General features: G+C 49.7%; 3 protein-coding genes across 4 annotated transcripts in view; 2 read left to right on the top strand and 1 right to left on the bottom strand.

The window, feature by feature from the left end:
* plekhm3 (pleckstrin homology domain containing, family M, member 3) overlaps positions 1-6712 on the bottom strand; it is a 150607-nt gene extending 143895 nt beyond the window's left edge. For both annotated transcript variants that reach the window (XM_078228930.1, XM_078228929.1), the window contains exon 1: positions 6674-6712. The gene's annotated coding sequence lies outside the window, so the exon portion shown is untranslated. The remainder of the gene's footprint in view (positions 1-6673) is intronic.
* Positions 6713-73309: 66597 nt separating this feature from the next.
* On the top strand, positions 73310-217923 carry LOC144503896 (disintegrin and metalloproteinase domain-containing protein 23-like). Its single transcript, XM_078228940.1, has 25 exons — positions 73310-73573; positions 74251-74441; positions 104662-104738; positions 121988-122051; positions 138202-138284; positions 140513-140576; positions 146312-146381; positions 148102-148181; positions 149107-149175; positions 152939-153010; positions 161083-161249; positions 163002-163086; positions 165026-165116; positions 166468-166519; positions 171238-171337; positions 173615-173686; positions 176438-176524; positions 178142-178222; positions 180889-180939; positions 181059-181122; positions 182649-182754; positions 187986-188105; positions 189757-189925; positions 194352-194463; positions 217829-217923. Exons 1-25 carry the CDS (start codon positions 73495-73497, stop codon positions 217921-217923), a joined length of 2301 nt encoding a protein of 766 aa, XP_078085066.1. The 5' UTR covers positions 73310-73494.
* Positions 217924-284261: 66338 nt separating this feature from the next.
* Positions 284262-288358, top strand: part of LOC144503424 (protein FAM237A-like) — a 43078-nt gene continuing 38981 nt past the window's right edge. The window contains exons 1-2 of the mRNA XM_078227732.1: positions 284262-284272; positions 285051-285153. Coding sequence (XP_078083858.1) covers positions 284262-284272; positions 285051-285153 — 114 coding nt within the window. The remainder of the gene's footprint in view (positions 284273-285050; positions 285154-288358) is intronic.

The following is a 288358-nucleotide window of genomic DNA, read 5'->3' on the forward strand; positions in this document are numbered from 1 at the left end:
GCGAAGAGGGGGGGCGGGCGAAGAGGGGGGGCGGGCGAAGAGGGGGGGCGGGCGAAGAGGCGGGGCGGGCGAAGAGGGGGGGCGGGCGAAGAGGGGGGGCGGGCGAAGAGGGGGGGCGGGCGAAGAGGGGGGGCGGGCGAAGAGGGGGGGCGGGCGAAGAGGGGGGGCGGGCGAAGAGGGGGGGCGGGCGAAGAGGGGGGGCGGGCGAAGAGGGGGGGCGGGCGAAGAGGGGGGGCGGGCGAAGAGGGGGGGCGGGCGAAGAGGGGGGGCGGGCGAAGAGGGGGGGCGGGCGAAGAGGGGGGGCGGGCGAAGAGGGGGGGCGGGCGAAGAGGGGGGGCGGGCGAAGAGGGGGGGCGGGCGAAGAGGGGGGGCGGGCGAAGAGGGGGGGCGGGCGAAGAGGGGGGGCGGGCGAAGAGGGGGGGCGGGCGAAGAGGGGGGGCGGGCGAAGAGGGGGGGCGGGCGAAGAGGGGGGGCGGGCGAAGAGGGGGGGCGGGCGAAGAGGGGGGGCGGGCGAAGAGGGGGGGCGGGCGAAGAGGGGGGGCGGGCGAAGAGGGGGGGCGGGCGAAGAGGGGGGGCGGGCGAAGAGGGGGGGCGGGCGAAGAGGGGGGGCGGGCGAAGAGGGGGGGCGGGCGAAGAGGGGGGGCGGGCGAAGAGGGGGGGCGGGCGAAGAGGGGGGGCGGGCGAAGAGGGGGGGCGGGCGAAGAGGGGGGGCGGGCGAAGAGGGGGGGCGGGCGAAGAGGGGGGGCGGGCGAAGAGGGGGGGCGGGCGAAGAGGGGGGGCGGGCGAAGAGGGGGGGCGGGCGAAGAGGGGGGGCGGGCGAAGAGGGGGGGCGGGCGAAGAGGGGGGGCGGGCGAAGAGGGGGGGCGGGCGAAGAGGGGGGGCGGGCGAAGAGGGGGGGCGGGCGAAGAGGGGGGGCGGGCGAAGAGGGGGGGCGGGCGAAGAGGGGGGGCGGGCGAAGAGGGGGGCGGGCGAAGAGGGGGGCGGGCGAAGAGGGGGGGTGGGCGAAGAGGGGGGCGGGCGAAGAGGGGGGGCGGGCGAAGAGGGGGGGCGGGCGAAGAGGGGGGGCGGGCGAAGAGGGGGGGCGGGCGAAGAGGGGGGGCGGGCGAAGAGGGGGGGCGGGCGAAGAGGGGGGGCGGGCGAAGAAGGGGGGCGGGCGAAGAAGGGGGGCGGGCGAAGAAGGGGGGCGGGCGAAGAGGAGTGGGCGCACGAAGAGGAGTGGGCGCACGAAGAGGAGGGGGTGCACGAAGAGGAGGGGGTGCACGAAGAGGAGGGGGTGCACGAAGAGGGGGGGCATGAAGAGGGGGGGGCAAAGGTGAGGGGCGATGGGGGGGCGAAGTGGGGGGGGAGCTGGGGTGGGGGGTTGTTGGGGGAATGTGTGCTGGGAAAGGGAAGTTGCTGGTGAGGGGGGGTTGCTGGGGTGGATGTGTGGGGGGGGGTGGGCTGGGGAGGGGTGTTGTTGGGGGGGGTGGGCTGGGGAGGGGGGGTTGTTGGGGGAAGGGGGGTTGTTGGGGGGGGGTGCAGACTGGGGAGGAGGGTTGCTGGGGGGGTGCGGGCTGGGGGAGGGGGGTTGTTGGGGGGTGCGGGCTGAGGGAGGGGGGTTGTTGGGGGAAGGGTGTTGTTGGGGGTGTGGGCTGGGGGAGGGGGGTTGTTGGGGGAGGTGGGCTGGGGGAGGGGGGTTGTTGGGGGTGGTGGGCTGGGGAGGGGAGGTTGTTGGAAGGGGGGTTGTTGGGGGTGTGCGGGCTGGGGGAGGGGGGTTGTTGGGGGGGGTGCGGGCTGGGGGAGGGGGGTTGTTGGGGGGTGCGGGCTGGTGGAGGAGTTTGTTGGGGGGGTGCGGGCTGGGGAGGGCGGGTTGTTGGGGGAAGGGGGGTTGTTGTGGGGAAGGGGGGTTGTTGTGGGGAAGGGGGGTTGTTGTGGGGAGAGTGGGCTGGGGGAGGGGGGTTGTTTGGGGGGGTGTGGGCTGGGGGAGGGTGGTTGTTGGGGGGGGTGTGGGCTGTGGGAGGGGGGTTGTTGGGGGGGTGTGGGCTGGGGGAGGGGGGTTGTTGGGGGGGTGTGGGCTGGGGGAGGGGGGTGTGGGCTGGGGGAGGGGGGTGTGGGCTGGGGGAGGAGGGTTGTTGGGGGGGGGTGGGCTGGGGGAGGGGGTTGTTGGGGGGGGGTGTGGGCTGGGGGAGGGGGTTGTTGGGGGGGTGTGGGCTGGGGGTGGGGGTTGTTGGGGGGGTGTGGGCTGAGGGAGGGGGTTGTGGGGGTGGGTGGGCTGGGGGAGGGGGGTTGTTGGGGGTGGGTGGGCTGGGGGAGGGGGGTTGTTGGGGGGGGGTGGGCTGGGGGAGGGGGGTTGTTGGGGGGGGTGGGCTGGGGGAGGGAGGTTGTTGGGGGGGGGTGGGCTGGGGGAGGGGGGTTGTTGGGGGGGGTGTGGGCTGGGGGAGGGGGTTGTTGGGGGGGGTGTGGGCTGGGGGAGGGGGTTGTTGGGTGGGGTGTGGGCTGGGGGAGGGGGTTGTTGGGGGGGGTGCGGGCTGGGGGAGGGGGTTGTTGGGGGGGTGCGGGCTGGGGGAGGGGGTTGTTGGGGGGGTGTGGGCTGGGGGAGGGGGGTTGTTGGAGGGGGTGTGGGCTGGGGGAGGGGTTTGTTGGGGGGGTGTGGGCTGGGGGAGGGGGTTGTTGGGGGGGTGCGGGCTGGGGGAGGGGGTTTGTTGGGGGGGGTGCGGGCTGGGGGAGGGGAGTTGTTGGGGGATGGGGGTTGTTGGGGGGGTGCGGGCTGGGGGAGGGGAGTTGTTGGGGGATGGGAGTTGTTGGGGGATGGGGGTTGTTGGGGGGGGGTGTGGGCTGGGGGAGGGGAGTTGTTTGGGGGGTGTGGGCTGGGGGAGGGGGGTTGTTGGGGGAGGGGGGGTTGTTTGGGGGGGTGTGGGCTGGGGGAGGGGGTTTTTGGGGGGGGTGGGCTGGGGGAGGGGGGTTTTTGGGGGGGGTGGGCTGGGGGAGGGGGTTTTTGGGGGGGGTGGGCTGGGGGAGGGGGTTGTTGGGGGGGGGTGCGGGCTGGGGGAGGGGGTTGTTGGGGGGGTGCGGGCTGGGGGAGGGGGTTGTTGGGGGGGGTGCGGGCTGGGGGAGGGGGTTGTTGGGGGAGGGGGGTCGTTGGGGGGGGTGTGGGCTGGGGGAGGGGGGTTGTTGGGGGGGGTGCGGGCTGGGGGAGGGGGTTGTTGGGGGGGTGTGGGCTGGGGGAGGGGGTTGTTGGGGGGGGTGCGGGCTGGGGGAGGGGGTTGTTGGGGGGGGTGCGGGCTGGGGGAGGGAGTTGTTGGGGGGGGTGCGGGCTGGGGGAGGGGGTTGTTGGGGGAGGGGGCGTTGTTGGGGGGGGTGCGGGCTGGGGGAGGGGAGTTGTTTGGGGGGATGTGGGCTGGGGGGGGTTGTTGGGGGGGGTGCGGGCTGGGGGAGGGGGGTTGTTGGGGGGGGTGCGGGCTGGGGAGGGGGTTGTTGGGGGGTGTGGGCTGGGGGAGGGGGTTGTTGGGGGGGTGCGGGCTGGGGGAGGGGGTTGTTGGGGGGGGTGCGGGCTGGGGGAGGGAGTTGTTGGGGGGGGTGCGGGCTGGGGGAGGGGGTTGTTGGGGGAGGGGGGGTTGTTGGGGGGGGTGCGGGCTGGGGGAGGGGAGTTGTTTGGGGGGATATGGGCTGGGGGGGGTTGTTGGGGGGGGTGCGGGCTGGGGGAGGGGGGTTGTTGGGGGGGGTGCGGGCTGGGGGAGTTGGTTGTTGGAAGGGGGGTTGTTGGGGGTGGTGTGGGCTGGGGGAGGGGGTTGTTGGGGGGGGTGTGGGCTGGGGGAGGGGGTTGTTGGGGGGGGGTGTGGGCTGGGGGAGGGGGTTGTTGGGTGGGGTGCGGGCTGGGGGAGGGGGTTGTTGGGGGGGGTGCGGGCTGGGGGAGGGGGTTGTTGGGGGGGTGCGGGCTGGGGGAGGGGGTTGTTGGGGGGGTGTGGGCTGGGGGAGGGGGGTTGTTGGAGGGGGTGTGGGCTGGGGGAGGGGTTTGTTGGGGGGGTGTGGGCTGGGGGAGGGGGTTGTTGGGGGGGTGCGGGCTGGGGGAGGGGGTTTGTTGGGGGGGGTGCGGGCTGGGGGAGGGGAGTTGTTGGGGGATGGGGGTTGTTGGGGGGGTGCGGGCTGGGGGAGGGGGGTTGTTGGGGGGGGTGCGGGCTGGGGGAGGGGGTTGTTGGGGGGGTGTGGGCTGGGGGAGGGGGTTGTTGGGGGGGGTGCGGGCTGGGGGAGGGGGTTGTTGGGGGGGGTGCGGGCTGGGGGAGGGAGTTGTTGGGGGGGGTGCGGGCTGGGGGAGGGGGTTGTTGGGGGAGGGGGGGTTGTTGGGGGGGGTGCGGGCTGGGGGAGGGGAGTTGTTTGGGGGGATGTGGGCTGGGGGGGGTTGTTGGGGGTGGTGCGGGCTGGGGGAGGGGGGTTGTTGGGGGGGGTGCGGGCTGGGGGAGGGGGTTGTTGGGGGGGTGTGGGCTGGGGGAGGGGGTTGTTGGGGGGGGTGCGGGCTGGGGGAGGGGGTTGTTGGGGGGGGTGCGGGCTGGGGGAGGGAGTTGTTGGGGGGGGGTGCGGGCTGGGGGAGGGGGTTGTTGGGGGAGGGGGGGTTGTTGGGGGGGGTGCGGGCTGGGGGAGGGGAGTTGTTTGGGGGGATGTGGGCTGGGGGGGTTGTTGGGGGGGGTGCGGGCTGGGGGAGGGGGGTTGTTGGGGGGGGTGCGGGCTGGGGGAGTTGGTTGTTGGAAGGGGGGTTGTTGGGGGTGGTGTGGGCTGGGGGAGGGGGTTGTTGGGGGGGGTGTGGGCTGGGGGAGGGGGTTGTTGGGGGGGGGGTGTGGGCTGGGGGAGGGGGTTGTTGGGTGGGGTGTGGGCTGGGGGAGGGGGTTGTTGGGGGGGGTGCGGGCTGGGGGAGGGGGTTGTTGGGGGGGTGCGGGCTGGGGGAGGGGGTTGTTGGGGGGGTGTGGGCTGGGGGAGGGGGGTTGTTGGAGGGGGTGCGGGCTGGGGGAGGGGTTTGTTGGGGGGGTGTGGGCTGGGGGAGGGGGTTGTTGGGGGGGTGCGGGCTGGGGGAGGGGGTTTGTTGGGGGGGGTGCGGGCTGGGGGAGGGGAGTTGTTGGGGGATGGGGGTTGTTGGGGGGGTGCGGGCTGGGGGAGGGGAGTTGTTGGGGGATGGGAGTTGTTGGGGGATGGGGGTTGTTGGGGGGGGGTGTGGGCTGGGGGGGGGGTGTGGGCTGGGGGAGGGGAGTTGTTTGGGGGGTGTGGGCTGGGGGAGGGGGGTTGTTGGGGGAGGGGGGGTTGTTTGGGGGGGTGTGGGCTGGGGGAGGGGGTTTTTGGGGGGGGTGGGCTGGGGGAGGGGGTTTTTGGGGGGGGTGGGCTGGGGGAGGGGGTTTTTGGGGGGGGTGGGCTGGGGGAGGGGGTTGTTGGGGGGGGTGCAGGCTGGGGGAGGGGGTTGTTGGGGGGGTGCGGGCTGGGGGAGGGGGTTGTTGGGGGGGTGCGGGCTGGGGTAGGGGGTTGTTGGGGGAGGGGGGGTTGTTGGGGGAGGGGGGGTCGTTGGGGGGGGTGTGGGCTGGGGGAGGGGGGTTGTTGGGGGGGGTGCGGGCTGGGGGAGGGGGTTGTTGGGGGGGTGTGGGCTGGGGGAGGGGGTTGTTGGGGGGGGTGCGGGCTGGGGGAGGGGGTTGTTGGGGGGGGTGCGGGCTGGGGGAGGGAGTTGTTGGGGGGGGTGCGGGCTGGGGGAGGGGGTTGTTGGGGGAGGGGGGGTTGTTGGGGGGGGGTGCGGGCTGGGGGAGGGGAGTTGTTTGGGGGGATGTGGGCTGGGGGGGGTTGTTGGGGGGGGTGCGGGCTGGGGGAGGGGGGTTGTTGGGGGGGGTGCGGGCTGGGGGAGGGGGTTGTTGGGGGGGTGTGGGCTGTGGGAGGGGGTTGTTGGGGGGGGTGCGGGCTGGGGGAGGGGGTTGTTGGGGGGGTGCGGGCTGGGGGAGGGAGTTGTTGGGGGGGGGTGCGGGCTGGGGGAGGGGGTTGTTGGGGGAGGGGGGGTTGTTGGGGGGGGTGCGGGCTGGGGGAGGGGAGTTGTTTGGGGGGATGTGGGCTGGGGGGGGTTGTTGGGGGGGGTGCGGGCTGGGGGAGGGGAGTTGTTTGGGGGGATGTGGGCTGGGGGGGGTTGTTGGGGGGGGTGCGGGCTGGGGGAGGGGGGTTGTTGGGGGGGGTGCGGGCTGGGGGAGTTGGTTGTTGGAAGGGGGGTTGTTGGGGGTGGTGTGGGCTGGGGGAGGGGGTTGTTGGGGGGGGGTGTGGGCTGGGGGAGGGGGTTGTTGGGGGAGGGGGTTGTTGGGGGGGGGGTGTGGGCTGGGGGAGGGGGTTGTTGGGGGGGGGTGTGGGCTGGGGGAGGGGGTTGTTGGGGGGGGGTGTGGGCTGGGGGAGGGGGTTGTTGGGGGGGGTGCGGGCTGGGGGAGGGGGTTGTTGGGGGAAGGGGGGTTGTTGGGGGGGGTGTGGGCTGGGGGAGGGGGTTTGTTGGGGGGGGTGCGGGCTGGGGGAGGGGTTTGTTGGGGGAAGGGGGGTTGTTGGGGGGGGTGTGGGCTGGGGGAGGGGGGTTGTTGGAGGGGGTGTGGGCTGGGGGAGGGGGTTGTTGGGGGGGGGGGGTCCGGGTGGGGGAGGGGGAGAGCGGATATAAAAGGTAAACAAACCGCCGCCGCTCTCGCGCTCCGTTACTCACAATCGCCTCAGTCCCGCCTCAGCTCCAACCAAATACGGCCCCAGAACCCGGTTACACATTCCCTATGGGGTCGGCGCCACACCGCAAACACTCCCCCGGCCCGCCACACAAACAGCACTCCGGACAAAAGGTCCGCCCCACACACTGCACTGTGAGGAAGCTCACTGTGCTGGGATCATTCTCACTGTGCTGGGATCGTTCTCACTGTGCTGGGATTATTCTCACTGTGCTGGCAACATTCGTACTGTGCTGGAATCACCCTCACTGTGCTGGGAACCTTCTCTGTGCTGCGGGCATTCTCACTCAGCTGGGAACATTCTCACAGGACTGGGAACATTCTCACTGTGCTGGAATCATTCTCACTGTGCTGGGAACACTCTCACTGTGCTGGGATCATTCTCAATGTGCTGGGAACATTCTCACTGTGCTCGGATAATTCTCACTGTGCTGGGAACATTCTCACTGTGCTGGGATCATTCACACAGTGTTGGGAACTTTCTCACAGTGCTGGGATCATTCTCACTGTGCTGGGAACATTCTCACTGTGCTGGAATCATTCTCACTGTGCTGGGAACATTCCCACTGTCCTGGGAACAGTCTCAATGTGCTGGGAATATTCTCACTGTGCTGGGAACTTTCTCACTGTGTCGGGAATATTCCCACTGTGTTGGGAACAGTTTCACTGTGTTGGGATCATTCGCAATGTGCTGGGAACTTTCTCACTGTGCAGGGAATATTCCTACTGTGTTGGGAACAGTCTCACTGTGCTGGTATCATTCTCACTTTGCCGGGAATATTCTCACTGTGCTGCAATCATCCTAACTGTGCTGGGATTATTCTCACTGTGCTGGGATAATTCTAACTGTGCTGGAATAATCTTCACTGTGCTGGGAATAGAACCGTAGAACCCTACAGTGCAGAAAGAGGCCATTCGGCCCATCAGGTCTGCACCGACCACAATCCCACCCAGGCCCTATCCCAATATCCTTACATATTTTACCCTCTAATCCCTCTAACCTACGCATCTCAGGACACTCAGGGGCAATTTTAGCATGGCCAATCAACCTAACCCGCACATCTTTGGACTGTGGGAGGAAACCCACGCAGACACGAAGAGAATGTGCAAACTCCACACAGACAGTGACCCAAGACGGGAATCGAACCCAGATCCCTGGAGCTGTGAAGCAGCAGTGCTAACCACTGTGCCACCGTGCCGCCCATAATATTCTTAATGTGCTGGGAACACCCTCACTGTGCTGGGAACATTCTCACTGTGCTGGGAACATTCTCAATGTGCTGGGATCTTTCTCACTGTGCTGGGAACATTCTCACTATGCTGGGAACATTCTCACTGTGCTGGGATCATTCTCACTCTGCTGGGAACAATCTCACTGTGCTGGGAACAATCTCACTGTGCTGGGAACAATCTCACTGTGCTGGGAATAATCTCACAGTGCTGGGAACATTCTCACTGTGCTTGGAATATTCTTACTGTGCTGGGATCATTCACACTGTGCTGGGAACATTCTCACTGTGCTGGGAATATTCTCACCGTGCTGGGATCATTCTCACTGTGCTGGGATCATTCTCACTGTGCTGGGAACAATCCGACTCTGCTGGGCACATTCACACTGTGCTGGGAACATTCTCACTGTGCTGGGATCATTCTCACTGTGCTGGGAAAATTCTCATTCTGCTGGGATCATTCTCATTGTGCTGGGATTATTCTCACTGTGCTGGGATCATTCTCATTGTGATGGAAACATTCTCACTGTGCTGCGAACAATCTTACTGTGCTGGGATCATTCACACTGTGCTGGGATCACTCTGACTGTGCTGTGAACATTCTCATTGTGCTGGAAACATTCTCACAGTGCTGGGATCTCTCACTGTGCTGGGAATGTTCTCACTGTGTGGGAAAATTCTCATTCTGCAGGGATCATTCTCACTCTGCTGGGAATATTCTCACTGTTCTGGGAACATTCCCACTGTGCTGGGAATAGTCTCAATGTGCTGGGAACATTCTCACGGTGTTGGGAAAATACTTGCTGTGCAGGGGTCATTCTCACTGTGCTGGGAACATTGTCACACTGCTGGGATTATTCTCACTGTGCTGGGATCATTCTCACTGTGGTGGGAACATTCTCACTGTGCTGGGAACATTGTCACTGTGCTGGGATGTTTTTCAATCTGCTGGAATTATCCTCACTGTGCTGGGAACATTCTCACTGTGCTGGGATCACTGTCAATGTGTTGGAAACATTCTCACTGTGCTGGGAACAATCTCACTGTGGTGGGAACAATCTCACTGTGCTGGGAACATTCTCACTGTGCTGGGAACATTCTCACTGTGCTGGGAACATTCTCACTGTTTTGGGATTATTCTCACTCTGCTGGGATCATTCTCATTGGGCTGGGAACAATCTCATTGTGCTGGGAACAATCTCACTGTGCTGGGAACATTCTTACTGTGCTGGGAACTTTCTCACTGCGCTATTAATACTCACACTGTGCTGGGAATATTCTCACTGTGCTGGGATCATTCTCACTCTGCTGGGAACTTTCTCACTGTGTAGGTCTAGTTGGACCAAGGAGCGGCACAGGCTTGGAGGGCCAAAGGGCCTGTTTCCTGTGCTGTACTGTTCTTTGTTCTTTGTAGGGAATATTCCCACTGTGTTGGGAACAGTTGCACTGTGCTGTGCTCATTCGCAATGTGCTGGGATTATTCTCACTGTGCTGGCTCATTCTCACTGTGCTGGGAACATTCTCACTGTGCTGGGAACATTCTCAATGTGCTGGGAACATTCTCACTGTGCTGGGAACATTCTCACTGTGCTGGGAACATTCTCACTCTGCTGGAAACATTCTCACCATGCTGGGAATATTCTCACTGTGCTGGGGACATTCTCACTGTATTGGGATCATTCTCACTGTGCTGGGATCATTCTCACTGTGCTGGGAACATTCGCACTGTTTTGGGAATATTCTCACTGTGCTGGGAAAATTCTCATTCCGCTGGGATCATTCTCACTCTGCTGGGAATATTCTCACTGTGCTGGGAACATTCCCACTGTCCTGGGAGCAGTCTGAATGTGCTGGGAATATTCTCACCATGATGGGAACTTTCTCACTGTGTAGGGAATATTCCCATTGTGTTGGGAACAGTTTCACTGTGCTGGGATCATTCGCAACGTGCTGGGATTATTCTCACTGTGCTGGCTCATTCTCACAGTGCTGGGATGTTTTTCAATGTGCTGGAATTATCCTCATTGTGCTGGGAACATTTTCAATGTACTGGGAACACTCTCACTGTGCTGGGAACAATCTCATTGTGCTGGGAATATTCTCACTGTGCTAGGATCATTCTCACTGTGCTGGGAACATTCTCACTGTGCTGGGAATATTCTCACTGTGCTGGGATCATTCCCACTGTGCTGGGATCAATCTCACTGTGCTGGGAACATTCTCACTGTTCTGGAAACAATCTGACTCTGCTGAGCACATTATCACTGTGCTGGGAACATTCTCACTGTGCTAGGAACATTCACACTGTTTTGGGAATATTCTCACTGTGCTGGGAAAATTCTCATTCCGCTGGGATCATTCTCACTCTGCTGGGAATATTCTCACTGTGCTGGGAACATTCCCACTGTCCTGGGAGCAGTCTGAATGTGCTGGGAATATTCTCACCGTGATGGGAACTTTCTCACTGTGTAGTGAATATTCCCACTGTGTTGGGAACAGTTTCACTGTGCTGGGATCATTCGCAATGTGCTGGGATTATTCTCACTGTGCTGGCTCATTCTCACAGTGCTGGGATGTTTTTCAATGTGCTGGAATTATCCTCATTGTGCTGGGAACATTTTCAATGTACTGGGAACACTCTCACTGTGCTGGGAACAATCTCACTGTGCTGGGAATATTCTCACTGTGCTGGGATCATTCTCACTGTGCTGGGAACATTCTCACTGTGCTGGGAATATTCTCACCATGCTGGGATCATTCTCACTGTGCTGGGATCATTTTCACTGTGCTCGGAACATTCTCACTGTTCTGGGAACAATCTGACTCTGCTGAGCACATTCTCACTGTGCTGGGAACATTCTCACTGTATTGGGATCATTCTCACTGTGCTGGGAACATTCCCACTGTGCTGGCTCATTCTCACTGTGGTGGGAACATTCTCACTATGGTGGGAACATTCTCACTGTTTTGGGATTATTCTCACTCTGCTGGGATCATTCCCACTGTGCTGGGAACAATCTCACTGTGCTGGGAACAATCTCACTGTGCTGGGATCTTTCTCACTGCGCTGGGAACATTCCCACTGTGCTGGCTCATTCTCACTGTGGTGGGAACATTCTCACTGTGGTGGGAACATTCTCACTGTGCTGGGAACATTCTCACTGTGCTGGCTCATTCTCACTGTGCTGGGAACATTCTCACTGTGCTGGGATGTTTTTCAATGTGCTGGAATAATCCTCACTGTGCTGGGAACATTCTCACTGTGCTGGGATCAGTGTCAATATGCTGGAAACATTCTCACTGTGCTGGGAACAATCTCACTGTGCTGGGAACAATCTCACTGTGTTGGGAACAATCTCACTGGGCTGGGAACATTCTCACTGTGCTGGGAACTTTCTCACTGTTCTATTAATACTCTCACTGTGCTGGGAATATTCTCACTGTGCTGGGATCATTCTCACTCTGCTGGGAACTTTCTCACTGTGTAGGGAATATTCCCACTGTGCTGGGAACAGTTTCACTGTGCTAGGATCATTCACAATGTGCTGGGATTATTCTCACTGTGCTGGCTCATTCTCACTGTGCTGGGAACATTCTCACTGTGCTGTGAACATTCTCACTGTGCTGGGAACATTCTCAATGTGCTGGGAACATTTTCACTGTGCCGGGAACATTCTCACTGTGCTGGGAACATTCTCACTCTGCTGGAATCATTCTCACCATGCTGGGAATATTCTCACTGTGCTGGGGACATTCTCACTGTATTGGGATCATTCTCACTGTGCTGGGATCATTCACACTGTGCTGGGAACATTCACACTGTTTAGGGAATATTCTCACTGTGCTGGGAAAATTCTCATTCTGCTGGGATCATTCTCACTCTGCTGGGAATATTCTCACTGTGCTGGGAACATTCCCACTGTCCTGGGAACAGTCTGAATGTGCTGGGAATATTCTCACCGTGATGGGAACTTTCTCACTGTGTAGTGAATATTCCCACTGTGTTGGGAACAGTTTCACTGTGCTGGGATCATTCGCAATGTGCTGGGATTATTCTCACTGTGCTGGCTCATTCTCACAGTGCTGGGATGTTTTTCAATGTGCTGGAATTATCCTCATTGTGCTGGGAACATTTTCAATGTACTGGGAACACTCTCACTGTGCTGGGAACAATCTCACTGTGCTGGGAATATTCTCACTGTGCTGGGATCATTCTCACTGTGCTGGGAACATTCTCACTGTGCTGGGAATATTCTCACCATGCTGGGATCATTCTCACTGTGCTGGGATCATTTTCACTGTGCTCGGAACATTCTCACTGTTCTGGGAACAATCTGACTCTGCTGAGCACATTCTCACTGTGCTGGGAACATTCTCACTGTATTGGGATCATTCTCACTGTGCTGGGAACATTCCCACTGTGCTGGCTCATTCTCACTGTGGTGGGAACATTCTCACTATGGTGGGAACATTCTCACTGTTTTGGGATTATTCTCACTCTGCTGGGATCATTCCCACTGTGCTGGGAACAATCTCACTGTGCTGGGAACAATCTCACTGTGCTGGGATCTTTCTCACTGCGCTGGGAACATTCCCACTGTGCTGGCTCATTCTCACTGTGGTGGGAACATTCTCACTGTGGTGGGAACATTCTCACTGTGCTGGGAACATTCTCACTGTGCTGGCTCATTCTCACTGTGCTGGGAACATTCTCACTGTGCTGGGATGTTTTTCAATGTGCTGGAATAATCCTCACTGTGCTGGGAACATTCTCACTGTGCTGGGATCAGTGTCAATATGCTGGAAACATTCTCACTGTGCTGGGAACAATCTCACTGTGCTGGGAACAATCTCACTGTGCTGGGAACAATCTCACTGGGCTGGGAACATTCTCACTGTGCTGGGAACTTTCTCACTGTTCTATTATTACTCTCACTGTGCTGGGAACATTCCCACTGTCCTGGGAACAGTCTGAATGTGCTGGGAATATTCTCACCGTGATGGGAACTTTCTCACTGTGTCGGGAATATTCCCAGTGTGTTGGGAACAGTTTCACTGTGCTGGGATCATTCGCAATGTGCTGGGATTATTCTCACTGTGCTGGCTCATTCTCACAGTGCTGGGATGTTTTTCAATGTGCTGGAATTATCCTCATTGTGCTGGGAACATTTTCAATGTACTGGGAACACTCTCACTGTGCTGGGAAAAATCTCACTCTGCTGGGAATATTCCCACTGTGCTGGGATCATTCTCACTGTGCTGGGAACATTCTCACTGTGCTGGGAATATTCTCACCGTGCTGGGATCATTCTCACTGTGCTGGGATCATTTTCACTGTGCTCGGAACATTCTCACTGTTCTGGGAACAATCTGACTCTGCTGAGCACATTCTCACTGTGCTGGGAACATTCTCACTGTGCTGGAATCATTCTCACTGTGCTGGGATCATTCTCACTGTGCTGGGAACAATTTCACTGTGCTGGGAACAATCTCACTGTGCTGGGAACATTCTCACTGTGCTGGGATCATTCTCACTGTGCTGGGAACAATCTCACTGTGCTGGGATCATTCTCACTGTACTGGGAACATTCTCACTGTGCTGGGATCATTCTCACTGTTCTGGGATAATTCTCACTGTGCTGGGAACATTCTCACTGTGCTGGGATCATTCTCACTGTTCTGGGAACATTCCCACTGTTCTGGGAACATTCTCACTGTTCTGGGAACATTCTCACTGTTTTGGGATTATTCACACTCTGCTGGGATCATTCGCACTGTGCTGGGAATATTCTCACTGTGCTGGGATCATTCTCACTGTGCTTGGAACATTCTCACTGTTCTGGGAACAATCTGACTCTGCTGAGTACATTCTCACTGTGCTGGGGTCATTCTCACTGTGCTGGGATCATTCTCACTGTGCTGGGAACAATCTCACTGTGCTGGGAACAATCTCACTGTGCTGGGAACATTCTCACTGTGCTGGGATCATTCTCACTGTGCTGGGAACAATCTCACTGTGCTGGGATCATTCTCACTGTGCTGGGAACATTCTCACTGTGCTGGGATCATTCTCACTGTTCTGGGATCATTCTCACTGTGCTGGGAACATTCTCACTGTGCTGGGATCATTCTCACTGTTCTGGGAACATTCTCACTGTTCTGGGAACATTCTCACTGTTTTGGGATTATTCTCACTCTGCTGGGATCATTCTCACTGTGCTGGGAATATTCTCACTGTGCTGGGATCATTCTCACTGTGCTGGGAACAATCTCACTGTGCTGGGATATTTCCTGCTGCAGCTTTTCCATTCTGTTGAATTTTGGACAATTGACCTTTTTGCTTTCCATCCAGGAAAGCTGATCTGGATAACAATAACATAACATTTCAGACTTCTCATCGAAATACCTGGATGAGGTACCAAACTGATTTTCCCCAGATTCTCCAGAGTCTTTAAGTTCTTTGACACCTCACTCTAATCCCTATTGTTCATGTCATTTGATAACTAACAAGCCCATTCCCATGCCCACTGAACAATATCCTACCCTACTTGCAGGATAGCAGTCATACAGTTCAAAATAATTGTTTCCTCCGGGTGCTCCTGTTTCCTCCCACTGTCCCAAACTGTGTTGATTAGATGGATTGGCCATGCTAAATTGCCCTTAGTGTCCAAAGATGTGCAGGTTAGGTGGATTGGCCATGTTAAATTGCCCTTAGTGTCCAAAGATGTGCAGGTTAGGTGGATTGGCCATGCTAAATTGCCCTTAGTGTCCAAAGATGTGCAGGGCAGGTGGATTGGCACATGATCAATGTGTGGGACTCGATAGGGTGTTCTTTTGGAGAGTCGGTGCAGGCTCGATGGGCCGAATGGCCTCTTCTGCACAGTAGGGATTCTATAACTGTCTGCCCCTATTCCGCAACTACGCTTGCAGCAGGGAGCCATGGTGAGGGAGCATGCAGTATCCGCCAGCATCATCAAGGCCTTCCGTGTATGTGGGCACCACAGGGGGGATGTTTTATTGACACCACCCATCCTACGAACACATTTTGATTTGATGTTTATAAGCTTCCTTTCTGGTTCTGCTTCTTGGTGCAGTTCCCTTTAAAGGGGCTGTCCCTTTTAACCGATGATTGATTCTTTTGTCCCCTTTAATTGTTTTACTCAAGTGAACATAGATGCAGTCATTCTTTCCATCGTTAAACATGCCAGCTATCAGATCTTGGTTTGAGTTGGTTTGTTTCCACTGTAGAACAACAGTAAGCATACTACCAATGATCTTGGCGACACTTGGTTCAGGGAAGTAGCAGCATTAATAACCAGAGATTGCATCCACACAGAAAAGTAGCCACGTTGACCAAGCTTGATTAAGCTTGGTCAACATGCCCCCTCAGACTGCCAACAGCTTGACAGGGTAACTTCTGAGAGGTTTAAGTTTCAGATTTAAGTTTATTTATTAGTGTCACAAGTAGGCTTACATTAACACCGCAATGAAGTTACTCTAAAAATCCCCTAGTCACCACACTCCGGTGCCTGTGGGAGAATTTAGCATGGCCAATGCACCTAACTAGCACGTCTTTCGGACTGTGGGAAGAAACCGGAGCACCCGGAGGAAACCCACGCAGACACAGGGGAGAACGTGCAGACTCCGCACAGACGGTGACCCAATCTGGGAATCGAACCCAGGGTCCCTGGCACTGTGAGGCAGCAGTGCTAACCACTGTTGTTTCCCCTTGTGGGAAAGACTAGGACCCAGAGGCCATAATCTCAGAGTAAGGGGTTACCCATTTAAAGACAGTAAGAAGTTTAACAACACCAGGTTAAAGTCCAACAGTTTATTTGGTAGCAAAAGCCACACAAGCTTTCGGAGCTCCAAGCCCCTTCTTCAGGTGAGTGGGAATTCTGTTCACAAACAGGGCACATAAAGACACACACTCAATTTAAATTATCCCCATATGCTGCCAGACCTGCTGAGATTTTCCAGCGTTTTCTCTTGTGGTTTCAGATTCCAGCATCTGCAGTAATTTGCTTTTATCCAGTGAATCTGTGGAACTCTTTACCACAGAGGGCAGGGTCATCAAGTATTGTCAAGGTTGAGGTAGGCAGATTTTTAATCAGTGAGGGAATCAAGGGTTAAGGTAGGGGAGTGGAGTTGAAGATTATTCTTTCAGATCAGTCATGATCTCATTGAATGGTAGAGCAGACCCGATGGGCTGAATGGCCTCCTTCTGCTCCTCCTGTGGAAGTTAAAGTGTTCAGATTGAAGTTTCAGGTATGGAAGTTAAATTGTGTGGAAGTTAAAGTGTTCCAATTAAATTACATGCCTTCTCTATACAGCGAGTGGAAAATGTTTATCAGCTTACAGACCTTCAAAAGGAGACAATGGGCCTGATTTTACCACTGCGTCGCGCCCATTTTCAGGCGTGAAAACTTGGTAAGGTCGGGCGTGAGGCGATTAGTGCGATTCGCGCCCTTGTCCGCGCAGATGCCCACTTTACCAAGGCCCAAAAATAGCCGCGATCCGAACCGCGCCTGAAACGGGTGCAATGGCAATTTAAATGCATTTGCATGTATTTAAATTGAATTAATGAACTGCCCGTCCAACTTTACCAGCATTTCCCCCTTTACCATCGCGTTCACCCGTCCAGATTCGGCGCGAAACAGACCTGCTGAGCAAAGGTCTGTTTTGGGCGCTCCAGCTTCTGAAGAGGTAAGTTCAGAGCTTTCAATGGCTCTCTGACTCAGATCGGTGTAGGGGGGGGCAGGGGGAAGGGAGAGGCGGGCCAGCTCATTCTCGGGTGGGGGAGAGGAGGGAGGCGGGTCAGATGTATCTCTGATGGTGGGTGGGGTGGGGGGTGGGAGGAGGGAGGCCAGATTGTTCTCTGGCGGGGGGGGGAGGGGGGGTGGGTGGGGTGGGTGAGGGGAGGAGGGAGGCGGGTCAGATGTATCTCTGGTGGTGGGTGGGGTGGGGGGGGGGGCGGGTGGGGGGAGGAGGGAGGCCAGATCGCTCTCTGGCGGGGGCGGGAGGGGGGGCGGGTGGGGTGGGTGAGGGGAGGAGGGAGGCCCGATCATTCTCTGGTGAGGGAGGGAGGGAGGCTGACCAGATGGATCTCTGGTGGGGGGGGGAGGGTGGGGACAGGGGGTCAGGGGGGATCCGCTGCCACTCTGCAGTCGATCGGTGGCGGGGAAGGAGGGCAGAGGGTCGCGATCAGTCTGGGTGGTGGCGGGGGGCGGCGGGGATGGGGGGGGTGGTGGGTGGATAAGGGGGGTGGGGCGATGTCTGTGAGGGCCATCGCTGCTGCTTTTGGCTCCCAGGCCGTTTTATCCGCTTTTTGCGGCCCAGGAGCGATGTGACAGGGGCGCGTTTTCCCAATGTTTATTCACTGCGCATGCGCAGTTCAAAGCTCCGATTGGAGCAGCAGCGCTTCGGGTGCGATAAGCCCCGCCCACAGCGCGATTCGGACTCACAATTTGTTTTTCAGGCTGAGTGCGTATGGGGGCGCCTGAGAACAGGTTTCTAAGTCGGATCTGAATTGCGCCCAGATTCAGCACTCAGAATGAAAATGATAAAATCGGGCCCAGTGTCTGCTATTCAGCAGAACAGGCTAATCTTCATCTGAATAGGCCACATAACATTCTGCTTTTCGGCCTGCACCAGAGGGTGAGCAAGACCAGATTTTTCCATAACAAATACCAAAGGTGAGATATGGGGATAAACTGTGCAAATGAAGGATTAGTAGAAGTCGGTTTTTCATCGAATGAGAAAGGGTGAAAAGCCTGGATTTAATTTGTGAATATGTATGCAAATGAAAGATTAGAAAAATTGCTTGTTTCTGATTTTATTTTGATTCTGATTGTAATTGACAATAATTGCCAAGTTGGTTTTCTGTAACTTTAGAAATGCTTGCAGGACGACTGTAAGCCGGTTTCTCTTTGTGCACAAGTCATTAAAGGCCTTCCATCAGATTATCCAGGGTGTCTAGTGCTGTTTGTACTCAAGTCGACTAAGAGTGCCTAAGATTGCAGGTACCCAGGATCTCTGACACTACATGTTATACACACTGTTCTGAGAGGTACAGAAAGGCCAGTGGGCACGGCACGAACATTTAGTGGGACTATAGTGAAAACTTGCACTCACACATCACTTTTCACAAGTTGAAAAAGTACTTTGCAGCCAATAAGAACTTTTGAAGTGTTGTTGCTATTGTAATACAGGAAAATTGGCGACCAATTTAGACCCAGAATAAGCTCCCACAAACAGCAATGTGATCATCTCTGGTTCTGGCTGAGGGGTAAACATAGACCGGGGACACTGAGAAGCCCCCCTACTCTTCCTTAAAGTATTGGGTCAGGATCTTTGATGTCCACCTTACAGCGCGGGCTTGGTTCAATTATTCATTTATTCAATTATTCAATTATTCATCTAAAAGATAGCACCTCTGACAGTGCAACACTCCCTCTACTGTACAGGACTGTCACCCTAGACTTCGTACCTGGAGTGTGAGATCTGAATCTATTGATTACTTACCTAGAGGCTGGTGTGAGTCATAGAATGATAGAATCATTGCATCCCTATAGTGCAGAAGGAGGCCATTCAGCCCATCAAGCCTGCAGCAACAACAGTTCCACCCGGACACTATCCCCATAACCCAAGGATTTACCCTGCTAATCCCCCTGATACAACGGGGCACTTAAAGCATGGCCAATCAACTGAACCGGCACAGCTTTGGACTGTGGGAGCAAACCAGGGCACCCAGAGGAAACTCATGCAGACATGGGGAGAATGTGCAGACTCCACACAGACAGTCACCCGAGGTCAGAATTGAACCCGGGTCCCCGGCGCTGTAAGGCAGCAGTGCTAACCACTGTGCCACTGTGTCATGAGGTTGAAAGTGGATGAAAGACACTCAGGGCAATGTGGCAATCTAATTTGATTTGATTTATTATTGTCGCATCATAGAATCATAGAATCCTACAGTGCAGAAGGAGGCCATTCAGCCCATCGAGTCTGCACCGCCAACAATGCCACCCAGGCCCTATCCCCATAACCCCATACATTTACCCGAGCTAGCCCCCCTGACACTAAGAGGCAATTTAGCATGGCCAATCCACCGAACCCGCACATCTTTGGACTGTGGGAGGAAACCTGAGCACCTGGAGGAAACCCACGCAGACACAGGGAGAACGTGCAAACTCCATGTAGAATGTAGATTGGGGGCAGATGTTTGAGGGCAAATAAACATCTGGCATGTGGGAGGCTTTCAAGTGTTAGTTGATAGGGATTTAGGACCGGCATATTCCTGTAAGGATGAAGGATAAGTATGGCAAGTTTTGGGAACCTTGGATAACGAGAGATATTGTGAGCCTAGTCAAAGGAAAAAAGGAAGCATTTGTCAAAGCTAGAGTTTTAACAACACCAGGTTAATGACCTCCCCTGTAGCCAGTGAGGATATAAAGATTTCTCGCAAGGCCCCAGCAATTTCCTCCCTTGCCTCTCTCAGTATTCTGGGGTATATCCCATCAGGCCCTGAGGACTTGTCTACCTTAATGTTTCTCAAGAACCCCAATACCTCCTCCTTTTTGATCTCAACATGATTCAAACTATCTACACATTCTTTCCCAGACTCATCATCCACCAAGTTCTTCTCTTTGGTGAATACTGACGCAAAATACTAATTTAATACCTCGCCCATTTCCTCTGTCTCCACACATAAATTCCCTCCCTTGTCCTTGAGTGGGCCAACCGTCTCCCTGGCTACCCTCTTGCTCTTTATATATGTATAAAAAGCCGTGGGAGTTTCCTTAATCCTGCTGGCCAATGCTTTTTTGTGACCCCCTTCACCCTAGTGAAGTTGCATGGGATCAGAGGTGAGCTGGCAATGTGGATACAAAACTGGCTCGATCAAAGAAGACAGGGTAGCAGTGGAAGGGTGCATTTCTGAATGGAGGGCTGTGACAAGTGGTGTTCCTCAGGGATCAGTGCTGGGACCTTTGCTGTTTGTAATATATATAAATGATTTGGAGGAAAATGTAACTGGATTGATTAGTTAAGTTTGCAGACGACACAAAAGTTGGTGGATTTGCGGATAGCGATGAGGACCATCAGAGGATACAGCAGGATATAGATCGGTTGGAGACTTGGGCGGAGAGGTGGCAGATGGAGTTTAATCCGGACAAATGTGAGGTAATGCATTTTGGAAGCTCTAATACAGATAGGAAATATATAGTAAATGGCAGAACCCTTAAGAGTATTGATAGCCAAGGGATCTGGGTGGACAGGTACACAGGTCACTGAAAGTGGCAACGCAGGTGGAGAAGGTAGTCAAGAAGGCATACGGCATGCTTGCCTTCATCGGCCGGGGCATTGAGTTTAAAAATTGGCAAGTCCTGTTGAAACTTTATAGAATCTTAGTTAAGCCGCAATTGGAATATAGTGTTCAATTCTGGTCGCCACACTACCAGAAGGATGTGGAGGCTTTGGAGAGGGTACAGAAAAGATTTACCAGGATGTTGCCTGGTATGGAGGGCATTAGCCATGAGGAGAGGTTGGAGAGACTTGATTTGTTCTCACTGGAGCGACGGAGGTTGAGGGGCGACCTGATAGAAGTCTACAAGATTATGAGAGGCATGCACAGAGTGGATAGTCAGAAGCTTGTTCCCAGGGTGGAAGAGTCAATTACTAGGGGGCACAGGTTTAAGGTGCGAGGGGCAAGGTTGAAAGGAGATGTACGAGGCAGATTTTTTACACAGAGAGTAGTGGGTGCCTGGAACCCGTTGCCGGGGGAGGTAGTGGAAGTGGATACAGTAGTGACTTCTAAGGGACATCTTGACAAATACATGAATAGGATGGGAATAGAGGGATATGGTCCCCGGAAGGGTAGGGGGTTTTAGTTGAGTCGGGCAGCGTGGTCGATGCAAGCTTGGAGGGCTGAAGGGCCTGTTCCTGTGCAGTAATTTTCTTTGTTTTTTGTTCCACACAGACAGTGACCCAAGCCAGGAATCAAACCCGGGTCCCTGACGCTGTGAGGCAGCAGTGCTAACCACTGTGCCGCCATGCCGTCCGTGAATGTATTAGTATACAGTGAAAAGAAGTGTTTCTTGCACGCTATGCAGACAAAACATACCGTTCATAGAGAAGGAAAGGAGAGAATGCAGAATGTAACGTTACACTCATAGCTAGGGTGTAGAGAAAAATGAAACTTAATGCGAGGTAGGTCCATTCAAAAGTCTGAGGGCAGCAGGGAAGAAGCTGTTCTTGAGTCGGTTGGTACGTGACCTCAGACTTTTGTATCTTTTTCCCGACGGAAGAAGGTGGAAGAGAGAATGTCCGGGGTGCGTGGGGTCCTTAATTATGCTGGCTGCTTTGCCGGGGCAGCAGGAAGTGTAGACAGAGTCAGTGGATGGGAGGCTGGTTTGCGTGGTGGAAGAAACCATGGAGTGGAGGGAGGAAGCTCACAAAGGGTTAAAATTTGCGCATCATTTCCCCATCAGTCCTCCCCCATCGTGACCCCGGTCACCACAACGCTTGTTTACTTGTTTCCCTTATTTTGAATGTTAAATGGACTAACAGCTCATTATGACATGCCTCGCTGATTCTGCAAAACGCTCTCAAGCCACTCGGCTCCGAGTCACTTCAATGGAGTGATTGTGATTGAAGTGGACATTTACCCAGACGCAGAGTGAAAGCCCGGGGTTGGGCGATGCTCAGGCCCCCAAGTTCCCACTGAAGCCAAGGCGCAGGCATTCTCTGGCTAATGGGATTGGCACCGTCGATGCGGGCTCCGCAGAGCATTGTCCCCAGCCCCACAGAAAGAGAAACATTATTCAAACATTATTCATCGCCCACAGAGGAGGCAAAGCAATTATCACAGCCCTGTTGACAAGTGCATCTCTCCCCATTGTCTGCCTTTGTTTCAATGAGGCTGCTAATGGGGGCTTAACTAATGGGTCTAAATAAGCAATGGGATTTCCACAGTTGGGACTTGGGGCCTTTCGAGTTACAAGTAGGAAGCTTTTAGAGATGTGTGCTCGTTTCAAAGCTGTGACTAAGACCTAGTATTCAACCATTGACCCTTTCCTAGCAACATCTTGTTTCTTCCTGTGTGTCATCCGTTCAATAAAACCATGGCAAGCTCTGTTACAATTCCATTTAGAGTCCTATAATTCGTACTCTACATTGCTTTGATTTGATTTATTATTGTCACATGTCTTAGTATATGGCGAAAAGTATTGTTTCTTGTGTGCTATACGGACAAAGCATACCGTTCATAGTGAAGGAAAGGAGAGAGTGCAGAATGTAGTGTTACAGTCATAGCGAGGGTGTAGAGAAAGATCAGCTTAACGCATTCAAAAAGCTGATGGCAGCAGGGAAGAAGCTGTTCTTGAGTCGGTTGATACATGACCTCAGACTTTTGTATCTTTTTCCTGACGGAAGAATGTGGAAGAGCTTATGTCCAGGGTGCGTGGAGTCCTTGATTATGCTGGTTTATTTATTAGTCTCAAGTAAGGCTCACATTAACACTGCAATGAAGTTACTGTGAAATTCCCCTAGTCGCCACACTCCGGCACCTGTTCGGGTACACTGAGGGAGACTTTAGCACGGCCAATGACCTAACCAGCAGGTCTTTCGGACTGTGGGAGGAAACTGGAGCATCTGGAGGAAACCTACGTAGACACGGGAAGAATGTGCAGACTCCGCACAGACAGTGACCCAAGCCGGGAATCGAACTCAGGTCCCTGGCGCTGTGAGGCAGCCGTGCTAACCACCGTGCCACCGTGCTGTCCTGAGTGGGACTTTCCAGCCTTTCCTGCCAGTGGGAGCTTCCGGGTGGAAAATCCCGGCCGTTGGCTTTGGAGAGGGTTGAAAAACAGATTGAGCAGGCACTGAGATGGTATTACAAGGGTTCAATTCTAAAGACAGGTTGTATAGACCCGAGCCTAACCTTTCCCGTCATGAGAATCATCACAGGTGGGACAGATTATTTGACGGACCAGCGAAAGGTGCGTTGACCTTGGCCTGAAAGCCTTGGTCCTGGGGCGGATGGGACCAGGAAAATCCTATCCGAGTGGCAGGATTTTACGGCCTAGCTTGTCCTTAACCTGTAAAATCCCGCTCAAGGTCAATGGACCTTCCAATGCTCTTCCCCTTGCCTGCTCCCATTCCCACTGCGGGTGGGCTGGTAAAATTCCGGCCGAGGTTTGCTTTAGCACAGAGGTCTGAGGAGTGATCGAATCGAGGTGTTTGAGGTGATTGACGGATTAATTTGGCTATATGGAGAGAAACTATTTCCTCCAGTGACTGGACAAGTGTGAAAGTATTAATGTTAAAGTTTATTTATTAGTGTCACAAGTAGGCTTACATTAATACAGCAATGAAGTTACTGTGAAAATCCCCTAGTCGCCACACTCCGGCGCCTGTTCGGGTACACTGAGGGAGAATTTATCATGGCCAATGCACCTAACCAGCACGTCTTTTGGACTGTGGGAGGAAACCGGAGAATCATAGAATCCTACAGTGCAGAAGGAGGCCATTCAGCCCATCGAGTCTGCACTGACTTCTAAAAATGAATATTGTGCATTAGCACAAGTAGAAATGCTGCATTTCCAACTGCACATGTGTCACAAACCCGACTGATGTTATCTCTGAGGGAGGTTGTCCCAACCTGGAACATCGGTTCATGGGGGGTATAATTTTGTGTGGGGAGTCATGTGCAAGTCACAGTGAGAACTGTAACCAGCCTTGTCTCAGTATAACACTTATTAAAGACTATTTATTACAATAAATGTGGGGAGGCAATGGCCTAGTGGTATTAACGCTGGACTATTTATCCAACTAATGTTCTGGGGACCCGGGTTCGAATCCCGCAGCAGATGGTGGAATTTGAATTCAGTTAAAAATATCTGGAATTAAGAATCTACCATGAAACCATGTCGATTGTCGGAAAAGCCCATCTGGTTCCCGAATGTTCTTTAGGGAAGGAAATCTGCTGTCCTCACCTGGTCTGGCCTACACGTGACTCCAGAGACACAGCTTCTTATCCAGGCCCACCCCATCCTCGTAACCCCACGCAGTTACCCCGCTAATCCCCCCAACCTAAACATCTTTGGACACTGAGGGCCAATCAACCTAACCTGCACATCTTTGGCGTGTGGGAGGAAACTGGAGCAACCGGAGGAAACCCACACAGACACGAGAGAATGTGTAAACTCCACACAGTCACCCAAGGCTAGAATCGAACTTGGGTCCCTTGCGCTGTGAGGCAGTAGTGCTAACCACTGTGCCACCATACTGCCCCTGTGCTTTTCGAATTGTCATTGTCTCTTGGACTCTGGGGAAAGGCCCGGAAGCTATTCCTGTCAATGGCTAATGGTGCATTCTCAGCCATCTTCAGGGTCTGTGACCTTTTTTAAAATACAAAACTCAATTCTTTTTTAAAGTCCAATATTTCTGTGTATGATTCCAGGGTTTTTCCTCTGTCATCATAACGATGAATATACTCACTAGATCTTCCCTTCCCAATGCTAGAGCTTGTTTATTTACTTACGTCGATTCTTTTCCTATCCAGCACACTAGGTTCCACTTAGTTCGCCTCATGGCTCTACCATTCAATGCGAATAATTCATCCCTGTCTGATGGGGGAACCATGATGTAGAGATGCCAGTGTTGGACTGGGGTAAACACAGTAAGAAGTCTCACAACACCAGCTTAAAGTCCAACAGGTTTACTTGGTAGCATAAGCCACTAGCTTTTGGAGCGCTGCCCCTTCATCAGGTGAGTCATCACCTGACGAAGGAGCAGTGCTTCGAAAGCTAGTGGCTTGTGCTACCAAATAAACCTGTTGGACTTTAACTTGGTGTTGTGAGACTTCTGACTGGTGGGGGAGTCCAGAAAAAGGGCACAAGACCTCAAGGTTAGTGACTGGCCAGCTTGAGGGTGATGTCGGGAAGCGCTTCTTTACACAACGGCGAACTGAAATCCGGAACTTTCCCTCCAAAACCCCGTTGAAGCTGGAGGCCAATCTCAGGTCTCAAAACTGAGACTGACAGATGTTTCTTTGGGGCAAAGGTGTTAAGAACCAAGGCAGTTAAATTATAAAGAGTATAAAAGTAAGGAATTGTTGTTGCAACTGTTTAGGGCACTGGTGAGAGCGAATCTGGAGTATTGTGCACAGTTTTGGTCCCCTTACTTGAGGAAGGACATTGCCTCACAGTGCCAGGGATAAATAAATAAATAAATAATAAACTTTAAATGCATTGGAGGTACTTCAGAGAAGCTTCATCAGATTAATTCCAGAGATGAGGGGTTTAGAATCCTACAGCGCAGAAGGAGGCCATTCGGCCCATTGAGTCTGCACCAAACACAATCCCACCCACAACCCCATGCATCTCCCTAGCTAGTCCCCTGACACTAAGGGGCAATTTAGTTTGTCTTATGAAGAGAGATTGGGCAGTTTCGGTCCATACTCGCTGGAGGTTAGAAAGATGAGAGGGGATCTAATTGAGGTATATAAGATACTAAAGGAGTTTGACAGAGTAGATGCAAACTGGATGTTTCCTCTTGTTGAACACTCTAGAACGAGAGGCCATAGTTTAAGCTAAGGGGTGGCAGGTTTAAAACAGAAATGAGGAGGAACTAGTTCACTCAAAAGTTTCCGTTTATTTATTAGTATCACAAGTAGGCTTACATTAACACTGCAATGAAGTTACTGTGAAAATCCCCTAGTCGCCACACTCCTGTTCGGGTACACTGAGGGAGAATTTAGCACGGCCGATGCACCTAACCAGCACGTCTTTTGGACTGTGGGAGGAAACCGGAGCACCTGGAGGAAACCCACGCAGACACAGGGAGAACGTGCGGACTCCGCAAAGACCCAAACCGGGAATGGAACCCGGGTCCTTGGCGCTGTGAGGCAGCAGTGCTAACCACGGTGCCGCTGTGCCGCCCCAGGGTCATGAATCTGCGTAATTTGCTACTGCAGAGTGCAGTGGACGCTGGAACATTAAACAAATTTAAGGAGGAGGGATAGATTTTTGATTAGTAGTGGGATGAAGGGTTACGGGGAGTGGGCAGGAATGGGGAGGTGAGGCCGAGGCGAGATTGCCACGATCGTATTGAATGGTGGGGCAGGCTCGAGGGGCTGAATGGCCTACTCCTGCTCCTAGTTCTTAAGTTCTATGACTTAAAATCAGAGGTGTGCAAACTGCAGCTCCGGATCGAGACACACGAGGCTCTTTAACATCTCACTTGCTTTCCGGTTGGATCCCATTAACATGAAAAAGGCCCCAAAAAAACTAATTAATTCAAGAAATTCAAGAGCTGTGTTTTTATTGTGGGGATAAAGGGCTAATAATTATGTTGCACTTTGCGGATTCAAGCGAATATTTGAAGGAAAAACATTGTCACGTTCTAAATGAACGCGTCACAGTGATATAGCAGCATGACTGTCAGAGATGTCTTTGCTTCAAGAAACATGTTTTATGGTTTCCGACCATTATTCTTTCGAATATATTCTTTCTGGTAAGCTCAGACAATTAATTATTCCCTTTGTGCTTTTTCTTTTCAGAAGCGGCACAGCGGCACAGCGGTTAGCACTGCTGCCTCACAGTGCCAGGAACCTGGGTTCAATTCTGGCCTCAGGTCACTGTCTGTGTGGAGTCTGCATGTTCTCCCCATGTCTGCGTGGGTTTCCTCCGGGCGCTCCGGTTTCCTCCCACACTCCAAAGATGTGCAGGTTAGGTGGATTGGCCATGCTAAGTTGACCCTCAGTGTCAGGAGAACTAGCTGGGTAAATATTGGGGGGGGGGGGAGCGGTTACAGCGATAGGGGCTGGGTGGGATTGGTGTTGGTGCAGGCTCGATGGGCCAAATGGCCTCCTTCAGCACTAGGATTCTGAGCTTCGTTTAATCGCAAGAACGAGTAGTCAAAAAATACTGGGTGGGATTCTCCGACCATTCTTGCCGGTGGGATTCTCCAGTCCCGCCGGCAGCGCACCCCTACCTGTGGGTTTCCCGCCGGCATAGGGTGACGTCAATGGGAATTCGCATTGACAGTGACAGGACCAGAGAATCCCACCGCTGGCCAACAACGCGCCACCTCCCGCCGGCGGGAAACACACGGCTGGGAGGCCAGAATCTGAGGTCATGTACCAACCGACTCAAGAACAGCTTCCTCCCTGCTGCCATCAGACTTTTCAATGGACCTACCTTATATTAAGTTGATCTTTCTCTACACCCTAGCTATGACTGTAACACAACATTCTGTACCTTCTCCTTTCCTTCTCTATGAACGGTATGCTTTGTCTGTGTAGCATGCAAGAAACAATATTTCTCACTGTATATTAATATATGTGACAATAATAAATCAAAGCAAAGAAGAGGATCTTGCCTCGTGTCTCAAGAAAAATGTGTTTGAAAGGTGGCTTTAGAATCATAGAATCCCTACAGTGCAGAAGGAGGCCATTTGGCCCATCGAGTCTGCACCGACCATAATCCTACCCAGGCCCTATCCCCGTAACCCTATGTATTTACACTAGCTAGTCCCCCTGACACTAAGGGGCAATGATGTGGAGATGCCAGTGTTGGACTGGGGTGGGCACAGTAAGAAGTCTCACAACACCAGGTTAAAGTCCAACAGCTTTATTTGGTAGCACGAGCTTTCGGAGTGCTGCTCCTTCATCAGGTGAGTGCAGGATTTGGTTCACAAACAGGGCATATATAGACACAAACTCAATTACAAGATAATGGTTGGAATGCGAGTCTTAACAGGTAATCAAGTCTTTACAGGCGCGAGTGGAGAGAGGGTTAAGCACAGGTTAAAGAGGTGTAAATTGTCTCAAGCCAGGACAGTTAGTGAGATTTTGCAAGCCCAGGCTAAGGGGCAATGTAGCTCGGCCAATGCACCTAACCCGTACATCTTTGGAGTGTGGGAGGAAACTGGAGCACCCGGAGGAAACCCACGCAGACACGGGGAGAATGGGCAAACTCCATACAGACAGTGACCCAAGTCGAGAATTGAACCGGGCCCTGGTGCTAACCACTGTGCCACCGTGCTGCCCCAAGTTAAGACAAGCCAGAGAGGCAATAATTCCGAGTGAGGTATATTTAAATTTTGAATATATTTCCATTGATGTATAAATTCAATGCATGAATTTCTGGATTATATATGCAAATTATGCACTTTAATAGAGACACTTGTTAGTTAGACCAGAATTTGGCTTAGAAATGTTGAATTTTCATACTGTGGCTCCCAAATGATTTATTTTTGATAGTCTTCTTTTAAAAAGGCTCCACAAGTGAAATATGATTGTTGTTGCCTGATCTGAATGAATGCAGTTGCAGACTCGTGCGGCTGAATGGTCTATCGCCGTAACCTGTGCTTCTTTCTCTTTTCAAGGCAGGACTCCCATGCTTTGCCTCAATGTAGTGTTGTCTCTCTTGATGTTGTGTCCAGACCCAGTGGTGATGTACAGTTGGCCACAACCCACATGTTACTGCAATACAAAAAGCCTCAGTCTTTTAACCCTTTGTGTATAGGTTCACGGTGCAGCACTGACTGAGTGCAGCACTGCTGGAAGTGTCAATGTCTGGGGGTAATATTAAATCGATACTGCAACTCTCCTCCCCACACCTCCCCTCCTTCATACCTAACCTCCTTCACACGTTCCCTCCTTCTCACCCGCCTTCCTTCAAACCCACCCTCCTTCAGACCTACTCGCCTGCAAATCTGGGGAGGCGATGGCCTAGTGGGAAAATCACTAGCCTGTTAATTCAGAATCATAGAATCCCTACAGTGCAGAAGGAGGCCACTCGGCCCATCGAGTCTGCACTGACCATGAAAGCTCGTGCTACCAAATAAAGCTGTTGGACTTTAACCTGGTGTTGTGAGACTTCTTATTGTGCCCACCCAGTCTAACACTGGCATCTCCACATTATTGCCCCTCAGTGTCAGGGGGAATAGCTAGTGTAAATACATGGGGTTACGGGGATAGGGCCTGGGTGGGATTGTGGTCGGTGCAGACTCGGTGGGCCGAATGGCCTCCAGGCTCTATTCCCATAATCCCACGTATTTACCCTGCTAATCTCCCTGACACTAGGGTCAAATTATCATGGCCAATCAATCTAACCCGCACATCTTTGGACTGTGGGAGGAAACTGGAGCACCCGGAGGAAACCCACACAGACACAGGAAGAATGTGCAAACTCCACACAGACAGTGACCCGAGGCCAGAATTGAACCCGAGCTCCTGGCACTGTGAGGCAGCAGTGCTAACCACTATGCCGCTGTGCTGGCCCAGAAACTCAGCTAATGTTCTGGCGACTTGTGCTCGAATCCCGCCACGGCAGATGGTGGAATTTGAATTTCATTTAAAAATCTGGAATTAAGAATCTACTGATGACCATGAAACCATTGTCGATTGTCGGAAAAACCCATCTGGTTCACTAATGTCCTGTAGGGAAGGAAATCTACCGTCCTTACCTGGTCTGGCCTACATGTGACACCAGAGCCACAGCAATGTGGTTGACTCTCAATTGTTCTTGGGCAACTAGGGATGGGCAATAAATGTTGGCCAGCCAGCGATGCCCATGTCCCATGAATGAATAAAAGAAAAAATTGGCTCTCCTTCAAATCTACCCCCCGCTTTTACAATGCAGTGTTAATGTAAGCCTACTTGTGACATTAATAAATAAACTTAAAACTTTAATCTGTTTTAGTGATTTGTTAGAGGGATGAATTTTGGCCGGGATACAGGAGAGATCTCCCCTGCTACTCTTTGTCCACTTGTGAGTCTCAGTTTAACATCTCATCTGAAAGACAGCACCTCCACAGTACTGCACTCAAATGCCCAGTTAATGCGGAGGTTGCAGAGCTACTCACTGAGCCCCTGCTGACATCAAGGGTGGGATTTTCCACCCCTTGCCGCCGAGAGGACCTTCCAGCAGACAAGCCGTACATAAAGCCATAGATCTCGGCAGGACCGGAAGATCCTGCCCAGCGGCCAATGGCAAGCCGGGGTGGGAGGTATGGCGAGAATCTCGGCCAAAAACAGTGTCCCATCACGGCCTCAAGATGTTCCTCCTCCACCTGCTTCACCAAGATTGAGGGAAGGACCATAGGATCACTACAGTGCAGAAAGAGGCCATTCGGCCCATCGAGTCAGCACTGACCTTCTGGAGGAACAGCCCACCCAGGCTCTCCCCTCCTCAGAACTCCGTAACCCCACACATTTAGCATAGCTCATCCCCCTAACCTGCACATCTTTGGACACTATGGGACAATTTAGCATGGCCAATTCACCTAACCTGCACTACTTTGGATTGTGGGAGGAAACCGGAGCACCGGGATTGTGGTCAGTGCAGACTCGGTGGGCTGAATGGCCTCCAGGCTCTATTCCCATAATCCCACGTATTTACCCTGCTAATCTCCCTGACACTAGGGTCAAATTATCATGGCCAATCAATCTAACCTGCACATCTTTGGACTGTGGGAGGAAACTAGAGCACCCGGAGGAAACCCACACAGACACAGGAAGAATGTGCAAACTCCACGCAGACAGTTGCCCAAAGCCTGGAATCGAACCCGGTTCCCCGGCACTGTGAGGCGGCAGTGCCAACCACTGTGCCGCCGTGCCGCCCCAAAACGGAGTCTATCTTTCGCTTTGACAGGCTCTGCTTTTAATCAACCGTCCCTTGTGATAAAAAGCCAGCAATTCTCCAATGAACTACGGCACGGAATAAATCGCGGAGGCCACAACGAGAGCCGCGCTGCACTCTTTATACTGTAATCGACCCAACGTACAGAGGATATCATTCGAAAAATATATGTGTATATAAAAAAACAAGGCAAGATTGCCTGGGAGGTTCTTGGCGTTCTGTTGTCCTGAAGCAACACCTGGTCTTACCGTCCTTGTCTCTCCCACCACCCCCCCAACCCCACACTTTGTTGTGACTCTGTGTTCCTATCTCACTGATTGCTAAGTGAGGCAGCAGAGCTGAGCACTCAGTCCTTTCATCTGGTCTTGTTTACTTCGACACAAAGGGGAGACAAGCCTCTTCAATCTCCTTTTGATGGCGGATCTGCGCGGTTCCACTTAAGTGCTTCCCTCACTCTGAAAATTCATCCCGAGCTACTCAGCCGCCATTGTCCTGGAATTGCATGTGCGCTGCCAGCGGGGTAGACTAAAAAAGGCAAAACAAGAGCGGAACGGTGACTGGACTGGCACCGCTCACCGGAGGTGGCCCTGCCTCATTTTGGCCAACAAAGATGGTCCTTTTACTGGCTGCTTATTACCCCCTGCAAATGGCTGAAGAATTTCCAGCCCTCAGCTTCTCGCACTCTCCATTGGCCCCGGGCGGGATTTTATGAGCCTCGCCTGAATGAGGTCATAAAATACCGGCCGTGGCCATGATTCCAGTGGGGGAAATCCCCTTAAAAGGTCGGAGCACTCATTGCTACTTGCCAAGAGGGCGGCGCTTTGTAGTGTGAAGGATTTTGATCCTTCAGGGATTGATTGCCACTGCCCCAACCCTCCCCCTGCTATCTCACTACCCCTTCCCTCTCTCTGCACACTCCACCCCCTCTCCTGTTTGCTTGTGCCTACATCCTTCCTGCTTCTCTCGGGCTCACCCTCTCTTCTCTTTCTCTGTCCCTTTAATTTAAAAAATGCCAAGCTCACGCTTCACAAACATGGAGTCTGGAGGAATATTAATCTATCCGTCTTTTAAAATTTCATTCGTGGGATGTGGGCATCACTGGCCAGGTCAGCATTTGTTGCCCATCCCTAGTTGCCCTTGAAAAGGTGGCCGTGAGCTGTCCCTGGGGTGTAGGTACACCCACAGTGCTGTTAGGGAAGGGATTCCAGGATGTTCACTCAGCGACAATGAAGGAACAGTACAATGAAGGATACTACACTACAGAGCACAGCTTGGTATGGCTCCTGCTCTGTCCAAGACCGCAAGGAACCACAAAGGATCGTGAACATAGCGCAATCCATCATTCAAACCAACCTTCTATCCGTTGACTCTGTCGACACTTCCCGCTGCCTTGGAAAAGCAGCCAGCATATTCAAGGACCCCACGCATCGCGGACATACTCTCTTCCACCTTCTTCCATTTGGAAAAAGGTACAAAAATCTGAGATCATCTACCAACCGACTCAAAAACAACTTCTTCCCTGCTGCCGTCAAAGTTTTGAATAGACCTACCTCGCACTAAGTTGATCTTTCGCTACACCCTAGCTCTGACCACATTCTGCACCCTCTCCTTTCCTTCTCCATGAACCGAATGCTTTGTCTGTATAGCGCACAAGAAACAATATTTTTCACAAAACTATTACACGTGACAATAATAATTCAAATCAAATCAAATATTTCCAAGTCACGATGGTATGTGACTTTGGTGGGAAACTTCTAAGTGGTGGTGTTCCCATGGTATCTGCTGCCCTTGTCCTTCTAGGTAGTGATGGTCGTTGGTTTGGAAGGTGGTATCGAAGGAGGCTTGGTGGTGGAGGGATTGAATGTTTGTGAATGGGCTAGCAATCAAATGGGGCTGCTCTGTCCTGGATAGTGTCAAGCTTTTTGAGTGTCGTTGGAGCTGCACCACTCCAGGCAAGTGGGGAGTACTCCATCACACTCCTGACTTGTGTCTTGTAGATAGTGCATAGGCTCTGGGGAGTCAGGAGGTGAGTTACTCGCCGCAGGATTCCTAGGGCGGGATTTTCTGGCCGCGCTCACCCCAAAACCGAAAAATCCCGCGTGAGGTCAACGGACCTTTGCATGATCCACCACCCCCCCCCCCCCGCCCGCTACAATTCCCATGGTGGGTGGGACAGGAAAATACCCCTCCCTAGTCTCTGACCTGCTCTTGTAACCACAGGATTTATATAGCTAGTCCAGTTCAGTTTCTGATCAATGGTAACCCTCCAAGATGATCGTGGTGGTCGATTCAGCGATGGTAATGCCTTTGAATGTCAAGAGGAGATGGTTAGATTGGAAATGGTCATTGCCTGGCACTTGTTACTTGCCACTTGTCAGCCCAAGCTTGGATATTATCTGGGTCTTGCTGCATTTGGACATGGATTACTACAGTATCAGGCCATAAGAGGGTGTTGGAAGGCATGGATTTCCATTGGATTGGTCCATGATGATGCTTGGTAAAGTATTGCAGTGGTTTGCAATTGCTTTCTACAGTACGGCTCACCAGGAAACTCTTCCCGCTCTCATCAGGTGTACGGGAAGGAATGAGAAACTGCAGCATCTTAAATAGAGACATTGCTCCTCACTCAGGTAACTGAGCCCAGGTTTCTTCCTATCGAAACAATGGAGGCGGAGGGACGCTGGATGACGAGAAGATGCCGCAGATGGTCCTGGGTGAGCTCTTGTTGTTCGTTCTGCCTCTGGACAATGACCAGAACTCCATGAATGATGACAACATGCCCAGGCCTCCCTCGCCCCCAACCCTGGTGTTTTGCACCATTTACCTCCCCCTTCTCCTGGGCCCCAGCTGGTGGCCTATTCCATGGCCCTGGTCTTGGACTTGACCCTCCCGCCCAACTGCCCTAACCTACATATCTTTGGACACTAAGGGACAATTTACCATGGCCAATCCACCTAACCTACACATCTTTGGACACTAAGGGACAATTTAGCATGGCCAATCCACCTAGCCTACGCATCTTTGGACACTAAGGGGCAATTTAGCATGGCCAATCCATCTAACTATACATCTTTGGACACTAAGGGGCAATTTAGCATGGCCAATCCACCTAACCTATGCATCTTTGGACACTAAGGGGCAATTTAGCAAGGCCAATCCATCTAACCTGGACATCTTTGGACACTGAGGGGCAATTTAGCATGGCCAAACCACCTAACCTACACATCTTTGGAGTGTGAGAGGAAACCCACGCAGGCATGGGTAGAATGTGCAAACTCCACACAGTCACCCAAGGCCAGAATCAAACCCGGGTCCATGGCACAGTGGGGTAGCAGTGCTAAACCACTATGCCACCGTGCCGCCCTCTGAGAGCCTGACACTCCCACGATAATGAGCTTTATATGACTCTGATGGATAGAAATTGGGCCTTGCCATTTGCAAGTCCATTTGAAACAAAAATACATTTCCTATTTGAAGTCAGAAAGCTTTTAGGTGCGTGGTAAGTAACTCTTTGATTTTTTTATTCCTTTATTGGTTTATTCCACAGTGAATTTATGAATATATTGATGGGAAGACAAGCCTGGATATTACGGAGAGCTGACCTTTCGCTCATTGTTGGATGAGGCCTCAGGCTTTGGTCGCACGCTGGTTACCTGGCAGCTGCCTTCAGTGGCAACGGTTGCCATGGTTATCCAAACGCAAGAGCCTTGCCATTGTTTGAAACACTAACTCACAAAAAAACCCATCTAACGAGATATAAATAGAAGCACATTTTATATTTGATGATAATTTTTTTTTAAAGTATGTCATTGTTTGGTAGGATAAAGGTAAACACCATTGAGGTTTAAAACTTTGGTGTCATTGTGTGCTCTTTGCTTAGGATGTTGCCTGGTCTTGAGGGCGTTGGCTATGAGGAGAGGTTGAAAAAAGACAGAGGCTGAGGGGAGACCTGATAGAGGTCAACAAAATTATGAGAGGCATAGACAGGGTGGATAGTCAGAGGCTTTTTCTCAGGGTGGAAGTGTCAATTAATTACAAGGGGGCAAAGGTTCAAGGTGAGAGGGGGAAAGTTTAAGGGAGATGTGCGGGGTAAGTTTTTCACATGGAGGGTGGTGGGTGCCTGGAATGCGCTGCCAGAGGAGGTGGTGGAAGGAGACACATTAGCAACATTTAAGAGGGATCTGGATGGGTACCTGGATAGGGAGGGAATAGAGGGATACGGACCGAGTAAGGGCAGAAGGGTTTTTTTTAGATTAGATAGGGCATCATGATTGGCACAGGCTTGGAGGGCCAAAGGGCCTCTTCCTGTGTGCTGTATTTTCTTTGTTCTTTGTTTATTGGTAACCCGCAACTATCTCCAAATTTATTTTTTGATTTTGATTTGATTTATTATTGTCACATGTATTAGCATACAGTGAAAGGTATTGTAATCTTGCGTGCTATACAGACAAAGCATACCGTTCATAGAGAAGGAAAGGAGAGGGTGCAGAATGTAGTGTTACAGTCATAGCTAGGGTGCAGAGAAAGATCAACTTAATGCGAGGTAGGCCCATTCAAAAGTCTGATGGCAGCAGGGAAGAAGCTGTTCTTGAATCAGTTGGTACGTGCCCTCAGACCTTTGCATCTTTTTCCTGATGGAAGAAGGTGGAAAAGAGAATGTCCGGGATGTGTGGGGTCCTGAATTATGCTGGCTATTTTTGCAAGGCAGTGGAAAGTGTAGACAGAGTCAATGGATGGGAGGCTGGTTTGCGTGACGGACAGAGCTATGTTCACAACCCTCTGTGGTTTCTACGATACTGCCATTGCCTGCGTGTGATCTCACACTGGCTCCTTCCAGTCTCTACACAGTCTGCAATCATGTGACTCTCTACATCATACCATGGGCGGGACTGTTTCCAGTCCCACATTAACCCTTACTCTGCCGAGCACCCTTATACTACACGCCCCTCCCTGTCTCTGTACTTGCTGTTACATGTCCAACTTTAAAGATCAGCAACTGGAAAATTTAGCTCCATCCCTCCCTCCACAGTGGCATTTTCTCTTTGTGTTCCATCGGAGCGTGAATCTATCCTCACAATTTAGCATTGAAGTAAAAGTTCTTGTTATATTGTAAAGATGGTCCGGTTGAGAGTTCTCGAAGGAGAAAGATCTCCAGGATATTAAACTCCAGCCAGTTATAGTTATTCATGAAGAACAGCAGGATCCAGCAGGGTTTAGGTATCGCTATTCTCAAAGTGATAATTTTTGCATGAATAACCATCAGAACATAGAAAAAGGAGAATGTGTGATGATTCTGTGCCTTTAAGAGATGTGTTTATAGCATGTTTCTTGTGAGGGGTATGTTTGAAATTCAGCTCTGCTTTACACGGTGCCGATTTGTCTGCACCAGGCGGCTCCCATGCTGAGAATGTAGGCTAATGATTGATTTTAATTAGGGATGTGTTTGTTTTAATCAGAGTTAATGCATTTTTGTTTACTTGGTTTTTCCCCTGGGGTTTCAGAGTAGGTTTTTGATTAGGTTGCTTTACAAGAGGCAGTCATGTGCTAGTGGGAGGAGTTAAGCTTACAGGGGAAAGCAAGCAGTTTCTGTTTGTGTCCTGGAAGAAACAAGAGGTGTCTTTCTGTCTCTCTCTGGAGCTGTTTGGGGCTGCCAAAGACAGGTCTCTGTGTGTGTGTGTGTCTCTCTCTCTCCAGAGGTGTCCAAAAGGCTCTAGGACTGTTAACAGGTACAGGCACATAAGCCCATGTTTGCTAACTGATTTTTAAGAGGGCTTTTAAGTCTGTAAGAGGAATATTGTTTCAATTGGAACTCATAGGGATAGGTTAGCAGTTAAGAGTTGTATCTTGTCATGTTTAAGTATTGTTCACATGGTAAAAGTTAAGCTAATTCATTTGTTATAGTTAAACTGTATTGTTAAATAAAGTTTGTTTTGAGAAAAGCTTCCCAGTGTGTCAGTAGAATCACACCTGGAGTGAAACACCTTATCCTCACACTAATGTCAAAATAGCCAATAGTTGGGTCTAGTCTAACTTTGTAATATACCATCAGGTTTCTGATCTCATACCCTGAGAAAAGCCACTGAGCCCACTGACCCCGTGCCTGTGGTTTGTCTTCCCAACTCCAGCTTGGGATGGCACGATGGCACAGTGATTAGCATTGATGTCCCACAGTGCCAGGGACCTGGGTTTGATTCCAGGCTTGGGTCTGTGTGGAGTCTGCACGTTCTCCCCGTGTCTGCGTGGGTTTCCTCCGGGTGTTCCGGTTTCCTCCCACAGTCTGAAAGACGTGCTGGTCTTTAGTATTGGCCGTGCTAAATTCTCCCTCAGCATACCCGAACAGGCGCTGGAGTGTGGCGACTAGGGGATTTTCACAGTAACTTCATTACAGTGTTAATGTAAGCCTACTTGTGACTATTAAATAAATAAACTTTAACATTAAAACAACTTCACTTTCTCAGCAGCCTTGACTGTCCTTCCGTGCCAAGTAATCACCTCTCCTCCCTCTAACATCCAAGTGCTTCCCAGGTTGCGTATTCCACATTCTCCTGAAACTTTCCTGAATTTGTTTCTTTGCCAGAAAGTTGGCATGGGAAAGACACCGGGGAAGAACTCCCCAGTTCCTCTTTGAAATGGGGTGGGTGGGGAGGGGAGGGGGGTGGGGGAGTGGGGTGAGATCTTCCGCCTCTTCACAGCCAGGAAATCCTATTGGTAGCAGCGGGACCCGACGATCCCGCCTTGGCCAATGACGGGCCACCTCCCGCCACCAAGAATGGGGAGGCCAGAGGGTCCCGCCAGGGATCTTTTACATCGCCTGAGAGGAACTCGCTGTCTCATTCCCACATTCCAAGGGTGACCACACTTTGAAAGCATTTCATTAGCATGGGGACTATTCTGTGGAAGGATCTATCCCAGTTATGGACAACCTAGTCTGGCCAGTGGGCTGCGTGAGTGGCACTCAATGGGCCACAAGATTGAAATCGGGCTTGTTCACTAACCGTGACCCCATGAATAAAATTAAACACATTTAATACACACCGAATATTTCATAATGAGTTACAAAAAAGCACTAGCATAATTAAGGACCCCACGCACCACAGACATTCTCTCTTCCACCTTCTTCCGTCCTGGAAAAAGATACGAAAGTCTGGGGTCACGCACCAACCAACTCAAGAACAGCTTCTTCCCTGCTGCTGTCAGACTCTTGACTGGATCTACCTTGCATTAAGTTGATCTTTCTCTACACCCTAACTATGACTGTAACACTACATTGTGCACTCTCTCCTTTCCTTCTCTATGAACGGTATGCTTTGTCTGTATAACACGTGCGAGAAACAATACTTTTCACTGTATACCAATACATGTGACAATAATAAATCAAATCAAATCCAAAGAAAATGTTTAATCATTTCCATATTAATAAACCTTCAAAAATAAAAATGTAAAAACACTATCTATGTGGAGTTTGCACATTCTCCCCGTGTCTGCGTGGGTTTCCTCCGGGTGCTCCGGTTTCCTCCCACTCTCCAAAGATGTGCGGGTTAGGTGGATTGGCCATGCTAAATGCCCCTTAGTGTCAGTGGGATTAGCAGAGTAAATGTGTGGGGTTGCGGGAATAGAGCCTGGGTGGGATTGTGATCAGTGCAGACTCAATGGGCCGAATGGCCTCCTTCTGCACTGTATGGATTCTATGTTTCTATGAAAATCAATATTTATGCTTTGTTTGGACGCAGAGGGATCGCACGGCTCTCGCAGTCGACATTGCGCACCTCTCTCCACTTGCCCTTGCTTTATGTGCGTACCCTTTCGGTAGGAGAAAAACTATGGATGCCAAGGGAATGTGGCAACCTTAGACATGGGCAATGGTCAACTAATGTCTTGGTGGCTGCACTCAGAACGCTGATGGGCCACGGTTGCCCACCACCCATCCATACAAACACAGTTTTGTTCAGCTGATAGTAATCCCTCCGACAGTGCCGCACTCCTATTAGGAATGGGTTAACTGGCCTTCCAATTAAGTCCTAATTTGACGTCGATTAGTCAATAGAAGTCACTGATACATAAAGAGGCTACAGGTGGCACTAGGTGTTGGTGGAGAATTGTAGGTGGAGTTGGATTAAAGAAATAAAGGTAGTTTATGAAGAAGCAGAGCTCGCGTCTCCTTTACTGAACTGCAACCGAGAGGCTCAATCACAGCCTTCACTACTGGTGCTGGATTTTTGATCCAGATCTTGTGTCGGGGGTGGGATTCGAACCTGCAATTGTCTGTCTCAAAGGTCACCCCCCACTGAGCTAGCAATCCACTCTCTGCTGCTCCATAGTGACCAGCGATGCCGGGTGAGCCAGTGTTTGCAATGCGGTTCCTGCAATCTTACATCAGATAAGATATTTGAACAGTGCACAAAACTGAAAGGATTTTTCTTTTCCTCAGAAATAATTCCCTGCCTTTGTTTGCCAATCTGGAACAAGAGGTCACAGGTATGGGTTGAGAGGCGGTAGATTTAAAACGGAGATGAGGAGGAACTACTTCTGGCAGAGGGTGATGAATTTGTGGAACTCCCATAGCGCGGTGAAGTCTGAATCATTAAATGGTTTCAAGAAGGAGATATATTTCTAATGAAACAAAGGATATGGGGAACAGGTGGGGAGGTGGATTTGAGACCAGGGAGAGATCATGATCTGATTGAATGGTGGGGCAGGCTCGAAGGGTTGAATTGCCGACTCCTGCTCCTAATTCCCATGTACAACCAAGTTGGAAACGCAGCTGGTTCGAGACTTCATAGCGGGCGGGGGGATGGAGGAGGGTGAGTGAGCAGGAGGGCGGTACGGACCATGCAAAGGTCTGTTGACCTTGGGTGGAAATTTCTGGTTTTGGGGTGAGCGCGGCTGGAAAATCTCACCTTGATGGCCGGAATTCTCCGGTCTCTCACGCCATGCTGCCCGTGAGAGTGGAGGATTTGGCACCCAGCCAAAACTCCATTCACTGCTGTGGGGGGGGCCGGAGGACTCCCAGCTGTGGGTGGGGCCGGAGGACCCCCAGCTGTGGGCGGGGCCGGAGGACCCCCAGCTGTGGGCGGGGCCGGAGGACCCCCAGCTGTGGGCGGGGCCGGAGGACCCCCAGCTGTGGGCGGGGCCGGAGGACCCCCAGCTGTGGGCAGGGCCGGAGGACCCCCAGCTGTGGGCGGGGCCGGAGGACCCCAGCTGTGGGCGGGGCCAGAGGACCCCAGCTGTGGGCGGAACCGGAGGACCCCAGCTGTGGGAGGGGCCGGAGGACCCCGTCCGATGCTGGTGGAGCAAAAGATCACTGTATCGGAAGATTCATTGCGCTCCAATCTTGCGCTGCATGTAAAACATCCAAATCTTTTGAGTCAAATGAATAGAATGTGTACAAGTCAGGATACCGATGTTACGCACCTTCTCTCCCTCAGAGCGATGGTTGCCCTCAGGGACCTGATGTTCTTTTCATTAAGGTCATGTTCCAGGGAGATAATGGTATAATTATATCCAGATAGTTTTAATAATCTGTGTATGTATTTACTCTTGACTGGGAGAACATAATGAACTGTATAAGTCTGGATAAAACCTAACCTCCTGTTGAACTCACCTATTGTCAATAGTCACAGTGGGAGGGAAAGTACTTTTAGCAACATTTCCTCCATTGGGGAGGCGATGGCCTGGTGGTATTATCACTAGATTATTAATCTGGAAACTCAGCAAATGTTCTGGGGACCCGGGTTCGAATCCCGGCACGGCAGGTGGTGGAATTTGAATTCAATAAAAAATATCTGGAATTAAGAATCTACTGATGACCATGAATCCATTGTTGATCGTCGGAAAAACCCATCTGGTTCACTAATGTCCTTTTAGGGAAGGAAATCTGCCGTCCTTACCTGGTCTGGCCTACATGTGACTCCAGAGCCACAGCAATGTGGTTGACTCTCAACAGTCCTCGGGCAACAAGGGACGGGGGGGTAATAAATGCTGGTCATGTGCCACAAGAGAATTTAAAAAAGCACAAACTCACACTGAGCAAGGTATTTTTGGGGTTTTATCTGCTGGCTGGGAAGCTGATAGGAGTCCCGTGACACTTCCTTTCAGGAGAGCCCACTGAATCGAGTGCCATTCAGGCACTGAAGTGGACGGTGACGGACTTCTCCCGGGTCAAGGACCTTGGATAAAATCCCGCCCATGAGAGCTGCTGGCCAATCAGAGGTTGACGGCCGTGCATTGCTCAGTAAGGCCAATGAGAGCAGTGGCAGGATGGTAAAGGCCCAGAATCGCCTAGTGACCAAGGTCAGGGGTCAGCGAGGCTGGAATGGGAGTCATGGGGGAGGTGGTTGTGGGGGTGGGGAGGGAGGTGGGCGGGGGTGGGGGGGGGGTGGGGTGGGGAGGGAGGTGGGCGGGGGTGGGGGGGGGGTGGGGTGGGGAGGGTCATCAACATGGGCATGTGTCCAGCTCCATTCTCAAAGCCAATGCGCAGAGTGGGCCGAGCAGACTCGGATCCATCTCCTTGCTTGCTTCAAAAACCAAATTCAAATTGAATCCAATTCATGGTCCCCACAAGAGAGATAAACAAGATCCAAGCTGACAGGATAAGGCGTTACACCCCATAGAAATCCTATAGTGCAGAAGGAGGCCATTCGGTCCATCGAGTCTGCACTGACAACAATCCCACCCTAGGCCCCATCCTCACAGTTCCACATATTTACCCGCTAATCCCTCTAACCTACTCATCCCGGGACACTATGGGGCAATTTAGCATGGCCAATCCACCTGACTGGCACATCTCTGGACTGTGGGAGGAAACCGGAGCACCCGGAGGAAACCCACGCAGACACGAGGAGAATGTGCAAACTCCACACAGACAGTGACCCAAGCCGGGAATCGAACCCGGGTCCCTGGCGCTGTGAGGCAGCCGTGCTAACCACGGTGCCACCGCCCCGCCTGGTGGATCATCTTAGGCTTGATCCATCCTGACCTTAGCCAAAAGGCCGAGCCCAGGTGGCTGCAATACCGGAAGCGGCCACCGCTTGGCCAATGACAACGCTGAACAGCACACAGCTTCCAGCCTCTGGCTGGCAGCTCTTGGGGCAGGAATTCCGCTCCCGGGGTCCTTGATGCCAGCGATGGCCTGGTGTAGCCCAGCTAACTGCCTGACTAGCACTCTCAATTCAGGGGGCCTCCCCAAAAGAAGGCAATGTGGGGCATTGGCTAGCTCACCACCTGGTGCGCGAGATCCCCATCACCTCATTAACTATATTTACACACAACGAGAATGTAAAAAAAATGTCAACTGCAAAGAAAATGAAGGGGAAAAGAACAGAGAACCATTAAAGGTCCAACTGCATGCAACGGGCTCTTTTACACCGTACCACGGCGGCACGGTAGCACAGTGGTTAGCTCTGCTGCTTCACAGCTCCAGGGACCCGGGTTCGATTCCCGGCTCGGGTCACTGTCTGTGTGGAGTCTGCACATTCTCCCCGTGTCTGCGTGGGTTTCCTCCGGGTGCTCCGGTTTCCTCCCACAGTCCAAAGATGTGCGGGTTAGGTTGATTGGCCAGGTTAAAAATTGCCCCTTAGAGTCCTGATGCTTAGGTTAGAGGGATTAGTGGGTAAATATGTGGGGGTAGGGCCTGGGTGGGATTGTGGTCGGTGCAGACTCGATGGGCCGAATGGCCTCCTTCTGCACTGTAGGGTTTCTATGATTTCTATGATATTCAATCAGAGGATGTGGGCATCGCTGGCTGGGTCTGCATTTATTGCCCATCCCTAATTGCCCCTTGAATTCCACACATTCACCACCTTCTGGATGAAGAAATTGCTCCTCATCTTAGTTCTAAAAGATTTAACCCTTATCCTCAAACTATGACCCCCTAGTTTTGGACTCCCCCATCATTGGGAACATTCTTTCTGAATCTACCCTGTCTAACCCGGTTAGTCTTTTATAGTTTTCTATGAGATCCCCTCTCACTCTTCTAAACTCCAGTGAATATAATCCTAACTGACTTAGTCTCTCCTCATATGACAGACCTGGCGTTCCAGGGATCAGCCTGGTAAACCTTCGCTGCACTCCCTCTATAGCAAAGACATCCTTCCTCAGATAAGAACACCAAAACTGCACACAATACTCCAGGTGTGGCCTCACCAACGCCCTGTACAATTGCAGTAAAACATCTCTATCCCTATACTCAAATCCTCTCGCTATGAAGGCCAACATACCATTTGCCTTCTTTACTGCCTGCTGTACCTGCACGCTGACTTTCAGTGACCGATGCACGAGGACTCCAAAGTCTCGTTGAGTATCCACCTCTCTCAATTTACACCCATTCAATTAATACATCGCAATCACACTTTCTGGTTCTTTCTGGTTGTATCACAGTTTGGTATGGCTCCTGCTCTGTCCAAGACCGCAAGAAACTACAAAGGGCCATAAACGAAGCCCAGTCCATCACTCAAACCAGCCTCCCATCCATTAACTCTGTCTACACTTCCCGCTGCCTCGGCAAAGCAGCCAGCATAATTAAGGACCCCACGCATCCCGGACATTCTCTCTTCCAACTTCTTCCGTCGGGAAAAAGATACAAAAGTCTGAGGTCACGTACCGACCGACTCAAGAACAGCTTCTTCCCTGCTGCCATCAGACTTTTGAGTGGACCTACCCTATATTAAGTTCATCTTTCTCTACACCCTAGCTATGGCTGTAACACTACATTCTGAACTCTCTCCTTTCCTTCTCCCCTACATACTCTATGAACAGTATGTTTTGTTCGTCTAGCGCACAAGAAACAATAGTTTTCACTGTTGAATAGACCTACCTCATGTGAAGTTGATCTTTCGCTACACCCTAGCTATGACTAACATAACATTCAGCACTCGTTTCCTTCTTTATGAACGGTATGCTTTGTCTGTATAGCGCGCAAGAAACAATATTTTTCACTGTGTACTAATACATGTGACTATAAGAACATAAGAACATAAGAAATAGGAGCAGGAGTAGGCCATCTAGCCCCTCGAGCCTGCCCTGCCATTCAATAAGATCATGGCTGATCTGAAGTGGATCAGTTCCACTTACCTGCCTGATCCCTATAAACCCCTAATTCCCTTACCGATCAGGAATCCATCTATCCGTGATTTAAACATATTCAACGAGGTAGCCTCCACCACTTCAGTGGGCAGAGAATTCCAGAGATTCACCACCCTCTGAGAGAAGAAATTCCTCCTCAACTCTGTCCTAAACTGACCCCCCTTTATTTTGAGGCTGTGCCCTCTAGTTCTAGTTTCCTTTCTAAGTGGAAAGAATCTCTCCACCTCTACCCTATCCAGCCCCTTCATTATCTTATAGGTCTCTATAAGATCCCCCCTCAGCCTTCTAAATTCCAATGAATACAAACCCAATCTGCTCAGTCTCTCCTCATAATCAACACCCCTCATCTCTGGTATCAACCTGGTGAACCTTCTCTGCACTCCCTCCAAGGCCAATATATCCTTCCGCAAATAAGGGGACCAATACTGCACACAGTATTCCAGCTGCGGCCTCACCAATGCCCTGTACAGATGCAGCAAGACATCTCTGCTTTTATATTCTATCCCCCTTGCGATATAGGCCAACATCCCATTTGCCTTCTTGATCACCTGTTGCACTTACTTGTTGCAATAATAAATCAAATCAAAAATCAAACCAAATCAAAATCACATTGCAACCTCTGGGCTTGCCTCCCACCAGACCATCCATCTGATCACAAGAACTCTGCAGAAACCTGCCGCTCTGCCATCGTCTCTCTCCTGTCCTGACTGGAGGAGCAACCTCTCCATTTAAAAATAAACCGCCCAGCCTTGAGTTCTAATCCACCATGCCCGCCCCCTGCGGAATTCCACTTCTGGCCTCTTCAGCCTCCCCGATTTTAGTCGCTCTATCGCTGGCGGCCACACCTTCGGCTGCCGAGGCCCCGAGCTCTGGAATTCCCTCCGTAAATCTCTCCATCTCTCTCTATCTCCCTGTTTAAGGCGCTCCTTCACCTCCGCCAAAGAGGTCGGTTTTTTATCTTGTATGTGGCTGTATTGGCCACATGGTGGCGCTAGGCACCGAGTTACAGCAGTATTTCTGATCAATCTAGTTGGCTCGATCATTCGACCCACGAGCCGCATGGCACCCCGTTTGTTGTCAAGGGATCAATAACAAGCACTTGGGCGAGGTGCCAAGGCTGGGGGTGGAATCTTGTACCTGTTTGGATTGCATCCTAACAAGGAGTCAATACCTTTGTGGATGGCGCCACCATGTGGCAGAAACAAAACAAACAGCTCAAGTATTTATTTCAAGAACCAACTTGCATTTGCATAGAATCCGTACAGTACAAGGGAGGCCATTTGGCTCATCGAGCCTGCTCCAACAACAATCCCACCCAGGCCCTATCCCTGTAACCCCACATATTTACCCTGCTAATCCCCCTGACACTAAGGGTCAATTTCTTAACTATAGTTAAGAAAGCCCACCAATGCCTCTACTTTCTCAGAAGACTAAGGAAATTTGGCATGTCAGCTACGACTCTCTGCAACTTTTACAGATGCACCATAGAAAGTATTCTTTCTGCTTGTATCACAGCTTGGTATGGCTCCTGCTCTGCTCAAGACCACAAGAAACTACAAAGCGTTCTGAATGTAGCCCAGTCCATCACTCAAACCAGCCTCCCATCCATTGACTCTGTCTACACTTCCCGCTGCCTCGGAAAAGCAGCCAGCATAAAAAAGATCCCACGCACCCCGGACATTCTCTCTTCCACCTTCTTCCGTTGGGAAAAAGATACATACGTACCAACCGACTCAAGAACAGCTTCTTCCCTGCTGCTGTCAGACTTTTGAATGGACCTACCTTGCATTAAGTTGATCTTTCTCTACACCCTAGCTATGACTGTAACACTATATTTTGCACTCTCTCCTTTCCTTCTCTATGAACGGTATGTTTTGTCTGTATAGTACGCAAGAAACAATACTTTTCACTGTATGCTAATACATGTGACAATAATAAATCAAATCAAAAAAAAATTAGTGTAGCCAATCCACGGATGCCACACATCATAATGTCTCTTAAAATCTCAAGACATCCTGGTTTATTTTTGTTACTGTTGTAACGCAGGAAATGTGCTCACCAATTTATAGACTGGAAGTTACTCACACAAACAATGGTCAAAAAGACCAGAAAATCGGTGTTATCCCAGGTGTCAGCAGGTGGATAAATATAGAATATGGAATAGAATATAGAACAGATTATTGAATTGATTAGAATCACCCTTTCCAGTGCTATCATATCCCTCCTATAATGTTGTTACCAGAACTGCACACAGTACTCTAGCTGTGGCCCAACCAAAGATTTAGATAATTCCAGCACAACCTGCATGCTCTTAAACACTATGCCTCGGCTATTAAAGAATCAATTGGATTAATCTTCTCTGAACAGCTGCTAATGCAGTTATATTCTCTCTTAAATAAGGAGATCAAGACTATGCACAGTATTTCAAGATGCAGCACGGTGGCACAGTGATTAGCACTGCTGCCTCACAGCGCCAAGGACCCAGGTTCAATTCCCAGCTTGGGTCACTGTCTGTGCGGAGTCTGCACATTCTCCCTGTGTCTGCGTGGGTTTCCTCCGGGTGCTCCGGTTTCCTCCCACAGTCCGAAAGACGTGCTGGTTAGGTGCATTGGCCATGCTAAATTCTCTCTCAGTGTACCCGAACAGGCACCGGAGTGTGGCGACTGGGGGATTTTCACAGTAACTTCATTGCAGTGTTAATGTAAGCCTACTTGTCTGTTTAAGGGTCAGTACAGCAGACTCGATTTTCTCTTGCAATAAACATTCCATTTGCTGTCCTAATCACTTGCTGTACCTGTATACTAACATTTTAAGATTCATAAAGTTCAAAGTTTATTTATCTGTGTCACAAGTAGGCTTACATTAACACTGCAATGAGGTTGCTGTGAAAATCCCCTCATGGCCTTATTAGCCTGGCCAAATCAACCTAACCTAATAAATTTAGTTAAACTTTCATTAAACCATGTCGACTCTGCCTGACTGTACTACGATTTTCTAAATGTCCTCCTATTACCTCCTTTATAATGGATTCTAGCATTTTCCTAATGACAGACATTAAGTCAACTGGCCTATCATTTCTTGCTTTCTGTTCCTCTCCTTTCTTGAACAGAAGTGCAATATTTGTGATTTTCCAATCTGTTGGGACCTTTCCGAGATCTGGTGAATTTTGATTTAAGTTCTTTCTTTTTTATTCATTCCAGGAATATGGGCGTTGCTGGCTGGCCAGCATTTATTGCCCATCCCTAGTTGCCCTTGGAAGGCAGTTGAGTGTCAACCACATTGCTGTGGCTCTGGAGTCACATGTAGGCCAGACCAGGTACAGATGGCAGATTCCTTCCCTAAAAGACATTAGTGAACCAGATGGGTTTTTCCGACAATGGTTTCATGGTCATCAGTCAATTCTTAATTCCAGATATTTTTTATTGAATTCAAATTTCACCATCTGCCGTGGCGGGATTCGAACCCGGGTCCCCAGAACATGAGCTGAGTTTCTGGATTAATAGTCTAGTGATTATACCACTGGGCCGTAGCCTCCCTCCCTTGTAGCACTTGATTTTCCAGTATTCTTGGAATGTTTTAGTCCGTGATGCTGATATGACTAAAACAGAAAAACCTGGGGTTGCTCCGGTTTCCTCCCACAGTCTGAAAGATGTGCTGGTTAGGGTGCACATTGGTGCATGGCTTGGTTTCTTCCTTTCTCTGACTGGCACAGTGGTTAGCACTGCTGCCTCACATCGCCAGGGACCCAGGTTCGATTCCCAGCTTGGGTCACTGTCTGTGCGGAGTTTGCACGTTCTCCCCGTGTCTGCGTGGGTTTCCTCCCACAGTCCAAAAATCGCGCTGGTTAGATACATTGGCCATGCTGAATTCTCCCTCAATGTACTCAAACAGGCACCAGAGTGTGGTGACTAGGGGATTTTCACAGTAACTTCATTGCAGTGTTAATGTAAGCTGACTTGTGACACTAATAAATAAATTTTAAAAATCATTTAATGCTTCTGCTGTTTCCTATTATTGATTCCCTAGTCTCACCTTCTAAGGGACTAATGTTCACTCGAGTTACTGTTTTTCCTTTTTAAATTCATTTAGAAACTCTTACTATCTGTTCTTATCTTTCTAGCCAGCTTTCTCTCATCCTCTAATTTTTCCATTGTAATTTAATTTAGTCATTCTTTGCTCATTTCTAAAATCTATCCAATCTTCAGACCTGCCACTAAATCTCAGAGTATTATACTTTCTTCTTTCAATTTGCTACTCTATTTAACTTCCTTAGTTAAGCATAGGAGGTAGATCCTTCTCATAGTCTTTCTTTCGCAACAGAATACATCTTTGCTGAGGGTTATGAAATATCCCCTCAAATGTCTGCCACTGTTTCTCTCCTGTCATATCTTTTAATCTATTTCCCAGTTCACTTTAGCCAACTCAGTCCTCATACACCTGGAATTCATTTTAAGTTTAAGACCACTGGTCTTAGATCCACATTTCTCACCCTCAAACTCATAGGTCAGTACTCAAGAATGCACCAATACCCACAGGATTGTACCCCAGAATGAGTCAATGCCCATAGGATTGTACACAAAATACATCAATACCCACAGGTCTGTACCCCACAATGTGTCAATACCCGCGTACTGTGCCCCAGAATGTGTCAATACCCATGTATTGTGCCCCAGAATGTGCCAATACCCACGTACTGTGCCCCAGAATGTGCCAATACCCACGTACTGTGCCCCAGAATGTGTCAATACCCACGTACTGTGCCCCAGAATGTGTCAATACCCATGTACTGTGCCCCAGAATGTGCCAATAACTACATGACTATACCTCGGAATGCATCAATACCCTCAACAGTACCGCACCCCAGAATGTGTCCATACTCACGGTATTATACCGCAAATTGTGCCAATATCCACAGGATTGTAACGTAGAATGAGTTTGTTATATATTTAGGGCTGTTGTTGTGCTGTAACTTCAAGAGTTGAGTCATGTGCATAATTTGTGATGTCATTGGCTGCTTGGTGGGCTATTGCCTAGCCTAGATTGATTATCTGTAGAGTTGGCAGCTAATCAATAAACCTGCGTTTTTACCCAACCCTACATACTATCACTTCATGTTCTTATTTCCAAGAAGTGCCGTAAGTCACAAGATAAAGAGAACACTGGCGACGAGGAGCGAATAAAATTCTCTTTGAGTGAAAGAAGGAAATGGAAATCAGAACTGCACTTACCAACTGGAAACTTTGATACTGTCGACACAGGGGCAGAACCAACAGCAAGTCAGTCGATTGCACCTGGTAGCAGAGCGGCAAGGTTGTTGGACAGAAAAAGAGAAACAGATCCATCCGAAAATTAAAACCAGCACCCCGAGCAGTTCAGGCTGCAGAACGCGCCATTGGTGAGACGTGAAGGTGGAATGAAATAGGGAGAGAGGTTTTTTGCATTGCATTGTTGTCCAAACCTGTGTGTTTTAACCTCTATAGCGAATAAAGACGCAAAGTCGACTTTAAATACTTAAACACAATTTCCTTTATTCTGTTGCTGCTTAAACAGCAATAAATATTTGCAATGCATAAACCAGATACTCACTATCTGTTACCTTACTTAACTTGAGGTTGATTCCCACCTGCAGTTAACCTGGCCAGGGTTTTGTTGTCACATGGAATCAGCCCTTTGTCCTCTTCTCCTTCCAGATGTTGTCCCTCCTCGTGAGCCTGGTTCCCGGGTTCCTCACACTGCCTTTCTGAATAAGCTCTTTGCGTTAGCAGAGTTAAAACTCCCAAAAGTTCCTTGGTAGCCAGCCAATGAATTGATCAGAAACCCCAATTGCATCGTTCGATTGGGCCAATCAAATACTGCCAGATTAGTTGCATCGGTCACTCCAGGCCTCATCATCTCTGGGTCCCTTAAGTGCAGATTGTTCACATTCCAATGCCCAGCTAGGGAACACTGGCTTCAAAAGTCTGTAAATAACTCTTCCCTGCCAGGGACAAGCTGTTACATCGGACACCTTCTGTCCTTTGACAAATTCGAGGTCCTGGCCACAAGAAATCCCAGCACAGTGAAAAAACAACTTTAACCAACAAATCAGGTTTGCTTGATTGAAGATCCTTCATAGAAACATAGAAAACTACAGCACAAAACAGGTCCTTCGGCCCCACAAGTTGTGCCGAACATATCCCTACCTTTTAGGCCTACCTATAACCCTCCATCCTATTAAGTCCCATGTACTCATCCAGGAGTCTCTTAAAAGACCCTATTGAGTTCGCCTCCACCACCACTGACGGCAGCCGATTCCACTCGCCCACCACCCTCTGTGTGAAAAACTTCCCCCTAACATCTCCCCTGTACCTACACCCCAACACCTTAAACCTGTGTCCTCTCGTAGCAGCCATTTCCACCCTGGGAAAAAGGCTCAGAGTCCACCCGATCTATGCCTCTCAACATCTTATATACCTCTATTAGGTCTCCTCTCATCCTACATCTCTCCAAGGAGAAAAGACCGAGCTCCCTCAGCCTGTCCTCATAAGGCATGCTACTCAATCCAGGCAACATCCTTGTAAATCGCCTCTGCACCCTTTCAATCTTTTCCACATCCTTCCTGTAATGAGGCGACCAGAACTGAGCACAGTACTCCAAGTGGGGTCTGACGAGGGTCTTATATAGCTGCATCATTATCCCCGGACTCCTAAACTCAATCCCTCGATTGATAAAGGCCAGCACACCATACGCCTTCTTAACCACCTTCAGTATATTAAAAATTAAAACTTCATCCAGTCACTATCAAATCCAAGGAAAACTGTGCATTGGTTCATATTACAATTTAAAAAATAAGTGCGACCATTCAAATGTACCCGATGCTTTGCTTGTACAGCGCGCAAGAAACAATACTTTTCACTGTATGCTAATACATGTGACAATAATAAATGGATTCCTGCAACTGTATTGGCACAAACTGTCCCTATCTCCTCTACAGTGCAAACTGAAGATGAGCTGAAGATGGGTGGCACAGTGGTTAGCACTGCTGCTTCACATCACCAGGGACCCGGGTTCAATTCCTGCCTTGGGTCACTGTCTGTGCAGAGTCTGCACATTCTCCCCGTGTCTGTGTGGGTTTCCTCCATAGAATCACAGAAACCCGACAGTACAGAAAGAGGCCATCTGGCCCATCGAGTCTTTCTCCGACCACAATTCCACCCAGGCCCTACCCCCATATCCCTACATATTTACCTGCTAATCCCTCTAACCTATGCATCTCAGGACACTATGGGGCAATTTTAGCATGGCCAATCAACCTAACCCGCACATCTTTGGACTGTGGGAGGAAACCGGAGCACCCAGAGGAAACCCACGCAGATATGAGGAGAATGTGCAAACTCCACACAGACAGTGACCCAAGCCGGGAATCGAACCCAGGTCCCTGGAACTGTGAAGCAGCAGTGCTAACCACTGTGCCACCGTGCCGTCCAGATGCTCTGGTTTCCTCCCACAGTCCAAAGATGTGTGGCTTAGGTTGATTGGCCATGCTAAATTGACCTTTGGTGCCAGAGGGATTAGCAGGGTAAATATGTGGGGTTGCGGGGATAGGGGCTGGGTGGGATTGTGATCAGTGCAGACTTGATGGACCGAATGGCCTCCTTCTGTACTGTAGGGATCCTATGATTCCATGAACTCGTGTGGAGATGACATAGAATCATAGATTCGTAGAATCCCTACAGTGCAGAAGGAGGCCATTCAGCCCATCGAGTCTGCGCCGACCACAATCCCACCCAGGCCCTATTCCTGTAACCCCACTTGTTTACCCTCCTAATCCCCCGATACTAGGGTCAATTTAACATGGCCAATCAAAATAACCCGCACATCTTTGGAGGAAACCGGAGCGCCCAGAGGAAACCCACGCAGACACAAGGAGAATGTGCAAACTCACATGTGGATCTGTTGTCAGCTACAGACATAAATGTACCAGTACTGTGCATGCTAGGATGATGACATCAATCAGGCCATTGAGGTTGGCCTATTGGAATATGAACTCCCTGATTAAGGAGTCATTTGATGGGCCAATCAGGGAGTCTTTTCCTGGTATTGAACTGGGAGTGTCAGTTCCTCTGGCACTCCCGAGGGTAGACTGCTGACTGATAGCACTCTGTGTACTGCTGTTGGAATTGTAAATAAAGGGATAAGTCCGAAGACGTATTACAGCCAGAGCTATCTCTGGGTGAACCTGTGTTCACCATCGGATTCCGTGACTGTGACTTTCAGTCAATCAGCAGACAGTAAGATCGCTGAAGAATCCCTTGCTGCTACTAGTCTTCCTTCTGCAAAAGTGACTATTCCGCCTTCCAAGGCAGAGACATCCTCTGAGGAACCAGAGAGTACCTTTAAGGTCAAGGACAACCAGTGGCACAGTGGTTGGCACTGCTGCCTCACAGCACCAGGGACCCGGGTTCAATTCCTGGCTTGAGTCACTGTCTGTGTGGAGTTTGCACATTCTCCTCGTGTCTGCGTGGGTTTCCTCCAGGTGCTTTGGTTTCGTCCACACTCCAAAGATGTGCGGGTTAGGGGGATCGGCCGTGCTAAATTGCCCCTAGTGTCAGGGGCTTAGCAGGGTAAATATGTGGGGTTACAGAGATAAGGCCTGGTTGGGATTGCTGTTGGCGCAGACTCAATGGGCTGAATGGCCTCCTTCTGCACTGTTGGGATCCTATTCTATGATTCTAATCAAATCCCTGAAGTGCGCAGGCAGCCAGTGTGGGATCGACACCCGCCTGGTTGCCTTTGCCTTTTCTATTCACTATTATTACTGTGTAACGATGCATAGCCTGCCCTTGTATACATGGTTTGACGACTATGTTAAATACTATGGTTACTTGTTTTTATGGGACCTTAGAAATAAAGAGGGAGGAATGTCATATATTTGGGGCTGTGTTGCTGCGCTGTCACTTTAAGTGTCGAGTTATGGACGGCACGGTGGCACAGTGGTTGGCACTGCTGCCTCACAGCACCAGGGACCCGGGTTCAATTCCCGGCTTGGGTCCCTGTCTGTGCGGAGTCTGCGCATTCTCCCCGTGTCTGCGTGGGTTTCCTCCGGGTGTTCCGGTTTCCTCCCACAGTCCAAAGATGTGCGGGTGAGGTGGATTGGCCATGCTAGATTCTCCCTTAGTGCCCCAAGATATGTAGGTTAGAGGAATTAGTGGGGTAAATATGTGGGGTTACAGGGATCGGGCCTGGGTAAGATGCTCTGTTGGAGAGTCGGTGCAGACTCGATGGGCCGAATGGCTTCCTTCTGCACGATACAGATTCTATGACTATATAAGTCACGCGTATATCTTGTGACGTTATCGGTTGCTTTGCGGGATTTTACCTAGAATAGAATCCTCACAGTGCAGAAGAGGCCATTCAGCCTATCGAGTCTGTACCGACTCTCTGGTAGAGTATTCCACCTGGGTCCTCTTTGCCCTATCCCTGTAACCCCACACATTTACCATGGCTAATCCATTTAACCTACACATCTTGAACATTAAGGGGCAATTTATTGGCCTTTGTTGAGTCAGTTAATTATGTAAACCTGCCCTGTTATTTTCACCCAACCACACGTGCTATCATTTCATTTCTTTTTTATTCATTGAACATAGACGTTGCTGGCTGCCCAGCATTTATTGCCCATCCCTAGTTGCCCTTGATTGATACAGCTGAGTGGCTTGTTAGGCCATTTAAAGTTTTTAAAGCTTATTTATTAGTGTCACAAGTAGGCTTACATTAACACTGCAATGAAGTTACTGTGAAAATCCCCTAGTTGCCACACTCCGACACCTGTTGGGGTACACAGAGGGCGAATTTAGCATGGCCAATTCACCTAACCAGCATGTCTTTAGACTATGGGAGGCTCTGGAGCCACATGTAAGCCAGACCAGGTAAGGACAGCAGATTTCCTTCCCTAAAGGACATTAGTGAACCAGATGGGTTTTCCCGACAATCAACAATGGTTCCATGGTCATCAGTAGATTCTTAATTCCAGATATCTTTTACTGAATTCAAATTCCACCATCCGCCGTGGCGGGATTTGAACCCGGGTCCCCAGAACATTAGCCTATCTCTGGATTAATAGTCTAGCGATAATACCACTAGGCCAGTGCCTCCCTATCTTCTTTTATCCAACACATGCTGTAAATAACAAAGTCAAAACCCACGGGATTGTACCCCGAATTGTGCGCTAGAATGAGTCAACACGCACAAGACTGCATCCGTGAATTATCCCAATGAAACATAGAAAGAAACATAGAAACCCTACAGTGCAGAAGGAGGCCATTCGGCCCATCGAGTCTGCACCGACCACAATCCCACCCAGGCCCTACCCCCACATATTTTACCCGCTAATCCCTCTAACCTACACATCCCAGGACTCTAAGGGGCAATTTTTAACCTAGCCAATCAACCTAACCCGCACATCTTTGGACTGTGGGAGGAAACCGGAGCAAACCCACGCAGACACGAGGAGAATGTGCAAACTCCACACAGACAGTGACCCAAGCCGGGAATCGAACCCGGGACCCTGGAGCTGTGAAGCAGCAGTGCTAACCCACTGTGCTACCGTGCCGCCCTTGCACAAGACTCCCCCAGAATCTGTCATCAGCTTCGGAAAAGAAGGAAAGAAAATTTGGGAAAATAAAAAAAAATCGGCTCTGCTGTGAGGGAGGTTATTTTTGTCGTGTAAGCAACTCAAGCTGAATCTGTCTCAGATTCCCTGTACAAAATATCGGGTAAACGGAGCTATCCCATCGCCTCAGCCTGCAGTGTCGATGTTAACAAGGCATCAATAGTTGAGAAAATGCTGACTGCGTACAGAACAGTCAGTGCATCACTGCTGCTGTGATGCATGCTGGTGTCATCTGGGAACTCACACTCAGCAGGAACAGAAGGCTGGTGACAGCGCAGGCAAGAAGCGCAGGAAACTAAAGCACTTCTGAGATCATTATTTCCCTCAGGTTATTTTGCACCTCCTCCCCCTCCCCCACTCCTGTGGTCATAGTATCCTAGACAGTGCAGAAGGAGGCCATTCAGCCCCTCGAGGCTGCACCGACCACAATCCCACCCAGGCCCTATCCCCGTAACCCCATGCATTTACCCTAGCTAGTCTCCCTAACACTAAGTTCCCCAATTTAGTATGGCCATTCCACCTAACTCACACATCTCTGGACTGAGAGGAAACCAGAGCACCCGGAGGAAACCCACGCAGACACGGGGAGAACGTGCAGACTCCACACAGACAGTGACCCAAGGCGGGAATCGAACCCAGGTCCCTGGCGCTGTGAGGCAGTGGTGCTAAGTGCTGTGCCACCGTACCACTGCCATTAACACCCGGGTTTCATCCCATCCTTGTGAGCACATCACTCCATGGCTCCTCCCTATCTCCAGACGGCACGGCGGCACAGTGGCTAGCACTGCTGCCTCACAGCGCCAGGGACCTGGGTTCGATTCCCGGCTCGGGTCACTGTCTGTGTGGAGTCTGCACATTCTCCCCGTGTCTGCATGGGTTTCCTCCAGGTGCTCCGGTTTCCTCTCTCAGTCTGAAAGACGAACTGGTCAGGTGCATTGGCCATGCTAAATTCTCCCTCAGTGTACCTGAACAGGCGCCGGAGTGTGACGACTTCATTGCAGGGTTAATGTAAGCCTACTTGTAACACTGACAAATAAACTTTAAAACTTTCCCCAGTCCCACAAACAACTCTCAGTTCTCCCCCACTTCTGGCCCCCTGATTTTAATTGCCCCACCACTGGCGGCTGGGCCTTCAGCTGCCTCAGCTCTGGAACTCCCCCCACAAACCTCTCGTCCTCAATCCCCTCTTCAACTACCTGTCAGACCAAGCTTTTGGCCGCTAGTCCCAGCAGCCCCTCTCACTGACCGGCGTACCATTTTACTCACTGACGCTCCTATGAAGCATTCGATGTGTTACAGATGCTCTATAAATGCAAGATACCGGGCAGGACCTTGAGCCCACCATCGCCTCCGCCAGATTGCTGGCGGAGTCTCAAGATGTAGCGAAACCTGGAAGTCACGGACCATGCCGGCGAGATCGCGTTTTCCGTTTTTTGCTGCCCCTCGCCAGTGACATCAACAGCCTCACACCCAAACTGTCGAGGAGAATCACCTCTGGGGGGTGGGGGGGGATGAAGGTGAGTGTAGCCCCCGGGGGAGGGTGACATGGCCAGGCAATGCTCTGGAAATGCCTCCTGGCACAGGTTGGCACTGTCAGGTTGGTACCATGCAGGTGCCGACCTGGCTGTGCCAACCTGGCAGTGCCATCCTGGCAATTTTGACCTGGTAATGCCAACCTATGCCAAGGGGCTGTGCCAGGCCAGAGCCCAGTGGCAGCCTCACGGGGAGGTGATGGCGGGCGGGTGGGGGCAATTCATTTACATGTGGTGGTACCTGGGAGCGGAGGTCGGAGCTATGATGCTGGCGATGGCTCTATAGGTGAGGGGGTCGGGTGGGAAGGGCTCAGTGTTTGGCAGGAAAGGGATGGGATGCCGACACTTACTGTTGGAGGGGGAAGGGGGAGAGGTGCTGGCTCCGACCACAATCGTTGGGGGGGGGGGGAGGGGAAGTGGGGGAGGGGGAGGGGGGAGGGGTGGTACCCCTGAAATCCGCATGGTGGGCTGGGGTGGGGGGAGGTGGGGGGAGGTTGATTCATGGTCTGATCATGAATCCTTTAAACATGGTTCCCCGATTTCAGAGCATTCCGGCCTCGCCAGTATGTTGAGGCCCCGTTTTCTACCCCCCCCACCCCCTAATTCCGCCCCCCCCACTGCATGAAGGAGTGAAGTTTGCCAGCTGTCTCTGGTTTGGTGTGTGGTAAGATCTGGAAAGAAGCATGCCTTTTTTTTTGTTGGAACCAACACTTTGTCAAATTCTGGTAAGATTGCCCCCATTGTCCAAAGTCCAAAGATGTGCTGGTTCGGTAATTGGCCTTGGTAAATGCACCGGTTACGGGGATAGGACAAGGGAGGGGGCCTGGGTCACATGCTATTTCAGAGGGTTGGTGCAGACCCAATGGGCCGAATGGCCTCCTTCAGGGATGCTCTGGTTCTGTGGTGATTAATTTTACTTGGTGCTGCCCCCCTCTGGGCGAATGCATTCATGCCAGCAATATCGAAATACCCGCAGGGTGCCTAATTCACCCTCTAGAATGTGAAAGGTTCCGGAGTGCGCTGGCGGTGCCCTGCAGAATATTGCCATTCATCTAGTTACCATTAAAACAAAGGGCTGCATTTATATAGCACCTTTCGTGGCCTTAGGACCCCATAGTGCTTCGCAGCCAATATAGCACGTTCAAAGTGGAGTCACTGTCGTCATGGGAACACCAAAGCCAAACTGCACACAGCCATATCCCACAAGCACCAATAATCTTCATTTCACTAAGAATTACGCTTGGGACCAATTGAAGATTGTCAGGCAAGCTCGCAGTGTGGCATCATTGTGTTGACTGGACCCTGAAAGAACATGTACATGCATTGTGCCTATTGCAGCCAAACAAAATAAAGGGCAGCCATTTGCTGGTTCATTCCTCGGGGCAAAGACTTGACAAGAATTCAACAGCCTGGTTTAAATTTCAAACAATGCTTGGCAGTTAACTGTCTGTCACCATCAACTGGTGCATTATCCACAGCAACATCTTTACCAATTAGAGTCAAACCAATCCACACCCTATTCTCATACAGTATGTATATGTTGTTTCTCCTGCCATTGATATTCTTGCGAATTCTCCTGATGAATGCAAGACAAAAAGGTTTCAACAAAAAAGTTTGTTTTCTCTGCAATACTTAAGTTCCATTCTACCAAGGGACTGAAATAACTCCTTCCAGGCCAGTGTCGTTTCACCAAACGTAGATTTATTTACATACTCAGCAATACTCAAACAGGTACTTTTATTATAGAATCCCTACAGTGCAGAAGGAGGCCATTCGGCCCATCAAGTCTGCACTGGCAACAGTCCCACCCAGACCCTATCCCTGTATTCCCACATAGTTATCCCGCTAATCCCTGTAGCCTACGCATCCCAGGACATTAAGTGACAATGCAGGATGGCCAATCAATTTAACCGGCACATCTTTCGGACTGTGGGAGGAAACAGAAGCACCCGGAGGAAACCCACGCAGACACGGGGAGAACGCGCAGACTCCGCACAGACAGTGACCCAAGCTGGGAATCGAACCCAGGTCCCTGGAGCTGTGAGGCAGCAGAGCTCAGCACTGTGCCACCGTGCCGTCCTACTTCCTTGTACCAGTAACCCTGACACTCCACATTATGTACACAGGCAGGAGTCCCCAATTGGACAAGCCATTACATGGCTTTATGCCTTGTGACACTTTATACTCAGCCATGCTACATTCAAAGTGCAAAACGTATGGTACAGGCTAACTTCGTAAACCGTCTTGGAGTTTCTGACCTGGACAATCACAGGTACCCGGACCACAGTAAAAGTACTACCCGCAGAACCTAGCACTCTTCCATGGGGAATTCCAGTTTTCCCTGGATCCCATTGCGAAGTTACCTCAATGTTTCACACTTCCCAGTCACCAATCAGAAAAGGGTGACGTTTTTGTGTGGTGCTGTTCTGTATGGCATTGCAAAAAATATTGAACATTGCAAACAAAATCAATTTTAAATTAGTACAGCTGGTGTTCCAAGCACAAGATAGCTTGTAAATTATAAAACTTCATTAAAGATTTGCGTCAGATTAATGTCCGGGGGGGATATAACTCTCTAAGAATTTCAAATGGGTCTGGGCCGCACATATGTTTTGCAAGTAATGAAAAAATCATTCCTTGTTCTGTATTCTGAAAGCATTCTTTCTGGTTGTATCACAGCTTGGTATGGCTCCTGCTCCGTCCAAGACCGCAAGAAACTACAAAAGGTCGTGAACTTTGGCCCAATCCATCACGCAAACCAGCCTCCCATCCATTGACTCTGTCTACACTTCCCGCTGTCTTAGGAAAGTAGCCAGCAAAATTAAGGACCCCATGCACCCCGGACATTCTCTCTTCCACCTTCTTCCGTCAGGAAAAAGATACAAACATCTGAGGTCACGCACCAACCCACTCAAGGACAGCTTCTTCCCTGCTGAGCACAATTTGGTTGCCACATTTCCTGCATTAAACCGGGGAAAACATTTCACTGGCTGTGATCCTGGTGATGTGAGGAGTGCTGAATGTGAATAAAAGCTCGTTCAATTCCAGCGTTGGAGTTGGGCAGCAAATGGCCAATGTTTTTCTCCATTTCATTACGGGCGAATCTCTTTGGGAATTTGTGCATCTTTGCGAGTTGCCCTATTGAGAGTGACACTCGGGCCTGCCTTGATGCTCTCGGCGGAAGGAATTGGCAAAAGATCCGAAACCTGGAAACTTTTATTTTACACAGCGATTAGATTTTTAAAAATTAATTCGTGTGACATGGGTGTTGCTGACTGGCCAGCATTTATTGCCCATCCCTAGTTGCCCTTGTTCAGAGGGCAGTTAAGAGTCAACCACATTGCTGTGGCTCTGGAGTCACATGTAGACCAGACTGGGTAAGGACGGCAGATTTTCTTCTCTAAACGACATTAAAGTTTATTTACTAGTGTCACAAGTAGGCTTACATTAACACTGCAACGCAGTTACTGTGAAAATCCCCTAGTCGCCACACTCAGGCGCCTGTTCGGGTACACTGAGGGTGAATTTAACATGGCCAATTCACCTAACCAGCACGCCTTTCGGACTGTGGGAGGAAACCAGAGCACCCGGAGGAAACCCACGCAAACACAGGGAGAACATGCAGACAGTGACCTAAGCCAGAATCGAACCCGGGTCCCTGGTGCTGTGAGGCGGCAGTGCTAACCACTATGCCACCGTGAACCAGATGGGTTTTTCTGACAATTGACAATGGTTTCATGGTCATCGGTAGATTCTTAATTCCAGATTTGTTTTTATTGAATTCAAATTCCACCGTGGTGAGATTTGAACCCAGGTCCCCAGAGCGTTAACTGAGTTTCGGGATTAATAGTCTAGCGATAATACCACTAGGCCATCGCCTCCCTCTCTCTTGACTTAGAATGCGCTTCCTGGAACAAATAGTTCAAAACTGGGGGGTGGTGGCTGCAGGGGGGGGCGGGGGGGGGGGTGGGGTGGAAATTCCCATCCCTCCCGCCACAGGAATCACAATGAGTGGGAAGGGAGGTGGGTCTGAGAATGCCCGTTGAGCTTGGGTGGGATTTTCCGGTTTTGGGGTGAGTGCTTGAGTGCTGCCGGAAAGGCACGCCCTGGGATTTGATAACAGCGATTTGTAAATTAGCAGGGCAATGGGCAAGGGGCAGGGGGAGTGTGACTAACTGGATAACTCTACCCAAGGGGCTAACACAGGCACAATGGACAGAGTGGCCTCTTTCCGCGCTGTGCGATTCTTGCGCGCGCCAGCGATCGCCGTCCCTCCACCCACATAAAAAGCAGGGGTGAGGTATTGAAGGAGCCAGCCCGTTCTGGAGCCTCGTGAGGGCAAAGTCCCGAGGCTACAATGATGTGAATTATTGGTTGCTGACTGGGAAGTCAGTGTGAGTCAGAACGAAAGCAGAAAGAGAGGTCAGAGACTTTTAACAGCCACTTATCGATTCTTAACTGGCAGCGGGGACCTTCCCGCCGGTATTGAAGATAAAAAAATCAGGCAGAAAAATCCGGAAACTGAGCAGATTTGCAGTCCTTGAAGAGTACTCTGTGGCATTTGCATTTGCAGTGTTAAAATGCTGATTTGACAGTAGCCCAAGGTCTCCAAAGTCAGCTGATCACTATTCATTTCATTTGTTGCAATTGTGCTGAATGCAGGGAACAGGTTTCTAATTTTAGCCCCGGCAGCGTGGATATGGATTTAATGGGAGTCAGAGGCACCAGGGAGGCCAGCAGGCAGCTAGCAAAGGGCTCCAAAGGCGAACTTGATAGAGCTGGAGAGAGACCCACCTTTGAAGGCGGCACGGTGGCACAGTGGTTAGCACTGCTGCCTCGCAGCGCCAGGGACCCAGGTTCGATTCCGGCCTCGGTCTCTGTCTGTGTGGAGTCCGCGCATTCTCCCCGTGTCTGTGTGGGTTTGCTCCGGTTTCCTCCCACGGTCCAAAGATGTGTGGGTTAGGTGGATTGGCCGTGCTAAACTGCCCCTTAGTGTCAGGGGGACTAGCTAGGGTAAAGGTGTGGGGTTACGAAAATAGGGCCTGGGTGTGATTGTGGTTGGTGCAGGCTCGATGGGCTGAATGGCCTCCTTCTGCACTCAGATATTAACACACACCCAGAGATCACATTCAGATACTGAGAAGGACCTTCTCTTCAGCTCTGACAAAGAGCCATCCAGACTCGAAACATTGGTTCTATTTTCTCTCCACAGATGCCTTCAGACCTGCCGAGATGTTCCATCATTTTCTGTTGTTGTTTCAGATTCCAGCATCTGCAGTATTTTGCCTTTGCCTGGCCCACATGTGACTCCAGAGCCACAGCACTGTGGTTGACTCTCAACTGCCCTCTGAAACCACTGAGTGAGACACTCAGTTCAAGGGCGACTTGGGATGGGTAATAAATGCTGGCCCAGCCAGCGATGCCCATGTCCACCAAATGAATACTACATGAGATAAAGGTGCACAGTGTTATGGGTAATGTATTAGCATGAATAGAGGATTGGTTAACTAACAGAAAGTGAAGAGTGGGGGTAAATGGGTGTTTTTCTGGTTGGCGATCAGTGACTAGTGGTGTGCCTCAGGGATCAGTGTTGGGACCGCAATTGTTTACGATTTACATAGATGATTTGGAGTTGGGGACCAAGTGTAGTGTGTCAAAATTCGCTGATGACACTAAGATGGTTGGCAGGGCAAAGTGTACAGAGGATGCTGAAAGTCTGCAAAGGGATATAGATAATCTAAGTGAGTGGGCGAGGGTCTGGCAGATGGAGTACAATATTGGTAAATGTGAGGTCATCCATTTTGGTCGGAATAACAGCAAAATGGACTATTATTTAAATGGTAAAAAATTGCAGCATGCTGCTGTGCAGAGGGACCTGGGTGTCCTTGTGCAGGAATCTCAAGGAGTTGGTTTGCAGGTGCAGCAGGTAATTAAGAAGGCAAATGGAATGTTGTCCTTCATTGCTAGAGTTTAAAGGAGTTTAAAAACAGCGAGGTTATGTTGCAGCCGTATAAGGTGCTGGTGAGGCTACACCTGGAGTACTGTGTACAGTTTTGGTCTCATTACTTGAGAAAGGATATACTGGCACTGGAGGGGGTGCAGAGGAGATTCACTAGGTTGATTCCAGAGCTGAGAGGGTTGACTTATGAGGAGAGACTGAGTAGACTGGGGCTATATTCATTGGAATTCAGAAGAATGAGGGGAGATCTTATAGAAACATATAAGTTTATGAAGGGAATGGATAAGAAGGAAGCAGGGAAGTTGTTTCCACTGGCGGGTGAAACTAGAACTAGGGGGCATGGCCTCAAAATAAGGGGAAGCAGATTTAGGACTGAGTTGAGGAGGAATTTCTTCACACAAAGGGTTGTGAATCTGTGGAATTCCCTGCCCAGTGAAGCAGTTGAGGCTACCTCATTGAATGTTTTTAAGGCAAGGATAGATAAATTTTTGAACAGTAAAGGAATTAAGGGTTATGGTGAGCGGGCGGGTAAGTGGAGCTGAGTCCACTTGAATGTTGAATGGCGGAGCAGGCTCGAGGGGCCAGATGGCCTACTCCTGCTCCTAGTTCTTATGTTCTTAATAGAAAAAAGCAGAAATAGTAGGACCGACACTGCTCTAAACGTTTTGAATTGTCTGAAAACTCCATTTTTGAAAACTTCACAAGTACGGTATTGTCTGCAAAGCACTTTGAGATGTTTTCAGGTCCGGAAAGGGTTATATAAATGTATGCCCTTGCTTTTTAATGCATGCCATAAGTATGTAATCCTCTAAAGGAATAGAGCATAATCCCAAGTCTCAATAATGCATACTGCCTGATATTATTTTCTGCAATCAATTATAAATAAGCAAATTGGCTTAATTTGCACAGTGACAATTCAGCAGTAAATTTCCAGCGCGGTTTATGCTTATGTTAACGGAGATCAGGGTTGTCTGTCTGGGCTTGATATTGTGCAATAGGATCTTTTCTATTCATTTGAGAGGCAGGTCGGGGCATCCAAATGAAGGTGGCATCTCCAGCAGTACAGCTTCCCCTCAGTACTGCACTGTGGGTTTCAGCCCAGTTTACAAGCTCCAAGTCTCTGGAGGGAGACCGCAACCCATTAGGGTGGCACGGTGGCACAGTGGTTAGCACTGCTGACTCACAGTGCCAGGGGACACAGGTTCAATTCCCGGCCTTGGTTGACTGTCTGTGTGGAGTTTGCACGTTCTCTCCTGTGTCTGCGTGAGATTCCTCCAGCTGCTCTGGTTTCCTCCCACAATTCAAAGATGTGCAAGTTAGCTGGATTGGCCATACTAAATTGCCCCTTAGTGTCCAAAGATATGCAGGTTAGGTGGATTGGCCATACTAAATTGCCCCTTAGTGTCCAAAGATATGCAGGTTAGATGGATTGGCCATACTAAATTGCCCCTTAGTGTCCAAAGATATGCAGGTTAGGTGGATTGGCCATACTAAATTGCCCCTTAGTGTCCAAAGATGTGCAGGTTAGGTGGATTGGCCATACTAAATTGCCCCTTAGTGTCCAAAGATATGCAGGTTAGGTGGATTGGCCATACTAAATTGCCCCTTAGTGTCCAAAGATATGCAGGTTAGGTGGATTGGCCATACTAAATTGCCCCTTAGTGTCCAAAGATGTGCAGGTTAGGTGGATTGGCCATGCTAAATTGCCCCTTAGTGTCTAAAGATGTGCAGATTAGGTGGATTGGCCATACTAAATTGCCCCTTAGTGTCCAAAGATGTGTAGGTTATGTGGATTGGTGGGGCAAACACCTTGGACTGCGGGGATAGTGCGGTGGGTGAGTGGGCCAGGGTGGGATGGTCTGACCGAGAGTCGATGCAGCCTTGATGGGCCGAATGGCCTCCTTCTGCACTGTAGGGATGTAATGAAAGTGAAGGAAACCAGGGGGACGAGTTCAGGAAAGGATGTCAGGATTGGAAACAAAGTGAGTGATTGGTGGTGTGAGCCCTGAACCTACCTGAACACACTGCACTGAGAAAAGCCTTGAGAAAGTTCCAGGCGACTGGGGAGCGGGAAGAGGAATAGCTGAACTTATGGAGCATCCATAGAGACATGGAAGGACTGGAGGGAGGCGGAAATGCACGAGGTGGAATCCAGCCAAGCGAAGGCCAAAGTCTTTCATATCGGGGTCAAATTGTGAGGACATCCTTACTTAACGAGCTGGCCTTGGACCTTTTAAAGGTTAGGCTGGAAAGCGAAAGTGATAACTCACAATTTACCACAATTTACCACATCTAGCCATTAGCTGCAATTAAAACAAACATTGTTCAATGAACTTAAATTCACAAGCGTCAAGGCAATGACTCTTTCTGACCAGTTGGACCATCACCAACTCTCTGGGGGGCGGGTGGAGGATCAAGTGGCATCACCATCGCTGGAACCCGCCCCCCATCGCCATCCTGAACTTCAATCTTCTCTTATTCGGTCACACGATGTTGGCGTCGCTGGCTGGGCCAGCAGTTATTGCCCATCGCTAATTGCCCTTGAACTGTGTGGCTTGCTAGGCCATTTCAGAGGGCATTTCCGAGTCAACCATATGTAGGCCAGACAGGGCAAGAACGGCAGATTTCCTTCCCTAAAGGGCGTTAGTGAACTAGGTATGTTTCCACGACAGTGGTTGTAATTCTCCGGCCGTTCATGGCCGGTGGGATTCTGTGGTCTCGCTGGCAAGTGCACCCTCTGCCGCGGGTTTCCTGGCACCATGGGGTGGCTTCAATGGGAGCTCCAATTGACGATGGTGGAACCAGAAGTTCCACCGTGCTGAGGGAAGGCCAGAGAATCTCATGCAATCGCTCTGTGGTCATCATTAGACTTTTAATTCCACACTTTTGTTTTACTGAATTCAATTTCACCATCTGCCGCGGTGGGATTCGAACCCAGTCCCTGAAACAGTGGCCTGGATTACTACTCTGGTGAGAATCAGAAGTTGACAGTGCACATTAAGTAACATTCGCAGGCAAGGAAATGATCGAGGTGATAACCACGACCAACAAGAGAGAAGCTTAATCAAATCCTATTGGCACTGGATGGCATCACCTGTGCCGATCGCAGTGTCTGTGCCATCCTCCGTGGCGGGTATGGTGGCGGGGTGGGGTGGGGGGGGGTATTTAATCAGGCAGGAGGGCTGCTGGTTGTGGACCCCCCATCTCCTTCCCAACTCCACCCTGGTTAAATCTGTGGTGGGAATGCCTATGGATGGCCTACCCACACCAACACTAATTGATGTCCTTAAATGTGTAATTAATGTCCACTTAAGGGCCTCATCCCCGCCACCACTAAGAGGCTAACAGTGGGCACAGGATTATCCAGGATATATGCACAAAAAAAGCCTTTTGGCTCAACCGCTCCACTTGAGTCTCTGCCCATTTTTTCCCAACTAAATTCACCATCTATTCCCTCCCCCCTCACATATTGGGCGAATTTGCCATAAATTGCATAAACTACTACCTGCAGTGGTGGGTTCCACATTCTCACCACTTCTTTGGACATCGAAGTTGCTTCTGAGGTCCCGGTCAGGTTTCTTGGTGACTATCCCATATTGATGACATCGAGTTATGCTCTTCCCCCACAGGGGAAACATTCTTTCTTTAACCACACCCGTCGCAACATTTTATCACTTTAAAGACCTCTTTAAGGACTCTCTTTGGCTTTTATTTATTCAGGAGAAAAGAGACCCAATCCTTTCCTATATCTCTATATAACATTTCGATGAAATTCTGGCATTATTTAGGACAGAGTTGAGGAGGAGCCTCTTCTCTTAGAGGGTGGTGAATCTCTGGAATTCTCTGCCCACTGAAGTGGTGGAGGCTACCTCGTTGAATATGTTTAAATCACGGATAGATGGATTCCTGATCGGTAAGGGAATTAGGGGTTATGGGGATCAGGCGGATAAGTGGAACTGATCCACTTCAGATCATCCATGATCTTATTGAATGGCGGGGCAGGCTCGAGGGGCTAGATGGCCTACTCCTGCTCCTATTTCTTATGTTCTTATGTTCTTATCATTCTCGTAAATCCTCTCTGCACCCTCTCCAGCATAGAATCATAGAATCCTACAGTGCAGAAGGAGGCCATTCAGCCCATCAAGTCTGCACTGACTCTTTGATAGAGCATCTTCTGCAAGCCTTATCCCCGTAACCCCACATATTTACCCTGCTGATCCCCCTAACCTGCACATCTTTGGACACTAAGGAAGAATTTAGCATGGCCAATCCACCTAACCCCCACATCTTGGAACACTAAGGGGCAAGTTAGCATGGCCAATCCACCTAACCTGCTCATTTTGGGACACTAAGGGGCAATTTAGTATGGCCAATCCACATAACCTGCACATCTTGAGACTCTAAGGGGCAATTTAGCATGGCCAATCCACCTAACCTGCACATCTTTGGAGTGTGAGAGGAAACCGGAGCACCCGAAGGAACCCCGTGAAGACATGGGGAGAACATGCAAACTCCACACAGACAGTGACCAAAGCACAGAATTGAACCCGGGTCCCTGGCGCTGTGAGGCAGCACTGCTAACCACTGTGCCACCGTGCCGCCCATCTCTCTATCTTATTATAACACAGTGACCAGAAATATTCACAGTACTCTAACGTGGTGTCACCAATGTTCGATACAGGTTCAGAAACACTTCCCTTTTTTTCAATTCTAACCCTCTGGCGATAAAGTCCAGTGCTTGCTTTGCTATGCTATGGCCTTGCTAATCTGTGGTACATCCTTTGGTAGTTGGTGTATTTGTTCTTGGAAGTCCCTTTGTTCCTCTACATTACTGAGTCTTGCACCTGCCAATTAATTATTCTTCCTACCAAAATGACAAAGCAGCCTACATGCTCGACACTCCAGCCACTGGCTTAAGCATCCATTGCCTCCATCACTGTGGCAACATGGCTGTGCTGTGTTGTTTAAAATTAAAGTTTATTTATTAGTGTCACAAGTAGGCTTGCATTAATGCTGCAATGAAGTTACTGTGAAAATCCTCTAGTCGCCATACTCCGGCGCCTGTTCGGGTACACTGAGGAAGAACTTAGCATGGCCAATGCACCTAACCAGCACGTCTTTCAGACTGTAGGAGGAAATCGGAGCACCCAGAGGAAACCCATGTAGACACGGGGAGAATGTGCAAACTCCACACAGACAGTGACCTAAGCTGGGAATCGAACCCAGGTCCCTGGCGCTGTGAGGCAGCAGTGCTAACCACTGTGCCACCGTGTCGTCATTGTTGTATATAGATCAAAAATAACATTACTGACATATTATTCAGCTACTAATTCAAACCATATTCAAGAATTCCAGTTTAATGAGACAAACAAGGACAGAAGTCGACTCTTAATTCTCTTAACAATCTTCCCTTTATTTAACACTTTAATTAACAAACTCAAATTTACAACAGTTGCAACACTTTAACTCTTTTACTGAACTTTGACTCTTTTACTAAACATTAACTCTTTAACTGAAGTTTAACTCTAATTCTATAACTGAAAATAGATACCACCCAGTTTACAACGAAATGGCCAGGTCCATTCCCAATGTAAAAACTGTCCTCCTGGTGTCTCTCCAAAGCTGTCCTTCAGGCACACTTGCGATGGTTATTCTCGAGTTCTCGCTAGAGACAAAGGCTCAAACATATCTTAAACTTCTCACATCCTTCTAGAAAGTTCTCTGGCACCCTGCCAATGGTGTAACCAGAAACCTGCTTGACCAGGCCAATGGAATTACCTGTATATGACTCCATAACACTCACCCAAGCCTGCATGTGGACACATAGCTTGTCCTTATCGGTCTAACTTAAGAGTAAACAACTTCCCATATTTAGTCAACACAGGACATGTCAGGTCACAGGTCACAGACCAGGTCGCAACTTGCAGCAATTTTGCGACCTGCGTCTGGTTTTAATTATAAGTTGACTAAAAATCCCAGCATGCTTAACTCTCAGTCACCGTTATTTTTTAAAGTTAATATTGCCATTATTGTTGTTGAAATCATTGTTGTGGTCGTCCTTTCTCCGTCTACACACAGCTTCCTCCAAATTCTTCCCATTGGCTGCAACTCCACTTTTTACAACATTTCAACAGTAATTTGTTGCGTGCCGAGTGTTTTGGGTCATTCCCTGGGTCAGGAAAGGTGCTGTTTAAAAGCACAACCTTGCTTTTAAATTCTGCCAAAAATAAATAACTCTCTAAAGGAACACAGCACAATTCAGATCTTAATAATTCACATTGCCAGATATCATTATGAGCGATCAATTATAAATAAGCAAATTAGCTTGATGCATTCGGTGACAATTCAGCATAAAAATGACAAGCCTGGCTTTGGTGTTGAAATGGTGGAGGGTTAAGTTACTGGGCTGGTGAGGTGGGCAAAAGAGCCCCCACCCTTCACCATCCGTCCCACAGCCCCACCAACTCTCTTTCACAGTGCCAGCACAGCTGCCTCAAAGCGCCAGGGACTCGAGTTCGATTCCAGCCTCAGGTTACTGTCTGTGTGGAGTCTGCACATTCTCCCTGTGTCTGTGTGGGTTTTCTCCGGATGCTCCTGTTTCCTCCCACACTCCAAAGATGTGCTGGTTAGGTGGATTGGCCATGCTAAATTACCACTTGGTGTCCAAAGATGTGCAGGTTAGGGGGATTGGCCATGTTAAATTGCCCCTTAGTGTCCAAAGATATGCAAGTTAGGGGGATTGGCCATGTTAAATTGCCCCTTAGTGTCCAAAGATATGCAGGTTAGGGGGATTGGCCATGTTAAATTGCCCCTTAGTGTCCAAAGATATGCAGGTTAGGGGGATTGGCCATGTTAAATTGCCCCTTAGTGTCCAAAGATGTGCAGATTGGGTGGATTGGCCATGCTAAATTGTCCCTTCGTGTCCAAGGATGTGCAGGTTAGGTGGATTGGCCATGCTAAATTGCCCCTTAGTGTCCCATGCTGTGTAGGTTAGGAGATTAGTAGGGTAAATACATATGGTTACAGAAATAGGAACTGGATGGGATGCTCTGTTGGAGAGTCAGTGCAGACTTGATGGGCTAAATGGTCTCCTTCTGCACTGTAGAGATTCTATGATTCTACCCCTTTCATCACATAGAGTCATAGAGGTTTACAGCATGGAAACAGGCCCTTCGGCCCAACTTGTCCATGCTGCCCTTTTTAAAAAAAACCCCTAAGCTAATCCCAATTGCCCGCATTTGGCCCAAATCCCTCTATACCCATCGTACCCATGTAACTATCTAAATGCTTTTTAAAAGATAAAATTGTACCCGCCTCTACTACTACCCCTGGCAGCTTGTTCCAGACACTCACAACCCTGTGTGTGAAAAAATTTCCCCTCTGGACACTTTTGGATCTCTCCCCTCTCACCTTAAACCTATGCCCTCTAGTTTTAGACTCCCCTACCTTTGGGAAAAGATATTGACTATCTACCTTGTCTATGCCCCTCATTATTTTTTAGACCTCTATAAGGTCACCCCTCACCTCCTACGCTCCAGAGAAAAAAGTCCCAGTCTATTCAGCCTCTCCTTATAACTCAATCCATCAAGTCCCGGTAGCATCCTAGTAAATCTTTTCTGCACTCTTTCTAGTTTAATAATATCCTTTCTATAATAGGGTGACCAGAATTGCACACAGTATTCCAAGTGTAGCCTTACCAATGTCTTGAAAAACTTCAACATGACGTCCCAACTCCTGTATTCAATGTCCTGGCCGATGAAACCAAGCATGCCGAATGTCTTCTTCACCATTCTGTCCACCTGTGACTCCACTTTCAAGGAGCTATGAACATATACCCCTAGATCTCTTTGTTCTGTAACTCTCCCCAACACCCTACCATTAACTGAGTAAGTCATGCCCTGGTTCAATCTACCAAAATGCATCACCTCGCATTTGTCTAAATTAAACTCCATCTGCCATTCGTCAGCCCACTGGCCCAATTGATCAAGATCGCATTGCAATTGGAGATAACTTTCTTCACTGTCCACTATGCCACCAATCTTAGTGTCATCTGCAAACTTATCAACCATACCTCCTATATTCTCATCCAAATCATTAATATAAATGACAAGTAACAGTGGGCCCAGCACTGATCCCTGAGACACACAGCTGGTCACAGGCCTCCAGTTTGAAAAACAACTCTCCACAATCACCCTCTGGCTTCTGTCAAGAAGCCAATTTTGTATCCATTTAGATACCTCACCCTGGATCCTGTGAGATTTAACCTTACGCAACAACCTACCATGCGGTACCTTGTCAAAGGCCTTGCTAAAGTCCATGTAGACAACATCAACTGCACTGTCCTCATCTACCTTCTTGGTTACCCCTTCAAAAAATTCAATTAAATTTGTGAGACATGATGTTCCACTCACAAAGCCATGCTGACTGTCCCTAATCAGTCCTTGCATCTCTAAATGCCTGTAGATCCTGTCTCTCAAAATACTTTCCAACAACTTACCCACCACAGATGTGAGGTTCACTGGCCTGTAGTTCCCAGGCTTTTCCCTGCAGCCCTTTTTAAACAAAGGCACAACATTTGCCACTCTCCAATCTTCAGGCACCTCACCCGTGACTATCGATGATTCAAATATCTCGGCTAGGGGACCCGCAATTTCCTCCCTAGCCTCCCACAATGTCCTGGGATACACTTCATCAGGTCCCAGGGATTTATCTACCTTGATGTGCTTTAAGACTTCCAGCACCTCCTTCTCTGTATTATGTACACTCCTCAAGACATCACTATTTATTTCCCCAAGCTCCCTAACATCCATGCTTTTCTCACAGTAAATACTGATGAGAAATATTCATTTAGGATCTCACCCATCTCTTGTGGATCCGCACATAGCTGTCCTTGTTGATCCTTAAGAGGCCCTACTCTCTTCCTTGTTACTCTTTTGGCCTTTATGTATTTGTAGAAGTTCTTTGGATTCTCCTTTGCCTTTTCTGCCAAAACAATTTCGTGTCCCCTTTTTGCCCTCCTGATTTCTCTCTTAACTCTACTCCTACACCCCCTATACTCTTCAAGAGATTCACTTGATCCCAGCTGCCTATGCATGTCATGTGCCTCTTTCTTCTTCTTGACCAGGACCTCAATATCCCGAGTCATCCAGGGTTCCCGACTTCTGCCAGCCTTGCCCTTCACTCTAAGAGGAATGTGTTTACCCTGAACCCTGGTTAACACATTTTTGAAAGCCTGCCACTTACTAGACATCCCTTTGCCTTCCTACAGACTCCCCCAATTAACTTTTGAAAGTTCCTGCCTGATACCATCAAAATTGGCCTTGCTCCAATTTAGAATTTTAACTTTTGGGACAGACGTATCATTCTCCATAGCTATCTTAAAACTAATAGAATTATGGTCACTGGTCCCAAAGTGATCCCTCACTAACACTTCTGTCACCTGCCCTTCCTTATTTCCCAAGAGGAGGTCAAGTTTTGCCCCCCTCTCTAGTCAGGCCATCCACATATTGAATAAGAAATTCTTCCTGGATACACTCAACAAATTTCTCTCCATCCAACCCTCTAATGCTATGGCTGTCCCAGTCAATGTTGGGAAAATTAAAATCTCCGATTATTACCACCCTATTTTTCTTGGAGCTATCTGTAATCTCCTTACATATAGGTCCTGTACACTGGAAATTTCTCCTGAACCTCTTTCTTTCTTTCATTCAGATACTCCTTAAAATCTATTCCTTTGACCGGGTTTTTGCAATAAAATAGCCTCATACGTTTCTACCTGGGGAGATGGTGGCATTGTGGTAATGTCTCGGGACTGATAACTCAGAGGCTGAGGTTAATGTTGTCGGAAAAGAGGTTCATATCCCACCACGGCTATTGGTGGAAATTAAATTTGATTAATAAAATCTGGAATTGTTAAGGTTGTCTCATAATGGTGACAAGGAAACCATTATTGTTCGCTGTGAAAATTCATCTGGTTCAACTAATGCCCTTTAGGGCAGAGAATCTGCCATCCTTACCCGGTCTGGCCTACATGTGACTCCAGAGCCACAGCAATGTGGCTGCCCTCTGAAATGGCCGAGCAAGCCACTTGGCTCAAGAGCAATTAAGGAAGGGCAACAAGCGTTGGCCTTGCCAGTGATACCCACAGCCCATGAAAGAATGAATAGGAAAAAGATGTCTGAGCAGAAAGTGAACTGGAGCAGCCACATAACTGTTGTTGCCATGAGAGTAGGTCATATACCAGTCTAAGTAGCTCACCTCCTGGCTCACCTACTGCCACCACCAGAGCAGATGGGGTTAGATTAGATGGGCTTTTTGGTTGGCATGGACCAGTTTGGGCTGAAGGACCTGTTTCCATGCCATAGGTTCTATGATTCTATGATAAGTCTTCACTGGATCAGATAGATGAAGCTACAAGAGAATTCTCCAGGGCAAAGCAGTCCTCTTGATTGGCATGCACCCATTGACTGAAACTGGCATTCCCTCTCCTGTTGGCACACCGTGGCTGCAGTGTGCACCGCCCAAGACGTCAACCGCAGCACCGCCCAGCGCCAGCTACCAGCACTGCCTAGAAGGGCAAGGGCAGAGGGTATATGGGATCGCCATCAGTGACAGTCCGAGCCACACACCATCCTGCCCAGGGCACACATTGGCTGTTCCTTCACACAGAGTCCCTGAGATCACTATGAAAGAGATACTGTTGGAGCATCTTCACCACGTAGATTGCAGATTAGGTTTAAAGAGGCCCACCAGCACCTACTCAAGGCCAATAAGTGCTGGGGTTCCTGGTGATGCCTACACAGTGGCACAGTGGTTAGCACTGCTGCCTCACAGCGCCAGGGACCTGGGTTCAATTCCGGCTTTGGGTGACTGTCTGTGCGGAGTCTGCACATTCTCCTCGTGTCTGCGTGGGTTTCCTCCGGGTGCTCCGGTTTCCTCCCACACTCCAAAGATGCGCAGGTTACGTGGATTGGCCATGCTAAATTGCCCCTTAGTGTCCAAAGATGTGCAGGTTAGGTGGACTGGCCATGCTAAAATTGCTCCTTAGTGATATGTAGATTAGAATAATTAGCCATGATACATGTGCGGGGTTATGGGGATAGGGTGGGGCAGAGGGGCTGGGGTTGGAGACTTGATGGGCTGAATGGTCTCTTCTGCACCTACAACAGGCGCAGCGAATTGACTGAAAAATGTGTTTTGATTGGACTCGAAAAGCAACTAAATGGCAGCAAAAACACACACACACTCTCTCCCACATAGATACACACACATCCCAGTTTCTTAATGCATGCTGGAAGACTGTGACCCTCCAAAGGAATGTAGCATAATTAAAGTCTCAATAATGCATGCTGCCTGATCACATTTTCTGCAGTCAATGATAAAGAGGCAATGAGTTGGATCTTGCCAGCAGAAGGCTGCCAGGAGCTGCCTGGCTGTTGCATTGCTGGAGCCCAGGCTTTGACTGAGAGGGAGCCAGTGTGCGCAGGTGCGGCACCTGCTCCAGCAGTACCAGTCAAAGATGTCCACAGTCAGGCATCCCTGAGACGGAGAGGAGAGGGGAAGGAAAGGAAAGGAAAGGAAGGAAATAAACAGCCGGATGGGATCCGATGCCGCACTCGCACACCTCTCTGAGTAGGGGAAGAAGGGAGCAGGCGGTTGAGCAAGAAATCGAGCAGCCGGAGCCAGAGGAAGGGCGACAAATATGAATCATGAATCCTCCCGGGCGCTGCTGTTTTTTGCCCCTGTTTCTCCTGTGCTGCAGCCTCCTCCAGCCTTTTGGCGCAGAGGGTATGTAAAGGAAGGGTTTGGGGAGGGAATGCATTGTGCACAGGGGAGATTCACAGTGCAAGAATGGCTAATATGTATGGGGGTGTGTGTGTGCAGTTCTGGGCTGGTTGTTGCACTGAATGGAAGCACTGCAGATAGCCTAACAATTGTAGCTTGCCTGAGACAAGTGTTCGTGATTGGGGTTTTAAATGGAATTCTTCCCACCCTCCTGCAAAAGCAGCTATTCCCATTCCTGCTCAATTTATAAGATGCAAGATTGAGACAAGTGAATCGGGGGGGAACAAAAGGAGAAATTAGTCCCCTTAGCAACACGATTTAAAACTGCACTGTAAACATGAAGAAGGATTGCTCTCTCTCTCTCGCCCACTGCAGTTCATTTTATTGCATGCAGAGGCATTGATTTATTTTATTTAGTGTCTTATTCTTTTGTATCTGCAATTGCCTGACAAAGCAAAGTGAACATGAAACCAAGAGAAAAACGCTGGAAAATCTCAGCAGGTCTGGCCAGATCTGCTGAGATTTTCCTGCATTTTCTCTTTTGGTTTCAGATTCCAGCATCCGCAGTAATTTGCTTTTATCCAAAGTGAACATGCCTCTCTTTTCTCCCCATTCCCTCCCCCCTCCCTCTCCCTCTCCCTCTCTCTCCTGTCTAATCTCCCTTGCTTGTTTGGGAACAGTTCTGCAGTGGAGCGGTGCTGATGGAGAGCCCTTGGCAGCAGAGACTGGTGCAGCACTGAACCACAGCAGCAATACGACTCAGCGAGCGATAGTCTGGCCTCTCCGCCTCATCTATTACGTTCACGATGACAACGAGAGCACCTACCACATTCTGGACACCAGAGCGAGGGACCAGCAGAAGCACCATCAGGTAACCCCTGAACGCATCCACTCGCGCCCCCTCCCTCTCTTCCCCCACCGCCACCCTCCCCACTTGTAATCCCAGTCCATGGGTGTGGTGATGGAATCCTGCTACCATGCAGGTGGATGCATGTATAGAGTGAGACCAGGGGTAGGCTGCTCTTTGCAGTTGTACAGTACTCCCAACCAAAGGTTACTGAGTCCTTGGCAAGTGCAGCATTCCGTATGTTTTTCCAGCTAATATTGTTTAACTCTACGCCAGGAATGCACCGATTCTAATTTTTTAAATTTTCGGATTAGGTGGGCCGATCAGGGCGTTTCATGCATCGGTGCAGACTCGATGGGCCGAACAGCCTCTTCTGCATTCTGTGATTCACAAATACGGGTGGCACGGTGGCACTGCTGCCTGGGTGGGATTGTTGTCAGTGCAGGCTTGATGGGCCGAATGGCCTCCTTCTGCTTTGTAGCGAGCCCATGATTCTATGAAACCAGTATTTGGATTTTCTCAATTAATTTCAGGGGTGTAAAAATGAAAAGTTAACACCAGAATCGGTGGTTAGCGCTGCTGCCTCACAGCGCCAGAGACCCGGGTTCTATTCCCAGCTGGGTCACCGTCTGTGTGGAATCTGCACGTTCTCCCTCGTATCTGCGTGGGCTTCCTCCGGTTTCCTCCTACAGTCCGAAAGATGTGCTGATTAGGTGCATTGGCCATGCTGAATTCTCCCTCAGTGTACCCGAACAGGCACCGGAGTGTGGCCACTCGGGGGTTTTCACAGTAACTTCATTGCAGTGTTAATGTAAGCCGACTTGCGACACTAATAAAATGAAACTAAACTAAACATTAACACTGCAATGAAGTTACTGTGAAAATCCCCTAGTTGCCACACTCCGGTGCCTGTTCGGATACACCGAGGGGGTATTTACCATGGCCAATGCACCTAACCAGCACGTCTTTCGGACTGTGGGAGGAAACTGGAGCACCCAGAGGAAACCCACACAGACATGGGGAGGCTGTGCCAGTTACCCAAGCTGGGAATTGAATCTAATTTAGAAAATCCAAATACTGATTTCATACAATCATGGCATCCCTACAAAGCAGAAGGAGGCCATTCAGCCCATCGAGCCTGCACTGACAACAAACCCACCCAGGCCCTATACCTGTAACCCCACATATTTACCCTGCTAACCCACCCCAACACTAATAGGCAATTTAACATGGCCAATCCATCTAACCTGCACATCTTTAGACTGTGGGAGGAAACTGGAGCACCTGGAGGAAACCCATGCAGACACGGGGAGAACGTGCAGACTCCGCACGACAGTGATCCAAGCCAGGAATTGAAACTGGCACTGTGAGGTAGCAGTGCTAACCACTGTGCCACGGTACCGCCTAACTATCAAACCAATCAGCTGTTGTAAACAACAACTTGTATTTCATATAATGCCTAAAATGGCACAGTGTGCTAGTAATCCAGAGGCCCAGGTAAATGCTGTGTGAACACGGGTTTAAAACCCACAACTGGTGCAATTTAAAATTCAATTATTAATAAAATCTGGAATTGAAAGCTAACCTTAGTAATGGTGACAATGAAACTACCATCGATTGTTGCAAAAAAACCCCATCTGGTTCACTAATGTCCTTCAGGGAAGGAAATCATAGAATCTTACAGTACAAAAGGAACTCATTCGGCCACAATCCCACCCTAGCCCAATCCCCATAACCCCATGCATTTACCCTAGCTGGTTCCCCCTGACACTAAGGGGCAACTTAGCACGGCCAATCCACCTAACCTGAACATTTTTGGACCATGGGAGGAAACCGGAGCACCCGGAGGAAACCCATGCGGACACGGGGAGAAGGTGCAGACTCCACACAGACAGTCACCCAAGGCCGGGAATTGAACCTGGATCCCTGGCGCTCTGAGGCAGCAGTGCTAACCACTGTGCCACCCTGCCACCATCCTTAGCTGGTCTGGCTGACATATGACTCCAGAGACACAGCAATGTGGTTGATTCTTAACTGCCCTCTGGAATGGCCGAGCAAGACACTCGGTTCTAGGGTCAATTAGGGATGGGCAACAAATGCTGGCCTTGGTGGTGACATTCTCATCCCGTGAATGGATGAAAACAGAATGTAATAAAATGTCCCAAGGGGCACCTTAAACCGTGCCACACAAGGAACTAATAGCCAAATGTTTGGTCAAAGGGGTAAAGGGGGCAGGAGTGGTTCAGGGAGGCAATTCTAGAGTTTAGGGCAAAGACATCTGAAGACATGGTCATCAACAATGGAACGATCCAACCAGCACACACAAGGCCAGACTGAGAGAATTGCAACACTCGGTAAGCTGGAGCGATAGAGGAGGTTATGGAGATCTAAAGGGATGACATAACGGAGGAATTTAATTACAACATAAGAACATAAGAAATAGGAGCAGGAGTAGGCCATCTAGCCCCTCGAGCCTGCCCCGCCATTCAATAAGATCATGGCTGATCTGAAGTGGATCAGTTCCACTTACCTGCCTGATCCCATAACCCCTAATTCCCTTACCGATCAGGAATCCATCTATCCGTGATTTAAACATATTCAACGAGGTAGCCTCCACCACTTCAGTGGGCAGAGAATTCCAGAGATTCACCACCCTCTGAGAGAAGGGTGCGAATGTTTAAAATGTTTAAAATCCCGAGTTTGCTGGGCCAGACTATACCAGGGAGCAATGTGATTGGTTTTTAAAAAATTGGTAAACGGCTTGTGTGATGCAGTAGAGACCAAGGTTTTATTTTTCTCTCTGTTTGAATGAATAGAAATAAACCAGAGAGGAGTGACTGTTAGGAGGCTAATTGAACTCAGTACCAAAGGGATCGGGTGACACAGTGGTTAGCACTACCGTCTCACAGCTCCAGGGATCTGGGATCAATTCCGGCCTCGGGTCACTGTCTATGTGGAGTTTGCACCTCCTCCCCGTGTCTGCGTGGGTTTCCTCCGGGTGCTCCCTATTTAAGTATGTGGGGCCAAGGGGGTAGGGGCTGGGTGGGATTGTGGTTGGTGCAGACTCGAAGGGCCGAATGGCCTCTTTCTGCACTGTAGGGAGTCTATAATTCTGTGATTACTCCCATAGTCCAAAGATGTGCAGGTTAGGTGGATTGGCCATGGTGAATGCATGGGGTTACAGGGATGAGGCGGGGGTGTGGGCCAGGGTAAGATGCTGAGTCGGTGCAGACTCGATGGGCTGAATGGCTTCTTTCTGCACCATAGGGAATATATAGATTCTAAGGCAAATCAGCTCCCTGTTCCGGGTTGCTATCCAGTGACTTTCCAGTAACTGTTTATGGTCTTCTGGGGAGAGCATTCCCAGGCTTGGTGTGATAGCAAGAAAGAGTTGCATCTATAAAGCACCTTTCATGACTGCTGGATGTCTTTGCGGTCAGTGAAGCGTATCAAGCAATGAATGTCGTCACTTGTAATGTAGGAGGACCAACTCCAACCTGCAAACACCCACAAGCAGCAATCTGATGGATGACTTGCTCATCTATTCTTTTGTAATGTTGGTTGAGCGATAGATCTTGGCCATTCCTTACTCTTCGAGTAACGCCTCAGGATCTTTCATATACACCTCAGAGGGCAGACATAGCCTTATTTTAGGTATTAGATTCATAGAATCCCTACAGTACAGAAGGAGGCCATTTAGCCCATTGAGTCTGCACCAACTCTCCAATAGAGCATCTTACCCAAGCCCTATCCCCGTACCCCAGATACCTGCCCCGCTAATCTACATCTTTTGGGACACTAAGGGGCAATTTAGCATGGCCAATCCACCTAACCTGCCCATCTTTGGGACACTAAGGGGCAATTTAGCATGGCCAATCCACCTAACCTGCCCATCTTTGGGACACTAAAGCACTAAGGGATAATTTAGCATGGCCAATCCACTGAAGTGCATTTTTTTTTTTGCGTGCAGCAATGTGTTGGAATATTAACGGCGTGGCTTTTTGTATTTACTGTAGTTTATCATAGGGCAAGGTTTGTAAAGGTCATAGAATCAGGGTGGATAGCTGAGGAGTTAAGATGATCTAATTGAATGGTAGGACAGACTTGAGAGGCTGAATAGCCTCCTTCAAGCTCCTAAAGGAGTGTTTAGCACTGCTGCCTCACAGCTCCAGGGACCCGGGTTCGATTCCCGGCTTGGGTCACTGTCTGTGTGGAGTTTGCACATTCTCCCCGTGTCTGCGTGGGTTTCCTCAAACAGCCCAAAGATGCGCAGGTTAGATGGATTGACCATGATAAATTGCCCCCTTAGTGTCTCGAGATGTGTATGTTAGAGGGATTAGCAGGGTAAATCTGTGGGATTACGGGGATAGGACCTGGGTGGGATTGTTTTTGGTGCAGGCTCGATGGGCCGAGTGGCCTCCTTCTGCACTGTAGGGTTTCTCTGAAAGCCCTTTGCCTTCTGCATCAGGGAGATTGGCAAGCCGTGACGACAACCTTCTGCTCTGTTCATTATGTCGGTAGTGCATTATGCTTTCTTATCTGTGGCAATAGCGTTGACATTTCACGACAGTATTCCAGTTAGTACACGGCATTGCAGAATTGGAACTTTTCTAATTCTAGGAGACGTGATTGAAGAAATATTCTCATTAATTACTGACTGTCATGTATTTATGGGAACATACGTGATTACATTCAAAGCTCTTAGTTTGAAATATGGACAACTTCCATTCCATTCCGTGAACCGCTTCCCATGATTCCCGTTGTTGGCCAACGGACTGGAACTGGCTTCATTTTCTGGCCATCGCAACGGGTCAAATCGATTCCCGTTTACCCCCAAATGTGTCCAGTCCCAAAGGTCCAAGCCAAGCCCCATTTTCTCCTGTTGTACCCAATGATGTCAGGCCTCGAGGGCACAATCTATCGAAACAAAGAGCCGAACAAACGAGCGCACGGCAGAGTTTCAGACCAGTTTTTTTTTTTGGACGAGTTTGAAAATGTAATATGATGTATCTGACTTTACATAGAACATAGAACAGTACAGCACAGAACAGGCCCTTCGGCCCACGATGTTGTGCCGAGCTTTATCTGAAACCAAGATCAAGCTATCCCACTCCCTATCATCCTGGTGTGCTCCATGTGCCTATCCAATAACCGCTTAAATGTTTCTAAAGTGTCTGACTCCACTATCACTGCAGGCAGTCCATTCCACACCCCAACCACTCTCTGCGTAAAGAACCTACCTCTGATACCCGTCCTGTATCTCCCACCATGAACCCTATAGTTATGCCCCCTTGTAATAGCTCCATCCACCCGAGGAAATAGTCTTTGAACGTTCACTCTATCTATCCCCTTCATCATTTTATACACCTCTATTAAGTCTCCCCTCAGCCTCCTCCGCTCCAGAGAGAACAGCCCTAGCTCCCTCAACCTTTCCTCATATGACCTACCCTCCAAACCAGGCAGCATCCTGGTAAATCTCCTCTGCACTCTTTCCAGCGCTTCCACATCCTTCTTATAGTGAGGTGACCAGAACTGCACACAATATTCCAAATGTGGTCTCACCAAGGTCCTGTACAGTTGCAGCATAACCCCACGGTTCTTAAACTCCAAGCCCCTGTTAATAAAAGCTAACACACTATAGGCCTTCTTCACAGCTCTATCCACTTGACTGGCAACCTTTAGAGATCTGTGGATATGGACCCCAAGATCTCTCTGTTCCTCCACAGTCTTCAGAACCCTACCTTTGACCCTGTAATCCACATTTAAATTTGTCCTACCAAAATGAATCACCTCACATTTATCAGGGTTAAACTCCATTTGCCATTTTTCAGCCCAGCTTTGCATCCTATCTATGTCTCTTTGCAGCCTACAACAGCCCTCCAGCTCATCCACTACTCCACCAATCTTGGTGTCATCAGCAAATTTACTGATCCACCCTTCAGCCCCCTCCTCTAAGTCATTAATAAAAATCACAAATAGCAGAGGACCCAGCACTGATCCCTGCGGCACACCGCTAGCAACCTGCCTCCAATCCGAAAATTTTCCATCGACCACCACCCTCTGTCTTCGATCAGACAGCCAGTTATCTATCCAATCGGCCAACTTTCCCTCTATCCCACACCTCCTCACTTTCATCATAAGCCGACCATGGGGGACCTTATCAAACGCCTTACTAAAATCCATGTATATGACATCAACTGCCCTACCTTCATCAACACACTTAGTTACCTTATTTCGACTTTATTCGATAGAAGTGCGATTCTCATCTGTAGGGGGAGGGAGCGGAGGGGCGGAGCCTAGGTTCACTCGTGAAGCCAACTGCAGACTGCTCGGAGCGCCACTGCGCAGGTGCCTAGATCTCCCAGTGAACTGGGAGAGCTCCTGCCATCCCCCCCTCCATCGCACCCACGGCCTCTTCCCCCATCATTGGTGGAAGCGTAACTCCACCCCCCCCCCCCCCCCCCCCATTCCCCATGGCAACACAGCCCACTGGCATTGGGAGTCTCCCAATAGTACACCATCACAGCCCCCCCTGCCCGCCCCCCGCCCCCAACCCTGCTGATTACTCCCTGTGTCGGTCTCCTCACCTCCCCCATCCTCTTTCCCCCCCCCCCCCCCCCGCCACTTTGCAGAGTTCCCCCTGTCATAGCCCCACCCCCACTCAGGCTCCATCCCCACTCAGGCCCCACCACCCCCTTGGTACTGACCCTGGCACAGTTATGGTGCCTGGTGGGCAGTGCTAAGGTGTCCAATGGGCACTGTCAGGCTGATAATGCTGCCCGGGCACTGTTGCTGCCTTCAACCACCCGGGGACTTCAATGGACTCTGATCCCCCCCCCCCCACCCCCGGGGAGGCCATCACGTCTGGCCTTTGCTGGTGGAGACTGGCTGTGATTCTCGCCGGTAAGGGGGTAAGTACAACTGAGGCCAGACGATGCCGTCTGGGACTCGCTAACATGTCATTCATATTTCAATCAGCATTGCCACCTTTCTGGGTGGAAAGCTGATCTCGCCGGGACAACAGTGCCAATAAGATGACGTGTGGTGATTAAACTGGGCACGACCTTGGCTTTTCACCTCTCTCGCAATCTCACCGGCGCGGCGAGGCGGTAAGATTACACCCCGATATTCCCAATGGGAAAAGGGTAGTGAGTAAATCCTGTTCATATGGCTGTGGAGAGATTCAACAGGGTTTGGCTTATGGGACTGCGTTCTCCAGTCCAGCGATCCTGTTGTAGGGTGGCCTTCCTTGGAAGTGCTGACCAGGAGGCAATCCCGGGCTATTTTTCCCACCAGATTGAAGAGAAAGCCGTGCGTTTTCACTCCCATTTGAAATGCTGGGGAAGACACTTCCAGACAGGAAATTTTGTCCCACAGCATCCGATTCCCTGTTTCTGAGCATGCTTCCGTTCAATGGCACCTTTCCCCATTTGTACAACATTTCAAAGGATCAACCCATTTCCAGCCAAGAACAGAAATATAAGAGCCTCAATCCACCATGAGAGGGCACGCAGATTCTTAATCACTTTAATGTTGCTCCCCGATACCAGAGACTCTTTGCAGCACAGAGTAAGGCCATTCGGCCCATCGGCCCTGAGCTCGCTCTTTGAAAATCTCTCCCCACTCTTTCCCGTACGATCATTGCAAATTTCTCCATTTTTTTCTTTGTTAAAAACAGAAATCAATTTTGAAAATTATTGATGAATGGAATTTTCCAGCCAATCTTCCAGTCCCGCCAATGGTAAAACTTGCAGTGGGGGGTGCGAACCCATTCATAGAACCCCTACAGTGCAGAAGGAGGCCATTCAGCCCATCAAGTCTGCACCGACTCTCCGACAGAGCCTCTCACTCAGGCCCTTTTCTGTAACCTCATGCATTCACCCCACTAATCCCCCGAACCAGCACATCTTGGGACACTAAGGGGGAATTTAGCACGGCCAATCCACCGAGCCTGCATATTTTTGGACTGTGGAAGGAAACCGGAGCACCCGGAGGAAACGCACGCAGACACGGGGAGAACGTACAAACTCCACGCAGGTAGTCACCCAAGCCGGGAATCGAACCCGGTTCCCTGGCGCTGTGAGGCAGCAGTGCTAACCACTGCGCCACCATTGTCAGCGACGGGACTGGAAGATCTCACCGTTCAGCCACTGGCGGGCTGCAAGACCACATTGGGGGGGAGGCAGAAAATCCTGCCCATAGAATCTGCTTCCACCATCTTGCCAGACAATGCATTCCCAATCAGAACGACTTGCTATGTTTAAATAAATATATTCTAATACTTTTGCTCTTGTTCTTGAGTTGAATAACTTAAAGCTCTGATTACTGACACTCCTGCCATTAAAAGCAGCTTCTCTTTAATCACTCTCTTAAAACCTGCCCTCATTTTGAATACCTCGACCAGGGCATTTCTTAACCTCCTTTGCTCTAAGAACTGCCCCGTCCCTCCACGTAACTCATCCCTGATATCATTCTAGTCACAGTAGTTATGAAGGAGGCCTTTTGGCCCATCAAACCCATGCCAGCTCTTTGTAAATCTTTGATTTGATTTATTATTGTCATGTGTATTAGTATACAGTGAAAAGTATTGTTTCTTGCGTGCTATACAGACAAAGCATACCATTCATAGAGAAGGAAATGAGACAGTGCAGAATGTAGTGTTACAGTCATAATTAGGGTGTAGAGAAAGATCAACTTAATGCAAGGTAAATCCATTCAAATGTCTGGTGGCAGCAGGGAAAAAGCTGTTCTTGAGTCGGTTGATATGTGACCTCAGACTTTTGTATCTTTTTCTCGACGAAAGAAGATGGAAGAGAGAATGTCCGGGGTGCGTGGGGTCCTTAATTATGCCGGCTGCTTTGCCGAGGCAGTGGGAAGTGTAGACAGAGTCAATGGATGGGGACTGGTTTGCGTGATGGATTGGGCTACATTCACAAACTTTTGTAGTTCCTTGCGGTCTTGGGCAGAGCAGGAGCCATACCAAGCTGTGATACAACCAAAAAGAATGCTTTCTATGGTGCATCTGTAAAAGTTGGTGAGAGTCATAGCTGACATGTCAAATTTCCTAAGTCTTCTGAGAAAGTAGAGGCGTTGGTGGGCTTTCGTAACTAATTGGTTATGGTAAATTGTCCTTTAGTGTTCCAAGATGTGAGGGTTAGGTGGATTGGGCATGCTAAATTGCCCCTTAGTGTCCAAAGATGTATTGGGAGGGGAATTAGCAGGGTAAATATGTGAGGCTATGGGGATAGAGCCTTAGGTAAGATGCTCTGTCAGAGAGTCAGTGCAGACTTGTTGGGCCAACTGACCTCCTTCTGCACTGTAGGGATTCTACGATCAGCTTGGGTTGGGGAGGAAGCTCATTGTCCACTGCTGGCTTTGAGTTGTCTGACTGCCAGATGAGGCCAGGAAGTGATGTGGTTGCCGCGGTACCCATAGTTGAATGGAGTACTCGCACTTGGTCTCTCTGCTCACCCTTTGATGAAGGCCCCAGGTTTCTGCCATTTTCTCCTACTATCCCCATATCTCTTGTTACCTTTAATATCTCGAAGTCTGTCAATCTTTGTCTTGAATATACTCGATGAAAGAGCTCCCACAGCCCTCTGGGATAGATCATTCCGGAGATTCACTCCCCCCTTTTGAGTGAAGCAATTCCTCCTCATCTCCGTCCTAAATGACTTGCCCCTTATTCAGAGACTCTGTCCGTCCCTGGTCCTAGAACACCTCAAACGCAGCCAGGGACACATCCTTCCTAGCTGGCCGAGTCAAGTCCTGGGCTTTATGGGCGGGGAGTGATCTTAGGGAAGGGGGTTGGGGGTGGGCTTTGGAGGCTAACTGAAGGGGCACAGTAGGCAACTTGAGGCCCTGAGGTTCGATGGGTTAGTGGGCACCTTACTTCCCCCCCATATGCGAATGCGAAGCATTCTGGTCTCACTCCAGGAAGCGCTCCCTTTCTGACCTTTCGCCAGGCAGCCATTTTGAAGCAGAAAGCCCATTGCTAGGGGCAACAGGAGCACCTGCTGTTTCTCTTCCCGCAAGGTGTACATCTTTCATCTGTTTCCATAGCGGGGTTTTTCCCGGAACTGGTCACCGTCGCCAGGGAGCTTACAGCTTGAGGGGCGCCACTTTGTATCAAGCATGGCTGACCATGAGTCTTTCTGCTCTTACCGCCAGCCATTGGTATGTTTGGAAGGATTTTGCATGTTGACACTTAACCTGTTTGGCCACATTATGAACGCACCTTCCTTGGCCATCGGGGCCTGGGGTGGGACACGAACCCGGAACTTCTGGCTCAGAGGCAGGGATACTAACCCACTGCGCCACACGGACCTCCCTGCCAACCCTTCATTACAATAGTATTAATCCTTCAAAAGTGGTTGTAAAGAGCTTTGGGATGTCCTGAGGCCATGCAAGCTGCTACATAAACACAATTTCCTTTTATCTAATTATCCCCTTCATTGGTTTCTTATGGATCTGCTTTCACAGGGCAACCAAGGCCTTTTATTTCACTGGGGGTAGGAAAGGATTAAATAAGCTGTCAGTGGCCCTCAGTGACAATGCAACTGGAGCAAAGCATTCTGGTATCACTCCAGGAAGCGCTCCCTTTCTGACCTTTTGCCAGGCAGCCATTTTGAAGCAGAAAGCCCGTTGCTAAGGGTGACAGGAGGGTCTGCAGGAGTGATTCCGATATCTCCCGCTATGACACAATTCGAACCTCACCGGTAAATAAGTTCCCATTTATTGGATTCTCATTCTAATGGAAGAGTGTAAATGGTTCATTTTGAGTTGTGAGGGCAAAAATTGAATTTCGCTTGGCATTGACAGTCAAGGGTCAAAAGCATTCAATTTGCATAGCCCTATAATGTGGGTGAGACTGTTAGACCATGAGACCATAAAGTGCAAGATCAGAATTAGGCCATTCAGCCCATCGAATCTGCTCCACCATTCAATCATGGCTGATAGGTTCCATAACTCCATTAGAGTCATAGAGGTTTGTAGCATGGAAACAGGCCTTTCGGTCCAACTTGTCCATGCTGCCTAGTTTTTAACCAGTAAGCGAGTCCCAATTGCCCGCATTTGGCCCATATCACTCTATATCCATCTTACCAATGTAACTGTCTTTTTAAAAGACAAAATTGTACCCACCTCTACTACTATCTCTGGCAGCTTGTTCCAGACATTCACCACCCTCTGAGTGAAAAAATTGCTCCTCTGGACCCTTTTGTATCTCTCCCCTCTCACCTTAAACCTATGTCCTTTAGTTGTAGACTCCCCTACCTTTGGGAAAAGATTTGACTATCTATCTGATCTATGCCCCTCATTATTTTACAGACCTCTATAAGATCGTCCCTAAGCCTCCTACGCTCCAGAGAAAAAAAGTCCCAGTCTATCCAGTGTCTCTTTATAACTCAAGCCATCAAGTCCCGGTAGCATCCCAGTAAATCTTTTCTGCACTCTTTCTAGTTCAATAATATCCTTTCTATAATAGGGTGACCAGAACTGTACACAGTATTCCAAGTGTGGCCTTACCAATGTCTTGTACAACTTCAACAAGACATACCCAACTCCTGTATCCAATTTTTAGCGATAAGACACTCGGCCATCACCTCTCAGTAACCTTTGATCCCCTTACCTATCAAGAACCTATCCATCTCTGTCTTAATAACACTCAAGGACCTGGCCTTCAACCTTCTGTGGCAATGAATTCCACAGATTCACCACCCTCTGGCTGAAGAAATTCCTCCTCATCTCGGTTCTATAGGTCGCTTCTTTACTCTGAGGCTGTGTCCTCAGATCCGAGTCTCTCCGACTAATAAGAAATAGGAGCAGGAGTAGGCCAGCTAGCCCCTCAAGCCTGCTCCGCCATTCAACAAGATCATGGCTGATCTAATGGAAACATCTTTCCCATGTCCACTCTATCCAGACCCTTCAGTATTCTGTAAGTTTCAATGAGATCCCCCCTCATCCTTCTAAACTCCATCGAGCACAGACCCAGAGTCCTCAGACGCTACTCATACGTCAAGCCTTTCATTCCCGGGATCATTCTCGTGAACCTCCTCTGGACCCTCTCCAAGGCCAGCACTAGGGAGAAGATAGCGGTACCTGTAAGATACCACAAGCACATTTTGTAGACGTAAGCAGCAAGTGCTCTGTGATTAAATTATAATGTTATAAGAGGAGATATCAGAATGATCAGATGCATAATTAATTTCCCAGTTGCATATCTTCAGTGTCATCCTGAACCCAAACTGCAGCATGTACACTCGCTGAAGCTATCCCCGGCCAAAGGAAAATTGATACAACGGATTCCAGCTCTTTAACTTCCCTGATCTTGTTTCCAAAGCTTGAAACATAGAAGATCCTGAGGGCGAATGTGGGGAGGTTGGTTTCCTTCTGTGGGTGAATCTGTAACTTGGGGACACTGTTTAAAAATAAGGGGTCGCCCATTTATAACGGAGATGAGGCGCATTTTTTCTCTCAGAATGTCGTGAGGGTCGGGAACGCTCTTCCTCAAAAGGCAATAGAGGCGGAGTCCATAGATCCATAGAATGCCTAGAGTGCCGAAAGAGGCCTGTCGAGTCTGCACCAGCTCTCCAAAAAAGTATCGTACCCAGGTCCTCTCCCCTCTCCCTGTAACTCTGCACATTTATCATGGCCAATACACCTAACCTGCACATCTTTGGACTGTGGGAGGAAACCGGAGCACCCGGAGGAAACCCACGCAGACACGGGGAGAATGTACAGACTCCACACAGACAGTGACCCAAGCCGGGAATCGAACCCAGGTCCCTGACATTGTGAGGGTGCAGTGCTAACCACCGTGCCACCGCGCCGCTCTCAATCTTTGAATATCTTTAAGGCAGAGATGGAGGTATTGTTGGTAAGCATGGGGGTGGGGTGGCAGGGGCATCGGGGGTAGGCGGGGGGCAGATTTGAGGTTCCAGTTTGATCATGCATGATCCTCTGAAATGATTGGGTTTGCTCGAAGGGCTGAATGGCCTACTCCTGCTACATGTCCGTATGCGCGTGAACCTGTCTGAAGGTCTCTGTCCTTGGCTGCAAAGTTACTGGTCTGGTTTGGAACAGGTCCGATCCCAGTTTAACAGCAAATTGGCATTCTGGCCTGGAGGGAGGGGGGTGCGGGGTCACGTGAGGGAGGCCTGTGCCACATTGTTGGGTTGTTGTTGGACCAGACAGACAGACATTTTTCTTGCTTGTGGATGTTGCCACATACGGCAAGGCACCTCGAAAGGGTAATTGGTAAAGATCAACACCAAGTCAACAGAGAAGACATTGGCATAGGTAGCCAGGTGCTTGGTCCAAGAGTTAAGCATTAAGGAATGACTCTGTGATTACTTTAATCAGGCAATTGAGGTGGGCCTGTTAGAATATGAGCTCCTTGATTAAGGGCCAAATTGATGGGCCAATTAGGGAGCCTCTTGCTTTGTACCTAACCAGGCGTGTCAGTTCCTCTGGGACTCCGAGTGTAGACTGCTCACTGAAATCACTCTGTGTCCTGTTGTCAGACTTGTAAACAAAGGGATTTTGGTGAAGGGACTTCTGCTTCCAATGACTTATTACAGGCTCATGGAGGCTGAGATGTTTAGGTAGGGTATTCCACAGCTGAAGGCTGCCAATGATCAGGCGAAGGACGTGGGAAGCACTTCCCAAACTTTATTCCCCAATTTTGACCCCAGTGGAAAACTGGCTGACCTCAGTGAGAATTGGAATGGGTTGGGGGAGAGGGGTGTGGAGATTGTGATGTTGTGGGGGTAGGGGGCATCGATAGGACAGTGGGGGTTGGTGGAGAGGGGCACAGAGCTCTGGGGGAAGAGTTTCAAGCTGTAGAGCGGTGTGGTGGGGGGGATGGATCGGGGAACAGCCGGCAATGCTCCCCACCCCTCTGCTGCTAACTATTTAGCCGGCCCTGTGGGATGCGGTGATCCAAACTATTTCACTAGGCCGAATCTCAGCAAGAAAACAAATGTCCCCACACACACAATCATGGGACCTCGGAGCTGGTGCCAACCCGCCCGAGCGAGCGCTCCTCAGATGCCACCCCTTCCCTGGAGGAGAGGGAGCTCAAGCCTCCCAATTACTCGAACCCTGACCCCACTGGAAGTCGCGACCCACAGTTTGGGAAACTCTGTGCTGGAGGACAGTGCTGGGGGAATGCAGAGACTCTGAGAAGTGGTAAGGCTGGAGGAGGTTACAGAGGGCTGAGGCCATGGAGGGTATGGAACACGAGGATAAGTATTTTAGCTTTGCGCCTTGTGCAAAGGGTTATAGCAGCAGGGAGGGCGGCCGGGGACAGAATCCAGCCAGAGAGCGAATTGAGCATAGTTTTACTTTTTCACACTTTTTACCCTTTGGGAATAATTGTAGAATCATAACAGAGCAGGAGACCATTTGGCCCATCGAGTCTGCACCGACCACAAACCCAGCCAGGCCCTATCCCCATAACTCCACTTATTTAGCCTGCTCATCCCCCTGACACTAAGGGGCAATTTAGCATGGCCAATCCACCTAACCCTCACATCTTTGGACTGTGGGAGGAAACCAGAGCACCCGAAGGAAACCCACGCAGACACGGGGAGAACGTGCAAATTCTACACAGTCACCCAAGGCTGGAATTGAAACCGGGCCCTTGGCGCTGTGAGGCAGCAGTGCTAACCACTGTGCCACCTTGCTGCCCTAATGATGGGGGAAGCGGTGGAAAGGTTCCCAAGCTGGTTATTGAACCACATTGAACGCTCCTTCCATGGCCAACAGGTTCTGGTGTTGGACTCGACCCCAGAGCTTCTGGTCCAGAGGTAAGGATGCTACCCACAGTGCCACAGGCCTTCTTGGCGATGTGATGATGGAGAAGACATGGGGACTGGAGCTCAGAATCCTGGAATCCCTACAGCACAGAAGAAGACCATTCGGCCCATCAAGTCTGCATTGACAACAATCCCAACCAAGACACTTGGACACAGAGAGAGAATCACATATACACACAGGGACACAGAGAAAGACTCACAGATACACATATTTACTCTGCTAGACCCCTGACACTAAGGGACATTTTAACATGGCTAATCCACCCTAACCTACACATCTTAGGACACTAAGGGACAATTTAGCAAGGCCACTCCACTTAACCTGCACATCTTGGGACACTAAGGGACAGTCTAGCATGGCCAATCCACCTAACCTATACATCTTTGGAACTGTGAAGGAACCGGAGCACCCGGAGGAAACCCACGCAGACACGGGGAGAACGTGCAAACTCCACACAGACAGTGACCTGAGGCTGGAATCAAGCCCGGCTCCCTGGCACTGTGAGGCATCAGTGCTGACCACTGTGCCACCGGGCCGCCGTGGGTAGTTAGTTGGAAACCCAATCTCAATTTGATTCAAGGTCGGGCAGTGGCCAGGGATGGGGTTGGAATTGGTGGTGTAGGAAGAGTTTGTGGCCGAATTAAATACTTCAGGCTTTCTAATGCTTTAATTGGAAGAAATTCTGGCTCATGCAGGAGTGGCTATTTGATTTGACTTATTATTGTCACATGTATTAACATACAGTGAAAAGTATTGTTTCTTGCGCGCTATACAGATAAAGCATACCATTCATAGAGAAGGAAAGGAGAGAGTGCAGAATGTAGTGTTACAATCATAGCTAGGGTGTAGAGAAAGATCAACTTAATGCGAGGTAGGTCCATTCAAAAGTCTGACAGCAGCAGGGAAGAAGCCGTTCTTGAGTCGGTTGGTACGTGACCTCAGACTTTTGATATTTTTTTTCCCGAAGGAAGAAGGTGGAAGAGAGAATGTCCAGGGTGCGTGGGGTCCTTAATTATGCTGGCTGCTTTGCCGAGGCAGCGGGAAGTGTAGACAGAGTCAATGGATGGGAGGCTGGTTTGCGTGATGGATAGGGCTACATTCACGACCTTTTGTAGTTTCTTGCAGTCTTGGGCAGAGCAGGAGCCATACCAAGCTGTGATACAACCAGAAAGAATGCTTTCTGTGGTGCATCTGTAAGAGTTAGTGAGAGTCATCGCTGACGTGCCAAATTTCCTTCGTCTTCTGAGAAAGTAGAGGCGTTGGTGGGCTTTCTTAACTATAGTGTCGGCATGGGGGGACCAGGACAGGTTATTGGTGATCTGGTCACCTAAAAACTTGAAGCTCTCGACCCTTTCTACTTCGTCCCCAGTGATGTAGACAGGGGCATGTTCTCTTCTACTCTTCCTGAAGTCGATGACGATCTCCTTTGTTTTATTGACATTGAGGGAGAGATTATTGTTGCCGCACCAGTTCACCAGATTCTCTATCTCATTCCTGTACTCTGTCTCATCATTGTTTGAGATCCGACCCACTACGGTGGTGTCTTCAGCAAACTTGAAAGTCGAATTGGAGGGGAATTTGGCCGCACAGTCATAGGTGTAGAAGGAGTATAGTAGGGGGCTGGGAACACAGCCTTGTGGGGCACTGGTGTTGAGGATTGGACAAATCAGAGGCAGTTGAGTGACGGAGATGATATCGGACTGTGTCGCCAGTGTATATGTGAAAGCTGCCATTGTGTGGCCTGATGTAAATATTTAAAACAAACAGATGCAATCCTCAACCAGATAGTTGGCAGAATTTCAGCATCTAAAGTTCAGAATGTGAACGTTTATATATCTCGACATCAAATTCTTTCCATGATTTTTAATATTTTAACTTTTTGTTATGTGTTTTAATTTTGCAATATTTCATTTTGAAATTCCATCATTGCTGTTTTCTTCAATAAAAACAGAAAGTGTTTCACCTTTGGACAGATTGTTTTCGATTTGATTTATTATTGTTACATACGGGGATAGGGGCTGGGTGGGATTGTTGTTGGTGCAGGCTTGATGGGCCGAATGGCTTCCTCCTGTACTGTAGGGAGTCTATGATTCTCTGCATTGGTATACACTGAAAAGTATTGTTTCTTGTGCGCTATACAGACAAAGCATACCGTTCATGGAGAGGGTGCAAAATATAATGTTACAATCATAGCTAGGGTGTAGAGAAAGATCAACTTAATATAAGGTAGGTCCATTCAAAATTCTGATGGCAGCAGGGAAGAAGCTGTTCTTGAGTCGGTTGGATGTGTCCTCGGACTTTTGTATCTTTTTCCTGACGGAAGAAGGTGGAAGAGAGAATTTCCGGGGTGCGTGGGGTCCTTGGTTATGCTGGCTGCTTTGCCGAGACAGCGGGCAGTGTAGACAGAGTTAATGGATGGGAGGCTGGTTTGTGTGATGGACTGGGCTTTGTTCACAACCGTTTCTAGTTTCTTGCGGCCTTGGACAGAGCAGGAGCCATACCAAGCTGTGATACAACCAGAAAGAATGCTTTCTGTGGTGCATCTGTAAAAATTAGTGAGAGTTGTAGCGGACATGCCAAATTTCCTTAGTCTTCTGAGAAAGTAGAGGTGTGGGTGGGCTTTCTGAATTATAGCGTCAGCATGGGGAGACCAGGATAGGCGGTTGGTGTGCACCATAGTAAACATAACGTTGTGAACACTTGATTTATTCAGAGCAAAATAATTTCCTTCAGAGTGTTGTATTTGACCTCATTTAGCTGGACCAAACCAATCTGCGGAGGCCTCAATTCTCAAAGCATATCCAGTTACGAAGGTTAGAAGGAGAAAACAACTCGAGGCTCACACATTCTGCCGCTAAATCAGAGTGTAGGCCGTCATTCAGCCTCAGGAAGAGAAAATGGCCGTGATTTTGATCCAGGGAGACTGTGGGTGATTATGGGGTCTGTGGGAGAGACATTGTTTGGGGCGACACTGCCACAGTAGTTAGCACTGCTGCCTCACAGCACCAGGGACCCGGGTTCGATTCCAGTCTTGGGTGATTGTCTGTGCAGAGTCTGCACATTCTCCCCGTGTCTGCGTGGGTTTCCTCCGGGTGCTCCGGTTTCCTCCCACAGTCCGAAAGACGTGCTGGTTAGGTGCATTGGCTGTGCTAAATTCTCCCTCAGTGTACCCGAACAGGCGCCGGAGTGTGGTGACTAGGGGATTTTCATAGTAACTTCATTGCAGTGTTAATGTAAGCCTACTTGTGACACTAATAAATAAACTTTAAACTTAAAAGGTTTGATGATCGGTTCAAGGGATCTTGTGGGTGAGGGAGATATTGATGACTCCACGGTGCTTTTGCGAGGCATGGATTCCAGAGATCAGGGGGAACCATCGACCGTGGAAGCTGACAGAGGCTCCATGGGCCTTTATAGGACACACTGATTGTCAGAGGCAGAGGGAGTCTGCAAGAGGCATAGACAAAAACAAAGATTGTCAGAGTACGGAACAGGATAATTCCCTGTGGATGTCCCTGTCAGTGAAGCCTCTTGGGTACTGGTCTCTCTTACCAATCCCAAACAAGCATGAAGTGCTTAAACACTGCACACTCCCCCATTTTAACCCCATCCCCTACCATACGATACCCCAATGAACCACCTCAAAGAACATAGAAAAGTACAGGCCATTCGGCCCTCCAAGCCGGTGCCGATCATGATGCCCTAACTAAACTAAATAAAAACCTTCTGCCCTCACTCGGTCCATATCCCTCTATTCCCTCCCTATTCATGTACCCATCCAGATGCCTCTTAAATGTTGCTAATGTACCCGCTTCCACCACCTCCTCTGGCAGCGCGTTCCAGGCACCCACCACTCTGCGTGAAAAACTTACCCCGCACATCTCCCTTAAACTTTTCCCCTCTCACCTTGAACCTGTGCCCCCTTTGCAATTGACGCTTCCACCCTGGGAAAAAGCCTCTGACTATTCCCCCTGTCTACGCCTCTCGTAATTTTGTCGACCTCTATCAGGTCTCCCCTCAGCCTCCGTCTTTCCAGTGAAAACAATCTTAGTTTGTTTGTTTGTTTATTTATTGTTGTCACAAGTCAGCTTACATTAACACTGCAATGAAGTTACTGTGAAAATCCCCTAGTCACCACACTCCGGCGCCTGTACGGGTACACTGAGGGAGAATTTAGCACGGCCAATGCACTTAACCAGCACGTCTTTCGGACTGTGGGAGGAAACCGGAGCACCCGGAGGAAATCCACTCAGACACCGGGAGAATGTACAGACTCCACACAGATAGTGACCCAAGTTGGGATTTGAACCAAGGTCCCTGGCACTGAGAGGCAGCAGTGCTAACCACTGTGCCACCGTGCTGCCCAAAGAGTTTATTCAACCTCTCCTCATAGCCAACGCCCTCGAGAACCGGGCAACATCCTGGTGAACCTTCTTTGCGCTCTCTGTCCAAAGCTCCCACGTCCTTCTGGTAGTGTGGTGACCAGAACTGCACGCAATGCTCCAAATGCGGCCTAACCAAGGTTTTATATAGCTGCAACATGATTTCCCAACTCTTGTACTCAATGCCCCAGCCAATGAAGGCAAGCATGCCATATGCCTTCTTAATCACCTGGGCCACCTGTGTTGCCACTGTCTGGAGTTGAGAGTTCTGGCCACCACACCTCAGAAAGGATAGATTGGCCTTGGAGGGAGAGCACATTCAACAGAATGATGGGAAAAAGGTCAAATTAGTCAGCCTGTATTCCTTCAAATACAGCAGACCGGAGGGGTGATCCGATTGAGGAGTTAAGGATTTGATTGGGCCGATAAGAGGGAACAAGGGGGCAGAACCTCAAAATTAGAACCAGGGTATTCAGTGGTAACATCAGGAGACACCACAGGTGAGATTTTCCAGGCACGCTCATCCCAAGATCGGAGATTCCCACCCGAGGTCAACGGACCTTTTCATGGTCCACCGAATTTTCTGTCCCACCGGCTACGATTCCCGGGAAAATTCTGCCGCACGTCACAGAAAGTCTAAGGGAAATCTGGCTGCCCCACTTTCCACCCCCCCACCAAAAAAAACCCCCTCAGGTTAAGGGTCAATTGAAAATTTCCAAACTGAGAACGGTAGATCTTTGTTTTGGGTAAAGAGTGTTGTGGACAAGGGAACCAAAGCGAGTAAAATATCGATCAGCCATGTTTGAATCGAATGGTGGGACTGACTGGAGGAACGGAATGCCCCCTCCCCCCTCCCGTTCCAATCCGAGGCAGAACCTGCCTGAAAAATAAATAACCTCCCCGTGTATAGCATCCTTCAGGAAATCCCAAAGCTCTTTGTATCCGATGAGGGACTTCAAATGAAGTGCAGCCACTTGCATTAGTGTGGAATGGGACAGCCAGTTTGCTCACAGAAAGCTCTCTGTCTTTCATTCTTGCTCTTGCTCTCGCCCGCCCTCTCGCTCTCGCCCGCCCTCTCGCTCTCGCCCGCCCTCTCGCTCTCGCGCGCCCTTTCGTGCCTGCCCACCCGTTCGCGCCCGCCCGCCCGTTTGCGCCTGCCCGCCCGTTTGCACCCGCCTGCCCGTTCGCACCCACCTGTTCGCACCCGCCTGCCCGTTCGCACCCGCCTGCCCGTTCGCACCCGCCTGCCCGTTCGAGCCCGCCCGCTCGCACGCACACACTCGCGCCCGCCCGCTTGCGCCCGCCCGCTTGCTCCCGCCCGCTCGCTCTCGCCCGCTCGCCCGCGCTCACCCGTGCCCGCCCGCTCGCTCCCGCCCGCTCGCTCCCATCCGCTCGCCCGTGCCCGCCCGCTCGCGCCTGCCCACTCACGCCCGTGCCCGCCCGCACCCGCCCTTGCCCACCTGCGTGCACCAGCCCGCACCCACCCGCGCTGCCCGCCCGCTCGCACTTGCCCACTTGCTCTCGCTCTATCACCCTGTCTGCGGGGCCAGTATGTTACTGAAGGGTTGAAGCTGAAAAGAAAGTTCCAGAGTCTGGAACTCAGCTGACTGAGGCCATTCAGCCACAGGACAACAGCAGTGTCATTCCTGGGCTGGGATTCTCCGGCCTCGTCCGTGCCTGGGATTCTCCATTCTCGCTGGCAGCGGCCTCAGGGGTGGGTGGGCGGGGGGTGGGGCTTTGGTAGGACATCGGAGAATTCCGGCCTTCATGTTCAATCTTCTGAATTGAAACCTGTTGCCCTTTCCCAGTGCTTTGGTCCGCACCGTGAATCAGCTGTGGCCAGAGAGAGTCATAGAATCCCCATAGTGCAGAAGAGGCCATTCGGCCCATCATGTCTGCACCAGCTCTCTGACACAGCATCTTACCCAGGCCATTTTCCCCACCCTATCCCTGTAACCCTGCACATTTACAATGGTTAATCCCCCCTAACCTGCACGTCTTTGGACACTAAGGGACAATTTAGCATGGCCAATCCACCTAACCTACACATCTTTGGAGTGTGGGAGGAAATCGGAGCATTCGGAAGAAACCCATGCAGACACGGGGAGAATGTGCAAACTCCACACAGACAGTCATCCAAGGCTGAAATTGAACCCAGGTCCCTGGCACTGAGAGGCAGCAATGCCCACCACTGTGCCACCTACAAATAGGTTGATCAGAGGGCTTTGTTGATGGTACTTAGTGAGTTGGGCATGGGCACACAAAGGGGTGCTGTTGCCCTGGCATTGTTGGGGTGGGTTTGGGGTTTAGAAAAGGAAATGCCAGCCCAGATAGGTTGGCGCGTGGCCCTGGTTTAGGCACACACTGCCATTGACAACTGCTGGAACTTTCCGGGCTGCCGCAGAGACCATCAACAACAGGTGTCAACGTGCGGCTGGGCTCCAAGTCAGACAGATGACTGACGCTGTGTTTGCAATGACCTCACTTTCCCCGTGGAATTCAGAGAACAACAGGAAGAATAGTTTCTCACAGCTGGCAGGGTTCTCCAAGGGGCAGGGTGTCGCTGATGGCACCCCCCAATCCCCCCCGGGGCTAAAGAATTAAATGAGGAGGAGCGCTTGCATCAACTCGGATTCTATATCCCTGGGATGCAGGTGATTAAGGGGTAATCTGACTGAGTGTTCAGGGTGATTAAAACATTTGATAGGGGAGATAGAGAGAGGCTAATTCCTACATGTAGCCAAGCGGTGAAGGTGATGGACTAGAAATCCATTGGGGTTTCCCTCCATGGCTTTGAATCCCCGCTGCCTACCTAATTCATAGAAACATCGAAGATAGGAGGAGGAGGCCATTCGGCCCTTCGAGCCTACTCTGCCATTCATTACGATCATGGCTGATCGTCCAACTCAATAGCCTAATCCTGCTTTCTCCCCATAACCTTTGATCCCATTCGCCCCCAAGTGCTATATCCAGCCGCCTCTTGAATACATTCAATGTTTTGGCATCAACTACTTCCTGTGGTAATGAATTCCACAGGCTCACCACTCTTTGGGTGAAGAAATGTCTCCTCATCTCCGTCCTAAATGGTCTACCCCGAATCCTCAGACTGTGACCCCTGGTTCTGGACACCCCCACCATCGGGAACATCCTCTCTGCATCTACCCTGTCTAGTCCTGTTAGATTTTTATAAGTCTCTATGAGATCTCCCTCATTCGTCTGAACAATCTTGGTTTCATGACTTGGCCAATGTCCTGGGGTGACACAGTAGCTGCTGCCTCACATCGCCAGGGACCCGGGTTCGATTCCCGGCTTGGTTCAGTGTCTGTGCGGAGTCTGCATGTTCTCCCTGGCTGGAATTTCACCGGCATTCTCTGTTGGCCTCGGGCAGGATCTTCCGAGCCTCGGGTGGGCGAGGCGGAAAAACTCCGGCACCTGTGTCTGCGTGGGTTTCCTCTGGGTGCTCCGGTTTCCTCTTGCAGTCTGAAAGACGTGCTGGTTAGGTACATTGGCCATGCAAAATTCTCCCTCAGTGTACCCGAACAGGCGCCGGAGTGTGGCGGCTCGGGGATTTTCACAGTAACTTCATTGCAGTGTTAATGTAAGCCTACTTGTGAGTAATAAACTTTAAACCTGTGCAAAATGATACCCCACATCTTTCACAAACAGGTGAAATTATTACCGAGGGTGAGGGAGTCTGGAACAAAGGGGTTGTGGGGTCAGAGGTTGATGTCATTCAGGGGCGGGGCCAGGAAACACATTCACGTCAAGGGCAATGGAAATCTGGGAGTCTCTGCCTCAGAAAGCTGCTGAGGTCAAGGGTCAAAGGACTGCGGGCTTGAGAGCGAGGGTTTTTTTTGTTGTGAGGATTAGAGAACCCAGTGGGGAATATGGAGTTAAGGTAGTTTTTACATTTATTTATTAGTGTCACAAGTAGGCTTACATTAACACTGCAATGAAGTTACTGTGAAAATCCTCAAGTCGCCACACTCTGGCACCTGTTCGGGTACACTGAGGATGAATTTAGCAAGGCTAATGCACCCTAACCAGCACGTCTTTCGGGCTGTGGGAGGAAACCGGAGCACCCGGAGTAAAACCCACGCAGACATGGGGAGAACGTGCAGCCTCCACACAGACAGTGACCCAAGCTGGGTACGAACCCGGGTCCCTGGCGCTGTGAGGTAACAGTGCTAACCACTGTGCCACCGTGCCGCCCCGGTGGATCAGGTATTGATCAGTCATAATTAAATGGCAGAAAGGGGCTGAAGGGCCACCCACTTGTTTCAGACCTCAGGTGAAAGTTGATTTCATCATCAGGTCCCAACTTGGCATATTTATAGAAGGACCCCAAAGCTGGCTTGAGGATGTCCCGCGATAAATGCTCACGAGAGCAGGTTGAGATCAGGACATGGCAGGAAGGCAGTGGGATCAGAGAGTGGAATTTTAACTATTGCTAACCCCACTGTGCCCTCTTCCCCATCCCCTGCCAGCCCAGAGTTCGAATTGGAGCCTAGCTTAACCACACAACAGTGGCTGCACTTCAGAAACAATAAATTGGGAGGCGCGCAGGCTGATGTGATGAGATGTGACATTAACATCCCCTTTCGCGATGACCAGGGAGTCTAAGGCGAGAATGTGAACGTGTTTGCAGCCTTCATCAGCCAGAAGTGCCGGGTGGCTGATCCGTCTGGGCCTCCTCCTGCGGCCCCCAGCATCGCAGATGCCGGTTTCCAGCCAATTTCATTCACTCCACATAATGTTAAGAAACAGCTGAAGGCACTGGGTAATGCCAAGGCTGACAACATCCTAGTTGTCATGTTGCAGAACGAGCCATGCCCTTAGCCAAGCTGTCCAGCTCCAACACTGGATCCTGCACAAAAACATGGAAAATTGTACAGATTTCTGTTGTTGTCTAAAGATGTGCAGGTTAGATGCATTGGCCATGCTAAATTGCCCCTTAGTGTCCTGGGATGCGTAGATTAGAGGGATTATCAGGATAAATAGTTGGGATTGCTTGGATAGGGCCTGGGTGGGATTGTTGTCAGTGCAGATTTGATGGGCTGAATGGCCTCCTTCTGCACTGTAAGGTTTAGAACCATAGAACCACAGAAAATTTCAGCTCAGAAACAGGCCTTTTGGCCCTTCTTGTCTGTGCCGAACCATTTTTTGCCTAGTCCCACTGTCTTTGATGGCCTAGTGATATAATTGCGAGGCAATTAATCCAAAAACTTAGCAAATAGAATCGTCGAACCCTCATTACAGAAGGAGGCCATTCGGCTCATCGAGCCTGCACTGACCACAATCCCACCCAGGCCCTATCCCCGTAATCCCACTTATCTACCCTACAAATCCCCCTGACAATTTAGCGTGGCCAATCAAACTTTGGAGTGTTCTGGGGACTCAGATTCGAATCCCACCAAGGCAGATGGTGAAATTTGAATCCAGTTTAAAAATATCTGGAACGAAGAATCTACTGATGACCATGAAACCATTGTCGATTGTCAGAAAAACCCATCTGGTTCCCTAATGTCCTTTAGGGATGGAAATCTGCCGTCCTTACCTGGTTTGGCCTACATGTGACTCCAGAGCCACAGCAATGTGGTTGACTCTCAACAGTCCTTGGGCAACTAGGGATGGGCAATAAATGCTGGCCCAGCCAGCGACGCCCATGTCCCACGAATGAATATGAAAATATAACCTGCTCACTGATGCTCAGTTTGGGTTCAGCCTGGTCCACTCAGCTCCTGACCTCATTACAGCCTTGGTTCAAACGTGGACAAAAGAGCTGAATTCAAGAGGTGAGTTGAGAGTAACAGCCCTTGACAAAGGCAGCATTTGACCAAGTATGGCATCAAGGAGCCCTGGCAAAACTGGAATCGACGGGAAGGGGTGGAGGGGGTTGGGGGGGTGGGGAGGGGTGTGAAATGATGACTCTCCACTGGTTGGAGTCATACACAGCACAAAGGAAGATGCGATTGTTGAATGCCAATCATCCCAACCCCAGCATATCGCTGCAGGAGTTCCTCAGAGTAGCTTCCTAGGCCCAACCAAATGCTTCATCACTCAACTTCCCTCCATCGTAAGATCAGAAATAGGGATGCGTCCCATCCACCACCTTAAACATTCACTCCCTCGACCACCAGAGCCGTGCCAAAAGTGTAGACCACGCATAAGATAGGTTGCAGCAACGGGTCAAAGCTCCCCCAACCGCACCTTCCAAACGCATGACCTCTCCCACCTCGGAAGGGCAAGGGTGGCAGATGCACGGAGAAGGAAGAGAGCTAACGTTTCAAGTCTGGATGATCCTTCCTCATAACTCTGATGGAGGGACATCTCTCCACAGACACTGTCGGGCCTGCTGAGATTTTCCAGCATTTTTTGTTTCAGATTCCAGCATCGGCAGTATTTTGCCTTTCTCTTAGTGAAAGTTGGGATAAGTGTCTCATGGGGCCGCCAGATATTTGGTGCCTGATTCGCGCCGTTGCTTAAGTCAAAATGACTCGTTCTGTTCTTAGGGAACTTTCCCTCACTCTCAAATAGATGGCAAAGGACAAAAACCAGTACAGCACAGGAACAGGCCATTCGGCCCTCCAAGCCTATGCCAATCATGATGTCTGCCTAAACTAAAACCGTACGCACTTATGGAGTCCGTATCCTTCCATTCCCATCCTATTCATGTATTCGTCCAGTTGCCCCTTAAATGCCCCTATCGTACCTGCTCCCACCACCTCCCCGGGCAGCGCATTCTAAACATTCACCATCCTCTGTGTAAAAAAACTTGCCTCGCACTTCTCCTCTAAACTTTTCCCCATGCACCTTAAACCTATGTCCCCTCGTACTTGACTTTTCTTACAGTGCCAGGGACCCGGGTTCGATTCCGGCCTCGGGTCACTGTCTGTGTGGAGTCTGCACCTTCTCCTCATGTCTGTGTGGGTTTCCTCCGGATGCTCCGGTTTCCTCCCACAGTCCAAAGATGTGTGGGTTAGGTTGATTGGCCATGCCAAATTGCCACTTAGTGTCAGAGGGACTAGCAGGGTAAATACGTGGCGTTATGGGGATAGGGCCTGGGTGGGATTGTAGTTGGTGTAGACTCGATGGGCCAAATGGCCTGCTTATGCACTGTAGGGATTTTATGGCTCTAAGTGCGGCCTAACCAAAGTATTATAAAGTGCTATCCCCGCCCTCTTTCAAGGTGATGTAAAGTCACGTACACGCATCATGGGTGGCACGGTGGCATAGTGGTTAGCACTGCTGCCTCACAGCTCCAGGGAACTGGGTTCGATTCCTGGCTTGGGTCACTGTCTGTGCGGAGTCTGCACGTCACGTCCCGTCCCCCCCCCCCCCGTGGGTTTTCTCCGGGTGCTCCGGTTTCCTCTCACAGTCCAAAGATGTGCGGGTTAGGTTCATTGGCCATGCTAAATTGCCCCTTAGTATCCCGGGATGCATGGATTAGAGGGATTAGCGGGGTAAATTTGTGGGATTGCGGGAGATAGGGCCTGGGTGGGATTGTCGGTGCAGACTCGATGGGCCGAATTGCCTCCTTCTGCACTGTAGGGATTCTATAATAAAAGTACCTGTCGAAGTGTTGCTGACTTTGTAAATAAATCTGATTTTGGTGAAGGGGCACTGGCCTCGGAGAAGTTATTTCACTCCCTTGGCAGTGTGGAACTTGAGTATTGCAGAGAAAATAAACTTTTTGTTGGAACTTTTTGTTTTGCATTGATCAGGACAATTCGCAAGAATATCAATGTCAGGAGAAACAGCATATACATACTGTATGAGAAGAGAGTGTTGATTGGTTAGACTCTAATTGGTAAAGACTTTGCCGTGGTGCATGCACCAGTTGATGGTGGCTGACAGTTAACTGTCAAGCATTGTTTGAAATTTAAACCAGACTGTTGAATTCTGGTCAAGACTTTGCCCCGGGGAATAAACCAGCAAATGGCAGCCATTTATTTTGTTCGGTTGCAATAGGCACAATGCGTGTACATGATTCCAATGGATTCTGGACTTAATTCGAGTCAGTGTGCACTCAAAGCAAAGCAAAGATGAGGCCCAGTCGCAGTGTAAATGAATGACGCGTTCCTGCCTAGAATTAAATATATATTTTGCCCACAGAGCTTCCTGGTCCTGAATTAAAATTCAACAGCTGCACTTTAAAAGACCATAGGCCTGAGAATCTGTGCTTTTTGGGAACAGAACTACTTGTGCTGATCCCTTCGCTGGAAGAGGGATATTTATGTCACCCCTGTTGTGACGCAATATCTGCACTCGCGCATGTACACTACAAAACCACTCGTGCCCTTTCAACCCCCTTTCCCAAAATGGCTCCTACCATAAATTGCAGCATATAAGTCGACCTGGTTATAAGATGACCCCCGTGCTTCCTGCCCCAAAACTTAATGTTTCAGCAGGAGGTAAAAATAACAAAGAACAAAGAACAGTCCAGCACAGGAACAGGCCCTTCGGCCCTCCAAGCCTGCGCCGATCATGATGCCTGCCTAAACTAAAACCGTGTGCACTTGCGGAGTCCGTATCCCTCCGTTCCCATCCTATTCATGTATTCGTCCAGTTGCCCCTTAAATGCCGCTATCGTACCTGCTCCCACCCCCTCCCCGAGCAGCGCGTTCCAGACACTCACCATCCTCTGTGTTTAAAAAAAAAATGTGCCTCGCACATCTCCTCTAAACTTTTCCCCACGCATCTTAAACCTATGTCCCCTCGTACTTGACTTTTCTACCCAAGGAAAGAGCTTCTGACTATCCACTCTGTCCGTGCCACTCATAATTATTGTAAACCTTTATCAGGTCACCCCTCAGTCTATGGCTACCCATAGGTACTTGGGGTTTACCTCAGAAGAATGTGAGATCTAATTGAGGTGTAGAGGCCACTAAAGGGGATTGACGGGGTTAACGTGGAGCGGATGTTTCTCCGTGTTGGGCATTCCAGTGGCGAAGAGGCAATAAATTTCAAACGGAAATGAGGAGGAATTATTTCTCTCAAAAGGGTCGTGAAGGGGTGGCACAGTGATTAGCACTGCTGCCTCACAGCGCCAGGGACCCAGGTACGATTCCCGGCTTGGGTCACTGACTGGGCAGAGTCTGCACATTCGCCCCGCCTTGTCTGCATGGGTTTCCTCCGGGTGCTCCGGTTTCCTCCCACAGTCCGAAAGACGTGCTGGTTAGGTGCATTGGCCATGCTAAATTCGCCCTCGGTGTACCCGAACAGGCTGGAGTGTGGCGATGAGGGGATTTTCACAGTAACTTCATTGCAGCGTTAATGTAAGCCTTACTTGCGACACTAATAAATAAATAATCTGTGGAATTCTCTACCCCAGAATCTAGTGGACTCTGAAAAACGAGACACATTTTAAAGAGATCGATAGGTTTTTGATTAGTTGTAGGATGGAGGGTTATGGGGAGCGGGAAGGAAGTTGGAGATGAGGCTGAGATGAGATCAGCCAAGATCATATTGAATGGCGGAGTAGGCCCGAGGGGCTGAATGGCCTACTCCTAGTTCTTGTACTTGTATAGACACTAATTTGGCCATCATTTTCCAGCAATGCTGTGGTACCAGAGAGTTCCAGACCCGCCCCCATTGAAAACTGTCACAGATGAGTGTGGCCTGATTAGACGCGGACAAAGCTCTACCAACGGTGCCCTGAGGCCAATTCTGCCTTCATCAGTCCGACATTTATTTCTACTTCCCGTGCCCAGTTGTCCTTGGCCATGGGTGAGTCATCTCACCAGCTGGTGCCAACTATCACCCCATGATCTGGATTGCTGCTTTCCCCAAGCGTACGGACTCCAGCCAGAGGAGGAAGGACAGACAGAGCTGGCTTTGAACCCAGGAGCTGTATTTGATTTGCCCCTGCTGGGTGTCCATCTCACCACCACCCAGCCCAACCCCAACCTCACCCCCATCATTCGGGGACGGGTAACAAAATTGGCAGTGCGCCCATCATGGTCTTGGCATCTAGGGTCTCTTCGGTTTGTTTCCTTGCCGATTAGCCCCCGCCCCTCACAAAACTCCCTCCCCCAATCCTCTTCCTCCCTGACCGACCCAAACCCTCCCCTAGCCCCACACCTAGAGTGTGGCAACTAGGGGATTTTTACAGTAACTTCATTGTGGTGTTAATGTAAACCTTACTTGTGACACTAATAAATAAACTTTGAACTTAAAAAAAAACTTATTGGTAAAAATGAAAGCATTAATCACTAAATAAACCACATGGATGAAATTCTTCACAGTGTGTTTGATACGCTGAGCGTGACTCATTAAACAGTTCACAATGAGAGAGGACCACTCTACCCATTGAACCTGTTCTAGCCATGGGGCTGTATTCATTGAATGATGTGGCGCACAAGGAGGCTTTTTGGCCTGTCATGTCTGCGCCACCTCTTTGGGAAGTGTTTTCCAATTAGTCCCCTTTCTCCATTACCCTTTAGGGTGGCGCGGTGGCACAGTGGTTAGCATTGCTGCCTCACAGCGCCAGGGACCTGGGTTCGGTTCCAGTCTCGGGTCACTGTCTGTGTGGAGTTTGCACATTCTCCCCGTGTCTGCGTGGGTTTCCTCCGGGTGCTCCGGTTTCCTCCCACAGCCCAAAGATGTACACGTTAGGTGGATTGGCCATGCTAAATTGTCCCTTAGTATCAGGAGGACTAGCAGGGGAAATGCATGGGGTTACGGGGATAGGGTGGGATTGTTGTCAGTGCAGGCTCGATGGGCCGAATAGCCTCCTCCTGCACTGTAGGATTCTATGATTCCTCCGGGGTGTTCCAGTTTCCTCCCACAGTCCAAAAGACGTGCTGGTTAGGGTGCATTGGCCATGCTAAATTCTCCCTCAGTGTACCCGAACAGGCGCCGGAGTGTGGCGATTGGGGGATTTTCACAGTAACTTCATTGCAGTGTTAATGTAAGTCGTGACTCTAATACATAAACTTAACTTTTTAAAAATGCGGCACTCAATTGGAAACTATGCTGCGGATGTTGTTTATGCCTCATGAAGTCTTATTAACCCGTGTCTCTCTGACTTACTCCCACAGGCTGTACACCTTACTCATGCAAGCTTCCAGATCGAAGCTTTTGGGTCCACATTTATCCTAGACGTTACACTGAACCAGTAAGTGTTGATTTTTATCTGAAAGTGGTCTGGGGTGTGGTGGGTGTAGTTAGTGGTTCCTTCTTTTCACTTACTGAAGACTGGTAACAATCGATGGGCTACGGATTGGGCGAGGTTCTGTTTGGAGAGTTTTTAAATCGCAGGACTTTTAATGCTTGCCCCTGACGAGAGTGGAGTGCAGACTGAACTCTGACCTCCGGGAGAGAGTTCCAGCACAACCAGCCTCGTCAGGTACAAGCAAGAAAGAGCTTGTATTTATACCGTGCCTTCCACAATCTTCGGACATCCCAAAGCATCACACACACAATGAGGTATTTGTGAGGTGTAGACCCCGTCGTAATGCCGGAGCCAATTTGCACAAAGCCAGCTCCTGGAAACAGCCACGTTACTCTCATGGTGGTACAGTGGTTAGCGCTGCTGCCTCACAGCTTCAGGGACCTGGGTTTGATTCCGGCCTTGGGTCACTGTGCAGAGTTTGCACATCCTCCCCGTGTCTGTATGGGTTTCCTCCAGATGCTCCAGTTTCCTCTCACAGTCCAAAGATGTGTAGGTTAGGTGAATTGGCCATGCTAAATTGTCCTTTAGTGTCCCACGATGTGCAGGTTAGGTGGATTGGCCATGATAAATTGTCCCATAGTGTCCCAAGATGTGTGGGTCAGATGGATTGGCCATGCTAAATCCCTTAGTGTCCAAAGCTGTGCAGGTTAGGTGGATTGGCCATGCTAAATTGCCCCTTAGTGTCCAAAGCTGTGCAGGTTAGGTGGATTGGCCATGCTAAATTGCCCCTTAGTGTCCAAAGCTGTGCAGGTTAGGTGGATTGGCCATGATAAATTGTCCCATAGTGTCCCAAGATGTGTGGGTCAGGTGGATTGGCCATGCTAAATTCCTTAGTGTCCAAAGATGTGTGGGTCAGGTGGATTGGCCATGCTAAATCCCTTAGTGTCCAAAGCTGTGCAGGTTAGGTGGATTGGCCATGCTAAATTGCCCCTTAGTGTCCAAAGCTGTGCAGGTTAGGTGGATTGGTCATGCTAAATTGCCCCTTAGTGTCCAAAGATGTGCAGGTTAGGTGGACTGGCCATGCTAAATTGCCCCTTATTGTCCAAAGATTTGTAGGTTAGGTGGATTGGCCATGCTAAATTACCTCTGAGTGCCCAAGGATGTTTAGGTTAGGTGGATTGGCCATGCTAAATTGTCCCTTAGTGTCAGGGGGATTAGTCGGGTAAATATGTGAGGTTACAGGGATTAGGCCTGGGTGGGATTGTTGTCAGTGCAGGCTCGATGGGCCGAATGGCCTCTTCTGCACTGTAGGGATTCTATGGTAATGGCCAGAAAATCTGGGGGGGCGGGTTTTGGAATAAACTTTGACTTGAGCAATATTTAATATTAGCGGCTCAAACATTGAGCATGTTCAAGACTGAAATCGATTGATTTCTCGATACTAATGAACTCCAGGGACACGGGGATAAATATTGTAGCTGTACAGAACCAGCCTGAAAGGTGGAGTGGGCTTGTCCGGCCTACTGCTAGCTTCCTGTCACACCAGGGAGAACTCACCCAGCATGACTTCTTTAATATTCACCTGACCATGGTGCCAGGGTGAGGGGCTCAACAGAGGGGAGATCGTCGACTGCCCAGCCCGTCACCTGGAGGCTGCCTTTTTTATTCATTCCTGGGACATGGGCGTTGCTGGCTGGCCAGCATTTATTGCCCATCCCTAGTTACCTTGTTCAGAGGACAGTTGAGAGTCAACCACATTGCTGTGGCTCTGGAGTCACATGCAGGCCAGACCAGGTAAAGACGGAGGATTTCCTTCCTTAAAGGACATCAGTGAACCAGATGGGTTTTTCTGACAATCGACAATGGTTTCATGGTCATCAGTTGATTCTTAATTCCAGATATTTTTTATTGAATTCAAATTCCACCATCTGCCATGGCGAGATTCGAACCCAGGTCCCCAGAACATTAGCTCAGTTTCTGGATTAATAGTCCAGTGATTATACCACTAGGCCATCACCTCCCCCAATCCAACCCATGGGATTTGATTTCAGTGGTGGCTGTGTGGAATATTCCAGAAGGTATGTGGACAATACCATCAGTTGGCATTTTTAATTGGCCTAATTGGCTACCAGGCACTGGCCTGTGTGTAGCCATCAGTCCACTAGCCAGGGTGGCATGGTGGCACAGTGGTTGGCACTGCTGCCTCCATTGACATGACTACTATACGACTAAACTTCTAAATGGAAAGTAGCAGATGTAACCCTGGCAACTCGAGGGGTAAAGGAGGGAGGGAGAAAATGGGGAATTGTAGGTCCACGTGTTAGCCTGATAGCCGTAGTGGTTAGGTGGATCGGCCAATGTAAACTGCCCCTTAGTGTCAGGGGGTCCAGCGAGGTAAATACGGGGGTTACAGGAATAGGGCCTGGGTGGGATTGCTGTCAGTGCAGGCTTGATGGGCCGAATGGTCTCTTCCTGCACTGTAGGGATTCTACGATAAGATGGAGGTGAGCGGCCTTCTTGAACCATGTGGTGCAAGTAGTCTCACAGTGTTGTTAGGGAGCGAGTTCCAGGATTTTGACCCAGCGACAATGAAGTAACGGCCGATATATTTCCAGGTCACAATAGTGAGTGACTTGGAGGGGGAACTTCCAGGTCGTGGTGTTTCCATGTGTCTGGTGCCTTTGTCCTTCCCGATGGTCCTGCTCTTGGATTTGTAAGGTGCCGCCTGAGGAACCTTGGTGTACTCTGTGAGTCTGACAGAATGTCAAGAGACTGTTTCCCCTGACAACCTGAGGATCATAGGCCGGGATTCTCCGACCTCGCCCACGGCTGGGAATCTCCGGTCCCGCCGCAGTGAATGAGCTGAGCGTCAAATTCTCCATTCTCGCTGGCAGCAATGGCGGGCTGTAAAGGACATCGGAGGATTCCGGCCATAGTCTCAGGATAATATGTCTGTCATTTACATCTGTGATAAGGATAAATGTCTTGTGGATCTTTGGAATTCTCTTCCCCAGAGGCCGTGAATCATCGAGTATTTGTAATGACTTCAATCAGGCCATTGAGGTTGGCCTATTGGAATATGAACTCCCTGATTAAGGAGTCAACTGATGGGCCAATCAGGGAGTCTTTTCCTTGTATTTAACTGGGAGTGTCAGTTCCTCTGGCACTCCCAAAAATAGCCTGCTGACTAATAGCACTCTGTGTACTGCTGTTGGAATTGACTTGATTTGATTTATTCTTGTCACGTGTATTAGTATACAGTGAAAAGTATTGTTTCTTGCGCGCTATACGGACAAAGCATACCGTTCATGGAGAAGGAAAGGAGAGTGCAGAATGCAGTGTTACAGTCATAGCTAGGGTGTAGAGAAAGATCAACTTAATGTGAGGTAGGTTCATTCAAAAGTCTGACAGCAGCAGGGAAGAAGCTGTTCTTGAGTCGGTTGTTCGAGGCTTCAGACTTTTGTATCTTTTTCCTGACGGAAGAAGATGGAAGAGAGAATGTCCGGGGTGTGTGGGGACTTTGATTATGCTAAATAAAAGCAAATTACTGCGGATGCTGGAATCTCAAACCCGGGTCCTTGATTATGCTGGCTGCTTTGCCGAGGCAGCGGGAAGTGTAGACAGAGTCAGTGGATGGGAGGCTCGAATTGTAAATGAAGGGATTTTGGTGGAGGGACTTATGCCCCGAAGATTACAGTAACGAGAGGCAAGACCTGTGGAGATTCTGCCCATCTAGAGATAGGGCAACAACATGTGATTGAGGTAGAAGATAAGGCATGATTTGTTGAGCGCTGGAGCAGGCCTGAGGGGCCTTAACGGCCTACTCCCACTCCCATGGTAGAGTTAGGTACGGCGGCCATTTTCTTTCTGGGGTATCGCGTGTTATTTTTTAAAAAGCCTTCTGGAAAATATATGTTCTTTCTCAGTGACCCCAGCACTGTTTTGTTGGAATGAGTTTTAATTGCTTCAGTTTGAGCAACATTAAATATTGAAGAGCTTCAGAATTCCCTGTTGATAGACACGCTGAGCTTAATGTGCATGAATGATGGTCAGTTGATTGTTGACTTTTAATTTTCATATTTAAGGAGGGAATTTACGATAAAGAGCCTCCATGCTTCCTTCGGAAAAAACCTGCTAACCTCCATTTACGCAGAATTTTATGTTTGGTGGGAGATTTAAGAGTAAATCTATGTGGGCGAATTAGGGCTAATTTTAGCCATAACCTCTTGCAGAAAACAAGACACCCACTTTGCCCTGATTTTAACCCCTCAGTGTAAAATTTTACACTCACCCCATCTTCAGCTGCTTCAACCATTCCTTCCCCCCCCGAGATAGGGGACCCGGATCCTGAAGGGGCGAATGTGATGAGGTCAGGGAAGAGTATCAGTCATAGAAAACATAGAAGATAGGAGCAGGAGGAGGCCATTCGGCCCTTCGAGCCTGCTCCGCCATTCATCACGATCATGGCTGATCATCCAATTCAATAGCCTAATCCTGCTTTCGCCCCATAACCTTTGATCCCGTTCGCCCCAAGTGCTATATCCAACCGCCTCTTGAATATATTCAATGTTTTGGCATCAACTACTTCCTGTGGTAATGAATTCCACAGGCTCACCACACTTTGGGTGAAGAAATGTCTCCTCACCTCTGTTCTAAATGGTCTACCCCCAAATCCTCAGACTGTGACCCCCTGGTTCTGGACTCCCCCCACCATCGGGAACATCCTCCCTGCATCTACCCTGCCTAGTCCTGTTAGAATTTTATAAATCTGTATGAGATCCCCCCTCATTTGTCTGAACTCCAGCGAAAACAATTCTAACCTAGTCAATCTCTCCTCGTACATCAGTCCCGCCATCCCCAGAATCAGCCTGGTAAACCTTCGCTGCACTCCCTCGAGAGCAAGAACATCCTTCCTCAGAAAAGGAGACCAAAACTGCACATAATACTCTGCTCCTGTACTTGAAACCTCTCGCCATGAAGGCCAATTTGCCTTCTTTACCGCCTGCTGCAACTTCATTAAGGTTTATTTATTTATTAGTCACAAGCAGGCTTACATTAACACTGCAATGAAGTTACTGTGAAAATCCCCTAGTCGCCACACTCTGGCACCTGTTCAGGTACACTGAGGGAGAATTTAGCATGGCCAGTTCACCTAACCTGCACATCTTTGGGGTGTGGGAGGAAACCCACGCAGACATGGGGAGGACGTGCAGGCTCCGCATGGACCGTGACCCAAGCTGGGAATTGAACCCGGATCCCTGGCGCTGTGAGGCAGCAGTGCTAACCACTGTGCCACCGTGCCGCCCTAGGACACCCAGTCATTGCGATGCCTCTCCGGAAAGTGCAGAGACAGCCAGCGAGTATGGCTTAATTGACAGAATTGACATGTTTGCTCATGGCAGTTCATTTACATACGTCAACGGGTTTTTATTAATTAAGGCCTTCGTTGATATTTTTTCAACAAATGGTAACTAATCATCAAGTTAAAGCCTATCAGGATGTGGAATATGACAATTAAACCAGCAGCCAGCAGTGAATAATTAATTGCTAAATTGTGTACAGGAGCTAAAGATATCCCTTTAACTTTGGGTAATTTTCCCTTCTTCCTTAGAATGCCCTCTTCCCCGAATAGTTGTGGAAGCAGAGGGTGGAATTTTCCCGTCCCGTCCGCCATGGGAATCAGAGCGGGCGGGACGGAAAATTCAGCGGACCCACGCAAAGGTCCGTTGACCTCGGTCGGGAATTTCCGGTCTTCGGGAAGAGTGCGGCCGGAAAATCCTGCCCCCTGTTTTTAAGGCGGAGGTGGATAGATTCTTGGTGAGAAAGGTTTTCCGGGGTTGGTGGGACGCAGATTTGACGTTACTGCCAAATTGGCCACAATCTTATTAAATGGCAGCACAGCCTCGAGGGGCTGAATGGCCTACTCCTGCTCCTTGTTTGTCTGAACACGTGGAAGTAAGAGTGGGCCACCAGGCCCCCCCCGGCCATTCAATACAAACATATACCCGAACCCACTAACCTGCACATCTTTGGACACTAAAGGACAATTTAGCATGGCCAATCCACCTAACCTACACATCTTTGGACACTAAGGGGCAATTTAGCATGGCCAATCCACCTAACCTACACAACTTTGGACACGAAGGGGCAATTTAGCATGGCCAATCCACCTAACCTACACAACTTTGGACACGAAGGGGCAATTTAGCATGGCCAATCCACCTAACCTACACATCTTTGGACACGAAGGGGCAATTTAGCATGGCCAATCCACCTAACCTACACATCTTTGGACACGAAGGGGCAATTTAGCATGGCCAATCCACCTAACCTACACATCTTTGGACACTAAGGGGCAATTTACCATGGCCAATCCATCTAACCTACACGTCTTTGGACACTAAGGGGCAATTTACCATGGCCAATCCATCTAACCTACACGTCTTTGGACACGAAGGGGCAATTTACCATGGCCAATCCACCTAACCTACACATCTTTGGACACTAAGGGGCAATTTACCATGGCCAATCCACCTAACCTACACATCTTTGGACACTAAGGGGCAATTTACCATGGCCAATCCATCTAACCTACACGTCTTTGGACACTAAGGGGCAATTTACCATGGCCAATCCACCTAACCTGCACATCTTTGGACAAAATACAAATTGTTGACTGAACCCCAGGCCTGACTTGCCTGAGATTCGTCTGCCTTTCTGTGTTGCGTGGTGTATTTGAGAGCTGGAATTGTACTGCATTTCAAGGTACAAGTAGACTATGCCGAAGAACAGGCCAGAAGACCGACTATAGCTCAGGAAATAATGAACATCAGGGGCAGACTGCTTTTAGAAGGTGGTGTTTATTTCCACCTCAGTGTGTCTGCATTGCTAATTGTTACCAAACCTCACTGCCTACAGCGCCGCGAATGACAGAAGCTGTTATTTAAACTCCTGGGGGGGGAAGTCACGAAATGATAGCACTGACCTCACTTACCTCCGCCCCCTGAATGTGGCATTCCATTCGCTCTCACTGACAGGAATGCAAGGGGAGGGGAGGGAGGCCGGCAGCTCCAGCCGAGGAGATTGTGTCTGTGATAATTCAGTGACCCCTCACCCCTGGCCTCGCGGCTGGGCAAGCTGATCCGCCTGTTTCCGCTCGCCTCTGCCAACATCTCTCCAAACGGTCAGCCTCCAGAGGCGAGGGACACCAGTGGCTGTCTCCTACTTGTCAAGTGTCCATCATATCTCAGCCATCTTCACCTCTACTTTCTCAGGAGGCTAAGGAAATTTGGCATGTCCGCTACGACTCTCAGCAACTTTTACAGATGCACCATAGAAAGTATTCTTTCCGGATGTGTCACAACTTGCTATGGCTCCTGCTCTGCCCAAGACTGCAAGGAATTACAAAGGGTTGCAAACGTAGCCCAGTCCATCACACAAACCAGCCTCCCATCCATTGACACTGTCTACACTTCCCGTTGCCTCGGCAAAGCAGCCAGCATAATCAAGGACCCCACGCACCCCAAACATTCTCTCTTCCACCTTCTTCCATCGGGAAAAAGATACAAAAGTCTGAGGTCACGTACCAATCGACTCAAGAACAGCTTCTTCCCTGCTGCTGTCAGACTTTTGAATGGACTTGCCTTGCATTAAGTTGATCTTTCTCTACACCCTAGCTATGACTGTAACACTACATTCTACACTCTCTCCTTTCCTTCTCTATGAACAGTATGCGTTGTCTGTATAGTGCACAAGGAACAATACTTTTCACTGTGTACTAATACATGTGACAATAAAACATCAAATCAAATCAAGGTGCCCCTCTGTCAGAGGTATGGACGCTCGGGAGGTCATGACGCTGTAGACAGTTCGCTGTACAGCAGATAACACGGCCATCATCCAGCCGGTGGCAAAAGCCAGTGCAGACCATTAGACGTAGGACCAGAGGTAGACCACTCGGCTCGTTGGGTCTGTTCCACCATTCAATGCGATCATGACTGATCTGATGTGATAGCCCCCAACTCCATTTTCCTGCTTTATCCCCATAACCTTTGATTCCCTTACTGATTAATAATCTGTCTCAGCCTTGAACATCCCAATGACCCAGCCTCTACAGCCCTCTGCGGTAATGAATTCTACCAATTAGGGGCGGCACGGTAGCACGGTGGTTAGCACTGCTGCTTCACAGCTCCAGGGACCTGGGTTCGATTCCCGGCTTGGGTCACTGTCTGTGTGGAGTTTGCACTTTCTCCTCGTGTCTGCGTGGGTTTTCTCTGGGTGCTCTGGTTTCCTCCCACAGTCCAAAGATGTGCGGGTTCGGTTGATTGGCCATGCTAAAATTGCCCTTAGTGTCCTGAGATGTGTAGGTTAGAAGGATTAGTGGGTAAATATGTAGGGATATGGGGGTAGAGCCTGGGTGGGATTGTGGTCGGTGCAGACTCGATGGGCCGGATGGCCTCTTTCTGTGCTGTAGGGATTCTAAGATTCTAAGATTCAATTCACTACCCTCTGAGAGAAGAAGTTCCTCCTCATCTCTGTGTTAAATGGGCGATTCCTTACTCTGAGATTATGCCTCTGGTCCTAGACTCTCCCACAAGGGGAAACAACCTCTCAGCATCTACGCTGTCAAGCCCCCTGAGAATCCAATATGCCTCAATAAGGTCACCTCTCACAGTCCGAAAGATGTGCTGGTTAGGGTGCATTGGCCGTGCTAAATTCTCCCTCAGTGTACCCGAACAGGCGCCGGAGTGTGGCGACTAGGGGGATTTTCACAGTAACTTCATGGCAGTGTTAATGTAAGCCTACTTGTGACACTAATAAATAAACTTTAAAACATTATTTAGTCTCCACCCAGCCCCAGAGTTAGCAAACATTTAGTTTGGGAACTGCTGTCTTCCAGCAAGAAATGGAACAAGTGACTGTACTTCAGAAGTGGTTAATAAGTTAAGTGGTTAGGCGAATTGGCCGTGCTAAATTCTCCCTCAGTGTACCTGAACAGGCACCGGAGTGTGGCGACTAGGGGGTTTCCACAGTAACTTCATTGCAGTGTTAATGTGAGCCTACTTGTGACACTAATAAATAAACTTTGAAAATAGGGGGGAAAAGCAGAGGAATGGAACTAATGCTTGTTTGGGGAGCCAGGGCAGACACGATGGGCCAAATGGCCTCCTCCTGCGCTGTAACAATTGGAGGTGGCACAGGCACAATGGGATGAATGGCCTTCGGGGGGGCGGGGGGGGGAGCGCGGAGGTGGGGGGCGGGGGAGGGGGGGGGAGGTGGGGGGGGGGGGAGGTGGGGGGGGGGGGAGGTGGGGTGGGGGAGGTGGGGGGCGGGGGAGGGGGTGCTGTTTCACTCTGAGGTTCACCACGCTCCTGACCTGCTCAAACCCCCGACTAGGACAGTGGGGCAAATCTGGTGACAGGCTCCAGCCCGGCCGCACTCAGAAGCCAGATGAGCCCTGGCTTGCTCACCACTGTCGTAAGTGAAGCCCCCTCATCCTTGGAAATATCCTCATAAAGTATTCTTTGTCTCCATTATAAAGGGACAGGGAGGGTAAAGGGGTGTGGGTGGGTTTGATTTGATTTGATTTATTATTGTCACATGTATTGGGATAGAGTGAAAAGTAGTTCTTCTTGTGCGCTGTACAAATATTGATTCTTGCTTGCTATACATAAGCATACCGTTCATAGAGAAGGAAACGAGAGAGTGCAAAATGTAGTCTTACAGTCATAGCTAGGGTGTAGAGAATGATCAGCTTAATATAAGGTAGGTCCATTCAAAAGCCTGATGGCAGCAGGGAAGAAGCTGTTTTTGAGTCGGTTGGTACGTGACCTCAGACTTTTGTATCTTTTTCCTGACGGAAGTGGAAGAGAGAATGTCCGGGGTGCGTGGGGTCCTTAATTATGCTGGCTGCTTTTCCGAGGCCGCGGGAAGTGTAGACAGAGTCAATGGATGGGAGGCTGGTTTGCGTGGTGGACTGGGCTTCATTCACAACCCTTTGTAGTTTCTTGCAGTCTTGGGCAGGGCTCTGGGAGGGGAATTCATGCTGAAAATGCTGCAAAGGAGAGGAAAATATTCACGAGGGACTGAGTAAGTGCACTGACGCCATTAAGGGTTGGGGCATTGAATATGCAGACAGCTCGGAGTCGTCTCCACTCCCTTGGCTCTCCTCACACAGAGCAGACAACTCATCGAGCATCACAGACACCCACAGAGAGAAGCATAATTGGCTGCACAGGATCAGGGAACCCCTGGGGAGGGGGAACGGGGGGATGGAATCGTGTCATCTTTACGCGGACGACTTCATCCAATTAATTTGATGCAATAACTCCGGGCTGGGATTTACTCCATTTTATTTCCCACTCTCTGGCGACGATTCGGAAGTCGAGTTCGTGGACTTTGCCGACGCGGATCTGTGCCCGGGCTGCCACCTCCGAGGCCTTGCCAACAGAGGGCATGGCTTCGTTAGGAGTTTCTGCTTCTCCCAGGGATGGGAGGTTACCTTTGGCACTGGTGCCAATGACGTGACAGAGCGAGAGTCTCAGTAAGCGCGCGCCGCCAGCAATCGACTCGTCTTCCAATCAGGTGCCAGTTGCGGGCACCAAAAGAGAAAATGCTGGAAAATCTCAGCAGGTCTGGCAGCATCTGTAAGGAGGGAAAAGAGCTGACGTTTGCCAGTTGCGGGCATCTGCGTCAACTTCAGAACGTTGCCAACAGGCTGGGGGGAGGGTGGGGGGGGGGGAGGGTGTGGGGAATGGGGGGAGAGGATGGTGGGGGAAGAGGTTAGAAAAATCATGTACTAGGGGACATAGGTTTAAGGTACGTGGGGAAAAGTTTAGAGGGGATGGGCGAGGCAGGTTTTTTTACACAGAGGGTGGTGAATGTCTGGAACGCGCTGCCCGGGGAGGGGGTGGGAGCAAGTACGATAGCGGCAGTTAAGGGGCAACTAGACAAATACTGAATAGGATGGGAATGGAAGGATACGGACTCCGTAAGTGCAGCACTGTGAGGCAGTCGTGCTAACCACTGTGCCCCTGTGCCGCCTCTCCCAAGCTCTCTTCTGCTGATGAATTGATAGTCAAGGTTGGATCATTTCTTGTCGATCCTTCCTCTGGCTCTGCATTTACCTTCTCCCAAAGTAGTGCAATGCCCACTTCAGAAGCGGCCTTAGTTTGAAAAGACGGCACCTCTGACACTGTAAGGATTCTATGATTAAGCTGTAAAGGGATATAAAACAAAATGGTGTCATGTTCTCCGGCCTCTCAAATAAATTGAGTGAAGGCGGAAAGGGCGGGATGGAGTGGTAGGCCCGTGAGCTGTTTGTGTAATGGTGTTGCACTCGCTCACACAGTCACAGCTGAGAATAATTCCAGTTGGCACTGCCGAGAGGGGCCGTGGAATAGTTCACAAGCCCCCGCTCCACTCTTTGCGAGAGGCTTCATTCCCGGAACGGCTGCCTGTTTTCGCGGATTGCTTTGGCTCAGATTCTGCACCTCGGGAGATTTCGCTTCCACCAGTTTCTATTTTAGCTTTTCACCTCACAGCGTTTGTATGTATATATATTTTAAAAAATCAATCCAAAAATACATCCTCGGCGTGCTCCGAGGACAAGTCCCTTCGCTGGTGTCCTGATTATTTTTAGATGGGTAGTTGTGACTGAATGTGAAATCTGGCAGTGCTGAGGGGAGTTAGGTTCGCTTGAAGGGACACAGCTGGTTCTGTCGCCGTCACCTGCTTTCCCGCTCCCCGCGGCGGCTGAGGAATCCTTTGCAAGCGTGAAAAAGCTGAGGGAGCCGCGCCAAGCTGGCACCATCCGGGGCTGCGTATCCTGTTAACCTTGGCTCACGCTGGCAGTGCCCCTATCTCAGAAGGCAAGAGATTTTGGCACACAAAATCCGCTTTGCCACTGCAGTATTGGACTGAGGAAGGAGCCTTTAAGGAGCTGCCCCGGGGAGGTGGCGGGGGCGGGGAGGGCCTTCCCTCAAGTGCTTTACAACCAATCCTATCCTTGAAGGGTAGACACAGCAGCTGCTTTGTGCACAGCAAGATCCCAGCAGCAGCAGCAACGTGATCCGGTGATGGAGTTTGAGGGGTGATGCACTATCAGTCAAGCAAAGACTAGTTTGTATGCAAGAACAAATAGGCTTTTCCACAAGGGGCAAATATCGACCCTGGTTTGCGGGGGGGCGGGGGGGGATTTCTTTCCCTATTTTGCAATGGAAGAGGCAGTGCGTGCTATTGGCTGGTGATTGAGTCTTCCAGTCCCGCCACTCTGAACGGGGTTTCCCCTTGTTCAAACCCTCCACCACAGAAAGGAAGAAAAGGGGGGTGTTCGCCCTCAACATGACCCGGAAGATTCTGCCAGCGGGTTCAGCTGGAAAATCCCGGCCCAGGGTTCTGTGATCCTTTGAAACGATCTCCCAAGCAAGATCTTTGACATCTACTTCAGAGGACGGGCAAGATCCTGATTTTACCTTTCGGCCGGAGGTTGGCATCGAAGACAGTGCAGCAGTGGGAGTGTCGACCTGTCTGATGTGTTGAGGCCTCTGGAGTGGGCCTGGACCCCATCACACTCGGACTCAGAGGCCAGAGTGTTACCATCTGGACACTGGGTGGTACAATGGTTAGCACTGCTGCCTCACAGCGCCAGGGAGCCGCGTCCAATTTCTCGGGTCACCGTCTGTGCGGAGTCTGCACGTTCTCCCCATGTCTGCGTGTGTTTCCTCCGGGTGCTCTGGTTTTCCCTCACAGTCCGAAAGATATGCTGGTTAGGTGCATTGGCCTTGCTAAATTCTCCCTCAGTGGACCCGAACAGGCACTGGATTTGATTTGATTTATTATTGTCACATGTATACAGGGAAAAGTATTGTTTCTTGTGCGCTAAATAGACAAAGCATACCGTTCATGAGGAAGGAAAGGAGGGGGTGCAGAATGTAGTGTTACAGTCATAGCTCGGGTGCAGAGAAAGATCAACTTAATGTAATGTAGACCCATTCAAAAGTCTGATGGCAGCAGGGAAGAGGCTGTTCTTGAGTCGGTTGGTACGTGACCTCAGACTTTTGTACCTTTTCCCCGACAGAAGAAGGTGGAGGAGAGAATGTCCGGGGTGCGTGGGATCCTTAATTATGCTGGCTGCTTTTCTGAGCCAGCGGGAAGTGTAGACGGAGTCAATGGATGGGAGGCTGGTTTACATGATGGACTGGGCTACTTTTGTAGTTTCTTGCGGTCTTGGTCAGAGCAGGAGCCACACCAAGCTGTGATAGAACCAGAAAGAATACTTTCTATGGTGCATCTGTAAAAGTTGGTGAGAGTCGTAGCGGACATGCCAAATTTCCTTAGTCTTCTGAGAAAGTTGGTGGGCTTTCTTAACTATAGTGTCGGCACGGGGGGACCAGGACAGGTGATCTGGACACCTAAAAACTTGAAGCTGTCAAGGAGTGTTGTGACTAGGATATTTTCACAGTAACTTCATTGCAGTGTTAATGTAAGCCTACTTGTGACACGAATAAATAAAGTTTAACTTGGCAGTGCCACACTGGCTGGTGGAGTTCTGAATTGAGTCTGGTGGATTTGTCCTCCACTGGGCAAGTTGAGACAAGCGTGTGTGTGACAGTAATGGACCTGTGTGCAATGTCTGCCCAGTACACCATTCGTTAAGCTGTGATTCATAATTGCTCCTTGGAGATATAGCTGGCGGTCGGTCAGTTTTATATATATACCGGAGAGGAGTTTTCTCATCCACATCCTGGGGACTGCTAATTGAAAGTGTTTTCAAATCGCTCAGAATTACTTCCCCTGCCCGCTCGGTGCAGCCAAGTAGAATGTGTTCCTCACCAATAGAATTAGGATCCCTACAGTACAGAAGGAGGCCATTCAGCCCATCGAGTCTGCACCGACCACAATCCCACCCAAGCCCTATCCCCGTAACCCCATGCATTTACCCTACCTAGTCCTCCTGACACTAAGGGGCAATTTTAGCACGGCCAATCCACCTAACCCGCACATCTTTGGAGTGTGGGAGGAAACCGGAGCACCCGGAGGAAACTCACGCAGACACGGGGAGAATGTGCAGACTCCACACAGTGACCCGAGCCGGAATTGAACCTGGGTCCCTGGCGCTGTGAGGCCCATCGTATCAGCACTGACAACAATCCCTCCCAGGCCCTGTCCCGTAACCTCCTGACACTAAGGGGCAATTTAGCATGGCCAATTAACCTAACCTGCACACCTTTGGAGTGTGGGAGGAAACCGGAGCACCCGGAGGAAACCCACGCAGACATGGGGAGAACGTGCAGACTGCACACAGACAGTGACCCGAGCCGGAATTGAACCTGGGTCCCTGGCGCTGTGAAGCAGCAGTGCTAACCACTGTGTCGCCATGCTGCCCTGTAATGACCCGGGGGCCGAAGTTTTCTGGCCCTTCCTGCCAGCGAGATCTTCTGGTCCTGCCAATGGCGACCCCCCTCCCCCAGCCCCCGTGGCGCATTCCCCAGCGACAGAGGATGCAGGGTAAAGCCAGGCAAAGCTATCAGCGGGACAGGAACAGCCTGTCGCTGGCCACCTCCACTGACAGAAGACGTAAGGGAACGGGGGGTGGGGGCGGAGAGGAAAATCCCACCCCAGGTATTCTTGTTTCTGGTGGTGTTTGTTGAGGGCAGCAGATTGGCAAAGATGCTGGGGAGATCCCCTCTGCTCTTCCTCTAAATAACGGGATCTTTTATGTCCAATGGAGGGAGCTGACAGGGCCTCAGTTTAAGGTCTGGATGGATAGATGGGGAATCGGCAGTGCAGCACTCACCCAGCGCTGCAGTGCACTGTCAGTCTGGGATGGTGCTATTGTATCAGGAACCCACTACCTCATGAGACGAAAGTGTCACAGACGCCTAAGCCCAGTTCACACTCCTAAACTCCAGCGAATACAATCCTAACCAACTCGATCTCTCCTCGTCCGTCGGTCCCGCCTTGTCTGCACTCCCTCAAAAGCAAGAATAGATGCAAAAAGCGGGGAGGATAAATGTTGGTATGGGCTGGTTGAGTTGAATGGGCTATTATGGGCTGCATTGTATTTCATAGAATCATAGAATCCCAACAGTGCAGACTGAGGCCATTCGGCCCATCGAGCCTGCACCGACAACTATCTCACCCAGGCCCTATCCCTGTAACCCCACATTTTTACCCTATTTACATATTGGGGCACTAAGGGGCAATTTAGCATGGCCAATCCACCGAACCTGCACATCTCTGGAGTGCTTTGTAATTCTTTGGACAGTTTGATACTGAGTGACGGAACAGAGAGATCCTGGAGTTTACATACACCCCACAGTCTGAAAGACGTGCTGGTTAGGCGCATTGGCCACTCTAAATTCTCCCTCAGTGTGCCCAAACAGGTGCTAGAGTGTGGCGACCAAGGGATTTTCACAGTAACTTCATTGCAGTGTTAATGTAAGCCTACTTGCGACACTAATGCGTAAACTTTAAAAAAACAAAATGGCAGAGCAAGTCAGTAAAGCTCTTTGCAAAATAAATGTGGTCCTTGGGTCTGTTTATAACACAATAGGGTTACAAAAGGAAGGTAGCTATGGTAAACCTTCATAAATCGCTGGTGTCCAGTCCTGAACGCCACATTTTAATTTGAACATGGAGCGGGTGCAGAAGAGAATCACAGAATGGGGCCTGGTTGAGGGGTTTGAGGTCTGTGGCAGGCTGGAAGATCTGGGAAGTTCCCCTTCGAGCCAAGAAGGTTAAGGGGAGATTCGGTGGAGGTGTGACTGTCATAAGCCCTCGGAGGCAGAAGTCCCTTCACCAAAATCCCTTTATTTACCAGTCTGACAACAGCATACAGAGTGATTTCAGTGAGCAGTCTACACTGGGAGTCCCAGAGGAACTGGCACGCCTGGTTAAGTGCAAAGCAAGAGCCTCCCTGATTGGCCCATCAATTTGGCCCTTTATCAGGGAGTTCATATTCTAATAGGCCCATCTCAGTTGCCTGATTCGAGTTGTTACAGTGACAAAATCTCAAAAGGGTTAGATGGAAGAGGGAAAACAAAATATTGGCAGTGGCAGAAGGTGGAGGTTTAAAGTAATTGGGGAAAAAACTTTTTTTTTTGCATAGTGCGCTGTGGTACATCGCCTGAAAGATTGGTGGAAACAAACTCAATAGCAATATTGGCGGCACGGTGGCACAGTGGTTAGCACTGCTGCCTCACAGCGCCAGGGGCCCGGGTTCAATTCCTGGCTTGGTGTGGAGTCTGCACATCCTCCCCGTGTCTGCGTGGGTTTCCTCCGGGTGCTCTGGTTTCCTCCCACAGTCCGAAAGACGTGCTGGTTAGGTGCATCGGCCATACTATTTCGTGTACCTGTACAGGCAAGATGGATTGAATGATCTCCGTCTGTGCTCTGCCATAGTCCCAGATGACCATGGGTTGCTCTCCCCTTTAAGGGGGAAGAGCTGACTGGTGGTTTTTTAACCCGGTGGGGGGAGAGGGGGGGTCGGTGGTGGTCATTACAGGCAAGTGGCAAGCTGAAGGCTTTTAAAAAAAAATTTATTTGTTAATGTCACAAATAGGCTTACATTAACACTGCAATGAAGTTACTGTGAAAATCCCCTAGTCGCCACACTCCAGCACCTGTTCGGGTACACTGAGGGAGAATTTAGCATGGCCAATGCATCTAACCAGCACGTCTTTCAGATTTTGGGAGGATACTGGAGGACCCGGAGGAAACCCACGCAGACACGGGGAGGACGTGCAAACTCCGCACAGATAGTGACCCCAAGCCGGGAATCGAACCCGGGTCCCTGGTGCTGTGGGGCAGCAGTGCGAACCACTGTGCCACACCCTGCCACCCAAGAAGGCGAGGCCTTCATGAATAGCCTCAGCCAATATGGGAATTGAATCTGTGATGTTGGGGTCCTCCTTCTGTACGGTATCATTCAATGATTACAAGGATACTTTAAAAAAGTACAAACGAGCGTATGAATTAGGAGCCATTCAGCCCTTTGTAAGTTCTGAGGGACATCCTGAGACTATCAAAGGTATGATCTGAATCTCGGTATCAATTTTAAATTAACATTTACGCTTGTATTTTTAACTTTTTTCCAAGTGACCTTGTCCATTGTAATGAAATCAGGCAGAGTGGTGGGCTGCTATAAAGCTCTGAGGACCCCCGGGTACCATTGTCAGCGCTGAGGGAGGTGACTCTTTCCGTGATTTCTGTGCCCACTAACTTGTCGTTTTCTTTCTCCTCCCCAACAGTAATCTGCTGTCCTCCAAGTACAAAGAAATACACTTTGAGAAACAAAAGACCTTCTTTTCCAAGGTAAGGCCGGGCTTTAATTTGATTATTTGGGTAGGAAAAACTCTCCCGGAGAAGGATTGGGATTTAACAGACTACGATGAGGCACCCACATCAGTTTGGGGTGCAGTTCCACACACAAACCCACGACCACTTCCATCTAGAAGGACAAGGGCAACAGATACATGGGAACACCACCACCTGCAAGTTCCTCTCCAAGCCACTCACCCTCCTGACTTGGAAATATATCAGCCATTCCTTCACAGTCACCGGGTCAAAATCCTGGAATTCCCTCCCTAATGGCATTGTGGGTCAACCCACAGCACGTGGACTGCAGCGATTCAAGAAGGCAACTCATCACCACCTTCGCAAGGGGCAACTAGGGATGGGCAATAAATGCTGGTCTAGCCAGTGACGCCCATGTCACAGGAATGAATAAAAAGAACACACGAATACGCACACACACAAACACACAGACACACATACACGCGCGCACACACACAAACAGATGCATGCACACACAAACACGCGCATGCACAGACACAAACACACATGCACACATGCATACACACATACACACGCGCGTGCACAACATACACACACACACGTGTGCATATGCACACACACGTGCGCACACACGCACACATGCGCACACACACACATGCGCACACATGTGCATGCACACGCACACATGCATTCTCACACGCACACGTGCACACACACGCACACACATATACACACACACACATATACACACATATACACACACACAATCTGTGCCAAGGGACATTCACTGGGCAAATCGAAGGTTCAGTTCCCTTGGCCGATTTTGTCAATCAGTTTGACCATGGCTGATGTGGGTCTGAAGTTTGTTGACCCACATTGGCTCCTTATCCCACATGGTGGCTGAATGGCCTCCTCCACTGGTGTAACCATTCTCTGATCCTGTGGGGAGTGGGATGGGTGGAGTTGTTCTCACACAGGGCTGGCATGGACGGGCCAGGCCTCCTCCTGTGGTGTAATCATTCTGCCCAACTCAAATCAGTCAATCTCACTTTTGAGATTCTAAGTTGACCATCCCACTGCCCCTCCACCGGCCTCAACAGCTGTTTAAGGGGGTGGGGGTGTGTGCGTGTGCATGTGCGTTTGTGTGTGTGCACGTGGTGTGTGCGTATGTGTGTACGCGTGGTGTGTGCGTGTATGCGTGTTTGCGTGGGTGTATGGCAAGACACCCCTGAATGACACAACCCATATGTTAACGCTTGCCCCATGGGAGACAATCGACGCCCTCCCGAACGGCCTGGCTTGGTTGTAAAACGATGAATGGTTGTTCTGCTGTGGCTCCTCCAGGAGAACATCTGAAGTGCCTTCAAAGTGGAATGACACGGTGGCGCAGTGGTTAGCACTGCTGCCTCACAGCGCCAGGGACCCGGGTTCGATTCCCAGCTTGGGTCACTGTCTGTGTGGAGTTTGCACGTTCTCCCCATGTCTGCGTGGGTTTCCTCGGGGTGCTCCGATTTCCTCCCACAGTCCAAAGATGTGCAGGTTAGGTGCACTGGCCATGCTAAATTGTCCCTTAATGTCAGGGGACTAGCTAGCGTAAAGGTATGGGATTATGGGGATAGGGCCTGGGTGGGATTGTGGTTGGTGCAGACTCAATGGGCTGAATGGCCTCCTTCTGCATTGTAGGATTCCATGATTTTACCCAGGCCCTTTCCACGTAACCCCAAGTATTTATCCCACTAATATCCCTAATCTACACATCTTGGGACAGATTGGGACAATTTAGCATGGCTAATCCACCTAGCCTGCACATTTTTGGACCGTGGGAGGAAACCGGAGCACCCGAAGGAAACCCACGCAGACACGGGGAGAACGTGCAGACTCCGCACAGACAGTGACCCAAGCCGGGAATTGAACCTGGGTCCCTGGCGCTGTGAGGCAGCAGTGTTAACCACTGTGCCACCGCGCTGTCCCCTGTGGTGTGGCGGGGCAGGCTTGAAGGGCCGAATGGCCTACCTCTATTTTGTCTGGGCGGGATTTTACGACCTTGCTCGGGCGAGACTGGAAATTCCCGCCCAAGGTCAATGTTTTTGGAGTCCCGCCCACTCCAATTCCGTGGCGGGCGCGGTGGTAAAGTTCCGGCCTATGTTTCTAAGGTGCAGCTGGTTTTGAGCTTTGCTGGGGAAAGGCAAATGAAGGGTTAACCCAAAAAAAAATGTCAGATGTTTTACTGTTTAAAAAAAACAACCAGGAGAGTCGGACACCAGAGGATTATTGGCAGTGCGGTGGTTCAGTAGCTCCGTGTGGAATCATTCCTTCCCGGACATCTTGCTGGTGCGTTCAGCTGCGAAAACAATCCCCCCAAAAGTCCCCAGCATCCTGTTGCCATGGTAGCGAGCCACCTACGAGATTTATAAGACCATCTTGGACTGCGTACAACTGCCAGCAGATGGGAAATCACAGAATGCTAATTCAGCAAAGGAATATCAGTTAGCATCGAGCGTCAGTGCAGAGAGGAGGGGGGAGGGGGAGGTCGGGGGGGGGGGGGGGGAGCGCAGGGCTCGGAGAGGGCACTCAGCCCCGTGGTTAGCTATGCAGACTGATGGGGGAGGGGGGGTGGTCTTACCCACCCCACTGCCCTCCCTCCCCTCCCCTCCCCCCCTGCTTCCGGGATATACATCTTGCCCTCGCAGGTGTGAGTGAGACATACTGGGTGGGATTTTACAGCCTTGCTTGACCCGTGACTGGAAAACCCCGCCCAAGGTCAACAGACCTTCCCGTTGTCCACCCCTCGCCCGCTTCGATTCCTGTGGCGGGCGGGACGGTAGAATTGTGGCGATTTTAAAAAAAAATTATTCATTTGTGGGACATGGGTGTCGCTGGCTGGCCAGCATTTATTGCCCATCCCTAGTAGCCGGTTTGCTCGGCTATTTCAGAGGGCAGTTGAGAGTCAACCACATTGCTGTGGCTCTGGAGTCCCATGTAGGCCAGACCAGGTAAGGACGACAGATTTCCTTCCCTAAAGGGACATTAGTGAACCAGATGGGTTTTCCCGACAATCGACAATGGTTTCATTCTTAATTCCAGACATTTTTTTATTGAATTCAAATTCTACCATCTACCGTGGCGGGATTCGAACCTGAGTCCCCCAGAACATTAGCTGAGTTTCTGGATTAATAGTCCAGCGATAATACCACTAGGCCATCGCCTCCCCTTTTCTCTCAGTTTAGGTTGATTTGCCATGTATGGGGGTGTGCGGAGTTGGGAATGTGCAAGTAGGTGAACAGCCTGCATTTTGATATCACCCTTAACATCCTTCAGGCCCGACCAACCAATCCTTGACTCTCAGCTACTCGAGGAGATGTGACCAGATGCTTGGTTAGCGAGGCAGGTTTTACCGAGTGTCTTTAAAGAACAGGAATGTGAGAGAGAGAGAGAACGATGGGGAAGATTCAGGGTGGGAGTTTCTGAGCTAAAGGTCTTGCAGCTGATGACCCAGTCAATGGTGGGGTGAAGGACATGGATGTTGCTGGCCAGGCCAGCATTTATTGCCCTCGTTGCCCTTGAGAAGGTGGTGATGAGCTGCCTTCTTGAAACCGTGCAGTCCACGCGCTGTGGGTTGACCCACAATGCAATTACGGTTAGGATTCCAGGATTTTGACCCAGCGACTGCGAAGGAACGGTGATATATTTCCAAGTCAGGATGGTGAGCAGCTTGGAGGGGAACTTGCAGGTGGTGGTGTTCCCATGTGTCTGCTGCCCTTGTCCTTCTAGATGGAAATGGTCGTGGGTTTGGAAGGTGCTGTCTAAGGATCTTTGGTGAATTGCTGCAGTGCATCTTGTAGATAGTACACACGCTGCTACTGAGCGTCGGTGGTGGAGGGAGTGAATGTTTGTAGATGTGGTGCCAATCAAGCGGGGCTGCTCTGTCCTGGATGGGGTGAAGCTTCTTGAGTGTTGTTGGAGTTGCACCTATCCAGGCAAGTGGGGAGTATTCCATCACACTCCTGACTTGTGCCTTGTAGATGGTGGACAGACTTTGGGGAGTCAGGAGGTGAGTTACTCATCACAGGATTCCTAGGCTCTAACCCTCTCTAGTAGCCACAGTTTATATGGCTAGCCCAGTTCAGTTTCTGGCCAGGATGTTGATAGAGGGTTGCAGAATTAAAGGAATGCAGAGATCTCGGAGGTTGTAGGAGTGGAGGAAGTTACAGAGATGGGGCAGAGGGTTGGTTGCAAAACATTGAATGGGTTTGAACGTAAGGATGACAGTTTAAATGTGAGCTTCTTCTAGATGTGGAGCTAATGTAATAAAAACATAGAAACTAGAAGCAGCAGAAGGCCATTTGGCCCTTTGAGCCTCCTCCACCATTCATTTTGATCATGGCTGATCATCAAATTCAATATCCTGATCTCCCCTTCCCCACCATATCCCTTGGTCACTTCAGCTCCTAGAGCTATATCTAATTCCTTCTTGATTGAAACACAGAAAATAGAAGCAGGAGGAGGCCATTCGGCCCCTCGAACTTGAAATGTAGGTTAGGGGGGTGATGAGCGAATGGGATTTGATGTGGGTTAGGATGAGAATTAGATGAGTTGAAGGTCACACATGGTGTGGGGGAGGGGGGATGAGATGCCAAAATGGAGAACATTGAGGTTGTTGAGTCTGGGACTGGGAAAAGCCGGAAGGAGCACTGAGCTAGGGATGGCCAGCATTTATTGCCCATCCCTAGTTGCCCTTGAGAAGGTGGTGGTGAGCTGCCTTCTTGAATCGCTGCAGTCCACGTGCTGTGGGTTGACCCACAATGCTGTTAGGGAGGGAATTCCAGGATTTTGACCCAGCGACTGTGAAGGAACGGCGATATATTTCCAAGTCAGGATGGTGAGTGGCTTGGAAGGAAACGTGCAGGTGGTGGTGTTCCCAGGTATCTGCTGCCCTTGTCCTTCTAGATGGAAGTGGTCATGGGTTTGGAAGGTGCTGCCTAAGGATCTTTGGTGAATTGCTGCAGTGCATCTTGTAGATAGTACACACTGCTGCTACTGAGCGTCGGTGGTGGAGGGAGTGAGTGTTTGTGGATGTGGTGCCAATCAAGCGGGCTGCTTTGTCCTGGATGGGGTGAAGCTTCTTGAGTGTTGTTGGAGCTGCACCCATCCAGGCAAGTGGAGAATATTCCATCACACTCCTGACTTGTGCCTTGTAAATGGTGGACAGGCTTTGGGGAGTCAGGAGGTGAGTTACTCGCTGCAATAATCCCAGCCTCTGACCTGCTCTTGTAGCCACTGTGTTTATGTGGTGGGTCCAGTTGAGTTTCTGTTCAATGGTAACCCAAGGGTGTTGACAGTGGGGGATTCAGTGATGGTCACACCATTGAATGCCAAGGCGCGGTGGTTAGAGGTCATTGCCTGGCATTTGTGTGGCGCGAATGTCACTTGCCACTTGTCAGCCCAAGTATTCGCTTTGTTAGAGCGCTCAGCAGCTGGGCGCAATCTGCAGGGGCACCAGCTGCCAGGTTCCAGCTGAATCGATCATGCGGACACCTCACGCAGGAGAAAGTGCTGACCTGGTGTGTGGAAGAGTAAAATGAGCAAACACACTAAAGGAATTGTGCCAGCGTTGGCAATCCACCAGTTTTGCTGAGATCAGAGCAGGTCGATTTCACGCTGCATCCCATAATCGTAACTGATTAATTGCCTGCGCAAAGAGAGAGAAGTCAGCCAGCTCACAACAGCGCTCCCTCTGGAGAGAGGAGAGGCGAGTATCGGTGCACATCGAGGCATAGAAATGCCAGCATGAACTGACCCACCCAGAGGGCATCTGAGGGATCCTGAGTATGCTTAGCCCTGTCTGCTTCAGACGACACAAAGACTTCACTTTAAGATATTTCTCCCTATGCAAAATTACATTTAAATGCTAGACTGTAGGGGTTAACTAACTCTGCTAAGCTGACCAATTGTAGCAAACTTGACTACATGTAGAATCAGAAGGCATGCTGGATTAGCCAAAAATTGACTGCATTCCTGAAGGGTACACAACGCAGGCAAACAACAATTTCCCATAACAGCAGCTGCAGGGATTGTTTTTCTAGATGGAGACAGCATGCGAAAAACACTTCCAATAACGAGATAAGGATTGAAATATATTTTGGATTTTAGAGTGTGTGAGTTCAGCTCAAATTCAAGTTCAGTTCAGTTCAGTTCTTCGAGGGCCGAGCGGAAAAGCCAGTCTCCAAGTTCGCTTTTTTGCTTCCGTCATAGAAACATAGAAGATAGGAGCAGGAGGAGGCCATTCATCTCGATCATGGCTGATCATCCAACTCAATCGCCTAATCCTGCTTTCTCCCCATAATCTTTGATCCCATTCGCCCCAAGTGCTATATCCAACCGCCTCTTGAATACATTCAATGTTTTGGCATCAACTACTTCCTGTGGTAATGAATTCCACTCTTTGGGTGAAGAAATGTCTCCTCACCTCCGTCCTAAGTGGTCTACCCTGAATCCTCAGACTGTGACCCTTGGTTCTCGACTCCCCCACCATCGGGAACATCCTCCCTACATCTACCCTGTCTCGTCCTGTTAGAATTTTATAAATCTCTATGAGATCCCCCCCGCACAGACAGTGACCCAAGCTGGGAATTGAACCTGGGTCCATGGCACTGTGAGGCAGCGGTGCTAACCACTGTTATACTGTGGCACCGTGCCACCCCAATTGTTGAATCAAGGCTACTAAACTTCTCACCTCACCCTCAATAGCCTTTGAAACACAAAATTTTCATTTTTACCATTTTAACAGACGTGAACTGATACCCCAGATTGGCGCTCACTGCGGGCATTGTCTGTCAGACCAATTAGACATAGAGTAGAATCTCTACACTGCAGAACGAGGCCATTCAGCCCATCGAGACCATACCGATCTCTTATCCAGCCCATTCCCCCGCTCAATCCCTGTCACCCCACACATTTCCCCCGTGCCACCACAATTATTGAATCAAGGCACCTGGGCTTTGACTCATGATCTCCCCCGAGCTGCCCTCCGCTGATAACCCTTGCTGTTTCTCTTTATTCCTCAATGGGATGTGGGTATCGCTGGCAGGGCACCCTCCTAATTGGCGGCACAGTGGTTAGCACTGCTGCCTCTTAGCGCCAGGGACCTGGGTTCAATTCCCAGCTTGGGTCATTCTCTGTGGTATTTGGGTAGCGAGTCTTTTCTGCTTTCCAATGGGCATAGGAAGGCCACGGGTACGCCACAAGGCGGTGTTGGCTGACTAATGGGCGGCACGGTGGCACAGTGGTTAGCACTGCTGCCTCACAGTGCCAGGGACCCAGGTTCAATTCCCGGCCTTGGGTCACTATCCGTGTGGAGTTTGCATGTTCTCCCCGTGTCTGCGTGGGTTTCCTCCGGGTGCCCTGGTTTCCTCCCACAGTCCGAAAGATGTGCTGGTTAGGTGCATTGGCTATGCTAAATTCTCCCTCAGTGTACCCGAACAGGCGCCGGAGTGTGGCAACTAGAGGATTTTCACAGTAACTTCATTGCAGGGTTAGTGTCAGCCTACTTGCGACATTAATAAATAAACTTTAAGACTTTTAAATTCGAGGGTGGTGGTGAGCTACCTTTCAGAATCCAATCAAGGGGCAGGCTAGGCTATTTCGAAGGGTGGTTAAGAGTCATTGCTGCATCAGTTGTAAGCCAGACCGGGTAGGGACGTGCAGATTTCCTTCCCTAAAGAGTGGGTTGTTAATGACAATCTAATTACATTGTCACCATTGCTTATATACAAATTCTTCATTCCAGATTTATTCAGTTTAGCTGAATTTAAATTCCACAGCCACCTTGTTGGGATTTTAATTTGTATTTCTGGTTTAATAGTACAGGCCCCTGGATAACTAGTCTGTTAACTAGCCCTGTAACTAGTCTGGCAAGTAGTCCAGTAACGAGTCTGGCAACTGGTCCAGTAACTAGTGCAGTAACTAGTCCAGCAACTAGCCCAGTAACTAGTCCAGCAACTAGTCCGGTAAGTAGCCCAGTAACTGATCCAGTAACTAGCCCTGTAAGTAGCCCAGTATCTGGCCCAGTAACTAGTGTAGTAACTAGTCCGGTAGCTAGCCCAGTAACTGGTTTGTAACTAGTCCAGCAACTAACCTGGCAACTAGTCCGGTAACTATTCCAGTAACTACTACAGTAACTAGTCTGTTAAGTAGCCCAGTAACTAACCCAGTAACTGGTCTAGTAACTATTTCAGCAACCAGGGCAGTGACTAGCCCAGTGACTAGCCCAGCACTCTGCTACACTAGTCCCCTTACTAATAAATACAGTGTGCCAGTTTGATGCTGACAAAGCGGGGGCCACAAAGTAATCCTTTCCCGGCGCCACCTGGCTATGGTTGGCAGTGGCACCTTGTGGATCAGTTGTTCGAGCTGGCCTCACCCTCAGTGCTGCAGAGTCCAGTAGCTATGCGAGCCGCAATGGGGCTGGTGGAATTAATTTAGTGCTTCCCACGGCAACTCCAGCAACATCTCGTTATGCAAATCGCTCCCTCGCAAATCCAAAAATAGGCTGGCGTGGTGGAAGAAAACCCGAGATCCGGATAACGTTGGGGAGAGAGGGCGGGGGAAGAGCGAGATTAATAAAAACCAGTCGCTGAAGGAGAACCACTTTTCAGTGGAACAACGACTCTAAACAGAGATTATTCACTTCCCCTCTGGACAGTAAAGCACTTTGTCATTTTAATTACGCCATTTAGTGTTCAGTTAAAAATATGATTGCTGTATTCTTACACATGCTGCGTTTCCAGAGACTATTTTCCACCTGAATTTCTGTATTAAAGAAATGCTTGCTGGGTTTACTTCTCGACAGGGGACATTCAGGCTGAGAACTGGCTTATTTTACATTGCTGATTACCCCTCGCCAGTACTGGGGTGGCACAGTGGTTAGCACTGCTGCCTCACCACGCCAGGGACCTGGGTTCGATTCCCAGCTCGGGTCACTGTCTGTGTGGAGATTGCACGTTCTCCCCGTGTCTGCGTGGGTTTCCTCCGGGTGCTCCGGTTTCCTCCCACAGTCCAAAAGACGTGCTGGTTAGGTGCATTGGCCGTGCTAAATTCTCCCTCAGTGTGACCCAAACAAGTGCTGGAATGTGGCGACTAGGGGATTTTCACAGTAACTTCACTGCAGTGTTAATGTAAGCCAACTTGTGACACTAATAAATATATAAAGTTGAGTAGAAAACTCCCGGGGTGTGTATGGCATGGCAAGATGCCTTGCCTGGCTGGATATCTGAGGGTGGACCTTACCCCAGCAGTGTGGGCGTCATTCCAATTCTTTGTGTGGGCGCCACACACGGCAGTGCCAATCGGTGCCCGGTTAGAGGCTGTTTAATCGCGTGCAACCTGCCCATTCTGAGCTGGTGTCAGAATGTTTCTCCTGGGATGGGGGGAGCGACCCTCCTTCCTTCATCCAAAAGGTCCCGGGTTCAGGCAAATCTTCCCGAGGCACAGGCCTGGAGTTAGGGAACATAGAATCATAGATCAAAGAATCCCTGCAGAAGGAGGCCACTCGGCCCATCGAGTCTGCACCGACCACAATCCCACCCAGGCCCTATCCCCATAACCCCACACATTTACCCTGCTAATCTCCCGACACTAGGGTCAATTTAGCACGGCCAATCCACCTAACCCAATCTTTGGACTGTGGGAGGAAACCGGAGCACCCCGGAGGAAACCCACGCAGACACGAGGAGAATGTGCAAACTCCACACAGACCGTGACCCGAAGCTGGGAATTGAACCCGGGTCCCTGGCGTTGTGAGGCAGCGGTGCTAACCACTGTGTCACCGTGCCGCCTCACAATTCTCCAAACTCGCCCAGTGGCTGGGATTTTCCAGTCCCGCTGCTGTGAGCGGAAAGCACTGAATTTTCCGTTGTCGCTGGCAGTGGCGGAACGTGCACGACCAGAGAATTCCAGGCTGACGCTCCCAGTGTGGCGCTGAGGGGTTGCAGCGCTGTCAGAGGGGCCCGACTTTGAGTTGTGACATTAAACCACGGGCCTGTCTAGTCCATCAGGGGTTTAATATTCCGTGGGGTATTTTGCCACAGGGCAGGGTGCTCTCCCCGGTGCCTTGGCCAACATTCATCCCTCGACCAGCATCGATTACCCATTGCTGGTTGTGGGAACACACTGTTCACAAGAATTTGTCGCTGTACATTATAACAGTGACTGCACCTTAGAAAGGGACTTCATTGTGGCGGCACGGTAGCACAGTGGTTAGCACTGCTGCCTCATCGCTCCAGGGACCCAGGTTCGATTCCCGGCTTGGGCCACTGTCTGTGTGGAGTTTGCACATTCTCCCCGTGTCTGCGTGGGTTTCCTCCGGGTGCTCCGGTTTCCTCCCACAGTGCAAAGATGTGCGGGTTAGGTTGACTGGCCATGCTAAATTGCCCCTTAGTGTCAGGGGGATTGGCAGGGTAAATATGAGGGGTTGCGGGAACAAGGTCGGGCTGGGACTGTGATAGGTGTCGACTCGACGGGCCGAATGGACTCCTTCTGCACTGTAGGGTTTCTATTGGTTGCAAAGCGCCTTGGGGGTGTCCTGAGGTGGCAAAGGGCGCTAGATAAATGCAGGTCTTCCTTTTAGCTGCGTACAGAGAGAGTGCTCTGTGTGTTAATCCTCATCCTGGATGTGTTGATTTCAATGCACTCTGAGGTGACGGCTAACTGTAGCATTGCAGTGAGAATCTTATGGTGCAGGAAGGTATCAGGCTGTGTGATTCAGTGTGCAGTCTGCTGTGTGTTTAGCACGAATCTACCTTGCCCCCGCACACAGTGGAAAGTTCTTCACAAAAAACACAGGCGAGAAACAAAACCATGCTGGAATTATCATTTCTGTTGAATGAAACTATCTATCTCACCCGTCTAATCTGGATTTTCTTTTTTTTTGCCTCAACCGTTAACCCTGGAAGTGAGTCGCTCCCACATTTCTGTGCAGGAATCTCTCTCGGATTCCGTTTAAAGGCTGGAATTTTCCCAGCAGGTTTTCCGGGGGGTGGATTCAACGGGAATTCCCATTGACAACGGCGGGGGGCATCAGAAGGGATCCACAAGGAAGAGGTGGGCAGAGAATCTTGCCCAGATTCTCTTGCACTGATCCCTGGGCGGCACGGTGCCACAGTGGTTAGCACTGCTGCCTCACAGCGCCAGGGACCCGGGTTCGATTCCTGGCTTGAGTCACTGACCATGCAGAGTTTGCACATTCTCCCCCTGTCTGCGTGGGTTTCCTCCGGGTGCTCCGATTTCCTCCCACACTCCAAAGATGTTCAGGTTAGGTGGATTGGCCATGCTAAATTAAACCTAGTGTCAGGGGGACTAGCAGGGTAAATACATGGCGTTACGGGGATAGGGCCTGGGTGGGATTGTGGTTGGTGCAGGCTCGATGGGCCAAATGGCCTCCTCCTGCACTGTAGGGATTCTGTGTATCCATGGCTCCTTGAATTCATGATGTGGAGATACCGGCGTTGGACTGGGGTAAACACAGTAAGAAGTTTAACAACACCAGGTTAAAGTCCAACAGGTTTATTTGGTAGCAAATGCCACTAGCTTTCGGAACAGGCTGTCCCTTCGTCAGGTGGAGTGGGAGATCTGCTTACAAACAGGGCATACAGAGACACAAACTCAATTTACAGAATAATGATTGGAATGCAGTCTTTACAGATAACCAAGTCTTAAAGGTACAGACAATGTGAGTGGAGAGAGCATTAAGACAGGTTAAAGAGATGTGTATTGTCTCCAGACAGGACAGCCAGAGAGATTCTGCAAATCCAGACACGCTGTGGGGGTTACAGATAGTGTGACATGAACCCAAGATCCCGGTTGAGGCCGTCCTCATGTGTGCGGAACTTGGCTATCAGTTTCTGCTCAGCGACTCTGCGCTGTCGTGTGTTGTGAAGGCCGCCTTGGAGAACGCTTACGCGAAGATCAGAGGCCGAATGCCCGTGACCGCTGAAGTATCCCCCAACAGGAAATCCAGCCACCCAACTATCAGAAGCTGTTTGCATCTGCCTATCCCATCCAATCCTTCCACTGTTGTGCCGCAGAACTGTTCATATTCCGATAACTGAAATAAAAACAGGAAATAGAAGAAGAATAGAATCCTACAGTGCAGAAGGAGGCCATTCGGCCCATTGAGTCTGCACCGACCACAATCCCACTCAGGCCCTATCCCTATAACCCCATGTATTTACCCTAGCTAGTCCCCCTGACACTAAGGGGCAATTTAGCATGGCCAATCCACCTAACCTGCACATCTTTGGACTGTGGGAGGAAACCGGAGCACCCGGAGGAAACCCACGCAGACACGGGGAGAACCTGCAAACTCCGCACAGACAGTGACCCAAGCTGGGAATCGAACCCGGGTCCCTGGCGCTGTGAGGCAGCAGTGCTAACCACTGTGCCACCGTGCTGGATGCTGGATAAACTCAGCCAGTCTTGGCAGCGATTGCAGAGAGAGAAACAGAGTTAACGTTTCAAGTCCATCACGACCCTTCTACAGAACTTTATTTTAGTTTCTCATAGCCGATCCTGTTCTGTTGTCTCCTTTTGATGGTGGGTCACACTATAGCAGCCAGACACTACACACGCCACGCAGCCCTCCACACCTCCCCATCTCTCCCTAGCCTCTACCAGTCTAACAGCCCACCCAGATCTCTGCTTCCCTCCAACTCCGACCTCTCTTTGTGCCTCTTTAAATTCCTTCGCTCGGCCACTGTTGCCTGTGCCTTCAGCTGCCTCGATCCTCGGCTCCGGAATTCCCACCTTAAACCCCTCCATTCATAGAACCATAGAATCCCTAAAGTTCAGAAGGAGGCCATTCGGCCCATCGAGTCTGCACCGCCCACAATCCACCCAGGCCCTATTCCCATAACCCCACATATTTACCCTGCTAATCCCCCTGACACTAGGGTTAATTTAGCACGGCCAAACTACCTAATCCGCACATCTTTGGACTGTGGGAGGAGCACCCGGTGAAATCCCACACAGACACGGGGAGAATGTGCAAACTCCACACAGACAGTGACCCAAGCCAGGAATCGAATCCGGGTCCCTGGTGCTGTGGGGCAGCAGTGCTAACCACTGTGCCACTGCGCCGCTCCTCCACCTTCACCCCATTTCCATTTATTTCATTTCATTTTGTTTCTTCTTTTCATCTCATTTGTCCAGTTTTACCATCCTTCTTTCCCACTTCCATTTATCCACATCTCCATTCCCAACAGTGACCCAAGCCGGGAATCGAACCCAGGTCCCTGGAGCTGTGAAGTAGCAGTGCTAACCACTGTGCCACCGTGCCAGCTTGCTGTTGTATGAAGCAGTTTGGGGTGCTTTACTGTTGAAGGCACGATGTAAATGCAAGTTGTTGATCATTTCTAAGTTTGTCTAGCTGCTTGAGGTATACTTACGGAGCTGGATGTGAATGTTTCCCCTGGTCGGTGAGTCTAAAACAAGGAGTTGTAGAAGGGATTTGAAGAAGAAGTTTTTCACCCAGAGGGTGGTGGGAATCTGGAGCTCACTGCCTAAACGGCTGGTCGAGGCAGGAACCCTCACAACATTTAAGAAACATTTACATGAGCTCTTGAAATACAATAGCACACAAGGCTACGGACCAGGTGCTGGAAAATAGGATTGGATTCGATGGGTGCTTGACGGCCAGCAGACACGACGGGCAGAGGGCCTCTGTTTGTGCTGTAAAACTCCCCGGGCAGGATTCTCCGATCTCGTTCCTTCCCGCCCCGCTGCCAGCAAGAACGGAGAATTTGACGCTCAGCCAAAACTGTGTTCACTGCAGCGGGACTGGAGAATCCCAGCCGCGGGTGATGTTGGAGAATTCCGATGCATGACTCTATAATTTCAGGATGAGGAGCAGGCCATTTAAGAAGTTTAAGTTTAAAGTTTTTTTTATTAGTGTCGCAAGTCGGCTTACATTAACACTGGAGGCTTGCCCGTGGAGGCTAAAATGGGCCCTTAAGTGGCCAACGGCCTCCAGATACCGTCTTTCCCACCGCTGGCAAACACAGAGGGCGTTGGGCACACCGCCTCCCAGCAGCTGTCCGCCATTGTGTTGAGGAAGCGTAGGGGAATTGTCCCTGGTATCTTGGCCAAGATTTATCCTTCAACCAACCAGTAAAGACATGTTCAGAGCGTGAACTCTCTCCTCCACCTTTACCCCATTTCCATTTATTTCATTTCATTTTGTTTCTTCTTTTCATCCCATTTGTCCATTTTTATCATCCTTCTTTCCCACTTCCATTTCTCCACATCTCCATTCCCGATCTCTATCTGCCCCCCCCCCCCTCCACCGTTGCCGGGCAACTGCCTGAACCATCTGTACCTCTGTTCCGCCATTCACACATTCTGATCACTTAATGGACGCTGTTAGCACCGTTCCCAGACTTTATCATCCCCGTTTACATTCCCTTTGTCCCATTTCACTCCCCATCCACCCCTCATAGTGTAAATCTCTCCTGATTTTCTTTGCCCTCAGCTCTGACGAAGAGTCGTCCAGACTCGGAACGTTGGCTCTATCCTCTCCCCACAGATGCTGTCAGGCCTGCTGAGATTTTCCAGCATTTTCTGTTTTTGGCTCCTGATTCCAGTACCTGCAGCATTTTGCTTTTCTCTGAACAAAAACAGCTCTGATTGGGGGATGTGGCCGTTCGCAGGTTTGCTGCCATGTTCCTGACATCGCAACAGCGACTACACTTCAAAAGTACCTCAATGGCTGTAAAACGTCTCGAGACACCTGTTGGTCGTGCAGGTGGCTATATAAATGCAAGGTTTTCGTTCCGACATTGATAGTATGAAGGGCGGGGTGGCACCAATTGTGCCTCCCAGAATGCATTGCAATCGAGAAAGAAGCCAGGGGTGGGATTTTACGGCCGCGCTCGCCCCAAAACTGGAAAATCCCATCCCGAGGTCAACGGACCTTTGCATGGTCCACCCCACCCCCCCGTCCGCTACCATTCCCGTGACGGGCGGAACGATAAAGTTCCACCGCGGGAGTCCATAGCCACCAGGACATCAGAGCTAATTTTTCTCTGCCGAGTGTGGCTTATTAAGGGACCGGTTTTAATGTGAGGTCATGCATTTTGGAAGGTCCAATGCATGTAGGAATTATACAGTAAATGGTAGAACCCTTAGGAGTATTGACAGGCAGAGAGATCTGGGTTGTACATGCCCACCAATCACAAAGTGGCAACGCAGGTGGATAAGGCAGTCAAGAAGGCATACGGCATGCTTGCCTTCATCGTTCGGGGCATTGAGTATAACAATTGTCAGGTCGTTCTGCAGCTGTACAGAACCTTGGTTAGGCCTTATTTGGAACACTGTGTACAATTCTGGTTGCCACACTACCAGAAGGATGTGGATGCTTTGGAGAGGGTACAGAAGAGGTTTACCAGGATGTTGCCTAGTCTAGAAGGCATTAGCTATGAGGAGAGCTGGATAAACTCGGTTATTCTCACTGGAACGATGAAGGTTGAGGGGTGACCTGATAGAGGTTTACAAAATTATGAGTGGCATGGACAGAGTGGATAGTCAAATGTTCTTTCCTAGGGGAGAAAAGTCAAGTACGAGGGGACATAGGTTTAAGGTGCGTGGGGAAGGGTTTAGAGGAGATGTACGAGGCAAGTTTTTTTACACAGAGGGCGGTGAATGTCTGGAACATGCTGCCCGGGGAGGTGGTGGGAGCAGGTATGATAGAGGCATTTAAGGGGCAATGAGATGAATACATGAATAGGATGGGAATGGAAGGATACGGACTCCGTAAGTGCATACAGTTTTAGCTTAGGCAGGCATCATGATCCGCGCAGGCTTGGAGGGCCGAATGGCCTGTTCCTGTGCTGTACTGTTCTTTGTAAACCCCACCACTCTTCCCCCCCACCAAGTCTGAGGAGATAGGGTGTGGCATGGTCTGATTTAATAGGAGGTTGGTGGGGTGGTGGGGCGTAACAAGATGAGCCCACCCGCCATCCGATCAGGTAGGATTCCCATTTGCATCGACCTGGTCAACTAGGTCGATGCAAATGGCAACCAAATTTTTCTCATCCAATCGGAAAGCATTGGCGTTAATGGCTGCCAAGTGGGTTCTGACCTGTGACCTTGCTTGAACTGTATTTCCTTTTGCCCTCAGGGTGGAGAACACTGTTACTATCACGGGCAGCTACGGGGCATCGCCAAGTCAAAGGTCGCAATCTCCACCTGCGATGGGCTTCAGTAAGTATGATTGCGAGCTGTCCCCATGACGATCACGCGGGGCTTAGCAGCTTCGACGCCGGGGTTGCCCTGAATGGGTTCGGGGTGAAAGGTCACTGGACCTGCACCCACGGCCTTTTCACCTCTCGGCACCAAAATTCGAATCCAACGCGGGTGGTCGGAATGGTAAGAATGAGGCAGCCATACCTGGCGGTCGGTGGATGACAGGGCGCTGCCCTCCTGAGGCGGTCTTGTGGCTGGAAAGCCACAGGAGGATGGAGGCTCAGGGGAAATGGGAGTCTCCCACAATGAGGGGGCTTTGTAAAGGGAGCAAGATTGTCTCTGCAGCACGACCTTCAACCTCCCCAAAGTCCAAAGGGACAGCTTATCAACTGTGTAAATACGTAGAGTTACATTTGTCATGGTGAGATTCGAACCCGGGTCTCCAGAACCCTGAATCTCTGGATTACTGGCCCAGTGACAATACCTCTAGGCCACAGCCTCTTCCTGCGAGGAGGCCTCCAGCTTCACCGAGGCAGCCTCTCTGCGACAACCCTCTGAATGGCGGAGCCTTTAGCCCTCAGCCATCCTGAATTGATGATATCTGCTCTTCCTTATAGAGGTGCCCTCAGGCTCTCTAACCTTCCTCAGCAACACTAACTCTCCCGGTGGCACTGCTGAGGCTATGGGGCTGCTGGCTCTCTGATCGGGCCTCCAGACACAGGAACCGAGTCGGCCCTGCTGTCAGCAAGTGCTGGCTCGGGAAGCCCCACCCCCTTTAGGCCCAAGAGTGGATTCCGAAGCCTGCGGTTAAAGTCAACCCCTTATCTCAGTGAAAACTCAGCAACTCAGTCATAGAGTCATAGAGGTTTACAGCATGGAAACAGGCCCTTTGGCACAACTTGTCCATGGCGCCCAGTTTTTACCACTAAGCTAGTCCCAATTGTCTGCGTTTGGCCCGTATCCCTTTATACCCATCTTACCCATGTAACTGTCTGTTTAAAAATGCTTTTTAAAGGACAAAATTGTACCCGCCTCTACTACTACCTCTGGCAGCTTGTTCCAGACACTCACCACCCTCTGTGTGAAAAAATTGCCCCTCTGGACCCTTTTGTATCTCTCCCCTCTCGCCTTAAACCTATGCCCTCTAGGTTTAGACTCCCCTACCTTTGGGAAAAGATGTTGACTATCTAGTTGATCTATGCCCCTCATTATTTTATAGACCTCGATAAGATCACCCCTAAGTCTCTACGCTCCAGGGAAAAAAGTCCCAGTCCATCCAGCTTCTCCGTATAACTCAAACCATCAAGTCCCAATAGCATCCTAGTAAATCTTTTCTGTGCTCTTTCTAGTTCAATAATATCCTTTCTATAATAGGGTGACCAGAACTGTACACATTATTCCAAGTGTGGCCTTACCAATGTCTTGTACAACTTCAACAAGACATTCCAACTCTTGTATTCAATGTTCTGACCAATGAAATGTTCGCTTTCAATAGTCTAAACCAATTATACCGCTGTTTAAACTCAGTCAGACCTCTCTACATTGTCTTGTAAGAGGCATTTTGGACGATTTTGTGTTCAATGAATTTGATTAAACTCAGAATTTCTAACCCAACTTTTTCTCAAAACTGACTATTTAAAAATATCTTCCTAAAAAGCCCAGCATCTTAAGTGCTGGAGTCCAGGGAACTTCAGCTTACCTCGAACTTCATATCAAAGCTGTCCTGGGAGTGCTCGATGGTAACAAATGGTAAACACTGGGTGGTGCGGTGGCACAGTGGTTAGCACTGCTGTCTCACAGCGCCAGGGACCCGGGTTCGATTCCGGCTTGGGTGACTGTCTGTGTGGAGTCTGCACGTTCTCCCCGTGTCTGCGTGGGTTTCCTCCGGGTGCTCCGGTTTCCTCCCACAGTCCAAAGATGTGCGGGTTAGATTGATTGGCCATGCTGAATTGACTCTAGAGTCAGAGGATTAGCAGGGTAAATGAGGGTTACGGGAATAGGGCCTGGGTGGGATTGTGGTCGGACAGAGTTGATGGGCTGAATGGCCTCCTTCCGTACTGTAGGGATTCCAAATGTCAATTTCACAGAATCTCTTCACCTTCAGAAACGCAAATGGAACCAAAGATAAGGAAACTCAGGGGTGGGGGAGCAGTTAAAATGCTGTGACGATGACGTTGTGTGAGGTACTGGACACTACTCGGGACTGCTGGCCTCATTCTAATACTGTCATCTCTCTCTCTTTGTAGTGGCATGTTCGATGATGGTAACTACATGTATATCATTGAGCCATTGGCACAGACACATACAGAGGTGAGTGCCAGCTAGTACTTATTTTTTGGCTTTGATTTATTATTGTCACAAGTATTATCAAACAGTGAAAAGTATTGTTTCTTGCGCGCTATACAGACAAAGCATACCATTCATAGAGCACATGGGGAGAGGGAAAGGAGAAGGTGCAGAATGTAGTGTTACTGTTATAGATAGGGTGTAGAGAAAGATCAGCTTAATATAAGGTAGGTCCATTCAAAGGCAGCGGGAAATGTAGACAGAGTCAATGGGTGGGAGGCTGGTTTGCGAGATGGATTTTGCTGTGTTCACGACCCTTTGTAGTTTCTTGCGGTCTTGGGCAGAGCAGGAGCCATACCAAGCTGTGATACAACCAGAAAGAATGCTTTCTATGGTGCATCTGTAAAAGTTGGTGAGAGTCGTAGCTGACATGATGGTAAGGGCCAACCAGATGAAGTCTCTTGTTATGAAACAAGTTGGGCATTCCCCGGGATTCAGGGACAAGGGTGCAGAAAGATAAGGACACCAAAACTGTACACAATGCAGAATGGCCTCACCAACGCCCGATACAACTGCAGTAAACTTTGAACACTGCAGAGTGCCCTAGCATGATTACCTCTGGGAAGTGATGGGCGGGGCCTATTCCCGCTGGAGAGGCCGGCAGCATAGCGGTGAGCGGGTCACTGCGCGTGCGCCGATCTGTCAGCGCCCAGATCAGCCCCCATATTGCTGGCCTCCCGATTTGCCAGTCTCGTTGACCCCACCGCTCCCCCACCCCTCAATTGCTGCCCTCCGGATCACCCTGGGCCAGCCCCTATGTTCCCCATCCCCCCCCAAACCCCCAGTCAGCCCAGATCCCCTCCCCCACCCGTCCTCCGCAGCCAGCCCGAGCCCACCTGGACAGTCTCGACCCCCTCCCCACCCCCCCCCAAGATGGGCAGTCCCAACCACCACCCTCCCCCACCCCAGGCAACTCGCGCCACCCCGTCCACCCTGATGGCCAGCCCCGATCACCACCTCCCTCCCTCTCTCACCGATCCTGATAGCAGAGTGGCAGTGGGTTCTCCCCCCCCCCACCGATTGTGCCGACTCTGCCCCTTGGCACTGCCTGGTGTCCAGTGGGCAGTGCCAAGGTGCCTGGTGGGCAGTGCCAGTTTGCCCCTTGGGCATAGCCAGGCTGGCACTGCCCAAGGGACACACCTCCCGGAAGGGGGGCCTCAATGGCCTCTATCCCCACCAGCCGGGCGAGGACGCTAGTTGCCCGTTAGTGGGGAGTAGTTGTAAACGCCACTGGAGGGAACCACTCCTGTCGGAGGGGGAGACTCGAGCGGGCCTGGAGAATACCATCCCGGGCCCGCTAATCAAATGGAAATACTCATTTCAACGTGATAATTAGCTCAAAGATGGGGCCCAGTGTAATGCTGCTGGTGAACCTCTCTACAAGCCCCCTGCTGGTATCTCCCGGCTGGGAGAATCCTGGCCGATACTTTTCACTGTATCCCAATACATGTGACAATAATAAATCAAATCAAATCGAATCAGAAGTTAACGTGAATTTCCCACCAGTTCTCCAACCAATGGGTTGAATCGATCGATGTCAGTCACGGTAAATTCAATCCAGTCTCTTCACTTCATCCCATCTTTCGTGGGGGCAGCGTTCAGTCAGGAACTGAAACAACCAGAGGGAAAAGGGTCCCTTATCCTCTCCAACTCGGGGATATTTATTTATTCCCATACATTACGGACAGGGCGGCACGGTGGCACAGTGGTTAGCACTGCTGATTCACAGCGCCAAGGACCCGGGTTCGATTCCTGGCTTGGGTCACTGTCTGTGTGGAGTTTGCACATTCACCCTGTGTCTGCGTGGGTTTCCTCCGGGTGCTCCGGTTTCCTCCCATGTCCGAAAGACGTGCTGGTTAGCTGCATTGGCCATGCTAAACTCTCCCTCAGTGAACCTGAATAGGCGCCGGAGTGTGGCGACTAGGGGATTTTCCCAGTAACTTCATTGCAGTGTTAATGTAAGCCGACTTGTGACATGAATAAATAAACTAAAGAAAACTAAAACCAAAAAAAGTACAAATGAACATTGTTATAATATGCCTCTGAGGGGCAGCAGCATGCTATCACTGGAGGGGGGGGGGGGGTGGGGGGGGGGTGCGAAAGTGTGTCATGTGATCCAGTCTCAGTCTCACTTCAACCTGTGAGTGGAACACAGCACACACAGTACTGCTGCTGATGTCTTCAAGGCTTTTCTGTGCCGTCACCGCGCTGTGGTTTCAACACTCTCCAACGCGGGAAACCTGTCGCAATCTCACCAAAACATCGAGAGGCATCTCGTGCCATCCAATTGTGTATACACTGTGAATTTACACCTCTCCAAAGGTTGCATATGATGTACTAAATAAACATGCAAATAGTATTTTTTTCTAATTCTAATGGTTATTTAAGGTGTGAGAGAGCTGGCAAATTATGTGGAAAAATATAATTAATAATATTATTAATATTATAACGGTGGCACAGTGGTTGGGGTGGCACAGTGGTTAGCACTGCTGCCTCACAGCGTCAAGGACCTGGGATCGATTCCCGGCTTGGGGTCACTGTCTGTGTAGAGTCTGCACGTTCTCCCCGTATCTGCGTGGGTTTCCTCCGGGTGCTCCGGTTTCTTCCCACAGTCCAAAGATGTGCGGGTTAGGTGGATTGGCCATGCTAACTTGCCCCTTAGTGTCAGGGGGACGAGCTGGGGTAAATGCATGGGGTTATGGGGATAGGGCCGGGTGGGATTGTGGTCGGTGCAGCCTCGATGGGCCGAATGGCCTCCTTCTGCACTGTAGGATTCTATGATTTTATGCAGCGAGGTGCTTCACCATATCGTATCTGTCCTTAATCTCGCTGCCACGCTAGTTGGCCTCTGCTGTCACCATGTTGCATTTTTATAATGTTATAAAGGCACTAATCACTCCGAAGGGGTTGGGGAAATACGGTGTGGGTTCTATTAGCAAAACAGGCGCACCAAGAAAATATATACACAGATTGAAAAGTTGCAGCACGAGGGAGATGCTTGCTGTGTTGTTCTGCAAAGTGAAACTGAGACTGGATCACATGACACACTTCCCTTCTGGTGATGACATGCTCCCTTATTACAACAATCACAACCTTTACCACAATTGCGAGATTCCAACATATCAGGAGTTATGGATGGCTGCGTGATGTTTGTACGGGAAGGGGAAGCGGGGTCAGTATTAGTTTGAAGGTTGATTCCCCAAGGGAGAGAGAGATCAGTGAGCCTTGATGAATCAATAGGGAAGAAAGCCAGAAAGCTGAATCATCGTGTACTGAGATAATTGCAGCTAATTACCGTACAAGGGGTTACAGATTTACAATGGGACAATTTTGCTTCATAAAGGAAGGCAAATGGGGGGGAGGTGGGGTGGGGGGGGCAGTATTGAGAGGAGTCCTTGACATCACCTGAGAGCATCAAAAAACATAAAATCCCTACAGTGCAGAAAGAGGTCATTTGGCCCATCGAGTCTGCACCAACTCTCCAACAGAGCATCTTATCTCCGTAACCTCATGTATTTACCCTTCCAATCCATCTAACCTGCACATCTTTGGACACTAAGGGGCAATTTAGCATGGCCAATCCACCTAACCTGCACATCTTTGGACAATAAGGGACAATTTAGCATGGCCAATCCATCTAACCTGAACATCTTTAGATTCCACACAGTGACCCAAGCTGGGAATCGAACCCGGGTCCCAAGTGCTGTGAGGCAGCTGTGCTAACCACTGTGCCACCAAGTGCCCTGGAATAATGTGTAAATTGAGCTATCATTCGCTGGTTCAAATGCTATTTGCTGTGTACAATTCTATTCTTTGACTGCATATAACCTGCTGTAATAATGTGTGGGCATATCTCGAATCAAAAACCCATTTAATTTATCTACTGCAGAGCCAAACATCTTTAGGCTATTTTGGTATCGGTGACCAATTATTTACTCACTCTCAGACTTTGAAAATTGAAGGTTGGCAGTTTTTTGCCTCCTCGCGTTTCGATTTCTTTCCAATCGATTGGCAGCTTTGTTTCAGTTGTATCCTGGCGTACACAAGCCCGCAGCCCAAAATCACTGGAATGCCCATCTGCCCACTCCACAACCTGCTTTAGTGCTCCATCAGTGAGGCACACCTGGCCAGATGTGTGGAACTCAACACCCCTGGACACACCCAACCCACTCAGCCAAACCTCTACTCAGGTCAAAAGTGAATTTCTCTTTTCCCCCTTCATAGAAATTCTTAGTGATAAGTTAGACGCAGACCGGGGGAATGTTAGCTCAGTCGATTAGACAGCTAGTGTGTGGATTAGATTAATGTCAAAGCACAGGGTTCGAGACCTCCCGTCCCCCCAGTTCCAGCTGAGGTAGACTCAGGGACTGCCTGTTTTCGCCCTTAGTTTAAAAGAAATCGCAGCCATTAGCCGTGCTTCTACGGATAATCACCTGGTCACATACCACCTGTGTGGGGTTTGCATGTTCTCCCCATGTCTGCGTGGGTTTCCTCCGGGTCCTTCGGTTTCCATCCACAGTCTAAAAATGTGCAGGTTAGGTGGACTGACCATGCTAAATTCTCCCTCAGTGTACCCGAACAGGCACCTGAGTGTGGCGACTAGTTTATTTATTATTGTCACAAGTGGGCTTCAATTCACATTGCAATGAAGACAATTTGCTGCATCTGTACAGGGCATTGGTGAGGCCGCAGCTGGAATACTGTGTGCAGTATTGGTCCCCTTATTTGCGGAAGGATATATTGGCCTTGGAGGGAGTGCAGAGAAGGTTCACCAGGTTGATACCAGAGATGAGGGGTGTTGATTATGAGGAGAGACTGAGCAGATTGGGTTTGTATTCGTTGGAATTCAGAAGGCTGAGGGGGGATCTTATAGAGACCTATAAGATAATGAAGGGGCTGGATAGGGTAGAGGTGGAGAGATTCTTTCCACTTAGAAAGGAAGCTAGAACTAGAGGGCACAGCCTCAAAATAAAGGAGGGTCAGTTTAGGACAGAGTTGAGGAGGAACTTCTTCTCTCAGAGGGTGGTGAATCTCTGGAATTCTCTGCCCACTGAAGTGGTGGAGGCTACCTCGTTGAATATGTTTAAATCACGGATAGATGGATTCCTGATCGGTAAGGGAATTAGGGGTTATAGGGATCAGGCGGGTAAGTGGAACTGATCCACTTCAGATCAGCCATGATCTTATTGAATGGCGGGGCAGGCTCGAGGGGCTAGATGGCCTACTCCTGCTCCTTTTTCTTATGTTCTTAAGTTATTGTGAAAATCCCCTAGTTGCCACACTCTGGTGCCTGTTCGGGTACACTGAGGGAGAATTTAGCATGGCCAATGCACCTAACCAGCACATCTTTCAGACTGTGGGAAGAAATTGGAGTACCCGGAGGAAACCCACGCAGACACGGGGAGAACGTGCAGACTCTGCACAGACAGTGACCCAAGCCGGGAATCGAACCCGAGTCCCTGGTGCTGTGAGGCTGCTAACCACTGTGCCACCATGCCGCCCTGTAAAGGACGAGGGGATTTTCACAGTAAATTCATTGCGGTGTCAATGTAAAGCTACTTGTGACACTAATAAATTAACTTTAACAATGAGAAACATTTGTGTGACACTTTTGCTATTGCTCATTCCAATTTTCAAAGCTCACAAATCTCAGGTGGATGATGGCTGTTGAAGAAATGTTTTCCTTTTTTTTCCCGCAGAAGAACTCGGCCCGTCCGCACATAGTGCACCGGATCCCGGTTGGATTGGCAGAGAAACCTCTCCATTATGGTAATTGGAGTCGTTACTAATGTTGGCGCACTGGGCTGCTGTGTACAGGATAGTGAGGTCTATCTTCAGTGGCATAGGAGCGTGGTTAGACCGCAGCTGGAGTACCGTGCGCAGTTTTGGTCCCCTTACCTCAGAAAGGATATTATTGCCATTGAGGGAGCGCAGCAAAGGTTCAGCAGACTTGTTCCGGGGATGGTGGGATTGTCTTATGAAGAGAGATTGGGCAAACTGGGCCTGTGTTATGTTGAATTTTGGAGCATGAGAGGTGATCTCATTGAAATCTACAAAATACTTCAAGGAATAGACAGGGGAGGTGTGGGTACGATGTTCCCCCTTGGTTGGGGAGACGAGAACCAGGGGGCACAATTTCACAGTAAGGGAGAAGCACTTGGGACTGAGATAAGGAGACATTTCTTTACACAGAGGGTTGTGAATCTATGGAATTCTCTATCCCAGCGGCCTGTGGAAGCTCAGTTGTGTATGTTTAAAGCAGAGATTGATAGATTCTGATTCACAATAAAGGGTTATGGGGCCACTGGGTGTAAAAGGCAGTTAGGTCTCCAAAGACCCATGATTATATTGAATGGTAGAGTCGGTTCAATGGGCTGAATGGCCTGTTCCTGTGTGTGTCCCGGTTCCTTCAGGGGATTATTTTCCCAAGCAAGGGGAAGGAAGGGGGTTTATGTGCAAGCCAGGAGTTAACTCCCCTGGAGTTCGGTAGAAATTATTGGCCTCCCCCAATAATGATGATGGTGATGGAGGTAGGCGATGGGTGGTTGGGAGTGGGGGTATATGGAGTGAAGGGGGTGGAAGTTTAAACCAGTGGAGGGTGCCGGTGTAGAGGGGTGGCACAGTGGTTAGCACTGCTGCCTCACAGCGCCAGGGACCCGGGTTCAATTCCTGGCCTCGGGTCACTGTCTGTGCGGAGTCTGAACATTCTCCCCGTGTCTGCGTGGGTTTCCTCCGGGTGCTCCGGTTCCCTTCCACAGTCCAAAGATGTGCGGGTTAGGTGGCTATGTTAAATTGCCCCTCAGTGTCAGGGGGACTAGCTAGGGTGAATATGTGGGGTATGGGGATAGGGCCTGGGTGGGATTGTGGTCGGTGCAGACCCGATGGACAGAATGGTCTCTGTCTGCACTGTAGGGATTCTATGATCCCAACACCCCCCTCCCTCTACCCCGATTAGGCCCAGGGCTAGAGAAGGCTCGCGTACGGCCTTCCTACCCTGGCGTCCAATAAAAGCCCTTCAGGGCAATCAATGCCCCACTTAAATGACCTCACCCAGCCTGTGTAACCAGCAACAGGAAGGGGAAGTCGCCATGTTGGAAGTCCAGAGGGTAAATCCTGTCCGGGGCTAGAGGTCGGGGGCCATTGATGGGGGGGCCCCTCTTTCAAAGGCAGTTGGTGCCTGATTGAGGCACTTGGCATTGGGAACATTGAGGTAGGGGTGGGAGGCGAGATCTCTTGTCCTCCTGCAATCCTGGTCTCCAATGCACCCCTTCTCCCCTGACCGCTCCCTCCCCATTGGCGGCCATGCTTTCAGCTATCCAGGTACTAAGCTGTGCGATTCCTCCACCGAATCTCCCCTCATTTCTGTCAGCTCTTTCTCCTGCTTCAGTCCGGGGATTTTCACCCGGGGAACGGTGTGCGTTCCGAATCCTTTCGGTGAAAGCTGATCGCTGGCTGCTGTCGGTGACTTATCTCCCACGGTCTCTTTCAGGAAATCGAACCCAGGCCGACACGACATGGTCTTTCCTGGCGGACGTACCCTGGCTCCGCACCCGCAGGAGACGGAGAGCGGTAAGTGCCTCCCCTCAATCCCTCCCCCTCCATCATCAATCTGCCATTATCCCGATCGGTCGGTGCGTGGAATTTTCCAGGAGTACTTTAGCCCTTACTCACTTCTGGACCACCCTCACCTCACAGGCCAGCATCAACAGTAATGTTAGGACCTCATCCATGGCCTCTTAGAGTATGAGCTCCCTGATTGAAGCTCTAATTGCCTGCCCAATCAAGGAGTCTCACCTGTATATAAATATGGGGGCGTCAGGTCCATTGGCACACCTGATTCTGACTGTGCATCTGAAGCACTCTTAGCAGTGGAGATAAGTTTGTAAATGAAGGGAATCTGTTGAAGGGATGCTAAACAAAAATGGCCAGCGGACTCATGGCTAAGATCAGAACAGGCGAGGTCCAGGGGGGGAGCAGACAGGAAACAGGGTTGGATTTCTGCATCGGCCTTGGAAAGTGCGAGTCGGGTCACCCCTTTTCTTCGGAAACCCCGGCCCATCACTCAGCCCGCACCCACCATTTTTCTGTCTCTTGGAGACGTGGGGGAGGGGCAGGGCTCTGGTTTTCTGGGGCAGCGGTGGAGTCGTGTTGAGGGGGGGATGGTTAACCCCCGCCTCGCTTTGCTGGGACATTAGCCCAGGGCACCGACACAGCCCCTGTGCCTCCCAACCCCCAACCGCCCGCCCATCCACCCCACTTCAAGCCCTTCCATGATTAATGGCCGCTGTATTTGACAGAAGTTAATGCTCTCCGTACTAACGGAAGCACTTGGCGATTGGTAAAGTCAATGCAAGTATCCCAGTTAACCAGTTACAGTCCACCTGACAGAGTAGGGAGTGTCAGATTGGCTGGGGTGCAGGGGTAATGGCTGGTGAACCGCACCCCCCCCCCTATCAATTGGACGGGCCTAACCAATCAACTTGTGTCCCCTCAGGTTCACCGCCGCAGTGTCTTCTACGAGATGAAGTACCTGGAGCTGATGATTGTCAACGACCACAAGATGGTAGGCCACCTCGCTACCTCGTAAACATCCACCTCGCCTCACACTCAGTTTGCTTTTGATTTGGAGTCATTCGCACATCACACTGACATTCATAAGATATAGGAGCAGAATTAGGCCATTCGGCCCAACGAACCTACTCTGCCATTCGATCATGGCTGATATGCTCCTCATCCCCATTTTCCTGCCTTCTCCCCATCACCCTTCAACCCATTACCAATTAAAAATCTGTCTAACTCCTCCTTAAATTTACTCACTGTCCCAGCATCCACCGCACTTTGGGGGAGCGAATTCCACAGATTCACAACCCTTTGGGAGAAGTAGTTTCTCCCCAACTCTGTTTTAAATTTGCTACCCCTTATCCTAAGACTGTGACCTCTCGTCCCAGAATGCCCCACAAGAGGAAGCATCCGCTCCACGTCTACTTTATCCGTACCTTTTATCATCTTGTATATCTCAATTTGATCTCCCCTCATTCTTCTAAATTCCAGAGAGTATCGGCCTAAACTGTTCAGTCTCTCTTCATACGACAAACCCCTCATCTCTGGAATCAATCTAGTGAACCTCCTCTGAACTGCCTCCAATGCCACTACATCTTTCCTCAAATAAGGGGACCAAAACTGTGCACAATACTCCAGGTGCGGCCTCACCAATGCCTTGTATAGTTGCAACAATACTTCCTTACCTTTATATTCTATTCCTTTATCAATAAATGCGAACATTCCATTTGCTTTCTCTATTATCTGCTGTACCTGCATGCTAGTTTTCTGTGACTCATGAACGAGGACACCCAGATCCCTCTGCACCGGAGCACCCGAAGTCTCTCCCCACTTAGATAATAAGTCACCTTCCCATTTTTCCGACCAAAATGCCTCACATTTATCCACATTAAACTCCCTCTGCCACATTTTGGCCCGCTCTCCTAACCTATCTATATCGATTTGTAAGGTTCCTATTTCCTCATTGCAACTTACTGTCCAGCCTATTTTTGTGTCATCTACAAATTTGGTTATACAGCCTTCTGCGTTACGGCGTGAGAGGGATTTTCCGGCTCTCCCCACAAGGCCGGGGACTTCCAGTCCCGCCGAAGTTTTGAGTCATCCAGACTTCGAAACGTTGGCTCCGTTCTCTCTCCGCAGATGCTGCCAGAGCTGCTGAGATTTTCCAGCGAATTTCCATTCCCGTTTTCCAGCATCCGCGTTGTTTTGCTTTTCAATAGTTCAGTGACTGACCTCTTTGCAGTTTATTGAGAATGTAGGCTCGGGATACGGACTTGAATTTTTGGAAAGCCAACAGACAGGATTAGCAAGTATCAGCATAGAATCCCTGCAGTGCAGAAGGAGGCCATTCAGCCCATCGAGCCTGAACCGACAGCAATCCCAACCAGGACCTATCCCCATAACCCCTATATTTACTCTGCTAATCCCCCTGACACTAAAGGGCAATTTCCCATGGCCCATCCACCTAACCTACACATCTTTGGACACTAAGGGGCAATTTAGCGTGGCCAATCCACCTAACCTGCACATCTTTGGATACTAAGGGACAATTTAACATGGCCAATCCCCACAACCTGCACAACTTAGGACACAATTTAGCATGGCCAATCCATCTAGATGGAGCACATATTTCGGACACCAAGGAACAATTTAGCATGGCCAATCCACCGAACCAGCACATCCTTTGGACTGTGGGAAGAAACCGGAGCACCTGGAGGAAACCCATTCAGACACGGAGAGAACGTGCAAACTCCACACAGACTGTGACCTAAACTGGGAATTGAACCTGGGTCCCTGGCACTGGGAGGCAGCAGTGCTAACCACTGTGCCACCGTGCTGCCGTGTATTGTTGTCCTTTGTGATTAGTGGCTACATCCCAGGAATCCACTGCGGTCTGCAATATGATTCATTACTATGGATGGGGAGAAATGATTTTGCTCTGGATCCAGTCTCCTGTAGTTCCCCTGTTCACTCACCAGAGGGCAGCCTGTATACACCTATCACAGGGAGACGATCACTAGTTAAATGAGTTAACTAGTTTGTTTTGATAAAGATTACTTCCAATTTTTTGAGCAATGCCGCTATTCATGAACTTTTGTTACAAAAATTCTACCCAGGTATACTTTAGTTCCAATCTGTTCTATCATTTTAAGACCACTAAAAAGGTCTTCATTTTGCCAACAACCTTTATCAGTTATGACATGAGTTACGACGCTAACCATTCTTCTTTACTATGGATACAATCCCTCCATTTCAGTCTGTACCTCACTCTCAGGTACCCATCGTTATGGATATAAAGCATCAGAGCTCCTCGATGACATTTTTTCTATTCATTCGTGGGACATTGGCATCGCTGGCTGGCCAGAATTTATTGCCCATCCCTAGTTGCCCGAGGGCAGTTGAGAGTCAACCACATTGTTGTGGCTCTGGAGTCACATGTAGGCCAGACCAGGTAAGGACAGCAGATTTCCTTCCCTAAAGGACATTAGTGAACCAGATGGGTTTTTCCATGGTCATCAGTAGATTCTTAATTCCAGATTTTAAAAATTGAATTCAAATTCCACCATCTGCCGTGGCGGGATTCGAACCCGGGTCCCCAGAACATTAGCTGAGTTTCTGGATTAATAGTCTAGCGGTAATATCACTAGGCCATCGCCTCCTCTTTTCTTTCAGTTTTGGGTGATTCACCGTGGCATGTGGATATGTGGAGTTGGGAAAGCAGATGTTGGGAAAGCAGATGTTGGGAATGCAGATGTTGGGAATGCATTCCCACTCAATTGTATCCCCTTTTCAATTGTATCATCAATTTTCTAATCTCTGCCCCATTCCTCCCACAAGAAATGCATCAGTTTCCACTTATAGAATAGAATCGAATCTCTACAGTACATTCAGCCCATCGAGTCTGCAACGACAGCTATCCCACCTTGTTCCCGTAACCCTACGTATTTACCCTGCTAATCCCCCTGACACTAAGGGACAATTTAGCATGGCCAATCCATAGAACCTGCACATCTTTGGAGTGTGGGAGGAAACTGGAGCACCCAGAGGAAACCCACGCAGACACGGGGAGAACGTGCAGACTCCACACAGACAGTGACCCAGTGCTAACCACTGTTCCACTGTGCCACCCAAATTAATATCCTAATCCCTATCCTAATTAGTGAATCAGATGGGTTTTTACAACAACCGACATCATTTGTCTTTTAATTCCAGATTTGTATTGAAATCGGCCATAGTGGGATTTGAACTCGGGTCCCCAGAGCATTACTCTGCGTCTCTTGAATACTAACCCAGTGATAATACCACTACGCCACAGCCTCCCCTACATGTTCCAATGTTTCCAAAATCTGCAAACATTCCGCTGAGCAAAATTAACTAACGTTCCCCAAGCTGTCGGGGTCCTCCTTAGGCCTGTTGTCAACCCCCTCATGGTGTTTACTACATTTCCAAGATGGCGGTTATTTGCAAAATTTGATATACTGCCATCTTTTTCTTGAGTCCAGGTCGTTAAGGTGCTTCAAAAACTTGCAGGTGTTTCAACAGCGAACCTTTGTGGGTGGGGGCGGGGGCATCGCTGTGTTACCGTCTCCGCTCTCTGTCCCGCAGACGGTGTTGTCGTCACGGAACCGCGTTAGTTACCAGGGGCAACCCTCGCTGCTTTGTGGAGTCGGGGCTGTAACTTTGCCTGAAACCTAATGGCCATTTCTTGTGTTTCATCGGGAACTGATGCCCTCTTTCCCTTCTCTCTCTCTTTCTCTCTCTCGCAGTACAAGAGACATCAATCGTCCCGGCCTCACACCAACAACTTTGTCAAGTCCGTAGTCAACCTGCTGGACATTGTAAGTAAAAAATAATCAATTTGCGCAGGTAATGAGTGAGAGCGCAGAGGTTGTTGTTGTTTTGCCGTTACTCTGCAGTCAGGAGTGTCGATGGCGCAAGGGGACATGGCGACCTGTAGCGAGTAGGACCCTTCCTCATGGCGCAAAGCATTGTGGGAGAGGGGTCCTCAGCTCCCCTGATATTTTGACAGGTAGACGCTGTCGTAATTTGGGGAATTTGGCAGCCTGAGCTAAGTTTTTTTTTCTAATTGTCCATGGGGTGTGAACATCGCAAGGCCGGCATTTATTGCCCCAAACCTAATTGCCTCTGAACAGCTGGTGGTGAGCCCTCTTCTTGAACCTGCTTACAACGCGTGTGGTGTAGGTACACCCAGAGTGCTGTTAGGGAGGGAGTTCCAGGAAGGGACTGATGTACGAGGAGAGATTGACTGGGTTAGGATTGTTTTCGCTGGAGTTCAGACGAATGAGGGGGGAATCTCATAGAGACTTATAAAATTATAACAGGACCAGGACTGGACAGGGTAGATGCAGGGAGGATGTTCCTGATGGTGGGGGAGTTCAGAACCAGGGGTCACAATCTGAAGATTCAAGGTAGACCATTTAGCATGGAGATGAGGAGACATTTCTTCATCCAAAGAGTGGTGAGCCTGTGGAATTCATTACCACAGGAAGTAGTTGACGCCAAAACATTGAATGTATTCAAGAGGCGGCTGGATATAGCACTTGGGGCGAATGGGATCAAAGATTATGGGGAGAAAGCAGGATTAGGCTGTTGAGTTGGACGATCAGCCATGATTGTAATGAATGGTGGAGCAGATTGAAGGGCCAAATGGCCTCCTCCTGCTCCTACCTTCTATGTTCTATGCCACTGTCTTGAACACACTTACACCGTGTGGTGTAGGTACACCCACAGTGCTGTTGGGAAGGGAGTTCCAGGAAGGAACGGCCAAGACCGTTCCAAGTCAGGATGGTGAGTGACTTGGAGGAGAACTTGCAGTTGGTGGTGTTCCCATGCGTCTGCTATCCTTCTCCTTCCAAGTGGTAGAGGTTGTGGGTTTGGAAGATGCTATCGGTGGAGCCTTGGCGAGTTGGTGTCCTACATTGTAGCCTCACCAGGTTTTTTTTATGCGTTTGTGGGACATGGGCATCGCTGGTTGGCCATCATTTATTACCCATCCCTAGTCTCCCTTGAAACTGAATGTCTCACTCTGGAATTTCAGCAATTTTGATTTGATTTGATTTATTATTGTCACATGTATTGGTACACAGTGAAAAGTATTGTTTCTTGTGCGCTATATAGACAAAGTATACCGTTCATAGAGAAGGAAAGGAGAGAGTGCAGAATGTAGTGTTACAGTCATAGCTAGGGTGTAGAGAAAGATCAACTTAATGTAAGGTAGGTCTATTTAAAAGCCTGAGGGCAGCGGGGAAGAAGCTGTTCTTGAGTCGGTTGGTACGTGACCTCAGACTTCTGTATCTTTTTCCCGATGGAAGAAGGTGGAAGAGAGAATGTCCGGGGTGGGTGGGGTCCTTAATTATGCTGGCTGCTTTGCCGAGGCAGCGGGAAGTGTAGACGGAGTCAATGGATGGGAGGCTGGTTTGTGATGGACTGGGCTTCGTTCATGACCCTTTGTAGTTTCTTGTGGCCTTGGGCAGAGCAGGAGCCAGACCAAGCTGTGATACAACCAGAAAGAATGCTTTCTATGGTGCATCTGTAAAAGTTGGTGAGAGTCGTAGCTGATGTCTTCTGAGAACGTAGAGGCGTTGGTGGGTTTTCTTGACTATAACGTTGGCATGGGAGGACCAGGACTGGCTGTTGGTGATCTGGACACCTAAAAACCTGAAGCTCTCGACCATTTCCACTTTGTCCCCATTGATGTAGACAGTGCAGTTGAGAGTCAACCACATTGCTGTGGCTCTGGACTCACACGCAGGCCAGACCAGGTAAGGACGGCAGATTTCCTTCCTTAAAGGGGCATTAGCGAGCGAGATGGGTTTTTCCGACAATCAACTATGGTTCCATGGTCATCAGTAGATTCTTAATTCCAGATATTTTTTTTATTGAATTCAAATTCCACCACCTGCCGTGGCGGGATTCGAACCCGGGCCCCCAGAACAATAGCTGACTTTCTGGATTAATAGTGATAATGTCACTCGGCCACGGCTCGCATCTCACTTTTAGATTGCACCTAAAATGCTGTCCCTGGCACGCCGTGCCACACTCTTTGTTGGACCAGGGCTAGTGGTGGTGGAGTAGTGGGGGCAGGATGTGCCAGGCCATGCGGTTACAGATTGTGGTTGTATGCAGTCCTGCTGCTGCCGATGGCCCACATTGCCTCGTGGATGTTCAGCGGCTGGATCTGTTGGGAATCTATCCCATTCCGCACAGTGGGAACGTCTCACTACACGATGGAGGGAATCCTCAATGCGGAGATGAGACTTCTGTCTCCATGAGGACTGATGCTGTCAAGGGACAGATGCACCTGACACAGGGAAGATGAAGTGAAATGCGGCTCTTCCCTCTTGTTGGATTTCTCATCACCTCCTGCAGGCCCCAGACCGACAAAAGAGCCACGTGAACGTAGGAAGGAGGAGCAGGAGTCGCCCATTTGTCTCCCAGGCCTGCATCTCCTCACGCTTCATGAGATGGCGCTGCTTCTCCTGCCTTTGCAAGGAAAGGTGCTATGATCCGGGCGGCACGGTGATATAGTGGTCAGCACTGCCGCCTCACAGCATCAGGGAGCTGGGTTTGATTCCCGGCTTGGGTCACTGTCTGTGTGGAGTTTGCACATTCTCCTCGTGTCTACGTGGGTTTCCTCCGGGTGCTCCGGTTTCCTCCCACACTCCAAAGATGTGCCGGTTAGGTTGATTGGCCGTGCTAAATTGCCCCTTAGTGTCGGGGTTGGTAGGGTAAATAAGTAGGGTTACGGGGATAGGGCCTGGGCGGGATTTTGGTTGGTGCAGACGTGATGGGCCGAATGGCCTCCTTCTGCACTGTAGGGATTCTATGAATACCAACCCTTTCAGTCTGTGATCTGTTTAGGCCTCCAAATTTGCAGACGACACAAGGGAGGGTGAGCTGTGCGAAGGCATCACAGATGCTTCTGTTGAGTGAGTGGGCAAATGCATTGCAGCTGCAGCATAATGTGGATAGATGCAAGAACCCCTACAGTGCACAAGGAGGCCATTTGGTCCATCAAGCCTGCACTGACAACAATCCCATCCAGGCCCTTCTTGGCCTTTTGGCTAAGATCAAATGTAGTTTTTGATCCTGCACTTGATAGAAGTCAATGAGGTTACATTTGAAGCAATTTTTAAAAACACCAACTAGGCCTTCTGGCTAAAATGGGTCTCCGATCAAGAACTGGAGGAGGTGCAATGTCTGCTCCTATCAGCTTGGATCATGTAGATCGAGCCCTAGACAGGAAGAGGCCAGCCTGTCTTGTCAGCTTGGATCTGTAATGTCTTACTGGCTGAGATTTTGAATTGGACTTTGATTGGATGTAGCTAAATAATAAATCCCACCCAGGCCCTATCCCCCGTGACTCCACGTATTTCCCCTGCTAATCTGCCTGACATTAAGGGGCTATTTATCATGGCCAATCAACCTAACCCGCACATCTTTGGAGTGTGGAAGGAAACTGGAGCACCCGGAGGAAACCCACGCAGACACGGGGAGAACGTCGGCACAGACAGCGACCCAAGCCGGGAATCGAACCCGGGTCCTTGGCGCTGTGAGGCAGCAGCTGTTGTCCACTTTGGTAGCAAAAAGAGGAAGGCAGGTTATTATTTGAATGGCTATAAATGAGGAGAAGAGAATGTGCAGCGGGACCTGGCTGTCTTTGTCCACCAGTCACTGAAGGTAAGCATGCAGATGCAACAGGCAGTGAAGAAAGCAAATGATATATTGGCCTTCATAGAGAGAGCATTCGAGTACAGGATGTCTTGAAGCGGTTACACAGGGCCTTGGTGAGGCCTCACCTGGAATATTGTGTGCAGTTTTGGTCTCTTTATCTGAGAAAGCATGTTCTTGCTATCCAGGGAGTGCAGCGAAGGTTTACCAGGCTGATTCCAGGGATGGCGGGACTGATGCAAGAGGAGAGATTGACTAGGTTAGGATTGATTTCGCTGGAGTTTAGAAGAATGAGGGGTGAATCACATTGAAACCTATAAAATTCGAACAGGACTAGACAGGGTATATGCAGGAAGGATGTTCCCAATGGTGGGGGAATCCAGAACCAGGGGTCGCAATCTAAGGATATAGAGTAGATGCTTTAGGACTGAGGAGAAATCTATCCACCCAGAAGGTGGTGAATGTGTGTTTTCAAGAAGGAATTAGAACAAAAGAACAGTACAGCACTGGAACAGACCCTTCGGCCCTCCAAGCCTGAACCGATCATGATGCCCTAACTAATTTTAAAAAAACCTTCTGCCTGTACTCGGTCCGTATCCCTCTATTCCCTCCCTATTCCTGTACCCATCCAGATGCCTCTTAAATGTTGCTAATGTGCCTGTTTCCACCACCCCCTCTGGCAGCGCGTTCCAGGCACTCACTACGCTCTGCGTGAAAATGTTCCCCCGCACATCTCCCTTAAACTTCCCCCTCTCACCTTTAACCTGTGCCTCCTTGTCACTGACACTTCCACCCAGGGAAAAGGCCTCTGACTATTCGCCCTGCCTACGCCTCTCATAATTTTATAGACCTCTATCAGGTCTCCCCTCAGCCTCCGTCTTTCCAGTAGGAAGTCTCCCAACACCAGGTTGAAGTCCAACAGGCGTATTTGGAATCACGAGCTTTCGGAGCGCTGCTCCTTCATCGGGAGACTCACCTGATGAAGGGGCAGCGCTCCGAAAGCTCGTGATTTCAAACAAACCAGTTGGACTTTAACCTGGTGTTGTGAGACTTCTTACTGTGCCCACCCCAGACCAACACCGGCATCTCCACCTCTGTCTTTCCAGTGAAAACAATCCTTGTTTATTCAACCTCTCCTCATAGCCAACACCATCGAGACCGGGCAACATCCTGGTGAACCTTCTTCGCACTCTCTCCAAAGCTCCCACGTCCTTCTGGTATAGCACCAGAGGGATACGAGGGGAAAGTGGGAACAGGTTACTGAGTTGGATGATCAGAATGAATGGCGGAGCAGGCTCAGTGGGCCGAATGGCCTCCTCCTGCTCCTAGTTTTGATATTTTTCTGCTTTTCTGCAGATATCTGAAGAATCAAAGGATTTTAAATATCATAGAATCATAGAAATCATAGAAACCCTACAGTGCAGAAGGAGCCCATTCGGCCCATCGAGTCTGCACCGACCACAATCCCACCCAGGCCCTACCCCCACATATTTACCCGCTAATCCCTCTAACTACGCATCTCAGGGACAATTTTTTTTTAACCTGCCCAATCAACCTAACCCGCACATCTTTGGACTGTGGGAGGAAACCGGAGCACCCGGAGGAAACCCACGCAGACACGAGGAGAATGTGCAAACTCCACACAAACAGTGACCCGAGCCGGGAATCGAACCCAGGACCCTGGCGCTGTGAAGCAGCAGTGCTAACCACTGTGCTACCGTGCCGCCCGAGGATAGCTGGGATTGAGTGTCTGATGTGAGGACCCAACGGCCTTGTTACTGAAACACGTGCTGAATGTTCACATTATTAGGCTGAGGGCCATCATGTGTAACTGAGACAGTGGAGTCAATTCAGGTCCAGATCAAAACAGCCACATCGCTGTTTATACAAACAGCGGGCAATGCAGTCGCAAGTGTTGAGGGAGATGGGGATAAATGATGGAGGCAAGAGATGAGGAAAGGGGTGAATATGACTGATACCCAAAGATATAAATTTCAAGTTTATTTATTAGTGTCACAAGTAAGACTTCGATTAATGAAGTTACTGTGAAATTCCCCGAGTCGCCACACTCCGGCGCCTGTTCGGGTACACTGAGGGAGAATTTGGCACGGCCAATGCACCCTAACCAGCACGTCTTTCAGACTGTGGGAGGAAACCGGAGGAAACCCACGCAGACACGGTTAGAATGTGCAAACTCCGCACAGACAGTTGACCCGAGCCGGGAATTGAACCCAGGTCCCTGGCGCTGTGAGGCAGCAGTGCCAACCACTGTGCCACCCCGTGCCGCCAGTCCCTAGTTGTCCTTGAGAAGGTGGTGGTGAGCTGCCTTCTTGAGCCGCTACTGTCCCCTGAGGTGTAGGTACACCCACAGTGCTGTGAGGGAGGAAGTTCCAGGATTTGACCCAGGGTGACTGCAACAAAGTTCATGGCCTCGCTCATCCCGAAACCATAAAATCCCGTCCGAGGTCAACAGACCTTCCCATGATTTGCCGCCTGCCCGCTCCGATTCCCGTGGCGGTGGGACAGTAACTTTCCAGCCTTGTTTCTCCAGCCTTGAAATGGCGTTTAGTGATACTCACAGTAAATGTGATCATGGACTGCCCGTGATTCCCCTCCCCACATTCCTGCACGAAGCCCCCTGCCATTTTAACACCGTATTAATCAGCCCTGTTTAAATAGATTGAAAGGAGTTTCAATTGGGAAGGTTAACCCTTTCCTCGCCAGGCAGGCTGAAGCCTCCATGGAGGAAAAGAAGCCGTGAAGTGCAGGGTCACAAGATGGCCGCCTGTCCTCCCATTCCTGTTCTTCTTACGCTTTCTTTCCATTTACGGATAATATTTGTGGATACCCTTGATGGTCCCGTCTTGCATTTATCTGGTGCCCTGCACAACCTAGGGGCCACTCTTCCAGCCAATCCTGTTAAAACCATACCTACTGTTACTCTATAGGAAATTTGGCAGCCAGTTGCTGCACAGCAAGATCCCACAATTCAGCGCCATCAGCTTCACTGATGTCTCGGCCACCGAATGTTATCGAATCATAGAATCCCTACCATGCTGAAGGAGGCCATTCGGCCCATTGGGTCTGCACCGACAACAATCCCATCCTATCCCCGTAACCCCACGTATTTACTCTGCTAATCCCCCTGATTCTAGGGGACAATTTATCATGGCCAATCCACTTAACCTGCACATCTTTGGACACAAAGGGGCAATTTACACGGCCAATCTGCCCAACCTGTGCATCTTTGGACATTAAGGGGCAATTAGTATGGCCAATCAACCTAACCCGCACATTTTTGGACTGTGGGAGGAAACCGGAGCCCCAGAGGAAACCCACGCAGACACGGGGAGAATGTACAAACTCCACACAGACAGTGACCCAAGCCGGGAATCGAACCTGGGTCGCTGGCGCTGTGAGGCAGCAGTGCTAACCACTGTGCCATCTCTCCGAAACCCCCTGAGGGGCAAAACGCAGGGACCAGCCTCCCCAAACCGGTGTTTTAAAATCCAAAGCCTCGCCTCTGTGTCAGAAGGCTGTGAATTCAATTCCCACCGCAGAGGCCTGAGCTTGAAATCTAGGCCGAGATTGAGTTTAGATCGGCAGCATGGTCGATGCAGGCTTGGAGGGCCGAAGGGCCTGTTCTGGTGCTGTAATTTTCTTTGTTCTTTGAGATGTACGAGGCAAGTTTTTTACAGAGAGGTGGTGGGTATCTGGAACTCGCTGCCCGGGGAGGTAGTGGAAGCAGATATAATAGTGAGTTTTAAGGGTCGTCTTGACAAATACATGAATAGGATGGGAATAGAGGATATGATCCCTGGAATGGTAGGGGGTTTTAGTTCAGTCAGCATGGTCGGTGCAGGCTTGGAGGGCCGAAGGGCCTGTTCCTGTGCTATAATTTTCTTTGTTCTTCATCCCTGTGCTTCCAAAGGGCTTCATTACCTGTAGAGTGTCCTGATAAGATGATCTTCCTGTGAGTTTTCTGACTGGATACCTGTAACGGATGGAAGACCTCTTGACATCAATAAGTCTCGGAAGGACTGGGGAGCCTTTTAACTTTTTGTTGCTGCATTCGGAAGGAAACGGAATTTGTCTAATAGAGTTTCTCACCCCATGTGTGTCTCCTGCTTTACCCTTGTGTTTCTGCTGATCTGATTGGCTAACTGTCCGTTTACCCAGTGTTCCACTCCTGTACCGGTCCTGTCCTCCTGTCTTGCAGATCTTCATGGAGCAGCTGAACACCAGGGTGGTCCTGGTCGCCGTGGAGACGTGGTCGGACAAGGACAGGATCGACGTGGGCCAAGACCAGATGCAGACGCTGCGCAGCTTCTCCAAGTACCGGCAGCAGTTTGTGAGCGAGCAGGCCGACTCTGTCCAGCTGCTCTCGTGAGTGGGCCACCGCGGGGCAACCTGCATTCGCGCAGCGCCCGCGGCCTCCTGAAACGTCCCCACCTCCGAGGGGCGCTGACCCGATGCGATTGGGCATCCAGGGGCGGGAGGTGACCTCAGAGCTGGAGGTGGAAAAGCTCGGTCAGAGCGGTCGCTTTTAGGAGTGTCCCAAAGTCAGAGCGGGAAGAGAGCGAATCCCAGAGTTTACAAAACCCAGGGCCACCAGTGGTGGGCTGAAGGGAATTTGGGATACACAGGTCGGGATTAGGCGGATGCAGAAGTCCTATTAACATTCAAGGATATGGGACAAGTGCTACATAATGGGGTGAGCGCCACTTTAGTGATAGTCATTGTCAATGCAGGCTCGATGGGCCGAAGGGCCTTTGCTGCGCTGTGTGACTCTATGGAGGGCTGAGGAAAAAGCACAAAGTGCGGGTGCGTTCCTCTTGTCTGCAATGGACAATAGCCCAACGCGTGAGTGCATTTGGCTGCGAGCATGTGTCTTTCTGACTTGATTTGATTTATTATTGTCACATTATATTGAGTTTCTTTATTGATGTCACAAGTAGGCTTACATTAACACTGCAATGAAGTTACTGTGAAAATCCCCAAGTCGCTACACTCCGGCGCCTGTTTGGGTACACTGAGGGAGAATTTAGCATGGTCAGTGCACCTAACCAGTACGTCTTTCGAACTGTGGGAGGAAACCGGAGCACCCTGAAGAAAGCCACGCAGACATGGGGAGAGCGTGCAGACTCCACACAGACAGTGACCCAAGCCGGGAATTGAACCCGGGTCCCTGACGCTGTGAGGCAGCAGCGCTAACCACTGTGCCACCGTGCATTGAGATACAGTGAAAATTATTGTTTCTTGCGCGCTCTACAGACAAAGCATACTGTTCATAGAGCACTGAGGGGAGAAGGGAAGGAGAGGGTGTAGAACGTGGTGTTGTAGTCTTGCAGTCACAGCTAGGGTGCAGAGAAAGATCAGCTTAATATATGGTAGGTCCATTCAAAAGTCTGACAGCAGCAGGGAAGAAGCTGTTCTTGAGTCGGTTGGTACGTGACCTCAGACTTTTGTATCTTTTTCCTGACGGGAGAAGATGGAAGAGAGAATGTCCGGGGTGCGTGGGGGTCTTTGATTATGCTGACTGCCTTTCCCGAGGCAGCAGGAAGTGTAGACAGAGTCAATGAATGGGAGGCTGGTTTGTGTGATGGACTGGGCTTTGTTCATAACCCTTTGTAGTTTCTTGCGGCCTTGGGCAGAGCAGGAGCCATACCAAGCTGTGATACATCCGGAAAGGATGCTTTCTATGGTGCATCTGTAAAAGTTGGTGAGTCGTGGCGGACATGTTGAATTTCCTCAGCCTCCTGAGAAAGTAGAGGCGTTGGTGGGCTTTCTGGACTATCGTGTCGGCGTGGGGGGGACTAGGACTGTGTAAATGCAATTTTGTTTCTTTTTAAAAATCTGAAAGAGGAATCTAAACAGCCTTGGGGCCCGCCGATTCCTGATCTGAAAGGAGGCGGGGATGTGACCAATCCACTTACAGGAGGCGAGCCAGTTGCCTTTTAGGGAGGTTGTGTGTTTCCATTTTGACAGAACAATTCGGATCAAGTGGGACGTGCGCGCTTTCGTATCGTCGTGGGAATGACGGAATTAGCATGGGATCCTGCTTTCATGTCAATTCTGCGTGGGTTTTGCTTCCAGTCCTGTGGTGCTATAACTGTGTCTCCTTTGTGTTTTGTGCAGTGGAACCACCTTTAAAAGCAGCATGAGCAGCATGGCATTCTTTGGAGGTGTCTGTTCCCTCACACGGGGAGTTGGGGTGAATGAGGTAAGACTTTTCCCCAAACGCCTCCTGTTCACACACTTTTTGCGGGTTCATCCACTTCTGATTGGCACCGTTGGGCATAGTCCAAGCTGACCCACCAGAGCAGTACCGAGGGAGTGCTGCAACGCTGGAAGTGCCGCCTTTTAGATGAGACATTAAACTGAGGCCCCGTCTGCCCTCAAGAAGATCCCGCAACCCGTATCAAAGCTACGCGGGAGGGAATCCCATAGAACGTAGAACAATACAACACAGAAACAAGCCCTTCGGCCTGTGACATTGTGCTGAATATGATGGCACGGTGGCACAGTGGTTGGCGCTGCTGCCTCACAGCGCCAGAGACCCGGGTTTGATTCCCGGCTTGGGTCACTGTCTGTGTGGAGTTTGCACATTCTCCCCGTGTCTGCGTGGGTTTCCTCCAGGTGCTCCGGTTTCCTCCCACACTCCAAAGATGTGCGGGTTAGGCCATGCTAAATTAACTCTACTGTCAGGGGGATTAGCAGGGTAAATATGAGGGGTTATCAAGATAGGACCTGGATAGGATTGTGGTTGGTGCAGACTTGATGGGCTGAATGGCCTCCTTCTGCACTGTAGGATTCTATGATGATGCCAAATTGAACAAATCCCTTCTGCCTGTCCCTGGTCCATATTTAACTTTATTAGTGTCACAAATAGGCTTATATTAACACTGCAGTGAAGTTACTGTGAAAATCCCCTAGTCGCCACACTCTGGCACCTGTTCGGGTACACTGAGGGAGAATTTAGCATGGCCAATGCACCTAACCAGCACATCTTTTGGACTGTGGGAGGAAACCGGAGCACCCGGAGGAAACCCACGCAGACACGGGGAGAACGTGCAAACTCTGCACAGACCCAAGCCGGGAATTGAACCTGGGTCCCTGGTGTTGTGAAGCAGCAGTGCTAACCACTGTGCTACCGTGCTACACTCTATTCCTTGCATATTTATGTGCTAACCTAAAAGCCCCCTAAACGCCCCTATCGTACCTGCCTCCACCACCACCCCTGGCAGCGAGTTCCAGGCACCTACCACCCTCTGTGGAAAAAAACTTGCCCCTCGCATCTCCTTTCAACTTTCCCTCTCTCACTGTAAGTGTGTGCCCCAGCTCCCCACCGAACTGCACTGGCCACCTGGATTTAGCGTTGAGATTAACAGTGGGTGTTCTCTGTTACTATGGGATGAATCAGACTTGTACTGGAGTCCACATATGTGCAGGTAAATGCGGAAATCTGAATTACTCTGCCCTTCCACAGTCTGCACTCAGCATCTTACCGATGGCCTCTGCTTTGAATTCATTGCAGGGCGGGATGTTATAGTACGCACCCAATAAATACTAAAGATACGGGCGGCACGGTGGCACAGTGGTTAGCACTGCTGCCTCACAGCGCCAGGGGCCCGGGTTCAATTTCAGCCTCGGGTCACTGTCTGTGTGGAGTTTGCACATTCTCCCCATGTCTGCGTGGGTTTCCTCCGGGTGCTCCGGTCTCCTCCCACAGTCCAAAGATGTGCGGGTTAGGCTGATTGGCCATGCTAAAATGACCCTCGCATCAGGGGGATTAGCAGGGTAAATGTGTGGGGTTATGGGGATAGGGCCTGGGTGGGATTGTGGTCGGTGTGGACTCGATGGGCTGAATGGCCTCTTTCTGCACTATAGGGTTTCTATGAGGAGGAATTTCTTCAGCCAGAGAGTGGTGAATCTATGGAATTCATTGCCACAGAAGGCTGTGTAGGCCAGGTCATTGAGTGTATTTAAGACAGATATAGACAGGTTCTTGATTGGTAAGGGGTTCAAAGGTTACAGGGAAAAGGTGGGAGAATGGCAGAACAACACGATGGGCCGAATGGCCTAATTGTGCTCCTGTATCTTATGGTCTTACATTCCACGTTTCTATTCATATGGTCTTTATTTTAATCTCTCAAACCTAGTATGGACAAGTGCGGTCAATGACGATGGTGCTGGGTCAGGGGCTCGCTCAGAACCTGGGCATCCACTGGGAGTCTGAATCGAAAAGGAAAAGTAAGTGTTTTTCATCTCGTCGAGGCATGCGCTCCGAAAGGTGAAGTGAGGAGAACATTACGGGTCACATTTAGTGAGGGAGGGACTTGTTCACACCCCCTACTCTCTCCCAGCCCCAGAAAGATTCCTGACAGTGAGATCCATAACTTAGCCCGTAAGGACGCTTCAGCGATGTGAGCTGATTGGCCCCAGTTTATTTGTGTCTGCGGGGCAGTGGCATGAACCTTGACCCCTCTTTTGATGACCATAACCATTGACCTTTCGCCACTGACCACCAACGTAAGGAAACTCGGCTGCCAGGCGTCCCACAGTTGGTGACGGCCATTTAAATCCCAAAATGCCAGGATGTTAATGTGAGTGGGGGATGGGCAGAGAGACAGCAGGTGCACTGATGGGCGTACAAACTTCACATTGCTCGTGACTTTGATTTGAGTTATTATTCTCACGTGTATGGGGACACAGTGAAAAGTATTGTTCCTTGTGCATTATACATACCGTTCATAGAGTACATAGGGGAGAAGGAAAGGACAGAGTGCAGAATGTAGTGTTACAGTCATAGCTAGGGTATAGAGAAAGACCAACTTAATATGTAATAGGTCCATTCAAAAGTCTGACAGCAGCAGGGAAGAAGTTGCTCTTGAGTCGGTTGGTACGTGACCTCAGACTTTGTACCTTTTTCCCGACGGAAAAAGATGGAAGAGAGAATGTCCGGGATGCGTGGGGTTCTTGATTATGCTGGCTGCTTTGCCGAGGCAGCGGGAAGTGTAGACAGAGTCAATGGATGGGAGGTTTCATGGTCATCAGTAGATTCTTAATTCCAGATTTTTAAAATTGAATTCAATTGAATTCCACCATTTGCTGTGGCGGGATTCGAACCCGGGTCCCTGGAACATTAGCTGAGTTTCTGGATTAATAGTCTAGCGATAATACCACTAGGCCATCGCAGAATGCTTCACTGCTCACTGACACTGCCCTGGAAATATTTGAAGTTGCTCACGGGATGTCTTGGCAAGGCTGGTATTCATTGACTATCCATAGTTGCCGCTGAGAAGGTGGTAGTCAGCCATCTTTTTAACACCACTAGGCCATTCCTGATGCCTCAGGAAGCTCTGCTGTGTCTGGCCCGAGCCCCAGTTCACACCTCTGGAAGTGAGGTGCGCTGGAAAGTTGGGATGAGGTTCAGGGGCGGGAGTACAGCTTGGGGCCTGGGCCCTACTGTTTAATGGCAGTACCTCCCCAAATCCAACAGCAGGCCAGCCCCTGTTGGGACTCGATTTAACCACTGCAGTCAGCCAAGGCAGCCTGAACGCAGAACATTAAGACTGACACTGTGTGTCCTTTTCTCTTCCAGAGGAATGCGAGTGTCCAGGCTCATGGGCAGGATGTATCATGGAAGACACAGGGTATGTTTGCACTCAATTTAAATCACAGAAATAGGCCCCGGTCTGTGACAATGTTTATGCTTTAGATAAACCTCAGCACACTCCAGTTTAGATTTCTCCCGCCTGTTTCTATTGGAATATGTGGTGGCACAGTGGTTAGCACCGTTGCCTCACAGCGTCAGGGACCCGGGTTCAATCCCGGCCTCGGGTGACTGTGCAGAGTTTGCACATTCTCCCCGTGTCTGCGTGGGTTTCCTCCGGGTGCTCCAGTTTCCTCCCACATTCTGAAAGGCATGCTGGTTAGGTGCATTGGCCATCCTTTGGTGTCAGCAGAGTAAATACTTGAGGTTATGGGGATAGGACCTGGGTGTGATTGTTGTTGGTGCTGACTCGATGGGCCGAATGGCCTCCTTCTGCACTGTAAGGATTCTAATCTACATTTTTAAAAATTCATTCATGGAATGTGGGTGGGCGTTGCTGATTTCGAATCATAGAATCCCTACAGTGCACAAGGAGACCATTTGGCCCATCGAGTCTGCACCAACCACAATCCCACAATCCCACCCAGGCCCTACCCCCGTGACCATATGTATTTGCCCTGCTAATCCTCCTGACACTCGGGGGCAATTCAGCATGGCCAATCAACTTAACTCGCACATTTTTGGAATGCGGGAGGAAACCGGAGCACCCGGAGGAAACCCATGCAGACACGGGGAGAATGTGCAAACTCCACACCGACAGTGACTCAAGACCAGAATTGAACCCGGGTCCCTGACGCTGTGAGGCAGCAGTGCCAACCACTGTGCCCCTGTGCCACACTACATTTACTTGGCCAGCATTTATTGCCTCCCTCTTGGGCCCAGTGCCACTTCAGAGAGTAGATAAGAGTGAACCACATTGCTGTGGCTCTGGAGTCACATGTAGGCCAGACCAGGTAAGGACGGCAGATTTCCTTCCCTAAAGGACATTAGTGAACCAGATGGGTTTTTCCGACAATCGGCAATGGTTTCGTGATCATCATTACATTCATAATTCCAGATTTGTATTGAATTCAAACGTCACCATGCCATGGTGGGATTCGGACCCGGGTCCCCAGAGCATCGCCCTGGATTGCCAGTCCAGTGGTGACAATTGTCAGTGAAATAATTCCACGGGGCAACACGGTGGCACAGTGGCTGCCTCACAGCACCAGGGAACCAGGTTCAATTCCCGGCTTGGGTCACTGTCTGTGTGGAGTTTGCCCGTGTCTGCGTGGGTTTCCTCCGAGTGCTCCGGTTTCCACCCACAGTCTGAAAGACGTGCTGGTAAGGTGGATCGGCCGTGCTAAATTCTCCCTCAGTGCACCCGAACAGACGTCAGAGTGTGGCGACTAGGGGATTTTCACAGTAACTTCATTGCAGTGTTAATGTCAGCCTACTTGTGACATTAATAAATAAACTGTAATGCGGTCGATGAGCTGAATAGTTGCCAGTGCTGTTCGACCGTGCGATTGTCACCTGTGAACCACTCAGCTGTGTGTTAATCAATAAAATGCAGGAGAATGAAAAGAAGCAAGTCCTCCAGCCCCATGGGAAAAGGTACCGTCCAACGTAGTGTTTGAACCAACCTGACCAAGAACCATTTGAGGCCTTGACTGTGAATAACTCCTCAGAGGCCAGCGTCCCCTCACCAGATTCCCTTTATTTACAAACTTATCTCCACCCTTAAGAGTGCTTCAGGTACACAGTCAGAATCCGGAGTGTCCGTAGCCCTGACACTCCTCAATATATAAATATATTTTTTAATTCAGTCGTGGGGCATGGGCGTCGCTGGCTGGCCAGCGTTTATTGCCCATCCCTAGTTGCCCAATGGCATTTGAGTGTCAACCACATTGCTGTGGCTCTGGAGTCACTTGTAGACCAGGCCAGGTAAGGAGGCAGATTTCCTTCCCTAAAGGACATTACTGAACCAGATGGGTTTTTCCTGACGATAGTTTCATGGTCATCAGTAGATTCTTAATACCAGATATGCTTTATTGAATTCAAATTCCACCAGCTGCCGTGGCGGGATTCGAACCCGGGTCCCCAGAACATTAACTGAGTTTTTGGATTAATAATCTAGCGATAATACCATCAGGTCATCTACAATCATTACCTCAATCAGGGAGCTCATACTCCAAGAGGCCCACCTCATGATCTTTGTTGGGGTCATTACAGACTGTGTTGAATTGGCCAAAGTGAATCTGGCCTCTGAACCCAGGCTGCAAGAATCTGCAGCAGGAAAGATTAGATTTAGTCTCACCTCAGGATTCCTGGGCAGAGATTTCTCCCCCCCCCGGTCCCCCCTTCGCCCCCACCCCCTCATCACCAGGTTTGCAGGTAGTGGGACCACCCCTGTGAAATTCCCCGCTGCCCTTTGGCCCCTTCCCAACCTCCCCACCTGCAGTTGTACATGGGGTGGACAAGGCCTAGGGTGGGCCTGCTGACCCTCAGCCCCCCGCCCCCAATTGAGGCCACTTAACAGCTGCTTCCCGCCAGTCTGGCAGGAGCTCAGGGTCGGGGGCTGCAGACTTGATTGGGAATCGTTGGGGTACAGAGAGCAGGGAGGAGGTCAGTGAGTTGGGGTAGATTGGTGGGGGAAGGGGGAAAGGGATTTGGAATTGGGGTGTTGATTGAAGGGGGTACAAAGGGGATTGGTGATTGTGGTGGGCGAGGTGAGGGAGTTGGTATGCCGAGGGGATCAGAACTCAGGGCTGCCGAGGGCATTGGGAATTGGGGGGTGCAGGGGGTATTGGGGATTTGGGGATCAAGAGGAGAGCTGTGGGTGAGCCGGGACATTGGGGCCTAGTTATCCAGGCTGGTGCCTATTGATGGATTCTCCGTTGCCCGTGGAATGTGGAATTCTCTGGAATTCCCTGCCCAGTGAAGCAGTTGAGGCTGCCTCATTGAATGTTTTTAAGGCAAGGCTAGATAGATTTTTGAACAGTAAAGGAATTAAGGGTTATGGTGAGCGGGCGGGTAAGTGGAGCTGAGTCCACGAAAAGATCAGCCATGATCTTATTAAATGGCGGAACAGGCTTGAGGGGCCAGATGGCCTACTCCTGCTCCTAGTTCTTATGTTCCTCTGGGTGCTCCAAAGATGTGCAGGCCTGGGGGGATTGGCCATGCTAAATTGCCCCTCAGTGTCAGGGAGATTAGTAGGATAAATACCTGGCGTTACAGTGATGGGGCCTGGGTGGGATTGTGGTCGGTGCAGGCTCGATGGGCCGAATGGCCTCCTGCACTGTAGAGATTCTATGAATGACACCCCCAGGGAGACTCTGTTACTTCAGGAGAGGTGACAGGAAGAGGGTGGGTTGGGGAGCTGGAGAGAGAGTTGAAAACCATTGAGAACGACTCCAAGAAAAAGTGTCAGTGCTGGCTGCCAGGGAGGTTTTGGTTTTGCGACCCTTTGATTTGAGCATGGTTTCAGATGAAAGAGGGAAACCGCCTGGTCGCTTGTGCTGAGGGCCCTCGAAGGCGGATCGAGGACATTGGCGGACGAGAAGAAATAATCTTTTTTTTTAAGCAGGAGCCTAGATTTCAAAAATAGCCCAATGTGTCTCGAGGGAGCACTTCAGAGGCACTTAGGCGCTGAGACCTCTCAGCTTTGCTCGTGGAACAGACCGGAGAGAGCATTCATTGGAATTGCAAAGCACCTCGTTCAGCCTCGTTGAGTCTTTTTAATTTCCCAGCGCTCAATCCACGAGGAGGCTCCAAGTGCACCTTGACTACGACCTTGAAGAAGAAAATAAACAGTGAGGAGGCGATGTTTACCAAGCTGCTCCAAAGCCTTTCGATTGCTAATCTATTTAAACATGTCCAAAAATCTACACAGTCATTTGGGAGAATGTCCCTACCTCTCTTCCGAATTGTGCCACTGGATCTCTTCATAGTCATAGAGTCATAGAGGTTTACAGCATGGAAACAGGCCCTTTGGCCCAGCTTCTCCATGCCACCTCTTTCTTTTAAACCACTAAACTAATCCCATTTGGCCCATATCCCTCTATACCCATCTTACCCATGTAACTGTCTAAATGCTTTTTAAAAGACAAAATTGTACCCGTCTCAACTACTGCCTCTGGCAGCTTGTTCCAGACACTCACCACCCTCTGTGTGAAAGAATTGTCCCTCTGGACACTTCTCCCCTCTCACCTTAAACCTATGCCCTCTAGTTTTAGACTCCCCTACCTTTGGGAAAAGATGTTGACCATCTCGCTGACCTATGCCCCTCATTATTTTGTAGGCCTCTATAAGATCACCCCTCAACCTTCTATGCTCCAGTCCCAGTCTATCCAGCCTCTCCGTATAGCCTCACTTCCACTCGATGGGGCAGCACGGTGGCACAGTGGTTAGCACAGCGCCAGGGGCCCGGGTTCAATTCCTTGAGCCTAACTGTTGCTCAAGTCTTGACTTTAAGAGGGTTCCGTTGGGTTGCGTAGTTTTTTCCTGTATTGCTTCGAGCTGAGCTTTAGGGTCAGGGCTGTTCGGTCTTGACTAGCCCAGTATTTTCAGATCAGTTTGAGTTGGTCTTGGTTTCTGTGTAGGTCAAACGTGCTGAGTTTTGCGACATTGAATTGGTTGAGATGTACTTTAACTGCATCAGGCATCGAACCGAGATGGGTTTTATTTGCAATCCATTTCGTTCCATTGGGTTGGGTTGGATGCCTCTTGGCTTTGTTTGAGTTCTCATGCCGACTGTTGCTATGGCCCCATCCGCAGGTTCTACCACCCTCGCAAATTTTCCAAGTGCAGTATTATGGAATACAAGGAATTTCTACAGAGAGGTGGGGGAGCTTGCCTGTTCAACAGACCAACAAAGGTAAGGCTTTCTTCTTCAAGTAGGCCCCAGTTCAGTGAGATCCCACCAGTATTGGTTTCCAGCCCTCATCAAAAACTTCACTTAATCTCAACCACCCAGGTTCACTCAAGATACAAGATACCTGTGGTGAACCATCGTTGGTTCCCACCAGGTAGTACAGAGCCAGGGTCTGGCCAGTACTATGAGTCTGTATATATGTTGCTGTTGGGGTTAGGGTTGGGTTGTTCTACATGTTACTGTTGGGGTTAGGGTTGGGCTGTTCTACATGTTACTGTCGGGGTTAGGGTTGGGCTGTTCTACCTGTATTATAGTTATTATGGTACATCCCAGTCAGGCTCCGCCTCCTGGGAGAGGTATAAAGGTCACTGCTCTGTCTGGGACCCCTCAGTCTGGGATCGTGTATTATATATGGTAGCTCTATTGTAGTAGTTAATAAAAGCCTTTATTTCCTCGAGCATCTCTAACCTCGTGAGTTATATCGCGCATCAATACCTCAAAAAAAAATTCCAGTGGGGGGGGGTGGCACAGTGGTTAGCACTGCTGCCTCACCGCGCCAGAGACCAGGGTTCGATTCCCGGCTTGGGTCACCTACTGTGTGGAGTCTGCACGTTCTCCCTGCGTGGGTTTCCTCCGGGTGCTCCAGCTTCCTCCCACAGTCCGAAAGACGTGGTGGTTAGATGCATTAGCCATGCTAAATTCTCCCTCAGTGTACCCAAACAAGTGCCGGAATGTGGCGACTGGGAGATTTTCACAGTAACTTCATTGCAGTGTTAATATAAGCCTACTTGTGACGCTAATAAATAAACTTAAATTTTAAACAATGCCAAAAATGCAAAAGTTTATTAGTCACAAGTAGGCTTACATTAACACTGCAATGAAGTTACTGTGAAAATCCCCTAGTCTCCACACTCCGGCGCCTGTTCGGGTACACTGAGGGAGAATTTAGCATGGCCAATGCACCCTAACCAGCACGTCTTTCAGACTGTGGGAGGATAAACACAAAACATAATATATTTTATATTGCACCGAATTTCTATCACTTACCCTCTAAACTGTAAATACGGCGGCTAATTTTATTTTTAGATTGATTTTTCTTTGTTCTTCCAGAAGGGGAAATGGGAATACAACTCTGAGTTGGTCTTGTAGACTGTAAACATGAGTATAAAGGGGAAATAAGAATACTGGTTCGAACTGTTTCTTCTTGACGTTTTTCAGGGGGTTTTGTTTTATGTGGGGCCACCTCAGAGGTACCTGTCATAACCCATGCGATGACAGGCAGGACAGGCAGAAGCTGCCCCACTGAAAGGACCCCAAGGCTCTTCCTGGGCCAAAGGCGGAAGAAGCCCCAGTGTAATCTTCAGTTCCGACAGAGGCAGTAATGATTAAATCAGAGCGATGGATATGCCCTAGGGATTGGTTACCTTGCTTCTGGCAAATTCTCAGCTCTCAGACTGGCAAGTATTTGGCTGAGGCCTAGTGAGGATGTGGAAGCCTGAATTTCTGTGCTTATGCAGGAATGAACGCCTTCATCCCCACAAGATTTAGATGGAAGATCTTCCCCGCCTCTCTACGCAATGGCAAATGGCAGAACAAAATACAGAGTGAGGTTCTGTAGAACTGGACAATCCATTCCACCTTCCAGACCGCTTCAAAGGTGATCTGCCCCGTAAAAGACTGGGCCCGTAATTCTTCTAGAATCGTAGAATCCCTACAGTGCAGAAGAAGGCCATTTGGCCCATCAAGTCTGTATCGACTCCCCGACAGAACATCCCATCCAGGCCCAAGTCACGGTGGCACAGTGGTCAGCACTGCTGCCTCACAGCGCCAGGGATCCAGGTTCAATTCTGGCCTCGGGTCACTGCCTGTGTGGAATCTGCACGTTCTCCCTGTGCCTGCGTGGATTTCCTCTGGGTGCTCCAGTTTCCTCCCACAGTCCAGAGATGTGCAGGTTAGGTTGATTGGACATGCTAAATTGCCCCTTAGTGTCCAAAAATGTGCAGTTTGGGTGGATTGGCCGCGCTAAATTGCCCTTTAGCGTCAAAGATGTGTTGGTTAGCGGGATTAGCTGGACGGGTGTGTGGGGTTATGGGGATGGGCCAGGGGATGGGCCTGGGCCTGGGTGGGATGTTCTGTCGGGGAATCGGTACAGACTTGATGGGCCGAATGGCCTCCTTCTGCACTGTAGGGATTCTACGATTCTAGAAGAATTACGGGCCCAGTCTCTTACCTTTAACTAGTGTGATAATCATTCTCTCTTCCTTCTCTGTCCCTTTACAGTTGTTTGAGACCACAGAGTGTGGAAATGGATATGTCGAATCCGGGGAAGAATGCGACTGTGGATTGCGAGTGGTAAGTTTCGAGTGTTAACAGTGCTTCCCCCCCCCTTAGCCCACTCCCGCTTGTTGTGTGAGGCCTGCCGTGTGCTAAATTTTGCCCCTTGGATTGGGAGCAAGTGAATTCGCCAGCCCAGTGGTTGGCCGTTGCCGTAGTTGCGGGGCTGTGTGGGGCTAATTTTCAACTTTTCCATGGCCAGTTACCCGGCGGAGGATTCTCTGTCAGATCCCTGAAGCGATATTCCTCCGTTCGACAAGTGGGAGCCAGGGAAGCGAGTCAGGCCTTCGGCCTTGTCTTGGCCGACCAAGGTAGGAGGTTAGCTGCAGGGAATCCAGAACATCTTACAAGTTTAACAGTGGCCAGGAACGCTGACATCTAGCCTTTGGCCTGCTGCCACTCAGTTGCATGTTGGGAAGGTTCTGGACCCTCTTAAAGTCTAGGTCCTGTTGTTACTTTAAAAAGAACTATTCTTTCATGAACATGGGCATCACTATTGCCCTTCCCCAACTGCTCTTGGGAAGGTGGTGGTGAGCGCTTTCATGAACCGCGGCAGTGGTGTAGGTACACCCACAGTGCTGTTAGAGAGGGAGTTCCAGGGATTTTGACCCAGGGACAGCGAAAGTACAGGTGCTACAAGTTTCCACGAGTGGGAGAGACTAGAACTCGAGGGCACAGCCTCGGGGTGAAGGGACGCTCCTTTAAAACTGAGATGAGGAGGAATTTCTTCAGCCAGAGGGTGGTGAATCTGTGGAACTCATTGCCACAGAAGGCTGTGGAGGCCAGGTCATTGAGTGTCTTTAAGACAGAGATACATAGGTTCTTGATCAAGGGTTACAGGGAGAAGGCAGGAGAATAGGGATGAGAATCATATCAGCTATGATTGAATGGCGGCGCAGACTCGATGGGCCAAATGGCCTAATTCTGCTCCTATATCTTATGGGATTATGACATTGTTCCAAGTCAGGATGGTAAGTGGCACGGAGAGAAAGTGATGGCATTCCCTTAATTCCACTGTCCTCCTTCGTGGGCGAGGCCGCAGGTTTGAGGGGTGAAGATGTTGCTTCTTTGCCAATAGAATTTCAGCCTCTTGGTCAACACTGCAGACTGCCTGATGTGACAGAAACATCTGGGAGTGGCATGGAAGCCAGATGCATCCTGCTGTGCCATCTGCTCCTTCCTGTAACACATTTCATTGTACAGTCTGGATTCTGATCGTGAGTGGGAACCGTGGCTGATGGCCTCTCCCTAGCCCCAGGGCACTGAGGCAAATTTTAGTTTGTTGACTACAGCCCCAAGCAGAATGGCACGATCCCTGGCGAAGCCATTAGGGATGATACCATCTTTGGACACTAAGGGGCAATTTAGCATGGCCAATCCATTTGCCACAGAAGGCTGTGGAGGCCAAGTCATTGAGTGCCATTAAGACAGAGATACATAGGTTCTTGATCAGACATACCACGTCTTATACAAGAAAGAAATGCGTGAATTCTCTGTGGTTAATCCAGCTCATTTATCAGACCTGATACGGCTTCTCAAAATTATAAAAGGGTTTGAGAGCATCAACGCAAAGGTGTTTGCAGTTTTTCATAGAACCTTACAGTGCCGAAGGAGGCCATTTGGCCCATCAAGCCTGCATCGAAAACAATCAAATCCAGGCCCCATCCCCGTAACCCGACGTATTTAGTCTTCGAATCCCCTGACACTAAGGGGCAATTTAGCATGGCCAATCCATCTAACCTGCACATCTTTGGACACTAAGGGACAATTTAGCATGGCCAATCCACCTAACCTGCACATCTTTGGACGCTAAGGGACAATTTAGCATGGCCAATCCATCTAACTTGCACATCTTTGGACACTAAGGGACAATTTAGCACGGCCAATCCATCTAACCTGCACATCTTTGGACACTAAGGGACAATTTAGCACGGCCAATCCATCTAACCTGCATATCTTTGGACACTAAGGGACAATTTAGCATGGCCAATCCACCTAACCTGCACATCTTTGGACACTAAGGGACAATTTAGCATGGCCAATCCATCTAACTTGCACATCTTTGGACACTAAGGGACAATTTAGCATGGCCAATCCATCTAACTTGCACATCTTTGGACACTAAGGGGCAATTCAGCATGGCCAATCCACCTAACCTGCATATCTTTGGACACTATGGGGCAATTTAGTAGGCCAATCCATCTAACCTGCACATCTTTGGACACTAAGGGGCAATTTAGTATGGCCAATCCACCTAACCTGCATATCTTTGGACACTAAGGGGCAATTTAGCATGGCCAATCCACCTAACCTGCACATCTTTGGACTATGGGAGCACCCGGAGGAAACCCACGCAGAAACGGGGAGAACGTGCAGACTCCGCACAGACAGTGACCCAAGCCGGGAATCGAACCCGGGTCCCTGGCGCTGTGAAGCAGCAGTGCTAACCAAACAGTGCTTGGCGAAATCCAAACCTAGGGCCCATAAATAAAGATAGCCAGCAATGAATTCAATCTGGAATTCCAGAGAAATCTCTTTATTTGGGGAGGTGAGAGTGTGGGACGTGCTGTCGCAAGGGGCAAATATAAATGCATTTAAAGGGAACCTAGATACGTACGTGATCGAGAAAGGAATAAGGTAGAGTGGGAGGAGACTCATGGGAAATATAAAGGCCAGTGGGGCCGAATGGCCTGTTTCTGGGATATGGGTTGTGTGTGTGACTATGGCAGATGACTTATCCTTGTTTCTCTCCCTTTCCCCCTCCCCCAGGAATGCTTCGGGAGCTGTTGCAAGAAGTGTTCCCTTGCCAACGGTGCCCATTGTAGCGATGGACCTTGCTGCAATCACACATGCCAGGTAACCCGTGCCAATAATACCAGCTCCACCGTAACTCTGCATGTGCCCAGTGTAATGATCACCATGGGGTTAACACCAATTTCCCCAGCAATGCAGGGTGCTGGGGGTGGATGGTGGGGGTGAGGAGGGGTGGGTGGGTTGGGGGGAGCAGTGACAATCTGACGGGTTCAATGTCAGCAGTCACCAGGCGAGCCGTCAGCCACTGGGCTGTGCGGCAGAATGGTGAAACGGCAATTCTGTTTAACATTCATTTGCCCGGGATTACCCAGCTCAACCCCATATCATAACTACCACTTACCAGGTCATTCATTCACGGGACATGGGTGTCGCTGGCTGGGCCAGCATTTATTGCCCATCCCTAGTTACTCGAGGGCAGTTAAGAGTCAACCACATTGCTGTGGCTCTGGAGTCACATGTAGGCCAGACCAGGTAAAGGTGGCAGATTTCCTTCCCTAAAAGACATTAGTGAACCAGATGGGTTTTTCCGACAATCGAGAATGGTTTCATGGCCATCAGTAGATTCTGAATTCCGGATATTTTTTATTTTGTTTTATTTTTCTTTCTTCCAACACACTGAGGCATTGTCTCTGGCCGGATCTATTCCTCTGGGCAAGTCCAGTCATGACTGCTGGATGTTTGCGAATTCCGCACACGCATGCACTCACACACGCACGCACACACACACACACTCACTCACACACGCACTCACACGCACGCACGCACACACTCACTCACACACGCACGCACTCACACACGCACGCATGCACACACACAGCATGGGTTGCCTAACCCGGTTGGAGAATCCAGTTGCTAATGCCCACTCAGTTCACATAGCATCCTAACATTGCCGCCAGTTGACGCAAAGCACATGGACTGCATCACATTGAAAACAAGTCCACTCGGGTGGTGAAAGATCGCATACAAGGCTGTTGCATTCATATAGAACCTTTCACGACCTCAGGACATCCCAGAGTACTCAACAATCAAAAGAGTGCTTTTGACTGTGTGACTGAGCAACACTCAACAATCTCGATACCATCCAGGACAAAGCAGCCCCGCTTGATTGGCACCACCTCTACAAACATCCACTCCCTCCACCACCGACGCTCAGTAGCAGCAGTGTGTACTATCTACAAGATGCACTGCAGCAATTCACCAAAGATCCTTAGACAGCACCTTCCAAACCCATGACCGCTTCCATCTAGAAGGACAAGGGCAGCAGATACAAGGGAACACCACCACCTGCAAGTTCCCCTCCAAGCCACTCACCATCCTGACTTGGAAATATATCGGCCGTTCCTTCGCAGTCGCCAGGCAGAATTCCCTCCCAAGCGGCATCGTGGGTCAACCCACAGCACGTGGACTGCAGCGATTCAAGAAGGCAGCTCCCCACCACCTTCTCGAGGGCAACTAGGGATGGGCAATGAATGTTGGCCCAGCCAGCAACGCCCATGTCCCACGAATGAATAAAAAAAATGTAGGAAATGCATAAAATGTGCAGAAGGAGTTCCCCACAAAGCAGCGATGGGATAAACCTTTCTGAAGTACTTGTGCAAAAAGGAATTCTCTTCAAAGGTCAGTAAGTAACTCAGCGATGTTCTGCATTCTTACACTCAGTTCATAAAGCGAGGGTACGATTGCCGAGACGCTGTGAATGATTGCGACATTGCGGAGTACTGCACGGGAGATTCTGGCCAGGTACGTATTGTCCATTCTCTCAAAGGGCCCAAAATTCCGTAGGAAGAATGGTGGAGCAGACCATCCTCGCCTCCCCTCCCCCAACATCTTCCCTTATGGGTGACTGTAGCCCCCATCCCAAATTGGGGATGTTGGGGTCATTTGCACCACAGGCTACCTGCAATAGAAACAGGAAATGCTGGAAAAACTCAGCAGGCCTGGCAGCATCTGTGGAGGGAGAAACAGAGTTAACGTTTCAAGTCCATACGACTCTTCTTCAGAGCCGAAGCGGGATAGAAATGTGATGGATTGTACAGTTGGAGAGGGGGTGGGGCAGAATAGGTCGGAGCTCAGACGAGATTGACAAAGATGTCAGGGCACAAGATGGAGGGAGTATTAATGGTGGCACTCCAAAGATGTGCAGGTTCGGTGGATTGGCCATGCTAAATTGTCCCTTAGTGTCCAAAGATGTGTAGGTTGGTGGATTGGCCATACTAAATTGTCCCTTAGCGTCCAAAGATGTTCAGGTTAGGTGGATTAGCCATTCTAAATTGCCCGTTAGTATCCAAAAATGTGTGGGTTAGGCGGATTGGCCATGGTAAATTGCCCCTTAGTGTCAAAAGATGTGCAGGTTAGCTGAATTGGCCATGCTAAATTGTCCCTTATTGTCCGAAGATGTGCAGGTTAGGGGGATTAGCCATGATAAACTGCCCCTTAGTGTCCAAAGATGTGCAGCTTAGGTGGATTGGCCTTAGTGTTAGGGGGATTAGTAGGGTAAATACGTGGGGTTACTGGGATAGACCTGGGTGGGATTGTTGTTGGTGCGGGTTTGACGGGCCGAATGGCTTCCTTTTGCACTATAGAGATTCTAAGATTAACAACTAAAGAAGTGCCAATAGTGACATCAAGGTAAGAGTGTGTTAATAGGAGAAACGAGGTCAGTACTCAGTGAAAGCGAAGCTGAAGAACAAGTGACAGATGGCCCTGTTTGTGGGGTTTGGGGGAGGGGTTTGTGAGGGGTGGCACTGGGACAAACAGAAAAAAACGCCAAAAAACTTTTAAAAAGAATAACCTTTGGCTGGTGTCTTCTCAGGAGGCCAGCAAATCAGTCCTTCTGAATTGTTAGGAAAAGGATTATCAAGGCGCTGGGAAGGGTGCAGAGAGGATTTACAATGACGATCGCAGAATTGTGGGGGCCTATACATCAGGAAAGGATTGAAAGGCTGGGACACTTCCCCCTTGAATAAAGGAGGCTGAGAGGGGACCGAGAAGGTATTTACAATTAGGAAAGCTTGCATTAGGGTCAATGCAGAGAGACTGTTTCCTCCTGTGGGGAAGAGCAGAGGCCACCAGTGTGGACAGTCACCAAGAAATCCCAATAGGGAATTCAGAAAAACCTCTTTACCCAGAGAGTGGTGAGAATGTGGAACTCACTACCACAGGGAGTGGTTGAAGTGAACAGCAATGCCTACAGAAGGAGACCATCCGGTGCATCAGATCTGCACCAATTCTCTTAAAGAACATCTTAGTCTCTTCCCCCCACTTTATCCCCTTAACCCCACACAGTTACCATGGACAATCCACCGAACCTTCACATCTTTGGACACTAAGGGGCAATTTAGCATGGCCAATCCACCGAACCTGCACATATTTGGACATTAAGGGGCAATTTAGCATGGCCAATCCACTTAACCTGCACATCTTTGGACACTAAGGGGCAATTTAGCATGGCCAATCCACTTAACCTGCACATCTTTGGACACGAAGGGGCAATTTAGCATGGCCAATCCACTTAACCTGCACATCTTTGGACACTAAGGGACAATTTAGCATGGCCAAACCACCTAACCTGCACATCTTTGGGCACTAAGGGGCAATTTAGCATGGCCAATCCACCTAACCTGCACATCTTTGGACATTAGGGGACAATTTAGCATGGCCAATCCACCTAACCTGCACATCTTTGGACATTAGGGGACAATTTAGCATGGCCAATCCACTTAACCTGCACATCTTTGGACACTAAGGGACAACTTAGCATGGCCAATCCACCTAACCTGCACATCTTTGGACATTAGGGGACAATTTAGCATGGCCAATCCACCTAACCTGCACATATTTGGACATTAGGGGACAATTTAGCATGGCCAATCCACTTAACCTGCACATCTTTGGACACTAAGGGACAACTTAGCATGGCCAATCCACCTAACCTGCACATCTTTGGACTGTGGGAGGAAACCCACGCTGACACGGGAAGGACGGGCAAGTTCCCTACAGAGAGCGAAGCGTTCCCGTCCCGCCTGCCACGAGAATCATAGTGGGTGGTGGGGAGCAAAGATCCATTGACCTCAGGTGGGATTATCCGGTCTTGGGGTGAGCGCAGCCGGAAACGTCCACCCAGACAGTCACTCAAGGGTGGAATTGAACCTGGAACCCTGGCACTGTGAGGCAGCAGTGCTAACCACTGTGCCACCGTGCCACCCCTAGTATGAATGTATTTAAGAGGAAGCTAATCTTGCACATGAGGGAGATGAGAATAGATGGCTGATTGATTTAGATGAGGAAAGATGGTGGATAGCTCAGGCATAAATGCAGTTTATGATGGGCTGAATGGTCAGTTTCTGTGCCGTGTATCCTACACAATCAATTTTCATTGTCTTTCTTACCTGCTTTCTCTTCCCCAGTGCCCACCCAACCTTCACAAGCAGGATGGATATACCTGTGACCTTAGCCAGGTAGGTACAATGTCGGTTCATTCAGGCTTCTGCCAGCATGTTTTATTGGAATGAGGTTTATCCCTTGTCCTCAGTGGGTCCAGAGGCGGAGTTGACCCTTGACCTTTTTCACCTTGCAGGGCCGATGCTTCAGTGGAGAATGCAAAACAAGGGACAACCAGTGCAAACTGATCTGGGGCTCAAGTAAGTGAACCGCGTCTTGCCTGTAGAGACTTTAAAATGAGATGTGCAGTGACCCATGCAAAGAATCGGACAAGATTTCATGTTTAAGACTTTTACTGTAATAAACCAACTAAAATCAACATTGACCAAACATTATTTAGTGGGCAGTTAATATTCTAAACTGCAGAAAAAGATATTCCTTCTTAATTTCTTGACACAACTGAAAACCCCAGGCCATGTTTCTATGTTACACGGCACTCTCGACGGATGTGTAGCCTTGAGTTAATGTTCTAAACCCGATCTGGCGCTAATAGGATCTCTTCTCCTTTCCATACCGGATGATTCTTCAAATGTCGTTTATAGACAAGGTCCCTTTCACTCAATCCCTGAAGCACAATCGAATGGACTTCCTGACACGGGGTTCTGTCTGGTGATTCCGTGATCTCTAACTTGTCACACCCGATTTCCTCAAACATGGCTTTCATCCTCGCCTGCCCTCCGCACGCTGTTTGACCCAGAAGCAATCCTTCGCTTCTGCCGGGAGCCGCAGAGGGTGGGCTAAAATGGCGGGGCACATGTCGTGCCCGTGTTTGTCCTGCTGCCATGCCATTTTGCCAGTGGTGGTAAAGGTGGCAAAATGTCCAACCTGCCTGGAGTCCAATTGAGCCACTTACGGAGCGAGTTAAGGACCTCCTCCTGTCGCCGCTGATATTTGACCAGTGACAGGGGCTCCTCTGCCACTTGAGGAGAGGCCTAGTAAACCCGGGAGGCATCCCAGAGAGGATGGTCCCTCCTATCAGGGCGCTCTATTTCCATCACTGCCCTCAGCGATTAAATGCCCCTGCCCCGACCTCCCTTCGCCTGCCTGCCCTGGCTTGGGGGCCCCCACCAGATCCCACTTAACCTGCCTGCTACAGTGGCTGGCCATTGACCCAGCCTCCAGCTGCGACCCCAGCAGAGCTGCTGTCCTCCTGATTGGACTCTTGCTGGGAATCATAGAATCCTACATTGCAGAAGGAGGCCATTCGGCCCATCGAGTCTGCACCCACCACAATCCCACCCAGACCCCATCCCTATAACCTCATTTTTTACCCAGCTAATTCCCCTGACACTAAGGGGCAATTTAGCATGGCCAGTCCACCTAACCCGCACACCCTTGGGAGTGTGGGAGGAAACCGGAACACCCGGAGGAAACCCACGCAGACACGGGGAGAACGTGCAGACTCCGCACAGATAGTAAGTTACCCGAAGTTGGAATTGAACCCAGATCCCTGGTGCTGTGAGACCGCAGTGCTAACCACTGTGCCACCGAGCTGCCCAATAGGTTGGGAGGCTTGGAGGCAGCCTCTTCATTGACTGCCGCTGGTAAAATGCAGTCCTGGGTCCCGTCACCCACTGAAGGGAAGGGGGAAGTGTGTGGGGTGGGGGGGGAAGGGTCGGAGGGAGGGGTAAGGTTGCCCTGTGTCCCCGTCTCAAAAATTCCAGCCTCTAACTATACAGATACGATACGGCGTGAGTCGGTTTTTGACATCTTTTCTCATCCACAGAGGCAAGGGGTTCAGACAAGTTCTGCTACGAGAAACTCAACACTGAAGGTACAGAGAAAGGGAACTGTGGAAAGGATGGTAATAAATGGCTGCAGTGCAGTAAACAGTAAGTAGGAGCTGGTTAACAATGAGTTCACTCTCGTTGAGTTCAGACAAAGCGGCTGCTCGGAGGCACATCTCTGAGATGATGGACCCCTCTGCAGGTTATCCTCTGGCCAGTGGCTGTGCTGAATAAAAGCAGCAAAAATGTGTCCCCTATTGGATTCCTTGTTATGAGGTTAGGTCCCCAGTGTGGAACTTTACTCGGTGGTAGCTTTGGTCGGGTGGAGGCGCAGTGGGTTAGTGTCCCTGCCTCTGAGCCAGAAGCTCTGGATTCGAGTCTTTAATCAGTCCTCGGAGGCAGAAGTCCCTTCACCCAAAATCTCTTTATTTACAAGTCTGACAACAACATACAGAGAGCTTTCAGTGAGCAGTCTACACTAGGAGTGCCAGAGGAACTGACACGCCTGGGTATGTACAAAGCATCAATTTGGCCCTTAATCAGGGAGCTCATATTCTAACAGGCCCACCTCAATTGCCTGATTAAAGTCATTACAGAGTCCCATCCCAGAACCTGATGGCCAAGGAAGCTGCATTCATAATGTGGCCAAACGGGTTGAGTGTCAACCTGCAAATCCTTCCAAACACACCAATGGCTGGCGGTAAGTGTGGGAGAGACTCCTGGTGAGTCAGGCTTGATACGGAGTGGCGCCCTCGAGCTATAAGCCCCTGGCGACAGACACTGTTCTGATTCCTGTAGAGACGGATAACTTTCAAAAAGAAAGGAATCCCCACAAATCCAATTTTCTAGATTTATCTCTTTAAAATCTTTACTGTAACAAACCAATTAAATTCAGCATAGTGCAAACACTAATTAAGAGGTGAATGACTTTTCAAATGGGAAGGTGTATTTCAGTTGAAATAGTCGATACAGCAAAGACAGGCTTCCTGGAACAACAAGCTCTCTTCCTGCACCAAATAAAACCTCACTATCTCTCCAACCTGGTCTCCGATATGGAGCATCTCTCAATCCCCACTCAATGGGCAAGAATTTTCCAGCCCTTCCCGCTGGTGGGATCTTCCGCTCCCGTTGAAAGCAACGCCCCGTGGGGGATTCCCTGGCAGGGGGATGGACAAGCCACACAAAATGGTGTAGACATCGGCGGGACTGGAAGATCTTACCGGCAGCCAATAGAACATAGAACATAGAACATTACAGCGCAGTACAGGTCCTTCGGCCCTCAATGTTGCGCCGACCAGTGGAACCAATCTAAAGCCCATCTAATCTACACTATTCCAATATCATCCATATGTTTATCCAATAACCATTTGAATGTTCTTAATGTTGACGAGTCCACTACCGCTGCAGGCAGGGCATTCCACGCCCTTACTACTCTCTGAGTAAAGAACCTATCTCTAACATCTGTCCTATATCTCTCACCCCTCAATTTAAAGCTATGTCCCCTCGTGTTAGCCATCACCATCCGAGGAAAAAGGCTCTCACTATCCACCCTATCCAATCCTCTGATCATCTTGTATGCCTCTATTGAGTCACCTCTTAACCTTCTTCTCTCTAACGAAAACAACCTCAAGCCCCTCAGCCTTTCCTCATAAGACCTTCCCACCATACCAGGCAACATCCTGGTAAATCTCCTCTGCACCCTTTCCAACACTTCCACATCCTTCCTATCATGTGGCGACCAGAACTGTACGCAATACTCCAAGTGCGGCCGCACCAGAGTTTTGTACAGTTGCATCGTGATCTCCTGGCTCCGAAACTTAATCCCTCTACCAATAAAAGCTAACACACCGTACGCCTTCTTAACAACCCTATCAACCTGGGTGCCAACTTTCAGGGATCTATGCACATGGACACCCAGATTCCTCTGTTCATCCACATTACCAAGTATCTTACCATTAGCCCAGTACTCTGTATTCCTGTTACTCCTTCCAAAGTGAATCACTTCGCACTTTTCTGCATTAAACTCCATTTGCCACCTCTCAGCCCAACTCTGCAGCTTATCTATGTCCCTCTGTAACCTGCCACTTCCCTTCGCACTGTCTACAACTCCACTGACTTTAGTGTCATCTGCAAATTTACTAACCCATCCTTCTATGCCCTCATCCAGGTCATTAATAAAAATGACAAACAGCAGTGGCCCTAAAACAGATCCTTGCGTTATACCACTAGTAACTGAACTCCAGGATGAATATTTCCCATCAACCACCACCCTCTGTTTTCTTCCAGCTTCCCAATTCCTGATCCAAACCGCTAAATCACCCTCAATCCCATGTGTCCGTATTTTCTGCAAAAGCTTACCATGGGGAACCTTATCAAACGCTTATCAAACACTCACCAATGGCAAGCTGCCTCCATCATCGGAAAACATGCTGCGGAAATTCCACCCAATGGATTAGGCACTCGAGTAGCTTCAAGTTTTTAGGTGTCCAGATCACCAACAACCTGGCCTGGTCCCTCCACTCCGACGTTGTAGTTAAGAAAGCCCCACCAGTGCCTCTACTTTCTCAGGAGGCTAAGGAAATTTGGCATGTCAACTACAACTCTCACCAACTTTTACAGATGCACCATAGAAAGCATTCTTTCTGGTTGTATCACAGCTTGGTATGGCTCCTGCTCTGCCCAAACTACAAAGGGTCGTGAACAAAGTCAAGTCCATCACGTAAACCAGCCTCCCATCCATTGACTCTGTCTACACTTCCCGCTGCCTCGGAAAAGCAGCCAGTATAATCAAGGACCCCACGCACCCCCGGACATTCTCTCTTCCACCTTCTTCCATCGGGAATAAGATACAAAAGTCTGAGATCTCGTACCAACCGACTCAAGAACAGCTTCTTCTCTGCTGCCATCAGAGAATGAATGAACCTACCTTATATTAAGTTGATCTTTCTCTACACCCTAGCTATGACTGTAACATTGCATTCTGCACCCTCTCCTTTCCTTCCGGTATGTTTTGTCTGTATAGCGCGCAAAAAACAATATTTTTCACTGTATACTAATACATATGACAATAATAAATCAAATCAAATCAAAAAATAGCTATCACCGGCAGTCATATTCTACCCCAGGTTCCTGGGATAGAATGACACCCAAACGGCCCGCCCTGCAGATGCTCCTTTGACAATGTTTAACAATCATGTTCGCACAGGATCCCAGAGACTTCACCTCTGGCCTCTTTAACAGTTTGATTGGACCTGGCAAAACTGAAACAGCAGCAGTGGACTTGTCCAGTCCACAGTCTCCGGATCCCCCCTCTCTTCAGTTTTCTGTCTCTTTTTAACTGTGCTGCACTGTAACACAGCACCTGCTCTATTCTCAGAATCTCCTAGTTCGTAAGGTCATAAGATATTGAAGCAGAATTAGGCCATTCGGCCCATCGAGTCCGCTCCACCATTCGATCATGGCTGATATGCTCCTCATCCCCATTTTCCTGCCTTCTCCCCATAACCCTTCAACCCATTACCAATTAAAAATCTGTCTAACTCCTCCTTAAATTTACTCACTGTCCCAGCATCCACTGCGCTTTGGGGGAGCGAATTCCACAGATTCACAACCCTTTGGGAGAAGTAGTTTCTCCCCAACTCTGTTTTAAATTTGCTGTCCCTTATCCTAAGACTGTGACCTCTCGTCCTAGAATGCCCCACAAGAGGAAGCATCCGCTCCACGTCTACTTTATCCATACCTTTTATCATCTTGTATACCTCAATTTGAGCTCCCCTTATTCTTCTAAATTCCAGAGAGTATCGGCCTAAACTGTTCAGTCTCTCTTCATACGACAAACTCCTCATCTCTGGAATCAATCTAGTGAACCTCCTCTGAACTGCCTCCAATCACGCAACATCGTATATATCCATACATGTCTCCCTGCATCTCCACCCGGATCTGTTTTGAACCAAAGGTTCTGAGACCAGGTGTAATTTAGACATCTCCCCCCTTTGCTTCAGCCCCAGAGCAATCTACATCACTTGGGCATTTAAAAGAATAAAAATGCTTGCTCGTAAGATAAATTACTCTCTTTCCACTCCCCAGTTTCACTTTGGAATGAAAGGGATACCTCACAAGCATAAAATAAAGGCTTTCCCCAAAGCATGAGAGCAGATAGCGAGGGAAGTGGATACTGGCATTTATTTTCATAGAATTATAGAATCCCTACAGTGCAGAAGGAGGCCATTCGGCCCATCGAGTCTGCACCAACAACAATCCCACCCAATCCTATTCCCGTAACCCCACATATTTACCCCAGCTAATCCCCCTAACACTGAGGGGCAATTTAGCATGGCCAATCAACCTAACCCACACATCTTTGGACTGTGGGAGGAAACCGGAGCACTCGGAGGAAACCCACGCAGACACGGGGAGAACGTGCAAACTCCACACAGACAGTGACCCAAGCCGGGAATCGAACCCGGATCCCTGGCGCTGTGAGGCAGCAGCGCTAACCACTGTGCCATCGTGGTCATTCTAATTGTTTGTGAAAAGGGAGCGATAAATAAGCAATGGAATCCTGCATTATCTTTGTACAGTGCACTTAGTAAACATTCACCTGGACTTGCAGCACTATTCTGTTCCCAGGGGTGTTTATTTTTATGCTCTTCCTGTTTGCAGAGATTAACCTCCGTAACCAAGATTCTCTCCCTTTTTGTTTCAAACTGTACCCCGCCAGATGGTCATAGAATCCCTACAGTGCAGAAGGAGGCCATTTGGCCAATCGAGTCTGCACTGACAACAATCCCACCCAGGCCCCATCCCTGTCACCCCACATATTTACCCTGCTAATCCCCCCTGACACTAAGGGGCAATTTAGCATGGCCAATCCAACTAAAACTACACATCTTTGGAGTGTGTGAGGAAACCGGAGCACCCGGAGGAAACCCAGTCACCCGAGGCCAGAATCGAACCCGGGTCCCCGGCGCTGTGAGGCAGCGTTGCTAACCACTGTGCCACCGTGCCGCCTCTCCCTCCATCTAGAGTTCTACATGACCTGGAAGCTTAGAGTGCATATGGTCAAGTCTAACTTCGGCCAAGAGTTGTTCCAAGAAGTGGTATTAATCGACCTTTTAATGTGTGGGTTGCTGTGTCTGCGACACAGGCTGGTACCCTGGGTATCACTCGGGCACTGTTATCGTAGTAACTCCTCGGGTGTAAAAGCGACTCTGGTTGTCAGGAGTTTTGATCACATTGTCTGCATCAAAGACCGTTCTTCTCTCTTTTCTCTTTCCCCTCCTGTTGCACCCTCCCTGACTTCTCCTCGCTCGCCCTCCGACCTCTCTCCGTGCCAGTGATGTTTTCTGTGGCTACCTTCTCTGCACTGGCGTTAGCCGGGTCCCTCGGATTGGCCACCTCCTTGGTGAGATCACGCCTACGTCATTCTACCACCAGGGCAAGCTGGTGGACTGCAGGTAGAAATTCAGTGTCCTCCTGTTTCACAAGGTTGGAAACTGTTTGCTGTTCGAGTGCTTGGGTTAAACTGGAATGTGAGCGCTTGAATATCTGCTGCACTATCTTTTAAACTCAGACCATAACTGTGCCGTGTAAAATCCACAGTTACTTCATTTGTGTAATCGCTATAATATGGCGGCTGTGTGCCTATTTTTGCTTCGAGTGTGGGTGTGTGTATATGTTTGTGTGCATCTATAGCTCGCGTGTATAAATAATCGCTTGCAATTACAGAACTCGTCTCTTGTGTTAAAAGAGACATACTGTTGAATCTTTTCCATTTGCACTCATCAGGACAGATGCAAGAGTATCAAATTTCAAAGGGAGCAATGGTTTAAACTGCTTGAGAAAATGGTGGTGATTGGTTGGCAAGTTGACTCTAATTGAATGCACCAGGAAACTATTTGTTTTAAAAGGTGCACTGCCTGGACATGCTCCTTTTGCCTGCAGAGGGCAGCTCTCTGTGCATGAATATATGCAGATTCGGGCAAGCCCATTATACTCTGAGTTTTCTCAGCACAGGCTGGGAGTTTTCCCAGCTCAGGCTGGTTTGGGTACGGACAGTATCTTGCTTGTTGCACACAGTAGGCGCATTGCACTAGCACTAAAATTCACATACCACGTTATAGCTGCATGTGAGAGTTTTCTTACACACCTTAATGCGCTCCATCCTGTGCTCACATTCGCTGTTGAAATGGAGCAATCTAATGGGCAACCTTTCCTTGACGTGCTAGTTGAGAAATCTGCTAATTGATTCTCTACTGCTGTCCTGATGAGTGTAAGATGAAAAACTTTGACAGGATGTCTCCTTTTTCAGTAATACTCCACCTCTGTGTATATGTGTGTATGTATATAATGTGTGTACATATGTTTGTGTATAATATGTGTGTGTAATGTGTATGTTCGTAAATGCATGTTTATAATGCATGTGCAGTTCTTTATTCTTGTGCCAGGCAGGATTGCTGCTGCGTGCCCACTCGCGGGAACATTGTTTAGTGTGTTCAAGGCCCATCTCCACCCTGGTCCTGGCTGATTTATTGCCAAGTCCCGAATCAGTGCTTTTGTTACATTTTGTGTTCTGGCCGACCTCTCACCTTCCAGCTGCTGTAAGCTTTGGCCCATTCCGAATCCTGCTGCCCATTTCCTAACTCACACCGAGTCCTGTTCATCCATCACTCTGTGCTCGCTGATCTAGGCTGGCGTTCTGACTCCATCCCTGTCTTGACAGCTGCTCCAGCCCGACACCCCTCCAGTATCTCTGTCTTCCTCCAGTTCTCCCTGTTTGTACACTCGCCACATCCTTTGCTCCAGCATTGGCGGCCGTGCCTTACACTGTCTGGGCCATAAGCTCTGAAATTGCCTCCCTAAACCCCTCTCAGCCTTTATGATGATCCTCTGTGATCAGGGTCCTTAAAACCTATGATCACCTATCCTCGATTCTCCCAATGTGGCTGAGACAAATTGTGTCTGATAACGCTGGTGTCTAGAATCTTCAAACACTTGATCATGTTAAAGGTGCTATATAAATGCATTGCTGTTGAGTGGCTTCAGGCGACTGGACTCTGCTCAGCGGGTGACGATTCTCTCACTATCCTGTTGTCCCATGTCTTTCAGTGGTAGTCACATCATCATGGATGACGGGACCGACCTGGGATACGTTGAGGATGGAACACCCTGTGGACCGTCCATGATGTGTATGGATCGTAGGTGCCAGCCCATTAATTCCTTCAACATCAGCAACTGCCCCAGTGGATCAGTGACAAAGATATGCACCGGCCATGGGGTGAGTGCATGCGTGTTGTGTTTGTGCGTGCACGTGTAGTGTGTGCGTGAGCGTGTTGCATGTGTGCGTGCGCGTGTTGTGTGTGCGTGAGCATGTTGTGTGTGTGCACGCGTGTTGGGTGTGCGCGCGCATGTTGTGTGTGTGCGCGCGTGTTGGGTGTGTGCGCGCGTGTTGGGTGTGTGCGCGCGTGTTGGGTGTGTGCGCGCGTGTTGGGTGTGTGCGCGCGTGTTGGGTGTGTGCGCGCGTGTTGGGTGTGTGCGCGCGTGTTGGGTGTGTGCGCGCGTGTTGGGTGTGTGCGCGCGTGTTGGGTGTGTGCGCGCGTGTTGGGTGTGCGCGCGCGTGTTGTGTGTGCGCGCACGTGTTGTGTGCGCGCGCGTTGTGTGTGCGCGCGCGTGTTGTGTGTGCGCGCGCGTGATGTGTGTGCGCGCGCATGATGTGTGTGCGCGCGCGTGTTGTGTGTGCGCGCGCGTGTTGTGTGTGCGCGCGCGTGTTGGGTGTGTGTGCGCGCGTGTTGGGTGTGTGTGCGCGCGTGTTGGGTGTGTGTGCGCGCGTGTTGGGTGTGTGTGCGCGCGTGTTGGGTGTGTGCGCGCGTGTTGGGTGTGTGCGCGCGTGTTGGGTGTGTGCGCGCGTGTTGGGTGTGTGCGCGCGTGTTGGGTGTGTGCGGGCGTGTTGGGTGTGTGCGCGCGTGTTGGGTGTGCGCGCGCGTGTTGTGCGTGCGCGCACGTGTTGTGTGTGCGCACGCATGTTGTGTGTGCGTGAGTGTTGTGTGTGCGCGCGAGTGTTGTGTGTGCGCGCCCGTGTTGTGTGTGCGCGCCCGTGTTGTGTGTGCACGCGCGTGTTGTGTGTGCGCGCGCGTGTTGTGTGTGCGCGCGCGTGTTGTGTGTGCGCGCGCGTGTTGTGTGTGCGCACACATGTTGTGTGTGCGTGAGTGTTGTGTGTGCGCGCGCGCGTGTTGTGTGTGCGCGCGCGTGTTGTGTGTGCGCGCGCGTGTTGTGTGCGCGCGCGCGTGTTGTGTGCGCGCGCGCGTGTTGTGTGTGCGCGCGCGTGTTGTGTGTGCGCGCGCGTGTTGTGTGTGCGCGCGCGTGTTGTGTGTGCGCGCGCGTGTTGTGTGTGCGCGCACGTGTTGTGTGTGCGCGCGCGTGTTATGTGTGCGCGCGCGTGTTGGGTGTGCGCGCGCGTGTTGGGTGTGCGCGCGCGTGTTGGGTGTGCGCGCGCGTGTTGGGTGTGCGCGCGCGTGTTGGGTGTGCGCGCGCGTGTTGGGTGTGTGCGCGCCTGTTGGGTGTGTGCGCGCGTGTTGTGCATGCGCGCACGTGTTGTGTGTGCGCACGCATGTTGTGTGTGCGCACGAGTGTTGTGTGTGCGCGCGAGTGTTGTGTGTGCGCGCACGTGTTGTGTGTGCGTGCACGTGTTGTGTGCGCGCACTTGTTGTGTGTGCGCGCACGTGTTGTGTGTGCGCGTGTTGTGTGTGCGCGTGTTGTGTGTGCGCGTGTTGTGTGTGCGCGTGTTGTGTGTGCGCGTGTTGTGTGTGCGCGTGTTGTGTGTGCGCGTGTTGTGTGTGCGCGTGTTGTGTGTGCGCGTGTTGTGTGTGCGCGTGTTGTGTGTGCGTGCGTGTTGTGTGCACGCGTGTTGTGTGTGCGCGCGCGTGTTGTGTGTGCGCGCGCGTGTTGGGTGTGCGCGCGCGTGTTGGGTGTGTGAGCGCCCGTGTTGGGTGTGTGAGCGCGCGTGTTGGGTGTGTGTGCGCGCGTGTTGGGTGTGTGTGCGCGCGTGTTGGGTGTGTGTGCGCGCATGTTGGGTGTGTGCGCGCGTGTTGGGTGTGTGCGCGCGTGTTGGGTGTGTGCGCGCGTGTTGGGTGTGTGCGCGCGTGTTGGGTGTGTGCGGGCGTGTTGGGTGTGTGCGGGCGTGTTGGGTGTGTGCGGGCGTGTTGGGTGTGTGCGGGCGTGTTGGGTGTGTGCGCGTGTGTTGGGTGTGTGCGCGCGTGTTGGGTGTGCGCGCGCGTGTTGTGCGTGCGCGCGCATGTTGTGTGTGCGTGAGTGTTGTGTGTGCGCGCGAGTGTTGTGTGTGCGCGCCCGTGTTGTGTGTGCGCGCCCGTGTTGTGTGTGCGCGCGCGTGTTGTGTGTGCGCGCGCGTGTTGTGTGTGCGCGCGCGTGTTGTGTGTGCGCGCGCGTGTTGTGTGTGCGCGCGCATGTTGTGTGTGCATGAGTGTTGTGTGTGCGCGCGCGTGTTGTGTGTACGCGCGCGTGTTGTGTGTGCGCGCGCGTGTTGTGTGTGCGCGCGCGTGTTGTGTGTGCGCGCGCGTGTTGTGTGTGCGCGCGCGTGTTGTGTGTGCGCGCGCGTGTTGTGTGTGCGCGCGCGTGTTGTGTGTGCGCGCGCGTGTTGTGTGTGCGCGCGCGTGTTGGGTGTGCGCGCGCGTGTTGGGTGCGCGCGCGCGTGTTGGGTGTGCGCGCGCGTGTTGGGTGTGCGCGCGCGTGTTGGGTGTGCGCGCGCGTGTTGGGTGTGCGCGCGCCTGTTGGGTGTGTGCGCGCGTGTTGTGCATGCGCGCACGTGTTGTGTGTGCGCACGCATGTTGTGTGTGCGCACGAGTGTTGTGTGTGCGTGCGAGTGTTGTGTGTGCGCGCACGTGTTGTGTGTGCGCGCACGTGTTGTGTGCGCGCACTTGTGTGTGCGCGCACGTGTTGTGTGTGCGCGTGTTGTGTGTGCGCGTGTTGTGTGTGCGCGTGTTGTGTGTGCGCGTGTTGTGTGTGCGCGTGTTGTGTGTGCGCGTGTTGTGTGTGCGCGTGTTGTGTGTGCGTGCGTGTTGTGTGCACGCGTGTTGTGTGTGTGCGCGCGTGTTGTGTGTGTGCGCGCGTGTTGTGTGTGCGCGCGTCTGTTGTGTGTGTGCGCGCGTGTGTTGTGTGTGTGCGCGCGTGTTGTGTGTGTGTGCGCGCCTGTTATGTGTGCGCGCGCGTGTTGTGTGTGCGCGCGCGTGTTGTGTGTGTGCGCGCGTGTTGTGTGGGCGCGCGCCTGTTGTGTGTGCGCGCGCGTGTTGTGTGTGTGGGCGCGCGTTGGGTGTGTGCGCGTGTGTTGGGTGTGTGCGCGCGTGTTGGGTGTGTGCGCGCGTGTTGGGTGTGTGCGCGCGTGTTGGGTGTGTGCGCGCGTGTTGGGTGTGCGCGCGCGTGTTGTGCGTGCGCGCACGTGTTGTGTGTGCGCACGCATGTTGTGTGTGCGTGAGTGTTGTGTGTGCGCGCGAGTGTTGTGTGTGCGCGCCCGTGTTGTGTGTGCGCGCGCGTGTTGTGTGTGCGCGCGCGTGTTGTGTGTGCGCGCACGTGTTGTGTGTGCGCGCGCGTGTTGTGTGTGCGCACGCATGTTGTGTGTGCGTGAGTGTTGTGTGTGCGCGCGCGCGTTGTGTGTGCGCGCGCGTGTTGTGTGTACACGCGCGTGTTGTGTGTGCGCGCGCGTGTTGTGTGTGTGCGCGCGTGTTGTGTGTGTGCGCGCGTGTTGTGTGTGTGTGCGCGCCTGTTATGTGTGCGCGCGCGTGTTGTGTGTGCGCGCGCGTGTTGCGTGTGTGGGCGCGCGTTGGGTGTGTGCGCGTGTGTTGGGTGTGTGCGCGCGTGTTGGGTGTGTGCGCGTGTGTTGGGTGTGTGCGCGTGTGTTGGGTGTGTGCGCGCGTGTTGTGTGTGCACGCGTGTGTTGTGTGTGCACGCGTGTGTTGTGTGTGCACGCGTGTTGTGTGTCCGCACGCATGTTGTGTGTGCGTGAACGTGTTGTGTGTGCGTGCGCATGTGTTGTGTGTGCGCGCACGTGTTGTGTGCGTGCGTGCGCGTGTTGGGTGAGCGCGCACGTGTTGGGTGTGCGCACGCGTGTTGGGTGTGCGCACACGTGTTGGGTGTGCGCACGCGTGTTGGGTGCGCGTGCACCACCCCCCCCCCCACCCACCCGTCACTGTGCGGGAGCCTGGCCACGCTTCCAGAAGCAGCCTCTCGACACAAGGGCTGGCCATGTCTTTGACTGATTTTAAAATGGCGCCTTCAGGAAACTGCAAGGCTCAGAGAGGATCATTCCAGGCTGAAGGGGGTTTTCCCCTTTGATCCCAGGTGCCCAATGTTCTGGCAAGCTTGGAGCCTTTGGTGAGGCCTCCATTTTGAGACACTCCCTCATCCTCCTGGTGTGTGTTTCCGGCCTTGGCTGGTGATCTTCCCGTTTGCCCCCTCCCGACTCCCCGATCCAGCCGCCGCCCTGAACCAGGTGTCGGGCACGGGGGCGGCCTGCTAATTGGCTGCCTGCCTGGAGCTCGCCCACCCGAGCGGCGTCCGGATGGGAAATGCCGCCAACATCTGAAACGTCTGCAAGTGCTGGGGATGAAGGCAAAGGAAGACGGTCTCTTGCTGTGTCTGACTGGTAATGCGTTACAAGTGTAGAATGGCCACTGATTCAATCCAATCTGTTCCAGCTATGCAGCAATGAAGCAACGTGTATCTGTGAGGGGACCTGGGCAGGGACGGACTGCAGCATGTACGACCCCAAACGCGATGAGGCGAAACCGCCGCCTGAGGGCCCTAAGGGTTTGTTTGTTTGTTTTCACTCTCTGCCTCTCTCTCTCTCCGATGCTCTTGGCGTCTCTCTATCCTTTTTGCTTTCTGCCGGCTGCTTTCGCGTTCTCTGAAAGAAAAACTCGGCATTTTCACAGTTTGGGACCTAAGCGGGCGAGAAAGACAAGGCAGGCGTGAAAAGAGAAATGTTGCTATCTTTTTTGCATTTCCGTTTCTTTTTTAAGAACACCTTTATATTCTCCTTGCCCTCCCTGCGCGTGTCTTTTCCCTGTGGGTCGTAGACTGTTAGCCAACCATTGTTGAGGTGAGTGCTCCCATTGCTTTGTATCGGGCTGTCCAGGGAGGAAGCAATGCCTGAGGACAACTCAATAGGTGACCCCCCCCCCCCCCCTCCCCCGGCCCACCCCCCCCCCAACCCCAATTCCCATTGGTCCAATAGGTTTAATCATTGACCTTTGACCCTTCGTTCTCACCCATGTAAGATCTGGGACCTTTCGGAGAGGATTCTCTGGCCCTTCCCCTGCAGCATGGGGAGGGGGCCGCTGGCGGGATCCTCCAGTCCAAGCCGGTGTCTCCGGCTTTTTGGCGTGTATGGGGAGCAAGTATGGCGACTTAGATTTCCGTTGCACTTCTCGTCATCAGGACAACCCCCTGCCTCCCAACAGCTTGCTGTTTGGGGGCTCGAAAGGACACAAGGGGGAATGTGGAAAACTGGATGAGTTGGAGAGGGACAGTTGGCGGGCAGGATCCAGAGACATTTGAAAGCAGGGGCGAGGTAGGGGCAGCCAGCGTTTTAGAAGGAATGGGCACAGTGGATTGTAGCATTTCGATTCAGGCAAAATTTCTGGACACCAGAGGAATCGCGCTTCAAAGCATTGTGCCTGACTAGAGATAGGTCAAAGGTGACCAGTGGAATTGAATATTTACAATTTAACTGACTGGCCTCCCAGCCGCGTGTTTCCCACACGTGGGAGGTGGTGTGTTGTTGGCCAGCAGTGGGATTCTCTGTCCCGCCGCTGTCAATGGGAATTCCCATTGACGTCACTCCACACCGGCGGGTAACCCACGGGCGGGGGTGCGCTGCCGGCAGGACTGGAGAATCCCACCGGTGTAAATGGCCGGAGAATTTCCAACGTGTCTGAGCACTGAATCTCTCAAAGAGTTTGAGGGGACTAAGCGTTGGGTAGAATGGTTCATTGAAGATAAATGCATTGAATAAAGAGAGGCACAGTGGTTAGCACTGCTGCCTCACAGCGCCAATGACCCGGGTTCAATTCCTCAGGGTCACTGTCTGTGCGGAGTTTGCACGTTCTCCCCGTGTCTGCGTGGGTTTCCCCCGGGTGCTCCGGTTCCCTCCTACACTCCAAAGATGTGCGGGTTTGATGGATTGGCCGTGTTAAATTGCCCCTTAGTGTCAGGGGGACTAGCAGGGTAAATACATGGGGTTACAGGGATAGGGCCTGGGTGGGATTGTGGTCAGTGCAGACTCGATGGGCCAAATGACCTCCTTCTGCACTGTAGGGATTCTATGATTCTATGAAGGATCTTCTTGATATAAATAAATAAATTAACAAGTTTTACAGAACAGTAGGGAACAAATGAAAACTGGAGCACTAGAGCATGTCTCGGTTTGCAAGACTCTCGGGAACTTTACCGTCGTGCCTCCCGTGGGAATTGGAGCAGGCGGCACACGGACCATGCAAAGATCCGTTGACCTTGGGCTGGATTTTCCGGGTCTTGGGCTGAGCGCGGCCGGAAAGTCTCGCCCACTCTTGCAGATGGAAACCCCACCCCAAAAGCCCACACGTGCTCAGAAGGGGGGAAAGGCCCGCACATGCTCAGAAGGGGGAAAGGCCCGCACGTGCTCAGAAGGGGGAAAGGCCCGCACGTGCTCAGAAGGGGGAAAGGCCCGCACGTGCTCAGAAGGGGGAAAGGCCCGCATGTGCTCAGAAGGGGGAAAGGCCCGCACGTGCTCAGAAGGGGGAAAGGCCCGCATGTGCTCAGAAGGGGGAAAGGCCCGCACGTGCTCAGAAGGGAGAAAGGCCCGCACGTGCTCAGAAGGGGGAAAGGCCCGCACGTGCTCAGAAGGGGGAAAGGCCCGCACGTGCTCAGAAGGGGGAAAGGCCCGCACGTGCTCAGAAGGGGGAAAGGCTGAAAAGAACACTCTAATGAGACATCTGCTTTTAAATCTGCTCGTCATTGGGGTAAAATCTGTTCAAAATTCCCATTTCATTTTCGTGTTTGTCATTCCATGGGCTAACTACAAAACGATCGTTACAAACACCATCTCCAGCTCATGCTATATAGGCTGAGATCTTCCAAACTGAATTCAACTAAAGGTCCATACGGTTGACCGCAAGGTTTAGAATATTGAGGCCCAGGATTTGATTTCTGCCATTATTACAGCGGGAAAGGAAAGATATCCAACCGCAGCCTCCCAGGTAATTATCAGTGACAGATTGCAATCTTATGTACAATTAACTCCTGAAATTAATACGATTTGCAACATAGAATGTCAGCTGTCACTGAATCATTAGCCATGCAATAAATAATTATACACTCAGCAGTGCACACAACACATAAACCCTGCGAGTTTTAGCCGCAGATTTCAAATATATTATAGTTCAGGGTACAGCAGGCAGTAAAGAAGGCAAATGGTATGTTGGCCTTCATAGCGAGAGGATTTGAGTACAGGGGTAGGGATGTTTTGCTGCAATTGTATAGGGCGTTGGTGAGGCCACACCTGGAGTATTGTGTGCAGTTTTGGTGACCTTATCAGAGGAAGGATGTCCTTGCTATAGAGGGAGTACAGCGAAGGTTTACCAGGTTGATTCCTGGGATGGCAGGTCTGTCATATGCAGAGAGACTAAGTCAGTTAGGATTATATTCACTGGAGTTTAGAAGGGTGAGAGGGGATCTCATAGAAACTTATAAAATTCTAACAGGGTAGATTCAGAAAGAATGTTCCCAATGGTGGGGGAGTCCAGAACTATGGGTCATAGTTTAAGCATAAGGGATAAACCTTTTAGAACTGAGGTGAGGAGAAATTTCTTCACACAGAGGGTGGTGAATGTGTGGAATTCACTTTCACAGAAAGTGGCTGAGGCCAAAACATTGTATGATTTCAAAAAGAAATTAGATATAGCTCTTGGGGCTAAAGGGATCAAGGGGTATGGGAGGAAGGGGGTAATCAGGATATTGAATTTGATCAGCCAGGATCATAATGAATGGCGGAGCAGGCTCGAAGGGCCTTCTCCTGCTTCTAGTTTCTGTGTTTCTGAGCTTGGAAAACAAGGTCAATCAGACCCCCTTTCTCAGGCCTCCATCCCAATGATCGCGAGGGTGGCACGGTGGCACAGTGGTTAGCATTGCTGCCTCACAGCACCAGGGACCCGGATTCAATCCCCGGCTCAGGTCACTGTGCGGAGTTTGCACGTTCTCCCTGTGTCTGCGTGGGTTTTCCTCCGGGTGCTCCGGTTTCCTCTCACAGTCTGAAAGACGTGCTGGTTAGATGCATCGGCCGTGCTAAATTCTTCCTCAGTGTACCCGGACACGCGCCAGAGTGTGGTGACTAGGGGATTTTCACGGTAACTTCATTGCAGTGTTAATGTAAGCCTACTTGTGACTAATAAATAAACTTTACTTTAGCCAGTTGTATAATTTAAGAATCAAAGTTCCCCACAAAACATACGTGACTTACGTCTATTCAGTCTCGAGCCAGGGTGGTATCATCTGAGGGGAAGAACAGCAATAAAATTGGGGTTAAACATTTTGGAACTGAGTTTTATCTCCTTGCAAGCTATCTCTTCATTGTAAATGTGCTTTTTAAACAGACACCCTTCTGGGTACCTGTGGAATAATGGTTTGCCACATCAGGTACATTCTTAAGGAGAAAAAGGTTCGAAGGATATCGAGAAAAGCAAGGGAGTTGGACTAAATGGAAAGCTCCTTCAAACAGCCGGCGTGATGAGCTGAATGCCGATGTGAGTCTATGATTCATAGAATCCCTATAGTGCAGAAGGAGGCCATTCAGCCCATCGAGTCTGCACCGACCACAATCCCACCCAGGCCCTATCCCCATAACCCCACGTATTTACCCTCAGTGTCTGGGGGACTAGCTAGGGTAAATGCATGGGGCTAAGGGAATAGGGTGGGATTGTGGTTGGTGCAGACTCGATGTGCCGAATGGCCTCCTTCTGCACTGTAGGATTCTATGATTATCCCCCTGACACTAAGGGGCAATTTAGCACGGCCAATGCACCCAACCCACACACCTGTGGGAGGAAACCGGAGCACCCAGAGGAAACCCACACAGACACGGGGAGAACGTGCGGACTCCGCACAGACAGTGACCCGAGGCCAGAATGGAACCTGGGTCCCTGGCACTGTGAGGCGGCAGAGCTAAACACTGCCAGCGAGTCTATGATTGAGCTGAGTACAGATGCGCAGGGGGTTAGCACAGAATTGAATACACAAGATATAAAATGGCATTAGGCATCTCTATCTGCTGGATAATAAAGTTGGTGGGTCAACAATGTCAGCCCTCAGAGTGGCACCACTCAGATTCACGAGGTGTATCTCTAATATCCATCTCAGCCACTTGCACAGGGGTAGATTCAGAGGAAGATAGGACGCTCACCTCACCTTCACATTGGGGCCTCTGGCTCTGAAAAGAGCTCCACGGCCTGGCTGGAAGCTCCCCACATTCCCCGCAGCCCACTCTTTATAAATCTTGATTTGCCACACTGTCACTGTGAAGGTCACAAACCAGGAGGGGAGATGCCATACCCGAGCAAAGAGAAGCCGGACCTGCTGGGACAAGCCCAGACAAGTCTGGGTGAGTCCCCAAATTGGCTCCCGATTGGACTATTGGGTCACATGATCCTTTCAGGGAACCATCCCTTAAAGGGCTATGACAGCATGCCCCTTCAGGGCAGCACAGTGGACCCTGGTTCGATTCTGGCCTTGGGTCACTGTCTGTGTGGAGTCGGCACATTCTCCCCGTGTCTGCATAGGTTTCCTCCGGGCGCTCCGGTTTCCTCCCACAGTCAGAAAGACGTGCTGGTTAGGTGCTGGCTAAATTCTCCCTCAGTGTACCCAAACGGGCGCCAAAGTGTGGTGACCTTGAGGTGAGGTTGGTTGGCCATGCTCAATTGTCTTAGTGTCTTAGTGTCAGGGGGACTAGCAGGGTAAATACGTGGGGTTACGGGGATAGGTGAGATTGTGGTCGGTGCAGACTCGATGGGCCTCTTTCTGCACTGTAGAGATTCTATGATTCTACGACCCCACAGCGTCCTACCATGTAAGGTGGCCAATAATGTGCCTCCGTTCATGACTGCGGTCAGTGTTGAGATAGCTAATGGACAATACAACATGAGCTGGACCAGAGAGAGAGACATATCATTGTGCCTTTCCCCACAGTTCACACTGAGGAGAGAGGGGTGGGGAGAAGGGGACAGATCAGTAACCAGTACCATCATGCATCTCTTTGGACGCACCACAAACCAACAAAGGAGTGAGCTGATCGTGTCTGAAAAGACTAGGGGCGGGATTTTACAGTCGCGCTCGACCGAGACCAGAAATTCCCGCCCGAGGTCAACAAACATTCCTGCTGTCCGCCCCTCGCCCTCTCCGATTCCATGGCGGACGATGCGATAGAATTCCGGCGTACATTGCTGATTCAGATAGGTTTTGTTTGACGACTGTGTGTTATATCTGGCACGGCAGGATTGCCGGGGGCAGAATTCTAGGTGCCACAACCAGTGAAGAGCTATTAGGACTCAAAACAATGATGGGTAATGGGTGATCCGCCAGCGTCACGGGGGAAGGAAATGGGAACACTGTGTGAGCGGCTACAGTATATATTGTTAATTATTTATACGCAAGTTTCCACAGCCCTTTGCCAAGGCCGTGAGCACTAGGCCACAGTGTAACGCATTCATTTGATACATCTTATTGTTCATTAGCTATCACCCCACTGACCGCGGTCACGAACAGAGGCACAATACTGGTCACCTTACGTGGTCGGCGCCGTGATGACGTAGCCCGTTAAGGGGCAGTTCCCTGAAAGGGTCACGTGACCTGCTGGTCCAATTGGGAGCCAAGTTGGGGACTCACTCAGACTTGTCTGGGCTTGTCCCAGCAGTCGGAGTTTTAGGCCTATGCACTTTAAGACCTCTTTCCTTGCTCTATAATGTTGTTATGGTTCAGGTCAGAAACTGAGGCGCACGGTGGCACAGTAGTTAACACTGCTGCTTCACAGTGCCAGGGACCCGGGTTCGATTCCCAGCTTGAGTCCGCCTGGATCATAAGTTTTTCACTTTGAATTTGGCTAGGATAAGCATGATATGATTCACCTCAGGTATGATTCAAATGACCCACGAGGGAGCTTTTACCAAGCAAAGTTTATTTCAGAAAATAGTTAACATGTATGGAAAGAAAATTCGCAATAACTTTTATCAATTACAAACAAAAAACAAACCAACCACAATAATGTATAACCCTTAACAAATATATCTAAGGTGTTCCAATCAAAACCAAAACTTCCTTTAGACAAAACCCTTTCCATAGGTTTAACACAGCAAAGACTAATGCTCCCGTGATACTGGAATTGAGTCCTTTGGCTGAATTCTGCAGTTCTGTTGACACTCGCAGAACAGTTTGAAGTCAGAACAGCTCCCCAGAACCCCGGGGAGACTCTCTGGTCAAGTCACCAACAGCAGATTTTCTACTCCAGGGTTAGCACTGCTGCCTCACAGCGCCAGGGCCCCGGGTTCGATTCCCGGCTTGGGTCAGTGTCTGTGCAGAGTTTGCACATTCTCCCCTTGTCTGCATGGATTTCCTTCGGGTGCTCCGGTTTCCTCCCACAGTCTAAAGATGTCTGGGTTAGGTTGATTGGCCATGCTACGTTGCCCCTTAGTGTCAAGGGGTTAGTAGGGTAAATAAGTGGGGATAGGGCCTGGCTGGAATTGTGGTTGGTGCAGATTTGATGGGCCAAATGGCCTCCTTCTGCACTGTAGGGATTCTATGATTCTATAAACAGCAGAATTTCCCAAAACCAGGGAGAGAGAGAGAGAAGACACTGCTTTCAGTCTGATTTCCCTTCTCCCTTCTAAACTAAAACCTGCAGCTCAGAACTGAAAATGAAAAACTCCTGTCACCTGACCTGCAAACATTCTTCCTGCTGACAATGCAGGGTCATAAAACTAATTCACAAACTAAAAATAAACCAACCCCCATTTAAAACCACATTATGAGCAGTAAAAGGGCTCTTTGACAACTGGTGCCACAATGAGAGCTGTAAGCTACAGAGAATGGCACAGCGACACAGTGGTTAGTACTGCTGTGTTTCTACACGCATCCCATCGCCATCTCCTTCCCCCCTCACATCCCTCCTCAATTGTTTGGTGTAACCTCTACCGCATTTCCCTGCACCCCCCCCCCCCCCCCCCCCCCACACCTCTTTAAACACTCCCCAGGAAAAAGGGACAGAGAGACCTCGGAGTACAAGTACATAGTTCGTTGAAAGTGACGCCACAGGCAGACAGAGTGGTGAAGAAGGTGGCACGGTGGCACAGTGGTTAGCACCGCTGCCTCACAGCGCCAGGGACCCGGGTTCGATTCCCGGCTTGGGTCACTGTCTTTGTGGAGTTTGCACGTTCTCCCCGTGTCTGCATGGGTTTCCTCCGGGTGCTCCGGTTTCCTCCCACAGTCCGAAAGACGTGCTGGTTAGGTGGATTGGCCACGCTAAATTGCCCCTTAGTGTCCTGGGATGCGTAGGTTAGAGGGATTAGCGGGTTAAATATCTGGGGATACGGGGATGGGGCCTGGGTGGGATTGTGGTCGGTGCAGACTCGATGGGCCAAATGGACTGTAGGGATTCTATGAGAGCATGTTAAAAAAAGAACTCTTAAAAGTACACTATCGTCACAATGTGTACAGTTGTCTGTTAATAAACCTTTGTTAGCTCACGGACCGGAGTTTGAGCCTTACCCTGCAGACGCAATTAAATCATTAATAATCCCACAGGCGCATTATAGAAAATAACAGAGGTTCAGTGATGGATTATATCGAGAATATTGGATAGCAGGAGAAAGTTATCAGGCTGTAATTTAATCAGTGTCAGTGACTGAGCTAAAGAAGATTTTTCTAGGTCAACTGACCAAGCCCCAGATTAATCACCGCCTTGAAATTTTTCACTGCAAGCTTTAATAAAAGAAGGAGGCCATTCAGCCCATCGAGTCTGCACCAACCACAACATCTTTGTACTGTGGGAGGGAACCAGAGCACCCGGAGCACAGGGAGAACGTGCAGACTAGACTCCGCACAGACAGTGACCCAAGCCGGGATTGAACCTGGGTCCCTGGTGCTGTGAGGCAGCAGTGCTAACCACTGTGCCACCGTGCCGTCCAGAGAAGTGAATGGTTTTTTGAGCTAAGCTATTGTGCATAGTTTTGTTGTGAACATTTGTGCTGTTGAGGATACGGGATGGCGGGGGGTGGTGTGTGGAATGAGGGTTCATTATCTCATTGAACCATGGAATGATACGTCACAAGAGGCCATTTGGCCCATCATTACTGTGCTGGCTGTTTGAATGTACTATTCAATCAGTCCCACATCCCCACCTTTTATCCCATCGCTCCACAAATTTCTCCCTCGCATTCCAGATCGGCTCAACTCATTCTGTTAAAAAACAACTCCTTCTCTTGTCCATGGAATCCCTACAGTGCAGAAGGAGGCCATTCGGCCCATTGAGTCTACACCAACCACAATCCCACCCATGCCCTATCCCCACAATCCCAAGCATTTACCCTACCTAATCCCCCTGACACTAAGGGGCAATTTAGCATGGCCAATCAACCTAACCCGTACATCTCTGGACTGTGGGAGGAAACCGGAGCACCCGGAGGAAACCCACGCAGACACGGGGAGAACGTGCAAACTCCACACAGACAGTGACCCAAGCCGGGAATCGAACCCGGTTCCCTGGTGCTGTGAGGCAGCAGTGCTAACCACTGTGCCACCGTGCCACCCCCTGTCTGTTGATATTGTGCCACTTTTCTGAAATCTGTATCCCCGTCTGCTTATCTTATTTCCCTTTGCTGAAACCCTTTGTGAATCTGAATATCTTGAAATCCCTCCTTAACTCGACCTGCTCCATGAAGAAATCTCACATGTCCCACAAGTGCTTGGAAGGTGTCCTCCCCGGATCCGTGCATAAAAGGATTTTAAGAAAGGTCTTTATGATGTGTTTAAGCTTTCCCTATTCAAAGTACAAAAAGGAAATGTGCATTTATGCACTTATGTACATCAGTTAGGAATGGGAGTAGGCCACTCGGCCCCTTGAGCTTGCTCTGCTATCCAATAAGGTCATGGTTTATAAGTTCATAAGATATTGAAGCAGAATTAGGCCATTCGGCCCATCGAGTCCGCTCCGCCATTCGATCATGGCTGATATGCTCCTCATCCCCATTTTCCTGCCTTCTCCCCATAACCCTTCAACCCATTCCCAATTAAAAATCTGTCTGACTCCTCCTTAAATTTACTCACTGTCCCAGCATCCACCGCACTTTGGGGCAGCGAATTCCACAGGTTCGCAATCCTTTGGGAGAAGTAGTTCTTCTCAACTCTGTTCTAAATTTGCTGCCCCTTATCCTAAAGCCTCTCGTCTTTGAATGCCCCACAAGAGGAAGCATCCGCTCCACGTCTACTTTATCCAGACCTTTTATCATCTTGTATACCTCAATTTGATCTCCCCCCATTCTTCTAAATTCCAGAGAGTATCGGCCTAAACTGTTCAATCTCTCTTCATACGACAAACCCCTCATCTCTGGAATCAATCTAGTGAACCTCCTCTGGACTGCCTCCAATGCCACTGCATCTTTCCTCAAATAAGGGGACTAAAACTGTGCGCAATACTCCAATACCTATCTGATTGGAACTTCGACCCTCCCCTCCCCTCCCACCCCACATAACCTTTCACTCCCTAGTGTTATGTGACATGCTGGTCCAATCGGGAGCTGAGTTGGGGACTCGCTCAGACTTGCCTGGGCTTGTTCCAGCAGGTCTGGCTCCTCTTTGCTCCTGTGTGGCATCTCCCCTCCTAGTTTGCTAATTTGCCTCTTAGTGTCCAAAGTGTGTAAGTTAGGAGGATTAGCCATGGTAAATGCACGGGGTTACAAGGATAGGATGGGGTGAGGGGTTATCCTGGGTAAGATGTTCTTTTGGAGAGTCGGTGTAGACTTGATGGGCCAAATGGCATCCATCTGTGCTGCAGGGGTTCTATGGTACTCTCTCTGATCAAGGTTTCTGTTAGCCCCAGTTTTCTAAACATCTGTGTTGCCCAATACCTGCTGTACTCTTGGATATCTGGCCACCCAACATACTAGGACTGTCACAATTGGCTGCCTAATTTACCTTCGGACTCTTCTGACTGGCCACCCAATTTATGTTAGCCTCCTTGTAATTGGGCACCTAAATGATGTTAAGAACCTTGTGATTGGTCACCTACATTATGTTAGAAGTTTTGTGATTTGTCAGCCAAGTTTGTTAGCCACCTTGTGATTGGTCAACATAAATTGTGTTAGGATTCTTGTGATTGGTCACCTGAATAATGTTTGGATCCGTGTGATTATCGACCCGAATTGAGGTTGCAATCTTGTGATTGGCCACCAAACCTTCAACAAGCCAGTGAAGTTTGACCAGGCAGTTTTAGTTAAAAGTTGGCGCAGTGGCACAATGATTAGCACTGCTGCCTCACAGCGCCAGGGACCCAGGGTTCAATTCCGGCCTTGGGTGGTAACTGTCTGTGCGGAGTCTGCACATTCTCCCCGTGTCTGCATGGGTTTCCACTGGTTTCTTCCTGTAGTCCAAAGATGTGCCGGTTAGGTGGATTGGCTCTGATAAATTGCCCCTTAGTGTCAGGGGGACTAACAGGGTAAATGGGGTTATAGGGATAGGACCTGGGTGGAATTGTGGCCGGTGCAGATTCGATGGGCCAAATGACCTCCTTCTGCACTGTAGGGATTCTATAATTCTAAGAAACCTACTGATCCCAGTAGCATAGAATTCCAGTAACATTTTTGAGATGTGTAGATAAATTTTAAAGATTTATTATGAAGAGGAAAAGAAAACTTAAGCACACAAGATTACAGTTACAGTAAAAAAAACAGTTTTACAGAACATCCTTCACAAAAAAACATTTAGTCAGAACTCACAAGTAAACACCTTTGTGACAACAATTTCGTATTGGTTTTTAATTCTAAAAAATTCAGTAATGTCATCCAAGGCAAAATTGCTGTCACTTTAGGACAGGTAAACCACACAACTTCTCACCTGAGTGGCATGGTAGCATAGTTGTTAGCACTGTTGCCTCACAGCGCCAGGGACTCGGGTTCGATTCCCGGCTTGGTCCACTGTCTGTGTGGAGTTTGCACGTTCTCCCCATGTCTGCGTGGTTTCCTCCGGGTGCTCCGGTTTCCTCCCACAGTCTAAAGATGTGCGGGTTAGGTGCATTGGCCGTGCTAAATTGCCTCTTAGTGTGCTGGTTGGTTAGAGGGATTAGCGGGGCAATATATGGGGTTATGGGGATAGGGCCTGGGTGGGATTGTGGTCGGTGCAGACTCGATGGGCCAAATGGCCTGTTTCTGCGCTGTAGGGATTCTATGCTTCTATGATTCACTTCCACTCTGCTGTGGAATTCCAAGGATATTCAGAAAGAAGACTGCTGTCTGCAACAAAGACTCTTTCAGCTTGACTGAATGGCTGATTCACGCTCTCCCAGTATAGACCCAGGAGGTCTTCCCCAGACAATCAACGCAAAAGCCCAACATATTTCCTTTAAATACCCTTTCCCCATTAATATTCCAATTCCATTGTCCTCAGCATCACTCTGAGCTTAACTTCTCCAAAATATAAAATAAACTTCCATGCTTTCCCATTGCCTCCATTTTGGGTCAAAGAACAAAGAGAAGTACAGCACAGGAACAGGCTCTTCGACCCCCCCCCAAGCCCGTGCCGATTATGATGCCCTAACTAAACTAAAAAAAACATTCTGCCCTTCCTCGGACTATATCCCTCTATTCCCCGTCTATTCATGTACCCATCCGGACGCCTCTTAAATGTTGCGATAACATTTCAGAACCTTTTCTTGTTTACCTGGGGAAACGTTGCAAGCTGTAAAAGCCTTTCACTCCCATTCAAAATTGAACAACTGAAAAGCCAAGTCCCTATCTATCTCTAAATGTGAATTTCTAAACTCAACCGACATATTTATGAATCCACTCTACCATATCACAAATGCATGCATTTAACACTTCTGTCACTTTTATCTCTCAACTCTCCCAGGCAAGTTGTCTCCATTAACCTTTCCGCAGCTTAATTAAATCACACACAGGCACGCACCCACACACGCGCGTGCGTGTGCGCACACACACACGCGCGTTAACTATGAAGATTCTGTAGTTTAGTAAGCAGCCAAAATTCATGTCGAGATTTGTACGTCGAAAATGGTTGTTCAGTCAGGGTACAGGAGGGTTGCTGACTTATTGTGGAGTCTGTCCCAGCATAAGGCAACAGGAAAGAATATGGGCTGGTGAATTACCCCATTCCCCCTCACACTCGTTCTGTTTTTTATTTATTAGTCACAAGTAGGCTTACATTCAAACTGCAATGAAGTTACTGTGAAAATCCAGCTGTCGCCACACTCGTTCAGGTACACTGAGGGAGAATTTAGCACGGTCAATGCATCTAACCCACGCACCTTTGGAGTGTGGGAAGAAACCGGAGCACCCGGAGGAAACCCACGCAGACACGGGGAGAACGTGCAGACTCCACACAGACAGTGACCCAAGCCCGGGTCCCTGGTGCTGTGAGGCAGCAGCGCTAACCACTGTGCCACTGTGCTGCTTGAGGGCTTGTGTTTTACATGCTAGCTTTAAAGTGTGACAACCCTTAACATTTCTTTTGATAGTATTTCTATACTGAGAGAGATCTGATGTTATTCTTTGGCTGGGCGGAGTGGGATGATGGGAGCTGAAGTCAGCGAAACAGATGACGGAAATGCAGCGTTAAAGAGAGCATAGACATCCTGAGCAGCGGTGCACGGTGGCACAGTGGTCAGCATTGCTGCCTCACAGCGCGAGGGACCCGAGTTCGATTCCCGCCTCTGGTGCCTGTCTGTGTGGAGTTTCCACATTCTCCCCGTGCCTGCGTGGGTTTCCTCCGGGCGCTCCGGTTCCCTCCTACACTCCAAAGATGTGCGGGTTCGGTGGATTGGTCATGCTAAATTGTCCCCTAGTGTCAGGGGGACTAACCAGGGTAAATGCATGGGGTTACCGGGATAGGGCCTGGGTGGGATTGTGGTCAGTGCAGACTGGATGGGCTGAATGGCCTCCTTCTGCACTGTAGGGTTCTATGATTCTATATCCACACCAGGTTGAAAGGGATGTGGGAGGATGTCAATGTGAGGATGAAGCTGTGGACCTTGGGTAATACTGCACTATAAATACATTTATTTTTGGCATTTTTGAGAGAAAAATCAACCCTTTTGTCAACATAGAATCATAGAATCCCTACAGTGCAGAAGGAGGCCCATTGATGCTGCACCAATTGTCTGACAGGATATCCCACCCAGGCCCAATCTCCCTAAACCCACGTATTTACCCCGCTATTCCCCTCACCTGCACATCTTGGGTCACCAATGGGCAATTTAGCATGACCATTCCACCTAACCTGTGATTAGCACTGCTGCCCAACGGTGCCAGGGATCCAGGTTCGATTCCCAGCTTGGGTCACTGTCTGTGCAGAGTCTGCACATTCTCCCCGTGTCTGCGTGGGTTTCCTCCGGGCGCTCTGGTTTCCTCCCACAGTCCGAAAGGCGAGCTGGTTAGGTGTATTGGCCATGCTAAGTTCTCCCTCAGCGTACCTGAACAGGCACTGGAGTCATAGAGGTTTACAGCATGGAAACAGGCCCTTTGGCCCAACGTGTCCATCCCGCCCTTTTTTTTTAACCACTAAGCTAATCCCAATTGCCCTTGTTTTTCCCATATCCCTCTATACCCATCTTAACCATGTAACTGTCTAAATGCTTTTTAAAAGATAAAATTGTACCGGCCTCTACAAGTACCTCTGGCCCAGACACTCACCACTCTCTGTGTGAAAAAACTGCCCCTCTAGACCCTTTTGTATCTCTCCTCTCTCACCATAAACCTATGCCCTCTAGTTTTAGACTCCTCTACCATTGGAAAAAGATGTTGACTATCTAACTGATCTATGCCCTTCATTATTTTATAGACCTCTATAAGATCACCGCTAAGTCTCCTACGCTCCAGGGAAAAAAGTCCCAGTCTATCCAGTCTTTCCTTATAACTCAAACCGTCCAGTCCCAGTAGCATCCTAGTAAATCTTTTCTGCACTGTTTCTAGTTTAATAATATCCTTTCTATAATAGGGTGACCAGAACTGTACACAGTATTCCACGTGTGGCCTTACCAATGTCGTGTACAACTTCAACAAGACATCCCAACTCCTGTATTCAATGTTCTGACCAATGAAACCAAGCATGCCGAATGCCTTCTTCACCATTCTGTCCACCTGTGACTCCACTTTCAAGGAGCTATGAACCTGTACCCTTAGATCTCTCTGTTCTATAACTCTCCCCAACACCCTGCCATTAACTGAGTAAATCCTCCCTGATTGGATCTACCAAAATGCATCACCTCGCATTTATCTAAATTAAACTCCATCTGCCATTCATCAGCCCACTGGCCCAATTGATCAAGATCCCGTTGCAATCCTAGATAACCTCCTTCACTGTCCACTGTGCCACCAATCTTGGTGTCATCTGCAAACTTATTAACCATGCCTCCTGAATTCTCATCCAAATCATTAATATAAATGACAAATAACAGTGGACCCAGCACTGATCCCTGAGGCACACCGCTGGTCACAGGCCTCCAGTTTGAAAAACATCCCTCTACAACCACACTCTGTCTTCTGTCATCAAGCTAATTTTGTATTCATTTGGCTACCTCACCCTGGATCCCGTGAGATTTAACTTTATGCAACAACCTACCATGCGGTACCTTGTCAAAGGCCTTGCTAAAATCCATGTAGACAACATCAACTGCACTGCCCTCATCTACCTTCTTGGTTACCCCTTCAAAAAACTCAATCAAACTTGTGAGACATGATTTTCCACTCACAAAATGTGGCGACCAGGGGAATTTCACAGTAACTTCATTGCAGTGTTAATGTAAGCCTACTTGTTATACTAATAAATAAACTTGAAAAACTTTAAACTTTGTTTCTGGACATACTTCCATTGGAATTTTCAGATAAATTCTGTAGTTGTTCTCTGATATGCCTCTTGTTGGATTGTAGATAATTTTACTTGTAAATTGATTTGACAGTTCTGCAAAATAATAGACTTCCAAAGTATTTTAATTATTGGCTTTTATAGGAATTAAGCATAGAATGAGAGCTATCACTGAATCACAGAAGGAGGCCATTTGGCCCATCGTGTCTGCACCAGCTCTCCAAACGGGCATCATGACTTGGCGCCATTCCCCTGCCCTTGCCCCGTACCCCCTGCACATGGTTTCTATTCAAATAAGCAGAGATAGAATACTCACCTCCAACCATTCCCACAGTAACATTCTGGTCCACAGTTTACCAGATTTACTGAATCCAATTTTAAAGTTACCATGGTGCCATATGAACTCCTAACCTCCAGGCTGTAAGTTCGATACCACAACCATTACACAACCATGTTCTTGGGACGGAATTTGTGCGAGAAATAATGGTGAGGCTAACTGTACTCGCTGTTACTTTTGTGGAATTCTAGTGAGCACATGTGCAGTTAAACATGTGTCCCTCCATTATCTCAACAACAAGATGAAGGCTTGTCCATTTTAGTGGAAGAACCCTTTTAACATCTTGATAAGTCTTAGGTACTTGAACCCAGGTCCCTGGAGCTGTGAGGCAGAAGTCGGCAGATTCAGCCCTTCGAGCCTGCTCCGCCATTCAATCAGATCGTGGCTGATCTCTCCCTGGTCTCAAATCCACCTCCCCACCTGTTCCCCATATCCCTTTATTTATTAGAAATATATCTATCTCCTTCTTGAAACTATTCAACGTCTTAATTACTGCCAAACCCCTCTGACGCTGAAAATTAACACCTGCAAGTGTGGAGTCTCATTCGCTCAGCTTTTAATTATTGTTGGAGATTTAAAAATATTTAAATAAGTATTTAGTTATTTCAGTCTCTTTTATCTCTCCTTTTAACCCAATCGTACTTCCCCTCTATTTTGTTTTCTGTACATGATTTGACTCTGAATTAATTATTCTAACCAATACTTCCTGTTTGGACTCTGCGCTGCTCATCAACAACCCTTCAAACTGATTAGTTACGGAGATATCAGTTTCTTGCTCTGTACACCCAGACTCCTGGGGTGGGATTTTCCAGCCGTGCTCACCCCGAAACCGGAGAATCCCACCTGAGGTCAACAGACCTTTCCATGGTCCGCCCCTCACCCGCTACGATTCTGTGGTGGACGGAACAGGAAAATTCCCCCCTGGTGTCCTGTGAAGTTGCCTAATAGGAACTTCCACTGCAAACGTCCATCGACAAATGTAAGTGTGATGAGTGGCTGATGTCCTTTTTCCGTCTCTGAATGAAAGATCTGAGCCATAATGACACAACTACTTAAGATTGATTACAATAATACTGAGAATTCACTGTTCCTGAATTAGAATGGACAGGCTGGCAGAGATTAGTCAAATTTTCTCTCCTTTTATACCAGTCCTGTACTTTGTGCCTATGAGAATCTGCCTGCTTCAAACATAGAATCACATTGTTCTCAAGCAGAGGTTGATCCCCCCTCTGAGAACTAACACTGAAATACCCAAAGAGGAGTATCTCACCCTATAATCTATAAAAGGTGTGTGAGAAGCGGTGTGACCTGCTCTTCAGAAACTCCTAGTGGTTAAATGCAAAATAAACTCATGACACTCTCTCTAAAATCAACACATAACAACTTATTTATCTAACTAACAGTGAGCAAATTAACTGAACTATTAACAAACCGAATAATTCCCTTCTAACTATTAACTATTCCCAAATAAAACAAGATTGTAATAGTATACTGTTCAGATAAATATAATTCCCACTCAATAACAAAATAGAATTTAGTCACTCTCTAAATTACAACCAGGTTTTGTGCCTTCTGGAATATTTTGGGCCTTCTCTGTTGATTCTTCTGTCTGGAACTTCTTTCTTCTTTGGTACCTTTGCTATCTGGATGGTGCTTTCTCTAAGACATAGACGAAGCTATGAGAGCGAGCAATTGTCTCTCTCTCTCTCTCTTGAGAACTGATAGCTCTGGCAGGTGGCAGTTGCTCTCTCCCCTTTTGTCCCACTGCCCCCTTCTTTTATACCTGTGATGACACATCAATATTTCCCACAATAGGATTGGTCCTAGGTTGTCAAAAGCATCAGATTTAAATTTAATAGGTTGTTGGTATCTAAGCGCCTGATTCAAATTGATTGGCTGAATTCAAAAGCCTGTTGCCTTGGTAACATTGCTGCTTGGCCGTTTGATATGAATGTTTCAGTTTGGGTTCTCTGTGTACTTGCATCTTTTTTTAACTCTAAGGGCAGAAAAAGTACCACCTTTTAACAGGACCATGCAATGGTTTCCCCCCCTAGCATTTTACAATTTTTATAATTTTACCAAATTCTAACTTTCTACCTTCCAATCTACAATTACTCTACACAACTTTGCAACAATACAATGCAGAAGAGGCCCTTCAGCCCATCGAGTCTGTTCCAACACATGAGAAACACCTGAACTCCCAACTAATCCCATTTATCAGCACTTGGCTCATAGCCCTGAATGTTCTGACGTGCCAAGTTCTCAAACATGTCCTCATACAATTAGCTGGATTTTACTTTTAGCAAGGAGCCTTCTTATCGAAGTTTTCCCACGGCCGCGTTATCGATCAAAGCAATTGAGTTATGGCCTGACCCCTGGGCAGAGTAAATTTTCACTTCATTCTTAAAGTTAGCAAGCCAGTGCGCAGAGTGGACCGGGTGGACCCGAATCCATCGCCTTGTTTGTTCCAAACACCAATTTCAAATTGAATCCAGTCCACAAGAGAAGTGAACAAGCTGACAAGATGAGGCGCTGCACCCCATCTTGGGCTTGATCCAACACTTGATCTTAGCCAAAAGGCCGAGAAATGGCAGAGGGATAGAGTCATAGAATCACTACGGTACAGAAGGAGGCCATTCGGCCCATCGAGCCTGCACTGACAACAATCCCACCCAGACCTGATCCCCGTAACCCCATGTATTTACCTTGCTAGTCCCGCTGACACTAAGGGACAATTTAGCATAGCCAATCCACCTAACCTGCTCATCTTTGGACTGTGGGAGGAAACCGGAGCACCCGGGGGAAACCCACGCAGACACGGGGAGAACGTGCAAACTCCACACAGACAGTGGCCCAAGGCCGGAATTGAACCCTGGAACTGTGAGGCAGCAGTGCTAACCACTGTGCCACTGTGCCACCCAAGTATCAGGTATATTTGGAAGAGTTGTACCCTCAGAGGAAGGCAGCTTGCAGGGAGAAAACTCATAGTCGAAGGTTTCTCATCTAAAGTCTCTGGCCGGAACTCTATCACCTCACCCGCTTGGAATTGGAGCGGGCGAGCGTCCAACAACAGAAATCTCCATTGATCTCGGCTGGGAATTTCCGGTCTCACCCGAGTGACGCCACAAAATCCCGCTCAACATCTTTTAAACGGAACTGAGTTTCCCAGCTTTCGAACAGAAACTCTCTCAGCAGGCAAGAACTAAAACACTAAGAATTAACCAACAACTCTCTGGATTTCTCTCTGGATAGTGGACGGCACGGTGGCACTGCTGCCTCACAGCGCCAGGGGCCCAGGTTTGATTCCCGGCTTGGGTCACTGTCTGTGTGGAGTCTGCATGTTCTCCCCGTGTCTGCGTGGGTTTCCTCCGGGTGCTCCGGTTTCCTCCCACAGTCCAAAGATGTGCTGGTTAGGTTGATTGGCCTAGCAGGGTTATTACATGGGGCTATGGGGATAGGGGCTGGGTGGGATTGTGGTCGGTGCAGATTCGATGGGCTGCATGGCCTCCTTCTGCACTGTAGGGATTCTATTGTTGAAACTGTGACATCACGGCTTTTTTTACTTGCCCAGAAGATGTGGGCGTCACAACATTTATTGTCCGTCCCTTTGAACTGAGTGGCTTGCTGGGCCATTGCAGAGGGTACTTAAGAGTCAACCAAATGTACGCCAGACCAGGTAAGGACGGCAGATTTCCTTCCCAAAAGGACATTAGTGAACCAGATGGGTTTTTCCGACAATCGACAATGGTTTCATGGTCGTCGTTAGACTTTTAATTCCAGATTTTTATCGAATTTAAATTCCACCATCATGGTGGGGTTCGAATTCGGGTCCCCAGAGCAGTACCCTGGGTTACTAGACCAGCAACAATACCACCACACCACTGCCTTCCCAGAACTATGTGTGAATGGACTTGGCATTCGGCACATTCTCTGTGTGGGTTTCCTCTGAATGCTCCGGTTTCCTCCCACAGTCCAGAGATGTGCGGGCTAGGTTGATTGGCCATGCTAAATTTCCTCTTAGACTCGGGGGGGTGGCTAGCAGGGTAAATATGTGGGGTTATGGGGATAGGGCCTGGCTGGGATTGTGGTCGGTGCAGACTCGATGGGCCGAATGGCCTGCTCCTGCACCGATGTGATTATATGACTTCTGACAGACTCACAAAACCCACCCAGAACTGGGACCAAGTGACCCACGCTGACATGGGCAAGGTTGAACAGGTTCACTTGGGGATTATTTTGGCAGAAAATGGCTCCGCCTGTCAAAGCCTTGTGAGGTTTCTGCATAAAGGGAGGGGAAGGAGAATCAGCCAATGGCATCCTTCAAATCACCATTTTAAGCACCATTCGATTAAATTTGTGTTCCGGTGTTTCATTCTGCACATTTCCAGACCTTTCCATCCATTTATGTTACTGTGACACATTTGAGTTTGATCACTGATTACTTTTTGCTTCATTTCCAAAGGGGGTTTACATGACACCATCGTGCTGCCTGTAAACTGTAACCTCTCCCTGTGTTCACCCATGCTTTTGACTCTTTCTGTTTAAACTAGAGGTACCACAGCAAGCTGAGGCCTTTCTGTGAATGTGTCAGTTTGGAATCGTATGTTAAAACGCCCATGAACACACGAGAAAAAAAAAATTAATCTGCGAATTGGTCTCTGTAAGATACTTTCTATCCATGCATATGGTTTTTAAAAAATCCTGTTCTGCAGGAATGAAGGTTTTGTTTTAGCTACTGAATGAGACAATGCTGGAAAATCTCAGCAGGTCTGGCAGCATCAGTAAGGAGAGAAAAGAGCTGCCGTTTCGAGTCCAGACAACCCCTTGTCAAAGCTGGAATGCATATCTACAAGAAGCAAAAGCAACACCCCACCCCAATTCCTAATGGCTCCACGTTCTGTTTGGCCATTCACACCTTCTATTCTCTCTATGGGCTCCCATTAGCAGTCTTTTCCCCTGGTTTCTGTGGCTATGACTCATCTTTCATTCCCTCACCCTGCAGTATAAATATCTCCCACTTTCTATGCCTTTTAGCTTTGACAAAGGGTCATCTGGACTCGAAACGTCAGCTCTTTTCTCTCCTTACAAGATGCTGCCAGACCTGCTGAGATTTTCCAGCATTTCCTCTTTTGGTTTCAGATTCCAGCATCCGCAGTAATTTGCTTTTTTTCCAGCTAGCTAGGTTAATTACGTATTCAGTCAGTTTAGTTTTCTTTGTAATGAGATTAATAAGAATTTGTTTTTGACTAAATTACGTTGAGAAAAACTACAAAGTTGTATTTCAAAATATTACTTTGTGTTAAAGAGAACGCAGCTTTCATTTTTGGCTTGTCTGTATGGAGTTTACCTGTTTTCCAAGTGTTGCTTTAAAGTATCCCTTATCTCTTTCCCTCTATGCAGTGAGCTTGACCACTAACAGGCTAATAGGTGCAGTGGCAGGGACCATTCTGGCTCTGGGGGTGATATTTGGAGGAACAGGGTGGGGAATAGAGTAAGCATCCTTCTCGGTCTCAGAGTTTGATATTGGTGCCAGTGTGTGAGGTACATGTTATGCACCCGAGGCCTTTCTGTGTGTCATCTTCTTGGCTTTGTGTCAGTGTGGTTGACTGTATTTCTGCGTCATGTGATTGACTGTGTCTGTGTCCTGTGATTTGCTCGTGTCGTGTTGAAACCCTCTCCTTTCTGGGACATGTGGGGCATGAGAGTGAAAATAATTGGGGGAAAAGAAACGCAAAAAAATAATAATAGCTGAAACGTGACGCGGTCATCGAGAAGTCTTTTGGTTCTGCTTTCAAATGGTGAAGGCCTAACAAGTTTCCTAGCAACCAGTTCTGGCTGAAGCCTGTTTGACAAGGCCTCGGACGATCAGGTCTCTCATTAGAAAGAGGTTTTAGTCGCGTAATTAGCTGCAGTGTCAATGAGACATGGCAACGCCCATAGAGTTGATTCAAAATTGATCTGCAATTATCCAGATTTCTTAGAAGTCACCAGGGCAGCGTTTATATGGGGGAATTGGACAGACTGAGGGCAAGGAGCAAAGCTCCACCCTTCACCCATATTTAAAAATCTGGCTTTAGATCCAACTCTCTGCCATTCGTGGTAGTTTTAGTCGGTGCAGACTCGATGGGCCAAAGGGCCTTTTCTGCACCGAATGACTCTGTGTCTCTCCCCTCACGGTCCTGACAGTGGCAAGACCACTCAGTACAGAAAACGCCCAGTGGGGAAGGATCAGTGCCACAGACCGCGAGAGATGCCTTCGCACTTGGCGCCAATTGGCACTTAAGGAAACAAGAAAAAAAAGATTTCAGAAGGCCACCATTGGATGGCAGGAAATAAAATGTGAGGAAATCGCAAAGCGAGGGGGGTCAGTGATTGGACCGACGCAGTGGTAACTTTCTGATTCCATTTTATTTGTTTCCAGTTGAATTGGATTCTACCAATTGCACTATGGGGTGAGAGAGGGGCGGTGACAAATTGGGTTATCTGGCTAACCAAACATGGGCAGCGATAAGGCACTGCCACATGCCCACAGCAGCTCGTTTCTAATGAAAGGGCCACATTTTTCCCCTGGGGGGGCGCATCACTCTGCCACCCAAGTCCCAAACACAGCTCTTGTCCGAAGCTCCTGGTCTCGGCACGTTGCCACGCTGCACCACAGAATCGCCCATAGCAACCGTCTTTGCGGTTTTAGTTTATTTTGCAAACAGTGTTCATTCTAGTTAGTTTAGTCACTCCGGGCAAATTATCACAGCGGACCAGGGCCCGTCTTTATTTAAGGAACTATCCCTCCAACTCTGAAGGCAGCAAATCAGCACTGGTGGCGTTTGCCTGAGAGTGGCCCAGTTGAAAGAGACTGCGTATGATCCAACAGTATTATGACATGAATAGGCTTTAACTCCATTAACCAATCCTCTCTGACATTCCTTATTGAGTTAATTTATCCACGTGTAATTGTGGACTAATGAACAGTTAAAAAAAATACTACTTAGTCGCGTTGAAGGAAACTCCTTGGTACAAAATCTGCTCAAGTAGTTAGTGCATGTTAAATCGTCAACAAGTTAACATATCTTGAAGAATGAACATTAAGTATTGCCCTAATCTGTTGAAGTATCCTACTGAGGTATAAAGAGGTCAGAGTCTTTCTTCACATCCTTTTCCCCAATCTCCCTCTCTCTCCTTGGTCGCTCTTTTTCTCTCTCTCAATCTCCCTATCTCCATTCTTCCATTCCCCTCACTCCCACTCTTTCTCTGTCTCGCTCTCTCTTTCTCTCTCCTTCTCTCTTTTTCTTTCTTTCCTTCTTTCTCTCTCTCTTTCTCGCTTTCTCTTCCTCTCTCTCTCTTTCTCTCACTCTTTCTCTCTCTCTTTCTCTCTCTCTTTCTCTTTCTTCCTCTCTTCCTCTCTCTCTCTTCCCTGTAGAAAATTCCAGAACTGATTTGGCACCGCGTATCCGCAGTTGCCTCGGGGCACCCTAGCTAAAACGCAGCGTGTTCGCCTGAGGAATCCTCTTCACAGATCTAATTGTCCAACCACATCTTCCTGTGAGCTGTAGAGTGGGATCTTGGCGGTTTTGTTTTTGTGCATGGTGTAGTGTTTTATTAATGAAGTGATAAGAAGTTTTGTTATTCAATCATTCTTAATTAGCATGAATTAAAAACTGTTTTCCCTGAAGTGTGACCACGGTGACTGGTTCTGACGCTGTTTCTTCCCATGATCCTTTGTCACAGGTCCTAGTGCTACCAATCTTATAATAGGGTCCATCGCTGGCGCCATCCTAGTGGCTGCTATTGTCCTTGGGGGTACAGGATGGGGCTTTAAGTAAGCAATGTCGCATGTCTTATCTTCAATAGCTGTGGCACTACACTCTGCTTACAACACCAAGTTTTGAGGTCCTGCTACAAGACCTAAGAAAAATAACAAATTCTGGCTGAGAGATTGACCGTTAATCTGAAGGAGGCGGCACTGAAACTTTTGCTGTCCTTTTTTTTTCTTCTGTTTCTCTCTGTGGCAAAACGGAAAAAAAAATCTCGGATAACGAGAGAAACATTCTTTTTTCCATTGATCGGTCTGCAGCAGAACCACAGACAATTTGGACTGGCCTAGCTCAAAGCTTGAAGTGCATGTTTTATGAAGTATATATATATATCTATCTATCTATAATTTGTGTAATTATCTGATATCCCGAAGTGATTTCGCAAGACCAGGACACACGCAAAGTGGTTTTGACGCACTGATCAGTTGTTGATCATGGGAAAGGAGTCGAAGTTTAATTTTTCACGATTCTACAGGAGTTAAGTGGGGTGCGGGAGACCTTTGGGAGATACGTGGAATCCAGGGAACTGGACCGACAACTTTGTTCCTTTGGTTATGAATGCTTCAGTTGGCATGCCATTGATTTACCAGCCAAGCGACACCCTCCTTGCCCAGTCTGGTCTTTGGGGGCGTAGTGTCGCGCATTCCTTTCCACTCCTTATGAGGAAGTAAGGCCTGATAAAAAGAAGAGCGTCTCTTGTGGGACTTGTGTAAGCATTGTTCTATTTTCCTTACGAGTTGTGCTCCCTATGATTGCCATTATTAAGTTTCTAAAATTCTTTGACATTAGTCGTAATACTTCTTGACTATTTTCCAATGGAGGTGATTTTTTTCATGGGACATGGGTGTCACTGGCTGGGCCAGCATTTATTGCCCGACCCTAATTGCCCCTTGAACTGAGTGGCTTGCTCGGCCATTTCAGAGGGCAGGTGAGAGTCAACCACATTGCAGTGACTCTGGAGTCACATGTAGGCCAGACCAGGTAAGGACCTCCATCCCTAAGGGAGATGTGAACCAGATGGGTTTTTCTGACAATTGACAATGGTTTCATGGTCATCAGTAGATTCTTAATTCCAGATATTTTTTATTGAATTCAAATTCCACTATCTGCTGTGATGGGATTCAAATGTCCCCAGCACATTAGCTGTGTTTCTGGATTAATAGTTTTGCGATAATGCCACTAAGCCATCGCTTCCCCATGTGCCACGATTGGCACGATTAAGGAAAGCACCTCAGTGTCTCCGCCGGGTCAGGCCCGCCCTGGCATTGCCCCGCAGCTGTGACCTTGAACCTCCCGTGAATGAAGATAATGTACTCGATTCCGGAGGCGATATCGCTCTGGATGCATTTTTTCCTTCAACAGGAAGTGAGCCTTGAATTCACCGCTCTCGCGTTAAGTTTGATAAGACTATTTTACCCTCCTGGTTCCCTGGGGCATCTTTATCTGAGATGGAGCAGACGCAACACTGGGAGACCGAGGGGGTGATGAGATGTGGAATTTTAAGGAATGGGAATACATCCGCCTTTTTTAAGAAGGATTGCAAATGCACTGTGCGGGGCAATAGATGACCCAAGTTCGGGGAAGGGTCTAATTAGACTAGATGGCCAGAGTGTGGTACAGACTAACTCCTGACAGCCCATACTGGCTAAGGTAGTTCTTGGGGCTCCTCACCTTGTCCCAAATGATATCATTGCCATAAGCCACGATTAGCATCCCTCGGGTAACAAGGATGCTACATGCGGAGAGAAAGCGAGAGAAGCTCAGTGAAGTATTGCTGTTTGTAAGATTTTCATCTCTCTCTCTTCAGGGAACTGGGGAGGTACCCTGGAGGCTAAAATCTTTACTAAATGATTAGTTTTAGTGACACTAAAATGCGGCGGTTCTGCAGTTACAAATGTGGTCAGTAGCATAACACACAGCTCAGAATGGCCATGATTCTACTTGGTTGGCTGACAAGTAAAGTTCTTTATTTGGTATCTTCTTTAATGTACTGCCACTTTGTCTTCCAGAACTCATAGCAAAACGGATGGCTTGCTATCTTTGTTATGTAACGTGCATATCCGTTTTTCATAGTCTCCCGAGGTTAGGCAGCCAGTTGTCTTATCTTTAACCTCCCCCGCTAGCTCCACAAAAATGCTCGAGGTCGCTTGGATAGTAATAATCCCGGATAGCTTTCGAGACTTGCCTTCCGAACACCCACGTGCTTCTTAATCCATTCCTTTCCATTCAATAGTTCTGGGAGAAAAAACCTTTCAAATTCCAAAGTTCTTGGGTGGGATTCTCCGACCGCGCTCTCCCCAAAACCGGAGAATCCCGCCCGAGGTCAACGGACCTTTATGTTTTTCACGCCCCTCCCCATCCCCCCTTCGATTCCCATGGTGGGCAGGACGGGAGAATTCCCCTCCTTAACTATCAGTTCTGTCTCCCACTTCTCCTTCCCATGGAGAATGCTTTATTTTGTTTGAGTTGGCACATGGCAGCCGATCGACTTTCTTTATCAATTGTGTTTCGATGGCAACCAGATATTATTTTAGTGTTTTGCCACTGGGCCAATTACACCGTGAGTGTCTATTGTATCACCAACTTGCGGCCAATGTATCTCGACCCTGCCAGGAAGGGTGCAGAGGCTCGGGGGAAGATGGGAAAAGATTCACAAAGTTAATACCAGAACTGAGAGGTTGTACATTTTAAAGTAGATCGAACAACCTGAGGTTCGCTTCTCTACAGAAGAGAAAGCTGAGGGGTGGCCCGATAGAGGTCTTCAAGATTATCAATGGGGTAGGTGTGGAGAAAATGTGGAGGGCGGTACGGTGGCACAGTGGTTAGCACTGCTGCCTCACAGCGCCAGGGACTCGGGTTCAATTCCGGCCTTGGGTCACTGTCTGTGCACGTTCTCCCCGTGTCTGCGTGGGTTTCCTCTGGATGCTCCGGTTTCCTCCTACAGTCCAAAAGATGTGCTGGTTAGGTGTATTGGCCATACTAAATTCTCCCTCAGTGTACCCGGAGTGTGGCGACTAGGGGATTTTCACAGTAACTTCATTGCAGTGTTAATGTAAGCCTATATGTGATTAATAAATAAACTTTAACTTCAAAACATTTTCGGTTATGAGGGAGACCGATTCTCGAGGCCGTATATATATAAAATAGTCATAAATAAATTCAATAGGAAATTCAAGGGAATCTTCTTTGCCAAGGGAATGGTGGAACTCGTCACCATAGAAAGGCAAAGAGCAGAGGTAGGGCAGTACGGTGGCACAGTGGTCAGCACTGCTGCCTCACACTCCAGGGACCCGGGTTCAATTCTCAGCTTGGGTCACTGTGCGGAATCTGCACGTTCTCTCCATGTCTGTGTGGGTTTCCTCCCGGTGCTCCAGTTTCCTCTCTCAGTCCGAAAGATGTGTGGGTTGGGCAGATTGGCCATGCTAAATTCTCCCTTAGTGTCAGGGGGACTAGCTAGGGTAAAATGCGTGGAGTTTACGGAGATAGGGCCTGGGTGGTATTGTGGTCGGTGCAGCCTTGATGGGCCGAATGGCCTCCTTCTGCACTGTAGGGTTCGTTAAAGAGGAAACTAGATATGTATAAGACAGCGAATAGAAGGATTTAAAAAAATACTTTCATGGGATGTGGCTCATTTCTTACCCATCCCTCATTGCCCCTGTGGCTTGTGAGACCATTTCAAAGGGCAGAGGAGAGCCAACCACACTGCTGTGGATCTGGAGTCACCTAACCTGCACATCTTTGGACTGTGGGAGCAAACCGGAGCACCCGGAGGAAACCCACGCAGACACGGGGAGAATGTGCAGACTCTGCACAGACAGTGACCTGAGCTGGGAATCGAACCCGGGTCCCTGGCGCTGTGAGGCAGCGTTCCGTCTCTTGAATTGCACCATATCACAGACCTTTGTTTTGTCCTTGTTCCACCCATGGTGGCACAGTGGTTAACACTGCTGACTCACTGCGCCCAAAGACGTACTGGTTAGGGTGCATTGGCCATGCTAAATTCTCCCTCAGTGTACCCCAACAGGCGCCGGAGTGTGGCGACTAGGGGATTTTCACAGTAACTTCATTGCAGTGTTAATGTGAGCCGACTTGTGACACCAATAAATAAACTTTAAAAAGCCGTCTAATATCTGATCTAAGAAGGGCTCAGTGTCCGTCTCCTATAAGTCTATATTTTCATTATTTCTTAGCATGCGGTGAGGCCAGCATTTATTGTTCATCCCTAGTTGCCCTCAAGAAGGCGATACTGACTGCTGCCTGTGTGGTGTAGGTAAGCCCACACTGCTGTTAGGAAAGGTGTTCCAGGATTTTGAACCAGCGACAATGAAGGAACATCCAAGTCAGGATGGTGTGTGACTTGGTGGGGAACCAGCTGATGGTGGTGTTCCCCGCTGCCTTTGTCCTTCTGGGTGGTAGAGGTCATGTGTTTGGATGGTTCTGCTAAAGGAGCCTTGGCGAGTTGCTGCAGTGCATCTTGTAGATGGCACACACGGCTGCCACTGTGTGCTGGTGCCAATCAAGAGGCTGCTTTGTCCTGGATGGTGGCAAACATCTTGAATGTTGGGAGAGGTACACTTATTCAGTCAAGAAAGTGGACAGTATTCCATCACACTGCTGTAGATGGTCGACAAGTTTTGGGGAATCAGGAGGTGAGTTACTCAACTCAGTATTCCCAGTCTCTGACCTGCTCTGCTAGCCACAGTATTTTTATGGCTGATTCCATTCAGTTTCTGGTCAATGGTAACCCACCAGGATGGCAATTGTGGGGGATTTGGTGACGGTAATGCCATTGAATGTCAAAGGGAGATGGTTAGATTCTCTCTTGTTGGAGATGGTCCAACTGTGTACAGTTTTGGTCTCCTTCCTTGAGAAGGAACCTAGTGAATCTCCTCTGCACCCACTCCAGTACCCCCTCCAGAACTGGAGGGGGTACTGGAGGGGGTGCAGAGGAGATTCACTAGGTTGATTCCGGAGTTGAGAAGGTTGACTTATGAGGAGAGACTGAGTAGACTGGGATTATACTCATTGGAATTCAGAAGAATGAGGGGGGATCTTATAGAAACATACAAGATTATGAAGGGAATAGATAAGATAGAAGCAGGGAGATTGTTTCCACTGGCAGGTGAAACTAGAACTCGGGGGCAAAGCCTCAAAATAAGGGGGAGCAGATTTAGGACTGAGTTGAGGAGGAACTTCTTCACCCAAGGGGTTGTGAATCTGTGGAATTCCCTGCCCAGTGAAGCAGTTGAGGCTACCTCATTGAATGTTTTTAAGGCAAGGATAGATACATTTTTGAACAGTAAAGGGATTAAGGGTTATGGTGAGCGGGCGGGTAAGTGGAGCTGAGTCCATGAAAAGATCAGCCATGATCTTATTGAATGGCGGAGCAGGCTCGAGGGGCCAGATGGCCTACTCCTGCTCCTAGTTCTTATGTTCAGTGCCTGGCACTTACGTGACATAAAGGTTACTTGCCACTTGTCCAGGTCTTGCCGACATGCACAACTTCAGTGTCTGAGGAATTGTGAATGGAACTGAACACTGTGCAATCATCAAATGAACATCCCCACTTTTGACCTGATGATGGAGGGAAGGTTATTGATGAAGCAGTTGAAGATGATTGGGCTGAGGACACTGCCCTGAGGAACTCCTGCAGTGATGTGCTGGGACTGAGATAATTGACCTCCAATCACCACAACCACCTTCCTTTGTGCTAGTATGTCTCCAACCAGTGGAGTTTCCACCTCCTCGACTCCGTTTAACTCCTGTTTTACTAAAGCTACTTGATGCCACACTCAGTCAAATGCTGTCTTGACGTCCAAGGCAGTGGCTCTTACCTCACCTCCGGCGTTCAGTTCTTTCGTTCACATTTGGACCAAGGTTGTAATGATTTCTGGAACTGAGTGGCCCTGAATGAACCCAAACTGAGGAGATAGTTGCTGAGATGTGCTGCCTATAGCACTGTCAATGACACTCTCCGTCACTGAGCTGATGTTTGTGAGTAAACTCATGGGGTAGTAATTGGCTGGGTTGGATTTGACCTACATTTTACTGACTAGGCCTCTACTTTTTGCTTTTCTGGGGGCAAATATTCCTCATTCCCCCATCACCAGGATTGTCTTCCTCATTCTTCCAGGTTTATTTGGAATCATGAGCTTTCGGAGCGCTGCTCCTTCATCAGGTGAAGGAGTAGCGCTCTGAAAGCTTGTGATTCCGAATAGACCTGTTGGACTTTAACCTGGTGTTGTGAGACTTCTTACTGTGCCCAACCCAGTCCAACACCGGCATCTCCACATCATTCCTTATTCTTGGTTGCTGCTTTTAAGTTGCACTGCAGTTCCGAGCACAAAATGCCCTTGATGTGAGGGAGAGAAGCCTACTTGATGATGACTCACTGACCCTTCAGGAATTTTGGACAAAGTCAACACCTCTGGATGTAGGATTTCCCCACCTCTGAAAGGCTGGAACAAATGACACAATGACCTGCTCTTCTTATAGGAGAGTCCCGCATTGTGAAGCATCCTGAGAGACATTATCTACGGTGCACAGTGGTTAGCACTACTGCCTCACAGCGCCAGGGACCCCGGTTCGATTCCCGGCTTGGGTCACTGTCTGTGCAGAGTCTGCACATTCTCCCCGTCTCTGCGTGCATTTCCTCCGGGTGCTCCGGTTTCCTCCCACAGTCCAAAGATGTGCAGTTTAGGTGGATTGGCCATGCTAAATTCGGAGGAGTTGTGTAGCGAGTCACTCTGGGTGGAGCTTAGAAACAGGAAAGGCGCAGTCACTATGTTGGGGGTGTACTACAGGCCCCCCAACAGCCCAAGGGAAGTGGAAGAATGGATATGTCAGGAGATACTGGATAGGTGCAGGAAATATAGGGTTGTTGTAGTGGGAGACTTCAATTTCCCTGGTATAGACTGGAAATCGCTGAGGGCAGGGACTCTGGATGGTGAGGCATTTGTAAAATGTGTACAGGAGGGTTCGTTGGAACAATATGTGGACAGCCCAACTAGAGAGGGGGCTATACTGGACCTGGTGCTGGGGAATGAGCCCGGTCAGGTCTTCAAAGTTTTGGTTGGGGAACATGTGGCAAATAGTGACCACAATTCTGTTAGCTTTAGGATAGTGATGGAAAAGGATGAGTGGTGTCCCAAGGGTAAGGTGTTGGATTGGGGGAAGGCTAACTTTATTGGGATCAGGCAGAAATTGGCAGCTCTTGATTGGGAGAGGCTGTTTGAGGGTAAATCCACATCTGGTATGTGGCAGTCTTTTAAGGAACGGTTGTTAGGGCTACAGGACAAGCATGTGCCTGTAAAAAAGAAGGATAGGAAGGGTAGGATTAGAGAACCGTGGATAACCAGGGAAATTGAGGGACTGGTCAAAAGGAAAAGAGAGGCGTATGTTAGGTCCAAGCAGCTAAAAACGGAGGGAGCTCTGGAGGAGTATAATGAAAGTAGGAAAATACTCAAACGGGGAATTAGAAGAGCAAAAAGGGGTCACGAAATGTTCTTGGCAGACAGGATTAAGGAGAATCCCAAGGCATTTTATTCATACGTTAGGAACAAAAGGGTTGTTAGGGAAAAAATCGGACCTCTCAGGGACAAAAGTGGGCACTTATGCTTGGTGCCCAAAGAGGTAGGGGAGATCCTAAATGAATACTTTGCGTCGGTATTCACTAAGGAGAGGGATGTGTTGACTGGGAGTGTCTCGGAGGGGAGTGTTGAACCGTTGGAGAAAATCTCCATTACAAAGGAGGAAGTGTTAGGTTTGTTAGAGAATATAAAGACTGACAAATCCCCAGGGCCTGATGGAATCTATCCAAGGCTGCTCAGGGAGACGAGAGGTGAAATCGTTGGGCCTCTGACGCAAATCTTTGTCTCGTCACTGGACACAGGTGAGGTCCCAGAGGATTGGAGGATAGCCAATGTGGTCCCGTTATTTAAGAAGGGTAGGAAGGATAACCCGGGTAATTATAGGCCGGTGAGCTTGACGTCCGTGGTGGGGAAGTTGTTGGAGAAGATTCTTAGAGATAGGATGTATGCGCATTTAGAAAGGAATAAACTCATTAACGATAGTCAACATGGTTTTGTGAGAGGGAGGTCATGCCTCACTAACCTGGTGGTGTTTTTTGAAGAAGTGACCAAAATGGTTGACGAAGGAAGGGCCGTGGATGTTGTCTATATGGACTTTAGTAAAGCATTTGACAAAGTCCCTCATGGTAGGCTAGTGAAAAAGGTTGGATCCCATGGGATAAAGGGGGAGGTGGCTAGATGGGTGGAGAACTGGCTTGGTCATAGAAGACAGAGGGTGGTAGTGGAAGGGTCTTTTTCCGGCTGGAGGCCTGTGACTAGTGGTGTACCGCAGGGCTCTGTATTGGGACCTCTGCTGTTTGTGATTTATATAAATGATCTGGAAGAAGGAGTAACTGGGGTGATCAGTAAGTTTGCGGACGACACAAAACTGGCAGGACTTGCAGATAGTGAGGAACATTGTCAGAGGCTACAGAAGGATATAGATAGGCTGGAAATTTGGGCAAGGAAATGGCAGATGGAGTTCAATCCTGATAAATGCGAAGTGATGCATTTTGGTGGGAATAATGTAGGGAGGAGCTACACGATAAATGGAAGAACCATAAAGGGTGTAGAGACGCAGAGGGACCTGGGTGTGCAAGTCCACAGATCCTTGAAGGTGACGTCACAGGTGGAGAAGGTGGTGAAGAAGGCATATGGCATGCTTGCCTTTATAGGACGGGGCATAGAGTATAAGAGTTGGGGTCTGATGTTGCAGATGTATAGAACGTTGGTTCGGCCGCATTTGGAATACTGCGTCCAGTTCTGGTCGCCACACTACCAGAAGGACGTGGAGGCTTTGGAGAGAGTACAGAGGAGGTTTACCAGGGTGTTGCCTGGTATGGAGGGGCTTGGTTATGAGGAGAGATTGGGGAAACTGGGGTTGTTCTCCTTGGAAAGACGGAGGATGAGGGGAGACTTAATAGAGGTGTATAAAATTATGAAAGGCATAGATAGGGTGAACGGTGGGAAGCTTTTCCCCGGGTCGGTGGTGACGTTCACGAGGGGTCATAGGTTCAAGGTGAAGGGGGGGAGGTTTAACACAGATATCAGAAGGACATATTTTACACAGAGGGTCGTGGGGGCCTGGAATGTGTTGCCGGGCAAGGTGGTGGAGGCGGACACACTGGGAACGTTTAAGACTTATCTAGACAGCTATATGAACGGAGTGGGAATGGAGGGATACAAAAGAGTGGTCTAGTTTGGACCAGGGAGCGGCGCGGGCTAATTGTTCCTGGTTTCTCGTTTCAAGGCTTCATTCTATGATCATCTTGCTGGTGCCAGTACAGAGTGAGACTGCGGATAGTTGGGAACCTGTCTCGGGGGCAGGGAATTCATATGGTGTTCGTGGAAGTGGAAATGACTAGGGTTGGGAAGCATTTTCCGATCAGGGCCAGTGTGATCTCCTGGACTCGTTTCGATTGCCTCAGGGGGTCGGAGAGGAATTTCCCAGATTTTTTTTCCCCATATTGGCCCTGGGGTTTTCACTCTGGGTTTTCGCCTCTCCCTGGAGATCACATGGTCTGGAATGGGGGGGTGGGGGTAAGTTAATAGGTTGTAATGAACAAAGCATCGTAGCTGTGAGGGACAGCTCGGTGGATAGGATATTGGTATGTTGATAGGCTGGAAAATTGGGCGGGGATCCTGGATTCAGGATTCAATCCTGGACCGGGGAGCGGCGCGGGCTTGGAGGGCCGAAGGGCCTGTTCCTGTGCTGTAATGTTCTTTGTTCTTGTTCTAAATTGCCCCTTAGCATCAGGGGGACTAGCAGGGTAAATGCATAGGGCTGTGGGGATAAGGCCTGGGGGGGATTGTGGTCGGTGCAGACTTGATGGACCGAATGGCCTCCTTTTGCACTGTAGGATTCTATGATTCTGATCTGATCTGATCCTATGAGGTTGGCCTTTTACCTTCCACAATTCATAAACTTGAGCTCATCTAAAACTCTGGTGTCCGAACCTCTCACCGAGTCCCATTCACCCCTCACCCCAGATCTCCCTGTCCTACACTGGCTCTCAGTCAGGCAAGGCCTCGATTTTGAAATTCTCACTTTTGATTTCGAATCCCTCCAAGGCCTTGCGACTTTCCTGATCTTTGTAATGTCCTCCAGCCTCACAAACTTATGAGGCCTGTTCGATCGACTCATTCGTTCGAATAGGTGAGGGGACAGCACTGAAATGAGTTTTAAAATGGTTTCCTTTTATTGATCCGAACTTTAAAAAATGATTAACATGACAAAAGTGAAAACAAAAAGAAAAGTGAACTTGGGACTGGCTTTTATTGCCAGCCCCTGTCCTGAACTGGAACGCACTGAACGGATCTCGAAAACAAACGCACACACTAAAATCCAAACTATATTTCCATTCTTATCTCGTTATTGGAAATGTTTTCCACAGGCTGACTCAGTCTAGCAAAACGTTCCTTGCAGCTGCTGTTATGAAAAACTTGTTTGCCTTCATTGTGTACCCTTCAGGAATGCAGTCAAGTTCTAGCTAACCTTTGGCCTTCTGATTCTACATGTAGTCAAGTTAGAATCAATCTTTCAGCTTGGCAGAATTAGTTACGTAGGCAGAAATATCTTAAAATGAAGTCTTTGCGTAGACTGAAGCAAACAGGGCTAAGCATACATAGGATGTCTCAAGGCCTCCACACCCTGACAGTTCTGGCTGCCTGCACATTATTGACCCATTGTGGGAAGCCATGTCTTAAGCTGCCTTGGCCCTAAACTGTTTAATTCTTTCCCTAAATCTTTTTGCCTCCTCACCTTTTCAAGATGCTCCTCGACAAAGCTTCGGGTCCTCTTCTCTCCTCAGGCCCAGTGTCATTTCTTTTTTTGATTGGTCAATGCGTCTGTGAATTGCCTTGGGAATAGATGGTGAGGGCACTAGTTGAATGCCAAGTTGTCGTTGCCATGGCAACTGCTGTGTGAGACATTCATAAAGCAAACGAGGTCGCACCCAGTCACTGTCCCGCACGGGTGTCCATTATCCAGGAGGTAGCCATGTTTCTCCATCCCATGATTCCTGCACAGTGTCAATCAGTATCTCAGTTGTGCGAGGAGCAGAGTAGGAATTTCAGGCAGATGAAGTTCTTTAGTCTATCTCTCTCTACATCATTCCCTTGGTGCATTGCTGTTAACACTGAATCCCTGGATCTGAAAAGTTCTGGCTTTAAACCCACCGAGGTTTCTTGTTCCATGTTTTGCTGTCCTGGGCTTCAGAGCAAATCTGTCCCTAACAGGGCCTAATGTCATTAAAGCCAGGGAGAAGATCGGGAGAACAGCTGTAGGCCTGAATGCAAGGCCTTGGGGCCTTTCATTTGTTGCTTCATGGGGTGTTCTGGTGTATTATAGTCATAGAGGTTTACAGCATGGAAACAGGCCCTTCGGCCCAACTTGTCCATGCCATCCAGTTTTTACCATTAACCTAGTTCCAATTGTCTGCAATTATCATAGAATCCTTTCATAGTATCCCTACAGTGCAGAAGGAGGCCATTCAGCCCATCAAGTCTGCACCGACCACAATCCCACCCAGGCCCTTTTCCCGCAACCCTATATATTTACTCTACTAATCCTTTGACACTAGGCAATCAACCTAATCCGCACGTCTTTGGACTGTGAGAGGAAACGGGAGCACCCGGAGGAAACCCACGCAGACACGGGGAGAATGTGCAAACTCCACACAGACGGTAACCTGAGGCCGGAATTGAACCTGGGTCCGTGGCGTTATGAAGTTACCCCAGTCCAACGCCGGCATCTCCACGTTATGAATTGAACCTGGGTCCCTGGCAGCAGTGCTAATCACTGTGCCACTGTGCTGCCCACATGTGCTGCCCACATGTTTGGCCCATCTCTACACCAATCCTACCCATGTAACTGCCCAAATGCTTTTTAAAAGACAAAATTGTACCCGCCTCTACTACTACCTCAGGCAACTCGTTCCAGACATTTACCACCCTCTGTGTGAAAAAGTTGCCCTTCTGGACCCTTTTGTATCTTTCCCCTCTCACCTTAAACCTATGCCCTCTAGTTTTAGACTCCCCTACCTTTGGGAAAAGATGTTGACTATCTAGCTAATCTATGCCCCTCATAGACAGGAGACAGGATGTATGCGCATTTAGAACAGAACAATCTCATTAGTGACAGACAGCATGGTTTTGTAAGAGGGAGGTCGTGCCTTACAAATTTGGTGGAGTTTTTTGAGGAAGTGACAAAAACGGTTGACAAAGGAAGGGCTGTGGATGTCATCTATATGGATTTCAGTAAGGCATTTGACAAAGTCACTCATGGCAGGTTGGTTAAGAAGGTTAAGGCTCATGGGATACAAGGAGAGGTGGCTAGATGGGTAGAGAACTGGTTTGGCCACAGGAGACAGAGGGTAGCAGTCGAAGGGTCTTTTTCCGGCTGGAGGTCTGTGACCAGTGGTGTTCCGCAGGGCTCTGTACTGGGACCTCTGCTATTTGTGATATATATAAATGATTTGGAAGAAGGTGTAACTGGTGTTATCAGCAAGTTTGCGGATGACACGAAGTTGGCTGGACTTGCGGATAGCGATGAACATTGTTGGACAATACAGCAAGATATAGATAGGCTGGAAAATTGGGCGGAGAAATGGCAGATGGAATTTAATCCAGATAAATGCGAAGTGATGCATTTTGGAAGAACTAATGTAGGGGGGAGTTATACAATAAATGGCAGAGCCGTCAAGAGTATGGAAACACAGAGGGACCTAGATGTGCAAGTCCACAAATCCTTGAAGGTGGCAGCACAGGTGGAGAAGGTGGTGAAGAAGGCATATGGCATGCTTGCCTTTATAGGATGGGGTATAGAGTATAAAAGCTGGAGTCTGATGTTGCAGCTGTATAGAACGCTGGTTAGGCCACATTTGGAGTACTGCGTCCAGTTCTGGTCGCCGCACTACCAGAAGGACGTGGAGGCTTTAGAGAGGGTGCAGAGAAGGTTTACCAGGATGTTGCCTCGTATGGAGGGTCTTAGCTATGAGGAGAGATTGGGTAAACTGGGCTTGTTCTCCCTGGAAAGACGGAGAATGAGGGGAGACCTAATAGAGGTATACAAAATTATGAAGGGTATAGATAGGGTGAACAGTGGGAAGCTTTTTCCCAGGTCAGAGGTGACGATCACGAGGGGTCACAGGCTCAAGGTGAGAGGGGCGAAGTATAACTCAAATATCAGAGGGATGTTTTTTACACAGAGGGTGGTGGGGGCCTGGAATGTGCTGCCAAGTAGGGTGGTGGAGGCAGACACACTGGCATCGTTTAAGACTTACCTGGATGGTCACATGAGCAGCCTGGGAATGGAGGGATACAAACGAATGGTCCAGTTGGACCAATGAGCGGCACAGGCTTGGAGGGCCGAAGGGCCTGTTTCTTGTGCTGTACTGTTCTTTGTTCTTTGTTCTATTATTTTATATACCTCAATAAGATCATCCCTAAGCCTCCTATGCTCCAGAGAAAAACGTCTCAGTCTATCCAGCCTATCCTTATAACTCAAACCATCAAGTCCCGGTAGCATCCGAGTAAATCTTTTCTGCACATTTTCTAGTTTAATAATATTCTTTCTATAATAGGGTGACCAGAACTGTACACAGTATTCCATGTGTGGCCTTGCCAATGTCTTGTACAACTTCAACAAGACATTCCAACTCCTGTATTCAATGTTCTGACCAACGAAACCAAATGTGCCGAATGGCTTTGTGGCTCACAGCACCATCGTTACCTACTTCTGCCTCTTTAGCCATCTTAAAGCTGTCTCTCAGTGGGCTGCACTCTCAGCTCTGAGTCTGAAGATTGCGGGTTCAACCTCCAGTGACTCGAGTAGAGAATTTAGGTTGATATTCCCAGTGCCCTACTCGAGGAGTGCTGCATTGTCGAAGGTGCTGTCTGTCTGAGGAGTTATTAAACAGAGCTTTATCAGGTGGACGGAAAGGATCTCAGGGCAATATTTCAGGTGGGAGGGGGCGGGGGGTTCCCCATCTAATATTTATCCCTGAACCATCATTGAAAAGACAGGTAACCTGGTCATTATCACATTGCTGTTTGTGGGACCTTCCCGTGCACACATTGGCTGCTACATTTCTTACTTTGGAAGAATGATAACATTCCCAAAGTACTTTCCGAATGCTTTGGGAATTCTTGAGGCTGTAAAAAGGTGCTGTATGAAGTTTCCTTCCTTCACTTTACAACATCTCAGCAATGTTCCCACACCAGTGCAGAAGGCCTGAGGTAACTTACTGGAAGAGGAAGGCCTGGTGAAATTAGTCATCACCGCTCCAATTCCCATCTTCTCCTGAACGTTGTGCCGGCTGTTCCCTGGACACAAAGGTCGGGAGGACCGGCCCCGCTCGCTTCTTCTGGGACAGTCCCTTGGGATCGAGCGTGACTTGCTTCCACTTTGATTTGACGGGCTTGATCTGTAGATCCTGCCGCAATGAGGCGCGGGGGTGGTGCTTGAGGGGTTGGGGAGGTGGCTAGTTTGGAGGTTCATGTGTCCCCCTCTGACGCCTCAACCTTGCCTCTGGCCGTTCTCTCACTGCGTTGTTGCCTTCGCCATTTTATCCTCGTTGTCTAAGTGAATGTTCACCATCAATCCGCAGAATCCAAAAGGATTAACAAGCATCAGCCTGGACATCTTTTTATTCATTCGTGGGACATGGGCGTCGCTGGCTGGCCAGCATTTATTGCCCATCCCTAGTTGCCCTTCAGAAGGTGATGGTGAGCTGCCTTCTTGAATCGCTGCAGTCCACGTGCTGTGGGTTGACCCACAATGCCGTTAGGGAGGGATTTCCAGGATTTTGACCCAGCAACTGCGAAGGAACGGCGATATATTTCCAAGTCAGGTGAGTGGCTTGGAGGTGATGGTGTTCCCATGTTCCCGAACAAGATTAGCCTGATGCATATTTTGGTAGCGGTAATCGGCAGCTGGCATTTGAGGTTCCCCGTGAGATTGGCCTTGTAAAATTGGCTTCATATCTTGTACCAAATATAGTGAGCGTCAGAGGTGCGCTGATATGTTTCAGATATAGAGCACACTTGACATTCCTGTTGTTCCATCCAATCATGGGTCTCTACACAAAGGTATTAAAAACACCATTCACAGGCGCAAGTGTGATGGGGGGTAGACCTCGTGATATGAAGAAAAGTAGCTATCCAAATCTCTAATATCACGCTGCAAATATAACTGTACCTCGAGTGACCAACTGTCATTGAATGCATTGCAGAAGTTTCCATCCTGTCCAACCCCCAGTCTCTCACCATTGATATAACCACCATCCCCATCCCTCTGGACACCATTTACCCCAATGGAAGTAAACAGACTCCATCTGACTTAGTTGGAAAATAGTTAACTGTCAAACAGCCACTCACCTCCCACTCCCACTTAAATTCTCCCTCGGTGTACCCGAACAGGAGTGTGGCGACGAGGGGATTTTCACAGTAACTTCATTGCGGTGTTAATATCAGCCTACTTGTGACACTAATAAATAAATAAGTAAATTTGTTTTTATTTGTGATAAACAAAAGCATTTGAAGAAAATGAAAAGAAGTCGCACAGTTTATTTGCACACCTATCTCCCAGTCGGGTTGTTAACCCTCCAGGGTTGGCTGGGCATCTCCAGGGAATTAAAGATCCACCTCCAGGGCACTGCTGTGTGCAGCCCTGTGGGGGCATTAAAAAACATCTTTTTTTGCCCATTTTCTTTCAACATCTCTTAACCAGATATAAAATAGTGAAAATGGGGGAAAAGAGGCTGTTTGGCTGACAGTTGAGCATCATCTAATTGGGTAGTGAGTCTTTTTTGCTTTCCAATGGGCGTAGGAAGGCCACGGGGTACATCGCAAGGCTGTGCTGGCTGTCTGATGGGCGGCACGGTGGCACAGTGGTTAGTGCTGCTGCCTCACAGCGCCAGGGACCTGGGTTCGATTCCCGGCTTGGGTCACTGCCTGTGCGGAGTGCGCACGTCCTCCCCATGTCTGTGTGGGCTTCCTCCTGTAGTCCAAAAGACATGTTGGTTGGGCGTATTGGCAATGCTAAATTCTCCCTCCATGTACCCGAACAGGAGTGTGGCAACGAGGGGATTTTCGCAGTAAACTTCATTGCAGTGTTAATGTAAGCCTACTTGCGACTAATAAATAAATCTTTAAAAAAAACGTAATGGCTGGAACTTGGGGACAAGTCATGTGATGAAATCTCCAGGAATGCATCTGATCAACCCCATCCCCTGGATTGCTCCTTCCATCGTGGGGCAGCAAGGGCAATGCTGGAGATGGTTTTGCCTCACATTTTGCCTTTTTAGGGGTGAGCTCTAACCACTGCAAGACAAAGAAGCCTCAGTCATTGAGCTGGAGGAATTGCGTGCTAACTTTCGGTTGTCTGCATCGCTCCTGACCTCTGGTATACTTTTTGGTGTCAGTGTGCACTCTTTAAGATCACTGGTTTCTTCTAGATTTCCTTTGCATGCCATCTCTAACGGTACTGGGCATGTTTTATTTTTGGAAGGCAAAGAATATACAATAATAGGTTGAGATGCCTTAGCATGAGGCTGTGCACATATGCCCCACATAAAGCCAGACTTTGAGGAGGTTGGAGCATCTCCCTATTCCCATTGCTTTGTGATGTCTTGCTGTTCCCCCCCCCCTCCCCCACCCACTCTTGTAAAAGAACGAGCTTTATTTCCTCCTGCTCCTCCTCCTCCTACTCCTCCTCCACAACCACCTCCTTCCTGGGAAAATGGACAGCCAGTGCCGACACGGCCCATTACATTCAAGGGGGTGGGAGGGGAGGGAGGTGGCAGACGCGGGAAAGTCTTACACGTTAAATCCCAGCAACCCGTTAAAAATGCAAAGGTCACGGTTCTGTCCATTTTCCAACAGTAGGTGTGATGTGTACGTGTGACCCTCTCCCCTGCCCCTCCCACCTCCCCCACTCCCCCCACCGTTGACGCAGCTGGGCTGTGCTTCAATTCTACAGGCATCCCTCGATCTAAAGCTTTCTCCGAGACAAAGATTCATGTAGTGGCACTCCCCGCCTCCCCCCCACTCCCCCCTCAGACAGCGATGGCCGCACCATTTGTCAAACCGTGACATGATTTAAAATGGGAGAGGGAGGGAAGAGGGAAAACTGAATGTAATAACTGACCAGTTGGCGTTTGGAGTTGCCACGGCTGGGTTCAGCGACAGTGCCAACTTGTCCATGGCATTGTAGGAGACGCTGAGGGCAGCTCTGTCGCCTCACCACCTCCTCCCTCACACCCCTGAGGAAGACAGGGAAAATCAATGACTCACCACCCCCCGCCCCCCCCCTCCCCTGCCGCCCCTCCAGCCTCCAACATCTGCTGGGGGCTGGAGGAAACAATGGGTTTACCCATCCAATGTGAGCAGCCGTATGGCCCAGTAAGTCCATGTGCCTCACGTTGCCATTCCTGTATCCCCCCTCAGCTGCATAGTGAGAGGCTTTAGAGCGAGGGTATGTCTGTATCATGAAGGCAGCCCCAACGTCCGATCGCGAGCTCTGTTACTAATGTTCTTTTTTTTCCCTCCTCCTCTCCCCCCTCCCTCTCCCCCCAATGGTTACCTCTGCCCCTCCCCCCATTGTTACCTCTGCCCCTCCCCCCATTGTTACCCCTGCGCCTCCCCAATTGTTACCCCTGCGCCGCCCCCAATTGTTACCCCTGCGCTTCCCCCAATTGTTACCCCTGCCCCTTCCCGATTGTTACCGCTGCCCCTCCCCCATTGTTACCACTGCCCCTCCTCCAATTGTTACCCCTGCCCCTCCCCAAATTGTTACCCCTGCCCCTCCCCCAATTGTGGTTGCGTTGCCCTATCACCTCCCCAAATGTGTTTCCCCTCTTCCTGTTCCCCAATTCTGTTTCCTTTCCCCTCCCCCAATTATGTCCCCTCTCCCTCCTTCCCTAATTATGTTCCCTCTCCCTCCTTCCCTAATTATGTTCGCTCGTCCCCCTCCCCCAATAATGTACCTTCCTCCCCCAATTATGATTCCTCTCTCCCCTCCCCTCATTGTTTCCTCTGTCCCATTTCACTCCCCCAATTATATTCCCTCTCTCCCCTCACCCAATAATGTCTCTTCTCCCCCCTCACCCAACAATGTCTCCTGTCCCCCTTCAACCAATTGTGGCTCCTCTCTTCCTATCCCCAAATCCGCTTCCTCTCCCCCTAACCCCAATTATGTTTCCCCTGCCCGCACCCCTCCCCCCATCCTCTTCCATCTGCCCCCTCCCCTAATTCTCTTCCCACTGCCACCCTCCCCTCCCCCGATCCTCTTCTCTCTGCCCCTCTCCCCTACCCCGATCCTCTTCCCTCTGGCCCCCTCCCCTCCCCCAATTATGTTTCCCCTGCCTCCCGGCATCCCCTCCGCCTCCTCCTCCTCCTCCTTTCCACTGCCCGTTGCAAGAAATGTCAAGAAGAGGAGGTACGACCCCGGTCAGGCGGGCGCCATCTGAAGAGATGGTGAGGCCCGGGCAGGAGACAGCCGCCTCACTTCGCCTCCGAATTCCGGGGGTGGGGAGAGGGGGGTGGGGGCGGGACGACGCCGACGGGCTTTGACCGCGGAAAGAAAGAAACAAAACCAAGAAGATGACGACGGAAGAGGCCCAGGAGAGAGCAGAAGAACAACGACTCACCCAACCAGCCGCCATCTTGGTTTGACACCGACACACAGTGAGGGAGGGGGGGGCTCTCAAGCTCCCCAACCCCTCCCCCCGCCCCACCTCCAGGACAATGAGAGGGGAAGAGGGTGGGGCAACACATACAACCCCTCCCCCACCCACCCAGCACCCCCCTCCCCCCACGTGACACGGAGATCACATGGTTGTCACCATACGGACGGTTTAGCAGCCGCACCAAGATGGAGGAGAACGACAACAAGGCCCCGCATCGGAGTTTCCACTCTTCCTTTTACGATTTCTTTTCACTTGGGTTGACACTTTTCTCTCATCTGCTCTCCCGCGGCATGCCATACTTCTCTTTTCCAAAAAAAAAGAATACCTGCATGGACACTTAAAAAGAAAAAAATAATCGGAAAAGGAAGCAAGGAGTGCGAGAGATGTTGCAGCGTCAACGGGGCCGGGGGAGGAGGGGCAGATGTCGTGACAGGAAAATCTTCCCACCACCTCGGGGGCCATTTCTAAAAACAAAACAAAGTGTTTTCATCCAATCTCAGGTCCATTTTAAATTTTTTCTTCTTTATCTGCTTTGAACTGAATGATTATTTTTCTCCCTCTCCCACACCCCCTCACCGAGGCAGCCACAGGATATGTGTAAAATAGAGTATATTATTTATATATAATGTGTGTGTGTGCGTATGGATGTAAAAAAAAATCAAACATTGGGGCACTTGTAAAAGGCAAATTTCGATTTTTATCCCTTCCGACACCTCCCTCATCATCGTCCCCATGTGTATATATATTTGAAGGTGTTTTTAAGGCAATTGGGGCGATTTTAGGGGATTATTAAGACAAACCGATTGGGATTTTCCAGCCATTCCCTCCCCACTGCCGCCACAAGCGAGAATTGGGAATTTGGCGCTCAGCCTAATCTCCGTTCACTGCAGCGGGACTGGAAAAGCTGACTGACGTGAACGGCTGAAAAATCCCACCCATGATTTCACTGCACATGCGGCAGGCTATTAAATTCGTTGTCCAGTTCGGCAGGACTGGAATATCCCGCCCCGCAAGACTGGAATATCCCGCTGTTCAAAGGATAAAGATTTGGCACTGACTTAGCCAACTCGATGTTGGGAACTGGAATATCCCACCCCGGCGAGACTGGAATATCCGTCCCGGCGAAACTGGAGTATCCTGTCCTGGCGAGACCGCAATATTCCGCCCTGTCGGGACTGGAATATCCTGCCCTGGCAAGACTGGAATATCCTGACCTGGCGAGACTGGAATATCCCACCCTGGCGGGACCGGATAATCCTGCCCGGCGGAACCGGATAATCCCGCCTGAGGCCACATGGCCCATTGTGTCCCTCTGGCTTCCGAAAGAGCCACTGTGCCAATTCCCTTCCCAGCTCTTGATCCACAGCCCTGTGCTTCACAACACTTCGGGCGCGATTTTAGGGCCTCGCTTGGGTGAGACTGGAAAATCCCGCCCGAGGTCAACAGACATTTCCGTTGCCCGCCCTCCCCCGCTCCGATTCCATGGCGGGCGAATCGGTAGAATTCCAGCGTTCAAGTGAACAGGTATTTTTTCCATTAAATGGATTTCTGCCTTTGCCACCCTTTCAAGGAGTGATTTCCAGAACCCAACCCCCAGAATAATTCTCCTCAATTCCCCTGACCTTTACTCCCTTATCTTGTGGACAAGACCTCAGCACTTTGGTCAGTGGTGGATTTATCGCCCATTGGTGTCGAGGGATATGGGCCAAATGCGGGCACTTGGGACTAGCTTAATGGTAACAACCGGGCGGCATGGGCAAGTTGGGCCGAAGGGCCCGTTTCCATGCTGTAAACCTCTCTGACTCTATGACTACATGGGTTCCACTGAAGGCAGGAATGCCTCACTCTTCCCCCTCCTGTGACACTGCACTACAAAAACAATCTGATTGGCACGGTTTGGCGAGAGAACCTCTTGCCACCCAGACACCGAGAGAGTGATGTATCGATGCACGCTGATGAATGCCCACCAAGCCAGCTTACGCTCCCCTGGGTCAACCCACGCCGCTGTACTCTCGCGCTTCCTCAAAAGAAAATCTGGCAACCGAAACCTTATTTGGCGGGTAGAGAGATTAGAAGTTGCAATCCCGGGGACATCTTTTTCAGACGTGCACAGGGTGCGGAAAAGAAAAATGTCAACGTTCCCTACGCACACCTTCCCCCCGCCTAAAAAACTTGTTATTGACCATCTCTGTCAGGGTAACACTCCAGTCTGTGTTCATGGCTGAGATTTAAATCTCTGAGTTTGAACAGTGTCCTGTTCTTATCTGGGGCCTGGGTTTGAATGATCTTGCCCTCTCCAGGTGGGACTGCCTCGCAGCTTCAACCCAGCGTGCCGAGAGTTCAAAGTATAAAGATTTGGCATTGACTTAGCCAACTCGATGTTGGGAACTGGAAGTGCGGACTTATACAGCGATCAGATCGAGTAAGCGTTGCTGTCCGTGGTTGTTAATGCACCCCCTTCACCTCCACCCACCGACATGAGCAGAGAAAATTCTTCAGAGCACAGTGTCAGCACCCACAATGATTGGAGCCACTCTGACCTCTTTGACGGGCTTTGCTTCGAACCTGTGGGCCTTGGAAATGTCTGAAGGAGCCTCGCCCTGCACCTCAATCGGAGTGCTTGATAGAGCGACACTCGCTCTGCCGCCAAATGTGGACCATACCTGACATGTGGGAGGATTTGATACTGAGCTCGGACTCTGAATAAGGAAAATGCTGCCGCTTCCCAGCACTGATGCCCCTTACCTTCTCCAGCACTGCAGTCAATCAATCTTCTTTTCAAAGGGAAAGGAACTTGAGACATTTCAGGGTCTGTACATGTATTAAACCAATTTCTATTTCAAATGTAAGTTGTGGCTTAAAACAAAATATGTGAAAGAAAACAATTCTTGGGAGGTGGATGTCGCTGGGAAGGCTAACTACCATTTATTACCCATCCCTAATTGCCCTCCAGAAGGTGATCTATCTTGAACCGCTGCAGTCCATTTGGTGTAGGTACACCCATGGTGCTGTTAGGGAGGGAGGGCCCAGCTTTTGACCCACAGCGAAGGAACGGCGCTATATCTCCAAGTCAGGGTGGAGAGTGACTTGAAGGGCAACTGGCAGGCGGTGGTGTTCCCATGTATCGGCTGCTTTTCTCCAAGGTGGTAGAGCTTGCAGGTTTGATAGGTGCCGTCCAAGGAGCCTTAGTGAGTCGCTGCATTGCGTCCTTTTGCAAGACAGACTGCAGCCAGGGGTCGAGGGAGATATAACTCACCGAATAGATTTAAAAATTACTGGTAGGGGAATTGAGGGGAGTGGGGAATGTGATAAGTATCAACTCCATCCGTGACAGCCTGCCGGAGGCAATGACAGTATTATCTGTTCTCAGTGGACATGCTTACTATCATTATCCAGTTGCACTGAACTCTCCACACTGACAGAATGTCCCAACTCAGTCATTGATAAAGATATTCCTGGAGAAAATGTTCAGTTCCTCTATCCCTAAACTGGGTCCCCATGTCCCAGACTGGGGGGTCCCCATGTCCCATACTGCGTCCCCTGCATAGACTGGGTCCCCATGTTCCAGACTGGGTCCCCATGTCCCAGACTGGGGGGTCCCCATGTCCCAGACTGGGTCCCCATGTCCCATACTGCGTCCCCTGCATAGACTGGGTCCCCATGTTCCAGACTGGGTCCCCATGTCTCAGACTGGGTCCCCTGCATAGACTGGGTCCCCATGTTCCAGACTGGATCCCCATGTCCCAGATCAGGCCCCCTGCCCTAGACTGGGTCCCCATGTCCCAGACTGGGTCCCCTGCCCTAGACTGGATCCCCATGTCCCAGACAGGGACCCCCATGTCCCAGACTGGGTCCCCATGTCCCAAACAGGGACCCCCATGTCCCAGACTGGGTCCCCATGTCCCAGACTGGATCCCCATATCCCAGACTGGGTCCCCTCTCCTAAACTGGGTCCCCATGTCCAGACCGGGTCCACCACCCTAGACTGGGACCACCGCCCTAGACTGGGTCCCCTGCCCTAGACTGGGACCTCTGCCCTAGACTGGGACCACTACCCTAGACTGGGACCCCTGCCCTAGACTGAATACCCTGCCCCAGACCCTCTCCATCCCCAGACAGTCCTTACTGGTGATGTCAGGCAGTCTTTGCCTCCAATCCTCCACTGCCCTCTGCAATGGAAAGCATTAATTTTGCAGTGCAGTTCCACCCACCATTCCTCAAACGATGCCATCCCTAGCTGGCATTCCTGGGGATTTTCTGACATGACCCCCCCACTCCCCCGGTGCCCCTCCGACTGCCTCGCCCCTCTCCCATTGGTCATCCGATGTGACATTCCACCTTTACACACCAACCGGAAAGAGAGCAGACTCTTGAATATCTGATTGGCTGTGAAGGAGCATCCAAGTCAGACGGTTTATTCTTCGCCACCCTGACGACGTTTTTCCGGCCGATACAAAGTGTTCGTTTTTTGTGTAACGCCCAGTACCCATCTCGGAGATTAATCTTCCATTCCCGGAGGAATGGTAATCCTCAGGGAGATGGGTTCCCGTTGCTTCCGCTGAGGTCAATGGAAGAGGGTATCTGGACCACAGCGCCTGAATAGACACCTGCCTTGCCCAGTACACCTGCTCTATAGCTGCTGCTTTCAGTACTGTATATAACATTAGCCCGTCTAGAGAACACACAACCTTGGCTATAGCTGGGATGCTGCATGCCGCGATGTAACCAGGGCTTGGATCATTCATTGAGAAATTCAAGATTACATTCAGCAGGAATATGCTAATAGGTGCATGGGGAATTAAACAAAGAAAGGAAAGATTAACAATTATGTTTTTTATTTACTATGCAAAGATGTGTATTGCACACAGATATTCACACAAAAAAAAGAATCACGGTATGAACTGCTAAATACTTGAAGATCATGAAAAAAAATGATTTTTTTATATACTTACTTCTGTTCTTGAAGGTTTTACTGAAATGCCATAAATGGAATGACTAACTAGTTCTTTAGTAATATGTCAGCACCAGGTGTATTTTCATTAAAGGTCACCAGACTAAAAGCAAATGTGTTGAGCTCATTTATATTTGCACCTACTATTCATAATGCATCGGGAGCATCGTAACTCTTGTGACTGTGAGACACACAGTAGTGCAGTAAACTTTAACCTCCATACCATACCTATGATCTGTGGGTTTTGAGAACAAGGAAAGAGTTGGGATAGCACCCTGGCACAGTGGGTAGCACTGCTGCCTCACAGAACCAGGGACCCAGGTTCAATTCTGGCCTCAGGTGGCTGTCTGTGGAGTCTGCACGTTCTCCCTGTGTCTGCTTGGGTTTCCTCCGGTGCTCCGGTTTCCTCCACACTCCAAAGACTGGCCATGCTAAATTGCCCCTTAGTGTCCAAAGCTGCACAGGTTAGGGGGATTAGCCATGTTAAATTGCCCCTTAATGTCCAAAGATGTGCAGGTTAGTTGAATTTGCCATGCTAAATTGCCCCTTAGTGTCCAAAGATGCACAGGTTAGGTGGATTGGCCACACTAAATTGTCCTTTAGTGTCCAAAGATGTGCAGGCTAGGGAGATTGGCCATGTTAAATTGCTCCTTAGTGTCCAAAGATGTGCAGGTTAGGGGGATTAGCCATGCTAAATTGCCCCTCAGTGTCCAAAGATGTGTAGATTAGGTGGATTGGCCATGCTAAATTGTCCCTTAGTATCCAAAGATGTGCAGGTTAGGGGGATTAGCCACATTAAATTGTCCCTTGGTGTCCAAAGATGTGCAGGAAACAAAAGAAATCCAAAGATGTGCAGGTTAGGTTGATTGGCCATACTGAATTGCCCCTTAGTGTCAGGGGACTAGCAGGATAAATATGTGGGGTGACAGGGATAGGGCCTGAGTGAGAATCCCCTAGTCACCACACTCCGGCGCCTGTTCGGGTACACTGAGGGAGAATTTAGCATGGCCAATGCACCTAACCTGCACGTCTTTCAGAAGGAAACCGGAGCACCCGGAGGAAACCCATCCAGACAGGGGAGAAGGTGCAGACTCCGCACAGATGGTGACCCAAGCCGGGAATTGAACCCGGGTGTCTGGCGTGAGGGCAGTAGTGATAACCACTGTGCCACCGTGCCGCCCTAAGTGCCAACCAACATCTATGATGAAACTTCATTACAGGAAACATCTAAGAAGGGGCGATGTGAGTTGCCTCAAAGTGGGATGTCTGACAGCTAGGGGAATGGAACACTTCTTGCTCACACTGCTGTTACAGTCCAGTTTGCCAAGTGAAAAGCTCTGGAATTGGCTGCACATCACCAAATGTCTTAGCAGCAAATCACATGCAGCATTGGACATTTTGTAAGTGGGCTTGAAAATGCGCGAAGTCTTAAATAGTTGTTTCCGTGGTTAATGGGAGAAATGGGGCTGAAAATGAGGACACAGAATGAAGATGATTGGTTAAAAACTGGCGGCTTGAGGAGAAATGTTTCTGATACGAGTGTTCTGATCTGGAATGCACCGTCCGAAAGGATGGTGGATGTCGACTCACTAGTAACTTAAAAAAGAATATTGAATATATAGTTAACAGAAAGATTCACAGGGCTATGGGGGAATAGTAGGGAATTGGGGCAAATCGGATTGTCCTTTCCAGGAACCAGCACAAGACATGTTGGGCCAAGTGGTCTCTTTCTGTACTGTAAGATTTTGATGATTCTGGCAGAATTGCTTAATGATTACCTCACATCGGTTTATATTCATATAACCCAGGCTCGAATAAAGGGTGAAAGACTATGACGCCTTTCTCCAGTGTGTGTGAGGGTCTTGCTGCAGCAACCTCCATTCTCCTACCAGTGACCGAGAGTACATGCTGCCCTGAAGCCCACTTGTTGATATTCTCAAACAAGCTTTGAGGATTGTTTAGCCGGACAATAGCAATGCCACATTTTAAGAGGGTCTTAACTTTCAACTCAATCTGATCAGCAATGCTGATACCGTTTGCAGAAGGTGAGATAAGAATGTTCCAATCTGCAGAATGGACACACTTAGCAGACCTGGGATGGTCTGAGTCTGCTGGGATTGGGATGGTCTGGGTCTGCTGGGATTGGGATGGTTCGAATCTGCTGGGATTGGGATGGTTTGAATCTGCTGGGATTGGGATGGACTGGATCTGCTGGGATTGGGATGCGCTGGGTCTGCTGGGATTGGGATGGGCTGGATCTGCTGGGATTGGGATGGTCTGGTTTTGCTGGGATTGAGATGGGCTGGCCTGGATCTGCTGCTTTTGAATTGGTCTTGTAGTTCTGTGTGGAGTCTGCACGTTCTTCCCGTGTCTGCGTGGGTTTCCTCCGGGTGCTCTGGTTTCCTCCCATAGTCCAAAGATGTGTGGGTTAGGTGGATTGGCCATGGGGAATGTGTAGGGTTACGGGAATAGGGCAGGTAAAAGGGCCTGGGTAAAAGACCACTCCATCTGACGAAGGAGCAGCAAGTTCCGAAAGCTTATGGTATTTGCTACCAAATAAACCTGTTGGACTTTAACCTGGTGTTGTGAGACTTCTTACTGTAAAATACTCTTGTCAGAGAGTTCGTGCAGACTCGATGGCCGAATGGTGTCTTCTGTACTGTAGGGATTCTATGATCTTTGTTGGGGTTGTCTTCATTTTCAGTAAGATAGCAGATAGTGTCAGCAGCAAGTGGATGCCAGTTTCTCAATCTTTTTTTGTCTGGCTTGGCACCTTGTACAAGGATACTGGAATGAAGATCAGAGTTATCTGACCCATTAGACTTGGCAAGAAATGGTAAGACTCAAGTAAGGTGAGTGCACTGACTGGCAGCCAACCCAAGTTGGATTGAGGGCCAATATCCATGATGAGAGTGAGCGCAGATGCTCGGAAATATCGAGGTATGGACGGTGTGAGATGCTGCAAAATGGGGTGACTGAAGGCGAGGGGAATGGAACATCACTCACTTCTGCTACAATCCAGCTCGGGACCATTATAAGTGAAAACCAATCACCTAATTTTAACCAGTAGACAGGAACACAAGATTTCACTTTTTTTAAGCAAACTATATTATTTATAAGAGAATTAAATAAAACAACCACTATTAACATAACAATATGGTCTATAGCTACATATATTATGCCCTCCAATTTCCTCCCCAAGGTTCCTCTTCACTCCAGCTACTCTCAAAGATAAAACTTGCAATTACTACCTGTTGTCTGTGGATGCCCCAGTCAATGTTCTGGTTACTGTCGCAATACTTCCGACCTAATATATTTGCTGCTGTCTTTGACGCAAGAGTCAATAAGGACCACTGTAGATTCTTCCACCAGCTAGCTAGGCAATCCAAAACATTTAGAATTCTGTACCCCAGAGGAGTGTCATTGAGTATATTCAAGACAAGGATTACTCTATTTTTGGAATCTTAAGAGGATCACAGGATACGGGGAGTCAAGGCAGGAGGTCAGCCGAGGTCCGAATGAATGGTTGAGCTGGCTGAAGGAGTCATAAGCCTGCTCGAACTCTTGCTTCTTATATTCTTACACTTTTAGAATAAAGTTCAGTCCATTGTATGCTCTGTCTTCAGGCATTACAGTAATGACTTGTTAGGCCGTGAGATAAATGCAAGATGCAGTCCTTAAGGGACTAAGTTATTATAATGGAAGTACTTTCTCATGTTCCGTGGACTTACCCAGAAATGATTAACTATCTGAAACAGAGGGAGATAGATGACAATGGGAGGGGGTTAAGGATAGTCTGATACAAAGGGCTGAATGGCCTCTTTCTCTGCAACATTCAGATTTAGTTCCTCTCTTTCAAAAAATGGGCATATGAATGTATTGGTGACATAATGACTGCACCATTGCCATCTCTCACAATGGGTGGCACGGTGGCTCAGTGGTTAGCACCGCTGCCTCACAGCGCCAGGGACCCAGGTTCAATTCCAGTCTCGGATCACTGTCTATGTGGAGTTTGCACGTTCTCCCTGTGTCTGCGTGGGTTTCCTCCGGGTGCTCCGGTTTCCTCCCACACTCTAAAGATGTGCAGGTTAGGTGCATTGGCCATGCTAAATTGCCCCTTAGTGTCAGAGGGATTTGCAGAGTAGATGCGAAGGGTTATGGGGATAGGGCCTGGGTGGGATTGTTGTCGGTGCAGGCTTGATGGGCCAAATGGCCTCCTTCTGCACTGTAGTGGAGAACCTGCCTGTCATTCCAATCCACTTGCACAGTATTAAATAGTTCTAATATTCCGTTACCTCTGGGAGTTCATTTGCCTTCTGCAACTTTTACAGATGCACCTTAGAAAGCATTCTTTCCGGATGTATCACAGCTTGCTATGGCTGCTGCTCTGTCCAAGACCACAAGAAACTACAAAGGGTTGTGAATGTAGCCCAATCCATCACGCAAACCAGCCTCCCATCCATTGACTCTGTCTACACTTCCCGCTGCCTCGGAAAAGCAGCTGGCATAATCAAGGACCCCACACACCCCGGACATTCTCTCTTCCACCTTCTTCCATCGGGAAAAAGATACAGAAGTCTGAGGTCGCGTATCAACCAACTCAAGAACAGCTTCTTCCCTGCTGCTGTCAGACTTTTGAATGGACCTACCTCGCATTAAGTTGATCTTTCTCTACACCCCAGCTATGACTGTAACACTACATTCTGCACTCTCTCATTTCCTTCTCTATGAACGGTATGCTTTGTCTGTATAGTGCGCAAGAAACAATACTTTTCACTCTATACTAATACATGTGACAATAATAAATCAAATCAAACTGACATAATTAATGTAGGAAACAAGAGCTGCCAATTTGTCAACAGCGAGCAGCGATGAGCAATGCATTGTGGGTGGAATGTTACGACCTCGCTCGTCCTGAAACCGTAAAATCCCACCCGAGGTCAACGGACCTTCCCACAGTCCGCCCCTCGCCCACTCCCATTCCCGTGGCAGGCGGGACGGTACAATTCCAGACATTGTGATGTCGGTCGAGGGATAAATATTGGCCAGAGCCCCCTTTCTTTGAAGTAATGTCACAGGAACCACTAACTCCCAAAGGCCTCAGTCTGAAAAACAATGGGGGCGATTCTCCCCCCAAAAATTCTAACTGCTGAATTGGCGGGAAAACTGAAGTAAATCACGATTGTTTCTTCAGTGGGAGTTCAGACTTGAATCTCCCACACTCTGTGCAATGCAGAGGTCACAATCGTGAATATCATTAAAAGCTCGGGGAGGGCGGGGCCTATTCGCGCCCGGAGTCTGACAGTTCCAGAACTCTGCGCATGCGCAGTGGCCCCGATCCGTCAGCCTGCAGTTTGCTGGCCAGCTCGATCGCCCCCGCCACCCCCCCATAGCCCAATTGTGGCCCGCACAAGCATTCCCGGGCCAGCCCCTACCTCCCCTCCCATCCCAGAGCACCGCAATCTTCAGCCCCCCCAGCAACCTCCCCAGCAATGACGATCCCCCCGACCACCCACTCCCCACCCGGCAGACCCTCCCCCACGGGAGGCAGACCCTCCTTCACGGGACGCAGACCCCACCCAGGAGGCTGACCCCTCCAACAGACCACCCTCCCCCCCCCCAGCCCACCCCAATCGCTGGCCTCCCTCCAGCCCGACCGATCCCCATACAGTGGCAACGGGACCCCTCCACCCCCACCGATCGCCCCCAGGCCCTGCCCACAATAGGCCCCGCCCCCTTGGCTCTGATGAAGAAGCAGCACTCTGAAAGCTCGTGCTACCAAATAAACTTGTTGGACTGTAACCTGGTGTGAGACTTCTTACTGCACCCTGGAGAAGGAAATGGCTAATCACTGCAGTACTTTGCCAAGTGTCATTTTGGACCAATTCAGTCCATGTTTGCCAACACCCTCTTAGGGTATGGGACTTCAAGAAGGAGGAGGTCAATGACTCAGATTGGGTGGGGTGGCAGAGGGTAACATGTCCAAGGTTGCTGATGCTGCAAAGCTAGATGGGAATGTAAGCTTCGAGGAGGACACAAAAGGAATGCAGACAGGCTAACGCAGTGGGAAAGAACATGGCAGATGGGAGTAGAATGTGAAGTTATCCACTTTGGAAGGAAAGGCGGAATATTTATTAAATGGTGAGAGAGTTAAGGAAATGTTGGGAGTCAGAGGGCCCTCGGTGCATATTTACATAAATCACAGAACGTTAGCATCAGATACAAGAAACTCAGAATTCATAGAATCCCTACAGTGCAGAAGGAGGCCATTCAGTCCATCGAGTCTACACTGACCACAATCCCACCCAGGCCCTATTCCCATAATCGCACATATTTACCCTGCTAATCCCCCTGACACTAAGGGGCAATTTAGCATGGCCAATTAACCTAACCTGCACATCTTTGGACTATGGGAGGAAACCGGAGCACCCGGAGGAAACCCATGCAGACACTGGGAGAATGTGCAAACTCCACACAGACAGTGACCCGAGGCCAGACTTGAACGTGGGTCCCTGGCGCTGTGAGGCAACAGTGTTAACCACTGTGCCACTGTGCCACCCGAATACAAGTGGTTTGTTAGCATTTAGACGTAGAGGGCAAGATTCTCTGTCCTCCGCTCAGTGTTGTTCTTGGTAGTGGAAGGTCTGTCCGCTGGTGATGGGATCTTTTGGTACCTTCGCGGTCAGCAGGAATTCCTATTGAAGCCACCACATGCTGCCGAGAATCCTGCGGCAAGGGGAGCGCTGCCGGTGGGCCCAGTGAATCCCGCCGACGGGAATTGAGTCATTTATGGCACAGAAGAAGGCCAATCAACCCATGTGATTGGAACATCAGGGAAGTTTTATGACAGTTATCGAGGGCCTTGGCGTGACCTCACCTGGAGCACTAGGTGCCGTTTTGGTCTCCTTACCCAAGGAAAAATACAATTGCCTGAGAGGGAGTGTGACAAAGGTTGACTAGACTGATTCGGGGGATAGCGAATTATATGGAAGAGAATCATACAGTCCGTACAGTGCTGAAGAGGCCATTCGGCCCATCGTGTATGCACCAACTCTCTGACAGGGAATCTTACCCAGGCCCCGTCCCCACACCCAATCCCCATAACCCCACTACCATGCTAATCCCCCTAACCTGCACATCCCGGGACACTAAGGGGTAATTTAGCATGGCCAATCCACCTAACCTGCACATCTTTGGACTGTGGGAGGAAACCGGAGCACCTGGAGGAAACCCACGCAGACACGGGGAGAACGTGCAGACTCAGCAAGACAGTGACCCGAGCCAGGAATCAAACCCTGGTATTGTGAAGCAGCAGTGCTAACCACTGTGCCACCGTACCGCCCTTAATTGTACTGTGAGAAGAGATTGAATAGATCAGGCCTATATTCCACAGAATTCAGAAGAATGAAAGGTGATCTCATTGAGATGGATAAAATTCATAACGGGTTTAAAAGGGTAAATGCTGGGAGAATGCTTCTTCTGGCTGGGGAATGAGTGGCACGGTGGCACAATAGTTAGCACTGCTGCCTCGCAGCGCCAGGAATCCGGGTTCGATTCCTGGTTTGGGTCATTGTCTGTGTGGAGCCTGCACATCCTCCGGTTTCCTCCCACAGTCCGAAAGACGTGCTGATTAGGTGCATTGGCCGTGCTAAATTCTCCCTCAGTGTACCCAAACAGGCGCCAGAATGTGGAGACTAGGGGTTTTTCACAGTAACTTCATTGCAGTGTTAATGTAAGCTTACTTGTGACTAATAAATTTAAAAAAGGGAGTCTAGAATTCAGGGGCTGCAGTTTCAGAATAAGGCAGAAAGGCAGGTAAATAGGGTGGTGAGAAAGGCATATGGCACATTCGCCTTTATCAATCGGGGTATAGATTACAAAAGCAGAGAGGTCACGATGGAGTTGTGTAGAGCTTTGGTGAGGCCACAGCTGGAGTACTGTGTGCAGTTCAGGTCACCACATTATAGGAAGGACATGAATGCACTGGAGAGGGTGCAGAGGAGATTCACCAGGATGCTGCCTGGGATGGAACATTTAAGTTATGAAAAGAGGTTGGATAGGTTTGGGTTGTTTTCATGAGCAGAGAAGACTGAGGGGCGACCTGATTGAGGTGTTCAAGATTATGAGGGGCATGGACAGAGTGGATAAGGAGCAGCTGTTCCCCTTAGTTGAAGGGTCAGTCATGAGAGGACACAAGTTATTGAGGGGTGGGAGGTTTAGGGGGGGATTTGAGGAAAAATCTTTTTTACCCAGAGGGTGGTGATGGTCTGGAATGCGCTGCCTGGGAGGGTGGTTGAGGTGGGATGTCTCATATCCTTTAAAAAGTACCTGGATGAGCACTTGGCATGTCGTAACAGTCAGGGTTATGGGCCAAGTGCTGGCAAGCGGGATTAGGTGGGCAGGTCAGGGCCTTTCAAGTGTTGGTGCAGACTCGATGGGCTGAAGGGCCTGTTCTACACTGTAGGATTCTGTGATTCTGTGAAGTTAGGACAGGAGTGAAAATTGTCTTCACTCTAATGGTTGTGAATCTTTGGAACACTCTACCCCAGAGTGCTGTAACCATTAACTATATTTAAGACAGAAATTGATAGATTTTTACTCGAGCAGTTAGTGGATGTGAGGACAGTGCAGGAGAGTGGAGTTGAAATGGAAGATCAGTCGTGACTCTATTGAATGGTAGACTGTGTTCAAAGGGCTGAATGGCCTATCCCTACTCTTATTGCTCATGTTCTAATAGTTCATGTGTGAGTGAGCAGATACCTCACAGCCAACAGAATTGTAAGTGAACTTTGTGGCTTTCTGCATGTGATAAACTGCAGCTAAAATAAGAAATGACTTCTAACATTTAGAAACCGTGTTCCGCCACTTCTTGATTTGGCAGTCACCTGCGCTGACGCAATATGCCAAAAAGCAGCATGTGGATAGTTATTATTGATATTTTTCACGTCGGAATTACAGATGCTTCCCACTGACACAAAAGCAGAAATACTCGTCAATGCTGTAAATCCAAAAATAATGAGAGAAAATGCTGGAAAATACTCAGCAGGTCAGGCAGCGTCCGTGGAGGGAAAGTGCTCAACTTTCATTCTCGGGTCTCTACCTCACAGTTGGGATGAATTGTGGGTGGGAAACTGCCAGCGGCGAGGCCCAGAGAATAGTTTTCGAGTAGGCAACCAATTAAGTGCTCAGTTAAGGACGGAGGACGGGCTCTCGAGGCTGGAGGCCTAATTGGAGGCAACCCCATCTTCAGAGATGGGAGCTGCAGGTCTGGATAGGAAAATGAAAGGGCACCTCGCGATGGTATTGTTATCATAGAATCCTACAGTGCAGAAGGAGGCCATTCAGCCCATCGAGTCTGCACCCACCACAATCCCACCTAGGCCCTATCCCCATAACGCTAAGCATTTACCCTACCTAGCTCCCCTGACATTAAGGGGCAATTTAGCATGGCCAATCCACCTAACCCGCACATCTGTGGACTGTGGGAGGAAATCAGAGCACCCGGAGGAAACCCACGCAGACACGGGGAGAACGTGCAGACTCCAAACACAGACAGTGACCCAAGCCGGGAATCGAACCCGAGACTCTGGGGCTGTGAGGCAGCAGTGCTAACCACTGTGCCACCGTGCTGATCTTGGAGACGCATTTAACTAAGATTAACAATAAGTGCTGGTCATGGCTACCCAAACATCATTGTGGAGGAGGAAGCCGCTCCATGGCACGACTTGGGGCTGCAGCTGTGACTCTCTGCCCCCTTCGTTCCCCCCCCACTCCCTCCCCCCACCCACCCAGCCTGGAGTTGGGACCATGGCACCAGATGGGCACTTTGGGAAATTGCAGCCAAGCCTGCCTCCGGCCCAACCTCCACACGCCATCGAAAATTCAGCCCAGCGTTACGGGTGGAACTGGGAAGGAAATGAGAGATTTAGCATGGTAAATGAGCAAGTACAGAGACGGGGAGGGAGGGAGGGGTACAGAACACAGAAGGAAAGCTTGCTTAGGAGGCAGAGGGCAGGCGTGATTCAATGATCAAATGAATGATGGGACACGTCATAAAGCAACGGGTAGTGGCACAAGTAAAGAAACAATAGATGGGTCTGGAGGTGGTGTAAGTGGTGACTACAGGACCATTACTAGCATCTGCTCCCCAAGAAGGTGGTTGTTTTCTGAAGTTGTTGAACTCAATGTTGAGACAGGAAGGTCATAAAGTGCACTCTCTCTCGGAACCTGTGGTGACTTACAAATGTCATCCCACCAGATGACATCAGGCCCCCATCGAGGTACCTTGATGACTGTGACATTTTGACTGGCTCCACACTCACCGGTTAACCCTCGAGAAAATGAACTGCAACAACCACTGCGCCCTAAACCACACGGATTTACCAATTACTCAGTCAGGTACGCCTTCAATGACCAGATGCGTCAAATTGGCCTTTTGGTTACTATTCCAACAGAGAATGGCCAGGGTTTTCCAGCCCCTACCGTGGGCATGTTTTCCAGCAACAGAGGCAGCTTGCGGTTGGCCACAGTTGGGATCTTCCAGTCCTGCCGAAGTCAATGGTCTTGCTTGCCGTCTGCACCGGTGGGGTTTCAGCCAAGGGTGGGGTGTTGGCGGGGGGTGGTGGGGGGGGGGGCACCTTCGGCAGGACCAGAAAATCCTGCTGACAGGACGGGCTGGAAAATCCCGTCCATGGTGTCCATGACTTGAAGCAGCACACCTGATTCCACATAACTGTTTTTGATGATCCTTTCGGAAATCCCGAGATTTACATGGGATTGTTCACGCGATATGATTAAAGACGTGTTTCTTCATGGCTTTCCGTGGCCTCAGGGCATTTCAGGACACTTTACAGCCAGTTGTCACGCAGGAAATGCGGCAGCCAGATTTTGCACAGAAAGATCCCACATCAACAACAAAATAGTAGTCAGAAAATCTTTTTTCAGGATGTTGGTTAAGGGACATTCGGGAGAACTCTCTTGCTTTTCTTTGAAAGGAATACCACCTATCACTGAGGACTGATGGGGTCTCAGTTTGACGTCTCATCTGAAAGATGGGATCTCCAACCGTGCTGCACTCCCCTCAGTACTTCACTGAGAGTGCCGGCCTGGATTTTATACTCAAATCTTTGGAGTCCACAGCCCTTTGTACCAGGATCTGTGACACACTGGTTGCCAATCAACATTTGAATAAATTGGTCGACTTGCAATAAGATTGGCCAATTGTTGAGTTGTTCAGTATGAGAGTATAGTTTTAAGTTTATTTATTAGTGTCACAAGTCAGCTTACATTAACACTGCAATGAAGTTACTGTGAACATCCCTTCGTCGCCACACTCCGGCGCCTGTTCGGGAACACTGAGGGGGAGTTTACCATGGCCAATGCACTCTAACCAGCACGTCTTTCGGACTGTGGGAGGCCGCCCCGTATGTGACAGAGAGAGAAACATCACAGGTCCCTGAAACCTTGTGGCCAGGATTTTACCGTCCCACCCACTACAGGAATCGGAGCGGGCGACAGGCGGACCACGGGAAGGTCCGTAGACCTCGGGCGGGGTTTTACGGTTTCGGGACGGGCGAGGCCGTAAACCCCCGCCCTGTGTGTCTGAAGGAACTTCTTTATGGAACAGAACAAGAGAGATTGGAGCTACGTCCAGACATACACATTAGGAGCAGGAGCAGGCCACTCGGCCCCTCGAACATGTTCCGGCATTCAATAAGATCATGGCTGACCTGATTGTAACCTCAACCCAACATTCCTGCCGACCCCCAGTAACTTTTCACCCCCTTGTTAATCAACAATCTATCTATCTCTGCCTTAAAAATATTCAAAGACTCTGCATCAACTGCCCTTTGAGGAAGAGAGTTCCAAAGACTCGTGACTGTCTGAGGGAAAGATTTCTCCTCATTTCCATCTTAAATGAGTGACCCCTTACTTTTAAACAGTGACCCCCTATTCTAGATTCTCCGACACGAATAAAGAACAAAGAAAATTACAGCACAGGAACAGGCCCTTCGGCCCTCCAAGCCTGCACCAACCATGCTGCCCGGCTGAACTAAAACACCCGACCCTTCCGGGGACCATATCCCTCTATTCCCATCCTATTCATGTATTTGTCCAGAGGCCCCTTAAAAGTCACTATCGTATCTGCTTCCACTACCTTCCCAGGCAGCAAGTTCCAGGCACCCACCACCCTCTGTGTAAAAAACTTGCCTCGTACATCTCCTTTAAACCTTGCCCCTCGCACCTTAAACCTGTGCCCCCTGGTAATTTACTCTTCCATCCTGGGAAAAAGCTTCTGACTATCCACTCTGTCCATGCCTCTCATAATCTTGTAGACTTCTATCAGGTTGCCCCTCAACCAGTGAGAACAAACCAAGTTTCTCCAACCTCTCCTTGTAGCTAATACCCTGCATACCAGGCAACATCCTGGTAAATCTTTTCTGTACCCTCTCCAACGCATCCACATCTTTCTGGTAGTGTGGCAACACTAAGAGGAAACATCTTCTCCACATCCACCCTGTCAATACCCCTCAGGATCTTCAAGACTTCAATCAAACAGTCTCTTACTCTTCTAAACTCTAGTGGATACAAACCTGACCTCTCCAACCTTTCCTCATAAGACAGCCAGCTCATTCATGGTATTAATTTAATAAACCTTCTCTGTTTCTAATGCGGTTGCATCTTTCCTTATTTAAGGAGACCAATACTCTACACTATGCTCCAGATGTCGTCTCACCAATGCCTTGTACAACTGAAGCATAACCTCCCTACTTCTGTAACCAATTCCCCTCACAATAAATGATAACATTCTATTAACTTCCCGAATTACTTGCTGTACCTGCATACTGACATTACACGATTCATGCACTCGAACACCCAGCTCCCTCTGCATCTCAGAGCTCTGTAATCTCTCACCAATTAGGTGTCAAGCTTCTTTTTTATTCTTCCTGTTAAATTTCTCATTTGCCCACATTTCATCAAATCATAAAATCCCTACACTGCAGAAGGAGGCCATTCTGCCCATCGAGTCTGCACCGACCACAATCCCAGCCAGGCCCTATTCCCATAACCCCATATATTTGCCCTACTAATCCCCTGACACTAAGGTCAATTTAGCATGGCCAATCAACCTAACCTGCACATCTTTGGAGTGTGGGAGGAAACCGGAGCACCCGGAGGAAACCCATGCGGACACGGGGAGAATGTGCAAACTCCACATAGAATTGCCAGATTTTTGTCCACTCACTTAACCTATCTATGCCCCTTTTGTAGCCTCCTTATGTTCTCTTCACAATTTACTTTCCTACTTAAGGGCAGAAGGGTTTCTTTTTTAGTTTAGTTAGGGCATCATAATCGGCATAGGCTTGGAGGGCTGAAGGGTCTGTTCCTGTGCTGTACATTTCTTTGTTCTTATCTTTGTGTCATCAGCAAATTTAGCGACCGCCCTTCAGTCCTTCACCCAAGTCATTTATATGAATAGTAAAGAGTTGAGGCCCCAACACTGATCCCGTGGCGCACCACACATCGCAACCTGCCACCCAGAAAAAGACCCATTTATGCCAACTTTGATTCCTGTTAGTTCGCCAATCTTCAATCCATGCCAATATGTTACCCTATAAACACCATGAACTTTTATTTTCCACAATAACCTTTGATATGACACCCAACCAAATGCCTTCCTGCATCCACCCTCTCCCCTTTATCCAAAGTGATTCCTTCAAATGGCTGGATTCTTAAAGGCTGCCTGGGAACTCTCCCACATAACAGGAGCAATTCTCCCAAAAAAATTCTAAGTGCTGAATTGGCGGGAAAAATTCACGATTGTTTTTTCAGTGGGGGTTCAGACTTGAATCTCCCACACTCTGTGCAATGCAGAGGTCACAATCATGAATATTATTAAAAGCTCGGGGGGACGGGGCCTATTCACGCTGGAGGTTGACAGTTCCGGAACTCTCTGCGTGCACAGTGGCCCCGAACTGTCAGCCTGCATTTTGTTGGCCAGCTCGATCGCCCTGATCTCCAGCACCCCGCAACCCCCCAAGCAGTAACAATCCCCCCCACCCCGGCAGACCCCGCCCCCGACGGGAAGCAGACACCCCCCCATCCGAGAGGCAGACGCACCGTGGCAGACCACCTCCCCCCAGCCCGCCCCGATCGCTGGCCTCTCTTCAGCCCCGACCGATGCCCCATTCAGAGTGGCAGCGTGACCTTCATACCCCCACCGACAATAAGCCCCACCCCTTGGCACTGCCTGATGCCCGGGGAGCAGTGCCAAGGTGCTCCTGGGGCATGGGCACTTTGCCCCTTGGGCAGTGCCCCGGTGGCACAGGCTGGCACTGCCAGGGTGCCCATGCCCAGAGGCACCACACTGCCCGACCCCCTGTGGGGCTCCGATTGCCCCCCCCTTCACTCCAGCAGGGTCTCCCGCCACTTCCCCGAAAGTGGGGAGCTACTCTAAACCCCGCTGGTGTGAAATACTCCTGGCGGGGTGGGAGATGCTGGTAGGCCGGGAGAATTCAGACCCGGGTCCGATAATCACATTTAAATTACATCAAAAAAAGATTAAGATGGCTTACCTGGTCTTCCTGCCGATTTCCAGCGTGGTCTCGACCGCGCCTGCTCTCCGGCTCTGGAAACGCGCACGTGTTGGGAACGCATGTGCGAATCCCGTGAATCGTAACACGCGTACATTTCCCATTCCGACCCACCAAAAAATTAGCGGGTCGGAATGTGAGAATCGCCCCCAATGTCTTGTGGGGTTGCTTCATTCAACGTCTTATAAGTTTGCCAGAGTATAAGTTAGCCTCAAATTTATAACTCTCATCCTTGTGTTCAAACCCTTCATGTATTCCTTTGTAGAACTCACTGTCCTATAGCGCGGTGGAGGCTGAATCATTCAGTGGCTTCACAACGGAGATAGATATATTTCTAATAAATAAAGGGATATGGGGAACAGGTGGGGAGCTGGATTTGAGACCAGGGAGAGATCAGCCACGATCTGATTGAATGGCAGAGCAGGCTCGAAGGGCTGAACTTGCCGACTCCTGCTCCTAATTCCTATGTTCCTATTTTCCTCTGTCAATGTTAGAAATTATTATATAAAAGATGATAACTGGGCACTTAGAAAAGAATGGTAAAATTGGGCAGAGTCACTGTGGATTTCTGAAATGGAAATCGTGTTGGACAAACTTGTTGGGAGTTTTTTGAGGATATTACTTGTAGCGTGGATAAACGCTGAGACTTTCCACCTGCCCTGAGACGGGTTTTCCTCTGGTGAATGAAGCGATCCATCTACATCCTCGTTGACTTTGGCGGGTCTGGAAGATCCTGACAGTGGGAGGGACCAGAAAAATCTCGTCTAAAGGAGAACCAGTGGATGTGATGTATTTAGATTTTCAGAAGGATTTTCTAAGGTCCCAGAGCGCATGGGAAGAACACGAGTATGTTTTGGGAATTGGTTAACAGATAGAAAGCAGAGCGTAGGAATAAACGGATGATTCCTGGGATGGCAGGCTGTTATTAGTTGGGTATCGCAAGGATTAATGCTGGGTCCACAATCTATATCAATCTATCTCGTAATAATATTTCCAAATTTGCTGATGACAGTATCTGAGTGGGAATGTAAGCGGTGAGGAGAATGCACAGACGTTTCAAGAGGACTTGGACAGGCTAAGTGATTGGATCAGAACATGGCAGGTGGAATATAGCGTGAATAAATGTGAAGTTATTCACTTCAGTCGAAAAAGAGGTAGAATACATAGAGTCATAGAGGTTTACAGCATGGAAACAGGCCCTTCGGCCCAACTTGTCCATGCCGCCTAGTTTTTACCACTAAGCTAGTCCCAATTATCTGCGTTTGGCCCATATCCCGCTATGCCCATCTTAACCATGTAACTGTCCAAAGGCTTTTTAAAAGATAAAATTGTACCCGCCTCTACTACTGCCTCTGGCAGCTCATTCCAGACACTCACCACCTTCTGTGTGAAACAATTGCCCCTCTGGACCCTTTTGTATCTCTCCCCTGTCACCTTAAACTTATGCCCTCTAGTTTTCAACTCGCCTACCTTTGGGAAAGGGTGACTATCTACCTTATCCATGCCCCTCATTATTGTATAGACTTCTATAAGATCACCCCTAAGCCTCCTAGGTTCCAGGGAAAAATGTTCCAGTCTATCCACCTTTCCTTATAATTCAAACCCGGTAGAATCCTAGTAAATCTTTTCTGCACTCTTTCTAGTTTAATAATATCCTTTCTATATTAGGGTGGCCAGAACTGCACAGAGTATTCCAAGTGTGGCCTTACCAATGTCTTGTACAACTTCAACAAGACGTCCCAACTCCTGTATTCAATGTTTTGACCAATGAAACCAAGCATGCCAAATGCCTTCTTCACCACTCTGTCCACCTGTGACTCCACTTTCAAGGAGCTATGAACCTTTGGCCCAACTTGTCCAGGGCAATTGGGACTAGCTTACCCCTAGATCTCTTTGTTCTATAACTCTCCCCAACACCCTAACATTAACTGAGTAAGTCCTGCCCTGGTTCGATCCCCCAAAATGCATCACCTCGCATTTATCTACATTATGTTCTTAAATGGTGAGAGGCTGACAAGTGCGGGTATCCAGAGGGACCTGGGGTCCTTGTCTGAGAGTGACGAAAAGCTGGCATGCACATGCAGCAAGCAATTCGGAAGGCAGATGGCAAGTTGGCCTTCACCGTGAGGGGGTTTGAGTACAGGAGTAGGTCTTACTGCCGATAACCGGAGCCTTGGTAAGATCTCACCTCGAGTATTGTGCACAGCTTTGGTCCCCACACCTGAGGGAAGATATACTTGCCACAGATGGAGTGCAAAGGATGTTCATCCGATTAGTCCCTGGGATGGTGGGATTGTCTAATGAGGAGAGATTAAGGAGACTGGGTCGGTATTCCCTAGAGTTTTGAAGAATGAGGGGTGACTCCGTTGAAACTTACAAAACTCTTACAGCATGTGACAGGGTGAATGTGGGTGAGATGTTTCCCCTGGCTGGAAAGTTTAAACTTTAAAACCAGGGAACATAATCTCAGGATAAAGGGTGGGCCACTTAGGACTGAGATGGGGAGGAATTTCTTCACTCAGGGGGGGGTGAATATTTGGAATACTCTACCCAAGAGGGTTGTGGAAGATCACTCATTGAGTATGTTCAAGATAGAAATCAATAGATTTCAGGATACTAATAGCATAAAGTTAAAAGTTAAAGTTTATTTATTAGTCACGAGTAAGGCTTACATTAACACTGCAATGAAGTTACTGTGAAATTCCCCTAGACGCCACACTCCGGCGCCTGTTCGGGTCAACGCACCCTAACCATGGAGGGACATGGAGATAGTACGAGAAAGCGGCATTGAGGTAGATGATGAGCCATGACTATATTGAATGGCAGAATGGGCTGAATGGCCTACTTCTGTTCCTATGTTCCTCAAGGCATGGTGCGGGTCGCTCAGAATGAGGCAACCTTGGCAGTAAATGCCACCTCTAGGAACACTGGAAGAAATTCAATAACTTCACCAAGCAAACTGAGGTAAGAGGGGCCAGTGATGAAGCAACGTTACAAGAATTGTTCCCATTTGCACACAGTTTGCTCACAGTGTGTTAAACAAATTGAGGTAGAGTTTCTGTTGTGGCCACAATGGCGAATTCCATCCAAAATGTGCTCAAAACTGCGCTATCTTAGCTTACACTTCAGTTTAAATCTTCCCTTGGCCAGCACAATCAGAAAGTTAAAGTTTATTTATTAGTCACAAGTAGACTTACATTAACACTACAATGAAGTTACTGTGAAAATCCCCTCGATACCACACTTCAGGTACACTGAGGGAGAATTAAGCATGTCTTTGGAGTGTGGGAGGAAACCGGAGCACCTGGAGGTAACCCACACAGACATGGGGAGAACGTGCGAACTCCACACAGACAGTGACCCAAGCCGGGAATCAAATGCAAGTGGTCCCTGACGCTGTGAGGCAGCAGTGCTAACCACTGTGCCACCCCAGAAAGCGTGAGGTAATCATTACATTTATTGGCCATCATTTCAGATCTGAATCTTCTGTTGACACAGGAGCAACAATCAAAAAAATTGACTACGTCAAAACCGGCTTGAATGTCAAATTTTCAAATTTATTAACCAATATCATCCAGTCGATCAGGAAACCAGACAGTATCGATTTGCTGTACTGTGCACAGTCATTTTCAATAAATTCAATTTTGATCAACTATCTCAGGTATTCGTGTCACTATTACTGAATAGAATATCTTCACTGATAAAAATAAAAACTCTCAAAAATGACCATTGTTAGCTGTGGTTCCGTTGATGAAAAGCCGAGGCATATAGGAGCGGAAGTAGGCCATTCGGCCCTTTGAGCCTGCACTGCCAGCCCATTCAGTAAGATCATGGCTGCTCTTGTAATGGGTTCAACTCTACATTTTCTTGCTTTGGCCCCCACTCTACCCCTTGACTCCTTTGTCCATCAAAAATACCGCGAACTCATTCTTGAATAAATTCAGTGACCATCCTCCACTGCTCTCTGGGGAAGAGAATTTCACAGACGACCCTCGACAGACAAAATTTCTCCTCATCTCCCCCTACTTTTTAATCTGTTCCCTTGTTCAAGGCTCCCTCACAAGTGGAAACATCCTCCTGGTATCTACCCTGTCATGTCCCTTCAGAATCGTCCATGTTTCATAAAAGATCGCCTCTTGATCTTCTAAACGTCAAGATCTTCGAAAGGCGTGTCTGATTCTGCAAATAGAATTTACAGGGATGATACCGGGGCGGCATGATGGCACAGTGGTGGGCACCGCTGCCTCACAATGCCAGGGATCTCGGTTCAATTCCGGCCTCGGGGGACTGTCTGTGTGGAATTTGCACATTCTCCCTGTTTCCTCCGGGTGCTTCCTCCCACTGTCCAAAGATGTGCAGGTTAGGTGGATTGGCCATGCTAAATTGCCCCTTAGCGTCAGGGAGATCAGCAGGGTAAATATGTGGGGTTAAGGGGATAAGGTGGGATTGTTGTCAGTGCAGGCTTGATGGGCCGCATGGCCTCCTTCTGCACTGTGGGATTCTATGATTCTTTGAGAACTGAGAGTTCACAGCTATCTTGAAAGAGTGGGGCTTTTTTCTCCAGCAAAGAGAAGGCTGAGGGTGTTCTACTAAAGAGAGGCCTTCAAAAATTATGGAGTCGTTATGGTGGGCGTAGAGAAGATGTGCCCACTTGTGGGCACACTTTGGGTTCGGTTCTCCAACCTCTTCAGACAGCCCGCAGGAATCCTGATGCCTCAGTGAATGGGGTGTCGGCCAAAGATAGGGATTCTCGACAGGCGTGAGAGCTCTCGGGATATACCTGCCCTCGCCAGCCCCAAGTGGGTTCCCGCCCAGAGAGAGCGGCAACCTGATAATCACACAAATACCTTCGCCTCCATGTCATTAGTGGGACTGACCTCAGATGCGGCGGCCATGTGATATTCACCAGCCCTCGCTACTGGAAGTCACGTGGGCGTAGTGTGACGTTACTCCAGGGACCTGGAGGCAAGGCAGCTGAGGGGGAGCTACGAGGCAAGTGTTCATTTGTAATGTTGTAATATCTTGCTTGGGGGCACGTGCACACAACGAAGGTAACTGGCGTTCGAGCTGGAGGGAAGGGGGTGACCTCAGATGCACGGGGGAGGGGGGGTGGTGCGCGGGGGTTGGGAAGACCTTGCCTGACTGCTTCCATTGACTCTTTGAAGTGTTGCACTTAACCTGATCCATATCGGTTTCAGGCACGTCATAGAATTAGAATCATAGAATCCCGACAGTGCAGAAGGAGGCCATTCGGCCCATTGAGTCTGCACCGACCACAATCCCACCCAGGCCCTATTCCTGTAATCCCACATATTTACCCTGTTAATGCCCCCTGACACTAAGGGGCAATTTACTATGGCCAATCCACCTAACCCGCACATCTTTGGACTGTGGGAGGAAACCGGAGCACCCGGAGCAAACCCACACAGACACGAGGAGAATGTGCAAACTCCGCACAGACAGTGACCCAAGGCCGAAATTGAACCCGGGTCCCTGGCACTGTGAGTCAGCAGCGCCAACCACTGTGCCACCGTGCTATCTTTATATGAAAACTGTTGGTTCCTCTCTGTGTCTGATCTCAGCTCTGACCTACCAGCTCCCTGGGAATCAGGGACGAAGGACATCTGGACCCCTGCATACCTGTTACCTCTCACAGTCTGGCCCAGTCCTGTCCTCATGCAGAAATCCCCAACTCAGGCTAGCCCTGTCCTAACTCCCCTCTCACACACAGCAAGTGTCACTGACCCCGAACCTCTCTCTCTTTCAAACCCTACGCGAGTGCTGGATGTTGGCTCACCTGATGGAACCCCCTTCATTCACAGTCCCACAGCGACTGAGGGAGAGGAATGGGAAAGGTGAGGGCACACAAAGGTCAGGAATCCCAGGAGCAGCTGAGAGAAATGCTGCCAGGTAACCCAAGAGCCGCAGCGCTGAGACCCACAGGGGAAGATCCATAAAGAATGCTGCTCGCTGTCCCTGCATAGAGTCATAGAGGTTTACAGCATGGAAACAGACCCTTCGGCCCAACTTGTCCATGCTGCCCTTTTTTTAACCACTAAGCTATGTCCCAATTGCCCACATTTGGCCCATATCCCTCTATACCCATCTCACCCATGTAACTGTCTAAATGCTTTTTAAAACACAAAATTGTATCCACCTCTACTACTCCCTCTGGCAGCTCGTTCCAGACACTCACCACCCTCTGTGAGAAAAAATTGCCCCTCTGGATCCGTTAGTATCTCTCCCCTCTCACCTTAAACCTATGCCCTCTAATTTTAGACTCCCCTACCTTTGGGAAAAGATGTTGATTATCTACCTTATCTTTGCCCCTCATTATTTTAGAGACCTCTATTAGATCACCCCTAATGCTCCTACCCTCCTGGGAAAAGAGTCCCAGTCTATCCAGCCTTTCCTTATAACGCAAACCATCAAGTCCCGGTAGCATCCTAGTAAATCTTTTCTGCACTCTTTCTAGTTTAATAATAGCCTTTCTACAATAGGGTGACCAGAACTGTACACAATATTCCAAGTGTGGCCTTACCAATGTCTTGTACAACTTCAACAAGACGTATCCAACTCCTGTATTCAATGTTCTGACCGATGAAACCAAGCATGCCGAATGCCTTCTTCACCACTCTGTCCACCTGTGACTCCACTTTCAAGGAGCTATGAACCTGAATCCCTAGATCTCTTTGTTCTATAACTCTCCCAACACTCTAATATTAATTGAGTAAGTCCTGCCATGCCCTGGTTCGATCTACCAAAATGCATCACCTCGCATTTACCTAAATTCAACTCCATCTGTCATTTGTCAGCCCACTGGCCCAATTGATCAAGATCCTGTTGCAATCCGAGATAACGTTCCTCACTGTCCACTAAAGTTAAAAGTTAAAGTTTATTTATTAGTGTCACAAGTAGGCTTACATTAACACTGCAATGAAGTTACAGTGAAAATCCCCTAGTCGCCACGCTCCGGCGCCTGTTTGGGTACACTGAGGGAGAATTTAGCACAGCCAATGCACCCAACCAGCATGTCTTTCAGACTGTGGGAGGAAACCGGAGCACCCGGAGGAAACCCAAGCAGACACGAGGAGAATGTGCAAACTCCGCACAGACAGTCACCCAAGTCTGGGAATCGAACTCGGGTCCCTGGCGCTGTGAGGTAGCAGTGCTAACCACCGTGCCACCCATATCTCCTGCAATAGAAGCCTGACGGACTCCTTCAGATGGCTTGGCAGAGTGCCAAGAAGGTTCCGGACACCCCCTCCTGATAAGCACGCCTTTGCTTCTAAATTGCCGCAGTGCTGGGTGAGCATTCCCAGAGGATTGACATCTGCCTTCGGGGTTCCTGGGATCCAGCAGTCCTCCGAATGTCGGGAAGTTCCTCCCTCCGCCTGGCGTGCAGCAGCAGCAGCTGTGTGGCGCTCACCAGAGAACGCCCGAGAGGCCTGATCGCTAGCATTTCCCACCGAGGTGAGTGTCTCTGCGCTGGTGGATGGTGTAGGCGACAGCAGTGCTGAGAGTTCAGTGTCATCCCTGGAGCTGTGGTCCAGGTACTCTGAGGGGATGGGCGAGAGGGTACGAGACTAGACAGCCCAGCCTCGTCGGATGGTGATCCTGGAGGACACGGGTTAGCTTTTGGGATCCTCAATCCTGTGGAGAATGTTAAACTCACTTAAGAAATGGATGCATGTGCTTTGGACTCTCACTTACTCGGGGCAACCCGGCCTCGCAGTTGGCTCCTGGCAGCTCCTAGAGCTCCCCTGTGATTTACTGGGGCCTTTCTTCGAAGGATGTAAGGACCCTCAGCACAGTGGCATCCCCGCCCTTCTTCCCTCTCTCCCTCGTGCTGTGTGCGGTCTGATCCTTTGGGGAGAGTAAAAGGAGATTTTGACAGGGTGACCTCCCCTCCTGTAGAGACAGGCTGCTGGTGATGCCAGGAGCTTGGCTCTGTCTGCAATCCCTGGAAGAACCAGCGCCCTCACCAGCCTCCAAAATGGAATACCGAATTGTGAGCGAGACCCCAGGGGACTCCTGAACTACTTGCCTGTGTCTCTTGACCTGCCTGGTGGTCACCTATTCCCTTCCTTCCTCAGGTCCCTTCAGCTGTGGGGTGACCACCTCTTTAAACGTGCTATCCGCGGTGCTCTTAGACTCGCGAATGCTCCACAGTGTCTCCAGCTGCCGTTCCAGCTCCGAAACCCGAGCTTTAGTAAAGCGTTTGACAAAGTCCCTCATGGTAGGCTAGTGAAAAAGGTTGGATCCCATGGGATAAAGGGGGAGGTGGCTAGATGGGTGGAGAACTGGCTTGGTCATAGAAGACAGAGGGTGGTAGTGGAAGGGTCTTTTTCCGGCTGGAGGCCTGTGACTAGTGGTGTACCGCAGGGCTCTGTATTGGGACCTCTGCTGTTTGTGATTTATATAAATGATCTGGAAGAAGGAGTAACTGGGGTGATCAGTAAGTTTGCGGACGACACAAAACTGGCAGGACTTGCAGATAGTGAGGAACATTGTCAGAGGCTACAGAAGGATATAGATAGGCTGGAAATTTGGGCAAGGAAATGGCAGATGGAGTTCAATCCTGATAAATGCGAAGTGATGCATTTTGGTGGGAATAATGTAGGGAGGAGCTACACGATAAATGGAAGAACCATAAAGGGTGTAGAGACGCAGAGGGACCTGGGTGTGCAAGTCCACAGATCCTTGAAGGTGACGTCACAGGTGGAGAAGGTGGTGAAGAAGGCATATGGCATGCTTGCCTTTATAGGACGGGGCATAGAGTATAAGAGTTGGGGTCTGATGTTGCAGATGTATAGAACGTTGGTTCGGCCGCATTTGGAATACTGCGTCCAGTTCTGGTCGCCACACTACCAGAAGGACGTGGAGGCTTTGGAGAGAGTACAGAGGAGGTTTACCAGGGTGTTGCCTGGTATGGAGGGGCTTGGTTATGAGGAGAGATTGGGGAAACTGGGGTTGTTCTCCTTGGAAAGACGGAGGATGAGGGGAGACTTAATAGAGGTGTATAAAATTATGAAAGGCATAGATAGGGTGAACGGTGGGAAGCTTTTCCCCGGGTCGGTGGTGACGTTCACGAGGGGTCATAGGTTCAAGGTGAAGGGGGGGAGGTTTAACACAGATATCAGAAGGACATATTTCACACAGAGGGTCGTGGGGGCCTGGAATGTGTTGCCGGGCAAGGTGGTGGAGGCGGACACACTGGGAACGTTTAAGACTTATCTAGACAGCTATATGAACGGAGTGGGAATGGAGGGATACAAAAGAGTGGTCTAGTTTGGACCAGGGAGCGGCGCGGGCTAATTGTTCCTTGTTTCTCGTTTCAAGGCTTCATTCTATGATCATCTTGCTGGTGCCAGTACAGAGCGAGACTGCGGATAGTTGGGAACCTGTCTCGGGGGCAGGGAATTCATATGGTGTTCGTGGAAGTGGAAATGACTAGGGTTGGGAAGCATTTTCCGATCGGGGCCATTGTGATCTCCTGGACTCGTTTCGATCGCCTCAGGGGGTCGGAGAGGAATTTCCCAGATTTTTTTTCCCCATATTGGCCCTGGGGTTTTTCATTCTGGGTTTTCGCCTCTCCCTGGAGATCACATGGTCTGGAATGGGGGGGTGGGGGTGAGTTAATAGGTTGTAATGAACAAAGCATCGTAGCTGTGAGGGACAGCTCGGTGGATAGGATATTGGTATGTTGATAGGCTGGAAAATTGGGCGGGGATCCTGGATTCAGGATTCAATCCTGGACTGGGGAGCGGCGCGGGCTTGGAGGGCCGAAGGGCCTGTTCCTGTGCTGTATTGTTCTTTGTTCTTTGTTTGTTCTTTGTTCCAGGAGCTGCAGCTGAACACACTCCCTACACACATGCTGGCCCCGGGGCACTGGAAATGTGCCCGGTCTCCCACATGGAGCATGAAGAGCAAACCACAGCTTCGAGCCCTCCTGCCATGACTAAACCCTTTTAAGTTTAAAAACTTTCAAAGGCTTTTAAAAAATAAATCAATCAAATAATTCCCTACCCTTGCTTAAACAATGACTTACAATTTAATATGGTTTGGAAATACCCACCAGGAGTTACTCACCAATCAGCTGCTTCCATTGGTCCCATGTCACTTTCTGAACTGTAATGTCTGGTCAACTCCTCCCCCACTGGACCTGTAGAGGTAGTAAGAGACACAAGGCACAGCAATACCTCCTTCCCTCACTTACCTCAGCTCCCACACTTACCTCAGCTCCGAGCGTTTCACTATTTGTAGCTTGTACTCTCTTCAAGAACTTCAAAGAAAGAACTACAATACATGAATAACTAAACACACACACCTCGTTCCAAAATATATCTGCAAAATATATCCTTGAACTCACTAAGACTTCCCTTTCCCAAACAACATCCACATTAAATAAATCTATTAGTCAAATCCAGCTTATAGTTACCACACAATACAGGGCTGCTGGTTAAGTCTGCTGAACATCTTTTTCTGGTCCAGCAAAGGTATTTAAACTGTCCTTATGAAGGTTTCCTGCAATGCCCTGGCACTAAGACTTAGCTGTAACACTATAGCATTTCTGAGAAAGATAAAAATGTTCCAGGACCCCTTGGCTGTGAAATGGGTCCTAGTCTGGCTGTGAGTTACTGATGGGCTGTCAGGAACAAAAACAGAAAATGCTGGAAAATCTCAGCAGGTCTGACAGCATCTGTGGGGAGAGGATAGAGCCAATGTTTCGAGTCTAGATGACCCTTCGTCAGAGCTATGGCAGTTATGGCTGTCGGGTGTGGCCTGGCCTGTCTGTTTCGGGAAATGGAGGGAGGGTACAGTTATACTGTTTCCCCTTTTGCTATTTCAACCTCAAGAGTCAGATGTCTACAAATCTCAAATCCTTTCCTTGTGTGGAGCTTAGCATTTCTATAGGCTGAATTATCCAGTCATTTAGGTAAACTGTTGCTTGTGGAATTTAACATTTCTATAGCAGTCATCTAAGTAAGCTGTTTCTACTCTGAAAGCCATTCACACCTGGTCATTTTTAGATAGTCTCATGCCTTTGGAAGGCCCCGATTTCTTTAGAGTCTCACCTGTCTTGGAAATGCTGCCTGTTACTGTTGCTAGGCAGATTTCTACCTTTCAGGCATTTTTAAATTCTTATTACTGTTGTTGCTGGGCAAATTCCCATTGACATGGACCAGTGGGGGTGAATTGTCTGTTTCGGTGCTAGAAATTCTATGGAGACTGATTTTCTCTCAAGCCTAATGCATAATCTTGAGAGACTGCTTCATCTAGATGTCCTCCAAGCCTTGCATCCATTTTATTCTCAAGACTGCTAGTGTCCTTCCGAAACATTGCCTTTCATCATCCCAGCTTCTTGGCTGCTGGAAACCCACATTCACGTCATTGTCCATATGCCGCCTTCAGAGCGAGCTGGAGTGGTTCTTAACTGGGATCGAGATCACATCGTAAGTGTGCTTGTAACCAACAGTGGCTCTCCAGTCTGCTGGACTGGCTTCAATCAGTTTCAGGGAATTTCTTTCCTATTGGCCCCGGAGTTTCCTGCCTCTCTCAAGAGATTGTGGGTGTGAAGGGGAGAAAGTGTTTAGTCACGATGCTTTGGCCATCAGAGGAACATAGAAACTAGAAGCGGGAGTAGGCCATTCGGCCCTTCAAGCCTGCTCCGCCATTCATTTTAATCATTGTTTATCATCGAATTCAATATCCTGATCCTGCCTTCCCCCCATATCCCTTGATCCCTCTAACCCCAAGAGCTATATCTAATTTCTTCTTGAAATCATACAACGTTTTGGCCTCTACTACATTCTGTGGGAGTGAATTCCACACATTCACCATGCCCTGGGTGAAGAAATTTCTCCTCATCTCAGTTCTAAAAGGTTTACTTACCCCTTATCCTCAAACTATAACCCCTAGTTCTGGACTCCCCCACCATTGGGAACATTCTTTCTGAATCTACCCTGTCTAACCCTGTTAGAATTTTATAAGTTTCTATGAGATCCCCTCTCACTCTTCTAAACTCCAGTGAATATAATCCTAACTGACTTAGTCTCTCCTCACATGACAGACCTGCCATCCCAGGAATCAGCCTGGTAAACCTTCGCTGCACTCCCTCTATAGCAAGGACATCCTTCCTCAGATAAGGACACCAGAACTGCACACAATACTCCAGGTGTGGCCTCACCAACGCCCTGCACAATTGCAGCAAAACATCCCTATCCCTACACTCAAAGCCTCTCGCTATGAAGGCCAACATACCTTTTGTCTTCTTTACTGAGTGTGTATAGTCTGGACAGGCTTGGTGAAGTAATTTGTCTTATCCAGCCCTCATTCCACACGTTTGTATTTTCCATTTCCCAATGTTGTTTTGCTCGGAAAAGGAAATAAATTCTATTGCAGCCACGTTGCTGTGGGTCTGGAGTCACATGTAGGCCAGATTAGATGATGATATGAAAAAGCGCTGTATAAATGCAAATCTTTCTCCTGGCCATCCCAACACCTCCCAAGGAATTGTGACTGAGTCTTTCACCCCTTCCTCACAGCAGAAGAAGCCACCACCAAGCCGTTTCCAGGAGTGGAAATTGGCAGGCCACTCTGCCTTCGAATGTTCCAGACTACCTCACTGGCAATGGAGTGCTTTGGAATCCCTGTTGTAATTTAGGAAGTGCGGTTCACAAACAGCCATTGGACGACTTGCCCGCGGTACGGTAGCACAGTGGTTAGCACTGCTGCCTCGCAGCTCCAGGGACGTGGGTTCAATTCCTGGCTCGGGTCACTGTCTGTGTGGAGTTTGCACATTCTCCCCGTGTCTGTGTGGGTTTGCTCCGGGTGCTCCGGTTTCCTCCCACAGTCCAAAGATGTGCGGGTTAGGTTGATTGCCCATGCTAAATTGCCCCTTAGTGTCCCGGGATGCATAGGTTAGAAGGGTTGGTGGGGTAAATGTTTGGGGTTATGGGGATAGGGACTGGGGTGGGATTGTTGTTGGTGCAGACTCGATGGGCCGACTGGCCTCCTTCAGCTCTGTAGGAATTCTATGATGCTGAACATCTTAACACCCAAGAATTAAAGGAAAAACGGAGAGGGCGGCAAGCGGAGTTGAGACCCAAGGTCAGCCATGATGGTACTGAATGGCACAGCAGTGTGTGGGCCGAATGGTCTACTCCATAGAAACATAGAAAATAGGTGCAGACATAGTCCATTGGGCCCTTCCAGCCTGCACCACCATTCAAAGAACAATACAGCACAGGAACAGGCCCTTCGGCCCTCCAAGCCCGCGCCGCTCATGTGCCCAACTAGACCTTTCTTTTGTATCCCTCTATTCCCAGTCTGTTTATGTGGCTATCTAGATAAGTCTTAAATGATGCCAGTGTGTCCGTCTCAACCACCTTGCTTGGTAGTGCATTCCAAGACCCCACTACCCTCTGTGTAAAATATGTCCCCCTGACATCTGTGTTAAACCTTGCCCCCCTCACCTTGAACCCGTGACCCCTTGTGTTCTTCACCTCCGACCTGGGGAAAAGCTTCCCACTGTTCACCCTATCTATGCCCTTCATAATTTTATACACCTCTATTAGGTCGCCCCTCATCCTCCGTCTTTCCAGGGAGAACAACCCCAGTTTACCTAATCTCTCCTCATAGCTAAGACCCTCCATACCAGGCAACAACCTGGTAAACCTTCTCTGTACTCTCTCCAAAGCCTCCACATCCTTCTGGTAGTGTGGCGACCAGAACTGGACGCAGTATTCCAAATGTGGCCTAACCAACGTTCTATACAGCTGCAAAATCATATGCCAACTTTTATATTCTATGCCCCGTCCAATAAAGGCAATTGGTTGATCGTGCACTTTCAGTATCCCACTCTCACTTTCTCTCCATACCCCTTGATCCCTTTAGCCACAAGGGCCACGTCCAGCTTCCTCTTGAACAAATCTAAAGAACTGGCCCCAACAGCTTTCTGTGGTAGAGAATTCCACAGGTTCACAGCTCTCTGAAGTTCTTCCTCATCTCAGTCCTGAATGGCTTACCCCTTATTCTTAGACTGTGACCCCTAGTTCTGCACTTCCCCAACATCGGGAACATTCTTCCCACATCCAGCCTGCCCAGTCCCATCAGGATTTTAAAGTTTCTATGAGATCTCCTCTTTCAGGTGACTCACCTGATAAAGGAGCAGCGCTCCGAAAGCTCGTGTTTCCAAATAAACCTGTTGGATTTTAACCTGGTGTTGTGAGACTTTTTATTGTGTTGGAGTGATAGACTTGATGCTGTGGATTGAGACGAGCAAGAATTGTTTACGCCCACACCCCCCCCCCCGCCAATCAGACTCATCTGGATGAGTTTGCAGAGACTGGAAGGTAGGTTGTTTTGCAGCACCCTACACTCCCCAGGTATGTCTACGCTGGCTAAACTAAAGGCATCTCCAAAAGGTATGACAGATGCAGCGAGAGGGTTAAGGTGCCATGGGCTGCTCAGACATAATCTGTATTCATCTGTGCGTAACTGGGCTGATCTTTCGGGAAAATTAGTCATCTGAAGGTAATGATACATATTGAAATACTTTACTTGCCCTTGGGTTAGATCCAGTACATTTGATTTCAATTGCTCCCTCAATTACTATATAGCAAGTGGATTTTTTTTTCTAAACAGCATGCAGATGAACTGATTCATATGACATTTCAATTTACTGTCGGACAAATGGCTCATTTATCTACTAAATCTTCTGAATGTCTTTTCACTGCCTGGGATTTACATTACACTCAAAACGATTAAAGGGAAATGCCACCTTATCTTCTTTTTTTTTGCTTCAAGAGCCATACACAAAATATCTGCTCCATGCCCTAAAACCTTGTGCTAAGGATAAAAGCAAGTTACTGCAGATGCTGGAATCTGAAACTAAAAGAGAAAATGCTGGAAAATCTCAGCAGGTCTGGCAGCATCTGTAAGGAGAGAAAAGAGATGACGTTCCGAGTCCAGCCTGAGTTTGCACTGCCGTGTCTCGTTTTTACCAGCATACTTATTTATTTATTTGTTAATGTTGTGATTTGATTTGATTTATTATTGTATTGGGGTACAGTTAAAAGTATTGTTTCTTGCACACTATACAAAGCATACCGTACATAGGGAAGGAAAGGAGAGGATACAGAATGTAGTGTTACAGTCATAGCTAGGGTGTAGAGAAAGATCAACTTAATACGAGGTAGGTCCATTCAAAAGTCTGACGGCAGCAGGGAAGAAGCTGTTCTTGAGTCGGTTGGTACGTGTCCTCAGACTTTTGTATCTTTTACCTGGCGGAAGAAAGTGGAAGAGAGAATGTCCGGGGGTGCATGGGGGAGCTTAATTATGCTGGCTGCTTTGCCGAGGCAGCGGGAAGTGTAGACAGAGTCAATGGATGGGAGGCTGGTTTGTGTGATGGACTGGGCTACATTCATGACCTTTTGTAGTTTCTTGCGGTCTTGGACAGAGCAGGAGCCATACCAAACTGTGAAAGAATGCTTTCTATGGTGCACCTGTAAAGGTTGGTGAGAGCCTTGGCGGAGATACTGAATTTCCTCAGCCTCCTGAGAAAGTGGAGGCGTTGGTGGGCTTTCTGAACTATAGTGCTGGCATGGTGAGCTTCCCTGGCTAGACCTTCCCTAATTGCCCAAGCTCTTCTTCAAGAACAGTGAATTGGGAACTTTAACTCATCTCTGAAGGAAGATGTCAATTTGACATCTCATCCGAAAAAAAACACCTCCGGCAGTGCAGCACTCTGGAGTGGGCCTACGACACACAATCCTCTGACACTGAGAGAAGAGAGTGGCAAGAAACTTAAAATAATTTGTCTGGTTGAGGTTGAGGGGTGACCTGATAGAGGTTTACAAGATTAGAGTGGCACGGACAGAGTGGATAGTCAGATGTTCTTTCCTAGGGTAGAAAAGTCAAGTACATAGGTTTAAGATGCGTGGGGAAAAGTTTAGAGGAGATGTGTGAGGCACGTTTTTTACACAGAGGGTGATGAATGTCTGGAACATGCTGCCCGGGGAGGAGGTGGGAGCAGGTACAATAGAGACATTTAAGGGGCAACTAGATGAATACATGAATAGGATGGGAATGGAAGGATAGGGACTCTGTAAGTGCATACGGTTTTAGTTTAGGCAGACATCATTGTTGGCGCAGGCTTGGAGGGCCGAAGGGCCTATTCCTTTGCTGTACTTTTCTTTATTCTTTGTTCTTTGTCTTGACTGGTGGACCAATCAAAGGGCAAAGGATGTGTCCAGAGGAGGGTCCAGAGGAGGTTCACAAGAATGATCCCTGGAATGAAGAGCTTGTCGTATGAGGAACGGTTGAGGACTCTGGACCTGTAGTCATTGGAGTTTAGAAGGATGAGGGGGGATCTTATTGAAACTTACAGGATACTGCGAGGCCTGGATAGAGTGGACGTGGAGAGGATGTTTCCACTAGTAGGAAAAACTAGAACCAGAGGGCACAACCACAGGCTAAAGGGATGCTCCTTTAAAACAGAGAGGAGGAGGAATTTCTTCAGCCAGAGGGTGGTGAATCTGTGGAACTCTTTGCCGCAGAAGGCTGTGGAGGTCAGGTCGAGTGTCTTCAAGACAGAGATAGATAAGCTCTTGATTAATAAGGGGATCAGGGGTTACGGGGAGAAGTTAGGAGAATGGGGATGAGAAAAATATCAGCCATGATTGAATGGCGGAGCAGACTCGATGGGCCGAGTGGCCTAATTCTGCTCCTATGTCTTATGGACTTATCGTCTTATGCATTTGATAGTTCCAGGCAGTCTCATCCCGGATTTTCCTATTAGCGAAACAACAGGAAAGGTGAATGAGTTAAAGGAAGTATCCTTTTGGTGATTGGGAATGCAACTCCACTTGTGGGGATCTAGTGGCTCCGTAGCAGGTACCACCCTGAGCAAGTTGCTCTGGGTTTAAGTCGCACTCCTGGGGCATGATCTTACCAGCCGTTCACCCCCTCTGTAAACCTCCATTCACTGCGGCGGGGCCAGGCAATCCCGCCGTCTGTAAGATTCTGCCCCAGGACTTATGGTCAGGGAGACAACTTTATTGACCCGGTTCAACAGGTTAATAAAGTAGCCAACTAGATCCTAAAGGGGAGAGAAAAGGGCACATGAAAACAACAAACAAACCACACCTGCTTGTCAGCTGACTAGGAGTTTGCATGTTCTCCCCGTGTCTGCGTGGGTTTCCTCCAGGTGCTCCGGTTTCCTCCCACAGTCCAAAAAATGTGCAAGTTAGGTTGCTTAGCCATGCAAAATTGACCCTAGTGTCAGGGGGATTAGCAGGGTAAATATGTGGGATTACGGGGGTAGGGCCTGGGTGGGATTGTGGTCGGTGCAGACTCGATGGGCCGAATGGCCTCTTTCTGCACTGTAGAGATTCTATGATTCTGTGACTAGAATAATGACACCATTTCCCAGGGTGCATCGCTGGACAGAGAATTAGAGACTTCCTCCCTTTTGCTGTTTCACAAATCTTTTTTGTTCTAGCCTCAGGATGAGGTAACTGTGGGGTTTCTGCTCAAACTTTAGGCCGAGAATTCCTGTTTCAGAAAAGATGTGAGGAATTAGGTAGAGGAGATCAGGTGGAAGTGCCACCATGCCTTTGAGGGACAATATGCCTCAGACCCAGTTCATTTATCACAGAAGATGACACGATCGAGTTAAAGGATAGAGCTCAAAGAATCACGTTTTCCTCTCCTTTTGTGGAGTAGACCATTCGGCCCATTCAGCCTGCTCTGCCCTTACGGTTAAACAGGTGGCAGCGGGTGTAGAGTAATTTACAGCCAGCCTGTGGGTCAGAGTGTGGTTGAACGTTAGATGTGAGATGAGAAGCCAGTACAAACGTCGGAACGGGAGAAGACCATTCAGCCCCTCAAGCCTATTCTTCCCTTGAATTAGATCATGTCTGTTCTACAATTTAACTCCAGCTACCTGCCTTACTTCACTGCCCCATTACCTCACCTCACAAACTCCATCAATCTCGATTTTGACATTATTAATGGAACCGCAGCCTCAGTAGCTTCTTGGGAGAGAGTTTTGCAGATTTATAGAATCATAGAATTCCTACGGTGCAGAAGGAGGCCACTTGGCCCATCGAGTCTGCACTGACCACAATCCCACCCTATCCCCAAATCTACCGCGTATTTACCCTGCTACTAAGGGGCAATTTAGCATGGCCAATCCACCTAACCTACACATCTTTGGACTGTGGGGGGAAACCGGAGCACCCGGAGGAAACCCATGCAGACACAGGGAGAATGTGCAAACTCTGCACAGATAGTGCCCGAGGCTGGAATTGAACTCAGGTCCCTGGCGCTGTGAGGCAGCTGTGCTAACCACTGTGCCGCACAACCCCTTGTGCAAAGAAGTGCTTCCTGGCAACAGCCCTGAACAGTCTAGCTTTAATTTTAAGGCTAGTGACTCCCTCCCCCTAGCCTCCCCTTATTCTGGACTCCTCTGCCAGAGAAAGTAGGTTCTCTCCATCTGTCCCATCAAATCCTTTAATCATCTTAAACCTCAATTAGTTCACCAATTAATATCCTATAATAAGGGAAATGGCAGCTTAGTCTGTGGAAACTGCCCTCAGAACTTGATCTTTTTAGGCCTCAGTATCATCTGTTGAGTTTCTATAACAGCCCTCTTAAGGCCAATATGTCATAGAAATCATAGAAACCCTACAGTACAGAAAGAGGCCATTCAGCCCATCGAGTCTGCACCGACCACAATCCCACCCAGGCCCGACCCCCATATCCCTATATATTTACCCACTAATCCCTCTAACCTACACATTTCAGGACACTAAGGGCAATTTTTTTTTTTAGCATGGCCAATCAACCTAACCCGCACATCTTTGGACTGTGGGAGGAAACCGGAGCACCCGGAGGAAACCCACGCAGACACGAGGAGAATGTGCAAACTCCACACAGACTGTGACCCAAGCCGGGAATCGAACCCGGGTCCCTGGAGCTGTGAAGCAGCAGTGCTAACCACTGTGCTACCGTGCCGCCTCCGCTCTGAGGTGCAGTGTCCAGAGTAAAACTCAGTAGTGAAGACTTAGACTAATCAGAGCTATATCAGGTATAACTGTAATGTAACTCTCCCCAGTTGTCATCCAATCTCCTTGAGATTAAAGACCAATCAACATGTATTGTTGAAACCCATTGCTTATTTTTTTGCACCTGTCCACCAGCAGTTATTGATTTTTTTTTCCATCATCCCTAAATGTTCCTATCTTTCCACGTGGGATGCAAACCATGGTTTCAAAGCTTGTACTTTTTTGAGACAGACTCTCATTGAAAAAAAGAAGTGATTCCTCTAGCTTCTACGGAAACTAAGGGTGAGGTCTTCTGATTCTTCACGTTGGCCTGCCGACAGCACACCTGCTGGTCCTGCCGACAGCACACCTCTGCCGGAATCAATGGGAAAATCCCATTGATAGTGGCGGGATCAGGAAATGCCGCAGCCAGCCAATGAAGGGCCTCCATTGCCGTGAAACACACCGCGGGAAGGCCAGAGAATCCCGCTTTAAGACTGAAACTGCAACTTAAATCCTTAAATTCCCTGGGCTAGAACTATAGCTGAAACTATATAAAAGGATATTGAGCCATCACATTCAAGTGGTGATTCCAATGGTGCAGTACAGGCAGGCCGAAGGCGAAATGAGGCTGAATCAAACAGATGGGAATAGGCGAATGTGCAGTTGCTGCGGTTGTTTCTGTTATTTGAAGCTAGCATCGGTGGATCAATGCCATCGACACCATGGCAAGCAGAGCTGAGGAGGTTCTGCAGATGTGTGCCAATTTTGATGAAGACTGTACCCAGCTTTGCGGTGTGCTCCTTTCGACCGGGGATCAGGCTACATCCTAAAACAAGAGGAGCTGAAATTCTTCATGAGACAGACAGAATTCTGAAGAACATTGGCCAAAACTCTACCACCATTTCCACCCTGAATTCGAGGTTCCCAGAACTGAAATCTCTGTTGGCATCAGGTGGGATTTTATGATCTCGCCCAAGTGAGGCCATAAAATCCCACCCACTGTGACTGAGATTGACATTTATGTTGAGTGAATTGCTGAGATAATTCATAAGATTTGTCTTTGTTGCATCTGCCATTTAATATGTAATTTATAATCAACTGCAATTTGTCTATTAATTGATCTTTAACTCATGTTTTTTGGGTTTTAGCGTATAGGTTGTTACCAAAGAAAGTATTTATTGTTTGCTTTGTTTGACTCTTGTATAGTAAAGCTTCTTCTGTTTTAAAATGCGAAATCATTTTGCCTTCATTCTTTCAGTAGTTAACTGCAGTTTCAGATTTCTTCTCCTTAAAGATTACGACAGAAAATAGTTATTACTGAAAAAATATATATCCAACAAGCCCATGCTTGCAAAAATCAAAACAGAATCTCTACAGTGCAGGAGACCATTCGGCCCATCGAGTCTGCACTGACTCTCTGACAGAGCATCTTACCAAGGCCCACACCCCACATCCCCCGGCCCTATCCCCGTAACTCCATACATTTACCTCACTCATCCCCCTAGCTTACACATCTCACATCTTGGGATACTAAGGGACAACTAAAGGGACAATTAAGTGCTGTAAGCGACAAGACGATGGGCCAGGTGCAGGAAGGTGATTAGAAAGGGCACCTGGGTGTCCTTGGGTTAGCATAGACAAGATGGGCCAAATGGCCACCTTCTGTGCTGTAACCTTTCTATGGTTTTAATTTATCACGGCCAATCCACCTAACCTGCACACCTTTGGAGTATGGGAGGAAACCGGAGCACCCAGAGGAAACCCACGTAGACATAGGGAGAATGTGCTAACACTGCACAGACAGTGACCCAAGCTGGGAATCGAACCTGGGTCCCTGGTGCTGTGAGGCAGCAGCGCTAACCACTGTGCCACCGTGCTGCAGTGTTAGGAGTTTTCTGTGAATTATATGTTTCTGCTATTAATGGTGCTCAAACTGGAGTCTGCAGAGATGTTCTGGGGGTTCACAATTCAGGACAAGCCTTACAGATGGGTGATAAGTGTGACTGCCCAGAGCATCATGGAAAAGGGAAAGCGAGGGAATTAAGATTGGATGTTCCTCTGATTCCCTGTTATCCGTCTCTCTCTCTTTCTCTGTCCTTCCCCAGGCTCCTCCTCCTCTCTCTCTCTCCTCAAGGGGGATTTTCCAGATGGGATTGCCTGGTCCTGCTGACATCAACCCTCGTTCCCCAGCAGCAGAGGGTGAGAACATTGGAAACCCCATTGATAGCAACAGGACTGGAAGACCCCACTGCCATTCAATGGCGGGCTGTCTCCTCCGCTACAAAACACGCCACGAGGGGCAGAGTGGAAAATCCTGCCCATAGTGTCCAACATTAAATATGATTCAGCAATTGGACAACACTTGCTGAACAACCCCGATTGTGCCAAGAATTACATTGAGGAACAATTTAAGATTGTAAATCAGGCTCCCAGTGTGGCTCACTTATGCATGCTACAATATTGACGCTTGTCCTTCACAGATACAAGAAACATATCCACACATTGCACCTTTTCCAACTAAACTAAAGATCATTGAACGGCCATTTCCTGGTTCATTCCCCAGTGCAATGACTTGACTAATCAGAGTTGACCAGATTGAATTAGAACACAGTTGGGCAGTTAACTTCCATGCTGCATTCTCCATGGCAACGCGTCCACCAATCATTGTCCACTTGCCAATCAATCAGCACTCTCTTCCCATGCAGTACAAATTGTTGTTCTCCCTTTGATGTTGGGAATTTCTTGCGAGCTGTCCTGATGAGTGCAAGCTGAAAAGCTTTGATGGCATGTCTCTTTTTCCAGCAGTACGCAAGTTCGGTTCTACCAAACAACTAGAAAATAGCTCTGACGAAGGGTCATCTAGACTTGAAACGTTGGCTCTATTCTCTCTCCGCAGGTGCTGGTCAGACCTGCTGAGATTTTCCAGCATTTTTCTGTTTTTGGTTCAGATTCCAGCATCTGCAGTATTTTGTGTTTAACTAGAAAATAGTTACTGGTCTTGACTGAGCGAGGCTCTCCTCATGTAGAAACAACTTTTGAGTTATTGTTGCTCCAAAGTGGATGACTTTACAATTTCCAACATTGAACACCAGCTGCCCAGACTCAATCTATCAATGCAATCTATCATCTATCAATGCCTCACTGCAATCTATCATCTATCAATGCCTCACTGCAATCTATCATCTATCAATGCTTCATTGCAATCTATCATCTATCAATGCCTCATTGCAATCTATCATCTATCAATGCCTCATTGCAATCTATCATCTATCAATGCCTCATTGCAATCTATCATCTATCAATGCCTCATTGCAATCTATCATCTATCAATGCCTCATTGCAACCTTCTTGTCCCATTGACATTATTTATGTTAAACATAAGAACATTGGAATTAGGAGCAGAAGTTGACAAATTCAACCCTTCGAGCCTGCTCCGCCATTCAATCAGATCGTGGCTGATCTCTCCCTGGCCTCAAATCTACCTCCCCACCTGTTCCTAAATCCCTTTATCCCTTTTTTCTATTAGAAATATATTTATCTCCTTCTTGAAGCCATTCAATGATTCAGACTCCACCGCGCTATGGGGCAGCGAGTTCCACAAATTCACCCCCCTCTGCGAGTAGCTCCTCCTCATCTCAGTTTTAAATCTGCCGCCTCTCAACCCATACCTGTGACCTCTTGTTCCAGATTGTCCCATAAGGGGAAATATTTGGTCTACATTTACTTTATCAATCCCTCTTAGAATTTTATATACCTCAATCAGGGAAAAAGGGATATGAGAGATCCTCTCTCATCCTTCTAAACTCCAGTGAGTACAAGCCCAAACCGTTTAATCTCTCCTCATACGTCAACCCTTTCATCCCCGGAATCAATCTGGTGAACCTCCTCTGAACTGCCTCCAGTGCCAACACATCCATCCTCAAATAGGGAGACCAAAACTGGACACAGTACCCCAGATGCGGCTTCACCAACGCCCTATACAATTGCAACAACACTTCTCTACTTTTATACTCCAGTCCTATTGCAATAAATGCCAATAAGTCTTACACAGGCTTAATCTTGCGCAGCCTATGTCCCCTTCACCCTCAATCCGCCCCCATTCCAGTTACAGAAAACAATGGATTTTTATTCCATTGTAATTAGTTGCATGCTTACCCATGTCTTGACAAATCCATGAATAGGATGGGAATAGAGGGATATGGTCCCCGGAAGGGTAGGGGATTTTAGTTAAGTCGGGCAGCATTGTCGGAGCAGGCTTGGAGGGCCGAAGGGCCTGTTCCTGTGCTGCCATTTTCTTTGTTCTTTGTTCTAAAGCTAAAAATCTGCTTCCTGTACGCCTGAGGCAGGAGTGAGGAATTTAGAGACAGCCCCTAAAGTACTCAATTCCCTCAACTGAACACGTAAATAGTGAATTAAGTAAAAGGACAATTGATAGAAATTGCTCATTTCTCCCTGCTAATTACAATGAGCTTTTATCTTGTCAATTTAAATTTAATTCCCGAAAAGGTCTTTGTCACTCGGTGCCATTATTATGCTGATTTTGGTGAACTTATTCATTGCTGCAAAATTCATTTCTTTTCTCCATTTCATCATTTGCAGTCACATTTTTCCATGTTCTAACCCTTTCTCTCCACACTCACTCCCATCCTCGGATACCTCCTACCTTTCTGGATCTTTCCTTTGGTTTCTGATTTGATTTATTGTCACATGTATTAGTATACAGTGAAAAACAACTCTGACGAAGGGTCATCCAGATTCAAAACATTGGCTCTTTTCTCTCCCTGCACATGTTGTCAGACCTGCTGAGATTTTCCAGCACTTTCTGGTTTTGTTTCAGATTTCCAGCAACTGCAGTATTTTGCTTTTATTAAAAAGTATCGTTTCTTGCACGCTACACAGGCAAAGCATACCGTTCATAGAGAAGGAAAAGAAAGAGTGCAGAATGTAGTGTTACAGTCATAGCTAGGGTGTAGAGAAAGATCAACTTAATATGAGGTAGGGCCATTCAAAAGTCTGACAGCAGCAGGGAAGGAGCTGTTCTTGATTGGTTGGTGATGCACCATCAATCGAGCAAAGACTAGTTTGTGTGCAAGAACAAATAGGCTTTTATTAGCAAAAGACTTGGAGCACACCCATGTCGATGAACTGGTCCAGACTGAGGCAGGGGGTGGGGAGCAGTCGCCTTTATACCTGGACCAGGGGGGGAGGAGTCTCGGGTAGGGCCGGCAGGGATGCGTCCAGGCATGTCACACATACAGGTAATAAGCTAACAGTGGTTTACCACATTCACCCCCTGTTTAAAAAAGAGTCCAGCAGGGGTGAGGTGAGTGGAATGATATTTACAGAATTACAAATTCAGTCTCTCTGGGGCTTGATCTGCCGCTGCGACCGCCGTAGTGCCGGTTCAGGTGGCCGCGGTGTTGGTTCAGGCGCCAGGTCATAGTCGCTCGAGTTGTCTGTAGTCCCTTCAGATTGTTGGGTGCGTGGTGGCGGCTCCTGGGGCTCAGACGTGCTGTATACGGGGGCTAGGGGAGCGTGCTGTGGCACTGGTGCTGTATGGACAACGTTGGGGGTGTGAGGTTGTGGGTCGTAGTGGTCCCTGGGGCACCTACGGGTACCAGGTCTCGAATAGAGACCGTGTCCACCCGCCCGTCGGGGTACGCCACATAGGCGTAATGGAGGTTGACGTGGAAGAGTTGGACCCTTTCGACCAGGGGGTCCGACTTATGGGTCCTCACGTGCTTCCAGAGCAGGACAGGACCTGGGGACGTCAGCCACGACGGTAGTGAGGTCCCCGCGGAGGACTTTCTGGGGAAAACAAACATTCTTTCATGAGGGGTAGCATTGGTAACTGTGCAAAGGAGTGATCTAATCGAGTGTGGTGCATCAGGGAGGACCTCTTGCCAGCGGGTGACTGGAAGACCTTTAGATCTCAGAGCTAGTAAAACGGCCTTCCAGACTGTCGTGTTCTCCCTCTCTACCTGTCCATTCCCCCTGGGGCTGTAGCTGGTGGTCCTACTCAAGGCTATGCCTTTGGAGAGCAGGTACTGTCGCAGCTCATCACTCATAAAGGAGGATCCCCGGTCGCTATGGATATAGCTAGGGAAACCGAACAGGGTGAAGAGGCTGTGCAGGGCCCTGACGACCGTGGCCGAGGTCATATCTGGGCAGGGAATAGCGAAGGGGAAATGTGAATATTTGTCATTGGCGTTGAGGAAGTATATGTTGTGGTCAGAAGAGGGGAGGGGGCCTTTGAAGTCGACGCTTAGGCGTTCGAAAGGGCGGGTGGCTTTTATGAGGTGTGCTCTGTCTGGCCAATAGAAGTGCGGCTTGCACTCTGCGCAGACCTGGAAGTTTTTTGGTTATAGACCTGACTTCCTCAATGGAGTAGGGCAGGTTACGGGCTTCAGTGAAGTGAAAAAACCTGGTGACCCCCGGGTGGCAGAGGTCGTTGTGGAGAGTCTACAATTGGTCTATTTGTGTGCTGGCACATATTCCCCGGGACAGGGTGTCTGGGGGCTCATTGAGCTTCCCGGGCCGGTATAAGATGTCATAATTGTAGGTGGAAAGCTCGATTCTCCACCTCAATATTTTATCGTTTTTGATCTTGCTCCGCTGCGTGTTATTAAACATGAATGCAACTGACCGTTGGTCCGTGAGTAGGGTGAATCGTTTACCAGCTAAGTAGTGGCGCCAGTGCCGTACAGCTTCCACTATGGCTTGGGCCTCCTTTTCGACAGTGGAGTGTCGAATTTCAGGGCCTTGGAGGGTTTGTGAGAAGAAGGCCACGGGTCTGCCCGCCTGGTTAAGGGTGGCGGCTAGGGCTCTCCACCTGGAATGGGATGGATTTGTCTACAGCGTGCATCGTGGCCTTCGCGATGTCTGCTTTGATGCGGTCGAAGGCCAGGCGGGCCTCTGCCGTCAGGGGAAAAGAGGTGGATTTGATGAGCGGACGGGCTTTATCCGCATAATTGGGGACCCACTGGGCGTAATACGAGAGGAAGCCCAGGCATCTCCTCAGTGCTTAGAGGCTGGTGGGGAGGGGGAGTTCCAGGAGGGGACGCATGCGGTCGGGATCGGGACCGATGACCCCGTTTTCCACAACACAACCAAGGATGGCGAGGCGGCGTGTGCGGAATATGCATTTCTCCTTATTATAGGTCAGATTGAGGAGTGCCGCGGTGTGGAGGAATTTGTGGAGGTTGGCGTCGTGGTCCTGCTGATCATGTCCGCAGATGGTGACGTTATCCAGGTACGGGAAGGTGGCCCGCAGCCCGTTCTGTTCTACCATTCGGTCCATCTCACGCTGGAAAACCGAGACCCCGTTGGTGACGCCGAAGGGGACCCTAAGGAAGTGATAGAGGCGGCCATCCGCCTCGAAGGCAGTATATTGGCGGTCCTCCGGGCGGATAGGGAGCTGGTGGTATGCAGATTTTAAGTCGATGGTGGAGAACACCCGATATTGTGCAATCTGATTAACCATGTCAGGTATGCGGGGAAGGGGGTACGCGTCCAGCTGTGTGTATCGGTTAATGGTCTGACTGTAGTCAATGACCATGCGATGTTTCTCCCCAGTCTTAACAACTACTACTTGGGCTCTCCAGGGGCTGGTACTGGCCTCGATGATCCCCTCCCCTAGGAGCCATTGCACTTCAGACCTGATAAAAGCTCTGTCTCCAACACTGTACCGTCTGCTCTTGGTGGCGAAGGGCTTGCAATCGGGGGTGAGATTTTCAAACAGTGAGGGAGGGGCGACTTTAAGGGTCGAGAGGCTGCAGGTGGTGCGCGGTGGGCGATCTAAGAACTGCTGATTGCAAACGGAGAGCGGGGAAAAAGGCCCATTCTACTCCATGGTGACGCTCTTAAGGTGACTCAGGAAATCTAGCCCCAGGAGTCCGGCAGCGCAGAGTTGTGGCAGCACGAGGAGCCTGAACTTTTTGTACACTGTGCCCCGTACAGTCAGGGTCGCCACGCAGTACCCGAGGACATCCACCGAGTGGGACTTTGAAGCCATGGAGATCGTTTGCTTCACTGGCAGTACTGAAAGGGCGTAGTGACTCACTGTGTTAGGGTGAATAAAGCTCTCCGTACTCCCACAGTCAAACAAACAGTTTGTAAAGCGACCGTTTACCTCGATGTCCATCATGGACCTGGCGAGTTGGTGAGGCCTGGATTGGTCCAGCGTAATCAAAGCCACCATTGGATTTTGCGAGTAGCCGCACGCGGCTGACAGCGTCCAAGATGGCGGCCCGCACAGCTCACACGTGGCTACCGGCGCCCAAGATGTCGGCCCCCGTGAGTCGCACGCGACGCTATTGGGCTTGGAAGTCGATTTCACTCTGCATATCTTCACATAATGGCCCTTCTTTCCACACCCGGAGCAGATCGCATCCTTCGCCGGGCAGCGTTGTCGGGGGTGCTTCCCCAGGCTGCAGAAGTAGCACTTCGGGCCTCCGGAGACTGCCGCAGCGGTCGGGTCATTGGTGGGACGTGGCGTGGCGTAGGCCTGCGGCCCTCCCGAGTACAGGGGTGGCGGCGGCCCCGGTGTCCACGATGCGCCCCCGTGGTCGGGGGTGTAGGCCTCGAGATTACGGAAGGCCACCTCTAACGAGTTGGCAAGCGCCACAGTCTTTTGTAGGTCCAGCCCACCCTGTTCCAGCAGTCGTTGTCGGATATAGTTTGACCTGATACCCGTGACATAGGCATCTCTGATTGAGTCCTCAGTGTTTTGGGCGGCTGTTACGGTCTTGCAGTTGCAGGCCCTGCCAAGTGCTCGCAACGCACACAGGAATTCATCACCCGATTCTCCCGGCTGTTGTCTGCGAGTAGCCAGAAGATGTCTGGTGTAGATTTCATTAGACTGTTTGTTGTACTGGCCTTCTAAAAGTTCGATCGCATCCTTGTAAGTTTCAGCGTCTCTAATCATCAAGAATACTTGATCGCTTACCCGAGCGTGGAGCACGTGTAGCTTGTCGGTTTCGGTCCGGACGATGGAGAGGAGGTGAGGCAAGTTTCGAAACAGCGCAGTCAGTGATCGAAGCTGTTAGAGGCTCCTACAGTTTGAGGTTCCAGTTCGAGTTTGTCGGGTTTTAGTATCTGCTCCATCCCAAAACTTTTGCTAATAAAATTGATGCACCATCAATCGAGCAAAGACTAGTTTGTATGTAAGAACAAATAGGCTTTTATTAGCAAAAGACTTGGAGCACACCCATGCCGATGAACTGGTCCAGACTGAGGCAGGGGGTGGGGAGCAGTCGCCTTTATACCTGGACCGGGGGGGGGGGGAGGAGTCTCGGGTAGGGCTGGCAGGGATGTGTCCAGGCATGTCACATATACAGGCAATAAGCTAACAGTGGTTTACCACAGTTGTTCCGTGACCTCAGACTTTTGTATGGTTTTCCCGACGGAAGAAGGTGGAAGAGAGAATGTCGCTGCGTGGCATCCTTAATTATGCTGCTTGCTTTTCCGAGGCAGCGGGAAGTGTAGATGGAGTTAATGGGAGGTTGGTTTGAGTGATGGACTGGGCTTCGTTCATGACCCTTTGTCGTTCCTTGCGGTCTTGGGCAGAGCAGGAGCCCATACCAAGCTGTGATACAACCAGAAAGAATGCTTTCTGTGGTGCAACTGTAAAAGTTGGTGAGAGTCGTAGCAGACATGCCAAATTGCCTTCGTCTCCTGAGAAAGTAGAGGGATTGATGGGCTTTCTTAACTATAGCGTCAGCACGGGGGGACCAGGACAGCTTGTTGGTGATCTGTTTTTTTTCACTGCCTGCCTGCAGCAGTAACCATTGCACCTTTGGTGAAGTTGAGTCAAAGCCGGAAGATTCTGGGTTCAAGTCCCCTCTCCAGAGGCCTGAACATAAAGTGCAGGAGGAGGCTCCAGTACAGTATTGGAAATGCACTGGTAAGGGGCTGTATTTCAGCTGAGATGTTCCACCCAGATCCCACCTGCCTGTTCAGGTGGATGTGGAGGAAATGGTGTGGATGATTTTGAAGTCGAGCAGGGAGTTTTCCCTGGTCTCCCAGCCACTATTTACCCCTCAGTCCGCATCACCGGAACACATTATCACACTGCAGGTTAAGAGTTTGCAGTGCGCATTATGTTTCTGACATTAATGGCTCTCAAACTGGGGTCTGCAGAGACCTTCTCGGGGTTCATAATTCATAGAGTTATAGAATCCCTACAGTGCAGAAAGAGGCCATTTGGCCCATCGAGTCTGCACCGACCACAATCCCACCCAGACCCTACCCCAGTAACCCCTCGTATTTACCCTCCTACTTCCCTGACACTAAGGGGCAATTTACCATGGCCAATCCACCTAACCCGCACATCTCTGGAGGGTGAGAGGAAACCGGAGCCCCCGGAGGAAACCCACGCAGACATGGGGAGAATGTGCAGACTCTGCACAGACAGTGACCCAAGGCCTGTACCATCAATTCTGGACAAGCCTTACAGGTGAGTGATCAGTGTGGCTGCCCAGAGCATCGCAGTTAAGGGAAAGCGAGGATATAATTCCCTGTGATCGATCCCTCTCTCTCTCTCTCTCTCTCCGCCGCTCTCTCTCTCTCTCCCTGGGTTCCTGCTCTCTCTTTCTCTTTCTGGGTTCCTGCTCTCTCTCTCTCGCCCAGGCCTCTGCTCTCTCTCTCTCTCTCTCTCCCCTGGGCTCCTGCTCTATGTCTCTCTCTCTCTGGGCTCCTGCTCTCGCTCTCTCTCTCTCTCTGGGCTCCTGCTCTCTCTCTCTCCCCAGGCTCCTGCTCTCTCTCTTTCTCTCGCTCTCTCCCCGGCCTCTGCTCTCTCTCCCTCTCTCTCTCTCTCTCCGGCTTCTGCTCTCTCTCTCTCTCCCTCCCTCAGCTCCTGCTCTTTCTCTCTCTCTCTTTCTCCCCTCGGCCTCTGCTCTCTCACTCTCTCTCCCTCCCTGGGCTCCTGCTCTCTCTCTCTCTCTCTCCCTCCCTCGGCCTCTGCTCTCTCTCTCTCTCTCCCCAGCCTCTGCTCTTTCTCTCTCTCTCCCCAGCCTCTGCTCTCTCTCTCTGTCTGCCTCCCTGGGCTCCTGCTGTCTGTCTCTCTCTCTCTCCCTCCCTGGGCTCCTGCTCTGTCTGTCTTTCCTACGGTTCCTGCTCTCTCTCTCTCTCTCCCCAGCCTCTGTTCTCTCTCTCTCTCTCCCTCCCCGGGCTCCTGCTCTGTCTCTCTCTGTCTCTCTCTCTCTCTCCCTGGGCTCCTGCTCTCTCTCTCTCCCTCCCTCGGCTCCTGCTCTCTCTCTCTCTCTTTCTGGGTTCCTGCTCTCTCTCTCCCTCTCCCCAGTCTCTGCTCTCCCCCTCTCTTTCTCTTGGCTCCTGCTCTCTCTCTCTCTCTCTCCCTCCCTTGGTTCCTGCTCTCTCTCTCTCTCTCCCTCCCTCGGCTCCTGCTCTCTCTCTCTCTTTCTGGGCTCCTCCTCTCTTCCTCTCTCTCCTCCTGCCCGTCCCCCCTCGTATTCCCTCCAGGTTTCTACTGGGTATATACAATGTGAAATAAGAAACAGGCACACAATTCTTGCTGATATCTGAAAGTAAATGTTTGTTGTCTAAAAGCATTATTAAAATACTTTACACGCAGTGTTTGCTGAGTATTGGTATCCTATATTTAAACGCTGTGTTTGGTTAACAATTTTTTTGTAGAATCTTACAACCTGTCCTGAATACTGAACTTCATAAGGCTTGTTTTAAAATATCCTTTTAATTTAAATTTAAATGGTTAATTCTGATACAGGGGTGGTGAATTCCTGGGAAACACCTCTGTTCGGATATTTGCCCATTTGACCTCAGGATGTCATATGGATAAGAGTTGAGAATGTAGAAACCCGCTGAGGTCATAACACCTCTCACAGACACTCACAGGGAAGCACGGTGACACAGTGATTAGCATGGCTTCCCTACAGCTCCAGGGACCTGGGCTCGATTCCTGGCTTGGGTCACTGTCTGTGTGGAGTTTACACGTTCTCCCAGTGTCTGCATGGGTTTCCTCCGGGTGCTCCGGTTTCCTCACACAGTTTGAAAGACGTGCTGGTTAGGTGCATTGGCCTTGCTAAATTCTCCCTCAGTGTACCCGGACAGGCGCCGGAGTGTGACAACTAGGGGATTTTCACAGTAACTTCACTGCAGTGTTAATGTAAGCCTACTTGTGACACTAATAAATAGACTTTAACTTAAGAACAGAGTAAAAGGTGCTGCTTCAATACAGGGAGTAAAGAATTGGAACTCTCCAGGGATAGGTCTTAGTTGTATACAAAATGACGAAGAGCAGAATCTCTCTGCGGGGGAAAGAAAAAATCACAGTTTTACTCGGGCTGACTGGAATGTTCAAAGGGGTTGGTTCCAGGAATCTCTGGAAATCTGGATCATCAACACTGTCATAAGAACAAAGAACAATACAGCACAGGAACAGGCCCTTCGGCCCTCCAAGCCTGCGCGCTCCCTGGTCCAAACTAGACCATTCTTTTGTATCCCTTCATTCCCACTCTGTTCATGTGGCTATCTAGATAAGTCTTAAACGTTCCCAGTGTGTCCGCCTCCACCACCTTGCCCGGCAGCGCATTCCAGGCCCCCACCACCTGAGGAAGGGTGGGGTGGGGTGAGGGAGGAGGAGGAAATCCATCTACGTGTGCCTTGCTGGTGCTAAACGGATCTGACAAATAACTGGAATGATTGTCAAAGGACACTGGAGGTTATGGCCTGGTAGGAAGTGGTGAACTGGAGGGAGCTAGAGGGTGACTTTGAGGCTGTCTCTTCAATGGTACATATCTGAGTTTGATTTGATTTATCATTGTCACGCATTGGTATAGAGTGAAAAGTATTGCTTCTTGCACACTATACAGACAAAGCATACCGTTCATAGAGAAGGAAACAAGAGAATGCAGAATGGAGTGTTACAGTCATAGCTAGGGTGTGGGGAGAAAGATCAACTTAATGCGAGGTAGGTCCATTCAAAAGTCTGATGGCAGCGGGGAAGAAGCTGTTCTTGATTCGGTTGGTACGTGTCCTCAGACTTTTGTATCTTTTTCCCGAAGGAAGAAGGTGGAAGAGAGAATGTCTGGGGTGCGTGGAGTCCTTAATT

The sequence above is a fragment of the Mustelus asterias genome, chromosome 14, assembly GCF_964213995.1.
Source record: "Mustelus asterias chromosome 14, sMusAst1.hap1.1, whole genome shotgun sequence".
Lineage (NCBI taxonomy): Eukaryota > Metazoa > Chordata > Chondrichthyes > Carcharhiniformes > Triakidae > Mustelus > Mustelus asterias.

Excerpts from the sequence above, each read along its gene's own strand:
- LOC144503896 (XM_078228940.1), top strand. The coding sequence starts at position 73,495 with ATGAATCCTCCCGGGCGCTGCTGTTTTTTGCCCCTGTTTCTCCTGTGC. Across the intron at positions 74,442-104,661 it reads ACCAGCAGAAGCACCATCAG|GCTGTACACCTTACTCATGC; the intron begins GTAACCCCTGAA and ends TTACTCCCACAG. Across the intron at positions 180,940-181,058 it reads ATACCTGTGACCTTAGCCAG|GGCCGATGCTTCAGTGGAGA; the intron begins GTAGGTACAATG and ends TTCACCTTGCAG.